This window comes from Platichthys flesus, chromosome 7 (assembly GCF_949316205.1).
Source record: "Platichthys flesus chromosome 7, fPlaFle2.1, whole genome shotgun sequence".
NCBI classification, from domain to species: Eukaryota; Metazoa; Chordata; class Actinopteri; order Pleuronectiformes; family Pleuronectidae; genus Platichthys; species Platichthys flesus.
Genome location: NC_084951.1, coordinates 20,092,185 through 20,368,882, shown reverse-complemented (window position 1 = coordinate 20,368,882; position 276,698 = coordinate 20,092,185). Strand labels below are relative to the sequence as shown.

The window sequence follows — 276,698 nt, the reverse complement described above, 5'->3', positions numbered from 1 at the left end:
ACGAGTCATTTCGGGTTAAGACCACCGCATACTGCAGTTTTATTTCGATTCCTTTTTATTTCATCACGCTTCAGCAAGCTTCTCTCCTGCTTGGAATATTCACCACTGAAAATAGTGTTCGGATGAATTTGATATTCAGTATTTTTATCCTGATTCAAATCCACCTTAATAGCAGAAGGTAAAAGTCTAAAGATCAAACTTTACAGCTGCACAGTGACGTTAGTCCTTGTATAAAAAAATTAAAGCTATATAAAAAAAAAATCACATGACTGCAACTATATATACTGTACAAGCATTTAGGAATGAGCAAGTAGCCACAATCTATCACTGAATCTATGAAACCAAGGGTTCCACAGCCTGTGTGAGGCTTTGAGATGATGCTATAATGACAATATTAATATAGTAATGTTTAGCAGCTATTATGTTTACCAACAAAGGGTTGTATGTTATGTTATCTTATCTTATCTTGTACTTACTAGGCACTAGCAAGCCCCCCCCCCCCCCTTACATTCAAACAAGCTGCACCAAATTGGACAAACTATCATAGAAGTCAGTTTCCTAAATGTGCCTAATTATTTGATCAAAATTCATGAATTATTCCCTGGGAAATTAATGAAATTACAAATTAAATTCTCACAGTTAGTAAAGAAAGTGAAATATAATCCTGGATCCACCCTCTGATCCAGATCCACACCAAACTCTTAATTGGTTCTTGTCTGGCCCAGAACATTATCTTTCCACCAAGATGTGCTCAATCTGTTGAGTATAGTTTTTATATAATCTTGCCTACAAACCAACAAACAAACAAACAAACGTAGCCTCTTCTGTGAATGTAAACATTAAGGCAGTTGTTGAAAATCATTCATTGTGCAGGTATTTGGTCATGAACCAAAGCTCAGGACAAATTCATATTGTGAATATATCATCATATTCAGCTGTGTGCTTTCTTGTTAGTGTGTGTGAATTTGCATGTGTGTCTGTGTGTGTTTGTGAGTGTTTTGATATAGATTCAAAGCGCTGAAGAAGATAGATCTGCAGCGGCCGTGGGAACAAAGGGCCTTATCGACATGAAGTCAAGAACACTTTGCATTTTCACAACACGTTCCACCCTGCTGCTGCACAGCCAGATGTGAGTGCAGCACTGAAACTCTGTGACCTGACCCGTGACAAACTTCTCCACTTGAAGAAACAATACAAGCAGCCCTTTACGATCTGAACAGGGAGACACTCGTAAAATGATCGTGTTCATAGAAAGAAGCGCGTTCAATCCAAACAATAAATCAACTCAACACTGTGGTGGATCGTTCCTTATCTACTGTATCTGTGTGTTTGTAAGAACACTGTGCAAACACCCATCGTGTGTGCCGTGTGTCTCAGGATGTGGTTGAAACAAGTTATATTTATTATTACCTCCACCCAGGATGTTGTGCTTTTGTCTTTTTATCAGAAGGAATATGCAAAAACCACTCAACCAATATGCATTGCACTCTGTGTCCCTCACTCTTTTAAACTTGATTCAATTTTTAATTCATTCAATTTTTGATTTGTCCAGTATTTTGAATCCCAACTAAATACCGATTCTTTGAGTTTGGCCCTGCATCAGGCAGCGTATCCAGAAATTTATTTTTACTTTCTTTATTCTTGCAAGATAAGATGTTTACTCAGAGAATAATTGATGGATATTGATGAAATGAATCATGAGTGTTTCTCCAGATCTAGTGAATTTAAATGTGGTTTCATGAGGGGACTGTTGTGCGTCATTGGTTGATGCACTCGCTCTGCTTAGTGTCATTGTAGTTTCTTTACCTCAAGAGTCAGAGCGATATCAAAATAAAGAAAGGAAAAGAAAGGAAAATGAAACCTAACTGAGAGACTCTTGAGTTATGGGGCTGATTTCACCTCGAGGAAGAAGGAAAGTGTGAACTGGGAACATATGTTGCCACTGTCTCTGGTCCATTTGTCTCCATCTTGATTTAATTCCGCTCCATTCTCCCTCCCTCCTGTTTGTCTCCCCTGTGCACTCATTACGCTTGTTTTGCAGTTATTGTGGACAGAAACATATTGATATGCATTTACAAAAAAAGAGGAGAGGACAACTATTGATAGCTGGTGTGCACCATAGCTTGTTTATTTAGCGAGTCAACACTATAGAGTGTCAAAATGATGAATTGGAAGGCTGGCATCTCTGCGGAGCTATGAGCTGTGGTGCAGAGATAGAGCGCGAACTGCTGACTCCCTCCTTCTGTCCTACTTCTACATGCTGAACATCCAGAGCGGAGCGGGGCAGGGTGGTACTGGGTCTGCTGAGGAGGACAGAGAGGGAGAGATAAGCTCCCATCATCTCTCCAGAGTCTTATTGAAAACCCAACGCTCTGTGGTGTTGTTATGACTTTCATTATGTTTGTTTTAGAACCTGGGACACGATGGTTTTTGAGGGTCACTAGCTTTGTCTGAAGTTTCCGACCATCGACAGTTGTGTACATTAGTGTAATTGTTGTTTTTTTTGCCTCAGACCTGCAGGGTGTGAGTCCCTAACATGTTGGGGGCCAGTAGGGGTCTTTCCTCCTGACACTAGCGCAGAACTTGTCTATGCATTACTTTGTGCAACTTGATGGTGGATGTTGCACTAAAACCTGTGCAGCCAACCTCCACGTACCACAGCCTCTTCCTCTTATTGGTGTCATCAAAGGCCTCCTCCCAATTGTCAATTCTACGAACTACAGGCAGGGTGTTGTTGGGTAACGGGTCTCAGCAGTGGAAGTGAGGGTTTGGTTGCAGAAAGCCAACGTTTGAAGCAGGAAGTTACGCTTCTTTGAACGTGTTTGTCAGAGGGTGTGTAGCTTTTCACTCGCCTCGGCCTCACACCGCTCCTCTTTGCTTTCAGTTGTGTTTCTTCGCCAGGAAAAACTCCACCAAGGTCACGGTAGAAGTGTAACTTGTTTCACTGACCTCCATCAGAGCCCTGAAGGCTTCCCTTAATGGCTCAATTCATCAAGGGCAGCGACCTCTCTGAATGAGCACAAAAGGCAAGGTTGGTCGAACCCAGCCGCTGCTGTTGCCAGAAATGTAATGGAGAGCAGTTGTGGGTGGAAAGAAAATCCAAGCAGGAAATTTCACCTGAAGACAATTTGTTCAGGGTTTCAGGTCGTGGTCGACTCCTGAGCTGCTGCTGCTGCTGGTGCTGCTGGTTCCCCTTCACAGCAGGAGGGGGATGGTTTAATGGGAGAAAGCTGGAGCTTAAGCCTCTTAGCAGCTGTGTGTGTGTGTGCGTGCGCGTGTGTGCGCATGTGTGTGTGTGTGTGTGTGGCCCGAAAACATTTGCATTCTGCATTCCCAAAGCGCAGAATACACGCCCCTGCTGACCTACCTACAAAGGAAAACAGGGAAGAACAAATTAAAACCTGCCTTTCATATGCAGCACCACCCATTTTCTCCTCTTCTCCTCTCCTCTCTTCTCTTCACCTCTCTTCTCCTCCCTTTAGTTGCAGCTGACATAACCTTTGATGGGCTGACATAATTGGTGCAGACAGACCTGCTCCCCAGACTAATGATTCTGGTGTTGGTCCAACAGCAGGTCACATCAGGCGATTTCACCCGACACATCCAAACTATGACTCAAGCTCTGTTACCTCAGCTGTACTCTGAGATCCACAGAATAGAATAGAATAGAATAGAATAAAATAGAATAGAATAGAATAGAATAGAATAGAATAGAATAGAATAGAATAGAATAGAATAGAATAGAATGAAATAGCACATGGTGTGATCAAATAAATGGGACAACAGGCACATGAAAGAGAGTTTGAGGATATATAGTGTAGTTTCATCCTGCTCTATGTGATGTTATCTATTGGTGTAGATGGACTTCTTTACACAACTCAAAGTTGGTGTAGTTTCCTTTAAAGAAATAATGTTTGCATTACCGTTTAAAATGTAGTGAGTGTTCACAAAAATTGAAATTAGAGTCTAAAATAATTGATGTTTGAATGTATTTCTATTTAGATATTCATGGTCAAAGACATTGTTGAGTAGTTCAGTCGTTGATTGTTTGTGAAAATATGTAGTTTGTGAAATGGTAGATTTTGAGTTTTCAGGCCTCTGAAGGAAACCATCTTAAAATAGCACATCACTTTGTTTTAACAGCTCTGACATCACGGGCAAATGTGACCTACAAGGACACTGCGTCACTTCAAAGTGAAAAACGTCCACTGGACTGAAGATCTGCGGGACTGAGAAGTAAAATCGATGAGTAACCGAGGGTCACACATGATGCAGAGCCAAGACGTGTTGCATCATCCTGCCTTGAGCCACCTGCAGCAGCAACAAACACACAAACACAAAACGCTTCACTGAGCTCTGTAGTGCAACGAGCCGACAGCCCCACATTCGTGCACAGGAAGTGGTTGCAACTGTTTCCTGACATCTAAGTGTAGTCTAGTCTGTGCATGAGCCACAGGTTTGTTCACGGCCATGTTTTTGACGTCAAGCTTCTTTGCAACAGGAAGCAACATTTCTCTACCAGACACAAAGTGCGGTTGATGCAATGTCAACTATTTCTCTTGCAACTCGTCTCTCAAAGTTCCAACCCAGACAGGATTCATGTAGAGTTTCATAACCTCCCGTACGGTCTGGCCTCTTGGCTGGAGCCGATATCCATCAGTCGCCCCCCCGGAGGACATGTCCCACGTTTAATCACAGAATCCGAAGGGACATGATAGAGAGTTACCACACGATGATGATGATGAATCGCTGTAATGGTAGCGATACATCACCAGAGACGGCAATCGTTCACATCTCAGTCTCGTCCGGAGCCTGAGTGCAGGTGCAGAAAAAAGGAAGAAAGCTCATTCGGATTCACAGCCACCGGGGAGAGCTGGACCTGCTATCTTTAGGTGCTAATTGGAAAGCGTTAAGCTGGATTTTATGATGATGATTTTAAGGTCTATTTAAATGAATAACCAAATTGCCCTCACTAGAACTGTATAATGGCTCCATTAGCTGGAACACCCATGACACTGCCTCTCCCCGAAATCTGCACGAAAGACAAAACCGCACCAACTCAGGGAGTATTTTTCTATTCATTCCTAAATAAAGCCAATATTCATTTATCCCCCCGGAGCATCGCACTCGCTTTACGCTGACAAATATGCTAATGTGTGTCAACTTGCTCGCACTTACACTAAATTGAAGTTACACTGGAGCCTGAATTTAAACATCTAATGACGGCAACACCACCAACCAGCACCCTCTTCTCCGGGCCGTTGAACAAACAGTGCTGTAAAACACCAGACCTGAATATCTTATTATACACAACAGCTGACATCTCCACGAAGGACACAGAGCGACGTGGCAGCGTTTAGAGCTCCCTGGGACAAACAGGGAGTCGTTTGGAGCAACAGCACTGATCTCAGAACGGGTCATTTGGCAAGAGAGTGTAAATGAAAAGTCTGGCGAGATGCCGCTACACAAGCAATATTGCACAGTGCATGTGCACAAGCGCAACCCAGAATCGCACTGTTAGTCTCAAATAAACAAAAATGGGTTTGTTATAGAAGTGCATCCAGGCTCCACTGAGGCCTCGGCCTGCAGGAGGACTCTCAACATGAAGAGTTCAGCAGCAGGTCTATTCAGAGAAATCAATGTTCGGATGTGCACGGACATCAGGTGCAGTTATAAAAGATTTCCTGAGGTCACCTCAAGTGTCCTCACTAATGTACATCGAAGAAAAGACCCGAGATAAGAGCTGGAAGGCTCCGGAGCCACCAGACCGTGGCTGCCTTGATACAAAAACTAGATTTATTTTTCCTCTCCTATTAAAGTGTGTTGTATCTGCTCTCTCTCTCTCTCTCTTAGACAAACTCATTTGTAAAACTTTAAAAAAGTGACTCAGCTCTCCATGTTTGCCCGAATTTAACAAATCATCCAACTGAACCTCACTTAACCTTGGACATGTTTTCTTTTTTGTCTCTTCCTCGATTCCTTTCTATTCGTTCAGGCCATTTCCTTTCACCCCCATTTTCTTTCAGTGCTTTCATTCCTGCTTCCCTCTTCCAAACCCACGTCTTTTATGTGTTGTCTCCAGTTCTGCTCTGTCAGTGTCACAGTGGGAATCATCAAACCAGTTGTATTAACACTATTTGGCACAACCTGCGGTGTAGCTGTGACACAATGACACTGATGCTGATGCTCTGTTTCATGGTTTCCTTCAACTTTCTACCTCTCTTTTTTCATCTCTCACTTCTCTCCATCTCTGGATGTGACAGGGGGGAACACAGCCCTAAGTGTGGAGGGCCGCTGGGTGACGTATCTGTATAGAAGTAGTGCAGCACCCGACTTGTCACTTGTCCCCAACTGTGAAGGGTGTCAAAAAGGAGAATTTGTCCTCAGTGGTCAGTAAAGTAATAAACGGCCGGCACTCAGTAGAGCTCATATGTCGGCCAATGCCCAACAATCCCCTTCAATTCAATCAAGCTGCAACTAATCAATCAATGAATAATCCCACATATTATTAGCATTAAAAAATTATAAAAGATAAAAGCCCCATCTTGCAATGTTAAAGAAAATGAAAAAGATCCAGTCGAGATCCACGGCAAATGTCGTGGCCCATGTAGCATCTTTCCACCGAGTTTTGTGGAAATCCTTTCAGCCGGTTTTGTGTTAGCCTACTGACACACAAACAACAATTACCATCGGGCTCACAAACATTGAATTTGCGTCATACAATTACGTCGTCCTTAAGATTAACTGCACTAATTATTGTGACTTTCAATTTGTCGCGCAGGCTTCTTCAGGTCCAACTTTGGAAATTAGTCCGATGATCCTTTTTGACCAAATATCTGTAAAACTAATAACATCCTCTTCAGTCTGAGCTTAAACTTACCTACTGAATATCATTGCAAAGCAACTATAACCTATGTATATCTTCAAAAAGCTGCCGACAAAGAGGAATGAGAGACAAAGTCTTTATGATGTCATTTCTGAGCTTAGAAGAGGGAGAAAGACAGAATGTGGGTCGACCTTGTGGAGGTGGTCACCACTTCATTTGATAATGGATGTGAACCACCATGTTTCTCAAAGCCGCTCAGAGAAACCAATCATTTTACTGGCATCAGTATTCAATGGTTTCAAGGAAGTATTTAATCGTGAAGCATTTTAAAAACCTCACGTTTCAGCCGTTTAAAATCTGGCTTAATTTGCAGCCTTCATGTGACTCACAGTTGTAACAGTGACGTACAAACAGCTTTATTTGCATATCAGAAATATCTCCACAAAGCTTGTCTTGCCCTGTGCAGAAGCCTGGCCGGCTACACAATCAACACCGACCTGATATTTTATCACTTTAGGAGCTGGCCATGGACGAGCCCGATGACTTTCAGTCTCCTCCACCCAGACCTGCAGCCATATGTGGCCTGGACAGAGCAGCAGTGTTGATGGGGCGGTTGGCAGGGGGAGGTGGTGCCCCTCCTGCTCCACCTAATTACCTGTGAGATGGAGCTGTCCCCCCCCGGCAGAGGCGTCGTGTCACACTGTGTCAGGGGCAGAGGGGACACGTGGAGTGGACCGGTCGCACCTTCCTCACCTTCCTCACCTTCCTCTCTCCTCTGATAAGATTCATAATGAAAAAGGAACAGCTGCAGAGAAGTGTCCTTGGAGTAAAGTTACAGATTACAAAAAGAGAACTGGACAGACGACCAGAACACTTGATATCGTTCGGGGAAGGAGCATTTCCACTTTGGTGCAGATCCGATTCTTTTTCTTACATTTGTTAACATCTCAACAAAGGGGGATTTTTGTCATTTTCACCAATTTTTCAGGGAATAATTCATGAATCTTGATGAAAAATATTTACCAGAATGATTTCTATAAGTGTGTTTGCAGCTTGATTGACTTCAAATGGACTATTGGCCCTTGACTGAGGATTGAGCTCTACTGACGTCTAGTTTTTCAAGTTTCTACATTATGCAGTATCTTTTGAATGATGCCAAATCGTGCACCAACACTCAATATGAGCTTGATAGCTGTGTAATACAGTGAAAAGGACCTGATTGAGTGTCTTCAGCTTCATTAGCCAGCCTGCAGGTTGACTGTTGGATTGCACAGAGTACCGAACACACAGGCCTGAGCCGAATGAAGCTGTGCGGGTCCAAACTCAACCAGCTGAGACAACACCAGAACACATCAACTGGTGCTATGGCCCCGTCTCCAAATCAAAGGAAAAAACTCCAACACTTTTAGAGGTCTCATTCCTCAAAGTGTCCTCCTACCCTGTCTCCTTCTCCATCTTCCTCCTCCTCCTCCACCTCCTCGTCTTCCGCTGAAGGTGATTAGCAAATTCATTCATACAAGCATCAGAAGGGTCTCAACTGTGGACAATCACCTTTCAAGGGACATACATTTTGAGAACAACACAGAGGACACAACTTACTACATTTTGAGACAAGTTGTGAACATCTGCTCCTGAGAATTGCCCACAGTCCCACATCTTTTAATCAGCTGTGCTAATATATTCATGAGGGATGAGGCCGTCTGAACAGTGTGTCTGAGGTGGGTTTGCTCAGGTGAACAGGGCTGAGCCTGTGGAGACACTTATCACCCACAGCAGAAACAGTCTTGTGCGTGCATGCCTGGAATACACAATGACTTCAGGGCGACACGCGGCTCAGACAAGAGGAAGGTGCTCCTCCTACACGTGGAGGCAACATGGAAACGGAAACCTGTGTAGAGTTACGTGTCGTATGATGTACCCGGGCGTGGTCGAGGTTAAACTGTATTATCCCAGAGGGCAGATTTGTGTCACAGCCAGCAAGCCAGCCTTAGGTTAAACTGGAAAACATTGATTTGTTCCCTTTTATATATGTTTTTGTTTCATCTAAATAATATTAGGGCCTGTAAAGTAATTGTTTTTCTACATATAAAATGCACTAGTTTCCCATTATGTAAAGAAGCCCCAGTTAAAGCAGCTTCAAGATTCAAGATTTTTATTATCAAATGCACAACAATAACATCAAGCAGTCGCTGGCAGTGAAATGCTTGGGTCACAGGCATCTCTTCTCTTCATGCTTTGTATCCAACCTATATTGTATCTGTCCTATATAGTTGTAATAGTACATTTGTTGTGTGTGTTGTGCAGTTTCTATTTATTTTCCCGGTTTGCCCTGTGGTTTGTTTGTTTTTTCCCATTTCTTATTCTGAGGCAGGGACAAAGGGCAGTGGCTGAGGCTAGAGGTAGAGAAGGTTCTTGAGTTTGTAACTGTGAAAGTGAATTGTCTGTAAGTGAAACGAACCGTGACATGATGAATTTCATCCATTTCACCTGTTAGCGTGTTAACCTCAGGCCCTTACCTCACTGTGACTCAGCCAGACACCAGACGGAGAAGTGAGAATAAACAAAGAGACGAGTGACACAGTCAATTTGCCTGACCTGTTGGTTTGGTACACGTACGTACAGATGCCTCTTTCTCACACTTCTCCTTTACACGTCTTCAAGTCGAGTGAAGGACATTTAGAAACAGTTTCTCTACACTTTGAACGTGTGCTCTGCGTCTTTTCCGCGCTGACTGAGGCACCACGTCCTGATAGGCTCACAGAGCAGCGGTGCCACATCCTGCCCACGGATAGCAGCTTATTTCTGCTGGAGGTGCTCGTCCTGTCCACGACTCTGACATCCCACTCGACCTGACCTGCGCTAATCCACACGGCCATTGTCGCTTCGCTCAACAAGGTCCCGGTCGATCGCCTCGTCTGGCTGCCTCGTCTGGCTGCGTCGCTCCCGAGCGCACGTTCCATCCGCAGGCGCACAGTCCGAAAAGCTGGCGTGGGAGAAAGTGAGGAGGGACTTTGGGAGGTGGTAGACAAAACACACACACAGAGACACACACACACACACACACACACACACACACACACACTGACACACACACACTGACACAGACAAGCTCCAGCCGAACGGGATCCAGGCTTGTTTACCCAGTGCCGGGCACAGAGGAGCACAGCCAGAGGAGCGCGGAGTGTGGGGGCTACTGTCCGTCTGTCAGCGCGATGTCGGCGGCTACAGCGTCTGTGGCAGATGTGTCCAGGACCGACGGTACACGCAGAGATGGAGGTCGACGCCAGAATAACTCAGGTAGGACATGAAATACACACATTTATACTTGGGTCCGGTGCAGGTTGGTGCGTAAGGCGATGGTTTGTTTGGCACTTGGCACTTATTCCGTTTCATAACACGATTATAGGCCTGACTGAATAATAACGTATTCAAACAAAGAGAGCATTACAACCTTTAGTGAGTGTGTAATAGTAAACTCGTATTTCTCTTATAATGCTCTTGTGCAATATTCATTTAGGGACGTTGATTAATGTGACAGCAGCTCGATAACACACTCAAAACGATTATTATTGCCTTTCAATTACATATTAAATGTCCACGTTTCTTCATTACACAGTTTAAATACAACAAGTTAGTGTGAATAAATCCAATAAATTGTGTGTTCAATGTATATATCTATGAATACGTTAAACATTATATATCCTTTCATTCTCATGTTATTTTGTTTATTCACACTAACTTAACATTATCGAAAAAACTTAACTAAAAGTGACCCTTAACATTGAACTTGTGTTTAAAAAAAAGTTACATTGAAATGTAATATAATTGAAATATATGAAGTCTTAGTCAGAATAATGAGTGTACTTTGCAGTCAATATAGAATGAGATGTCTTTCAGCGATCTGGTTTCTGAGACATACACATTTAATCAATTATTACATTTTCACATCCTGCAAACATGTATGTATGTGCTTTGAAAGGCAGTCAGGTTAGGAGACATATCTGCTTCTGGCTGATCAGGATGATTCAAAAAGAGAAAAAACAAAGAGGAAATGAGAAAGGGGCTCGTGGCTCCATGCACAGCTGGACGTATCTCACACGCACACACACTTAATGCAGCCACACGCACATCAACACACGTTATGTAAAAGTGATGCTCTGTGCTTGTCGTTAATGGAGTGCGTCCTTGCCTTACATAAACTTGAATATGGTGAGCTAATGCTCATGGCCTTCAGATTTATTCCAAACGAGACTTATTGAGTTTGGCCTAGTGTCAACAGAGGCTGCAGTTGTTCTTTACATGGAAATATGCACGTCTTTCTTTCTTTCTTTCTTGTTTTGGAAGCTATGTCTTCAATCTTTACATTCAGTTCACCTTTCTTTCCTTCCTTCCTTCCTTCCTTCCTTCCTTCCTTCCGTCCTTCCTTCCTTCCTTCCTTCCTTCCTTCCTTTCCGTCGACTGCATATAAAGATAAATGACATGTCTATACTAGCTCCCACTATCATGAAACGAAGCCAAAATTTGCCACCATCTTGCTCATTTGGAGCCAGAGTCTGTACAGTTAAGTGATCGATCGCCATACAACCAATCCCGAGTCTGTCTCAGCGGTCAATCACAACGGCAGGTTTTAATGACCTATACTGTAGCCAACCACCGATTAAGATGCTTTGGCTTCACTTTTGGGAGCTGTCATGTTGTCAAACTTTAAATACAGTCTATGTTCCATTCCTCCTTTCTATCCATGAAGCCCTGAACCTTTTGCGTGGTTGAACTGTGTTGATACACAACTGAGGCCTCTCACGTTTCCTTCCTTCCTTTCGTTCAGAGGGAAAACTGCAACTTTCCCTATGTAAACAAGTTGGTTTGGATTTTGTTCCTGGACCCAATCACATTATCCTTCCCAGTTCAGCTGGAAATCACCGAATTGATGTCATCATGTTTATTTGCATTCCAACAGCTTGTGTCACGATGAAGTGATGCTTGTGTTGTAAAGTCCCGGTGCCAGACTGCTGAGACCTTCCCTCCTGGAATATGCTGAGCGCTCTATGATAACCGGTTGTCTAGTGTTACTCCAGATGGCCCGTGTGTTTCCAACCAGCCTTACAGGCGTTTTCTTGAACGATTTATTCACATATCCTGCTCAGATAGGGTTAGAATTATTTGCAGTACAGTGCCGGGGTTGTTACAAGGGGGGGGGGGGGGGGGGCAGTGTTTTGTCACGCGATGTTGTTCATCCCTACAGGGGTTCAGCGCTGATGGAAGATTTGTCCCATTACACTCTCAATCTCTTCTGCACGACTCCATTCTTTGTTGTTGTTCATACCCTTCACCTTCAATTGTTGTGCTACATGAGTTGTAGCAGTATTTTGATGCACACACAGTCTGATTTATCCCAAACTGACCATCAGCTTTTCATTATAGGTCAGGCCCAGGCCCAGTGCACACTCATGCCACTGCCTGCCCTGGGAACCCAGAAGATCATCCAGGGCAATGGCACCAATGTGGGCACAGTCATATCGCTGCAGTGCCCGGCCAAACACAAACTGGTCGGTAGAGGGCTAAGGTGTGTCATGGACGTCAACAGCACCCACTGGGACGGGGAGAACTACTGTGCACGTAAGTAGAAACATATCAGAGGTAGTACAGCACAAAAATATAGGATTCTTTGATCTAAGGCCATCAAACTTATCAACCACTGAGAGCAGTCGACAGCACAAGCAACATTCACCCACTCACACACTCGTTCAAAGCGATACTATGCTCTGCTTCTTCCATCACACACTCAGGGGAAATATGGGTGTTTTGCATGTGGACTGCAGGAGTTGGGGATTGACCTTCTGTTTAGTGGGAGAACCCGCTCTACCTCCTGATCCATAGCCAGAATTTCTTACATTGTGGGGACCTACATCTGTTTTCACATGGGCACAAAAAGCTATTTCCCATCGAGTAAATCATTCAATTATCAAGGTAACAACATTTTTTAAGGGTTAAAATAAGTGATTCATCAAGTCGTGGTTATGGTTAAGGTTCGCATCGGCCTCATGAGAGGAACTGAATGTAATTCAATGGAGTCATGGAGCTTCGACTCAGTGTGCGAGAGAGATTCAATGTTCCAAATGCTTGTGCAGAACTGCAGTGGCTCATTCTGAATATATATCAAACATTATTTGACAGGCATTGTGGCTGTTGGCAATTTTACAGTAAGACCCTTAAAGTAGTCGTCAATAATGAATGCTCTAAATTATTTGTGAGAACATATTTGAGAGAGAAATTATTTGTTGCTCGGGGATAAAGCTCATTTTAGGAGAATACTAACGCAGGTAGGGGGGACTCATTTCAAGCAGCTGCATTGTTATTATTGTGATGGGGAAAGGGAGAGCTGGATCAGAACCAGTTGTTATCAGAGAGGAAGGTGATGTAACTGAAATAATTAATATTTAATCTATATTTCAGTTTCCATCCCATCATGCAACCAGGGCACTGTTTTGCAGCATGCCGATTCTAGTTGTCTCTTATACACGGAAATAAAGTCGCCTTCCTCTTTGTCACTCCAGCTCTGGCTCCCTACGAGGGCCATGGTTTCCGTGTGGCCGTGTTGGCGTCCATTGTGAGCTCGGCCATAATCCTCCTCATGTCCATGGCCTTCATCACCTGCTGCTTGCTCGACTGCATCAAGGAGGACAAAAGGAAAAAGCAGGAGAGGTGAGTGAGAGAGGATGGAGGATTGACTCAGCTTGTTTTCTCAAAAGTACCAGTACTGAAGTGTAGAAGTACTCTCTTACAAGTAAAGCTCCTTCATGGAAAATCCTATTAATGCCTCTTTGTTTATTTATGCAGTAAATGAAATGCAAAGACTCAGGTGCAAGTCAAGTAAACCATCATTAGAAATAGTGTCAGGAAGGTTAAAACAGATTTCTTTTACAGTGAGTCAGAAACGTGGCAATGGGAGGAGCCGACTCAGCACCAGGGGGACAACAGGTCTCACTACAGCCTCAAAGGCAGGAACAACAACAACAACTCCCAGGAGAAGATGCTCTCTCTGTGGGACTCCCACAACCCGGCCGGGTGTGACAACATGCAGGCCTGCAGGTGAGACTTGGGCTGACTTGGGCGGGGGGGTAAGAGGTCCCTGATGACATCCAGACGAGCAGAATCACTTAAGAAACATTCTCCTGTCTTTCCCTCCACAGATGTCATCAGGAGTACTCCTATGGACTCGTCGGCACATATGATCCCACTGCTCCGCTCGCTGCTCTCCCCGGGCACGGCTACGACCGGCCTCTTTTACCACTAGATCCAGAATCTGTGCAGATCTCCGGTCCACCCCAGTACCCTGGACCTCCTGCCGCCTCCTTTCAAACTGCGAGCCCACGCCCGGTCCAGACCTCAGCGGCGGGGCCTGGTGTGGTGTGGCAGTACGGGAGGCAGGAAAGCAGCTCTGCTCCTGCACTGGAGAGCAACACAAGGAATTTAAACCCTGCCAAAGAATTCTCCATAAGGATTATATCAGTGTGAGGACATGTGGCACAGGAGGGGAATGTCGTTTAATGACCAAATATGTACATCAGTGTTATCAATGAGGACTATTGGAAGTGATAACTCAACATTTGTGTGTGAACTTCTAGTGTGATGGCTTTACAGGCTCAGACGAACGTGCCTTTTGTAAACTGTAATGGCACACTGCCCTCTGTCGGACAAAAGAGGTCAGTGCACTTCCAGGACACCAGCCTTGTTGGACGACAAGCCCTGTAATTAGAAGCTTCTTGACCTCGATCGACCGTAAATGAAATGGTTGCGAGGAGATTTGCGATTGAGGTGTTTATGGGGTCGTATAGTTCACAACACACTGAAAGCTGTGAGGAGGTTATCTGAAAAACAAATGTCAGGGCAGTAAAATTCCCTTTTCCCTGCAGGAGGAGAGCAGCTGGAGGGCACTGGACACTGTTTGTAAATATAATTTTCTCAAGGAATGTCAATCAATTAAAGACAATCTGTTGCAATGTGCAGAGAGCAGTCATGTTTCTTCTGATGAGGCACGGATGCAAACTCACAAGTCGACCTGATGGACTGGTTTCCACTGGTCTGTGTATCGATGTACAGGTTGATGGCAAATTGGAGGAAAATGTGAATAAATACGTGGAAACAAACGTGACGAATGCAGATGCTTCCACACAGAGCAGTGAGTGGGTGAGTCAAGAGGTTGATGCAGACTGATGTGGATCATGTGCTGTGTGTTCTTCACAGACACAAGCCCCTCTCAACGCCTGTGGTTGATTTGGGATTGACGTTATTTGGCAGAGGTTAACCGGGGCTATAGTGAATGTATGTTGGAAAAACAGAAGTTGTAATTCCTCAGACTTTAAAAGGGTCAAAGGTCACTGAAGCGAAAGCTACCCTGTTTGCCCTTTTTGTGGCCCAACACCTCAGGTTGACGTTTAACACAGGGATTTAAAGGGATATGGAAAAGACAGAGGCAGCATGTGATGATGATGATTTAAGTGTCTCCACCTCCATTATTTTTATTACAATAAATAAGTTATGTTTTTCCCTTTAATAGCAGGATTACACAAAAAACATCCTGATGCATTACCAAGAAACTTGGTGAGAGGATGTGATATGAGTGAGGGAAGAACCCATAACATGTTGGTGCTGATCCAGGAACAGTTTTTCACTTTCTTTATATCGTTTTCTCTAATTACTCATAGAATAACTCATGGATCTCAATAAAAACAATCTGGCATATGGATTAATGGATGGATAGATAGATAGACAGACAGATAGATAAGACAGTGTTGTGCATGAACGAACGCAAAAGAACGCGCTCATTGAACACGTTCACTTTTATGAGAACGATGAACTGAACGTAACTCAATGCCAAATAATGAATTTGAACGCCGAACACGTTCATATTGTAGTGTCTTCGTTGTCTAACAGGAAACCTATCTTTATGTGTAACTTTATTAAAGTCCAGCGAACACGACACACTTCTGCGTCAAGCGGAAAAAATTAGACTCGACGCCGAAACGATCGCTTCACGGCGCTAGGCCGCCGCGGCACAACGCTACGCTTCAGCCTCCGGTGTGTTCAGCGCTGCGGTTTAACATGGGAGTGGATGGGAGCCAGAGGATTGGCGCTGCGCTTACGCCTCGCTTTGGCGTCGCTTCCGCGTCCGGTGTGAACCCGGCGTTACCCATCCGGTGTGAACCCGGCGTTACCCATCACCAAACAAGCAACGTATTCCAAGTGTTTTCTTCTCTGGCCAGTGTCTCGGCTCCGAACCACACAACTTGGTAGAAGGAATCTTCATGGATCAGAGATCTGTTGAGCCGTATAGTGAATGAATCTGGAATCTTCTCCAGAAAAAAAAAATTTTATATATAAAAAAATATTCCTCCCCCCCCCCCAAAAAGCCAAAATATAAAAGTAACTTTTAAGTAAGGCTGTCAAATATATGTAGTAAAGTAGAAAATATTTTCTCTGAAGTGTTATCAAAAGCAGCAGAAAATGACACCAACACACACGATAATTTGTCCATTTTCTTAATCCGCTTAGATATATGTGTTAACCATCAGCTGAAGTGGCCTAGTCAGTTAAGCGTTCGACTTCAGAATGAGAGACTCGGGTTCGAATCCCACACCTTCCCATTTTCAAGCTGGCAGGGAGTTGAACTCTTAATATTGGCAGGACTTCTATTAATTGTAAAATATCTTACACTATGTTAATTTAAATTAATTAAATATAAAAACGGAGAAAATTTAATAAAAAAAATAAATAAACTGCGCGCGCACATCCTGCGCAATGGGCTTCTGCGCAGAATGTGCGCAGTAGGCTTCTGCGCAGAATGTGCGCAATGGGCTTCTGCGCAGAATGTGCGCAGTAGGCTTCTGCGCAGAATGTGCGCAGTAGGCTTCTGCGCAGAATGTGCGCAATGGGCTTCTGCGCAGAATGTGCGCAGTAGGCTTCTGCACAGGATCTGCGCAATGGGCTTCTGCGCAGAAAGTGCGCAGTGGGTTTCTGCGCAGGATCTGCGCAATGGGCTTCTGCGCAGAATGTGCGCAGTAGGCTTCTGCGCAGGATCTGCGCAATGGGCTTCTGCGCAGAATGTGCGCAGTGGGCTTCTGCGCAGGATCTGCGCAATGGGCTTCTGCGCAGAATGTGCGCAATGGGCTTCTGCGCAGAATGTGCGCAGTGGGCTGCTGCGCAGGATCTGCGCGCGCAGTTTTTTTTTTTTTTTTTTTCCCCATTTCATTTAATTTGAAAAAATATATATTTCATTTAATTAAATTTTTTTATATTTAATTTTATATTTAAATTTTGTATATTAAATGTCATCATCATTATTTCTCCACGCTGGTTCAGGGGTAAATTATGCTGGTCTTCACAGGTGACTGACCTACGCAAGCCTGTAGCCGCCACCCCCCCACAGGAGAAATGTGCCTGTGTGTGGTCTCGGCGCTTCCTGGTTCTTCCCGGCACTACGCTGCCGGTGCGAACAGCCCAAGGATTTAACATGGTCAAGGAAAGGAAGTTTGTCATTGTAGGCAAACTTTTCGCAGCGCTTCTACCTCCGGTGCGTCCCCGGGGTTAGAGGATGATGGTGTGACTTAATGTATTGCTTTTCATTGCATGTGTCACGTCATGAGAGATCAGTCTCCTGTGTCGCCTGTACCAGGAGCCGCCCCTGTCACTGGTTATCTTGGCTCGCTGTCTGGCCGGTAACCAGCCGTCCGGACCGCTCCGTGAATAAGGAGGAGGAGAGGTTTCTTTACTTGGAATGCGGCCACTTCATTTCTCGGATATACAGCAGGAGCAACACTCGCCTCCCCTCTAGGTGGTCCGTCACTTCTCCTTATAAACACACTTTCAGCGTATTCTCCCACAATACCCTGGTGCACTACGTCACACACTACAACGTTCCTTAAAGGGGCAGGACATACCTGCGACACAACAGGTCTCGGTCTCATATACAGAGGGCAATAGAAAGCAGAGACGCAGACTCAGCAACTTCATCCGAGATCCGATGCACCTTATTATTATCTGAGGGATTTTTACACACTGTGATAAAGATTCCGACAGTAAAGGCAAGGGGTAGTGATGAATAAGGTTTTCTTTAACAAGTTAAGTCTTTCATTCTCACTTTCCACCTTAAAACTATGAAATGAACTGAACTAGTCCAGAATTCATATGGTGAACTATGAACGTGAACTATTCATGTTTACTTGTATGAACTTAACTTTGAACTAGTTCATGAGAGATGTGAACTTGCACAACACTGTAGATAGATGAATACGTTATTGTCATTGTAGGCAAACAATGAAATTTGTTTGTTGACTCACAAAATCAGCAGCAGTAAATAAAAATAACTTAAAAATAACATACATACACAAAAGATTGATGAAGTAACATTTCTCTCTAACAATAAATAATACATAATAATGGTTATTGGCATTCTGGTAAAAGATAAATGTACTTATCTGTCAGTCACATTCAGATCTTGAGTTTGTACTATTAATCTTTTCGATTTGGTTTCAAAGAACTTGAATTGATTTGACATTGGAGATATTTTCACTAAATTGCGTAAGATGTAAAGGAATGCACTCTACTTATTATCATTATTATTATTTGTACAAATGGCACAATGGATTGAAATGAAAGGTAAGTGACAGTGTCTGCTCCACGGAGCTCGTGTCGTGCTGCTCCTGATAATCTCCAGCTCAGTCTGTCGGTCACTGTCTGCGGCCTGATAATCGCCATCCTGTGGCCCTGAGGTCGGTCATGTGGCACCGGGCGGCGCGGGGCGGTGCAGCGGTCCAACGCGCTGATGTCAGCGGGCAGCAGGGACCGTCACACCGGGGACAACAGGAAGTCTCACAGCGGGGGAGGCTGCTGCTGCTGGCGGGTGAGGACCAGTCCCGCACGTCGGAGGTGTGTCAGTATGACAGGTTTGTGAATGAAAATGTTTATTAGTCCTGTTGCGGAGCGATTACAGTGAACCGTGCGCGCTCGGCTACAGTCAGATTGTGTTAGCGCCACCTGTTGCGTAATATTCAAATTTGTAACTTTACTTGTTGCAATAATTAATGATGTATATTGATTTGTCCTTCATATGAAGCAGTGTATGGGAGCTGCTTCACAGCATCAATCAAAGAATAAAAATATCTGAGCGGTTTAATAGATCCATGTTTTTTTTTATTTTATTTGTTTGTTTGTTGGTTTTTCTTTAATTTGTTTGTTTATTTTTTTATTGATTGTAGGATAACACCAAGACCACTCAACAGGTTTCAGTGTAATTGTGTTGAGGGGTGGGTCATGATCCAATAAGGATGAAGCTGATTCTGGTTCAGATCTAGATCAGTGTGTGTTTCACTTTCTGTAACATTGTGAGATATCATCATTCAACATGCTTTCAGATTTCTCCCAGAATAATTTACTGATCTTGATTTGTGAAAAATCTGACATGTTAAGGGGATTGATATTTATAGAGTGAGTATATGCAGACTAAAAATCGGTCTCTAGGGAATTTAAATGTATAGTTTCACAAGGAGAATGTTAAGGGGATAATTAAAGAACAGTTTTATTATTATTTTATTCCTAAAGAACTACAATTAAAGCGACAGTGGAACAAGTGTTTGGGAAACTACACATTACATAATGTCCAGCTTATCCTGTTGTTGTGTTTTGGGTGAGGAGCAACCAAGGTGGCTTTACATGAAAGAAACTAAATAGATTAAAATTGGACTGGATGATAAATGTCTACTTTTATCGTACTGCCCCCTTTCTTTTATAGCTAATTGCTCAGGTATCTTGGAGATCTAGGAAAATGTTGGATCAGGTATTGCTGATAGGAACGATCATGAAATCGAGGACTGTATTTTTAAAACATTTGTACAAAACGGATCCTCAAAAGATGACCAACAAATTAAACCAGCATCTCTAAGGCCTGGCCTGTTTATATGTATCACACCAGCAGGGGAATTCAAAGTGCTTTACATCAGATATTAAAGGTATTTTAAGGAGACATTACAATAAAGAACGTCCTTTATATTGTTCCGTCTTGTTGGTGCTCATGCAAACTGTAACTCAAAAGACTTGTTACTCAAACAGTATTGACACCTGATTTTTACATCAGCATTAATCTATTCAAATGAATGTGGCCAAACGGAGGATTCTGCAGTAAGTGTATTCACCTTCCTAAAGCGAGAATAAACCTCTTAGTCACTTATTTTCAGAGCGGAGCCGATGCCAAGCCCAGCTTACAAAGAAAGGACTTACGATCAGACATAAAAATCTGCAGACCTCTGATTAGAACAGGTTCAAAGTTATTAAGGATAAAGTTGACACTGTCTCCTGCTTGTCTCTCTTTTTTAAACGTTGTCGTTTAAATCTTCCTTGACCAGACAGGGACTTCTACCTTGAGCAGCTTCAGAGAGATGCCCAGTTCCTGTGCTCAGATCGGAGGATGGACACTGAACTTGTTGACACACTCGTGCTGCAGCTGAACAGAATCTACCCCCAGATACTCAGTGACAAAGAAGCCCGCAGGGTCAGTCCACACATTCAATGTTTTTCAAAGTCAGCATGTCCTTACACTGGAATTGGTAAATCCTCCACCAACGAGTTTCTGTTCACACCCCTGTCCATTTTGGTTTGTTTTTAAGCGAGATAACGAAAACTACAAAATGGATCACCAAGAAATTTGGTAGAAGGATGTGGTTTCAGTACAGTTTGGTGATGATCCAGATCAGGGGTGATCCAGGAATTTGTATCTCTTTCTTTAATGAGATATAGGCGTTTACTCACATTAACTATCTTCCCAGAGAGTCACTCATTGATCTCAATGAAAAACAAATAAATCAGCCATTTCAGTTGACTTATGTCAAAAAGTACATTGATTTAATTGTTGCTTACTTCAGGGCCTTGGTTGAGGTATCTAGATATAGTTTTCACTCGGAACAGAAACATGAGCAGGGACTTGATTCAGTTTGTGTTTCTCTGCAGTTCAGGAACCTGAGCGTACCCACCAAGGTTCGGTTAGCCGAGCTGCTGAAGCACCTGTATGGGAAGGGAGAGGACACATGTCATGAGTTCTACAGAGGACTTCACATTCACGCTGAGGACGTCTACTCCAATCTGCCCAGCAGAGTCAGACAAAAAGGTAAAACTCTGAGAAGGCACTGCCTTCTTCATCTTCCTCCTCCTCATCCTCTTTTTCTGTGGATTTTCAAGGGAAATGCTCTTTTAAAAAGATGTGGCTTTGCAGACTCATATCTGAATGAACTTCAGTGCAGAAAAACACACTCGTCCAGTTTCCTTCTAGGCTGAAGTGCTGGGGCTTAAAGAAATCAAGTTGAATGAGGGGAGGAATATCTCCACACTAAAATCTGTGAAAATATCTATTTAATTTGGAAGCTTTAAGCCCGAATGCAGAAATACCATCCAGTAGTTTAGTGTGGAGACAATTTAAATGTAGAGTAGAATGACAGCAGTGTAACTATAGTGACAAGAAGTATTTCTTGGTAAATGAAAGCAGAACATGAAGTGTGTGGGATACTCATATTCCACTGCTCTGAGCTTAGAGTTAGTAATTACAAGAATCCATCATCGGGTGTTTTTAACTCTGCTTTTCTCTCATCTCATCTTTCTCACATCTAGAGATAATTATCATGAGAAAATGACTTTATTGCTAACACAATACAATATATGGCTATATATATATTGGACTTTTTATATTGCTTTTGATGAAAATAATATTGCGGTGAGTATTGATATTCTTTCATTGCCCAGCCCTAAGTGCATTTATCCATAAGTGCATCACCTCCTCCTGATTCTGTCACGTCATGTGAGACACTAAATCACACAAGCACATTCCCCCGGTGTTCTATCCCAGTGGACCCCCTGCTGTGTGATGGCCCTCTCTGGCCGAATGTAGGTTTATCCTCCTTAAGAGGAGAGAAGTTGATGCGCTGCCTGAACTGTTGTTCACCAGATGATCCAATTCAGCACATGCTGTGATTTATTTTTAGACTGATGTTTACAGACATTTTCTTTTTCTGTTCCAGAGATCGCAGATCCAAAGTGGACAAACAGTGTGGTGATCCACCCAGAGCGATTTGTGCTCAATGACAGAGGTAAATCCAATAATCTGCATGTTTACAGTTTAAATCTAGGTACTTGCAGTTTACTTGTTGGTGTAATCTAAAAAAAACATATTGTTATACTTAACAGTAATTCTATTCTTTAATCAAATTCTTTTTTATTTATATATATTTTAGGGTAATCCATCATTCAGCATTAGATTTTGTCAAGTTTATGTTGTCATCATATAGAAATGAGGCTGCCAACAGAAACCTAGTGGCCCCCTGTCTACTGTATCTTGTAAATCCAAGAAACCACAAAATTCACATTATTCTTTCTGCAGTCTCCTTGACTGTTTGATATAGACCTGAATGATCTATATATGATTTGATTCTGGAGCTCATAAATACATTACTGTTGGCGTTCATCCCTCAATGTCTCTCAATGTCCCTGCTCAGAACTGCATGCGGTTGTGTGTGAAATGGGATTATAACTAAAGTTATTATAAAGACACTCAGCAGAGGGCATTACTCTGCCAAGGCCCAACAGTCCCCTTAAATTCAATCAAGCTGATACAAATTTCACACACTCAGTGTGTCAATTCCCCTAAAGGTGCCGGATTTTAGTTTTTCCATCATGACCAATGAATTATTCTCTGGGAAAATGGTGAAAATGGTGAAAATGGTGAAAAATTCTCCATCTCATGACACAGAACATGAAACTGAAATAAAATCCTGCATCTGCCCCCTGAACTGGGTCTGCACAAAACTTGAATGGGTTCCTCCCTGACATCCTTCCACTGAGTTTTGCCGCAATCCTTTCAGTTGTTTGTGTGAACCAACCAACAAAAGGACAGCGGTGAAAACATCCCCTCCTTGGTACTGGATTTTACAGCAGTCAAACAAAAATGAAACCGTATTTTTGTGTGAACTGAAACATCTGGCGAAAGTAGGAAGTCCTTCTCCCCCCTAAAAAGTTGTACTTCCTGAAATAGTGGTCATTGCAGTGCAACGTAACAAATCATTTATTGTCAATGGCACGAAACAAGCTTCCCCTGTCTCTTGACTCCACTTCCAAATGTTTCATTTGGCTGTGTGCATGTGTGCGTGCACATGCGTGTGTGTGTCAGGCCTCTGTGCCCCTCTCTGATCCTCACATAAGCACCTTAAGCCCAATGAGCTCTGTTCTTCAGCAAAGGCGGTTGTCTGTCGAACCTTTTAACCCCTCGATTCAGAGTGTGGGCTCCCATTCATTCATCAACCCATTTAATTCAGGGCTCTGGCCCCCCACACCCACACCCACACACACACACACACACACACACATCCCTCCCGTTCAAAACAGCTTCCTCTGTCCTGAATTGCTTTGAACAGTGAGGGGCACATCCACTGGGTCAGAGGTGCGTCAGCAGGGAAATGGATCATCAGTTGTGTAGTGAGACACTGACTGTGCTGCCATACACTAGTTCTTAACATTTATGGAGATGGACACTGACCAATTATCGTGTCCACTCACGGATGAGAACGTCATCTCTCCTCTTTCCTTCTGCAGGACCGATGTTCTTCCTGAGCTGTTTCAGTTTAGTAGCTGGTATCGCGATACTCTTCTATTATGGAGGTGAGTCATTGGCTGCTTTCAGGCTTGCACTGAACTCTGAACATTAGTCTGAAATGATCCAGGGGGCCTTTATGTGAGAATGCAAATTTCTGAGTCACTTGTTCCAGACATGTCGGTCCTTTATTAAAAAAGTGTCTGATTGAGGCCATGTGAGAAAACAGCAGGAACTATGTGGTAAACTCACAGCGAGCGGGTGGGTGTGGTGATGGTGTTTGTAGAGAGAAGAATAGAAATATATCAGGCTGAAAAAGAGAGGAGCCATACAGGTAGAAGACAATGAGACTTAGATCTTTTGGTGATAAGAGGATGATGTCGGTGTCAACGTGCTGTGAACATGTGACTCCTACATGTTCTACTCAGACACCAGCCCTCAACTACATAAACCAGAAACGTTCCTGTTGTTGTGAACTAGTCTGACTCGGATATGCATTCTTCATGAGGCAAAGTCTGGAAAATGTCCAGACCCAGAGAACGATGAAGTCCTGGTTATTTATCACAGGGCAAATTATTATCATAATAACAAGAATTACCAGTTTCCAAGAACACAATTACTATATAGAATCTATATAGTAATGTTGTTTTTGTACACGATCATATGTAGAACTTTCCCAGTCTGTTTGGGTTCCTCTGTTTCTAAACCACCATGTCCACATTTCTCCACAGACGGTGAGACACTGAGACGCACCGGTCCCTTCCTTCACTGCTCTGCGGCAAGACTAGCGAGTAAAGGTGCTAAAGATGTTTTAATTACCTATGCTGAGGTTGGAAAGCAGAGAAAATGAGGATGTTAAGGTGCCGTGAACCGATTCCCATGAGCAGAGTGAGCAAAGAAATGTTCCACTTTGTGCGCTAAACACATACACACTCTCAGAGCTGTAAAGTGTTTAAATGAAACTAAACACATTCGAGTACAAACACAAGTAAATAGGTACTTACTGATGTGTTTTGTTTATGCTGGATGAGGGAGACATCAATCAGGTGCAGTTTTATACACACACATGCACACACAGTAAAGCTTATTGCAGCTTTAACAGACTTGAGTGTGTTTGTGTTGTGTATGTTAACTCGTGCTTCATTACATTTTCTTAAATGCACAACATATGCTCTCACCAGCTCACCCACTCTCTGTGCCTTCTACTACTGTGATAAAGAGACTTTTTACTATCTTTTGACTGTGTTGAACTTTTGCTAAAATAAAGCACAAATTATTTTTGACATCTCCTGGAAGTGCATCCTATTTTCTTCCATATCCTTTTTAAGGGGACTGATATTTTTGACTCAACCTGAATTTAAATGTGGTTGGTTTCAAGGGGGGACTGTCGGGCCTTGTTATTCTAGTTTAGTGTTTAATGTGGTGTGACATGATATAATAATGATAATCATAGAACTAAGCATTTTATTAGCTTCAAGCATACTGTATGACATTGTATTTAAAAGGTAAAACAGCTGTTACAGTCATCAGCTTTTGAGGTTTGTGTCTGACACTGTTTCCTTTGCTCCTAAATCAATTTTTAGATGTTGAAACATTAATCAGAGTAAATCAACTGCACCCAGAGGCCACTAGAGGGCACTGCTCCCTCATTCAGTACATCAAAGAGGGCTACGAAGATGATGGGAAATATTTTGGTGTGCTATAACAATGACAAACGCTAGCAACAGACCACCCTCAATAATTAATAATGACAATATAATTGATTGAATAAGTCAAGTCAACTGAATTGAATGTTTCTTACTTGACAGCGTGAGAAATACTTTCAGGGTGGAGGCATTTCGTACATACACGAGGCTCTTTCAAGCTCGTACTAACGATTCAGAAGGGAAATATGCACATCTAAGACGGATTGTAAAGTGCCGCTCTGGAGGAGGGCTCTGGTGTCTGATCTCCTGTGATCTGGGGCACTGAGCAGCACTTCTCCGTCTCTGTCTTTTCTCTGCAATGTGAAAGAGCAACAGATGATGAAAGAGGGGAGCCAGAGAGAGGAGGGATGAGGAGGGGCTGACGGGAGGCTGGAAGTGTAACCGGGGTGATTGTTCAGTTCGAAAACTGGCAGTCACATCCCCATGAGGTAGGACTATTAATAATGTGGCTTCACGAGACCTAGAGCTGCCAGTTGATCATCTGCAGAGTCGGTCTGCTGAATTTCAGGACTGGGATGGAACCAGTATAGTCGCAAGATGATATACATTATGTATGCACTGTATATCAGTCTGCAGATCTGCCCTATGGGGGGGTGGGTGGGTGGGGGGGGCTGTGTGTGTGTGTCTGTGTGTGTCATCAATCTGGCTCTGTCTGACTGTTTCCACGGTTACCAATGATAGTTGTGGAGGAGGGAAAGGATGGAGATGGTGACGCTGGTTTGTCAACTGCATGGTGCTTTGTCAGAGTCACGTTGATGAAATCATAGATCTGACACATGAATATTCTTAAGGTTTTATAGGAAAGGTAATTATGTGAAACCGATGGCGCTCCTATTCTCGCGTAAAGCCGCTGAAGTGTAAAAAATGGGAATTTGCTCGGGCTCTAATTGGGGTTTGGGTGACATGGCTGAAACACAGTCTAATTAAGGCTTCATTTTAACAAGCAGTTCTGCCGGGGTCTGTGCTGCGTTGACTCACCAGCTGCTGTTGGTGGAGAGAACCACTCCAGCTCAGTTTGTGTAGCAGAGCTGGAGTCATGGCACAACCAAACATTGTTATAATTGAATGTTAGGCCCGACGCCTGTGGTGGAGGACAGATGTGTTGGACAGGTTAACGCTGTGGAAGTGGGTCAGGGATTTGAGTCACACCCTGCTCTGCATACATGTGCTCAGCAGACCCGTGAAACCTCCTGGTCAGAGCTGTCTGGAAAAGCGCAGTGACATCGAGGTTCGCACGTCATCAGTGTGATTAAAAATTGAAGCCTCGTCTGCTGTCAGCGTGTGTGTGTGTCTGTGGTTGTGCGTTTGTGTCTGGCCGGTGCTTGGGGGTCACTCCCGGGCAACAAATGAGACAGTGTACCTGACTCCTGTTTCCTCCACGTTCCTGTTTGTCCACTATTGGAACAAATGTTGTGTTGTGCACACACCAGACCCCTTTGTCAAACTTGGTCTGTTTCCCTCTTGCTTGCTGTTTTCTCTCTGTAGCTGCAGCAGTGCAGGACAAAGACTAAGATTTTTCGTTTTAGTTGTTTTCTGGTGGAAATTTCGCTGCGTGCCTGGAGAGGTCGGTGTGTTTGTAGGTCAGGTAGGGGGGGTGCAGGGGTCAGGTCAGGCGAAGGGAGTTCCAAAAACATGCTGACTACACAGAAGTCTATAGGAACAAACTGCACAGTAAGGCAAGAGAGGGAAAAACCTGTTTGAATAGAGAGATGGTAGCAGAGAGAGAGGATGAAAATAATGAACCTATGATGAGCAAAAAGAGCGATATACCTGTGTGCGAGTCCTTGGGTCAGTCTTTGCTGTTCGGCCGGTTGACTCCAAAAGCGGCGATGAAGATGTTGACCACCACGATGATAAAAACCAGGCTTGTGGCCACGTTTTCCATCGTGTCCAGCCTCCAATGCTTTCCTTCATCATTCAGATTCCATCGAACTGTGGACAGAGCCAGGACATCAACTTCAGCTTCACACACACACACAAACACACACTCTGATAAAACATCACCAATCGACCTCCTTCTGGGACTCAAGCCAACTCATTATGACACGCAGATTTATTGTAAACCATAAATCCATATATACTTAATTCTGGGTTCGGGGAGTTCTCCTGTACTCGATGGATTCCACAAAAATGCAGGGTATCAAATGTTCATTTTGACAAAAGCACACAAGGATAAAAGAGTAATATGCGTCAGTGTTTCGCTGATCAGCTGGATGTTGGAGGGACAGATGAGTTGAAAGGATTTCAACTGCAGAGTTGATGGAAGAGTCTCCCTGATGCTACTGAAGGAGGATTTTCAACAACCTCGCAACCTAAACATTATTGTTATCAAGTGTTATATTAGATTGTAACAACTCCATAGCTGTTTTGGGAACATTTACCAAACACTAACATTTAATTAAAATACATCACAAAGTAGATGATAGAAGATAAGTCAACATTTTCAGTTCATTTCAAAATACCTCACTGGTAGTTTGAGGCAGGAAAATAAGTTGATATGATAATGTGAGAAAAACACAATTATTTTGATATATTAAATATGGCACAAATAATTTGACCATTGTGTGTATTTGTGGTATAAAGTCTGTTTGTTGTTTTGTATTATTTGCATTTTTCCATTAACACTTACAGAGTCTTTACTTTCTATTACGACATGAAACATTTCTGATTCAAAATACACAGTAAGAACAATACAGGGAAGAGAGAAACTGATAAGGGAAGCTTGTGTTTCCTGATTCATATCGTTTGTGCTGTTTAACACTTTAATCACACACAATGACAAACACGCAACTCTTCCATGTTGTGATTATTGATTGTTATATGTATTTTAAAGTTTTCATCTTTATCATCAAAGGGATGGGTCTTTAAATAATGATTTAATGTAGATCATGACATTTTAAGGTCTGTGTGTGTGTGTTGGGGGGGGGGGCCGTGTGTGTGTTGTTGAGTCACGTGTTATTTGTACGTGCATGTATGTATTTGTTGGACATAACCTTAGGTTAAACGGTGTAACGACCCCGCCTGGTTGTGTGTGTGTGTGTCCTGGCTGGGGTGGGTTTGGGCGGGGGGGGGGGGGGGGGGTATGGGTGTGGTATGTAGGCCACTCACATCACGCACCACTGGTTTCATTAGACGGAGCTGAATCCACAGTAGAGAGGAGGGGGGCTAAAAGACGAGCGGAAGCAGAGAGGGTACAGACCCATCAAGGAAAATGAAGAACTAGAGATGTAAGGAGCAACAAGAATGAGATGTGATATTGTGGGGGGGTTGATGGAGGATTGGACAGTGGAGTCAGAGGATTTCGTGAATGGGGGGTGATCACATGCTGATCAGCCTTCTCTCTGACATGTGAGCCTTCAAAACACAGGGCAATTAGCATTAGAGTTCACCAATTTCCCAGGGAATTAAAGATGGATTTTGACGACGAAATCGAGTATATAGTTAGACGACTGATATCTATATATGTGTTCAATTTGGTGCCGCTTCACTGAATTTGTTGGACCTTGGCAGAGCGGTCGTCCTCAGACCAGAAGGTCAGGGGTTAATTCCCTGTGCTCCCCATCTGCATGCCGAAGTGTCCTTGGGCAAGATGCTGAGCCCCGAATTTCCCCTCATAGAATAATAAAGTGTTGCTGATAGATGCACTGTATGAATGTGTGCGTGAATGGCAAACAGGAAAACAAGTTCTTGTGGTAATCAAGACTAAAAAAGCGTTATATAAATACAACCCATTCACTGCTATTCTAGCTCTTCTATTTGCTCCGCCAGCTGGAGCTGAGATGAGTCAGTGTGGCTTGGTTAAAGTTCACTGACCTGCTGTTCAGTAGACAAAATTAACTGCACTAACATCTTTCCATCGGAATGGACCTGTTGTTCCAAACCGCAGTGGTGGCTGTTTAATGCAGACTTCCTTGAGCTGCATCTCTGGGTGTGTGATCTCTTTTTGTGAGTTTCCATTTAGTCCAAAACACTATTGACACGTTTCCTCACTCCACAACAGAGAGAGAGAGGGAAAACATAATCAACTCCCCTTCCCTTGACTCCCAGCGGCTGTAATCACCTAAGAACTCTGACCTGGTCACAGGCCTGGTTTCCATGGCTACCTGCTGGTAATGGGTTGTTTGTTAAGGAGTCAGTGGACTTGACATTGGCGAGGGGGGATGCATCACATGGGGCAAAAGGTGATATGGTGTGGGGCTTCAATCTTGCTGCATGTCCGGTTGGATGGAGGAGGTGATCAAACACGCAAAGCAGGTGAGTGTACAGAGATATGAACAACAAAGACTAACTCTGGACTCACAAAAGGGATCGGCCTCTGCGTAATTTCTCACCTATGAAGATAAGCATGACCCCGACTGTGACCTGCAGACAGAGGGAGATGCTGATTAGGGCGACTAGGGGGGTGAAGAAGGAAAGACGCGGCCCCTGCTCCAGCACGGCCTTCAGCTGGGAGGCGTTTGCCATCAGCAGAGCCACATCCAGCATGCTCTCAGCCGCACTCTTCTTATTAGCGTAGTGGTTCATGTTGAGTGGGGCCGGGCTGCCGGGCCCAGCATCTGCATGGGAGGCCTGGGGAAAGAAGAAAGTAATTGACATGGAGATAATGTTAATGGCTCTGAGATAACGCCCGCGAGAAGAAGGCCTCGAAATAAACAATAAGAGAGGGAAGCTCTGTGCTCTGAGTTCTCCCAGAGGAGCACCAAGGAAGCATGTTGATGACACCAGCATTCAATTTTGTGCTTCCTGTGCAGTGATGGCGAGGATCTGGCTATCGTTCTTACCTAATTAGCACAGCGAACAGCCATTACAGACGAGTGACCTTTGAAATCAGAGCCATTAGTACGGCAAAGAGATTGAGACACGCTGGTAACAGACCCATTAAAAGGTGGGGAACATGACCAAGTCAGCATGTGCAGAGATATGATTGGAAACAATCACATCTGCACTTTGTCTTGTTCTGTGCAGCTTCAAACCACAGCTCTGAGCATGTGCTGCTGTGAGCTGCGCTTTTACTATTTACTATTTACCGCTCATATATCCCCCTCACCGCACTGACAAAATGTTGACTCATTAATCTTGCTTTCTGAAATGAAAAATCCACTAACACTGGACTTACTACATATCGAGCAGCGAACGACATAGACCACATCACATGATATGCCCATCAGCCCCCCTGCGACCCTCCAAGGATAAATAGTATAGCTAATGGATGGATGCATGTATATTATTATATTACATAAACTATGAAGCAGGGACTTCAAATAGAGGAGAATGATTGTGGCTGCATCCTCTCTATGATACAACTGGTAATAACTGAAGGGAATTAAAAAATAATAATACTCTTTATAAATGGCGTGTTTATAGAATATAGAATCACCTTTTCTTCTCTTTTGAAATGAAGCACTGATGATGCACAAACATCCACTTGGACCTTGCTACCTCGCTGCAGCTTCTGTCACATCAAGGCCAAAATCCTATTCACCCTCTGCAAACATGAAATAATCAGCAGCGCTCACAGTCTGTTCCTCGACTCTAAAACCTCCTCGTTTTTTTTTCTCACAACACAGCCCTGCAGCTGCTGAAAGTGTAGTTTGTCAGAAGAACATCTAACCACAGAGCTGGTGGGAACTGTCTTTCCTCTACTCTGGGGATGGAGACAAGAAGAGAGACAAGAAGAGCTGCACCGTCTAATTTGCTACAGGGTAGGCTACAGCTGAATTTCAAAGTCTTCAGCCGATTCTCAACTATCAGCTGGCAGAGTTAACTTGATGTATGAGAGGGAAGTACAAGCCGTGCCATCCCTGTGGTTGTAAGGGTTGGAGAAGAACTTGCACTCTGCAGTCATTATTTTTGAGATTTTTTTCTCACTCCCGTGATAACCACTGGACAGGACGTGTTTAATTCTTTTGATAAGCAATTGCTTATAAGCACGTGGGGTTGCATGTTTTCCTGGCCAAATCCTTCATCCAGCAACTGACCTATTAGTTTAGATTTTATAATTTGGCATAGCTTTACGGGAACACTGCAGAGACATCCTGACCACACGCAGAATACTTTTAAAATGTCTCTATGTCTCTAAATCCTCTACTATCAGAGCCACGATGCCCCATGGCACATTACAAGTCATATTTAACGGATCCTCTGAGCATGTTTCGACATATTCCATGGGAAAGATCCAGGTAGAGTAGCGCAGTACCCTTGTGACTGTGATTTGTGCCAAACGCCACAAATGGCACACAGTCATGACGTGTCAGGGTCAGCCATTCTGCTCTCCAACACAAGCTTTTTCAAAGAAAGCCCTTTATCCCAGAGTCAACAGACCACAGTGAGATAATGCTTGTTGTGAGATCACAGGTTGGAAACGTGCAGTCAGGACGTCTAGAAGCACAGCACATGAATTAGCTCCAAATTTCACCCAACAAACATCATGAACTTTTTTTCACGCACTGTATATATGATTCTTGTCCTGTGTACACACAAGGCTGAGATACAGAGTCCAAGCTTTTTGTCAGGATTAATCCTGCTGTCTACTCATATCATATGGGTGATGACATAGGACAATAACTCACAGCAGAGGAAAGATAACAGAACAAATATCAGCTGTGGTATGAAACACTGTTACATGGTGTGAAAAAAAAACATTCTACACACTGGATCTATTGTTATTTTTGCGGGATCTAAAATGAAAGGTCTTCATTGAGGCAATCGCTCTCTGCTCATCCTGGATTTCATTGCTTATTTTTGTGATGAATAATTCACACTGCATTCCTTGTCTGAAGCAGACTCTGGGGACACACAGAGGAGAGAGAACGGGGGAGGAGGAAGAGAGGAGGGAGGGCTGACAGAGAAAAGTTGTTTTAATTTGTATTAACTCTCAGTTATGCGTCACAGCAATAATATACCTCTAATATCCTGCTTTCTATGCACTAATATTACAATTCAGAGAAAATGAGAATGAGAGTTAGAAAGGAATCAAATCAGTCAAATATTTTATTTAAACTTAAAAATACTTAAGATAAATATTTTAAAAATTAATAATGTATATTTTTAAATTCTGGATAATAAATCATTCCTGGATATTTGACCCTAGGATATGATCAATATTATTATTGTAACAACTAGAAGGGCACTCAGTAGAGTGTATACCTCCACCAAGGCCCAAAAGCCACCTCAGGAAACCACATTTAAATTCATCTGATCTGTATTTTTATGTGCAGGGGCCTGCAGGTAAAGCACAGAGAGATCAGTGATGCCAATTAATGCTATACTTTAAAAACAAATGAAGGACTGATCCTTAACACCCACCGCCTCCCACTTCCTTTTCTGTCAGTGGATAAAACTACGCCCCCATCATAAACAGCTACCTTTATGTCTGCGCAAGAGAGAGCTGCAGTGCAATTGGAAAGGCTGTAACGTCCAAATATCCAGAGATTGAACCCAAAACTGTGAACCTAACTGAACCGTAAAAACTGATTTGCGTTTTCTAATCAAAGACCAACTTAAAGTTCTGGCCGACTTCCAGGCCCAAGAAATGAACTTGTTCAACTCGCACACCTAATCCTAACCGTCTCCCCTTTTCCCACATCGTCACACCGACTGATGTCGTTAAGCTACATACCTGCACGTCAGCCACTGAGACTGCTGCTTTGAAAGGCTAAGCTCTGTATCTGACCTGTGGAGAGCTCTTTGCAGCAACAATACAAGACACCACTTAATGGTGAGACTCAGCATTTATTATTTAGTCAATTGACTACTGTTCAGCAGCAGGATGAAAAGCCAAATGAACTCACATCTGTAACTGTACGACTCTATGTTTTTTTTTTCTCCTTCTTATACATCAGCACTTCCTTGATTTCCATCCATCATGTCCTATCAGCGGCCTTCCCCCCTCTCTCTCACCTCAAACTCTGGCTCTCCTCCAGATGAGGATCGACCCAACTGTAAATCTAATTTTCGTGATTCTCTGTAGGGCCTTTAGTTTTACAGCCTTACACACAGGCAAAGCAAACATGGCTGATTCAGATCAGACTCTATCCTTTCATGGCACTCGGAAAAAAACAAGTGAGCAGCGACACAAAAAAAAAGGGAAAAAGGTTCAAGAATGTTGCGCGCTGAAATCTGACACGAAATCTGATTGTTCTTAGATTTCAGTGTAACACAGGCGCCGGTATTAAAGTGGAGAGTCTGCATATAAGATCTGCACCTAGCAAAACAACAACTGTGGATTGATTCCACTCTTATTGACTCACACTGATGGGAGACACATTGCAAATGAGACCAATTGCTCATTTGATCGAGCGTAAGGGTATTACATTCTGCATCTGACGGTCACAGGGAAGTATCTCTCTCTCTCTCTCTCTCGCGCTCTCTCTCTCTCTCTCTCTCTCTCTCTCTCTCTCTCTCTCTCTCTCTCTCTCTCTCTCTCTCTCTCTCTCTCTCTCTCTCTCTCTCTCTCTCTCTCTCTCTCTCTCTCTCTCTCTCTCTCTCTCTCTCTCTCTCTCTCTCTCTCTCTCACCCAAACACACTCGCATCCATCTGAAATTAAATGGACAGTGACTATGTAGGCGACACATTGAAGTCTATTTCCTTGCCCTGTAAAACCAAAGGCAGCGCCTTTGACAATTACTTGTCAAATGGCAACTTCAATCACCACATAAAATAACACAATAAACACGCAGTGTCCTGGTACATCCTCGTTGTGGCACGCATTGGAATGACATTATGTAAAACTAAACTCAGTGTGCGTGTATGTATTTGTGCGTGCATGTGTTTTGTGTGTGTATTTTGGCCAGCAAAATGGAAACAAAGGAGGTTATACATTATTTATAAGGTCAGTCAGGTGCCAACAGTGCTTGAAGGCTCATCTGAACCAGACTGCTGCCATCTGACCCAGCATGCCTGCAACAGACATGATCTATCTGTTTGAATGTTTTCCTGTATTTACTTGATTCTGTGTTTACATGCAATATATTCAGCATTCAGCATTCAGCAAACGTTGTCTCGCCTTACATTAAATACAGCAATGCAGCTTTACTGATGCTTTAAATTCAACTTTATTAACCAAATGCTCTTTGCTTCCATGTCCATGCACTTGTTTGGCTCTTTTTGGATCATGTTTCCACACTAATTTTCAACTCCAATTAACAATCACTTGTAAGAAGGCAAGAGAGAGAAACCTGAGAAATATTGCATCACAGCTTCCCTGCTAATGTGTCTTTGGTTTCTTGCAGCTGTATATTGAGCACCCCTCAAGCGTGGCTCAATTCAGTATTTACTTTTCCTTATTGGAATAAAAAAGGTCTTAGGTATCTTACCTCAGTCCCACTTCTCCTGCTCCTTCTGCTGCTGTTCATAATTTTCCTATATGAGCACGATACTGCACCTCACCTCTCTCCTGCAGGCTGCAGCTCTGGGTAACTGATCTGCTGAGTGGATCAAGTTGTTGGGGAAGAGAAGACCTGCAGCTACAGAGCTACTTAACATAGCAGATGCATTTGTTGCATTATAGTGCAAAGACAACTGTGATTATGATTCTTGCTTAACTTTAACTTTAACCTTAAAAAATGCCTTCACCATAAAATTCCATGATTTACACAGCACAGATTTCTTTGCTCCTCAGGCAAGACGACTCCCCATCATGTGACTTTGTAAACAGATTTTGGTCCCCAGAGCATGAGTAATACCTGGGCAACACAGACACACACACAGACACACACACACACACACAGACACACACCCACACAAAGTGTCACCATTACCCTAACCCTGTGTGAACTTACATTGCTTTTCTATAGTCAAATTCTAACCTTAACTGTGGTTACTACTTGCTATACCCTAACCCCCCATCTTAAACCTGACCTTAATCTAAACCTAAACCTAAATCTATTTTAAAATATAGGACAGATGGTGAGTATCCCTTGTCTGTTTGAAGGTCTTCTGCACAATTTAAGTTTCCAACTACCATTTAGATGGTGTTAATGGACATAACGATACAGGACGAACGTGAAGGTAGGCTGAGGATAAAGCCAAATCTGGCTTGTATAGCTGTACTATGAAAGACGTAGTACTTAAGCCATTTAAGATCTTGAACAGATTTTGGTCCCAAAAGCATGAGTAATACCTGGGCCTCAGACCAACACACACACAAGTCTTAACCCTCAAACAGCCCCACTAATAAAGTGAGGACTGGTCCAAATGTCCTCAATCTGTAGGATCTATGCTTAAAATGGTCCTCACAAAGATAAACTAACACACACACACACGCACACACAAGCACGCACACACACCGCACCTACACACACACACACACACATGTTCTACAAGAAAAGACCAACAAAGACTACGGATGGTTACATAATAAATGACAAATCATCTGTAAAATCTGAGTCACGCCCCTTAGATCAAGCATGTCTCTGTGTGTGTGTCTGTGTGTGTGTATTTCTGTGTGAGTGTGTGCGCGCAGCCTCTCGGAGCCGTGTGATTGGACGATCCTCCGGTCGTTACCAGGGGCGTGGAGCCGATCGGGCTGAATGGTGGACACATTAGCGCGGCTCTCACCGGTGCTTTACCCTAACGGAGGCGGAGAGAGACGCACGGTGACAGGCGAAGCCGTCCCACACGTAACTCAATTAATCTCCGAGGGGAACGACGACGACGGCGGAGCAAGAGAAGGAATCCGCGGGGTGCTCCACTCGCAGCGGCCCGGCTCTTTCACGACACCCTCCGTGGAGACAGCAGCAGCCGAGACGGGGAGGGAAGAGCGGAGACTCCCCGGCAACACCGGGATGCGAGGACCCGGGGGAAGGGGATGAGCACATGAGAGCGTGGTCGTCATTTTGTTTTTAAACCGACACTATGCGGTGGGTCTCGCCTCAGTTAAGACTTTGAAGCGGGGGGCTTGCTCGCGGTCCACCGGCTGCTAACGTGAGGATAACACGCAGATAGGGCGTTTTTTTTAAAGTCCGCCTTTTGTCGTGGACGCTTGCTAACGTTAGCGTGCGGTTCTCCGGCCACCGGACCTGGCGGGTTCACCGTGTTTTCGCTAGCGGGGACTTTAGCCGAGCCTTCCTCGCCCCAGGTGAGTCTCTCTCTCTCCCTCCCCGTCTCATCGATATATAGCGGCTGCTCAACTGCTTTAATTTCTTTAAAATCCAGCAGAGTGAAGTTTTCCAGCCGTTAACTTGACGTTAACTTGTGTTTTGCTAGTTTCTCTGTCGCAACAACTCAACTCGTTGTGTTTGTCTCAACATTCACCTGCTTTTATTCCCACCAACTAACTTTTAACTCCTTCATGGCGGACCCCTCCTCTTTTTGACCCCAGTTAGCTTCAGCACCATCTTGGATTAACAGGTGATCTGTTGGTTTCTCTAACTGTCAGTTTTCCTCTCCCCGCTCTTCACAGCAAATGAAGCCTCACCATCCCTCCCGGTGTCGTTAGGGGCCTCCACCGGGTTACTGCGTCACCGAGTGGGCGCAGCAGGTATCCACCTCTTGAGTCTTCACGCTGGGAAGCCAAGCCATGGCAAGGATGACCTGGAAACCAAAGTGAACCAACCTTCAAATCGCAATGGAGCTGGAGGCTAATTCAAACTCCGAGGCCCAACCAGAACTGAATCCATCTGTGTCCAACTCTCAGTGTGAAACGGCCATGGGCGATGGGAATATCAACCTGGTGGACCCGGTGGTGAGAGGTGGCAGCGACTCCAGTTCTTGCCCATCCTCAACCAGCTATCAGAGGAATGTGCATCAGAGATTCATCAGGAGGAATCTGTGGTTCTCGGACATGGACGAGCAGGCCTTCGAGGCACCCGAATGTGACAACAGGAGTAAGATCCTGAATATAAACCTGCGAACAATAGTGGACAGGACTCTGGCGACTACCTGCGGGATACAGGAGGCGTCCAGCACCGAGAGCCCAGGTAGGCAGAAAGACGGTGCAACGGAGAGCACCGCTGCTGATGAGGAGAAGGAGAAACCTGGAGATGTGTTGAGTGCTACTTGCAGCAACGGTGCTAAATCCGCTATCAAGGCCTCCAGTGAGGAGACTGAGGAGGAGGCCGAGATGAAGGCGGTCTCCACATCTCCAGGAGGAAGGTTCCTCAAGTTTGACATTGAACTGGGGAGAGGGTCCTTCAAGACGGTCTACAAGGGCCTGGATACAGAGACCTGGGTGGAGGTGGCCTGGTGTGAGCTGCAGGTAAAGTACCACAGCTGATTTACAGTGTGTCCCTCTGGGACGCCCAAGCACAGTTCCAGTTGAGCGAAAACAAAGCAAATGCAGCAGTCGCATGTAGTTTTGAAAAGGTTATTTTTCTTATACGTACAAATGGGAGACAATTTTAAACAATAGTGACATTTTGTCTGAGACGTATTAAAATATGTAAAGCTAGAAGGCCAATTGTGTACAGGGCCAAGGCCTAACAGTACCTATGTGAAGCCACATTTAAATTCACTAGATCTGGATTTGTATTCGTCTCTGCACCAAATTCCCAAGGCCATACAATTATTTTTTTCTTTAACAAGATGCATGATCTTTGGGGAAAAAACGATTTTTAAAAAAAGCAAAATTCAAAGGGGTCTTTCCTGCCCATTACGTACCCTTTCATTTCATCTGTCCAGTGGTTGTTGCATAATCTTCACTAAAAATGTTGTGCAAACCTAACCTCCTCGGCAGAAGTAACATCCATTTTCTAATTAGATTTTCTCATTAAAAAATACTCGTAAGTTGTTTTTCAGTCATCAGTGATTTATATTCTGCGTATTGCTTTACTCTCACAGGAAGCCCCCTCGGTCAGTACTCTGTCGGTGAAGGTTCACACATCATGACAGTATAATGGTGATGTCTTCAGGGAGCTGTCAATCAGCCAGGCTCTCAGGGGGGGTCCGCTAAGTTGCAAATGGGTTACCACTAAATTTTAAATGGGTTTACACAGGAAAAGTGATTGACAAGCAGTGGCTGCTGACGTAGAGGTGCACACCTCCACTGATCAGCAGTTTTGCAAATACACGAGGAGAGTCTATCTTGTCTGGCATTACACAGAATGAAGAAAATCACCAGCTTAAACTGTGCAAAGGTATTAACTAATTATTTCCGTCCTTTGGAGACTACAACAGGAATTATCTTTCTCTCCCCCTCTCCCTCTCTCTCCCAGGAGGCTTAAGGGGGACTACAGTAAGCATGACTGGCCCCCTTTAAAGAAAGAATACCTTTACTGCGATTTGTAATTCTTTCACCATTCAGATTAAAATGGATAAAGATTCATTCAACGTTCAACCAACCCTCAACCATCATTTTCCTGTAAAGTCGTCTGGCCAGCTGATAATACGATGAGTCTGATTATAGTTATTGGAAGAGACAGTGCAGGGGGGAGTGTGCTCTGTCCCAGTAAATGTGTGTGCATGTTAAGAGCTGCTCCCTTGCATCCCTCCCTCTGTGCAACAGGAGGTAGGCAGACAGGAAGCAGCTGAAGTGCGTTGTAGCCTGCTGGGAAGCGTGTGGCGGTCTTGTGGCCTCGCTGAATACTTTGCTTAGGATCTTGAAAAATGCTGCGTCAGTAACCTAAGAGAACAAATAATGCAGAGTCCTTGATGCACGTAAAAGAACCAGACCAATTTAGTATAACAATGCAGTGACTCATATCGCTGAAAGGAACTGAAAAGATATCAGGCCATTGGATAGACGAGCCTAAAGCTACAGTAGCGCTGAGGGACACACCATGACTTAATTTGGATGATGATGTCATTCAAACTGATTGTAGCAGTGAGCAATCCCTCATCTCCCGCCTCAACTTGACAACACTGAGCTGCAATTCGGACGTGGAACCGGAAATAATTTACTGCATTTGATTTCCCCCCAGTGACACATTGAAACTCATTCTAGTACTCAATCACTCATCCCTGTTGATCTCCATACAAATGGGTCTTCCCCCCCCAGCCGTGTGTTTCCCATCTAGGTGCCCACTCATGCAAAGTTTTGCAGCTTTGAGCTGATGGTCTACTTCTACAATAGTGTCCATGTTGTGCTGAGCTGATCAATTTGTTACACTAGAGCTCTCCTTGGGTCATCAGCTTACTCAGCAGATCAGAACCACTGGTTGAGAAGCTGTGTGATTGAGTCATTGAGGTGGACACTCTAAAATGACCAGAAACCTGATCTCATGGTGATTAATCTTGCCTCTATAAAGATAAACTATTTAACCAGTTAATGACGACTAGTTTTCATTCAAACTGTCATTATGGTTATGCAGATTTAGGGCGGACACTCAGGGGGCTCTGTTTTAACTAATCACATATAGACCTTATCCAATTTAACCTTTCCAAGTCGAAGGGTAGAAAAATGGTTCCACAAGTTGTACTTGGTCTTTTAATTAATAATGGGTGTATTCCGGGCATAATATGGAATATACCAATCAGAGTAGCAAATCCCCTAGGTAGATCTTTATCATTATAGATGTGTTGTACTGTCTATAGACTTATGTTTTGTTGGTCTTCTGGGAATTCACTTTCAACTCCATCAAGAAAGCCATGCATCAACAGTGCACCTGACCACACCTTGTCTTAAGAGCAACACACCCATGGGTGCTCTGATGGTAACACATATCCAAATGTATATCATAGTGTATTCAGCAGATGCTAATTTGCAACAAAATATAAAGTAAATTGAAATAGTGAGATAAACAATTAAATTGAGTACAGTAAGATACAATAAATCACAGTGAGTATTAAAATAGCTACAGGAAATTGGACACGAGTACAGTTTTGTTGGTGAGTCAACCAGGAATTAGTAACCCCCTGCGCAGTGCAGCTCGCAATAAAGTTCAAGTGAATTCCTGGACTTTTCTTTCACAGAAAAGCTGTCTGAGCTAAAGTCTCTAAATGAGTTTGCAGAATCACTGATGTGTGAGTTCATTTCAACTTAATTAAAATGAATGACGTCTGTAATTCTTAATATGCATATTTACTCTTCATTGTTGCATGCAAGTTAATACCAGCCGTGCATCGCTCAGTAAAGTGTGGTTAGAAAATTGGAGAAGCCAGATGAGCTTTGTATTACGCGGGTCAAAAGAGATATGACTGTGATTTTCCACTGTTTTCCCTGCTTCAAGTGGTCACATGCTTTTCTTGCCTAGAAATTTTAATCTGGTTCCATGTTTATTCCTCATTCTCCCCTGCCCTTGCTCTCTCATAACACTGCCCCTTTCCTCCCATTGCCCATCTCCCCCACATCCCTGTTTCTGTGCCAGGCTGCTAGCATAACACAGATGGCCCTGGCTCAGGCAAGGGATGTTAATCTGAGACAAAGATGCCTGTTGTGACTTTTTCATTGTCAAGAAGAAACACAACTCGTGTTTCTGTTGGCCTTGTCTCATTCGGTCAATGCCATTGTGGAATTTATTTTTTAAACTTTGGAAACTTCCTGTTTCTGCCAGTTGTGGCTTTGTGTATAGATGTTTATCTCGGTGTTGAATTCTCTGTGCACGGTCACAGATCCACAGTTTACTTCTGGTTTTGTGCAGACTTCTCTGTGGAATTTGGCAGAGATTGTGTTGTTCTGTAGATTAAATCTGGTTCTTAGCTTGTGATTGCAGAGCTGACAATTATACCCGGGCCTTGATATGAAGCTGCCTGTCTGGGTGTTTTCTGGAGAAGTGGGCACTCCTGAACAAAACAAACCTAACAATTGAGAGAATAAGTCACTACTTTAATGTCTTGGCTCTAAACATTAGATTTTTCTGTAACAGTAGATTCAATTGGCCTTGTGGCTGTCTCTTTGGATTAACATGTAAAGGGCAACTCATCACACAACAACAACAAACCGCTTTTGACTGCTCAGATGTAAAAAAGGGAAATGTTGGAGAAGCCCATGTGGGCCATTGGTTACAGCCCATTTGCCTTTAGGAGACCCAGGGAAGCAAGGCCAGAGCCAGTGGCTGTATATAACAGTGCCTTATCAGCGGGTCCCATCTTCAGGCATGCTTCAGCTCCTGTGTCACTCAGCCAAGTGAGGACCCAGAGGGATGAAGGATAAGCCTGTTAGAGCCACAGCAGTGTGGTCTGTGGAACACTTCCAACAGGCTTGTGTTTAAGAGGCTCATTTAAGGAAATTTACACCAAATTCATTGGAGACAGTCATCAGCCAGTGTTGTCAAAAACAAAAGAAAATGTTGCTATAGTGATAAGATGAGTAACAAAACTAATTTGAATAATGGGCTGAATGAAACACAATGTCAGAAATCTCCTCTCATAAAATGGAGCTTACAGAAAGATAAAGCCTGGCTTAGTCGGAAACCGTAGTTTTAATTCTGTCTTTAAAAAGTTACTGGGAAATAAAATCTGTTTAATTTTCACCCTGAGCTGATTTATGGTTTGTTGGTAATTTATTAGGCCAACATGTAAAACCTAACACGATCAAATACATCAGAAAAGCCATGACGTCTGATTGAATTCACATGGTCAGAGGTACTTTAACTGTTTATCATTTTAATTTGTAGTTTGCAGTAGAGCTGAACTTCAGTGCATTACATTGAGAGGTATCTTTATTGTTTGCCCATCCCATTTACAACATGAGAGGAAAAGAATATGAGATGCACATGTCAATATAATGCAGTCCATCAAAACACCACCACTAACTATAATCGCACTATTAAGTATGTTGTTATATACTTATGTGTGACTGAGCTGGTACAGTGGATTCAATTAGATTGCCTTATTGTGTGGCCAGAGTGTATATGCATTAATGTTTAGCAAAAGGCCATTTAGAAAACAGGCATGTGAAACTTGAAGTTAAAGTGGCTCAAGAATAAGTGTTAAGATCCAGATTTAGCTTGTTATGGAGTATGAAAGAGTTTATCAGAGAATTTACAGTATTGTAGTAATGCTTTCTTGGTCAATTCATCCACTAACCTCTGGCTTTTGTGTCCAGTGCCTATTTTTAGCGTGTTTACCTGCATTCAAAAACCTGCATGTACCCCATCATTTTTGATGAAAAAGACACAGTATATTTCACAGAAAGAATTTGGAAAAACAGTGGTTGACTAAGAAAGGCCTTTACAAAGCAGTGTTCCAGTATCTGTTTGGTGAAGCTCATTATGCTTGTCACATGTTGGTCCATCACTTTAAAGGCCGCAGTTTGTTTGTAGTAGTGAGAGGCAAATTCTAGATCTATCTAGGATCTGCGTGTGCTTACTGTTCCTCATTTCCACTGCACCTTTGACTGCATTTGGCATGCGTTCTTCATAGTTGGGACTTTTCCCCTTGGCAGTAGGTATGCAACTAACGTGATTTGATTGTGTTTAGTCCATAAGATGAAAAAGTGAATCAAGGACTTTTCCACATGTTTTGTCTGAAATGGTGATTCCATCATCTGGCCTTTTGGGTCAAGGTGAGCAGCTTCATTTGATTTAAAACATAAACGTGGATATCAGGGTTTTATTAAAGCTGACATACTAATAACCGGTAAGAAGTGGTCAATATGTGCCCCAACGTTTTCCTGGAGCATACCAGTATTCAGTGAGGAGCCACTAGAGCACACCTACACTCCTTCAGTCTAACCTTGAACTATTTAAGATTTTAGCTAAATGGCCTTTGACCTCCCTCGTCCTTCCCCCAGCAACAGGAAGTGTCACTACAGCTCATTAGACCCTGTAATCCCTTTTGGAATTTAAGGAGGTTATTTATTATGAACGAATCTGGAAAACTTCTGTATCCTGTTAAAGCCTCCTGCTTAGGCTCTGCGGTATGATGACAAGGGTTACTTTTCAGACGACACACTCTACCTGACCTCTGGATCACTAAGCTATTTACGTAACGATGAATGAAAAACAAATGGCCACACTGTAGCACTAAGTTGTTAATCACTGCAATGGCTACTCACATTTTAACAGCTGATTTCAAACCTAAAGCTCCTTACATCCAACAACTGTTAGGCAGTGGTTTGTATCATTTTTTTATAGTTTCCTCTGTTAAGCTTCAGTAATATCATTGTTTAAACAGTGAGGTTTGTGTAGCTGCCATATCTATATATTTTGTATATCTTTTATCCCTCTAGGTATTTTCATCGTATGTGTGGTTGCCAGAATTTGGATCAGGGAAGAACCAATTAAAATGTGTGGCAGATCCAATAATTCTGTTTTTCCTTTCTTTAACCCTGCAGTGGCATTTAAAAAAACAGTTTTCACACATTTCCCGGGGATTTTGTTTATGGATTCTGATATCGTTAACCGTGTGCAATTTGGCCTGGCTAAATTTAAGAGTACCGCGGAATGCACTCTACTAGGTGCCATGCTAGATAGTAGTGATTTTGCACTGGATTGACTTGCATTAAGAGGTGTTTTATGGAGAAAAAGGTTAATTGTATTGCTAGTCTGGCTATTTTGTGTATATGTGACGGATGGGTTTATAGCTTGTATGCAAAGCATGTGCCAAATGGAGCATACACATTACTTTTGTCGCCATTTAACAGGGAACCAATTGTATGTAGCACCACTACTCTTTCTCTGGATCCTTCTGCAGAAGTAGTCCTAACTTCCAGGATACCTGACCAATTTATGACATCATGTTCGTAAGGTGATAATGGATTTACTGTTAAATTTAAAAATGCAACATTCTTGACTTTGCTTTATTATTGATGACCATGATCGGTTTTGGTAAAGGCTCCATATAAATTTAGAAACTAGGCTGCTTTCAGCAACTCCATGTCTGTGTTTTGCCTGTGTGGTGTTTAGTCTGGGTCAGAAAATGATGCTGGATACAGTCTGTCCCTCTGGCTCTGTGCCCCCACACTGCAGCAGCTGATAAAATGATCAAGGGAGGAAGGGACGGGCAATGCCACCCATTTCAACTCAGTACATCCCTACCCAGCTCACCATTCTCCTCTCTGTCTCGTCTCAGCTCATAATCTGTGATCCTGGGAAAGGAACACACGTGCCAGACTGACCGCTCACCTTACTTACCCTGGTTGTCTGGCTTGCACCAGTACAAGCTGGCGTCATTAGGCTGTAGACATTTACATGGGCATTGAGCAAAATGGTCCAGAACAGATGGGTGAAATTGCCACCCAGGGTATCATAGCACCACAGCTATTTGTAGATGGTGTGATTTTTTTACAATGTGTCTGAATTTCTGTGTGTAACCATTAAGCCTGGATGTTGAGTGTTTGTATTAAAGAAGTAACCACCAGCTGTTGTGCCTCAGATTCTCCTGGTCACACTGGTTACAGCTGCTTTTTGTCAACTATGAGGCCTTGTTGATTATAAATGAAAAATACAATAACAGTGAAATACTGAATGTAGAGTTTCACAACATAGAATACATGCTATTCATCATCAATATTAATAGACATTTGACCATCAAATTAATCTTTTAACACTGGTGTGATCAGTCGGTAGTTGCCATTGTTATTACATACCCAGCTTTATTCTTATGAGGAGTCAAGTGTGTTATCAGCAATTTGTGTGTCTTTTGTCCGTGTGTCAAAGAGCTGTTTGTCAACCAACGCATTTAGTCTGTGACAGGAAAGAGGTTTATGAGAGGTTTGTTTGTACTAATCCACATTGGCTAACTCCTGGTCAGAATCCATCAGACACACTCCTAGACATGCAACAAACACAAGTGCCTTTCACTATGGGACACTTAAGTTCATTTCAGTCAGAAGTGCAGCAGTGACATAATGCTTTGTTTTTTTAGCCCTTTATAATGGGGTGTTGTGGTGTGGTAGTGTCTGTCATACATCTCCTCCACATAGCGTCTCTTTATCTCTTATTTGCTGTTCTTGGCTAAGTCTTGGTCATAGGCTGATTTGAACTTAATGACTTTCCTACTATCACAATATATCAGTGGCTTGTCATCTCGTTTGTCTTTTAGACACTTCCTTGACCAGGCTGGGTGATACATTTAGAGATGTTCCGACAGCATTTTTCCGTTTCCGTTACCTGGACTTTGTGTATCAGTCGATACTTAAATACAGATCAAATTCCTGCATTTAAACATTACATATTTTAATGGTATTCTACTAACCCTTTATGGAAGTAATGATTCCAGCTGTCATTGTTGTATGGCCTTGCCCAGGCCATACCTTTTTAACTAACGAATACACAGAGAGTGAATTTCTTTTTTATTTTATCTAGTTTGAGCATCGCAACTGAACCCCCCCCCCTCCCCCCATTTAAATATATCTATGAATACACAGCAATGAACCTGATTTGTTTGTCTGTTATCTCTCTTGCTTAGGCGCTGTCTTGGTTGAATTTACCGCAGCATTTGAATGTGGTTTCCAAAGATAGCTTCTGTATTTCGTTCTGTTTTTCTCTTTCTGCCTTGGTGTACTCACTGTGCATTTCTGTGCGATGGCTCATTAGATGCTTTATGAGATTGCTTGTGTTGTAACTGGCAACTCCAGTGCCACTCCTCAAATCACAAGTCTAGCACATGGTGGTGTTGTACTTGTGGGACTTCCCAGTCCGAAATATTGGCAAATGCCTAGCATTCTGGCTAGCTTTGGCCTACGCTACACTTTAAGAACACTTCCTCTTCTCCACTCTAAAAATGTTACTTGCCAGTGACAGTAAAGTGCAGTTGCTTATTCAGAGGGACAGAGAAGAAGTGATCAAATTGATAAACTTTCAAGATGTGTTATCAGATCTGTAAATAGATTCACATACTCACCAATGCCCGTTCTGGCATTTTCAGCAGTATCTGAGGTATTTCTGATGCTATCAGAACGTCTCTCTATGCATTCCTTTTCTTTTCCCTCATGTAAAATGTGTAATGCGCCTCCATGTGTGCCAATGTGCCTGGAAGCACAGCTTGTGTGTTAAGAGTGGATGTAAGACAGAGACAGAGTTAACAGAGTACCCAGGTACAGATGCTGGCCAAAGCTTCCTGCCGTCTTGACTGATGGGACACAGTTCTGCTGAGGGCAGACTGCTGGCTCACGGCTTGCCCTGCACCAGCTTCTGTTACAGCAGCAGAAGCACTGCAATATTCATCTGTTATAAAGGATGGGTGCAGAGGGTGGCACGGTGGCCAAGGAAATTAGCATTCCTTCTTCAACATGGCAACCAGAGTTTAAAACCTCCTCCTTGCTGAAATGTCTAAATAAGATGCAGCTGTAGTAATGATGTTCTGTAGCACTAGAGTATCACTAATCATATCATTCTAATTATCACTGAGCCTAAGCATCATTGCTGTGTTAAAAAAGCTAAACTAAAACTTCTGCTCTAGTGTGTGTGTGTCCGTTTGTGTTGGTCCAATTTAACCAACCATGATTAGTGCAGTTTTAGTTGTTTAGTTTTTTTTCAAGTACATCCTGAGCTGAAATATTTTCTTTCTTAATCTCCTTAGCCAAATGTTGTAAGTACTTATTGAGTTGGGTTTAGCTGTCTAGGTTTTATAGTAGAAGCTGTTGAAAAGTTGTTTGAATATAAATCCCTGTCACACTATTGTTAATAAATCCAAATGTGGCCAATCTGCTCCTTGTAAAGGAAGGATCAGGATGAGGCTGAGATCACTAGGGAAAGAAGAAATTTTGATTAGGAACACAATTCTATAGAGAAAGACTAACACAAGATGGAGTGTTATTTATCTCCCATAATTAGGGCTAATGCTGAAACCTGTTTCATTCCTAATGTATTTAGTTCCCTGGCTATGGCCCTCAATGGATCAATGATTTTTGTACCACTCTCCCTGGATGGTGTTGGTCTTCCATCTTCTTTTTTATCATTATCATTAATGCTTCTTTCTGACGTGCCCTGCAAATTATTCAGACTAGCAAATAGTTTATTGACTAGTAAAAGCTCTGGAGAATGTGAGAATACAGTGAGGGAGTGGGCATGTGGGACCTTTCTAACACGTGACGGACTCAAAACTACAACATAAAGAACACATAGCTCCGGATGAAAAAGAGGCGTCATAGACATAGGAGATGCTAAAGAAGATGTGAACTTGGAAAGACAACAAGATTCAAGAGTTTTGGCGAATAGAACCTATACATCAGTGTTGATGAGCTGTAAATGCAAACTTGTGATGGCCGCATGGTAAATTATACATTAAGTCCTGCATTCGCTACTCAAATGCCACCACTCACTGGAACGCTATGGAGATGTTCCTGTTGTAGCAACCAGCTGACTCGAATAATCTCCTGCTGTGTTGTGACAATCCCAGTTCATGTCTGAAAATTGGTAAAGAGGGTCATTTTTCTACATTGATTTGGGCCAAAGTACAAAAAACATAATTATCCTAAGATCAGATAAGCCCTTTATCTTAAGCGTCTCAAATCAGAGACTTTTGTTATGACACTCAAATGTGGCAAAAGTGTGAGAATTACCACACAACATTCATCTTTGCAACTAGACTTTGTACTTTGTGGAACTAGCAACACTAGCATATGTACACCAAGAGTGAATGTTTTCAGAGGTTGAAAATAATGATCCAGTCCCCCACATTGTTTTTGTGTGAGGCCTGGTAATTGACCATTTATAAACAGTGGCAACAGAGAATACAAAAACATTTTCCACATTTGTTGGAAAAGGGGGAACCTTACGACTGCTCATGAGGACACAATATTGTTTTATTTTGTTATTGCTTCCTTTCATAAGTATCAGCTCAGATTCACATGTTCAAAATTAAATTTCAGACATTTGGCTTCTGCAAACCCTTAAAGTTTCATTGTGATAGACAGATTTAATAGAAAGTGCCTCGACAGCTATCTCCCAACTAGGAGCCATTTGATTGCATTACTGGATATCGGTTGTAAACAGTAATTCTGCTATAGCCTCCATACTTGACACACTATATTTCTTTTATGAAATAGAAGGTGCGGTCACGGCATAAAATGTTGCTGCAGCCTTTTGAATTTTTTGACTCACCTGTCAACACACAATTATACCTGCACTACACACTAGTAGTTTTAGTGATGTCGTTTGAGCTCAACAACTTGTTTTTATTTTCATGCTTCTGTTCATGGCAGAAATGTCCAATTACTGTTAAATCCTTTGACACGCTTACAGGTCTTTTCACTGTTAGCTCAGTACTTGTGTGTGTGTTGAATAGCAGAATCCTCCAGAACTGATTTCACATGAAGGGCTCTTGTTTTTACATAATTGTATTGCACGGCATGTGTTTACTCTACTCTCTCTATGACTTTGACAGGCAAATAAGTACAATAATTACAAGCTTGATAAGTGATGTTGACAACATTACTCAGCTTATTTTGTTTACCAAGGCCACATCATACTTAAAATATAAGCTATAAATGTATTTAAACATCCGACTATAGCATGGTTGTTTCTATATCCTGTATGTTGTGCTTATAGAAAGACAATGTGTAGCCCAAATAAACGGGCACTTAAAAGTAGACATGAGGACGAATCATACTGATTAGGAAAACACATATGGTGCCAGTACTCCAGTGTACATGCAGTGATACAAACGTCAAACTAAAGCAGTGGTTGAGCCATTGCTGATTAGTTCATATGTTGAAAGTGAAACACCTAGAGCCTTTTAGTATGTGTACAACCAGTTCCTCTAACTGGGAACTGTGACTTCTGCAGCGATTTTTTTCTCTAACCCTAGATACTCAGTTAAAGTAGCTGAACTCACAGCCATCTCTCCAGACTGAAGATGCTTTCTTCTCGGAAACGACATGTGACATTTGGTCAGGAACTTGATCTCAACACATAGTTTTGCAATTACATGGTATATTAGCCAGTGACGTTCCCAGGACTAATGTTTTAATCTGTTACCTGGCCCGCTCCAGAGGCCCACTGTATCTCATCCTGATGTATCTGTGCTGATGTATGAGCCACCAGAGCCGGGGAACTAATAGAGTTCAACACACAGATGTAGTGGGTGGCAGCAGTCAGGAGCTTGGCTTTATAGATTGCTTCCTGCTCGTGTCACAATCTATTTTTCTGTCACTGCTGCCCAGTATGGCTCTCTGTCTGTGTGTTTAACCTCGCCTGGGCGGCTCCACACTCTGTAGCCAGCTGAGTCTTGATAACATGCTGAAGATAAACATGCACACAGACACTAGAAGATCTGTTTACAGCAACGTTTTGATTTAAAATATAATGTAATATTGAATCACTCTTCTTAAGAGCTATGAGGCAATTAACAGCTCTCGTGTATTGATGCTTCTGTCTTGTGCTTTTTCTGTTGTGTGCATGTCTTTCTGGGAGTGTCTTTCTTCCAGTGTCTCAATATGCATGTATATCTGTATGTGTTTTTCACCATGCTGTGTGCAACACTTCTGAGTCTACATGTGACTTCTGAATTATGCAGAAGCTTCCATGTCTGCCGAGAAGGAACACCGATTTGGGAATGTGTGGGGCGTGTGTTTGGGACTTTGGGGAACACTCTGAGGTGGGCTTTTGGGGGTAATGTCGGAGCAGGATCTTTAAAGATGAGAGATGAAATGATGGGAGGAGGAGAAACGAGAAAGAAAAACTGTTGAAATGAGGAGAATATCACCTCAAGGCAAGAAAGCTGCATCGCTCCAGGGTTAAAATTAGCTTTGAGCTGTCTCTCATTCCTTGCTGTCTCTCTTTCTAGACCCAGTGTTTCAGGTAAACTTCCGTGCATATGCTGCTTCTGCGCAGCAATGAACACTTGGGGATAACCTAACTCGGGCGGCCCAGCCCTTGCAATGCTCCGTTTGCCTCAGTAAAAAGGGTTCTCTGCAGAGCTGAATTATTCATGAGACTTCAGAAGAGTGTGGTGAAAATCCCCACCCCCCACACACTTGCACACAGAACCTGATATGACACACGCACACCATGCTTCATCTTCTTATCACTCCACTCTTCACATTGCATCACACAGCGTGTCTTGCTACATTGATAATTTTTAGGTTATCCAGGCAAATTTTTGCACTACTCTTTCCTCTCACAGGCAGTTCACTGTGGTTGAATAATTGAATAGATTAGAAACCACTTGGTCGTATTCGTTGCGTTCCTTCGTCCGTGAAGTCTAGCTCGGTAAGGGGTGGGGCAGGCTTCTGGTCCCTTCTCTGGGCTGAATGTACGCATCTGTTGTCTATTTTTGTTGTTGTGGTGGCTTAAAAAAGGGAAATTGCAGAAAGAAACCCTTGGCACAACCTTGAGCAAGGTGTGCTCAGTGTGAGAGCAGACTAACAGAGAATCGCTGAGTGAAGGTAGTCAGGGAAAGGGAGCGCTTACTGAATGTGTATGCGTGGGATGTTTGGTGATGGAGAAGGGAGTGGTTGGCGTTAGGGGTGCAGAGAGGGAGACAGATTGCAGATAAGAGGGGGCGGGGTGGGCAAAAGGTAGTGGTTGAGCGTTAGCAAGCAAGTGAAGCAGAAAGATGAAAACGATCAATGACATACAACCTTTAGCTGCAGTGTGTTGTGGGTGTGACCATGTTAATTTGTGGGCTCCTTTTCCCCCAGGAGTCATTGCAGCTGTGGTTTGTCACCATTCAGTGTCTCACAGCCTCCATGTTTGATCCATGCAAGATATTTAGGCTATGTCTTTTTACCGCCTGAGAAAGCCACTGATCTGGATTCTTCCCACACACACAAAGTGTTGACTTTTAATCATCTCTGATATACATATGGTCCAATTAAAGATGTGCAGCATATGGCTCAAAGACTGAAGCCAACGCTAATCCACTCACTCAATGTGTTTCACACTGGATGTATGAATTTAATTTGTGTACGATAGTGCCTACAACGATGCAGCCTTTTCTTGTGAAGCAAATATAGTTCTATAAGTATCTATGGTTAGAGTTTCAAATTCATTATTTATTTTTGCTCATCTGTCGTCTTTCCTCTAGGATCGTAAGCTGACCAAAATGGAGCGTCAGCGCTTTAAGGAGGAAGCGGAGATGTTGAAGGGTCTCCAGCATCCCAACATTGTCCGTTTCTATGACTTCTGGGAGTCGCCCCTTAAAGGGAAGAAGTGCATTGTTCTAGTCACAGAGCTCATGACGTCAGGGACGCTAAAAACGTGAGTACCTTATCCAGGCAAACTTCTGACCAAAAAGCAGAAAGACAACATCACAAATTCAACTATTTTTCACTTAAAGTAAACTGAGAAATGTTTTTTGTGTTTTGAATGTACTTCGTAACTCATGATTGTGAGGTCACCTCTCCTTCCTGCAGCTATCTAAAGCGTTTCAAGGTAATGAAGCCCAAGGTGCTGAGGAGCTGGTGCAGACAGATCCTGAAAGGCCTCCACTTTCTTCACACCAGGACCCCACCCATCATCCATAGGGACCTCAAATGTGATAACATCTTTATTACTGGCCCTACTGGCTCAGTCAAGATAGGGGATTTAGGACTGGCAACACTCAAGGCAGCATCATTTGCAAAGAGCGTCATAGGTAAGAGTCTTTGAAATGTAACTTTGCAGACTCAGGTCAAACTGTAAACAATGAAGTGATATCCATTGGCTGTTCTCTCTTTTTTTAGGCACTCCTGAGTTCATGGCTCCAGAGATGTATGAGGAGCATTATGATGAGGCTGTGGATGTCTATGCCTTCGGCATGTGTATGCTTGAGATGGCCACCTCAGAATACCCCTACTCCGAGTGTCAGAATGCTGCTCAGATTTACCGCAAAGTCACAAGTGTGAGTCCTGATAATTTGCAAATTTCATGATGGATTTAGAAATTGGGTAAATGACAGGACCTGCAGTCTATGCGCATTGGCTTTCACACATTATTTACATTTATAGCCCCGCACATTCATTAATAGTTTGAATGACACCTCACAAGCATTTTACATCAATAGCTAAATTAACCAGTAAAATGGAGCAGAGAAAGCACAGGGATGTTTTTTTTTTGCTTCACCTAATATAACGCCCAGGGTGTTCTTAATTGAATGGACAAAGCTTTCTTTTAGATCGAGAGAACTGCTCTGTTTGTTTCAGCTATGGAATCCTCAGCCTTGAATTTCTTGGGTGAAGAATCTAATGAGCCATATGGAGTCACAGAGGGAGTCCAAATCTCCTTTGTTTTTTAGATGAAGCCTAAAGGCTGTATTCCCTTCCATTTCATGAATGTGTTGTTGTTAGATTAGGTGGTGTCTAAAGTCATGATAGACTTCCTGATTTGATGAACTTTATTGATTTTCCACTCTTGAGACTTGGCAGGTTTGGAATCTGAGAGGTGTTAAAGAAGCAAAGGCCTCCATGCCCATATTGCCCTAGATACTGTTCTGTCAATTGTTACCATATGCATATCAGAGTGCCCTGCAGAGACCACTGCAGGATATTAATAGGAGATTGATCAAAGAGAAAACATGATAGCTTTATATATTCCCTGAGTACATACAGGATGCAGCTGCATAATTGGTTGGAATGCTGATCTGGAGTATGCATATACAATACATAGAGAACCTGGGTGCAGAAAGATTTATGTAAACACCTGAAAACAGTGTAAGATGTGCCTGTAAAAAATATAGGCTTTCTGACAGAAGCCCAGAGCACGGAACCATTTTAAAGTGATAATATAACCAATATGTTAAGAGTATCAAACCGTTTCACTGTTGAAAGGAAAAATATATCCATCCATTTGCTGAGGATGTTCAGAGCAGTCAAAATACCATAGAACTTCACACCAGCTCTGTTCTAATTATTAGTTTACAACAAAGGTAACATAAGTAGAAGATGGGTGCTCCTACCTGTCAGCAACTTCTTTATACACTCAGCAAGACTGTCTGAAAATTTGGATGGCGATTTAACCTTCAGCCATAATTTAGTAAATGCATTTCTTAAAATGCTTTTTGGAATTTTTGTATTCCATTGCAAATGACCTAGATACAAGCTGACTTAGCTGCCACACGTTTTCAAGGTCGACAAGCGTGCGTGCGTGCAAGCACACGCGCGCACACACACACACACACACAGACACAGAGCTCTCTTACCTTTGTTTTTCCCCAATATTTTTTATCCAGACAGTATCATTTCAAGGCATGTCCTCAGCGTTTCGTTTACATTTGCTCTTTCTCAGGGAGTGAAGCCAGCCAGCTACAATAAGGTCATGGATCCTGAAATCAAGGAGATTATTGGGGAGTGTATCTGCCAAAAGAAAGAGGAGCGGTGAGTGAATGTCCACATTGTTGTCGTGTGTCACCAAATTACAAAGGCCCAATCGTGTGGCCCATTACAAAGCCCTGTCATTATTGTGCCTTCTTTTTCTCGCTGCTTATTTCTGTGGTGCTGACAGTTTGGCTTTCAGCAGCACTGTGTTCTCCCTCTATATCCGCAGGGTGTCTCTCAATTCTGTTACATAATGAGTTTGTGTTCAGAAGAGGGAAAATAACCCTCAATTAGCTTTCCAGTGGCTCTTTTTAACCCATGATTGGGTACAGTCAGGGACGTTGTTCTGGCAGTGACCATGTATGTATAATTACTGTTCTCGACCAGGCCAAGATGTCCTGTCACCGTCGACATACCTGAATTCTTGTACCATGGCGAACTGCTCATATACCGATGCTGAGGCCATCTACAAACCCTCACCGTTACAGATCAGTGGCTGCAGTGTGTGAAATACATGTTTGTACCAGAATCTGAGCTCCACTGTTCTTTCTCCCAGGTACACCATCAAGGACTTGTTGAACCATGCTTTCTTTGCCGAGGACACAGGTGTGAGGGTAGAGCTGGCTGAGGAGGACGATGGGAAGAAGGCCTCAATAGCCCTCAAACTGTGGGTGGAGGACCACAAGAAGTTAAAAGGGAAGTACAAGGAGACTGGAGCCATCGAGTTCGCGTTTGATTTGGAAAAGGAGGTCCCTGAGTTTGTGGCACAAGAAATGGTAAGTGAATAATTTTTCATACATAATAAATTTGGATTAGAAATTCTGCTACTCTGCTCCAAATATTTTGGATACTTACAATACATTTTTTACCCATGTTTATTAATGCAGGATGTAAAGTTTGCATGTCCTTGCGGCACATTGTTCTGTAGCTGTTATCAGTGCTTATATCTAATCATTGGGGATTGCAGTTCGCTGGTGATAACTTACTCTATTCTTGGAATACAGTGATTGGTATTTCATTTCTTTCGTTTCATTTACATTTTTGTTCTCTGGTGATGATGCCATGAGTGTATCCTGAAGTGCTTTACAGGATAAAGAGAATCTGGTCTGAGTCATCTAGAGAATATAAATACTCTCATTGTTTGTTTTATACTAAAACAGATTTCAGGGAAACATTTAACCGGTACATGTTATCTGGGACCACACCTCCAGTGCGACATTTAGAATAATAATAATAATACAGAGAATATTATGATCAGGTTGTTTTTAGATGAAGCTCAACAATTGATTTTATTTAGTAGGTGCTTGCACATCATGTCTAAGTAAATAGGTTAAAGACAGAACTTTAGACAGGGGTCTGCCCAACTGTTGCTTTAGTGTCGTCTGTCTCAGATGATATAAAAAAGAGCATTTTGTTTCTTACTCAAGCAACTAATTCAGTCCGTGACATAACCTGGTTTTCTCATCTAACATTTCCTTTGTCAACTAATATTTTCCTTTTCGTTCTGACACTTTCCCTCTCCCACATATGTTATCCCCTCTTTTTGTTGTCAGATCCTTTCTCCAATTTGTCTGTGTTGTGCCGACCAGGCTGTAAAGCCAGAAAAATGAGATTGTATGGCTAAAAATACCCTGGAAGTCATGCTCTTTCCTTTTCTTTGTCAGGTGGAGTCTGGCTTCTTCCACGAGAGTGATGCTAAGACTGTGGGAAAGTCGATCAGGGATCGCGTGGCACTGATCAAATGGAGAAGAGAGAGAACAGTGTCTGCTGCAGTTGCATTGGATCAGGGTGAAGGAGGACACCGGGTCCAGATGACTCCGTCTCAGGGCATCTCAGCTGGGGCTGCACATGTAGGACAGCCCCCTATGCTGGAACCAGATGAGCAAGATGCAGACACGCACAACAGGCTGTGTAACCTACCAGCCAGTGCCACCTCAGTCACATGTAAGCGATTCTGCTCTCCTCCACTTAAAACACAAATTCAATCTTTGACTTTATGAGTGCATAATTTGCGTCTCTGCAGCAGACAGCACGCTCGACAGTGGCATGGGCTCCACTGTGTACTCAGACTCCCACAGCAGCCAGCAGAGTGTCCTCTACCAGTCCCTGCTGGAGCCTATTACTATGGCAACGCAGCAGGTCTGTATCAGGAGCACACACCCAGGTGGACAATGTATGATCAGATATAGTTAAATATACACAGTTTCTTCAAAGCAGTCACTGCTCTCTTTGCCTTGATACCAAGCACGAGTGCTATATTCACATGCATTTATTTTTTAGGAAATCTATCTTCATTAGCACTTTCATTACACTCATACATTTATGTATCCTTGCAAGTAAATTTGTTTGTCCTCATTTTGTCATTACAACCATTTTATCTCGGTTATAATCTGTTCGTTTTGAGTAACATATGTTTTGCTTTTGGGTTGCTCCTCAATTAGTTCCAGAGCAGTAGTCCTTTTCTCACCGATCGGCCTCACTCCTGTGAGAAAGGTGAAATATGGGGGGGAGCACTGTGTCCAGAGTTCAGGACTCGATTGGGAACAGCAGCCCGGAGAGGAAGTGCTCCTGTTATTGACACACGCAGGGCCAACCACAATGCTCAACTGCATGCCTTCAGTCAATCTCGGAGATCGATAAGTCCCAGCCCCAGCTTCACAGTACCAGAGACCCAGTACGAAGTAAGTCCCTCTGAGCGTCACTCAGAGGGTGGCGACGGGTTTCCCACCCAGGGTCTTCTGCCTCTGCTGCAGCTCTCCCCTGTGTCGTCACTTTGTGAACATCGCCGCCTGAGTGACACCGGCATCAGAATGACATCAGAGGCCAGTGAGAACTCAGCCCTACCTGTGCCAAGAGGACGCAGACATTCTGACCTCAGCAGCCTTCTGAGTGTAACCTGTCATCATAATCACAATTTTGCAAAGCATAAACACCACATGTGCCAGGCCTGCCTCTCTTTGCTTCTTTTGAAGTCACAAGAAGGGAGCCACCGCTACCCTTCTTTTGCGATGCCAGCACACCACTGTCCATGTGACTTAAGGCACCAGCAGTCCTCTGGTGGAACCATGACCCCCCCTGGTTATGGTCGACCAAAAGGTTCCAGCGATTGCTCTGATTTCTCACTGCTGCAGAAGTCCCTGTTCAATATAACGGGTCGCAAAGCAGCCCCCTGTCACGCCACACCCACCCAGGCCTCATTGCTGCAATTCTCAGCTGCACACAGGCCTGGGAGCAGTGATGGAGGCAGCAGCATGAAGAGTCATCTCCTGGGTGGAAGCTCAGTTGCGGATCAAGAACCCCTACAGGACAGCATGATTAGATTCAGTGCCAGAGAGCAGCAAGTTACCGGGGCTGTGGGAGTGGTAGGTTACAGTAGCAGACAAGCCACTTGGGTTTCCTATTTGGAGTCCAACACCTGCTTAACTGATTTTTCCCTGCCAGTAGAAGGCACAACGTTATTCTGCATGGAGCTGTTCTGATCTCCTGTCCACTTTCTGAGTCTTGCTGCCTGCATAGGCTTCCAGAGCTGACCGTCTTCTTAGAAATTCTAAGCTTGATCAAGTCGGAGGCCAGTGGCAAAATCTCTAACTGGCACAATTTCTGCTGATTTACCCTAACAAATCCCTTTCTCGATTTTTATATTTTTCCCTTTCTGCTTAACTGGCTGAACGCTACAGCAATCTTTCTCCTGAGCTTGCCTTGAATAGATGGCCTCTGGTTGAAGAAGGGGTGGCTGTCTGATCTCCCTCCTGTCAGTCTGCTATTTTTCCCTTGGGTCCTAATTTTATTTCGCACCTGTCACCGCCTGCTCATTGTTGTAACAGATGTTTCATTAACCCATGTTTATCCCTTATCCTATCTTTATACTCATATTTGGTAAGGCTAAATGCAATCGGCACAATTATTAGCTTTTGTGTGATTTTCATCCATGACCTGTCAAATTCACTCCCAAGAGGGTCTTTAATTAACTTTAATTTCCCCACTTTTTTTTCCTTAGACCAGTTCTGCAGGGCAACAGAATCAACATTCTGTCCAAGGCCTGCCTTCTTCCAGCACAGCAATGACCACCCCACTGCAGAACGTCCAGCCTGGACACAGTTACCCTGCTGCTCCATATACTGGTCCAACTAGTGCTGCAACACCAGCTCCAGTCGGTCAAAGTTTAGTAAACATTCAGCATGCAGGCAACGCTGCTGGCTATCCATCTCCAACTGTGCAACAGACCCAAGCTGCAGCACTTATTTCAGCCTCATCTGTGCCACAACATGTTGCACAGAGCCACCAAGCAGCAGGCTACCAACAGCAACCGGCAACAGCAGCAAACTCTTCAACCTTTTCTTTGCAAGTCCAACAAACGTGTCAGAACTGTGTGGTTCCCTCTCAACAACAGGCTCCGTCTACGTCAGGATATCCTCCAGTTCAGCAACAGTCTACAGCAGAAGCAGCCGCCCTGCCAGCACATCAGCCTCTTGCATCTGTGGGCGCAGCTATTGCAGCCACAGCCCAGTGTCATCCCGCACACACACTGCAGCATGTCCAAGCTGCAGTCAATCTGCCAAGTCAGCAACCTTGTCAGAGCTCCTCCGCACCAGCACTTTACAACCATCAGATCCCCGTTCAGCAAGAGCACCCACACCCCTTACCACAAAACACTCAATCCAGCATACAAGCACAGAATGCTGGACAGGCTTATATTCAACCTCAACTCCAGCATAACCAAGATACTGTGCATCCCCTACACCAACAAATTGCACAGCCTATCCACCAATCTCAAAGTCATCAGTATCACAGTCAGCAGCAATCGCACACCCCAGCTCTACAACAGAAAGCCATGCACGCAGCAATTTTACATCAAAGCCAGGACGTGTCCCAGTCTACTGTCCAACATGTTCAGACCACAGCCTCTCAGCCTCATCTCACAGCAACATCAGCTGTGATGGTTTCAGCCACACATCAGAGTTACCCTGCTGCAGGTCCCCCTGATGCTGCCTCTCAGAGCTATGCACACTCTGCATTCAATGTCCTGCACCAACAGTCTGCTCCAGCTCAGAGCCAGTACCATTCTGCACAGCCCACTGCTGCTTCACAGACCTATGGAGAGGCTACTCAGATGGTGACTCCTCAGAGCCTTCCTGCCTCTTCCCAGCATGGCCAGGCTGCACATATATCTCAACAGGTGAGTTTAGAAGTGGTGCATTAGAGCTTAGTGGCAAACACAGTGCCCCTGTTTTGTGTTTTATGTTTATTTCTCCTCCTCTGACTCGCCCCGTTTTCATTTTTCATCAGTTTCAACCCTATCTTTACATCGCTGCTCTCCTGAATCAGGTAGATGCCTTTGTCTCAATGCATTTTGTCACTGTGGGACTCACTGTAGGACTCAGTAGGGGAGGGAAAGAAATGACTGCACCTATACAAGGGAACACTATTTGTGGCATTGCTGTTCTTAGATCTGGTCCTATTCATATTATGGTCCCTCGGTTTGACTTGGTGCAGCCGATTTGGAAGCAGCTGTGTTGGTGAACAGCAGTTAAATGAAGAAAAAAACTCAATATAAGCAGGAGTTTCCTCGGACAGGAGCCAACGGAGAGATAATGTAAGCAGTAATGAAAACAATAACAGAGGTTTGAGCTGCTGCATCCGCCAGTCCTCCTAGTCTTACTTTGCTTAGAGACAGGAAAGTATGAATTCTTCTGGAATCACTACCAGGAAATGCAGGTTTCCAAACGGAGAGGTAAAATTGGAAGCCCTGCCATAACTAAACCATTTCCCTCTCCTTTTCTCTTCCTTTGTCATCTGTAGAATATTCCTGCTGGACAGAGCATATCCCAGCTTGGACAAGACGGACAGGGCCATGCGCAGAATCTCAGCCAGTATGCTCCCAGTATGATTACCCAGGCACTTCCCCCACAACAGCCAATGGCCCAGGCTAATGTCAATCAACAATTCCAACCTTTGCAAATATTAACCTCTCTACCACCAACACACCAACCCCAGGTATTTTTTGTATGTACTAATACCTAACATTGTATTACAGATCAGTAACAGCATTGACTCAAATCAATGTATCTCCTGTCCTCCTCCTATATATGATTTTCCTCTGTTTCTTCCATTTCTTTTCCCTCAATTTCCCTCACAGTATCCCACAGTCCAGGTGATGACAGCTGTGACTGACTGTGAATCCTCCTATCCTTACCCATACACTGCCCCTCACCCTTCATCCACCTCTTCTCTTAATCATTTCTTTCTTTCTCCCGGACAGACTCTTCCAATTACCCCCTCTGTCTCCCCTCTCTCTCCTTTACACATTGAAAGTGCATTAGTCTCACCCATCCCAGTGTCCTTCATACCTTCCCCCTCACCTGGGCTGGGTAACATGGAACCCACATCCCCACAGCACCAGCCCAACACTGCTCTGAAGCAGAGTGTTAGATATGAAGCTCCACATTCACATCCAGCACTTATATCTGCATTAAACACCCATCCCATGCACATGCACATTTCCCCTTCCCACAACACACACCCTCCCACAAATGGCAGCACTCAGCCTCTGATACAGGTAATTATGATGGGTGCTATGGAGTGCTGTTGTTTACCAAGAAGGTGTAACTGGGTTTTTTGAATGTTCCTGTGTGTTAAGGGTGGTTGAGTCTTTGCCTCTGATAATCTCTGTCACATTGTTTTAGAGCTTTGTTTGCTCATTGCTGTGTTGTTGTTCTGTAGCTGAAGGATAGTGAGAATGTTTATGTTCAAGACGATTAAGTGAAATGGTTCAGATGTAGGAATACATCTTTTAAAGCAAAAACATAACAGCCAAATACATTGTTGAACTCAAAAAGGATTCAGCATCTTCCAATATGTGGTTATACTTGTAATAATGATGGTGAGAGATGATGACGATGTGTAATCTTGTTTGTCCCTAGCAGGCCCAGGTCAGCCATCCTGAGCTTGTCCCCTCTGCTCAGCCAGTCCAGCCGGCACTTTTCTCCTCACCTCTCTATAATGGAACTGATCCAGGCGCAGCCACCACTGTTGCCAATCTGGACAAGAGTAACCCATGCCAGCTGGCCCTGCAGGCCCAGAGTCAGGTTCAGAGCCAAATTCCTGTGCTGCAGCCCTCGGACTCTCAGCAAGCATCATCTGGGTCTGCCAGCTCCAGTGTGACTCAGCAGAAACCTCTCGGTTCTCTAACAGGAGCTGCAGAGACCAACACTGAGGTAATGACACATTACTCACTCTTTTTCCAACTTTTTTCTTCCTCTGCCCACAGTGCTTTGAAAACATTCCAGTACACTCACAGACGAGATCACTGTACATTCTCTCTCTTCACAATCAGATACATTATCTGAAACTCTCTTCTGGTTGTTTGTTTTCAGGATCAGACCACAGAGAAACACACTGCAGGACAGAGCTATGACAGGTACTTATTTTTGTAGGTGACAAGTCAGTGATTGCACTTGAAATAAATACCTATCTGAGTGTAATCTCATATGTTGTCAAATAGATATCAATCTCTAAAGGAATTTTTGGTTTGATAGGCACTGACCTAAATTTGTCAATTATACACATGGTCTTCCTTATTTGAAAATGTGGAAGCTGGTGTTTACACTGTTACAGTAGCCACACCAACACTAACACTTGTAAACCCATGCTCTCACTGACATTGGTTTGCTACACTACTGTTGCTGTAGTTTACATATACATTTTGTTTAGAAAACATTTAAAGTGCTCCACTGAACATCAGAAGTGATGTTTAACCAGCTACGTCTTCCTCCTGAAGTAAAAACTTTCATTTCTGTAAAGCCAGAGAGAACTCTGATGGCACTGATGGCATCTGTCATTCTTTTAAGCTCTGTATTAAGTGAGGTTTAAGACGTGAAGCCCCCTTTTATCCACCACTCAAAGATTGTTGCCTCTGTATGGCGTTAAAGGGGCTTTTCTAAAAATATTACTTTGAGAACTTCTTTTATTCATTATACGCCTTATTGTAACAGTATTTGTTTTTGTCCAGCTTGTGTAGTTGATATACTGATAAGACAATATGTAAATACCTGCTAGTTAGCTGTTACCATACAGGCTCCCCTGAATTGTAAAGCTTTGTGTTGGCTATTAAGTTAATATTACTTGTTGTTGCCTTTTCTTCTCCAAATAAGTGTCAACTCTGACGCCATGTCAGGGAAGGAGATGAGTGACGGCTATGAGGGGACACATAAAGGTGAAGGGAAAGTCCGCAAACACCATCGCAGGTCAACACGCACTCGCTCCCGTCAAGAGAAAACCAGCAGGCCAAAACTCAGCATGCTCAATGTAAGTAAATATATATATTTTTATATCCTAATAAGGGACATATTACTTAAAGCCTATGTAAGAAATAATAGATCATGTATTTATTTGTCTGTTGTTCCTGCAGGTGTGTAACACTGGAGATAAGATGGTAGAGTGTCAGTTGGAAACTCACAACCATAAGATGGTCACATTTAAATTTGACCTGGACGGAGATGCACCAGAAGAGATTGCTACATACATGGTATGCAGGAGTGTCTGTCAGTTCAGTCAGGAGTGTCTGTAGGCCAGTCAGTAGTGTCTGTAGGTCAGTCAGTAGTGTCTGTAAGTTTTTTGCGTTGCCTCTGAAGTTTTCTTATGGCTCTGAAACTCTGTGTGGTGCTGTTCGCAGCTGCAATGCAGCAAAACAATCAATGTTTCTGTCTTGCTCTTTCTCTCTCCTCCAACCTTTTATTTATTCTACTCTAGGGTCACTAAAACCATGCATGTGTTGATCCAGGTGCAGCCATGACCACAGTTTAATTTAGCTATTGCTTGTTAAGATAAATAATTTAAATGCCTGTTGTCTTTTTCTTCCATCCTTCCTCTCAGGTGGATAACGATTTCATTTTACCACTGGAAAGAGAGGTTTTCATTGAACTGATGAAGGACATCGTGGACAAAGCTGAGGACATACTGAGTGAGGACACAGAGGGTGAGAGGAACTCTGACCCGGGAGGCAGTCCCAAACGGAGCGAAGGAACTGACACACTAGGAACAGAGGTGAGAAAGGAAGCGCTGATGGTTAGTTGCTGTAATAGTGTAATCTGTCCACAAGTGCCCCTTCCTCGGATACATCATCCTGACAGCACTCTCAAGAGAACTCTATACAGACTCTCAAGATGACTTTGCCTGCATGCTGCCAACGAGAGATGCCAAAAATAAAAATGTTGCTGATGTGAAATATGTGACTAACTGAATATATTTCGGAAGTTTGTCTCTTTGGCTACTTGAGGAAACTCTTCATACGTCTATTAAATGAATGCACATGCATCAGCTCTTTAAAGTAATCCTTCTTGTTCTTTTGGAATTAAAGGTATCAGCTCCCAGCACCCCCCAGCCGGTGTACCAACAAAATGGTAAGACTTTGATCCCATGAAAATCTTCTTAATTTAAACAAAGTCCACGAACACTTTTCAGCTCTAAAGTGGTTTCCTGTACATTTATAGATATCTACATTTAAGAAGCCTGTTATGGTTTGACACGGGAATATGAATAATTGAATGAATGAAAAACTGTTTGTATTCCTCCATTCTGTGTTGGTTATTATTGAATCATCAGTCAGTAAATTTAGCTCATCTACTGAAGTGATTTTTTTAATAAATGGGGTTTTTGAGACTGTCCTTCTCTCTCTCTCTCCTTGACAGTTCTCCATACTGGGAAGCGCTGGTTTATCATCTGCCCCGTAGCAGAGACGCCCATGCCCGACAACAAGAAGACTGCATCTCAGATCACTACAGCCCAGGGTATGCAACATATTACTTACTGCTTATCAGACCAAATACTCATATTATTTATAGAATGAACTGAACCATTGGTGTCTCACTTGCTGCTCTCTTTACTGAAGAGGCTTCACATGCATTCGAGTGTGCGCCGGTGCAGTTATACCGGTGGGGTCAGTTATATAAGAGTGCTTCTACAGTGGTAGGAGGGCAGGATTTATACTCCAGCTGACAGATCCTGATGGGGAAGACAAGCTGTGATATAACACTCTGGCACTCACAGGACTCAGACCCTCTTCTTCACAGTCTTGGCTGTTTAACTCCCAATCTGTTTCCCTGTAATTAACTCTGGTCTTTTTTGCTTTCTTCAGAAGCTGAAAGCTCTGCTTCATCAGTCAGGCCCGACTGCAACACAGCTGCAGTGACTACCCTGGTCGCATCTTTATCGTCTCAAAACCCACCCTCCTCCTCCCCCGCTCTGCCCCCTGCTGCTCAGAGCTCAGTACAACCTCCAGACCAAAACAATGGAAATTCTCGGGTCCAGCAGACTCAGCCCTGTGTAACTAAACATGCCATTGCTGCTGCTGGAGTCGGACATCAGAAATCCCTTCCTGTGGAAGAACCTTACATCTCGGCTGTCTCTATGGTGACGGACATACCTTGCTGTGCTATTGTGCCACCTGTCTCTCTGGATGTGAATGCCATTGATAAAGGAGCAGCTGGAGGTTTGGCCTCGTCTCAGACGAATCAGCCCATCGAGAAGGCCAGTCCGACTGAAGAGCTACCCCCTCAGCTCGCCTCCCATCAGTCTGTGGTCCTGCAGCAACCCTATGCCACGCCCATGCAACCTGGGACAGTGACCTCTCAGCCCCAGAGTCCAGCACATCAGACCTCCCAAAACTCTCAGTCATCAAGCCACCAGCAGCCCGCAAGTGGGGGGCCAGGAGAGTCAGACAGTGAGGGACCACGCAGGGTGGAGTTTGTTGACCGCACCATCAAGACTCTGGATGAGAAGCTGAGAAACCTGTTGTACCAGGAGCATGCTCCCTCCCAGCCTTCAAGTTCGACATCTGATCCCCAGGCCTCCAGCACAGAGGGAGTCGTCACCCCGCCAGTCTCGGATGGCCAGAGCACTGAGGGAGGACTTGCAAAGAAGAAGGGGGACCCACTGGTAAAATACTGTTTTCTTTATTAAAGAGAGAGAGTGAGAAATGTGTGCAGGTGTTTGTTAGGAGCTGACTTATTTGAATCATTATTGAATTGTTTTCCTGCACTGTTGATTTATATACTGGCAAAGACCATTACTGTGTTTAGAAAGTTTACTGAAAAGTACTGCTGTGAGTACGATACTGTTTCGTGATCTCTTCCTCTGACAGCTTCATTTTAAGTAGAGGTTTGACTCATTAAGATAAAACTGACGTCAGGAGAGGTTACTGGGTAGCCGCCTCATTATACTGATTAAGCGCGTGTAGTGAATTTACTGTTTGCCATTATTATTATTCCAAGCTCCCACACACACACTTCTCTCTTTCTATCTTAGCCTCAGATTCTGGAGCGCACAGATAGTGTGGGCGCACTAAGTGACTCTGCAGTTGCAGGTAGGTCAAATGATTTATGTAATGTCCACATCACATTAATCATTTCTCTTTTAAAAAAGTTTTTTCAAGACATTATCCTTCCTGCTCCTTTAGCTAACAGGGTTTTGAAAGGAAGAGATGCAAGTGCCATCTCCACTTCATACAGATCCAAAAGCCGTTTTCAAGTAAGAACCCACTTTCTTTCATTTGCTCATAATCCTTTGAGCAATCAGATCAACAAAAATGACCATTGACCAAATTAGATCACATGACAGGCTTGACAAGTGAACATGTTTATGGAACTTTATTTTGTTATGAACACGAGCTGCGCTTTATTCCAGATCATTCCCACTTCTCCAGATGTCATTTATGGTTTAGAGAAAAATAAGACAAACCGCAGCACCTGCAGCTCTACAGCACCCTCTAGTGGTTCTGGAGGGTCTTACAGTCAGAGCCAGGGAAAAGGCAGGAAAGAGAAGGCTTGTGTGGCTGTGGGCAGATCCAGTGTGGCGACTGCAGCCGACGAGGAGAAAGCCGGAACATCCAAACCCCACAATAGTAACCGCTACTCTGCCCCACCAAACTTCTACAACGCCAACCCCACCTCCAGTCCTGATGTCACCCCGCACCATATCCCCCGAGCCAAGACCTTTGACAGTCCGATGCACAACAACTACGACCACCTCTACTCTGACTCAGCAGACGAGGACAGCAGCAGCATAGCTCTCCCTCCGGCCCACCCCGCTCCCCCAGCTCATACCCTGTCTGAGCACAGTGGTAGCGACCTCATGACGAGGGCAATGGCCTTCCTACGGCGCACTGGTCGCAGCAAAAGTGAGCAGAGCTCAGATTCACCAAGCCGACAGCCTGTGGCAATGAACGGTCACGTGCCCTTGCCTTCAGCAGGACATGCCCACTCATCTTACATCAGCAGTGACAACGACTCTGAGTTTGAGGATGCAGATATGAAGAAGGAGCTACAAAAACTAAGAGAAAAGTAAAGTAACTTCCAGACATGCACCATCCATGCTGCAGAGATGTTACAAATATTTTTAATATTAAATATATAATTTATCATCATCAGTTTGAAATATTTGGGGGGCTGCAAGATGCAAAAACACAAACAACAGATTTTTAAGTTCTTATAATATCATAAAATATTCTCTGACTGGGCACTGAGCTCATTAAGATTAAGAGAGAACGTTACTAATCAAATCATAGAAAAAATAAATTAAAAAAGCAGCCTCTGTGGCCTTTTAAGCAAAAAATGTTGTCTGATCTCTCCCCCTAACTTTCTCACCAGACACATGAAGGAGATCTCTGAGCTGCAGGCCTTCCAGAGGGGTGAGATTGAGCATCTGTACAAGGAGCTGGGCAAAAGTCTACCTCCAAACGTGGGTTCACTTCATGCAGCACCCCCAAGTGGCCGGAGGCGTCGGGCCAGCAAACACAAGCTGAAGGCTGGAAAACTGCTCAATCCGATGGTGCAGCAACTTAAAAACAATCTTAACACCGCCACTGAGAGGAAAGGTGAGTGTGGTGGGGGTGGTTGTGTGACTAGTGCTTCAGTCTGTGGTAGTCAGTTTTTTTTGCACTGGTAAACACAGGGATGGCGTCAGACTCAGAAAAGGGTAGGTGTATGATTCACAGTGATTCATTATGAATCATGCTTGTTTCTTCTCTCAGGTGAGCGCGGTGCCAGTTCATCCAGCTCCCCGGCCAAAAGTTCAGTTCTGTCTGATGGCTCTGACCACTCTAGTGGCTGCTCCAGCTCCAGCAGTCACCCCCATGCTGCCCCAGAGCAAGTTCACACACAGCAACCCTGTTCCCTGAAGGGCTCGTTTTCCTCAGACAACATCTACGCTGGACTACATGGCGATGGAATGGCCCCTCAAGCAGGCCCTGGCCAAGGTACACATTATAGGTTCATCTGCATGCTTGTTTGTATGTGTGGAAGGGTCATGCTATCAACTAAACCGCCATTAGGGTTGAATGGTGGTTAACGTGTGTTCAGTTAAGGAAAGTGGTTATTGTGGGTTGTTATGTTTTAACTCAATACATTACAAGCTAGTTGATCTACAGATGATCAACAACTGGGCCTCTTTGTTCTGTTCATGACTGAATTTATATCTGATTTTGTTTTTGTCAAATCTGAGCCTCAGTCAAACTTTTGAAACCAGCCCCAGAACTGTCGGTTTCTTGTGTAACAGTCTGATTTTATTTCTTTTTTTAGATTGACATTTTTCCATTTAGTAAAATTTGTTCACATTTCAATCTCTCAAATAAGTGTATTTTTTGGTTTTATGCTAGAAGCAATACTATGGATAATTATTGCGAATTGTTCTATAAACACAGTTAATACTTATTATGCAAATGGTCACCAAGCAAAAAACCAAAACACGACTACAGTGTCTTTAACTGATTGGGAGTTTTTATTTCTGGTTCCCCTGATATTGCTCAGTTGTAATGAAATCAGACTGACGATAATTACGATGTCTATTATTAACCAGATGTAATATTGGTATCCTGCATTTCGTACACTCGTTATTATCCTTTGCTGGTGCTTTTGATGTTGGGGGTTTCACATCGCAGTCTCTGTGCACTTTTACAAAGTGTCTCTCTTGTTTCTTCTCTTCTTCCCTCTTATATTCATTTTTCAGGCTGGACGGTTTACCACCAAACGTCAGAGAGAGTCACCTATAAATCTAGTAGCAAACCACGCACTAGATTCCTCAGTGGACCTGTGTCTCTGTCCATCTGTTTGTATTTGTTCTTTTCTATTTCCTCTCACTCATTTCCATTTCTTTATTAACCTACCTCTCTCTCTATTAACAATGTTTTTTATAATATAGAATATAATATCATCACTCTTCTATTCTCATCTGATATTCATCACCCATATTTCCTCCCTACCACCTGCCCTTTCCCTCAACAACCTTGTGTTCTGTATAGTTTTTGTTTTGACAGCCAGAGGATATCCATCACATGCACGTGATTTTTGGTATGATAAACAAAGTCATTTGATCCTGTATAACATAGGCACCCTGAAAGGTTTGTGCAACCAGAAAATGTTTCCTTTCCTTCAAGCAATCAGTGGAACGGGTCATATTTACACCTTTAGGTTAGAAAATTATTCTGTTGGATCCCAGGTTCGTTTGTCATTTCCGAGAGAAGAGCTTTTGCAAGTACGACCAACTATAATAATATTATTGACTTAAGATTAAAAATCTTCATTGGCAATGGAATCAAGGTGGCACAGAAGTAACGTATGTATATATGACCCATTACTTTCCCAAACCCTGATTTAAAATTCGGTTTTCAGCTACGTTTTTTCGCAATTTGCGGTAATGAAAGGATACAAACAGAGTGATTAATTAATCATCCTCTGATATAATTTATCTGTCGACAATGTGTTGATCGCAGCCTTTTATCACCAATTAAAAATGTCTGACTTTCTATCTCAAAAGGCACAGTGGCTGATGGTTCATGTATGTACGACCTGCATTTAGGCTCCATGCCATCTTTCTTTGATCCCGTATCTGTGCAGCAGAGATGCAGGATGACTTTAGGTTGATAAGACGTTGAGATGACAAAAATAACTGTTGATGATTTGTTTATGCTGAAATAAGATGCTGTGTCTTAGTGTAGAATTAATAAGAAAAGATTTAGTTGCTATTGCTTATAAAAAATGTAAGTGACCTCATAGACCATCCACTGTCTTGGTTTGGAGCTTTGGAAGGAAAGATTTCCAGGGTGTGCACGCCTCTTTAATCTTAATGTGTGGCCTTCAATACTTTATTATCATAATTATTGTAGATATTTATCTATACACATAATTTCCTCTGGCAATTATACACAATCCACAGAGCCACCATTACACTCATAACCATTCATTTGGGGGTTACAATGCCCCCTCCCAATCATACAAATGCTTTGTGCAGTGCTTCTGGCGCCACAGACATACTGAGCTTGTGAATGGCTAGATCTCTCCAAACATGGGCCTGAGGTCAGATCTGAAACAAGCAGTGTGCCTGTTGGGACGTATGGATGTGTGTTTGTGGACTACAGTAGCTTTGTGGGGACCACAATGCTGGACCCCCAGGTTTAAATGGCTGAAGTTTAAGACAAATAGGTTTTAGTTATAGTTAGGTAAGACACTGGCACAAAGAGAAAATCCCTTATTATAACTGCAATTGATTTGTTAAAATTCAACCACCAAGACAAAATAAATGAGTTACTAAAATAATTAAATTGGGGATGGTTTAAAAGATTGCAGAGCCTCAGAGTTTAATTTCTTGAAAAAATGTCCCACCTCCAAGCCGTCTTCTCCGGCAGATGAAATTAAAAAGATGAGGGATGTAAATTAGACAATTTATAACACATAATGATAAATAGGGGCAATAATATCTGGTAACATCGAATTCATAATATTATAAATATATTCAGATAAGTGTTAATCAAACCAATGGACTAGAAATTCAGTTGTAATTGAAATGTTAGTTTAGGGTTAGAAATGTATTTTGTTAGTGACAGGCCACCACATTTATAACAAGACAAGTGTGTGTTTGTAGACGTGTGTGTGTCTGTGTGTGAGGGGGAGAGAGAAAAAGCCAAAGCCTTTAAACCCTTTTTTATATGTTGTGTGTTTCCATCCACTGTTAATTTTAATGGCATCTCCTAAGTCAGGGCACCCTGCCCAAGTCAGCCGTCCTATGCACACTAACACAAAGAGAACCCCCCCCAGAAATCAGACCTTCCCTGATAAGTAGGGCCCTTTGCTGTGGTAGAGGAGAGCGCTCTCTGTCCCTCATGTTTGGAGGGAGAAGACGTGCATGGTGCAGCCGCCAGGCAGGGCACTGATGGAGACTTGCTCCACCACATGACCACATGAAGGGCTGTATCATCAATATTACTACTTTTTGTTTTTCTCCTTCCACCTCTCCTGAGTTACCTGCATGTGTCTGACAAGTGCCGACTCTGAAGACTCCCTTCTAGTGTGTGTGTGGTCTTCACTTTTAAGTTTGATTTATTTTTGCTTCACATTTTGTTTCACAGGCATTCTCACGTCGGTAAAGGGATCTCCATTTACTCCAGTGCTATACTGTCTTAGAAAACAGTTACTCCGTTAGGGTCTCTACCCGCCAACTAATGGACCATTAATTCATATTAAATCTTACAAATAAATCTAAATATCCCACTTTTTATTTGTAAAGCTAATTAAGATGATAGTGAGTGCACTTTACCAGTTCTGTGTATTACATCATCAAAAACCTTGTCCTTAAGTTCATTTACAAAGTAGCAAAGGATCTGTCTCCATGCAGACAAGGTCGCTGTAAAGGCAGATCGAACATCCCAAAGGAAGACTACGTGTGCTCTCTTTCATTAGCTTGACAGATCTACTCTCCAATAGTCCACTTTAACAAGGATGGCCCATTTTAAAGAAAACTCCTAGGCTCTTTCTTCCAGTCTTCCTCACTGATTTTTAAACCCCTCGTCCTCCTCTCCTCTGTCTCTCTCTCTCTCCCCAGTTGTTTTGATAACTGAATGTCCTTTTTAAAGCAGCTTGTCCACATGTGCTGTGCAGTGTGTTCTGGCCTAACTGTTTCTGTCTTGTGCTGTTCTACCTTCTTATAGGGTCCACTCTGAAACGACTATGTCTAGGCAAAGAGCGCAGTAGTAGTAACTATCTCATTTACTTTCTTACTCTCTGTCTTTCTTCCTCTGTCCTCACAATTCCAATACTTCATATGTTTGTGTGTGCACTTTTATTTTTGTCTTTATGGTTTTAAAAATGTGGCGGATCTTCTTGAATATATATGTATTGGTACACTTCAGATTGTTGTATCAAATTACGTTGGTTGTTGTTTTGCATGGCGGTGTGTCTCAATTGCTGAATTTTGTCATTGCTTGCATATCAAACATTTAATTTGTTGATTATCATTCATGTTGCAATCAGTTGGCTGCTATCTTGGCAAAATGTGATATTAATTTTGTCAAAGTGCATTACATTACACCATACAGTAGCCAATTGATTTGGTTTTTTTTAATGCATTTTTTTTAGCAGATTTTTAACTATTTTGTCTTTTTAGGGTCTCATCAAAGCGCTGCCACTGCTCAGACGGCCAACAGTCAGACACAGCCGTCACTCACCCCAGCCACACCTTCACCATCCGCTCAGCCTATTACGCGGCTCGCTCAGGCCCAGACCAACAACAGCAACAACAAGAGATGCACGTTCACCGATGATCTTCACAAACTGGTAGATGACTGGACGAAGGAGACTGTCGCGGCAGCCAATCAGCCACGACCCTCCCTCAACCAAATCAAACAACAGCGACGCCAACAGGACCTGGAATGCAAATCTTACCCACCCACGGGAGCAACTGGACATGAGGTATCCGAAATGGAGACGTGTACTCAGTAAAAGATGATTTCAGATCGTTGGATTTTGACGTATTACATTTGATGTAGTTAAGAGGTGCTCTATGCACTGTTATGTGAAAGAATTCCCTTCTGTTCCAGATGAAATGCCATCATGGTACCAGCAAGTTCCAGTTGCCTCTTTCCTGCCCCATGACTGCTGCTTTAGGTCCTGGTATGTCCACAAGCCTAGCTCCCAACTCCACAGCCATGCTCCCTCCCGGGTACCTCCAGCCCAATGGCTCCTATGGTGGGATGGTTTCCGGTCCTGTTTACTCTCAGCAGTGGCCCGGCGGGCCTAGCCCTGTAGGGTCAGTGGGCCCTTTAGGTCTGCTTGGTGCTGCAAGAATGATGCCCTATAACACAATGGCAAACCCAAGGATCCAAAGCTTCCCTCTTACCATGCACAACCCCAAAAACAGCACCTCTCCGAAAACCGCTAGGACTATCTAATCTACGAACTACAACTTGTCCATGGGTGTGTGCGGGATAGTCCAACTCTACTCTGCTTCACCAGAGCCACAATTGTACATAATTTGAATTTGTAAATAATATGACAGAGTGTTAATGTTCTTTATACAACACATACCTCCAATCAGCCACAGCATTGAAACCACTTGCTTAATATGGTGTATGTCCCCCTCGTGCCATCAAACCCCTACGACCCGTCGAGATATGGGCTCCATACGATCTCTGAAGTTGTCCCTGTGGCAACAAACACCAAGACATTTGCATCAGATCCTCTCACAGATGCACTATGGGATTGAGATCTGGGGTATTTGGAGACCATGACAATAATTTGAACCCTGTCATGTTCCTTTAACCATTTCAGATATATTTTTTTTTATTTATTATTATCCTGCTGAAAGAAGCCAATGCGATAAGGAAGGACCACCATGAAGGCTCCGCTTGGTCTGCAAGAATGTTAAGGCAGGTGGTATTTGTCCGAGTAACACCCGCACAAACCCAAGGTTTCCCAGCAGAGCATTGCCAAGAGCATCACACTCAAATTCCCCTTAAAGATGCAAAGGCACCTTCTACATGAAGAAAACATGATTTGTCAGACCACGCCTCCTTCCATTCCTCTACGGTCCAGGTCCGACGGCTGTATCACTGACGAACAGGGTCGCCACGTGAACCCGGACCGGCCTCCGGCCACATACACACATATAATACAACAGCTTTCAATCATAGCTGTTGTCTACCTCCACTTCCCACACGCATCAGTGAGTTGTGGGTTCCCATGACGAGTCAACCACTGCACACTAGGGTCACCCTAAGAAGACCTGCTGCTTTTCACAGCTGGCCCTCGTCAAAGTTGCTCATATTGTGACGTTTGCTTTCAACACATCACTTTCAAGAACTAACTGTTCACCTGCTGCCTGACATGTCCCACCTGGTGTGGAAACCATAAAACCAGTGTCCCTTTCTCCACCTGTCAGTGGTTTTAATGTTGTGGCTCATTGGTGTATATCTGGAGTTAATGTGTGTGTTAGTGCGCGCGCATGTGTAAATAAGTGTGAATACTACACAGTACTTGTTAAGTGTGTCTGAACACCTAATGCTTTTTGGCTTTGGTCTTTACTGAACTAAGCCATACAAAACATTTAGTTTTCGGTCCAGAAAGCCTATTTCACTCTTTCTTTGTTACTGCGGTTTTCCCGTTGATTTTTGCCTTTTTCTGTTTATGTCCAATTTACACACTACATTGGAATCCCAAAAAACCAGTGGAGTGACAAATGGTAACAAGACAGTATTTACAGTGAAATATTTGAAGGAATGTAGTGCCTTGAACATTGAATTTTATTTTTTATTGTCGTCTTAGAAGCCAAGCATGTCTGCATCCAGGTTATTTTAATTGATGGTTGCTTGAGTGCAGTCTCTATTTTTTTGTTTTATGCATTACAGACACTTTTTTTGGTTTACATATTAATGCCCTTGTAGAACTGCACTATTAACACAGTATATGCTCTTATATAAGTAATAAAGTCATGTTTTAACTTTTGTTTACCTTTCACCCCTGTGACTGATGGAATGCCATAGTGGTGAGACGTATCGTTGCCTTGCAGAAACAAATGGTTAAAGATGAGAGGAAGAAAAATAATTACACCAGAAGCCAAAATCCACTCTTTCAGGTCAAATGGTTCAGTTGGACATGGCCTGACTTTTCTTTCTTTTTTTGAAAAGACAACAGTGTTGTAGCCTTGTGCTCAAAGGAAAGGCTGTGTCCTGAGCCATTTATACTAGACGTAGTTCTTTCTACAGTAAATGCCTCCGGTAGTGTTCTGATCAGAATGTAGCAGTTAATATGTGATGGCTTGAGGCTTAAAAGTGCAATTTAACCCCTCCACAAAGCTTTGATGGTGGCCTTGCCACAAGCCTTATCTCTGATGTGTGCAACAGGAGCAAGCTGAAAAAGTTGAACAAAGTCACAACACACCAAACGCCAGCCAGATATTCCCAGGCAAAATATAAATACTACAAATCACCCAGCGATCTCTGAATTCACTACGATAAATGTTCTTTCAACTTTGCTGTCCTACTGCTCAGCATACACTGTATGTAACATGTTCTGTGCAATCACCAGTCAAGTCTGATGGTTCTAATTTATTTGATGGTTAAAGCTTGATTCTTATTTTTTGGGGATGTGTGCTATCATCTAAGGTGATTCCTGTGTACAGTCCAGCATTCGATATACACATGGTACTTAAAAATAAAAGTATTTTAACGTTTAATTTACAAATGCGAATAGCTCCAAATGCAGTGTTATTGCCTTATGGCAATGTGTTGATTTCCCAGGTTGCGTTTGATAACGGCCTTTTATTTTTTCTCGTCAGTTATATATTGCAAAATTCAAATGATACTTGATGTGGGAGATTTGCACAACAGATAGTCTCCCTCAATTCTGACATGTTTAAGTGTTTTGTATATTGTGGGTTTCACCGCCTGTACTTTCTTTCATCACAGACAAGTGGCATGGCCAACTTCTCAAGTTCCACAAATCAAAGCTAAACAATACAGTAGCTATGGTGAAAAATGTCAATCTCCACAACACATATGAAAGGTTTCAGCGCCCCAATCCTTCCAAGCTGTGAACTGTACAGTTTTCTTGTAGTTTATATTTGTACATTTTGTTTGTTTGAGGGTGGTGGTGGTGTTTGGAGGGAATGCTTTGATGTATATTGTTCCATCAATTCGGTTTGAATTGGACTTTTATAGGATATTATGCAGAGTCTTCTGCTTTGGTGAAATACTTCCAGTAGTAAGAGATTTCTGTTCTCTGTCACTCGTATCTGGTAAATATATTTTGTTCCACCTCCTTCTGGCTGCGGATTTCGCTTTCAGCAGAGGAGGGAATAACTATTGCTGCCATGTTCGTTTTGGGTGCAGGAACAGAAGCCGAAGTGCAGAGTCACACGGTGACACTTCCCACTCCACTTGTCTCACTTCTCTCTGGACGGCTTTGCCCTTGGTGAATACGCTCTGATTGTCAAAAGCTTGTATTTAAACAGTGTGGGATTGCTTCTGCCTGCTGTATGACCCACTGCATTACCCCCACCCTGCCCTGCTGCACTCTATCACACACTGTATGTTGACAGAGAAATAAATATTATTTTGTGCTTGATGCCAAGTGTCATTGTTTTTATTTTCCAGCCAGATTTATTGAGGTCAAATCAGAGTACATGTAGTTATGTGTTTAAAAATGGGACAAGTTAAACCTAAAATGGATGTATTTACACTTAACTTGAAGAAAATTATTTTTGTTCCTCACTTTCTCCATTAATTGAAACGTGAAAATCAAAATCTGTGAAAAATAGGCCAATACATTTTTTTTTTATATATATATATATATTTATATACATTTAAGGATATCAAATGTCCACCGTTCTTATTGCTTTACTACTCTTTAATTCATGTAAATGTGTAATTATAATGTCTGATTTCTATTTTGAAGTATTGTAATTGAATGCAAGTGTTATCTGAAAATTATACACTCAGAAACCAGGCCGCAGATTCGCGGCATTCGGCCAAAAAAACAAAACATTTAGATTAATAGTGGTAATGCACGAATTAAAATAAATAAATCACCCAATAAATCTTAAGAATCTAATATCATTTATTTGGTAATTACACTTTGGTTTAAATGCGCTAATGTCTTATTTTTGTTAAACACAAAAGCCAAGAAATAGCTCCCGCTTTGTGTGGCGAATGTGTCTCCCCGCGTCCACGGCGCAGCGTCACAGCAATGGTTGCCCCCTTTTGTTCACCCGAGTTTCTGAATAATTCCCAACACAATGACACGATCGGGGTTTTATATTGTTTGCTGAAAGCTGTTTTCACTGTACCCACGCTGCCCGCGAGCTGGGCCCCGGGACTACCTCATGAATTAAAGACGAATCTGCGACCCCCTTTTTCCGCCCGGGTGTGAGGAGGTTTTCCGCAGCGCGCAGTCCGGAGGAACGTGGAGTAGTAAGTGTTTATAACGTGGATCTGTGGCGTTTCACTGAGGGAGGCTCGTTCTGTGGCACGTTCGCTCTCGTCTTTTGCAACTGTAACGTCGCAATACATGTTATTTAGCCATTTTGATTCCAGCAACAACACAAACGACACAAGAGGAAAAGCCCTGAAACACAAAAGAACCCTGTTTGTTTCCCTGGCATCATATACTCCACGGAGGAGGAGAACCATTGCATCATCATCATCCTCCTCCTCATGTGTGATATAAACATACACGAAGGACCCGATCACACATGTTGTAGTTTACTAGGTGCTTGAGGTGCTGCAGCTCAGTGTCTGGTCCTCACAGGATGAGGTCATTGTGGAGGGAAACACAGCAGAACTGGGATCCGCTCTTAACTTATAATCTGTTCACAATGTGACAGACTTCTACCACTCTTTTATTCTTTACTGGTTTGCTGAATGGGACCAGCATGTTCTTTAGCAACAAAACGACGCCTTCCTGTGCAGCTGACGTCTGATCCGTGAACACAGCTACACATTAGCACGTTGAATCAAACTCTCCGAGCTGAATGAAAACAGCGTCGATTAAAGTGGGAGGAAAACCCCGCCGGACGTTAGCCGCAGCTAACTCGCAACGTGACCTCGTGAGTGGTGGTTGTGTTTTTTACTCTGTTCGCGCTACACGCGCAATGCGAATTGTTGTTGTTTGCTAGCCGCCGTTAGCTCGTTGGCTAGCAGAGGCGCCAGCTTCATTGTTTGAGGAAGCAGCAGCAGCGGCTACATGCTACGGCTAACGTTAGCTGCACTGGAGTACACTTCAGACCTGTGGTTAGCTTTCAGTGTTTTCAAGCTAATTAGGACTAGAGCATCGTTTCATCTTTTCTTCTGTTTAAACCTATGATCACCACATGTCTCCTAATTAGATCTGACGTTGTGCGTTTGTGTTTGATCCGCTGCACGACCACTTAGCGAGATCCAGCAGAAACAAACACACTGCCGTGAACTGCACCTGTGATTCCAGTGACAGAAACATTACAACTTGTTTGCATCTGTGAATGGAGGGTCGTGGTCACGTGACTGTGCCCTGGCAGGTGAACCCAGAGCCGGACTGGTGTGAGCGTGACTGACAGCTCCGGTGACAGCAGCGGCTCACTCTGTGTGTTGTGTGTTTTGCACACACAGTCGCGATCACCCGTGTGTAACCGATCCCCCTGTGTTGTCTTTATTCCAGATGTAATCTCGAGCAGCATCTGTCCCAGCGGTGGCTGTTGGCACAATGGGGCTGGACTTTGATGTAAAGACGTTCTGTCACAATCTGCGAGCCACCAAGCCCCCGTACGAGTGCCCGGTGGAGAGCTGCCGAAAGGTGTACAAGAGCTACAGTGGCATCGAGTACCACTTGTACCACTATGACCACGACAACCCAACCCCTGCACAGACTGTACCACAGAAGAAGAGAAAGGGACGGCCTCCTCGCGCCTCTCTGCCCGGCTCAGGGGACACAGACGACGGGGGAGGTAACGGAGGCGGGGGGCCGGGGCACGGGGGGAACACGCCCGGTAGTCCCAACCGGTCGGACTGCTCTCACTCCCCGGGCAGAGAGACGATGACCTACGCCCAGGCACAGCGCATGGTGGAGCTGGACATCCAAGGACGCATTCACCGCATCAGCATCTTTGAGAACATTGATGTGGTGTCAGAGGACGACAGCGACGCAGAGGACGCTCCGACGTCCGGGGCCGGCGGCGGCGGCGGCGGGGGGGTGTGTAACGGCAGTGACGGTGGGAACGGGGGCAGCGAGGTGGGAGGGGGTGGCAAGGACCGGACAGATATCCCTTCGTCTAACGGGGGCAAAGCCACCCCCAAGTCCGGGAAGCATAAGAGTAAAGAGAAGAAGAAGGACGGCTCATCCCATCACCACAGCGCCCAGTCGGGACCTGCCATCAAGCTGCCAGAGGCCGTGTTCAGAGAGCTGGACCAAGAGAGACCTGAAGCTCCTGCTCGGCCGTCTTCTTACTACAGGTCTGTGTGGAGAATGATTATCTGATACTTTGATAATCAGATAGAACATATAACAGTTAGGGGCATGATGGTGGGAATTGAAATAACCGATCATACACTCCCAACTGATCACACACTTTTCTCTGAAATATTTAGCAATCCGTGCGTTTTCTCTTCTTGGCTGCTCAGGTACATCGACAAGTCTGTGGAGGAGCTGGACGAGGAGGTGGAGTACGACATCGACGAGGAGGACTACATCTGGCTGGACATCATGAACGACAAGCGGCGGCGGGACGGCGTGACGCCCATCCCGCAGGAGGTCTTTGAGTACCTCATGGACCGCCTGGAGAAGGAGTCGTACTTTGAGAGCCACAACAAGGTACCTCCCCTCGTGTCCTGAGAGGATCTCTCTCTAGCACTGACCCGTGTACAGAAGCTCTGATCTCCCCTCGTGCTCCTCTCTCTCTCTCTCTCTCTCTCTCTCTCTCTCTCTCTCTCTCTCTCAGGCCGACCCCAGCACCCTGATCGACGAAGACGCTGTCTGCTGCATCTGCAACGACGGCGAGTGTCAGAACAGCAACGTGATCCTGTTCTGTGACATGTGCAACCTCGCCGTCCACCAGGAGTGCTACGGTGTGCCGTACATCCCCGAGGGCCAGTGGCTGTGTCGCCGCTGCCTGCAGTCCCCGAGTCGAGCGGTGGACTGCGCCCTCTGCCCCAACAAGGGAGGAGCCTTCAAACAGACGGACGACGCACGCTGGGCTCACGTAGTTTGCGCCCTCTGGATCCCGGAGGTAAAATCCTTACACCGCCACGTGCATGGTTGATGAGAATTACATAATCGTGCAGATATCCAGGCAGTGTTCCTCTGTGCTGGTTTCAGTTTTTACATTTTCCACAGTGGATTCATAAAGATTTGTATCTTATTCATTGTTGCTGGCACATTCCATGGATGTTATCAGAATGTTACTGACATGTGTTGATGTTTGCTCAGCTCCTTGGGTCACACAAGTGCAAGTTAAATAGCGAGAGATGATCTATAACCAGCTGAATTTCATCTGCACTTTTTACTAGCCTAATCCTGTGATAAGCATATTGTAATAAAGTGGGTTTGGCCTCTCTCCCGTCAGGTCTGCTTCGCGAACACAGTCTTTCTGGAACCGATTGACAGCATCGAACACATCCCTCCTGCCCGCTGGAAACTCACCTGCTACATCTGCAAGCAGCGGGGCTCGGGCGCCTGCATCCAGTGTCACAAAGCCAACTGCTACACAGCCTTCCACGTCACCTGTGCCCAGCAGGCAGGCCTCTACATGAAGATGGAACCCGTCAGAGAGACCGGGGCCAACGGCACCTCCTTCAGCGTCCGCAAAACGGCTTACTGTGACATCCACACGCCGCCGGGGTCGGCCAGGCCTCTGGCGGGAGTGGGCGGGGCCAGCATTGGGTCGTCGCACAGCGAGGGGGAGCTGGAGGAGGACGACGAGCCCAGCATCGGCCACGACGACGACTCCAAGGGCTGGAGCTCCGAGCGAGCCAAGAGAGTGAAGGCGAAGTCCAGGCTGAAGATGAAGAGGGCGAGGAAGATCTTAGCTGAGAGGAGAGCCGCTGCTCCAGTGGTGTCTGTGCCCTGTATACCCCCCCACAGGTGGGCACACACACACTACATGTTGCAACAGGACTATACTGCATGAACTCCACAGCACCAGGACGCACATGTGTCTTTTACCTTTTTAAATGAAACTATCTGTGGAACAGCAGAGTCACCAGAATCCAAATCATCATAAATCGATAGGATGTTTTTTCTTCTGTCTAATAATTCCAGAAATCTCTCCCTGTCCGTCTGAATGTGGCTTCCACATGAAGAACACGTTTTATTTGATCAGACGTGTATTGTTAAGGACCCGAGGAAGTGCCGTGTTGAACACGTGATACCTTCAATGTCGGCGCTCTGTAGCAGTGACGGCTGGTTCTCATCAATGTGTGTGACGTTGTAGATCATGACAACAGGGCGTTCACCACAAGGTGCTCACTCACAACAACAAGAACTGATTCTATGGTTCAGAGTTCTACACTTAACAGAGCTGCCGTGATGCGGCTTCTCAGGACTGATCCTGCAGCTGGTCTTGGCAGGAATCAGCTCAATAACAACATGTCACGTTTACAGTTTTAGAAAGAAAGCTGTAACAAGCATCACCACAGGCAAAGACAAGAGCCCCAGAGGTGTTCTGTTTATCACTCATCCCTCCTTGTTCCTCTCCAGGCTCAGCAAAATCACCAGCAATCTGACGGTACCCAGGAAGAGCCAGTTCATGCAGCGACTCCACAGCTACTGGACCCTGAAGAGGCAAAGCCGCAACGGTGTGCCTCTGCTGCGCCGGCTCCAGACCCACCTGCAGTCCCAGCGACCTATCGAACCCCTCCCGACACCGCCGTCATCACAGCTTCCTCCAGTAAGTATTTTGAGTGTTTATTATTCTTCTTATCATTTTGAGCTGAACCTCGTCCAGACGTCTGATCACGTCTGTGGGTTTGTGCTTGTTGGTGTTGCAGCGGGACAGCGAGGAGAAACAAAGTGTGTTGAAGGAGCAGCTGAAGGCGTGGCAGAGGCTGAGGCACGACCTGGAGAGAGCCCGGCTGCTGGTGGAGCTCATCCGCAAGAGGGAGAAACTCAAGAGGGAGACGGTGAGACACGGATCGGATTTGCTTCTGTCACTAACCGAAGTCTACATACAAGCAACAAAACACTATGTTATCTCCAGTGGGCTGTGTAGGACAGTGGCTAGATGTAGAGAAGTCTTTAGAAATCTCAAAAAGCCATTTATCTGTTATAATAATTGATCTTCATTTGTTTTAGTTTATCTCAAATGTTAAGAATGATTGGTTAAAGTCAGGACATGGGGCCGTGAGGGGGTAATATGCTGTCACATTTAGGTGTGGGTACATTTTAGTGGAACACACAATTCAATCTGCACAGACTTTACAAATTGTATTCAGCCAGTCAGTGGTGATAAACGCTGTTTAATGAAATGAGTTTGTATTCAGATCAAAGTGCAGCAGATGGCGCTGGAGATGCAGCTGACTCCTTTCCTGGTGCTGTTGAGGAGCACGTTGGAACAGCTACAAGAAAGAGACACTAACAACTTTTTCACTGAGCCTGTTCCACTGGAAGAGGTAAAGACACAAAAACATGCACGCACACACACCCACACACACACACACCCACACACACACACACGCTCAGTTGGCATAATTACTCTTTTTAAAAACCTGGTACAAGTATCAACAACTTTTCCTGACATCTTCTTTTTAAGATTAAAGTTTACTAGAATGTGTGGCTGATGCTTCTGTCCGATCCCCACCCACCCCTCTCCAGGTGCCAGACTACCTGGAACACATCGACACTCCAATGGACTTCCAGACCATGTGGAACCTGCTGGAGTCCCACCGCTACCTCACGTTCGAGGCCTTCGAGGGAGACTTCGGCCTCATCGTCAACAACTGCCTGAAGTACAACGCCAAGGACACGATCTTTTACCGCGCCGCCCTGCGACTCAGAGAGATGGGCGGCTCCGTCATCAGAACGGCCCGGCGCCACGCTGAGCGGATAGGCTTCGACTACGAGACCGGCATGCACCTCCACCGGGAGCCAAGTCCCGACAGCCAGTGTGACCAAGACCGGGACAGAGAGAGGGAGCGGGAAAGGGAGAGGGAGAGAGAACGGGAGCGGGAGAGGGACCGAGACCGAGAGAGGGACCGAGAGAGGGACCGAGAGCGGGCTCGAGAACGAGAACGAGAAAGAGAACGAGACCAGCCGCTGTCTTCCAATGAGGATGGTAAGTGATCTCTCGCTTTATTTTTTTGGCAGCCAACACAATATTTACGAAAGCAACAATTGGAAAAAAAATAGACAAGGGTTGAAAAACACTGGAGCTCTTTTTGTTTGGCGGAGGGAACATTAAGGCGATCCGATTCCATGGTTAATTAATACCTCACATTTGATACAATATACAATATGATCTAAAATGACAGGTTCTCAATGAGTCAAGCTTTGGCAGGAGAGATGAAATTTAACACTTGCGCCTCCATTTTCCTTTAAAGCAAGAAATGAATGAGAGTGAAATTCTGGAGGGAATTAACCTTTATTCCTTCCATTATTTCTCTCACATTGATTTGGGAGGAGGGCAGAGGTGGACTGTCTGGAGGTCACAAAGGGATAAAAGGCTCAGAGAATGAATCATACTTCTTGTAGGGATAATGTTAAAAAGAGTGAAAGGGAAACAGGGACATTCAAGTTCAGCTTCTTGATGTGTTTTTGTTCATTAAATGTCAGTTCCAATGATTTCCTTGTCAAAGCCATTAATCGCTGAAATGGTATTTTAATGTCCATGGATTGAGATGCAGAATGAGAATATATTGTAGAGACAAAAAGCTCTTTGGCCCAAGTGAATCCTTTTGGCCAGTAGATGGCGCACGCCATTCATGCAGGAAGCCAAAAACATTGCCACAAAAACGTCTTCATATTTCTTTGCTCTGAAGTCAAGATGTATTCATGTTTGTCACTAGATTAAATAATTTGTTGCTTCAGCACAGCATTGGTCTGGTAGCACGGACACTGACCATCATCACATTTGACTCTCTTCCTTCGTCTGAGGTTGATAAACAGCTGTTTCTGTCTCTGCCTCTCACAGACCTGCTCCTGCCAGAGAACAGGCGGCGGCTGCCACTGGAGGAGCAGCTGCATTACCTGCAGTCGCGTCTGGACGAGGTCAGCCTGGGGAAGCACAGCATCGGCCAGTCTCGTCGAGCCAAAGCTCTGAGGAAAGAGATCAGCGTCATCAAGAGGAAGCTCGCACACCAGCGGGAGGGGGGCTCCGGCCTGGGGGGGCGGGAGTCGGGGGGAGGAGGAGACCGGGGTCCCTCTCTCACCCATCACCCGTGCTCTTCGGGGCACCATGACGAGGGGGGAGAAAGCAGCAGCCAGGAGATTGGTGGAAAAGGTGCGTCTAGGAAGTTGTGTAATATAATGCCGCGGAGAGGCGGTGGTCTAGTGGCAGAAACTTGGACTATGGGCAGAGAAGGTCTCTGGTTCGTCTCCACGGAGAGACAACAAAAGACGAACCTGGATTGATCTGTCCAAAAATCCAAGAGTCTCCCTACCCTCTCTAGTGCCCCTGAGCAAGGCACCTTACTCCCCCAACATCTGCTCCCCGAGCGCCGTTCATGGTCGCTCACTGCTCTGTGTGTCCTGCACCAGATGGGTCAAAAGCAGAGGTTAAATTTCCCTACCTGCATGAGTGTGTCTGTGCATGTCTGTGAATGTGTTTGGGACTAATAAATGCAGCTTAATCTTAATCTTAATCTTATAATTTGTGTGCTACATGAATATGTTAAAAAGAAAGTTACACACTTAACGTTTGCATCCACTCCTAAATTATCAACCTCTCTCCTCCTCAAGATATGAGTGTGTCCTCGTCGGCCCTGGCCCCAGAGGTGGGTCGTCGGACATCTGTCCTCTTCTCCAAGAAGAACCAAAAAATGGCTGGACCCCCTAAAAGGCCGGGACGCCCTCCCAAGAACCGTGACGCTGGCTACGCCGGGGCAGGCGTGAGCCAGAGTCCAATCGGCCCCCCACAGCTCCCCCTGCTGTCCCCCACCCGGCAGAGGAAGAGACCTCGAAGCCCCCGAAGCAGCTCCAGCTGTGACAGTGACAGTGACAATGACGACCTGCTGCCAGGTACAGTCAACACACAAACAGTTTATACAATAGACACAACACAAATCTTTGAGTTACACACTGAACTCGCTCTCTCTCTTGTCTCTAGGTTTGCCAAGTAATGGTTTTGATGGAAGAAACCAGCCGGTCACAGAGAGCTTCCGCGTGTACAGGAGTGAGTCTCGTCTCCCTCGTTCCAGCTCCGACTCCGAGTCCACGACCAGCAGCAGCAGTAGTGCAGCTTCCGACAGAACCAGGTGACCAGTGCACACACTCTATATTCACAAGTCGGACAAAGCAGGATGTGTGGTGTTTGCCTCAAGCTCCTTTAGTCCAAAGTATTATGTAATGGGTCTATGGAAAGGGACAGGAATAATTTGCAGTAACAAACCCTGAGACACTTATCTCTGCAGGTTTATTGATGTGATTAGATCTTTAGGCTCATGGTTCTTATCAACCAGTTCAAACAAACTCCTGATTAAAAGGTGACAACTCAGTCGTGGGTCATATTTCTTACAATGAGTGTTTTAAAAGTTTGTTTTCTTGAGTTCTTTAATCTCCATGTGATCGGTTGATGAAGAACAAATGAACAATTTGACATTTTGTGAATATCACACCTTGGCTTTGACTTCCTGGAGGCTTGTCATCACTTTGAGGCGGAGAGACCACAGAGATGCTCGGAAGTGACTTGTCGTGGCTGCTAGTCATAAAACAGGGTCAACGGTCCGGAGTGTAACATCTTGTGAAACCATAGCTTCATATCTTTTACATTTAGTTTATGAGCAGATTTTAAAAACAAGATGTAATGTGTGGATGACTGTGCACAGGAACAAATATGCAAGTTGCATTAACTAGTTCAACAGTTGATGCAGGGATGGGAAAGTGGCTCTGATCCTCTCAACTAACGTTCTGCAGGAAAAAGTCAACACCTCAAGGTTATAAAGGGATTTATGCAGCGTTTTGTTTTTGATAAACAGAAGTATAAAATCATAAGACCCTCAGGGACAGTTTTTGACCTGTTGAATTCTACACACTTGTATTTAAGTTATACACGTGTTAATGGAAGTGTTTCTTTTCTCTCGCAGTACGACTCCCTCCAAACAGGGCAGGGGGAAGGCGTCATTCTCTCGCTCGGCCTTCCAGGAGGACAGCAGCGAGGAGACGTCTGGGACCGAGAACGACTCCTATTCGGTTGGAGGATCGAGGAGCGTTTCACATTGTGAGCAAACTTTTCTCAAACTCACCAACACGCTCCCTTGTGTCAGTGCATGCGCAAGTAGTTTCTCTCGATGTGGACCGTGAGGGTCTAGTGCACATTTCGGGATTTAGAAAATGTTGGAGATGACAAACTACAGACAGATGGATTCGATTTTTCATATTTTAATCGTGAGAACGCAGATACTAGGTGATCCAGTCGAGACACAGGTCCTCACACTTGGTTTTTAAACAAACGAGTTCCAAGTCAGAGACTTTGGAACTCACAGAAAGTCAGGTGCTCGCATCAGAATAAAAACAAACAAACTGCTGGCGTAGTCAGCAGGCTGCCATTGTTTGTGTGATGCTTTGCACTGAAAAATCAAAGGAAAAAAACAACTTATACTTTTGCCACAATTCTTCTTCTTCAAAGTCTTCTTCAGGCTGTAGGCCTATGTTTCCGTTCTAAATACGCAGCAACCGTTAGGTGACACTTCCCACTCGACCTGCTCTCATTGGCTGGAGCCCACTCACGACTGGATCTCCCAATTTCAAATCGTAAAAATCTATATAAACATTTATATAAATATTGCATCTACCTTGTACTACAAAAGCAAACCGGAATTACGGTCAATATTTCTGTAAAGTTTCACACTTTGCTGTATATCCCTGTAAAGATTGACTTTCCTAATGATAAAGATGACAATGAATAATTTCCAGGAGTAAGGTTGGATGAATGCTGGCTGTCTTCCTGATCCTGTGTTTGTTACCGTCAGTGGTGCGTAGCCGGTCCAGATCAGGATGTTGGATGACCTCAGACGACTACAGCTCCCTGGAAGCTTTGGACCTGGTGTGGGCCAAGTGCAGAGGTTACCCATCATATCCTGCTCTGGTGAGATGACACAAACTGCCTCTGTACTCCCCAATGTGCCTTAATGGCTGCATATCTAACCCTCCCCTCTTTCCCTTTGCCTGCAGATAATTGACCCGAAGATGCCCAGGGAGGGGGTGTTTCACAGAGGTGTCCCAATCCCTGTCCCCCCTTTGGATGTGCTGAAGCTCGGGGAGCAAATGACCCAGGAGGCCAGGGAGCACCTCTTCCTGGTTCTCTTCTTCGACAACAAGAGAACCTGGTTAGTGTTCATCTCGACTCATCTTTTACACAAACTCATTCAATCATCGTCTATTTAGTTTCTTCTGTGTTTGCTCCCACGGTCACTCTGTCTTGTTGACAATGAAATGAAGAATAAAACCCAAGAAGGCAGAAGGTGACTGGGCTTCTGATGTTACTGAGCGCTTGCATGTTTCCTGCGGTGATGGTTCAGAGGAAACAAAACTCATTGTACTGAAGTGCAAGGCGACAGAACCTACAGCAGAAATAGGGCAAACGTGGCTTTTGAGAATAGGAGGGAAATAACACAGCGTCTTTGTAGGTCAGAGTGTGCTGCTGCACAACCACTGACTGTTAAGGGCTGGGAGGGCTTTGAGAAACTTGACGACATCAGCCACTTTGCTAAAGCTTCCAGGAAGCATTCAGGAGGTCGCCTCTTTCCAGGTTATTGATTGGTTACTTGGTCTGTTTGGCCTTTAATAATCTATTAACTGTAAAGACTTGATGACAGAGAGGTGTGCACTGATCTTAATTAATCACTGTTTTAAAAGAAGATTTAACCCTTCACCATCTCTGTGTTGGTGCGTGCAGGCAGTGGCTCCCTCGCTCCAAGCTGGTGCCGCTCGGCGTGGACCAGGAGCTGGACAAGGAGAAGATGCTGGAGGGCAGGAAGTCCAACATCCGCAAGTCGGTGCAGGTGGCGTACCACCGCGCCATGCAGCACCGCAGCAAGGTGCAGGGAGACCCCAGCAGTGAAACCAGTGACAGTGACTGAACACACGTGAACATACGTGTGGATCCCTGCACACGTTGTGGAGTACGTTTCTTAAATCGAGAGCCCGGCCCGACATCACGACACCAAACAAACCGTGCCAGCCGCACTGAGTGGAAGAAGACGTCCACTCCATCAGCCCCAAGACGCACACACTCATGCACACTAAGCCGTATTTAATCCGACATGTAAAATATTGTAATTAAGAGAATTGAAGAAAAAAAATTATAGTATTGATTGATGAAAAATTACATTATGTTCAGAATCCTGAATCCGAATATTCCTTGTATGTGGTTGATATATATGTTTAATACGTTTACAGAGTCAAAAGGTGACTATGACACTATGATGTCTGCACAACTCTGCCTTTCCCTGTCATTCCTACACATCAGTCACACGTGTGCGTTTGCGTGTGTGAACAGGGAAATGCATGTAGTGTACATTGATGCACACAATGTGGGCACGTTTTCACACGTGTCACCCAACTCCAAAAACAACCATGACAAAACAAGAAGCCTGGCGCTGGAGCCATTAGTCAGTGGAGCACAAAGACTGTTGCAAACCAACGTTAATGTTATTTATTCTGCTTACTCCTTCACAACAAGCTCCACCAGCTTGATCCATGAAGAACTACTTCTAATCACTCCGACCCACACGAGACCCGGCTGTGGTGCTCTTTCCGTCTGTCACTCTGTGATCATCACGTCTCCCGTTTTTACAGTTTTTCTTATCGTACGTCTGTGTCGCACAGGCCGCTGGTCAGAGAATCACGAGGACTGAACTGAAACACGTGATGGCCTTGCACTCTCTCTTAGTCTCAGGCTGAAGGCCTTAGAACTTTTATATATACAGATTACACAAAGATAGAAAGTTTAATAAAAGGAATTGAGTTTTTTAAACCTGTGGCTCGTGTTGTGGTCACTGTGTCGCTGCCTGAGGGGCGGGCCGTCTTTGTTCACCCTCAGAAGTCTTCCTGGTTTCCTGATCGATTGTTGTGGATCATTGTGGGAGGTTTTTAACCCTGCCTTATTCTTTCTGTGTGTGTGTGTGTGTGTGTGTGTGTGTGTGTGTGTGTGTGTGTGCGCGCGCGCGCGCTGTGAAGAAAGATTTTACTAATTTATGTGTTGAACAGTGATGATATTGTGGTGTGGGCCACAAACTTACGAACACAGAAACATAAAATTATTAATTAATTTGATTAATTGTGAATCTGTAGCCGGTCAGAGGACCTCAGCTGAGCTGCGGTCCTTCATTCGTGGCCCAGGATGCATTTGGGTTCACACAGGGACAGAACGTGGCCTCAGGTGGCCCCAGACCACATCTGAGTGTGTTTTCTGTGATGGGATCGTGTTCAGACCTGAATTTCTCTCTGACCTCAAACGATCAGATCACCTAAAGACGGATGTTAACACCAGGTCTGAACTGGGTCCATTATAAACTCCAGGGTCTATTTGACTTAAACACTTTAGTTAACTTCCTCTTTCATGAAAAGCATAAACTCTCCTTGTCTCAACACCTGACACCTTCAGGAAACACTTGTGTAGCGACTTCGTCAAAAAGTGTCTCTGAGAGGCTTTTATTAAAGAAAAAGAAGATCAACTTATTGGACTATTCACAAACTCATAGATGAATGACTTATTTCCTGCCAAATTAATAGGATCACAAGTAAACAATAAATAGCAAATAATACGCCCAAAATACAAATCCATTGCATCTTAAAGCGTAATTAACAAGATAATAATAATATCCTTCTTTAACCAAGTTCTGGCTCCTACAGCGTGATCAACTTGCATGTTTCCCCGTAACAAAGAGAGTTGAGTTACAACAAATGGGTCATGTGCTCAGCTCAGACGTTTACTGTGCTGAACATGTAAGACGATGACTTCAGTGTATGTGTGTGTTTGTGTGTGTGTGGAAGCTGTTGCAGAGTTACACTCAGGCTCTGTGCATCCCTCTCACCGGATCTGCAGGTTTCATGGCGCCTCGCAGTATTTTGTTTATGAAGAACCGACTCAGTGTAAACCGGTTCTGCCGGCCAGGCGACATGGTTCATACGAGGATTTACAGATCAGCCTTTCCACACACGTTGAAGATCCCCCACCCAAGTGGAACACCCACCCACCACAAGGTGTTGATCTGCAACCCAAGTGACGGCGCCTCGCTTCCGGCCCGACGCTCAGCAATTGGGTGGAAAAGACAGATAAGCATCAGTCGGTGGTTTCGACAGTATGTGGCAAACACTTGAGGTGTTGTAGAGATATGGTGTCTGTTTTTTTGTTCTAGCTGTTAACTCTCAAATCTGATGAGCCAGCTTGAAGTGATGGTATTTACTGGTGGATTTAAACCACATATCACATCATTTTGGAATCAGCCTAAATGACCTAATTTGAAGCGATGCCATCTTTTATGTCTCTGTGTGTCTTTATCTGAAGGGCAATTCATAACTCCCACAGAGCAACTAACCTGTGTTTTCACCCCTGTTGGTCGGCTTGCCTGTCTGTAAGCAACCAGACAGATCACCATGAAACTTAGTGGAAGGACGCATTATGGGTCAGGGAAGAACACTTTATATTTTATAGTGGATCCAGAATTATTTACTGTCTTGCACATTGTGAAACAGAGCATGTTTCACAATGTGCAAGACAGTAGATAATATTACTGTTCGCCCAAAGAATCATGAATGGATCCTGATGAAGAAAATCAGAGACATTTGAGGAACTGATATCTATGAGAACATGATGGTTAGTGCAGCTTGACTGGCTCATTTTCTGTCTTTATCTGTTTTGTTTGTGAACTAAGTGGTGAAGGACAAACGGAGGGAAAACTAAAACAACCATCAATCAGCCCTCAGCCTTTTAGTCATAGACCCTCGGGCAAACAAAGCCGAGAAATGTTTAGATGAACTGTACACACTGTAAGTATTCTTCAGGGTCTTACTGAAGGTCAACAGCCCACAGTTTATATATAATTAGACAGAGCGCAGACCCTGGTGTTCTTTTTTATATTTACATGCATCTTCTTCCAGAGGAAAGCATTAACTGCAGCCTGGCTCTGTGGATGGTGAATGGGTTTAAGGACATTAGTCTACAGTCATGCTGCTTTGTGAGGCTGAGACACTTTGGAGCTTTGAACTTAATACCTACATCACAAAACATGTGTTTCCCAGCAAGAGAGACATCCTGGGAAACGAGAGCTGCACAGAAATGTCTTCAAAACAACATTTAAATCCCAGATGACTGTTTATACTCATTAACCCAACATGTAACGTGACCTGAGCTAGAGGGGGGCTCCTCTTCCTACAGAGGAGAACACACAAGTACTCTGTATTTTAATGCATTCGGATTCATCTGTTTTCCCTTTTCGGCCTCTTTCTTTGATCAGTGAGAAAAAGTCCTGGTGAGTTGATGTTGTTAAAACTAGAACGGCACTTAGTAGAGCACAAGTCCTTCCAAGGCCCAACAATCCCCTTATGAACCACATTTACGTTCACTGGATCTGGATCAGTATCTGGATCTGCACCGAATTACCGTCCCCTATACTAAAAAATAATAATACCTTTTAAAACAGCCGTCAAAAAATGCTTCTCGGAGGACAAATACAAATCAAGAAAACATGAAATATTATAATACATGTATAGTGAACATGTCTACAAGCAGGGGGGTTATACAAGAACCAGACCTATGTATATGTTGGTCAAAGGTCCCTCAGTGCTGTTTACCGTCAGGGTGGGCGTCAACACACAAGTGCCCTCTAATAAAAAAAATCAGGCTTGACGCAGAGATGTGTGTCCTGTCCTTTCTCCTCCTGTGGCTGCCCGAGGCGGAGGCAGAGTACCGGCCACACGGGGTCGCTGATAAACCTCCCGAGAGCGCAGCGTCACTGCGCAGCGGTTGTTTGTGTTCCTCCCCTCGTGAGCTGTGTGTCTCTGTTTGTGCGTGTCTCTGTCAGTGTGTGTGTTTATGGAAGGAGAGACTCGACGCAGTTTGATTTTGCTCGTGAGCGAACCAGCGACATTGACGCGCGAACCAGCGAAGTCTCCGTGAGGACACGGCACCATGACTCCTGACCAAATCCCTGTCTGTGCGTAAAAGATGCGTCTTGGCACCGCGCTGGCGTTTATCAGCGCCCTGATGTTTCCTCTGCATCTGGAATGTACCAAGACGTGTCGGGTGGGTTCTTTCAGACAGATTCACATATACACAATATACAGACAGGTCAGTACAGTACGAATGAGGTCAGCATCACTGTAGTTATATTTAATAATCACCTCTACAACAAGACACATGTAGCCTTGACGTAACTATGCATTTGGACAAGTTGGGTTGGGCAATAACACGATATTAATAATTTTATCAATATATTTCTCATCAATATGTAGGCCTATCAATATGTTTTGAGGAGGGATAACATATAACTGATATACCTCAGGTTTGTAAAGTGTTTATCAACTTGCACCTGGGAGTAACATCCCTCTAAAAAGAAATCATTTAAATTTATTGCAGTAATTATTGATATTCGGACTGATTTTTATTATTTTTAAATAAAACAATGTTTGATATTTTTTGCCTTATCTTGGTTCAAATCTAGATTTGAGGCCGGCCCTGCTGTTAGAACTTTCTCCTCAGTGAATGTTTGATGTATTTTCTAAAACTGTCCTCTTCTTTGTTTCTTGTCTTTACTGTAGAAGGGAAATAGAAATGGTGGTAAGTTATTTTCTCTTTACATTTCATTGACGACATGTGGAAGACGTGTGTGCTGCTACACTAATGCTGCTCTGTGTGTGTCTGTGTGTGTGTGTGTGTGTGTGTGTGTGTGTGTGTTACAGACTATGTTGAGGGACACTGCCCTGCCACACTGACCCCGCTGGCCCTGACCCAGAGCCGAGGGAATATGTACTCTGAATGTGTGACCCTCCGTGTTTGGATGAAGGCTGATGGTACAAAGTCAAACCATATGCGTCTTACAGCCCAAAGTCCATTCAGCTATCTCGTACACACACTTACACACACATGATCCTCCATACATTTTATCAGCTTGTATTGTTGCAGGTCAGATTTTCAAATATTGAAAGGTATGTCCCTCTTGTTTTCCTCCAGACTTCAGCAAGGCCCTGATTCGGATTCTCTCACCACGAAATGCAAAGGAGGTAATCCGACCCATGAAGACACGGAAACACAAACCTGAGGTGGGTGTTGTTTGCATCTGTCCCCAGAAACGCTGCATATGCACAACAATGTCAAAGAGACAACTCGGTCATGGTGGCAAACTGAGTGGAATTCAATGATAGCATTTCTCTTTTCTCTCTTATCTCTTTGTCTTAGTGCGGCAATAAAGGACCTAGAGGCGTAACCAAAGTCTGCTGTGAGCGAGGAGTAGATGAACAGAGCAATACCAGTTTGACACTGGTAAGAGCAGTTTCTTTTCTGGCTTTTAAAAAAACTGGGGATGATTTTCTGAAGATAGTGATTGATGTTGTGTGTGTGTGTGGGTGTGTGTTTGTTTCAGTGGGAGCTTGTATACGATTGTGTTGAGGCCCATGCAGGGAGGGTTGTGTCTGTGTCCTTCAGCACAAAGTCAACAAGCTGCAATGTCAGCTACACGGTGCCAGGTGAGGTCCTTCTCATATCTGGCATCAGGCCTTATTTAATATTGTCTTTCTCTCTTTTGCTTTTTCCACATATTCCCCCTTATTCTGTCCTCACTGAACAGCCGGTAAGACTTGTGACATTTGTCCTCTCCGGTGTTGACAAGTGGCCGACACGAGTCCTCGCGTTTATCGTCTCAACTCCTTTTCCCTTGATTCAGTAATCAGGCTGGTTTTGCAGTGTAAGCAGTTGTTGCTCCTGCTGAAGCCGTGACCTCTTCCTGTTGGATTTTACCCCGTTGATTCAGGAAAGGCTTTTCCACGGAAGCGTCATGCACACACGAGTAGCACTGCCTTCTCTCTGCACTGCCCTGTGATTGGTCAAAGTCCCCCCCCCCCCCCCCCACCTCACAGATTTCCCTAAGGCTGGGAACGGTGCCAAGAGGAAGCACAGAAGTATAGTTTTTCTCTCGGATTTACATATTGCTGAGAGGCTGTTATGTCATCGTTTCTCAGTAACATCATGAGCATGTCAGCTGCCGCAGGAAGAACAACAACCATTAACTGACTTGGCGACTTGTCTAGGTTGAGATCTTATATGAGACTCAGTTATTCATGCTCATCAAAACATTGAGAAGCTGTTCCCTGTGACTGATGGAGTGAAGGACTCTGACAGATAAAGCTGATCAGTCAACATCACACATCGTCTTTCTAAAGCTGATAAATAATATCTATTGATTTAATTGGATTTTCCGTAGATATCATGATGGACGTCCATCGCAAAGCTGCTTGGAAATCAGAGAATAGAAACGTGACTTGTAACTCCAGAACTTTAACAGCTAAACATGTTAGTTACAGATTTCTAGTCCTTTTTGTTGCCACACAGCTACTGACTACCCTTCACACCACATTTAAATCCACTAGATCCAGGCCAAATTAAACACACTCCCCAGTCCCGATGCCAAGTCCTTAAATGTCTCGGACTTTTGCTATCAACTTTCACTTTTCATTCAGGAATCAACGAAAATTTACAAAAGTTTACTTCTCGCAGTGTTAAAGAAAGGGGGGGGGGGGGGTTCCTGGATCTGTCCAAGGATCTGGATTCACATTGAATGGGTTCTTCTTTGACACAGACCACATTCCTCCGGGTTCTGTGTTAATCGCTCCAGTAGTTAACAAACAAACAAACAAACGACGAACTAACAAACAAACACTGATGGAAACATAACCTCCTTGACGGAGGTAATAATCGTTAGTTGTCTGTTGATCCATGGCTTTACTGCGAAGAGGAACCACTAATATATCAGTTAACACTTCTAAATGATGTAAAATTCTAAGAAATGTAGAAATCGTGACAAATACAGGACAAAACAATTTTCCCCGGCAACATGCTTCCTGTTTGAATCAACCAGAACATGATCATCATCACATCCTGTCTGTGTGTGACGTAGATCCAGTGCCACAGTTCGGTCTGACTGTGAATCGGTCGGTGAAGTCCATCACTGTGACGGTGGAGCAGGGAGAGAAGGTGCACACCAGGTGGTGCTACCTGAGTGGCAATCGCTGGTCACATTCACCGCAGCTCACTGTAAGTCTCAGTGGTTCAGTCCTCTGCAGATACACTCATGTGTGTTCGGACACAGTGAAGACAATGTGCAATATTGTTGTTGTTGAATGTGTGTGTTGTTTTTCTTCAGATTGATCCGTCTCAGTCTCGATCAGCTGTTCTTCACATCCCCTACCTGCTGCCCTGCGTGTGCGTCCAGGTACCTGAGCTTCATGCACGCAGTTTAAACAGGAAGAAATAGTTTTTGTGTGTTGAATCAGTCTGTTTTCATGACTTGCCTGCATCCACAGGTATATTACACGCACACGGACGCCCGGCGAGAAAAGCAGTGTCCTTTTCAAAACAAGGCCCTCGATGGTGAGTGTTCACAGAGGACTGGAGTCAGAATCAGACTGAAAACTAGTTCTAGTTTACTTTAAATACTTTTATTTCCATGTGAAACAGAGCTTGGGGGATTCCCAAGGCTGAACAGTCACATTAAATTCAATCAAGCTGCACCACTCATAGAAAATCCCAAATCATAGGAGCGAAGGTGTTTGATGACATTTCAGTGTGGTCGGTAACAGTGGAATAAAAACCTCATCCATTATGTCATCATGTTTACAGCAACATTTGTCCAAACAAACCAGGAGATGAACAGTGTTAACCTAGTGACCCCTAGTGGTGTCTATCCATGCTGATGGTTTTGGTTTGAATGTGAGTCAAGGTGAAGGGAACTTTGTGGTTCATACAAAACTGAAAAATGACGTTTGAAAAAGCTCAGTGTGTAACTTACCTTTTCAGAAACAGTCCCGCTTGCTTAAGAAAGTCTTCTTGAAGTATCTGAGGGGGGGATTCCCATTCAAGCCCATTCAGCATGATGTTGCTCTATGAATTACTTGGATATGTTTTTTATTGTAAATTGATGGAAGTGACATGTTGACATCAGTTCATATTATTCAGTCAGGTAAATTAAAATCTGTTAACATATTCATATTCATATTCATATACTCAAGACGCGACTGTTCCTCCCTTCACTGTCTCTCCCCTCCAACTAGTTCCCAGCACAGCAACTCTTCATCTTACTGGTTTTAATAGACGTTTGTATTTCTTTAATATCTTGATATTATATCTTGATATTATTCTGGGTTTCGATTTGCTCCTGTGAATACTTCATCTATTAGAGCACTCTGTCAACTCTGTTCTGACAGTTGCTATATGAATTAAGTTATTATTATTATTTTATGACTTCATTACTAACATATTGCGTCCTCACCAGATGTGGAAGACGTGTGGCGCTCGTCTCAAGTCGCCCTGCACGGGTCAGATCTGAAGTGGAGCTACGAGTGTCCCGTCAGCTCCATGAACATCTCCGCCCTCCTCTGCTGGAGGCAACACGAGCACCTGTGCGTCCCCGTGCTCAACTCCACACTCCGAGGACACAAGGACGGACCGACCCTGGTACGTTTGTCGAGGCCGCTGCTGGTGCTGCTGATAGATTCCCAGTAGATACTAGTATTCTTAAACTCCCCTTGTGTCTCCCCCCCTGACAGACGTATAACACATCCACCGTGGACAAACACCCTAGGATGTGTGTGCGGGTGAGAATCAGCTACGTTTAAAAACATGCCCATTTGCTTTACGTTCATTGCAGATTCATATTATTTGTATTTCATTTTTGCAGTTTTCTCTACAAGGCAGCCACAATATCTCTTGTCCTTTCCAGGCTGGTGAGTCAAACATTCCTTTGGAGGGAGGGGGGGGGGGTAATAAAAAAGTCAGTCTGTTCCTATTTATCTTGATGCCCTCTTCTTCTCGGCTTTTACAGATATATCCTCATGGGAGGTGAATATTGGATCAGGCAAACAGAGTGTGTTTGTATATCTCACCTCTTCGGCTCCAGCAACGTTCTCGATTCAATTCTGTGTCATGAACGAGATGGGATGTTCCCCCCTTGGCCCGGAGCACACACTAACAATGGTAAGTATTTTCTGAGAGAGGGGATTAAAGTGTGGATTTAATGTTAGTGTGAGTAAATCTGTGACTTTTCTACTCCACTTCACAGGAGGGGGGGGCTGCAGAGACCGAGCTAGAACTGCCTCCTCACTTTCTCGTGCAGGCGCCGTGTGTCCAGGTGAAGTTCACACGGCCACTTGGACAGGGTGACAGAAAGTGAATCCACCGTGTTCAGAATCAACTGTCTTACTCCTGCTTTGCTCTGTTTCCCTGCAGGTGTGGCAGTCACGTCCTGCTCTTCACGGAAGAAGAATTCTGTGCCCAGACTGTAAGTGTGCTGAAGATGTTTACACACACGAGTTCTCACACAAGCCCCAATGTACTGACATATGTACAATTGTGTGTATGACGTCCTGCACGGCTGCCTGTTTGCACACGCTGCTCCTCCAAAGTAAACAGATCTAATGACTTTCTTTTCCTTCCACAGACGGGCGCAGTAGACGTGGCCTGTATGTGATGGCAGCTCTGATACTCGTGTTTAGTTTTGCTTTGTTGGGATTTTTCATCCACCGTCTCAAGAGAAGCGGAGCTGCAGGTTGGTTCACTTCACACTAAGCACAAGGTCAAGGCTCTGGTTCATTTCATGGCTCCATCTTCACATTTAAAATCCTTTCCTGTGGAGTTCTGTGCTTGATGTTAACCTTCTAGAAATGCATTGAAATTCTCCACTTTTCCCATCTTCCTCCAGGCTGGCTCTGGATCCAGAAGGAAGTGCTGCTGGTGTGCTCATCCGAGCAGTCAGCCCACGTCTCTGCTGTGTGCGCGTTAGCCTCAGTTCTGCAGGGGGAGCTAAAGGCCACCGTGCACATGGCTCTGTGGGCCACACAGACCGGGGCCAGGACCGGAGTGGCCGATGTGGGTCCTCTCCCCTGGCTGTACGGCCAGTGGGAAAGAATGCGCAAGGCTCAAGGAAGAGTGCTTATTATCTGGAGCCCCGAGGCAAAGACCACCTACGAGAAATGGAAAGCGAGAGAAAACGTGGATAAGAACAAGATAAAGAGAGAAAAAGGAGCAGATAAGCAAGAGGATTATGAAATAAATGGAAGAAGGTTGGGAAAAGGCAAAAAGAAGAAGGAGAGAGCTGCAAGAAAAGAAGATTGTGTAAAAGACTTATACCCACAGAGGGAAGCCTGCTCAGTGATAGCCCCAGTGTTTACAGGTGCTCTGGCCTGCCTGCAGGGGTCGCTGCAGCAGTGCAGAGGGCAAGGAGTTGCCATTGTCTATTTTCAGGGTTTCTGCCAAAGCAGGGACATCCCAAAATCCCTCAGAGACGTCCCTCGGTACTGCTTACCCCAGGACTTCAGGGGTTTGATACAGGAGCTGGGAGGGATGCAGAGAGAGAGCACATCGAAGGGCCACTGTTGGCCCAGACTCTTTTCTAAAGTGCAGTCGATATGGCTGGCACGACAGCTGGCCCACCGGCTGCAAACACTGCTGCAGCCGACGCAAGGAGTCAAAACGCAGACTGTCACATCATCGCAGAAAAATACTTCAGAAAAGACACAAAACAGGGCCAAGGTGTCTCCGGCTGCCGACGTGGGGAGACAAGAAACTGCCCCAGAACAGGAGCCTCTTCAGGGGTCACCTTGGACAGCAGAGAGGCTTTAATCTCAAGTTCCACGCGTCTTACTGGGACAGACCTTTGTTCTGCTGGACACACGAGACGCACAAGAGAAACAGGAGCTGCCGTCACGTCGGGAACACCTCAGGGCCCGTCACTCACTAGAACATTGTTCTTGTGACATGTTTTTGCATATTGCGAAACGTTAAATGCTCCATCATGTCTCGGGCAGCCGGCCTCTGACAGGGACCCTTTATGTTGCTTTCCCGAATGACATGTGAGAAACGCCTCTCTCCTCTCAGCACGATATGGAAATCTGTTTGCAAATCATACCTCTGTGTCTTCTAGAGCTTGTGGATGAGGGAACAGATGTCTAACTGTGTGACTTCTGTTAACAGGCACCTGCAGATTTGCATGTTCCTAACCAATATAATGAGCGAAAGCTGTCCAATGCATTTCTGCTTGTACTGAGTCGTGTCTACTTTAAGTCATGTGTCAAATCTTTTTAAACTATTTATTTTGTTACATACTTTACCATTACAGGTCTGTTACTATTGCCTTTAGAGGGATTTATGTGGCGCTGTTCGTGTGCAGCCCGATAATTAAATATTTGAGCACATGCTGCCTCCTTGTTTTCTAGCACAGAGTGTAAATCAGGCACCTCGCTCATTCATAAAAACATTGTTGAAAAATATGTGTTGCCTCAAAGGCTTGGCTGTCTGCAGAGAGATACAGAGAAGACCATCCCATCATTATCTCTGCTGCTTATCCTGTAAGGTCCAGTGTGTGAGATTAAGGTGAAAAGGATCTATTGGCAGAAATTGAATTAAAAATAATCCATGTGATGTTTTCACTTGTGTGTTTCATCTAAATGATATGAATTGTTGTTTTTTTAACTGTAGAATGGTTCCTTTTTATTTAATTCTTAATATTTACATCAGGAGCGGGTCCTCTCCACGTAGGCCATCTTCTTTTTTTGTACAGAAGCCCAAACCTACCATATCATAAAAACACCTTTTGAGTTTTTATGACAAGAGAGGTGAGGGGTGATCAGCTGCAACATGTTACTTTCAGCACTATCACAAAAGGCAACGAATCACAGGGCAAACATTCAGAGACAACAACCATTCTCAACTTAGGTCAATTGAAAATCACTAATTCATTTTACCCCAAAGTTTGCATGTCTACCGTCGGCAGACATGCAAACACAGAAAGTTCCCCGGAGTTGAACTTGCTGGGAGGCCAGCTCTGCACCCCCGCGCTATCCAGAGTTACAACAGTATTATTCAAATATGATCAACGGAAAATATAACGCTCAGACATTCCCCTGAAAAACGTTAGAGCAAGAAAACCATGATGGGGATACTTTCCCAGACGGGAGGCCTTCTTAGTTCAACGGTCCCTTGAAGAAAGATTTGTTCATCATCCTTGAATCAGATTCTAAGCTTTAAGAGACTACCGCTGGTGGCATTAAACATGTGTGTATGGCATCTGTATTTAAAAAAAAAGCAATCTCTTAATTAACAAACCGACTGAGACAAAAGGTTTGTGTGTTACTGAATGTGGTTATTCAGCATGTGTATAACCACATTTTTCACCTGAAATGCAGGGAAGACCTGCTCGACAGGATTAATCAGGAGGCGGATTGTTTCTCAACTCCACACCATGTCCTGAACTCAGTGTTTGGAGAGACGGTTATTTTCACATGTCAGGACAGCGTCCTACTCTGATGTGACACCTGCACACATCTCACACCTTCACTAAACTAGCAGACACAACGTAAATTCAAGGTGCTGATTACACAGAGTGACAACGAGCCGTATTGATACAAGATTACAGTCGCACAATAGGAAGAAAAAAGATTTTATACAAATAAAAGCTGCAGTTTTTCTTTGCCCAAGGAGGTTGTGTGTTTCATTCGTGTCCATTAGTCTGTTGGTTGGTTGCTTTGGTTCTTTGTTTGGAAGGGCGAGGCGAAGTCTACTGGAGGGGTTTCCATGAAACTTGTTGGAAAGATGGGACGTGAGCCAGGAAAGAAAAAGTCAAATGTTTGACACAGGTGCAGACAAAGGGGCAGATCCAGGACACTGAGCGTCTGTTAGGTGATTGATGCATTGAAGCCGACTGTTGGCAGAGGTATGACATTCTAGTTTATGTATTTTTTCAATATGAGATAATTTTTTGGGATAACCTTTGTGATTTTTAATTTAAACTTGCTCACAATGTTAAATCTAAATGTAAATATTAAATGCAAATTGAAATATTGAATCTAAATCTCACTGTTCAATGTTAAACCTCAATGTTAAAATCGAAATATATATATTGCATCTAAGTGTTACATCCAAATCTAATTGTAAAATCTAAATTTTGAATCTAAATGTTAAATCCAAATCTTGAAATATTACACCTAAATATTAAATATAAATATTGAATCTAAATGTTGAATCTAAATTTGACAATTTAATTTAATAATTCAATTTAAATTCACCATCTAAAATACACACAGCTTTTTAAAAACATTAACGAGCTAAATATAGTGAAATGTTGCTGTTATTTTACCGTAATCTTTACAGAGATAATCTATATAAAGTTGATCTGACGCACTTCTACGTTCCTAATCAAACCAATGAGTAATCAGGCTTCGAACCTCTGTTACAAAGGAGAGCATTGTGCTTCAATTAGTTATGATTCACCGGTGCAGTCCCGCCCACCTGTCACTCATTCACAGGAGCCCTTTGCGGTCGAGAGCCGAGCTGAGTTCACTCGTCTCCCGGAGGAAGTCGGAGCTGTCATGCCTCAGCTGAGCTTCGGGGTGGATCCACTGGTTTCTACGGTCTCCTCTCTTTGTCTCCGGGATGAACTGACTCCAGCTGCGGGGACAAGAGACGTGCGTCGGACAGAACCTCCCGGTGCAAAGCGCGCGGCCGCTCCGCTCTCCAAGCCATGGCCTCCGCGCTGCGCCTCCTCCGCCTCCTCCTCCGGGGGCCACGGTTTCCCTCTGTGCTCCTGCTGCTGCTCCAGCTGCGCCTCGGGCTGCTGGTGTCCGCGGGAGAGCTGGAGATGATGGAGCAGGACCCACCGGGGCTCACGTGTAGCGAGGTAACAAGTCCCCATGATGATCGAAAGGCTTCTCGGTGCCATGGCTGGGGGGTGACTCTTAGTTTATGGCTCCAACAGGCACACACCTCACACACCTGATGCTAACTGTTTGTTTAATCAGGTCACCAGCTATTATATCTTCAAACCTGACGTTAACGAGTCAACACAGAAAAGCCAAGTGGAAATCCTGTTTGCAAGTTGTTGTATTATTGTTCATAGTTGAAAATCCAGTTCGTGCATGAAGAGGATGATAATAGAACTGAATGTGCAGGTTGAGGGTGTTTGTGCTGCATCAGGAGAAACAACACAGAGAAACAAGAGAGAGATCAGAGTTTAATGCCCATTACTTATTTACCACTGAGCTCCAGCAGGACACTCTACTCCCCCGCTCAGTTTCCAGGGAGGGCTGAGTTGAATCTTTGTTTCAGAGCAGGGCGAGAAATCCTCCAAACACAGCAGCACAGTGTGAAGGACTGTCCAGAGAACAACCCTGCCCTCGTCGAGGTCATACATTAACTCAAATACTCAAATATACTTTTATTGTTCCATAGGGAAATTGTTTTGGGGCCAAAGTGCTACAGCAGCTTCAGAACAGTACATATTACAACAAACAACCACAACAAAACAGCACACAAAGACATATAACGCAAGACCCAGAATAAAAATACAGAATAAAAGTGATTTATTGTACTTCTTCTAAAGTTCATAGACAACCTATTATTATTAATATAATCCAAATGTTCATTTTTGTTGCTGTATAGAATAAAACAAACAGACCAGACATGTCAAAACCAAAACAACATGAAACTAACACACAATATCCTTGATTCAAGTTTCGCTGTGAACCGTCCACTAGTTAATGATCTTCTTCCGAAATAACAAACCTAACAAACACAGGTGAACACAGAACCTCCTCCGCTGAGGTAATGAAAGAACAGACTCAAAGCCATTACCTTGTTTTTTTTCAGTGGACATTTTCAAAAATTCCTCAGGTAATAATTAACAGATCTTGATGAAGAACATCAGGCTTAACCTGAAATAACTAATCTATTGATACTTAATCCTTTATTGCTGAGATAATGCAGATTCAGACGAGATTATATAGTTTCAGAATGTGCAATTGGCTCCATTCTAGTAGGAGATTGAAATTGAAATTAAAATGTATAGGAGTCTGTTATTAACTGTACAACCCAACCCCTTGTCTGATACTATATGGCTGAAGGGGGCTTTGTTACTCACACTCATCAGCATCTCGTCTTTCTCCAGGGTTTGCAGGACTGCCACGTGAACTCAGGTAACAACACAATCAACACAAGTGCATGTCAACCTGACACCAGACACAACGTGTGTAGTAGTGTGTCTAAAACAGACAAACATCTCTGTGTCGTCAGTGTCTCAGTTCTCTGCTGCCTTGCCTGATCCCAATGACGCTGTGGACGTTACACACACGCAGCTGAAAGTGATGCTGTGCTGCTCGGATGCACAGGACTGTGAACCCTGCCTGCAAATCCTCATCACGATCATAGGTGAGTGTGTCAGGAATCATGTCCGAGGAAGTAATGTTCAAATCGGTTTGTCGGTTTGTTAGCAGGATTTCGCAAAAACGACTGGATTATGTGTTTTTTCTTCCTTTATCTTTATTAAAGAGTGTGTCTTCCACTCTGAGGGCAGGAGATGTTGATTTTCATATTTTCGTATTTTGCAACGCTTTCAATCAAACCTCCTCAAACACACGGTGGTGGAGAGCATAGATATATATAAACACTAGATGTCTCGTCCGCGTTGCCAGCCAATGGAGTCGAACGTCCGCACATGGCGGCCATCTTGCCACAGGCTGCTCGCTCAGCCACAACATTGTGTTGGTAGTGGAACATGTACTTTTTAATTAACTATAACTTGCTCAATTTTCAACCGATTTTTAAACGGATTAGTTTGTTATAAATGCTGGAGATGTAGTTATGACACTCCATACTTATTAGTAATTATGTTATGTTCTAAAAAATAGAATAATGTCCTTAAAAATAGGTACAAGATTTCCCTCTACAAATGAGATGTATTCTTATGATTAATTATAATTATAACCATGGGTTTTCATATGGAAATATCATTAAACAGAACAGATAGGGGCAATAAATACACACATGCACAAGGTTTTTATGTTAAATCAATATATAGGCTACTTAAACTCAACATACACAATGGCAACATGAGATATATGTATACGTTTATAATAGCAATATTACTAATATAATACAATAATTTGAATTATCACATGTTTAGTTTAAACAAGTAATAATTCAAATTATTGTATTATATTAGTAACATTCTTTTTATAAAAGTGACATTTATTTGCAGTAAAAAAAAGGTGTAAGATTTCCATTTACAAATATACATAAAGAAATGCTGCATGTTGAAAATTCCCACCCTCTAGAGAGAACTAGACTACTTCGGAGGTATACAGATGGAGGACCGACATAACAAATTACAAAAAAAACAGTGAAATCAATTGAAAATCTATAATATTTACTAACCTCTGAAGAGGCTGGTGATATATGCCTAAAACGCTGATATGATATGATAATGGTGATTCTTAGGTGAGTCGCATCAAGTTTGTGAACATTATTTTTTCTATTTCCTGTCTGACTGAGACGTGGTAAAACCGTGGTAACATTTGGCTAATGCCCTTTGAAAAGGACTGTTTTATTCAGCTGCTGTCGCATGTTGTTGCTCTGTAAGTTCAGTGTAGTAATTTTAGCGATGTGGTGTAGCCTTATTTTAAAAAACACTGACACAACTAATGTCAGCAGCGTTTGGTGGTGGCTGTCTATGCCATACTGCGTGTCGACGATGTGCTCCCCAAGCACAAACACATCCTCTGACCCGATCCTCTTCCGTACAATGTACATGACCTCCAGCAGTTTGATGGGCCGTGATCGTCCGAAACTCGATGACGCCTGGCGAATGACCCACTCTGCTGCCCTGACGACCTTCACTGTGCCCTCTGATGGAATCACCAGGCCTCCATTGTTTCTTAGAGACAACAGGTGGTAGCTCTGGTCCTTGATGGCAGATGCAGCCTCTGTCACCAGGCTGGCACGGCAGACATCACAGGACAGCTTCTTCAGAGCCCGTCGCACACCAAGTCCTGAAATTTGAGTTGGATAATAATATCATAACTTATAATAATAAATAATAAGCGTGGAGAAATAAAGGGGACATTTCTCTTTTTGGACTATCGTCAGATTGTTTTCCCACAGATTTGACTATTGGCTCTATCGGTTATAGGCAAAATTGACATTCAGTCAGCCTTTACCGGAAATGTACACAAGAGCGTTGTCCACAAGACCATCGAAGCGGATGGGAAGGTAGCTGTGGTCATGTACTAGGGCAGGAATGTCAGCAAACGGGGATGGAAGATCTTCTTCTCCTCCTGCTGCAAAGGACATATCTACAGCCGATAGGCTTGTAGAGGTGTCGATGACCGCTGGTAGGGACTCTGTCTCATCCTGCGCTGTCACATTGCCTCGGCATGGTTTAACAACTACTTGAACTGGCTGGCATTAGGGTTGTTATTCCAGCCACCTTAAAAAAACAAGATATACAAGTATATTACACAGATATTCAATATATGATATAATATAAAATGTTTGATGCTTAAAAAAAAAAAAACTAGCCACCCCTGAATGATCTTTCCAAATAAATTAAGTTGAATGACATTATCAAACAATTCAGAAAAAAAAAACATATGGACCAACCAACTGAAAACAATATAAGCTTTGTGTCACCAAGTGTTGCGGTTGGTAAATAAAATTTATGAACACTACCGGATGCTCTGATGGAGTTAAAGAGCAGTTCCAAGTGGTCCTTGCTGAATCTGTAGGTCAAGACATATCGCTGTCCTTCAATCAGCACAGGAACCATCGCCAGCAACGTGTCAATGTTTATGATGTAGCCCAGGACAGAGAGGAACCTTCAAAAGCAAATATTGTATTACTATGATGATTCTGCCAAAACAGGACACAAGAAAGCAGGGATGCAAACAAATAGTATAGGCTGAAAATAGTGAATGCTCCCAGTGCAGCACTTCTCAAGGCAGACACAAATCCACATTTCAAACAATTCACTTCATTGCCATGGGGGGGGGGGGGGTTAAAACTGACTAGTTTGCATCCCTGACCTTAAATGTAACACAGAATTGAGGCCTGGGGATATGAGTCAAAGACAGATGGGGGGTCCACTGTCAATAAAGTCAGCAATTTCCTCTAGAAATCATAATGCAAGATGTTTTTTAAAAAACAACGCAATTTGAAATCATGTGAAACCTCAGTTAAATCATGTGCAGCTTAAGTTATATTGAAAAGAAAGAACAATTCTGCCTCTCCTATAAATATAAAATTACCCGGTACTAGCCTAGCCTAGCCGTGGTACACAACTAAGCTGCACGATTAAGTCGTTTTTCGGAGAGAAAAGCTGCGATTTCAACATGTTCAAGCATCCAGAACTATAACCACATTAATAACGTTTGTAAGAAACCAAACCATTTGTAAATCCGTCAAGATTTCAGAGAGATAAGAGTATAAGTGTTTGAGCAGATCACTGACCCTCCCTCAGGTACCACAGATCCTTCCAGAAAGCCTGCCTGTGGCAAGATGGCCGCCAGTGATGACGTTCTAGACTCCGCCGGAAGACATCTAGTCTTTATATATATCTATGGTGGAGAGAGCTCAATGCGCTGCCACTCAACTTGACAGCACAAGCGCTGCAAAAAGTCAAAACACATGCAAATACAATACAGCAGACATCACTCACAAAGCATTGAGCTACAGGAAGGTTCATGGCTTTTTTGGGTCCCCTGGAAACATACCCGGAGTCATTCAAAATTGCCCAACCAACAGGATACCTCATGTTGGGTGTGTCAGCTGAACGTTTCAAGATTCAAGATTCAAGATTCAACATTTTTATTGTCAAATGCACAACAATAACATTAAGCAGTCGCTGGCAGTGAAATGCTTGAGTCTCCGGCTTTCTTCTAACAATGCTCAAGTAATTACAACCTATACAATAAAATAAGATAGAAATAGTATAAAATAGAATAAAATGGAATATCAAAATTAAAAAATAAGAAAATAATGTGTGTATATCTAAATATATATAAACAACTGAGGAGAAAATAAAACAACAAAAGTGCAAATATGCAGATATGTCACGGAGAGGAGTTTAAAAGTCTTATGGCCCCTGAGAGTCCCTTACGCACGAATGATTGCTTTGTTTGAATGATAACAGGAGAACGCTAAAATTGGATTTGAGGGTTTAGCTGATTACCACAGAAGAAGACAAAGGATGCATCAGGGAAAACACCTTCATATTTTGGAGTAGATCCAGATAAAGGAGTGTATGAAATGATGATAAAACCTCCAGATCCAGTGATTATAAATGTAGATTTAAAGATTTAAATAATTTCCTGAAAATTCCTGCTGTCGCCTAGTCCTTGCTCCCCCGCCAACTTTTCAGCTGTCGTAGTTTTGAACAATTGCGTTAAATGCTGTCTTACTTCCTGTGGTTGCGATGCCTCTACAGCTGCTGAGCAGGTTTCTGAGGAGTCCGGGGAACACGGCGATGAAGAGGAGTCATTCAGTCTCTCCAAGACGGAGGGAAGTGGTCAGAACGTGCTCCTCCAACCAACAGGTATGAAACGAAATGCTCAACCCAAAACACACAAAGTCACACATTTAATCTTACTTTCTTAATTAAAAAAACAACCAATTACACTTCATTTCTCTCCTGCTCCTCCACTGTGTGTTTCAGCTCTGGTGAAAGTGTGTCTCAGCTCTCCAGGCCACAGCGAGATCTGGAAGACGCTGAAGTTCAAACTGAGCCTCTCCGCTTCTCCTCAGTCCACACACGAGGTAGATGATACCAGACACTCGGGAATGAATTATCTTGTCACGTTGCTTCTGTTGGCTCCTCCACGCTCTGTTAGACGTTGTTATGAAAACAATAATCTTCAGTTGCACCTTGGCGTCGGCAGCTGTTTCAGCCTTTTAATCCCTAAAAGTGTTAAAAGCCGAACCTGAGGCTCTGACTGGCTTCTGGCTCGTATGGCCGCACTATGAAAGCCATGTGACCGTGACCCAGTAGTTCACATCTCATTACTTCTGTTCCTTTTTAAACTACACCCTCACTCTCATAGGCAGCAGAGTCAAATGCTGTCCCATATAACGTGGCTGCTATAAAAGTAAGATAAAAGGGAATAAGAGTAAATTATTGCCACTGTTGAACTACTCAACCAATTCCAAAGGTCTTTGTAAGTGTCATGGATTTACACACCTGCATTAACAACCATAGGGCCCAGGTTAAATAATACCAGAATTCCTCTTTGTGTCTCCAGCTGCTGTTGACCGAGGCGGTGAGGTTTGACAGTCCCGTTGTGGTGCAGGTCTACGCACATTCCAAGGGAACGCACAACGTCCAAAATATCAGTATCCCATCTTTGGAGGAAGGTGAGGTCAGTTGCTGCAATGAAAGCAAAGCCAGCGCTGAATTGAGTCATTTGAGGGATTTTTGATTGAACAGCCAATCCCCCCCCAATGTTTTTCAGTTTGTTCCATGAACCTGGAGGCGCATGTGAAGGACTGCGATGGTAAGAGATACTGTCGGAAAACTGCATGCGTGTATTATGCACACACTGATGAGTCATGCATGGGAGTCAGTGCTGGCAAACACACACACATGTAGAAAGTCACCTGTGAAACCTCAGTGGGGATTGAAGTGTGACTTGTCCCTGCCTCAGCTCCCAGACTCCGGGCTGAGACGGATCCCAGGACAAACGTGCTCCTCCTCCACCTGGAAAACGCTAATGCCAGACGAGAGGATCTCATGTATCAGAGGATGTGGAACGAAATACCCGGAGAGATTCTTGCATGGGTGAGTCTGTGCTGAATTATCCATACGATGGATTCAAATCAGTCCGACGAGTCGATATGAATAGTGTTAGCGTCTGTATGAACCTGTGTGAACTTTTCTGACCCCTGCAGCCCAAAGGCGAGAGAGAAATGGAAGTACCTTCAAACTTTATCACCCCGTGTCTGTGCTTCCAGGTAGCATACATGTGTTATAAGCAATAGAAAAACTCACTACAGATATTTATATTTGAAGATAATACAGAACAAATGTGCTTTCAGGTTTGGTGGAAGGGAAAACCACTTCGGAGAGAATTCTGTCCTTTCAAAAACCAAAATGGTAAAGAAGGGCTTCAACTTTCAGAATCCTTTTTTTTTTCATCAGCGTTTATCAAAACACACCTTTTATTCTATTTTCCTTTTATTCCAGACACACTTGAAAGAATGCAGCACAACGTGTCTGTGTCTCTGGAGGAGTTCCAGGGGGGTGGCACAGGGCTGAGCTGGAACGTGACTGCCCCCTGCAGACTGGAGGCAGAGGTGTGGCTGTGCAAGAGAGAGCTGTCGGTGTGTGAGGAGGTGGCCGGCTCCAGGCAGCGGCTGCACAACCACGCACACGCGGGCTGGAAGGCCACGCGCTACAGACACTGGGTAAAGACACACCAGGGAAAACAACATGATGACTCGTTCTGTTTTTATTTTATCACTTTCTTTTTACGTTGCATTTTAATACGATTTCTAAATGATGGTACAATTTGGTGCAGCTTGATTGAATTCAATGGGAGTGAAGGGCCTGAGAGACTTGTCAATGGTTTTCTTAATTTATATAATGATTAATTTGCTTCACAGAAAACAGGAGAGTTCAATGTGTCATCACACCCGCTGCTTTGTGTCCAGGTGATACTTGACCTACTTTTTTAATATTATGCATATTGAATATAAATGCCGTGCTCCCTCTAACACCTTTACTTCTTTTTAGATAAAGATACATGGGATGGAGACGCACTCACCCCAGTGTCCATTTGCAAGTAAGAGAATGAATTACTGTTCAGGCCCAGATTTAGTGACGTTAATGTTTAACCCTTATCAAACAAACCACATTTCTTTATTCTTATGTGGTAGATAAGTGATCAAACACTGGGCGCTCTCCGGTGATGAAATCCTTTGCGGTCCCTGTTTAATGTGCTTGAGAAAGAATGTGCTTTATAATTCATTCCTTTCTCCAGCATCTCGATGGAAATGGAGCCTGCCGCTGCTCATCGGATTACTGCTGATGTGTTTGGCCATACTCGGAGCCTATTTCATACAAGGGGTTCTGAAAGGTCAGTTAAATATTTGTAGGTCATTAAACATTAATAGCTCCTCATCAGAAGACCTCAATGTGGACTTTGTTTTTCCTTTAGGCTACGTATGGCGATGGTTGAAAGAGGACGAAGTGAAAGGTCGGCGCAACTTTTTTCTACACCCCTCTTTATGTTTAAGTTTTAACTGAAATATGATTAATGTTTTTGTGTTTAAAGTATCACTTCTATTAAAGACTGATTCCTATCAGTTGCTGCTGTTTTAGTATTTGAGAGAAGCATCGATCCAGAAAGCAAACAAGCAAACTGTACGTCTTGAAATGTCAAACTTTTCTTTTGACCTTGAAGGTTTTAATCCTCCTCTGTGTCAGGTGCAGTGGGTGGTGGTCATGTGGTGCTGCTGTACCCCCCCGATGGCAACCAGGCTCTGCCGGGGCTGATGTGTCACCTGGGCTCGTCTCTCCACGCCCTGGGCTTCAGTGTGTCTCTGGACCTGTGGAGCCAGGCTGAGCTCAGCGTCCTGGGCCCCGTCCCTTGGCTCCATTCGAGACTGGACCGACTCAAGCGGCAGGGAGGCAAAGTGGTGCTGGTTCTAACCCAGGCCGCCCGGATAAAGGCGGAAGAATGGGGAGCCCAGAGCTGGGAGAGAAATAGATACGGGGAGGAAGAGGAGGCAGGGAGAAGCAACCCTGCTTCCTCTCCCTGTGTGGATGTGTTCAGTGCTTCGTTTAGCTGCATTCTAGCAGACTATCTACAGGGCCGCGCGGGGGAGCGGTTCATGTTGGTTCAGTTTGAATCACTTCCCACAGAGACTCAAGGTGTTGCATGGCCTCTACCAGAACTCTTTCGTGGCCTCCACGTCTACAGCCTCCCCTCCCAGAGCCTGGGCTTTCTGACTGAGCTGGCCGGAGCTCGGCAAATGGCCACTCCCTCGGCCAGACGGAAGAGGGCAGGCGGCCTCAGGGTGGCATCCCGAGCTCTGGCGAGAGGCCTGTCCGGGTTCACAACAGGGACAACAATATTACGCTTTGCAGGGATGTCCCAGAGCTGTGGTGGGCTTGGAGAGTCTGGAGAAATGGTGCCGTTGCAGCCATGTCTTATTACGCCTCCCTCCAGCCCAGACACAAGCCCCAAGACGAGTGAAGTGGAATGGGTCTGACAGCAGGACAGGACGTCCCATGATCAGCAGCCAGTCATGACTTGAAAGAACCTGAAATAATATTCACAGAGACTCATGGATATCATTGTTTCCATTTGCTGGTCAGAGCCTCAGGGGGAGAAGAGCTTCCTGCACGTGTTTGGAAGCAGACAGAGACTCAGTTGTTATTGTTGCTGCTCCAGAGAAATTAAAGTGAATAACATTAAAAATCAACACTAAGAGAATTCACTCAGAAAAAGATGAATGAATCATCACTAAATGGTCTGTGGGGAAAGAAGCCTAATTCACAAACGTTACCTCTGAGTGAGCTTATTAACTACTATCGATGCTTCTGAATGCTAATGCATTAAATCCCTAAGAGACACAAACTGTGTGTTGCACTGTGCTGTGTTAAATGTTAATGAAAATGCAAGAAACCTGGGAGGTGTGCTGAGGTAGCTGCAGCTGCCCCCGCTGGCGAGAAGCTGTAATTACATGGCATTAACATTTGAGAATTGTATTTGAAACAAATATTGTTTTCAGACAAATTAACACACAAATCACAAGCCTACTGCTCTACATTCAATAGGATGTGACCTCCAGTATCCCTGTGTTGTAACACTCTAGAAATATCACTGTTTGCCTTTATTTAAAAATATTTTACTCAGTTTGTAATAAAATGTTTTAAAAGTTGAAACGATTCATGAGAGAATTCTTGAATCAGTCAATGAGACCTGTTGTCCTGTATCATCTGTTAACATGTGAACCCCATCATTAGTCATGTGCTTCAATGCATCATCAGGATGACATGAGAGGAGCGGAGGAGGAGGAGACAGCGATGGAAACAAGTGGCTGTGATTTAAACCAGAGTGGTTAAAATACAAATCCCATTTTTTCAATAACTATGATAAAAAAGACCAAATACTTCTATTGAAAAAACTTGTATTTCTGTCAATATAAAAATACATTCTCATGACTAAACAACAGGTGACATATGTTATAAAACACGGTATAGCATCAGTATGTGAGTCTGTGGAATGCACTTGTTGGCAGATATCTGGCCCTTGTGAATAATAACATTATCTACATAACAAATAATTTTGGACTCTATTAGGTCAAATAAATATGTTTCATAGTGACATATTTTACACTGTACACTCACAATCCCTTTCAAGTGATGAGATAATCAGTGAGATCTCTTGGTGATCTGATCCTTATAATCCCGCAGAGCAGATTGGCTGATGGGCACTTTTCTTAAACTCTGTTATGACCAAACACACAAACATTACAGGTGTTTCTCCAGCTCAAGAAGCTAAACATTCACATGATATTAAACCTATAGGTGTCTAAGTAGTAACAACTGTATTAAGATGCATGAAAACATTGGAAGGTCAAAATATCTATCACACAAGAACATAAGGCCACTGTGACATTGTCCTTTGAGCTTCAACCGCAAGCATCAAAGCAGTTCATCTTTGAATCCACGTGAACACTTGTACGTAAGTTTGAAGACATTTTCTCAAGGTGTTCCTCGAATGCTGTGTTCACAAGGTCAAAAAAATGTTTGGTGAGGTCACACATGAACTTGACCTTTGACCACCAAGATCTAATCAGTACCAACATTGAGGAAATCACCTCAAGGACGTTCTTGAAAGATGGATGTTCACAAGCATGGGACAAAGAGCGATGGGCAACCCGAAGACAATGCCTCTGGGCCTCATCAGCATGGAGTCCTAAATATGAAATGTTTTAAAGAGCTGCTTGTTGTTAAGTCTCTCTGTGCTGCCAAGATACTCTGACCCCCCCCAAATACATAACAGATTAATTGCCGTAGATGTAGGGAGGTCAGTTTGGTTCATCGATAGGTCTGCGACAGTACGGACAGCAGTTGTGCTGAAGCACCAGGAGTTCGTAGTCCTCACTGTGAAACATCTACAAGGAAACAGACACATAATTATAGCAGTTGAGCAACATGAATAAAACAGTGTTACTGTAAGAAAAAAGGACAGTGAAGGAACAACAGGTCAAATAAGCTGTGAATGTTGTAAATACTGTACCTTGAAGCAGGTGGGGCACATGGTGATGCTCACATCTGGCAGCAGAGAGCGGAAGTATTCCCACTTGAGCGGCCTGGGCCAGCGTTTGATCAGGACGTCCCTCCTGCTCATGGAGCGCAGCGCTGAGCGACTCACCTTGATGGGGACAAAGGTCGAGCCCCCCTGCTGCTTGGACACACAGAAACACATCCATGTTTTAATATGGACGAGTCCTTTCACCTTGTCCACCTGGTGGAATATGAATCCCCATCTCTTTTACTTACATCAAAGCTCATTTTGGCAGTGAATGGGTCGTCCTCTGCTTCATCTGCAGCCTCATCCAGCCTCAAAGACTGCATCTCTGATTGATGTTGTTAAAGAACAAATTTCACACAATATAACATCAAGTTTTTTGTGCTTTCATAATGCATTTTTTCTGTACTTATACATTTTTAACACAGGAAAAATCTCCTTACAAGATGATTCCTCAGAGACTCTTCTCAGAGTGAGAGTTTTCAAACTGGGAGAACGGGGCAGACCTCAGTGCCCTTGAGTGTCTGCCAGCTAATGCAGGTTAATCCCTGCACTAGGGGCTGTGGCTCCGGCTCTCAGAGGGTTAGTGTCATTAAGATGAGACAGGAGAGCCTCGCTAACCCTATTAGCTCAAGAGCTAAGATGACTTAGCACTGACAGCTTACCCACCAGCCCAGAATCGAGGCCAATGCAGACTAAACAGCTTCTTAGAACTGTCACAAGGCAAATGAGAGTCACATGCTTCATTCTGAACAGATCTGCAGTGTGTCAGGGCCGAGGTACACACACCTTGGTCCCGCAGAGTTCATACAAGGCCTGCAAATCATCTGTTACTTTGTATGTATTTATGTTACAGCAGTGGTCAAAGGATACCACTGTCCAACTCTGGCTGGTTTGCATCCCTGTCATCATTTTGAGGAACCTCCAGGTCAATAAGAGACACAGCCTCCTCATCACTGATGCCCTCATCCAGATAGAACTGAACCAGGGGCAGCACCTCTGTGCACAAAAGAGAATCTCATTAGAAACACGATAATATATCGATATAGAACTTCTCAAAAGAAAGTTACAAAGTGTTTCACAAATCAGAACATAGCAACACAGCCATAAAAGAATAAAATATGAAAATATGTAAGGATTTCACTGACCATATGAAGAAGCTGAGTAGATGAAAGGCTGCCTGCAGTTGATGCACACACTCCCCTGGTTGTTCAGCAGGGGGTTGTTGGTGGAGCAGCGGTAGCACATCATGGCCTCAATCAGATCCTGCAGTAAACACATGGTGGAATATTAACCAATACATGAATGGATAAAAGCTCTAATATTCAAAGAGTAGTTATGAACAATGTTTGAACGTGTACATCCAACTCTTCTACACACCTCGCTGTCGTGGAAAGGCTTAGAGCGGATTTTGACGCTGCCCAGCTCTATGGAGTCCTGGAGGCGAGAGGGAATGTACAACTCCTGGAGCTTCTCATAACAATACCTGGCAAGTTTATATGCTCCCAGTTTTTCACTCTGCTTGACCAAGGCATACAGGGTGTTACTGATGATTAGGTCAAGGAAAATGTATTGCAAGAGGAAGAGACTTAGGATATAGGATGTGTGAGAGTCCTTTGCCTTCCTCATACCACTGCGAGAGAATCCATGGATTTGTCTGTGTGGCTGTGCTTGGCATTGTGTGTATTTCTTTAATCAAAATATATTATTTAGTGTGTTTGTGTGGGCACACATATGCACAGAGTTCAGTAATCAGAGCATTTGTTTAAATAACAGAGAATGTGCTACTTGCTGGCATCTTATCCTCCAATCCATGATCACCCATTTTCTTTCTCTCAGCAGCAGCATGGTTTCAGCTGTGGTGCCAATTCAGTTTGCTCCCTTCCTCTTTCTCTGTTTCACCACTTGCTCCACAGTCCTATATTCTGAACATATTTGCTCAAGATCTTTTACAGTGTTAGAACTACATTCTCATATGGAAGGATACACTTCAGAGATGCCTCGTGGTTTGTCCTTGGTGAGGTTGTTCAGGAGGAACCTGCAGATGTTGAAGAGCGTCTCTGGCATGTGGGAGCTGAAGGGCTCATCCTGAAGACGAAACCAGTTGAAGAGATTTGCACAGATTATAAAACATTCATTGAATCTCATACTTCCAATCACTAACAACACTTTATTCTAAGAGTAGATGGTTCAAATCTATTGTGCCTGCCCTGGAGAGTGAAAGTGAGATATAGAAGTTTCCTGCTCTGGTCTGGATCACAGCGATGAGTCTGTATTTCAGGGCTGTGACCAGATCCCAGCAGAAAGCTGCAACAACAAACTGAGGACACTGAGACTGGCCAGGTCCCCATGTAGAGCTCATGACCAGGCTTTGCTTGTTTATAAGTAGGTTAGGGCTTGAAGACGACTATTGATGAGGTCTTCATCATGATCAATCAAGCAACTAGTTACCATGGTGATCGGGGTCAGGGAGATTTCAGGAAGTGAACTGCTTTTACTGTGACATAAAAGGCTTATCTATCATAACTACTGTATTTCTTATCAAGATTAAGTTCGACAAAGTTGGATGTTCTCACCGTGTAACGCTGAATAGAGCGATAGACGTGGTAGAGTTCAGCAAGATGCTGAAAATGCTCAAACTTCTTCAGCATCTCATCCCTCTGCTTTTCATCTTCTGCTTCAAACAAAAAAGGAAATTAAAATATGATTAGAACAGAACAATTAATACATCAAGTTTTACACTAAAAACAACTTATGGCTGGAAATGGTGGATCGGTGCATTGAGGACATTTCTTACCTCTGGCGATGTCCAGACACTGCATAGACAGCATCCAGTAGTAATACCCAGCGTCATTGAACCTGTTCTCCACCACTGCATTGTGGGTAAGCTGCTCCAGGACTTTCACAGCTTCGTTCTGTCGCCCCGCCTTGTGGAATGCTGAAAAGACAGAATCAAAGTGGTGATGAATGAGTTTTTATTGAGTGATCATGAGAAATTATAAAGGCTGGATTTTAAGTGGCAATCTAAGAAACCTGATATAGCTGGTGTTTTGAGTGTGATTTCTTTCGGTGATAAGTTATCATAGTAGTAATGTTTTTACACTGTTGTTTCCAGTTTGTTTGGAGAAGGAAATGCTCTTTGCTTTGGCTATTCAGCAAGATAACTTGGTACTTAATGAATACAAGACTAAGTTTTACCAAGTATGAACCTGAACATAGTGACGCAGACTCACCTTTCTGTGCCTCCTCAAATCGGTCGTTCTCAGCCAACCACTGGGCGTAAGGCACGAAGACGTCACTTGTGAACTGTGGGTTTTTCTCCACTAGTGAGAAGGCCTGAGAAATGGTCAGAAGGAGACAAAAGGACAATTAATTCATCAATTATTATTCAAAAAAACATTTCATCCAGTCAAAACATTACTCTAATATTACTGATTAGTTAAGAACAAGATTAGCGTTTGAGCTAAGTTGATTTGACACACAACTTGAACTACAACTATGTGAACCAGCTGTTCACCTCCCTCAGTGGGCTTGGATTAGGGGAAACACAAAGCTGGATGATTAGCTCTGGATCATGTGCATGGTTTCAGTTTGTCAGTGTATAAGGAAACTAGGCAGCTGTATTATCTTACTGTTTGCATTCTGCTGTGGTTCCTTCAAAAAATTCACTTTACTTTTCTGGGTGTCCCTTAGATAACTGAAGAGCCCCGACACTTAAGTATTTCCCTTTGTGGTTTATGACACATATTTTTGAGTCCCACTGCAGATCATTTAGCCCAGTCCTGTATGGTTCACATTATATTTAAGTGTGATCAGGACAATGCAATAAGTTATGATGTCCTTTGTCCCTGCTGTGTTGCTAAATGTGTCTCACCTCTTCCCAGTGCCGGGTTTCCACATGCAGGTGCATCAGAGCCTGCAAGTCTCCCATCTTGAAATAGATCTCCGAGGCATAGCCATGGTGCTTCAGCTTCTTGAAGTAGAGTGCACATTTTCCCAGTGGCTCGCGCTCAGCCTTGTTCAACTTACGAGCAATATCGATCAGCCTGGATGAGTGGAGAGAGGTAATCAGAAAGGTAATTAATGCTTTCTATTAGCTTGTCAAATACAGCTTTTAATACCAATTTCAAGTGGGAGTTATAGATGTTATGGATATTTGCTATTGATTAGTTGTGCTTCTATATATGTAACAAATATTCTGACTTAAATTAACATGTCAACTCAGGAGTATGTGATGGTTGAAGAATCTTCAACCCTGGATAGGACTTTAAATCTGTGTTTATCATACTGGACATTTTACTTATCTCAACAGCATTTGGTCAATGTCTCTGAACATGTATGTTTCTCAGGATAAAGGTCGACCACAAAGAAACTTCACATCACCATCTTCTCTTCAGCGATGGCATTCTCGGTGACATTTGCTAGTCGGATTAATTTAGACAAAGTCTTTTCTCAGTTTAGAGTAGAGGACTGTTTCATGCAGTGATTGACACCTACATGTCTGCCCAGCCGTGTTCGCCGATGATGTCAATGGCTTTGAGATGCTCTCCAGCTGACAGGTACATCTCTGCTGCAGCCCGAGGCTCCTTGCTGCTCTTAGCCCAGTCGGCCTGCTTGGTCATCAGGATCCGAGTGCTCTTTGGGTCTGTTGTTTTGACAAACTCCTGAAAACAAGAAAAAACACAGTTCCAAACAAGTTAGAACTTTAAAGCCTCAAAAGGAATGGAAATAAGTGAGTAATGCAAACAGTTAATATCTCAATTAGAACACTAATGGCAATCGTGATGGAGAGCAGTATAAGTCCAGTTTAAGCAAAAAACTTCATTACATTACATTACATTACATGTCATTTAGCTGACGCTTTTGTCCAAAGCGACTTACATTTTAAGTACACTCAACATTTATGATGGGCCATTTTAGGGGTTCAGTATCTTTGCCAAAGACACTCATCAGGGTTAGACAGTAGGAGGAGAGTCAATCAACAAGGCAAAACGTTTGGAACACCTTTCCCTCTGTTGTACCTTATATCTAAAACAAACAACCAGTGAGACCAGATGGCCACACATGATCAAAGTGTTCCTCCACATGGTAACATAATATAACATGAATGTGTCTCAACTCAAACTGACCCCCTCATCAAAGTGCTCATGTCGCCTTGTTTCTCTCCGTTTATGCTTCATCTCAAACCGTGGTTGTGTTGACCAGGAATACGTGTATAAAAGCAAAGTGTGTGTGCACTGATCAGTTGATGCATGTGAAGATATAAGTGATATATGAGCAGATGAAAGACAGATGGTAAAGGGGGACGTTTGAACACAACACAGGGCCCCGACTTGGCATAACTGCACATAATGAAGAAAAACACATGTTCTACATCCCTCAAAATATGCAATGCTTTCCATTTCCAGGTCTATCTGTCTGTATGATACAAGGTATGCTGTACATGTGCATGTGTGTTGTTAACAATCCATGATTTCATCACCTTGGCGTACTCAAACATGCGCAGGTCAGTGTACATGCTCAGGGCTCTGGATTCATGGTCAGTGCGTTTGTAGAGCTTGGCTGCCTCATGGAATTTCCCCTGGTAGGCAAAGACGTCTGCCAGGAACAGCTCGTTGTATTCCTCACCTCGCTTCTTCCTCTCCTGCAAATCATAAACAAAAACATTGGCATGCATTGTGGTTAATCAAGGAAATGGCGAGACAAATTACATTTTGGTGGTTTGCCCCAGAAACACTGTACATATACAATTTCCATGAGTGTTAGGGACACATCTCTTCTCAGCCGTGTCTAATGTTGAGGACATAAGCTTGAGCCAAAATAGAAATCAGCAAACAGAAAATATAAACTTTACATAATGTTAAAGTAAGTCTTACCTCAATGCTATTGATGAGCTCCAGGTATCGCAGGTCTCTGATTCTAATGAACGCCTGAATAAAGGAAAAGAGAAGAAGTAGTTGGCCTCAAAGAATTTCAGGTTTTTGTGTTTTCTTTTGTAGTACAAAGTTTCTTCTTTAAAATCTTGCCTCCAAGATTCAATAGGAACATTTTTAACACATTTTGTTTGTCCTGTGAAAAGGAATGTGTTGATGACTCTGGTCTCAGTCAGAACAGTGTGCATGTGTCTGACTTGCCTTCTTTGCTGTGTCAAAGTCAAGTCCCTCCAGGGCATCTGTGGCTAAATCCCTCCAGTCACTGTCTGTCACACCCAGACAGGCTATCTGATAGGCCTCCTTGAACATCTTCCTCTCCAGGTACTGGTGCATGGGCGCTGACTGGGCAGAGCAACAACAAGACAATCACAGAGTATTACAAAGTTAAGACTGTGAAATCAGCAGAAAAATTATAATAATACATGATAGAACATGAGTCTTTAAAGGTTAATCCTTTTGTTGTGATACTAGCAACCATATGCTCTCATTTCTACATTATGACCACATGTATCACGATCATTGTCCTCAGACTAGGACAGGCTGACAACATGATACACACCTGAGGTACCTCCACCGCTGACATGGAATAGACATGGAGACAAAAGATCTTCGATCCATTGTAACCAACCACGAAACCCTGCATCTTCTGCTGGTGCACTGGGAAATTGCTGGCCTTGATATTAAGGTACCCACTGCCAGAGAAGCACAACATGTCTTCACACTGGGTGTTCCAAGCCACACTGTTAGCATTAGGCTCCTACAGGGAAGAGAGAGGAGACGGTATTTATCATATAAAAGGGCACAAGGGGAATGTTTTATTGTGGTTTCAAACTTTTTACTGGAGTGGGACTATTGCCAAGTAAGTCTCCTCAGTCATACATGTAACACTCTGTCAGCTGACCTGAAAAAGCAGTTCTTTAGTGTTGATGTCGTAGACCAGCAGAGTGTTGTGCTCGTCCACCACAGCCAGTTTTTTGCGGGAGGCGCTCATGTCCAGGCAGCGCACTGAGGTGGACAGCTTCAGCAGCGTGATGGAAAACGGGTTGTCAACAAATATCTTCAGGATCTACATAAGAAAACCAGCAGCAGAACAAGATCAGAATAGAACACTGGTTATAGTGCTAGTTAAATCTAGTTCAGATAAATGTTTATACACTGAGAAATGTTTTTAGGACTTGCAATCCCATCGTCATATAAATAAATCTAATTTTCTTGAATTATTAAGTTGTTTTCTTTTATATTCAAATTCCCAGACCACGAGCTTGTGAGATTTCTAAATCATCTTCTGTCATCTAAAGTACTTAATGTGTGTAATATACTCACAGCTCCATTCTTCAGCCCTACTAATAGACCCTCTCTGCCTGGAGAACCACCGATAACTTTGATGTAGCGAATTAGGGACTCCATCACCCATTCTTTCTCCCTGACACTGGTGAAGGACAGACACTGGAGCCGCTTCTCCTGCATGAGAGCAAAAAGGGGGGAAAATGAGACCAGTTACATATAACACAATAAATCTTGGACATTCACTGCCCATATGAGCACAGACCATTTTTATGGTCTAAAAGCTGTGACCATGAAACTTGAAATAGCCTCTGTGTAATGGCTGATCCTCCTCTCTAACAGTCCCCTTGCAAACACACAGAGACCCCCAGACTGTTGATGTTCCCATTCATTAAATTCACAAACTTTATTCAGAACAAGAAGTCAGAATGTGGCCTTACAAATATGAAAATGGTTGTCTAATTATCTCAGGAAAAACCCAAACACAAACAGACTAAACATATAAAAAGAATATTTTGAAGGCTCTGTTTTTATGACCAAGGAAGTCGTATTTGTTCTCTGACTAACCTGACACAGGATGATGTGCTGGGAGCAGACAACCAGTAAGTTGCATTCAAACTTCCTGCATATTTTCTCCTTGATGCGGTAGTGCATGTCTGAGGAGTCATCTGAATAAAGCTCATAGATGAGGATCTTCTCAGGCAGCTGGATGGCGAGGCGGTTTCTGTAGATGGCGATCTTCTTCACCAGCTCGCGGCACTTGATCCTCACTGGGGAAAGAAGGAGATGGAAGAGAGAGTGGGCATGTCAGGTGGGATGAAGGTGCTTTAATTAAAAACTAAATCATAGTACTGAATGATTCTGTCATCAAAACTATCTCTACAAACCATCTCATCAGTTTTCACGTCACAAAAATGAGATACCTGTTATTTGAAAAACAGCTGACTGTCTGCCCTTACAAAACAGTTATTGGAAGACTGTGGATGAAGCTGATATAATAACGTGAAAGTAATAAAACAACTGCATTGAAATAATTCCTCTATGAATTTCCTATTGTTAAAAACAATAGTGTACCTTTTTGTTCTGTGATGAGGTGCTGGACAATGACATCGGTCATGCCGTCTCTATATGCGTAGCGATCCTTGTAGAGGCCGTGAACTGTACTGAAGATAAGTTGGTAGCAGGCAATGGTTCCATCCTGGCAGCCCAACACCTACAGAAGAGAAGATAATGTAGAAGTTCATCATATTAACACCTCTAAGAAAGATATTGCTGTTGTCAGTTCTGACAACAGCTCTGACAACAGTTCTGACAACAGTCTGAGGATGTGCAGGACACATCCTCAGACTGGCACAGTTTAGATAACTTCTCTACACATATGGCTTCACAAGCTGTAGACCCACCACAAAGTTGGAGTCAGGCTTCACCCGGCACGTCCACACCCAGGAATTCTGCTCGCCTATGGTGCCGAGTCGCACTCCATCTTTAGTATAGAGGGAGGACTGTTTATCAGAACCGCCCATGACTATGTATTCGCCCTTAGAGAAGTAGCTGACGCAACACGGGTCATAGGTGAGCGGTCTGTCTTTTCCAATCTGAAAGAGAAAAAAGACAATAAACTAAGAATAAATCAAGTATATTTATTGCACTGCAACTCTGTGCATCTGTTCCTTTTCATTCTAGTAAAAATGTGCCTGAGAATTCATAGTATTTTCTTTCAATGTGAACAATTCCTGGTGTTGTAATCAACACTGCATATTTGTCTATAATTATGTTACTGCCCACAGGGATTGTAAGACAGTGAGGGGGCCATTAAAGCATAGCAGGATCACTTCCAATATACAGTTATGGTTTCAATCTACTTCCAACCGTCTTATTACACCATTAAGCACAAATCTAAAGTGTTTCCAATATTTGGGATGGATAGAAGGACCTGAAGAATTCTTGTTTCTTATGGCTATAGCAAGTGATAGCATATATAATGGATTGATAGCATTAAAAATATATTTTTATCTATCTCTATTCCCCATGTAATGAGACCTTTAGTTATCTAATCCCCCACCTGACAGTCTGAAGTGATAGTGTAAGGAGTTTATCACATTAGAATAAAATTAATTATTGAGTTAATATGTGTGTATTTACAAGACAATTCTGTTTGTACATAAGGACATGGATTCAGTAATTTTGTGAAGACTGTTGATATTCACCTGTTTTCCACTGAGCTGATAGAAAGAGAGTTTCTGACCCCAGTCGGCCACAGAGAGAATGTCATTGTGCTCGTCCCTGTTTAGACACAAGAAAATTACAGGTGTAAATATTCATTGTCAACAAACTGTTCTGAAGAAACTTTAGTTGTTCAGATAATGATGACAGTGTTGATGAAAGCATAGAGCACCAACCTCCATATTGATAAGACTAATGAGGATAATGAGGATAATGACATAAGGTTAAGCTCCTCTCTATAATAATGGAAACCAACGGAAGATTCATTAATTTAAATACTTTCATTATTTTTGTATACAGAAACCCTATGTATGTACTTATCCACCTAAGCCCTTGTGCTCAGAAAAATGTACCCTCTCAAAACATCCATGAGCAATACACTGAAACCCTGAGGACCGATTATATTTCCTGTAGCCAATTGATAATATATCTGATGCATCTTGTCATTGTGTGTCATCACTGCCATCTTCACCCCTGCACCTTCGTCATCTTCCTGTCTGATCTACTCTCTGAAGCCCTGCAATCTACTGTAATGGTCTTAGCTTTGCTCCTGGCTTTGGTTGCAGAGGGCATCAAAGACGGTATACAGCTCTCTAAATCATCATGAGACTCTCCATCACAGAAACAATCAGGACCACTCCCTGGTTGACTACTGCCACCTGCTGGCCCAATACAAGCTAGTCACTTACAGTTAAATCTTGGTGAGATGGATGGATAGTGGAAGAGTTTATCTGGCTGAGAGAGGCATACGATTATTGGAGATATGGTTTCAATTAATTTTCTACTTACTTAGAAGGGTTCCAGGATATGGACCAGATGGGAGAGGAGGAGCCTCCTGGACGCTCTATCTTAACCTTCTCCTCTCCATTCTTGTTTCGTATGCTCACGACTCCATTCATCATGCCAAGGGCAAGGTACTGGCCATCATTTGTCCACCTGCAATCACATGAAACCCCTCAACATAACCTTCAACCCCATCAACATTTTCAATGTACCACTGATAGTTAGAGTTAAAGGCTTTACTTACCCACAACATGTTATTTTGCTGCTGACTTTATGTTTGTTCACTGATTTCTGCTCTGGTGACCATAAACCTACAAATATAAAAAAGTTTTTCAGATGTCCTGTTTTTTCAAACATATGAACAGGTTCATGGTTTATTATGAACAATACTAAATACTGGGGTACTCACCAAAGTCACCAGAAGAGCAGGAGGCAAGTTGGTGAGTGACAGGGTTGTAGGCAACACACTGGATAGAGTCATTGTGACTACAGATGAAGACATGAAAAAGTAAGTGAGGGTTGGAGGAACACACACGGCAGAATTGCATTCATATAAAAAGTCATACTTACGTGTATTTAAGAATACCCTCCAGTTTAGATGTCCATATGATAATACTTTTGTCAGCTGACCCAGAGGCAAACCTTTTACCTGGGGAAGAATACAGTAACAAGTAAGATTACAGTGATGACTAGTGACGGAGAATGTGTATAAATGGAAAGACAGTTGAGTACCATCTTTGGCATAGGCCACACAGTACACTGTGTCTTTGTGTCCTTTCAAAGGCTGGATAATTGCTCCATCCGCATCATAAACCTGCCAAAAATAAACACAATAATGATTGATATAGTCTTGACATAAGGGACTTCTAATGCCAAAGGAAATAGGGGAGCCTTACAAGGACACGCAGGCCTGCTGCAATGATGATTTGGCTGCCATCTGGTTTGAAGGCAAGGTCATAAACGCTGCAAAAGAAAGAATAATGAATTCGTGCTGAGGAAGATGTTGATCAACAATCATTTTTCTGATCCAATCATCCTGAAGTCATGTTTTGGCAAAGGGTGTTACACTAAATAAGAAGGTGCTTTTGCAATGTCATGGTTACTTTTAAATTAACACTGTTAAGTTTCCCAGTCATTTGGACAGAATTAATGGAATTATTTACAGAGATGATAATCAAACTTGAAAATAAGCTTGAGGTCTCAAATATAAGTATTAAAGGAAATATTTTCAACTTACTGAGTTATGATCTATTAGTTTATAGTGTAGTAATTGTTTATTGCCATTTTAAGGGAAAGACAAAACACATCTCTGTTTAGTTGCTTTCATAGCACTGTATGGTGTTTTCTAAAGCACAGCATTAATTGATGACGTCGTCACTCTGATCCTGGACTGACACAGGTTTATATGACGACACCCAAATAATTCACATGGACCCAAGGTGTGCAGCAACAACCTGGAACTGTTAATGTTAGCTAGCTTAACATTAGCGTTAGCTCCGACCTAACGTTACATCCTATTTCAAAATAAAGTTATCGTTACACATTATAGATAGGACAAATATGTTGTATTAAAACTAACACAAAGGAAAAAAAACGACTTCAGCTTCACTGTCACTGTCGACTATCTTCAAGTAGCTCAGGGGCTAATGCTAGCTAGCGTGCTAACACTGGTTTACATAGCAACCACCGTTGCCAGCCACACAGCGACGCGTCCCATCACCGGCGGCGGGTCGCGAGCGCGTGACCCTCCGGTTACAAGCTCTCACCACTGGTCACGAATCGTTTCCTTCCAGGCTAGGACAGCTCTCATCGCCACCTTTAACCGACACCACACCGGGCTCTTCTATCCAACAGGTTGCTGTCGGTTTACCGTCGGTTCTTCACGCTCAGCCCTGTTTGCATGACCCGCTCGCACTGCGCAGACTCGTGTCCCTGCGTTGCCAGGTTTGAAAGATAGGAAGTAGCTCAACCCTCAGTTTTAATCCCGACCCACTTCTTGTTATGGAGAATAAACCAAGACGAACTCGCTGTTAGAAGTTCCTTGTTTCCTGTGTAGTAATGGATGTAGGACCACTAACAGCGGAGAACTTAAACTCTGAAGGAAACTTTAAAAAACAACACAATTCACAGTTTATTTCTGCAGAAGGATCGAATGGTTTCATGGTGGAGTTTGTGGACATGTAAATGTTTGTTAGGCACTTCAAAGTGTAATAAATTCCCACTGAATCGGAAAAATATCTCCTGTCTGTTCATATTTGGTTAAATTATGATAATTAAAGACAAACTACCAGAATATGGCGGAAAATCGACCAACCTGGCAACGTCGCTCGGATCTGCTCGCTGCTTCCTGTGTGCAAAGCAAAATACGTTACGAGTTTGCAGAAAGTGGACGTGCACTGAGCCACAGAGGAATCAGACCACACACACAACCGACTCCACATCTGTCCTGCACATCTGTGAGAAGATGCATCTATGACATACTCTGGAGGTACCTGTCTACTTTCTGTAACACTGCACTGTGTAGAAATGTCATGTTTGTGTTGTTGTGATAAATAACTCCAGGTTGTCATCTCACCCCTCCCTCATTCGGGTCAGAAACAACAGCACACCTTTCTAAATGCATCCAGCTGGAGACCATTGGCGACATGAACAACCAGAGTCTTAAGGACAGAGATGATTCGTGCCACATTGCCATGATGCCCCCTGGCTGGATCAGGGAGGTGAGGCAGAGGAGAGCAGGCAAGACAGCAGGCAAACTGGACGTCTACATAATAAGGTGAATCTGTTTTCTTGTTATCCTCTTTGTATGTAATAAAAGAAAACGCAATCTAATCTAATGAGTATTTAGGATGAGCAGCACCGATTCTCCTAGTTACACCTGTCTAAAGCTCTTCTGGGTACTTTTCATCTAATCACGTGATCCCTGACTGACCCCATGATGTTGATACCAGACCTCTGATTATAATGCATGATGGATATAAATCTTAACCTCCAAAGTACCTAAGTAAAGTACTTACAGTGCTGGATGTGCATTGCAGATGTAATGAGAGCAGCGTCTTATCGATCTTATTGTTGTTTAAGTCCCCAGGGACAGAAGTTCCGGTCAAGGTCATCCCTGCACGCTTTCCTCCTACAAAATGAAGACGGGAGCTTGGACATCAGCCTCTTTGATTTCACCACATCCCAAGGTGATGTCATCACAGCTTCACAAATAATGCTTCCCACCCAAATTAAACCGAGGGGGAGACAGAAAAAACAGAAGGAGACAACGCAAGATGCAGTGGTAATTCTGAATACCACTTCCACTTCCCCCTGCAGAAGTACTAAAGACGACAATGTTAGGAAATCAGATGACTTTAACCATATTAATACTGACATTTTACCAGAAGTGTGTGGAAATAAAACTGATGAGACTGTGGAGTGCTGCATCCAAGCTGCACCTTCAGTAATAGTGGAAGATGTGATTATGCAGGGGAGTCCTCAGAGAGTCGGGCTGAGAGAGAAGCTGCTCCGACTGGCTCCCTCTAGCAAACAGAAAATCACTTCCAGTGTTCATGTGGACGAGCAGACAGACTCGCAGCCTTCTGTCCCGACACTGACTGTTGAACCTGCCACTGAGAGCGAGAATGAGAAAGAGGAGGAAAGAGGTGATGAAGAGATGCAAATTCACAGCAAAGGCGAGAAAAAGCCTAATTCTGAACTGGAGACTGATGCTGACAGTCATCAGGATGTTGAAGAGGAGGTGTTGTTACCCGACACTGATGTCAGCTCGACACCGGTGAGAGAATCCCAGAATAGTAAGTACAGTCTGTGATGTATCTGTCTTTGTGTCCTCTATTTACTTTGCAATTTGATATGTTTGCATGTACATACAAAATGGTTTTATGTCTGCCTAGAGTCCAAAAGCTCGGAAGACAAACGGAAAACAAGCCCATATTTCAGCAGGAAATCCTTTAAAGATGGTAAAAATGTTATGATTATTTTCATTCAAGAAGCAAAGAGGAAGCTTGGTATTTATGAAATTAAATCATGTTTGTTCTCTATCCTTACTCAGGACTCAGTCCTCCCAGGAGGAAAGCCTTTAAGAAATGGACACCCCCTCGTTCTCCATTCAACCTCGTACAGGAAACCCTTTTCCATGATCCCTGGAAGCTCCTGGTTGCCACCATCTTTCTAAACAAGACCAGTGGTTAGATCCATCTTATTCACATTTAAACACTGGATGGCACACCAACCTTTACCTAAGTGTGATAATTTAGTTTTTCAAAATTCTCCAGGCAAGATGGCTATTCCAGCGCTGTGGCAGTTCTTTGAGCGTTACCCGTCAGCAGAGGTGACCCGGGAGGCCGACTGGAAGCTGATGTCTGAACTCATGAAGCCACTCGGCCTCTATGAGCTCAGAGCCAAAGCACTCATACGCTTCTCCGGTGAATGGGCTTGTCCACTAATGGAAACAAATGCACATGTTTAAGCACATTATTGTATTATTGTAGTGTTAATGTGTCTTATCAGCAGAAATTTTGGTTTTAGCCCAAAATATATGAGGAAATACCCTAACCAGAGAAATCCCACAATCCATTTTCTCCTGTGCAGATGAATATCTAACTAAACAGTGGCGTTACCCCATCGAGCTGCACGGTATCGGGAAGTACGGCAACGACTCCTACAGGATCTTCTGTGTGGAAGAGTGGAGACAGGTGAGAATAATCATAACAATTATACTCTCTGTGGATTCCATTAATATTTATTAAAAGAATACATTTTTTTCTGTTTTTTTAATGTCAAGGTGACACCTAAAGATCACAAGTTAAATAAATATCACGCCTGGCTGTGGGAGAACCATGAAACTCTTGGAATCTAAAGCACAGTGTCCAAAGAATTGTACAGACTACTGTTATCTGAAATATTATGATAAACTATACTCATAGTATTATGATGACCATGTTTATGCTCAGGTTCATGTCATTTTATAATACTATAAAATATCAGTGATAGCCCTTATTTTAAAAGTTGTATCCAGTTTGTAATAAAGTGTTTTAAAAGTTCATATGATTCATGAGTGAATTATTCAACCAATCTTCTGACTGTTTTTTCTGTATCATCAATAAACATGTAGATAAGGTTCTTACTGTCTCTGGTTACTCTACACAGCAGCTTTCTCTTGGTCAACTCTTGCTAATGCTAAACACTCAGTGAATGCAAATGCAGGTCAAGGTTAATTCTCTAACTTGTACCAGTACAGTAATTTGGATCAGTGTTATGATTGAATGTGAATAGACCTCAAACTTTAAGAGGAAAATGAAATCCTGCAGGACAAAGACACAAAGACTGAACTTCTCTGGTGGAGGAATAGAAGAAAAAGACTGGACAACCGAATGAAAACTTTTCTATTTGGTCATTATCATAATGTTGTTGTTAACAAGCTGTGAATCTGGTTATTTCAATCTTCATCGCCATAGCTTCCACACCAGTGTGTGTGTTTGTACAAATTTTTACTAGGAGCTTTTCCAGCATGGACATTGACCTTCTAAGAAACAGTAGATCTCTTGGGGACCAGAGACTGGTCTTAATGGGGCAAAACGGATTGGGATGAGGTGTGTGCAGCTAATGGTGCGGAGCATTAGGGAAAGATCAGCAGGTCCTGAGGGGAGAGAGAGAGCTGCTCCATCCTGACCCGATTAAATAACTTCCAGAGGTTCTGCTTGCGAACAGGCAAGGCAGGCAACTGCTTGGGCCCCCAGGACATGAGGGGGCCCTTGAGGGCTGGCTAACCTTACTCCACAACAGCGTCTCATAAGGAAATCTCAGTCGGGATCTCCCGTTAGGGAACCCATGCCGTTATTCACCTGGAAGTAAAAATAAATAAATAAGGGAGATCATGAGGAAAAAAGAAAGCAAAACAGTGGTAGTAGCAGACGATGAAAATCAAGCACAACAGTATAACTTCATGTTTTCATTAGCAATGACTAATGGGAGAGACACTTGAATTTGTGTTGATGAGCACTTTTATAATTTTGAAAATATATGTATTTATATTGTGCCAACCTATGTGTGCTAATGTGAAAACGGGCTCCTGTTTTTATTGTTCTTTATATGTATATTTTGAAAATTAGAAGGTTTTAATGTTCTGTTTTTTTTGTTGAATGTACTGTAGTGCGTGTGTGTGTGTGTGTGTGTGTGTGTGTGTGTGTGTGTGTGTGTGTTTGTGTGTGGTCATGATTTAAATCCCTCATCCTCCTCCGGTCTGGGCGGTGTCACCCTGTGAGGAGAACAGGGAACCAGCTGGAAGCTGCTGGTTCATTCATCCTCGCCACTGCTCCACCAGCACTAGCTAGCAGCCGCTCGCTCAGCTGGCCCCGACACCTGCTACAACAATGGCTCACTCGAAGTTTTAAAACCAGACTCTCCAAAATATGAACCTCCTCCTTTACTGTATGAACACGCAGGGAATCGGACAATCGTCAGTGGTGCAGCGGTCTTGGTGGTTTTGCTATAAGGTAAGAGCGAAGCAGCTATTTACATCAGCTCGGCTAGCTAATGCTAATAGTTGATTTTTATACAAAGTGTCTCCAGCGTTAAGGACACGTGTGGATGAATATCTAACGATGCTCACACCGCTGAGTTCAACGGACTCTGTGAGTGTAGTGCGCTCATCTAATGATGAAACAAGGTTAGCCCCGGCTAGCTGCTAACTAACGACCTTAGCTGCTAGTCAGCTGGTCTAGTGTGGTGCTGATGCTGAGCTAGCCGAGCTGGCTAAGCTAATGGTGAAACTAGAGCATCCCAGTTAAGGCGAGCGATTGAAAAGCTATTTTACAGAATAAATACAACAACTACACTAATGAACACAAAAGCACATGGAGACATGTCACTGAGCCACGTGAGGATTGTTGTTAATCATGTAAAGCTCAGTTTGAGTTTCACCTAAATTATGAAGATGACGTTGGTCTTCATTAAAATAAAAAGAGAAAATGACAATCAAATAAATACATGAATAACACCAGATAGTAGTAGTATAGTTGTTTTAACACTATATTATACGGATGTTTCTGTTGTTTGGACCTGGGTTGTCTGATGAAAAGACATTTGAGACATTTGTTGGCTTATCAAACTACAATATACTTAATGTTATTTCATAGTCTTACAAGAAAACAGCTGGTAAAACTCTTCTCTGCAACACTTAAAGTCAAATCCTCTATTCAGAAATCAGAAGCAGCATTTATGTATTGAATCAACGGTTTATTATGCACCACAATGTAATTTTAAGCAAATGTGTTTCATATCATATATGTCAGCAACTGTAACTCTTCCTGGGGATATCATGAAGTGAAGGCTGCTGTGTAAACAGCCCCAACAGTAAATGTATAAAATTCAGCTGCACAAAATTTATCACATTTATCATTCATCTAAATATACTTGATTTATTTCATCAAGATCCATGAATCTTGAATCTGGGAAATCTGTTAAAATGTCCCAAAAAAATGCTGGCAAAGATCTTGTATTGATAAAGAAAGCAATGTAAATTTGTTTCACCACTTTGTTTTCCGAAATTCACTGGGCTCATTTTTGTCCCGTGTCCCATCTTCTTACCACGATTCGTGGAAATTTGCTCACAAGTTTTTGGGTTGTCCTGCTGATGATTAAACAAAGCATCACAACAAACAAACCAATGGATAGGGGTGAAACTAATTGTGTCTCCTCAGGACAAGTTTCCAATTCGAATGTCTATTATAGTGTGATATAAATAATTTACCAAATCTTTATCTTACACTTAAAATGCTAATCATTTACCAAATTAATTAACATAAATTATGTTTTTGATTGTGTGTGCTTGTTTTTCTTCTGGAGGATCATGTGGGGGGCCTGGCCGTTCCTGCCTGCCCTGGTACTTCTCTCGGAGCTCTCTGTCGTGAGAGTCCAGACAGCGCCATGCCAGACGTGTCGAAAACTCACCGAAAGTTTCATTACGGTACTGCAGTTACAATAGTGAAGCATCAGTTAATCTGTGTCTGTCTGTGCCAGTTTATCATTTTTGGTATTTAATGCCCTAAAATGATTTCCCTCTTTTTAGGGTTTGGAAGTAACAGCGAAAAAGAACTTTGGGGGTGGTAACACTGCTTGGGAAGAAGATAAGTTGGCTAAGTATGCACGGAGGTAAGAGCTACTTTTCATATTCTTTATCTATTCATGAAAATACTAAAAATATATAGACCTAATCTAAAAAGGATTGTGAAAGTCGATGCCTGGTATCGCACATGCCAAAAAAAGATAGCAGATGACGCAGACTGTTTCAGAAAATGATTTCATATTGTTACATAAACTAACTCCCAACTTTCCTCTTTCTTTATATTGTATTACTGAAAGCACCCTGCAGAATGTGATCCAGTCAGAAAGTCCTTCCAAGCACAAATGCATAATATTTTGTAATGTGTGAATGACTTCATTAGATAGTCTATTTCAAATGTTACGCTCCTTGTTGGTGTAGCAAAGCTCCTGCACCTGTTCTGTTTTCATTTCCACCAGCTGCATCTCTTAACCGTTGCCTTCTTGTTTCAGTGAGACTCGACTACTGGAGATTGTAGAAGCTGCTTGTGAGAAAACCGATTTTGAATGTAACCAGCTGCTGGAGCAGATAGAGGACCAGGTGGAGACGTGGTGGTTCCACAGGTACATGTATTGTTTGCATACTCGATTTGAATCTCCCTTTCATTTCTGTAATTGTTTGCATGTTGGCTTATTTGCTCTGGAGCAGGTGATGTTTAGTCGACTGGTAGCCATTAGTGGGAGCAGCTCATGTTTTTCAGTGTGATTTAAAGTGTTAGGTCTGGAATCAGGCTAGTATGTGGGTCATGCAGTGGAAAAACGACTTAATGTAAATAACAGTTAAACGAGAGTTAGGTCTAGTTTTCATGGTCAAACAATATATATAATAAATATTTTGATGAATGTGGATAAAATATAAAGTTATTAAAATAACTAAGTTCTATTTAAATAAGGCTGACTGCCACATTTTGTTAATCATTTTGAGACATTGTTGGTTACTGTTGTGTAATTATGTTTAGTTAAGACGTATTACCTTGCCCCTGTTCTAACTCTATGTCTGTCATGATGTGTGTGTCATTTAGGCAGCAGGAGGCACCAGACCTGTTTGAGTGGCTGTGCATAGAGGAACTGAGAGTCTGCTGTCCACCGGGACACTTTGGGCCTGGCTGCAAAGGTGGGGAGCACACAAACCACTCAGCACAAGCTACCAGATATCCCTATATAAAGTCTTACTGTACCAGACCCTAATTTATTTATTTCTGTCTCATGTAAAACATTATTTACAATTCATCACACAGTCAAATCAAATGTTTGTTATTACAATCATGCTCTTTCAAAGCACTACTGACCAGGGACCCCACTAATGTCATGCTCATCCAATACAGAGTGTCCATCCAGCCCTGGTGGGGTGTGTGGTGGTCTAGGGCGCTGCGAGGGGGAGGGGACTCGACTGGGAGATGGAGAGTGCGTCTGTGATCCTGGATACTCAGGCAGTCTGTGCCAGGGCTGCGCTGATGGCTACTACAGAGAGAAAAGCTCCAATGACAGCAAAGGAGCCTGTGCAGGTGCTTCAGATAAACCTTTCAATCATCAACAAATCCTCAGCATGAACTTAATTATGTTTGAGTTCAGCTCAAGTCACATTATCTCCATGTCTCTATGTTTTTAGCTTGTTATTACTCGTGTAAGAAGTGCTCAGGGCCGCAGGACTACAAATGCCTCGACTGTAAACCGGGCTGGATCCTCCATGACAACAAGTGTGTGGGTGAGTGTGGCCTAAGAGTTCATTCAGCAACGTTTCCTTGATTCTGTCCCAGTTTGTTGGCCGTTGATATTCTGACTATCCGTGTGTGTCTCTTAGACATTGACGAGTGTGGTACGGAGCTGGCTCGATGTCCCTCCAACACGTACTGTCACAACACAGATGGAGCGTATGAATGCAGAGGTACATTCTCTTGTGTAGTTGCTGCTGCTAAAGTCACATTACAGGACTTAATGTGTAGTTCGGTATTCAATGTTCACCGCTGTGATTTTTGCTCAATCCAGGCTGTGATCAGGCATGTGTGGGATGCATGGGAAGCGGTCCTGCCCGGTGTAAGAAATGTTCACGTGGCTACAGATTGAAAGGAGCCAAGTGTCTTGGTAAGCATCGACTAACTATCTCTTAAATTTGTTTACGATTTAACTCTTAGCCTTGGCCTGGTGTACTTAAGCTGTGTTTCTTTTATCCTTTGCACAGATATAGATGAATGTAATGAGCGTGCGATAGCGTGCCCAGGACTCAACGAGGCCTGTATCAACGAGGAGGGTTCCTTCCACTGTGACTGTGCCGATGGATTCATCAGAAGAGACAGCATTTGTGTCGAGAACAAACCACCTGGTGAGAAGTCGTAGCCGTAAATATGCAGAAACTTACAACATGGTGTGTTGCTGACAGCCTCTCGGATCTGTTTGCTTAATGTTTCTTTTGTGTCACTCCTCAGCCGGCCCAGAGAAGGGACTGTTTGACGACATGACAGACGACGAGGTTCTTGTACTGCAGCAGATGTTCTTTGGGGTCGTGATCTGTGCCATCGCTACTCTCGCTGCTAAGGGTGATATGGTTTTCACAGCTATTTTCATTGGAGGTGTGGCTGCTATGGCCGGATACTGGTTGACAGAGAAGGGGGACTACATGTTGGATGGATTCATAAAAGGACGCTAGAAGTGTCTGAGGCCACGATTTAATGAAAGGACCTTGGAATTCCAGCCAATCAAAGTGAATATCACTCGACTGGGGCAGAAAATGATCACGACAGAGCTTGCCTTTCAGGGATTTATTTTGGTTTTGGGAGTTACTTGAAAGGGCTTGGGGTAATGTATGTTTATGAATAGGATAATGCAGGAACGTTAAGGCCACGGAGCCATATATCTTGAAGAGGAACTAACAAGGCCACACTGCACTGATGTGAAGGAACTTAATCCCCTACCTCAACTTTGTTGGGAACAAGGTTGACATGAAGACCACCGCTGATTGTTCAAACCTAATATGCATTTGGATTTTCCATCTGGCCTCGATGTTGCTCGAGAAACGATGTCTTTCTTCCACACAATCGAAACCTCCAGTCATCAACCGCCCGTCAAGCAGAGCTTTTCCCATAGTTTGAATGTTGCGTTAGTTTCAACAGTGCCGGGTCAATTTTTGCTATGGGCCTGCGGTTTAGACGAGGAAGTCAGCCCAAAGAGAAAGCTCATTGAAACTCTGGGATGGTTCCATTATGAACCACTGGTTATTAATGTTCACAGAATGACTTTTTTTTTACTTCCTGAAATGATTCTTTTCAGTAATACTGCATGACAACAGGAATTGAAATGAAAGGTACTACACTGTTTTAATTTGTCTCACTTTGGCATGAAAGTCTGACAGCTGCTGGATCACCAACATTACTGCTACTGACCACTTTTTAAGAGTTTGGAGGAATGTGCTTAGGTAAATACCAGCTCCAATCTTGATGATGTAAGCCATTTTCTGTTGCCTTTAATTTCGAAAGCAATATTTATTGGAATGATGTTTGTTATATTTAGTTCTCGACATCTTCTCTGTGTATTTATGCGCATTTTAATGCAGTTTTTTAATTTATTCAGTTGTTATTCTAGCAGGTATTGTAGCATCATGTTAGAAAGCACCTGAGGCATCAATTCTCATCCATCCATCAAATGTAACTTGTCCAAGGGTGAAAACTCGTCCATACAGTCTTTGTTCATTATAGATGTTTGCTTTGTAAGAAAAGTCTGCAACCCTCCATGTCATTTTTTTCTCCTTTTGTGAAGAACTGTATGCTCTTTGCATAAACAGAACATTCAAGCGTATGGAATTTGTTTTCCTCCAAAAGCATGTTTTGTCATAAATTAAAGGAGATGCAAAAACTCTCAACAGTTGCTGGTCAAGTTGCATTGTGGGTAATGTAGGCATCAGGTTTAGACAAGGTTAAACGCGTGGAATAAGAAAGACGATATCTCTGGTTCTGCTGCATCTATTTTAATTCTATGGTCAACTTTAAAAACAAGTCTGACAATGTAACAGAAGCAACATTATAAATTGTGTCAGTTCTATGTTTAGATTTTTACCATACCCTAAAATAACTGGTATAAAGTATAACTGGAAATACAGTGACATTCTAATGCTCCAAATGTCCCTTTAAGTTCCATCAGTGACTATCACAGCACTAATTACATGAACTATATACAGTATGTTATTTTTCAATGTCATCTGACACCCTTGCCGAACCAAGTCCTACAGCAAAGCCTGAAGTCTGTTACCCAGGATGTTGAGGTTCAACCTATTTCAGTGTTCCACTCCAGTTAATGGGGTTGAGGCGGAGCAGCTCTCTCTCCTTCAGGATCTCCTGGGAGCGTGTTAGTGCTCTGTCCCTCCAGCTCTGCTCCATTAGCTGCACACACACAAACGCACAAGAACACAAACACACACAGATGACACAGGAAATACACCACAACTCTCTTCCTTCATATGTTGTTGTATCCGGAGAGCAGTCAGCAAGTTGGAGCTTTTTCAGGACACTGTTTCTTACTTTCAGGCACAAAATTTTACAAACATAGATGATATTTCCCTAAATATTAAAGTACTAGCAGTGGATGTATGAATGGAAGCGTACCTTCTTGTTCTCGTCTCTGAACACTGTCATTGCTCTGCTGTGCTGGATCCTTTGCTCTCTGTCACTGGACAGGGCGAGACGGTCCACTTCACATAAATACTCTGACTCCTTCACTCCACCGACCAGCTGCAGTTTCAGGGCCACACGTTTCTCCTCCATCTGCCTCTTTAACTGTTCCAGCAGCTCCCTCCTGTCAGAGGAAGACAGACTCATCACTAAAGTAAATAGCAGTATGAGAAGTGATACAGGACACGTTTAAAGGATAAAACGACTCATCAACACAGCCTGTGAAGTGAAGGTATCCACACGTTCACCTGTATTCTTCTCTTTCACTGCTGCTTCCATAAAAGGGTTTTCTCCACACTTGATGATACCTGACACATCAATGACAACACATTAAACTCAGCTCTGCAAAGTCAAGATGGAATTAGCTCTGTGACTTTTCTTCTTTTACTGATTCTCAGTTAAACATCACAGTGATGCTGCTCCTACCTGTGGTGCTCTCTTCTCTGCATGATCAGTGTCCTCTGGTGGTTGTGGTGGTGAACAGCGGGTGTCTCCAGACTGACGATGCGTTTATGGACCAAAGGTGGATGTAAAGGATTCAGTCTGGGAAAACTCTAGGGATCAGATATATAGATGTTTTGTTTCATCTTGAGACAGTCACACAATGAACAGACTGTCACTGAATCTCACCTGAGTGCTTGTCCACAGTCGGGAAGAGTCTGAGATGATGGGAAAGGTCTTGGGAGTGACCACCAGGCAGCGACCCTGCTGGACCGCAGCTGTGTCATGACGAATACACACTGGTGTGGAAGCTAAGGCTGCTGTGGTAATGAAGATTGACATAACCAGAGTCACAGATTGTTAACTACCAACATTATTGTAATCAACAAATAGAAAAGTTATCTTACGTAGTTTCATTTTGTTGTCCAGTCTTTCTCTTCTGTTTGTCCACCAGACAAGTTCAGTCTTTGTGTCTTTGTCCTGCAGGATTTAATTTTCCTCCTAAAGTTGCAGGTCGGTTCACATTCGATCATAACACTGATCCAAATGACTGTACTGGTACAAGTTGGAGAATTAACCTTAATCTGCCTGTGCATTCACTGAGTGTTTAGCAGTGGCAACAGTTGCCTTGGGAATCAGGTTACTCCCCCCATCCCACCCCCCCCCCCCCCGACCAAGAGAAAGCTGCTGTGTGCTGAGTTTAAGGTCAGTGCACACACAACAAGAAGATTATTACCCTGTGACAATGGAGTAACCAGAGACAGTAAGGAGACGTCTCCAGACCTCATCACATGTTAACAGATGACACAGGATAACCAGTCAGAAGACTGATTCCTCTCATGAATCATTTCAACTTCTAAAACAAGCCGTGTGGAAAGTACAGACAGTGATATGTCTAGAGTGTTAATAATTATTTGATTTAGGTAAATCATAATACTATGAATATAATTACCCCCATACAGGCTCCATCAGGACCTGGAAAACAGACTTTGCCCCTAACTTCTGAAAAGACTGCTATGGAAATTTCAAGACTTTTGATTTGAGTTTAAACTTTGTGTTTTGAACGGAAATGTTGATGTTGAATTTGGACTGGTAATCTTTTTGTGTTTAGACTTTGGTTTTGTATTTATACAGCTTTGGCCCTTGTTATTGTCCTTGTATCTGGTATTTGGATATACTGTATATCTCAGCTGTTCTGGAGTGAACATCACTGTCTTTCTTTCAGCAACACTTCTTTTTTTTTCTGTTATGTTTCTCATCTTCCACAGATAATATTTCTTTCTCTAGATCTTTTGCACTACAATATTTTCAGTGTGTTCTTCGTGAGGATTTCAAGCACCGGAGGCTTCAGCACAACTGCAGCCCATACTGTCACAGAACCATTGATGATCCAGGTATAATAAGTAACATATTGTATGCACTGGTGAAAACCTAGGAGGCTCCAGGACCCCTAGAGTAGGGTAGCTACATTGTTCATAACTTCTCTTTAAATACTAGAGCTGTTATCTCCCTGGCTTCTTGTATCAGTGTTAACTGCAGGATGTTGGAGCCATGATGTGCTACCGCTGCTCCACCATCAACCCCCTGCGGAACCACCAGAGGAATGTGTGCATCAACTGCAGGGAGCTCCATCATATGGTGACACACTGTGTGTAGCATTTACCAGAGAGGACTCCCTTTGTTTCTAATGGATTCCTTCCCCTGGTTCAGGTCTACCTGGAGGACGGTAACAGCAATGAGGAGGCTGTCTGTCATATCAACCTATATTTGCAAGTGTGGGAGCTACTTTTTTAAAAGGAAACCTGCACTGTCAGAAACGTGATGAAAGCAGAACTGGAGAAAATTGAATGCCAGGTCTATCTGCTCTGAACTGACTGAGCCCTCTAAGGCCAGAGTTTCTCAGTTCATTTCTTTATCCTGCAGGAGATTGTTCCCCTTCCATCATTATTAGAGTGCACTCAAGTAGTTATTACTGTAGTAGACATCAGTTTATAGTATGTGCGTTGTTGACCCTTTGTGCAGGTGCAACTTTGAGGTTGTGCCAAAGAATTGTGGGCTGGTATTTTCTCCTTTCCTTTCTTAAAGGATGGTTCGATGTTTCCTATACTAAAGGATATAAGTGAGGAGCCAATGAAGCTCATTGATTTCGAACAGCTGTTATTATGTAGGAGAGCTGAAACATTTCCGGGTCATTTCACTAAATTAGGAAGGTTCATTAGCCAACGTGACTCTTTGAACGCAACCACTGTCCAAACATCACAGACCCCTGCAGCACACAGACATGGACTGTGTGATATATACTGAAAACATCCATAAAGTGAACTGGAGACCAGCGTAGTACAAATAACCTCAACCCGGTAACATTAAGGGGTTTAATTTATTAAACTTATACACACACAGGCCTCAACTATTCTTCATTCTCCAGTTTCATACTTACAGTTCAGCGGAGAAACGCCGGCGAATTTGATTTCTTACAACTCACATGAACGGTGTGGACATGTGCACCGCTGGCTTCACCTGGGAGGTAGGGCTAGCTGTTAGCAGCTAATTCTCAGCGCAGCGGGGCGCTCGCGGTGGTCAGCGGCGGTGAAGGGGGGGTGTGTTCCTCGGGTTGAGAGGTCAGAATTCAGACCCTTGTCCAAATACGGTAGCAATTATGTATTTACTCCTCGTCCTCCTTCTTTTTTTCTTCTTCTTCTCCTCCTCCTCCTCCTTCTCCTTCTTCTTCTCCTTCTCCTCCTCCTCGGCCTCCTACTTCTTGGTGACGTCACCACATCGCATCGCTATGTGACGCAAACCTTTGATATTTCGATACATGCCGACACCTCTACTCCTTTGGCCAATGATAACTCATGCATCAGTCCCGCCAGTAAATCGCAGTAAGCAGAAGAAGCTTTGGATTCCTACCGCATTTTCTGGTGTCACCGCATATTCAGTGAGAGAAACCACGAACCTATCGACCATTAGTAGGTCATAAGTCACATCAGTGTATCAGCACGTTTTGATTTAACTCTGAAATGAGAGCTGTTCTGCTTTGGCAAAATACATTTCCTGAACATTGGTAAGTCTTGATACTAATACTAATAAAATTAATAATAATAACAACTTTATTAGTATAGCACTTATCTACACAAGGTTACAAAGTGCTTCACAAAAATCCGTGGCAGAAAATAAATTAACTAAAATAAAAGGTATTCAATTCAGTGCCAAATCATAACATAATAAGGTAGACCTTAAAGGTCAAGGGGGCCTCCAAAAACTTGTTTTTTGGCCTGTTGAATGTGATACTTTGACCCCAGCTTTAGGGAATTTCATCAAATTTTTAATCAGCTGTCCCTTGGCCTCAAAGATTAGGACAATATAGTTCAGTAGTCAAAGGTCTGGAAATCTGGTCAAAAGTATGTAGAAATAGGTACACGGGAAACTGCACTGGTTGGTTTATTCAATGCCAGTGCTGCGCTGGGACTTCAGGTTCAAATCCTGGGTTGGCCGGTGCCAATTCACAGCGATAGAATGATACATTTTCTTTAAAATATGATTCATCAGCTTGGGGTTTATGCTAATGTTTAGCTAGCTAGCGCTTGGTAACAGTCAGGACTAGGTTGTGGCTGCACACTATTGAATTTTGTTGATCAACTTCTCAGTTGTCTGTTTACTTCTTTTTTTTTTTGCAGTGTTCATGACGTTGCCTTCAAACCAGATGGCAGCCAACTCGTCTTTGCTGCAGGACCCGATGTCCATGTATGGTTTTCTTGTTTCACATAGTCACATATCTATAGAAAATATGCTTTATAATTACACTGAATTGATCGGTTGGTTATTGATTGATTCAAACATTTCAGGTTTGTGATCCAGATAGAAACATAATAAGGTCTTTAAAGGGACACCAGGACAACGTGTACTGTGTGGCTTATTCCATAGATGGTACTGGTTTCCATTCATACATATTTCCTTTATCATTCTTTTATCAAGGTCATTACCGTAATCAAATCAAATTTTATTTATAGAGCCCATGTTGCAGATGACAGTTTGCCTCGTTGTGTTAAGTAATCTGCATTCCTCTGCAGGTGAAATGTTTGCATCTGGGTCAGCAGACAATAGTGTCATCATCTGGACATCTGACCTGGAGAGTTCTTTCAAATATGGGTATGTGTCATTTTTTCTCATCAGCTATTGTCTTAATGCATGTTTTGCAGTGTACTGATGTATCTTTTTAATGGCGCTATCTGTAGTCACAGTAGCACTGTCCAGTGTGTTGCCTTCAACCCTGTCACTCACCAACTTGCCTCCTGCTCTTCTGGTGAATTTGGTGAGTGAAGTCTTTCAAATAATAAACTATGAAACAGAAATAGAAGGCCCTTCATGGAACACTAATCACGTGAAAACATTCTATATATCTTTAGGTATATGGTCACCACAGCAAACATCGGTGACGAAATATAAAGTCTGCAGCAAAATAACATGTTGTGCGTAAGTAAAGCCTGGCTACAACCAGAAACACATGTCACATGATAGAAGGTTATGTTGAGGGGTTTCATTTGATTGCAGGTGGACAAACGATGGTCAGTACCTTGCCCTTGGAATGATGAATGGAGTCGTGAGCGTAGGAAACAATAATGGAGAGGAGAAGGTTAAGATAGAGCGTCTGGGAGGCTCCTCCTCTCCCATCTGGTCTGTAGCCTGGGACCCTTCGAAGTTAGTAGAAAAATAGGCTGATAGCATATCTCCAATAATTCATTAAAATCTTATCCCTCACTCTGCACCACAACCTTTTCCATCATCTATGCACCTCACCAAGAGTTACCTTTTGGTTTGCTGAAGTTGCACTTTTAATGAATAACTCCTATGGGGCCAGCAGGTGGCAGTGGTCAACCAGGGAGCGGTGGGATTGTTTCAGTCTCATGATGGTTTAGACCCAAAGCCAGGAGCGAAGTTAATGGTATTATTTAAGAGAGTAGCTCAGACAGTAAGATGAAGGATGATGAAGGTGCAGGGGTGAAGATGGCAGTGATGAGACACAATGACAAGATGCATCAGATATATTATTATCAATTAGCTACAGGAAATATGATTGGTCATCAGGGTTTCGGTGTCTTGCTAACGGATGTTTTGAGAGCCTACATTTTTCTGAGCACAAGGGCTTAGGTGGATAAATACATAGACTTTCTGGTTATAATAATAATGGACGTAACTAAAATAATTTGTCTGGCATGCAGAATAACATAATAAATCTTTCCATTATGAGAGAGAGGAAAGGGCTTGTTCTTATGTCATATGGGCCATATAAGTCATATAAATAGGGAGGGTGGTGCGCTATGCTTTCATTAACACTGTCTTCATTATCTGAACAACTAAAGCCTATTTTGTACAATATGTTGACAATGAGTAACGACAACTGAAGTAATTTAGTTGTGTCTACACAGGGACCAGCACAATTACACACTGGCTGTGGCAGACTGGGGTCAGACACTCTCCTTCTATCAGCTCAGTGGAAAACAGGTGAATATCACAAGTCTTCACAAAGGATTAGATGATTAATGGTCTCATTACATGGGATCACAGAAGGATAAATACTTTTTTTTAATGCTGTGAGTCCATCATATATGCTATCACTTGCTATAGCCACAAGGAACAATAATTCTTCAAGTCCTTCTATCCATCCCAAACATTGGAAACACTTACTGAGTTTAGATTTATGCTTCCTGTTGTAATAAGACTGTCGGAGTAGATTGAAACCATAACTGTACGTTGGAAGGGATCCTGCTATGCTTTAATGGCCCCCTCACTATCTTACATTCCCTGTGGGCTGTAACATAATTATAGACAAATATGCACTGTTCTTTACACTGCCACTATGCCTTAGGCTCATATATATCATCATCGGCCTACTTATCTATGTAAGTGAACATTTTGTTTTGATTACAACACCAGGAATTGTTCACAGTGAAAGAAAATACTATGAATTGTCAGGCACTTTTTTTTTACTAGAGTGAGAAGAAACAGATGCACAGAGCTGTGGAACTCATATGATGTTGTGCAAATGTAGCATTAATACAATAGGGCCTATTTAAACCAGAGGAAGACTTTCTTTTTGTCTATCTTTTCATCTTACACTCAAAGGAGTGGTTGAGTGTTCTGTGCAGTTTGATGTGTGTTGGCCCAGGCCCCAGAGCAATAAATATACTTGATTCATTTTTGGTTTATTGTCCATATTCTCTTTCAGATTGGAAAAGACAGGACGCTCAACTATGACTCGTGTTGCGTCACCTACTCCTCTGACGGTGAATACATGGTCATGGGTGGTTCTGATAAACAGGCCTCCCTCTATACTAAAGATGGAGTGCGACTCAGCACCATCGGGGAGTTCAATTCCTGGGTGTTGACGTGCCGGATGAAGCCTGACTCCAACTTTGTTGTAGGTCTTCAGCTTGTGAAACCATATGTGTAGAGAAGTTATCCAACCCTTGAATAATAGTTTGTGTCATTGTGAGAGAGGAGGAAGAAGAATGTAATGAGTGACACTGATAAAGCTCCGATCTAACTTTCAGATTGTCATTCTGCATTTGTCCTGATAACACAGCCCTTCTTTAGCTGCGCCGATACAAACCTCAGTTGATTTTACAGTAACACCTTCAAATATTCTCTTTTCACTACATTTAAGTGAAAGTGAGGAGGCATACAAGCGAGAATTGGTTGTTGGCAGATTGTCTCCGATCTTTGATGTAAATGCTTTTCCCACCGTCAGTCTTTTCTTAGAGGTGTTAATAGGATGTAGTGCTACTTTATATTTCTCTTCTGTAGGTGTTGGGCTGCCAGGATGGAACCATTGCCTGCTACCAACTTATCTCCAGTACAGTTTACGGCCTCTACAAGGATCTCTATGCTTATAGAGATGGTAGGACCAATGTCATTGTCCAGCACCTCATCACAGAAAAAAAAGGTACACTATAATAATCATAATAAAAATATGAATATTAATGATAATAAATGTATGTGTACAATTAGATACAAATAAACAAAAAGAATAAAAGTTATAAGGACAGAGACAATTATGGTCTCTATTTATATAGTGGTTTTTGTAGTCTTGATGACACTGTTCTTTCCATTTATGTATCTATGTCACTACCAGATAATGTTATTTAAATGCCACAGCAAATAATAAGCTGTATGTGTCTTGATGCATCATAGTCTGTAATGTGATAAAGTTTATAGAGGGAGAAAGTGTTCTGTGAATTTGAAAATATTTTTAAAATTTAGATATTAATTCCCTGTTATCAGCCAGTTGGTTCATAGCAACAGTCTATTAATTACCTTTTCGTGAGGGCAGACAGTCTGCTGTTTGTGGAGAGAATTCTGATGACAGAGTTAAAGCACCCTCATCCCATCTGAAATGCCCACTCTCTCTTTCATCTCCTTTATTTACCCAGTGAGGATCAAGTGCCAAAAGCTGGTGAAGAAGATCGCCATCCACAGAAGCCTCCTCGCCATCCAGCTACCTGAGAAGATCGTCCTCTATGAGCTCTATTCAGATGACTCCTCAGACATGCACTACCGCATCAGGAAAAACATTTCCACGGAGCCTATATGCAACTTAATGGCAGTCTGCTCCGAGCACATCATCCTGTCTCAGGTTAGTCAGATTAGCAGATACAACTTCCTTGATCATATATTTTTTTTTCGTTTTAACCACGAAGTTGAGTCAACAACCAGATTCTGTTTGTGTTTTGGGTCTTTCCATCAGATGAATCGCTTTCTTACAGTTATGTTTGTCAGGCCAAGTATACTACTTGCCAGATTGCCTGGAGAAAAACGATAATGTAATGAAATAGCTGTTTGTCCACATGTGTCTTCCTAGTTTGCCTTTGCTAACCCTCTTAAAAACAGAGCAAATTTGACAATTGAATGATTGGGAACGTCCACAGTCTGGGCGTCTCTCTGGTTCCTCTCTGCTTCTTGTCTCTGTGTGTTTGACAGAGGCTGGTAGGGAGGAGCCGCTGTAACACAGAGGACTGTGTGGGACAGAGGTGTCTTAAGATCTCCCTGTAACACACATGCTCATGTTTCATGAGCACAACTTTTAGACCATAAAACTGGGCTGTGCTCATTTGGGCTGTGCATGTCTGTCAGATCAAATCGTTGTTTATCACTGTAGCGTTGCTCTATGGTGTCGAACCATACTTTGCTCTGTTCTAAGATTTGTTAGAAATTTACAAGTTTGTTTGAACATTTAGGGTCGAGACTGTGAAATGATAAAACAGAATCATTTGGTCATACAGACCCAGTCGCAGTTTCATGTGTATGTAGCTGTGATCTCACTTTTCCCCTATTTTGCTCTCATGCAGGAGAAGCGGCTCCAGTGTCTGTCCTTCACCAGTTTCAGGGAGAAAGAATGGGTGATGGAGTCCCTAATTGGCTACATCAAAGTTATCGGTGATCCTCCAGGCAGAGAGGGTCTATTAGTTGGGCTGAAGAATGGAGCTGTGAGTATATTACACACATTAAGTACTTTAGATGACAGAAGATGACTTAGAAATGGATCTCATGCTCACAAGCCTGCGGTCTAGGAATTTGAATATGAAACACGTTTCTTCTGAAGAAGCTCTTTATAACGTTCTAGTAAACTATAATTTCTACCCAAATTCTGTTGACCGATCTTGTTCTGCCGCTTTTTTTCTCATGCAGATCCTGAAGATAGTTCTTGACGATCAGCTTCCCATCACGCTGCTGAAGCTGTCCACTTCAGTGAGCTGCCTGGACATGAGCGCCTCCCGCAAAAAACTGGCTGTGGTGGACGAGCACAACACTCTGCTGGTCTACGACATCAACAGTAAAGAACTGCTTTTTCAGGTCAGCTGACAGAGCGTTACATGTATGACTGAGGAGCCGAACTTAAAATACATAAAACAGTTACATTTTTTTGTCAGCTCTTGCCTGGTCCACAATCACATCTTGGCCATTTTCACCACATCTCCTCTCTCTTCCATGTAGGCGCCTAATGCTAACAGTGTGGCTTGGAACACCCAGTGTGAAGACATGTTGTGCTTCTCCGACAATGGCTACCTTAATATCAAGACCATTGGTTTCCCAGTACAACAGCAGAAGATGCAGGGTTTTGTGGTTGGCTACAATGGCTCGAAGATCCTCTGCCTCCATGACCATTCTTTGTTAGAAGTGGAGGTACCTCAGGTGTGTAGTATTTTGTCAGCCTGTCCTAGTTTGAGGACAAAGACAGTGATAAATGTGGTCCTAATGTAGAAATGCCAGTTGCAGGCAAATATTTAATATCATGGTATTTGCTTGTACCACAAGAGAGAGCCCTGAGCATGTACACTAACCTTTGTATGTTTGAATATGCCTGGGTGATGAGATCAAAGATTGACAACAATGCACGTTCACATGTACAGCATACCTTTAAAAAAAAAAAAAAGACCTGGAAATGGAAAGCATTGCATGTTTTGAGGGATGTAGAACATGTGTTTTTCTTCATTACGTGCAGTGATGCCAAGTCGGGGCCCTGTGTTGTGTTCAAACGCACCCTTTACCATCTGTCTTTCATCTCCTCATATATCACTTCAATCTCCACATGCATCAACTGATCAGTGCACACACACTGGGCTTTTACACACATATTCCTGGTCAACACAACAATAACTTGGACACACAACCATGGTTGGAAACGAAGCACAAATGGAGAGAAACAAGGCGACATGAGCACTTTGATGAGGGGGTCAGTTTGAGTGGAGACACATTCAGGCTTTATTATGTTTACATGTGGAGGAACACTTTGATCAACAGCATTACCATCAATTTGCTGGAGCAGTGGACATATCCACATCTTGTTCATGTGTATTTCTCTAAGCTTATATATCAGGTTGTATTTGTTTTTGATGGGGCTGCTGTATATTTATGTTTATATTTCGTTTCAGAGGGAAGGTGCATCGGAGAGAAAGGTGTAACCCTTGTGATGTTTTTTCTTAAACCGTACTTCTCCTGCTCTCCATCCCAGTTACCATTAGTGTTCTAATTGCGATAATAACTGTCGGCCTCGCTCACTTGTTTTCACTCCTAATGAGGTTTTTAAGTTCTCTATGAAAGTGTAGTTTTCTTTTTTTTAGGAGTTTGTCAAAGAAATGGACACTGGGATCCTGATGACCAAGCAGCCAGACTGGGCTGAGAGCAGGAAGGAGCCTCGGGCTGTAGCAGAGATGTACCTCTCAGCTGGAGAGAATCTAAAAGCCATTGACATCATCGGCGAGCATGGCTGTGCAGACATGTAGGTGTCAATCACTGCATAAAACTTTTTCAATCAGTCCTCTACATGAACATACACTGTGATTCCTGTGTAACCTTTACTAACCTGAGATGTCCACCTTATGTCCAAATGAATCTGACCTAATCAGTACTGAAAGGTGCATTTGACATGCTAAGGGAAAGCTATGACAGCTATGATTACCTTTCTATTAAAAGCCCACATTAGACACTGCAGCTGAACACAGTCAGGACTCTTCAACCATCAGAATCAGATTGTGACCCTGACAGTTTTACATATTTTGGGGGGTCGTGAGCAAAGTCTGATACTGCAGATCCCCATTTGGTGGTACCTCTTCACACGTCCTCTCTGTGAGAACTCATTCCTCTCTCCACTCATCCAGGCTGATCGATCTGGCTCGTAAGTTGAACGAGGCTGAGCGCGAGCCACTGGGAAAATGTGCACTCTACTTCAAGAAGCTGAAGCACCATGGCTATGCCTCGGAGATCTATTCCAAGATGGGAGACTTGCAGGCTCTGATGCACCTGCATGTGGAAACCCGGCACTGGGAAGAGGTGAGACACATTTAGCAACACAGCAGGGACACAGGACATCATGACTTATTGCATTGTCCTGATCACACATGAATATAATGTGAACCATACAGGACTGTGATAAATTATCTGCTGTGGTACTCAGAAGTATGTGTCATAAACCACAATGTGAACCACTTAAGTGTCGCGGTTTCTTTAGTTTTCTAAGGGCTTTCCAGAAAAGTAAAGTGAATTTGTTGAAGGAACCACATCGGAATGCAAACAGTAAGATAATGCAGCTGCCTTATACAGACAAACTGAAACCATGCACACGATCCAGAGCTAATCATCCAGCTTTGTGTTTCTCTGAATCCACGATGATTTTTAGAGCGAGAATCACAAACAGTCTGCTGCACATATGGAAGCTATTCACAGCATGTACTCTTTGTTTTAAAACAAAAAATGATTTTGGGCTCAAAGGGCTGGGAGACACACAAGCTCTTTCTCTCTATTACTATTCTACTTGTGTGTGTTTCTTGGTTTGTCACAGAACAGTCAGGTCAATCAGTCATTATGAAAATATATGTCCACAGCTCCTTTTCCCCTTTTATTTCAGCACAGAGTTGTAGTTCAAGTTCAGTATCAAATCAACTTGGGACACACACTTTTCTGTTCTTAACAAGTAGCTACAATAGGAAGAAATGTGTGTTTCTCTGAATAAATATTGATATCTTGTTTGTCCCTTTTCTCCCACTGCCCTCTCCTCAGGCCTTCTCACTGGTGGAGAATCACCCCCAGTTCAAAAGTGACGTCTTTCTGTCTTATGCTGAGTGGTTGACTGAGAATGGTCGTATCGAGGGGTCACAGGAAGGTGAGTTTGCATCACTATGGTCCTGTTCAGACCTCGTATCAAGATACATCTCAGGGATTTGATCTGATCCATTGATTTATTTGGGGCAACCACAATATCAACATGTTTTCCAGCACACACAAAAGCAATGAGGAAAATCTCGTGTGGCCATTTTTGGCCTCCCTGTCGCTTGCTTTCATTATCTGTTCCTCTTTCGGGTAAAATTATTATTGTAAAGTTGCCGACAGTGTGTTGATCCACTCAGCCCCTACTGACTCCAAGAAAATCCATTATTGACCATCTTGGTCAGGGCAGAAATTTGTCTTTGCCCCATTTTTGTTTAAAAAAAAGAAATCCATGGTCCCACTTTTCACAATCTTGCTCCCAGTGTTAACATATGGAAGTGATAAAACTCTGGCTGCTCCGGGGGGCCTACCTTTTTCACTGCTTCCTTAAGATTCTCTGTATCCACTGTAAAACATGATCCTCTTTGCTTGAGCAGAGCACAACAGGGTCGGGCTAGCTGAGAGACATGCATGCTTGCCTCTAATCACCAGTACTACAAGCAGCTCTGATGATGATTACCAACTGTAACCATAGTTATAATCATCTCATAGATTTATAATTATGATCTCAGCAGGCGTATTTCCTCGACACAGATTACATGACTGAACAGGCCTGATTGTTCTGGAGCTCGTTCATGGTCGTGCATTCTGCTGATTGTGTGTGTTTTTAGTTTGGTGCTGATGCAGGATTGTCTAAAATTCTGTTTACTGTCTGTTTAACAGAAGACCGAATTGGTTGGGGACATTTTTTGTGGGTTCAATATGAAGCTCATTTGTCCCAAAATGGGATTCAGAACCCCAGAGGATTCAGTTTGAGTCTCTGCTGGACTTTTCATTTAAAGTTTAACCATGCTCCTAATTTCATCGCTCCAATTGTTCTAATTGATTGAATAAGTTATTATAAGTTATTCACAACTGTGAATGAAAAACAGACATTTGTCAACATCATGCCATAGATTTGATTGAGCAGATTTTTCTTTTGCGTCCTCACTATGAGCTGTGGAGAATTGTATTTGTTTGGGATCTTTACCTTTCTAACATTAACCAACAGCAGCTGAATGTGTGTTTTAGACTGATAAATATTTGCCACTAATACACCCTGACCCCCACTGGTTATCAGACCATGGTTCTCCTGGTTTTGACTCCCTGAAGCTGCCTCTAACTACCCTTTGATAGGATCACGAAGAATAGCGCTAATGTTTATTCAAGATTTAGAGTCAAATTGATTTGTGGTTTGAGGAGCCTCCCTGTTTGGAAAAGACTTATTTTAGTTGTGTGAAATATTAGGAACACTTGTATTCATTAAGTTCAAATTGATCTTGGTAACATTGTGTGTGTTTGTTAACACTGCAGAATAATCAAAGCAAAGAGCACTTTCTTTGTCCTTTATCACCAAAAGAAATCACATCAAGTGAAAAGTTAAACCAGGTGCTTGGACCACCACTTAAAATCCACCACTGACAGTTTCCCAAGGTCATTAACAATAATAACAATAATAACAATCTATCCATCACCACTTTGATTCTGTCATTCTAGCATTCCACAAGGCGGGCGGGCATAATGAAGCGGTGAAAGTCCTGGAGCAGCTTAACCACAATGCAGTTCGGGAGAGCAGGTTCAATGACGCTGGGTACTACTACTGGATGATGTCCATGCAGTGTCTGGACATCGCCAGAGGTAAGAGATGTCCTCAATGCACTGATACACCATCTTTGATGTATTTATTGTTCTGTATTAATCCATTTTTGTAGTTTCTCTGTTTGTTTGAAGCAGCGGATGAAAAGCAGAGGGATGAGATGCTGAAGAAGTTTCAGCATTTTCAGCATCTGGCTGAACTCTACCACGTCTATCGCTCTATTCAGCATTACATGGTGAGAGCATCAGACTTTGTCAAACTTAATCTTGGAGAGAATAGACCACAAAAAAAAACGGAGGAGGGTTTGAAATCACAGGGCATCCACTTGATTGGCCGTCAGATTGAAACTGCTTCGCCCGGAAAATAGTGTCTAATATGCAGTTATATCTGTTTGGTTACAAAGACATTCCAGTTCTAAAATTTGTTCGAAATTCGTTGGATTTCTGGCCAGTTTGTTCTCAAATTCTTTCCGACCCCTGTGACTTTGACAAGAAGGAGGACTGGTTCTCCGAGATTATTTCCATCCAACAAAAGAGACTCAGGGAAAATTAAGATACGCACAGAGCCTGGTAAAAAGTGAAGGGTGTTAAGTTCAGCTGCAGAGCACTGAATAGGGATTTAATCAACATGAATGACTTCAGTGCTGCCATTATTCGATTTTTAAGGTTCTACTTAAAATCTGACTGACAAGAAATACAGTAGTTATGATAGATAAGCCTTTTATGTCACAGTAAAAGCAGTTCATGTCCTGAAATCTCCCTGACCCCGTTCTACCATGGTAACTAGCTGCTTGATTGATCATGATGATGACCTCATCAATAGTCGTCTTTAAGCCCTAACCTACTTATAAACAAGCGAAGCCTGGTCATGAGCTCTACATGGGGACCTGGCCAGTCTCAGTGTCCTCAGTTTGTTGTTGCAGCTTTCTGCTGGGATCTGGTCACAGCCCTGAAATACAGACGCATCGCTGTGATCCAGACCAGAGCAGGAAACTTCTGTATCTCACTTTCACTCTCCAGGGCAGGCACTATAGATTTAAACCATCTACCCTTAGAATAAAGGGCTGTTAGTGAATGATAGTGTGAAATATAATGAATGTTTTATATTCTTTTCAAATCTCTTCATCTTCATCTTCAGGATGAGCCCTTCAGCTCCCACATGCCAGAGACGCTCTTCAACATCTGCAGGTTCCTCCTGAACAACCTCACCAAGATCAAACCACGAGGCATCTCTGAAGTGTATCCTTCCATATGAGAATGTAGTTCTAACACTGTAAAAGATCTTGAGCAAATATGTTCAGAATATAGGACTGTGGAGCAAGTGGTGAAACAGAGAAAGAGGAAGGGAGCAAACTGAATTGGCACCACAGCTGAAACCATGCTGCTGCTGAGAGAAAGAAAATGGGTGATCATGGATTGGAGGATACGATGCCAGCAAGTGGCACATTCTCTGTTATTTAAACAAATGCCCTGATTACTGAACTCTGTGCATATGTGTGCCTACACAAACACACTAAATAATATATTTTGATTAAAAAAATACACACAATGCCAAGCACAGCCACACAGACAAATCCATGGAGTCTCTCACAGTGGTATGAGGAAGGAAAGCCCAGCCTTTACGGAGGAAACCAGGCTGAGAATCTGGCCACACTGAAAGACTTTGAACTTAGATTTATAGACTCAGCCGATCTGCACTGGACTTAGTTTAAATAATTAAACACACGGCCATTTAAAAGCTGCAGTAAACAATTGGAGGCCATGTATTTATTAACAGACCCGACTGTGGAACAGAACAGTGTGGGAGGTGTTGGAGAGCAGCTGATTGGAGTAGTGTTACGTTTTAGGTGATGGAGGAGTGCCAGTGTAGAGCTGCTACAGCTGCAACTCATTGTCCGGTCACAGCCGCTGTCAGAGCTGCTTTCCTAACATCTCTTTCTATATAAATACAAGTAGAGGACAATTCCCTGAACCCCAAACAAAAAAACACAGCCTTGTGTAAGCACATGCAAACACACACACAAAAAAAAAAGTGTTGCTGGATTAGCGTATTGTTCTCCTCATTGAGATTTTTTCCACATAGAAAATAACTCGATATGAATTAGATATGGAAAATGCCTTTCCCTGTGCCAACCCTTCAGCCTCCAAAATGTCCCTTGACTTTATCATTAGTAGCATCTTGTATGCACTGGCGAAGCAGAGTGAAAAACTGGGAGCATATGAATTTGCCAGGTATTGTTATGAGGAGCTCCGGGAGTTGTACATTCCTTCTCACCTCCGGGACTCCATAGAGATGGGCAGTCTCAAACTTCACAGCAAACCCTTTAATAACATCAAGGTGTGTGTTAGAGCTGGATGTACACGCTGCACTTAAACTACTCTTTGAATATTAGAGCTATTTTGTCTCCCTGCATTCTTCTGTCAGTCAAAACTTTATGTATTTATAGCAGGACGTCTGTAAAACCATGATGTGCTACCGCTGCTCCTTCAAACAACCCCCTGCTCAACAACCAGGGGAGTGTCTGCATCTACTGCAAGCAGCCTTTCATCTACTCAGCTTCTTCATATGGTCAGTGACATGTTAATATATGTCAAACATATATATATATGTATATATACAATATTTCTAAAGGGTCTCTCTAATGTGTACAGAGGTGCTGCCCCTCGTCCAGTTCTACCCAGAAGAAGACATCAGTGATGAAGATATGGACAATGGTATCCTTTGACCACTGCTGTAACATAAATACATACAAAGTAACAGATGATTCACAGGCCTTGTAGGAACTCTGCGGGACCAGAGTGTGTGTACCTCGGCCCTGACACACTGCAGATCTGTTCAGAATGAAGCATGTGACTCTCATTTGCCTTGTGACAGTTCTAAGAAGCTGTTTAGTCTGCATTGGCCTCGATTCTGGGCTGGTGGGTAAGCTGTCAGTGCTAAGTCATCTTAGCTCTTGAGCTAATAGGGTTAGCGAGGCTCTCCTGTCTCATCTTAATGACACTAACCCTCTGAGAGCCGCAGCCACAGCCCCTAGTGCAGGGATTAACCTGCATTAGCCGGCAGACACTCAAGGGCACTGAGGTCTGCCCCGTTCTCCCGGAGCCACGGCGTGACTGACAGGCATGACTGATTGACAGGTTGAACACTCTCACTCTGAGAAGAGTCTCTGAGGAATAATCTTGTAAGGAGATTTTACCTGTGTTGAAAATGTATAATTACTGAAAATATGTATAAGTATAAAAAAAATGTTGTTGTATTGAGTGAAATGTTTAATTTGCTCGGGGCTATTTGTTCTTTAACAACACCAATCAGAGCTGCAGTATTTAAGGCTGAATGAGGCTGCAGATGAAGCAAAGGACGTCCCATTCACTCCCAAAGCGAGCTTTGAGGTAAGAAAGGACAGAACAGACGAGGGGATTAATATTCCACCAGCTGGACAAGGTGAAAGGTCTCGTCCATATTAAAACAAGGATGTGTTTATGTGTGTCCAATCAGCTTCGGGGCTCGAGCTTTGTCCCCATCAAGGTGAGTCGCTCAGCGCTGCGCTCCATGAGCAGGAGGGACGTCCTGATCAAACGCTGGCCCAGGCCGCTCAAGTGGGAATACTTCCGCTCCCTGCTGCCAGATGGGAGCGTCACCATGTGCCCCACCTGCTTCAAGGTGCAGTTTATGGTTTTAGGTTTTTCTGTCATGTTGCTTGGTCAACATTTCCTTCTTCAGATCTTTTGTGCTGTATTGTTATTTTCCGTGTGTTTCCTCGTAGATGTTTCATCGTGAGGATTATGAGTCCCTGGTGATTCAGCACAACGGCTGCCCGTGCTGTCGCAGAGTCGATTTTGGTGGTCAAAGGTCACTGTGACCTCACAAAGCACATTTTTTGCCTTGTGAACGTGCTATCTCTGGAACACCTGGAAGGAGTCCTTTCACATTTAACACAAACATTCACTTTGACCTAATGATTAACTGATTGGCTTGTGGTAGCCAAAGGTCAGAGTTCAAGGTCACGGTGGTCTCACAAGCCATGTTTTTGGACTCTTGGAAATCTCTTCAACTTTTGATCATTTGTCACTTGGACTTAAATATTAACTGATTATAATAAAGTGGTCAAAAGGTCACAGGGACGTGAAATGTATGACAGAAACTGCACTGGTTGGCTTTCTACTTATAAAACAAATCTTTCAATGTTTTTTACCTAACTTTGTCCATTTATATGAACTGACAGTTCCAGCCTGTGTTTCGCACTCATCTGTGTTTTTATCTATTTATATCTTGTTGTGAATATAATAGTCCCACTGATTCTGATTATACTTACAAGTTGAGCTCTGCATTATGCAGTGGTGAGGGATTATGATTTCATGATCTAAATAAGTAGGATTACTCAAAAAATGTCATTTGTAGTGTGTCCACTCTAAATCTTTGAATCACAGAGCCTGGTTCCCTCTTCGCCGTCCTCCTACTCCCTCCTCTCATCTCACTCTGATGATGCATTGATGCACATGACAGTGCTGGTGGGGTATGAATAACCATAGCTGTAACCAATTACTCTGAAAATGCTTGACATAGTGCACTGCTATTTCGAGAGTTTCCTTCTGTAATGCTTTGTGTGTATGCATGTGTGAAAGTGGGGGAGAGGGAGGCTGAGATTGAGGGTCTTAATTCCATCTCTGCTAACACTCCGCGCGCATCCCTAATCCGCCCGGCCTGTTAAAAAGGTGCCGCGCCTCCTCGGAGGGCTGCAGGCGACACCTTACCTCCACAAGGTCCATCCCTGCGTCTGTCCTTTCTCTGTTTCACCTGGCGTAAAGGTCTCCGAGGAAGACAAAACCATCACCCTCAGCAGCCATGAATGGCACAGAAGGACTCAACTTTTACGTCCCCATGTCCAACAGGACTGGGGTGGTTCGCAGCCCATTTGAACACCCGCAATACTACCTGGCGGAGCCCTGGAAATACTCTCTCCTGGCCGCCTACATGCTATTCCTCATCATCACCGCCTTCCCCATCAACTTCCTCACCCTCTATGTCACCGTGAAACATCGAAAGCTGAGGACCCCTCTGAACTATGTGCTGCTCAACCTGGCGGTGGCCGACCTCTTCATGGTCGTCGGGGGGTTCACGGTCACTCTGTACACGGCCCTGCACGGATATTTCATCTTAGGGGTCAGCGGCTGCAACATTGAAGGATTCTTCGCCACTCTGGGAGGTGAGAGAGAGAACACATACAAATGGTGCATGTATCCAGCTATGAGTTATGTTTATCATTTCATCCTTTTCAAACTATTTGAATGTGTTACGTCTCAGGGGAGATCGGCCTCTGGTCTCTGGTGGTTTTGGCCATCGAGCGCTACATTGTGGTCTGTAAGCCGATGACTAATTTCCGCTTTGGGGAAAAACATGCCATCGCTGGCCTGGCCTCCACCTGGATCATGGCCCTGACCTGCGCTGTACCTCCTCTGATGGGATGGTCCCGGTATGTTTCAGTGTCTGCACAACAAAGCACCTGGGAGACTATAGCTCTGCATTCTCCACACTTCCTCTGGCCACAAATATTGTGTGTGATAGTGTTGATGGAAATGGTTAGATTATTATCTTGTGTGGCTGCAGGTACATCCCAGAGGGAATGCAGTGTTCCTGTGGGATTGACTACTACACTCCCAAGCCGGAGTTCAACAACACCTCATTCGTCATCTATATGTTTGTCCTCCATTTCTGTATCCCCCTCTTCATCATCTTCTTCTGCTACGGTCGCCTGCTCTGCACCGTGCGAGCGGTAAGAAAACGCCACTGTCAGAGTTAATATTAATAATGAGGATGTGAAACCTTGTTTATCCTTGTGGAAAAATTCGTTTTTTCTCTGTGTCTGCTCTGTGGCACTCTCACCTCCACGCGGAGCAGAGACTCTGGAGATGTGAGGGCTTTAATGGCTCAAGGACGCTACAGGAGGACAGATCATTGCCAAAATATCAGCTTATACCCAGGTCCTCCGGCTGAAGGGCAGTCTGCCGACTCACTGTGTCACCCTGATGCCCTCATTAATAATATTATCACCACATTGATAATGTATAAGAAGTGACTTTCTCATGCCTTCCTGTTTCACAACAGCTCAATCCGTTTGTAAGTATGCAGGATTAGGTGAAAAATATTAATCCAAATTTCAATGACACATCAACATATCGTTGATTTGATCAGAGAATATTTTATGGATAAATTATGTTGTTGAAAGAAATCAGGTGTTTTCAGGGCACTGATATTCATGAGTTTGTGCAGTTTGGTGCAGATCCAAATACAAATCTGGATCTAGTGAGTTTAAATGTTTTATAAGGGGACTGTTGGTCCTCAGTGGAGGTTTGGACTCCACTGAGTTACATGCGTAACTGGAGCGTTAATGACGAACTCCCACTTTGTTTTACTGCTGATTCTGAAACCATAGCGGTCACAAACAGATTTTTACGAGCAATAGAAGACATGACTGCTATCCTTTGGATTTCATATCGTTAATCCCTTGATTAAAATCTCTCTCTGTTTGTGTTTATTGTTTTGTTTCAGTGATAGGTTGATCCTTTTGTTTACCTTTGCATTAGTATTAGTCACAGTAGAAGCAGATTAGTGCTTTTTACGAGATGAGCTTCATCTGTCTGTGCTCAGGCTGCGGCCCAGCAGCAGGAGTCTAAAACCACCCAGAGGGCAGAGAGAGAGGTGACACGCATGGTCATCGTCATGGTGGTCTCCTACCTGATGTGCTGGCTGCCCTACGCCTCCGTGGCCTGGTACATCTTCATCAACCAGGGGACAGCGTTCGGCCCGGTGTTCATGACGGCTCCGGCCTTCTTCGCAAAGAGTGCTGCTCTGTACAACCCCATAATCTACATTCTGCTGAACAGACAGGTATGTGAGGCACAGATCCCTGGGTTAATTCTTATTAGGTTTAAGAGAGAGTGAAAACTACAAACTCAAGTACTGTGCTCAAGTACGATTCTAGGCTACTTGTACTTTAAGTGTTTCCATGTAATGCTGCTTCATACTTTTTAACAGCAAAGCACAGCCGCTGCTACTACTACACTACTTATCTGACAGTTGATTTCAACATTTTTAACATGACACATTAAAAATACATAATGTGCGCGCAAAAGAAAATGCCTCGTTAATAATTCAAGTGGTGGCACTCAAGCTTTTTGGGCTACAAAACATTACTAAAAAATAAGCAGAGTTGGGCCCTCATTCGAGTTAAGAGACATTTCTCCACTTTGATCTAAACTACTGTTCAAGACAAATTACAAGATCAAACTTATTGATTTATTTAAACATTTGTGTAGCAACACATCTTAAATGTATTTGTAGCAACAAAAGCGCCAACCCAGAGTTTGGGGAAACAGCCTACACGACTGAACTGTGTCTAGTTAAAGAATCTACACTGTAAAAAATGCTACTGAACCATTGTTGTATCACTAATTAACAATCTATCATCAATCACAGGGAATTTATAACAATTCGTGGTACTTTTAAGATGTAAACTACATTTTGCTATTAATGTATTTTTGCTTCTACGTTTTGAAACAGGACTTTTACATGTTATGGAGTATTTTAACCATGTAGTGGTACTTTCACTTCAGTCCACCATCTGAACTCTTCTTCTACCACTGATTGAAAGCTACTTTTCATTTTTACGCCACCACATACATCAGCAACTTAACACATAACATTAGACCCCGCCTCCTGCAGCAGCTGAGATAGATTCACTTCTGAGACTCAGCCATTATAATATAATAGTTAAATTAGGGAACTAGCTTCACTCACCAAGTACATTTAAAAGCAAGTCCTTGCTTTTACTCAAGTAGAAAGGTTTATATGGAATTTTACTTGATACATTTTTGTCTATTTGTACTTACATAAAATGTTTGTGTACTTCCTCCTCTATTGGATAAATATGACTCTGATCTTTTCCTCCAGTTCAGAAACTGCATGATCACCACGGTGTGCTGTGGAAAGAACCCGTTTGGAGACGATGAGGCCGCCACCGTCTCTAAAACCCAGACTTCATCTGTGTCTACCAGCCAGGTGGCACCGGCTTGACCTGCCACTAAACCCCCCCACAGCTAGTCCTCTTCCACGTCCCATCAGTGCCTGCACGCCCCTGGGGGACCCTCCACTGCCAAGCAGCCCTGTGTTGAATAGGCCAATCCTCTCAACTTACCTCTCCAGGTGTGTCCGGTGCAGAGGCACAGCGACACCTCGACACCTCGACACTCAAGAGCCAGCGTGTGTCTTCTCAATCCATTTAATCATGGAACGTGTTCAGCTGGCTTCACGGAGTTTAACCCGGCACCATGGGGGGGCGGACTCCGCGTGAAGATCCAACTGAACACATTCCAAGCTCAACACGGCCGCCCCCTCCTCGTAAAAGACAGGATTAAAGAAAATCGAATACAAATAAATACACAACGTATGATTTAATCATTTCTCATTCAAGTTACAGCTATGGATCCTCCCCAAATTCCCGCTTTCAACGATCAACTTTATGTGAATATATCTAGTTGAGGCTCATCATGAATTTGTTTAGGACTCTTGTGTGTTTTTTAAGGCATCAGACAGAAGCGTCCTCTGCTCTTGTTGTGTCTTTTTGTCTTTACGGTGATGACGCTGAGGGGTTTAGTTTGCTCTCGGCATTTACTAAGACATGAGTGTAAACAGATGGACCTGGAGAGAGCTTCTGCAGGGAGAAGACGCCTCCTGCAACAGTCTGGATGTGTGTGAGTGTGTGTGTGCGTGTGTGTGTGCGTGTGTGCGGTGGATGTTTAAGTATTCAAGCTGATGTCAGAATGCCAGTGTGTGCATTGAAGGGATATTGTTTTGTATATTGTGTAAAGACTAGGATCTTGTGGAAGTTGTTATGTTTCCTGCATTAAAAACAAAGTTGAATGTCTGCATGACTTTTCCTTCTATCGCTCCATCATGAGAACATTTACAAGCCTCTCTAAGGAATTCCAGATGCTAGGTTGTGCTTTTTTTTTTTACGGGGTAACAGGCCTAATCCTAATGCTTCTCAAATGTTCAAAATCCCTGTGATGCTTTAGGAAATGAAGCACTCTGAGACTCAGTACAATAAATGTTGTAATTATTAGACATTTTAAAATTCTAAATACTGCAATTTTATTCCACAAACTCCAACAAGTCATTTGGCATCACAAATACAGTCTCTCCTCGGATTATATTGAGCTCATGTTTTTTCATAAATGTAAATTTCCCTCTTTTAAAATTGGTCAGAATCCGACATGATATTCATTTGTTCACAAGAAACACTGATCGACACTTTCTATACGGATGCAGCTCTTCCCAGTGAACCACATACCATTTGATTTCAGTCATTTATAGCTCTCTCTCTCTCTCTCACCTCCTCCTCAACCCATCATCAACCCGCAGAGCACATTGGGACATAATTGTTCTGAGCACCGATGGGAGCCAGTCGCCCATCTTCACCGATCACACCTGAGAACAGTGCAGGCTTTAAGAAATGAGGAGTTCATCAGGGCCGTTCCTACTCATCCTGATGAACAGGCCACCTGAAAGCATTATAACACATCTATAAATATTGCTATGGACATTATAATACAGTACAGTGCATCATTGGCTCGTTCCCTTCAGAAGAGGGTTCAGTGCGTTAAGATCGCCACCAGGGCTTCCTGTAGCTCCCAGTAAGTGTAAAGACATCCAGAAAAAATCAAAGCCCCATCTCCAAGCTTCTACACAGTCTAAAGTATAGCTGGACTGGAATTCTGCCCGGGTCATGGGGAAATATTTGGGGAAATTGTTAGGCGGTCCCAAATGAAATCAGGAACACCTCACAAGTGTATAACCCCGGAAGAGGCAGGATCAAGTCCCTTGCTCTGCCACTCTCCACGCTTGTGAGAGTCTGTCGGAATAACAATGCCGCTCATGAAGGCAAACTCCACAGTGGCCCTGAAATTCCCGAGCGACCGTGTGGGTGGGAGAGAGGCAGCTGTGAGCAGGAGAAAGAGATTGGCGAGTCGAGGAGGCTGGCGGGTTCAGGCTTCGCTGCAGCACTCGTAGATGTTGTCCTCCACAAGGGCAATGACCTGCTCGAACTTGTGGTGCAGCTGAGTGCGCCGTGCAGTGGGGTTCGACTCCAGAGCGCTCACCACCTGACCCGGGGGGCGGAGACACAAAAAAGAGAAGAACACAACAAAGATGACTCTCGGTGGCTGTTGAGCATTCATGCATCTATCTATCTATCAGGGAGAGGGAGGAAGTCAGCCACCTGCCTGGACATAGAAAGCTGAACGATGCAGAAGAGGCAGCGAGCAGCAGTGGAACGAGCAGAGTGCTTCAGCCTCTCCTTCACGCATGCCTCCACAGCACAAAGGCCTTTGCTCTTCACATATTTACAAAACCCACAACTGCCGTGTTTTTTTTACACGCCCAAATAGTTGTCACTGTGTCAGTGGGATTTATGGGCTCTTAGCAGCAGAGTGCTACCAGGCAGAGCGAACTGAGCCGGAGCGAGAGAATGGGCAATCAGGGGCCATTCACAGGGCTCCGTGAATCCGAGGCTAAGCCCCTGGCCCACGTCAGTACAGTAGCATGACAGGGGAAAGCAGCTAAACTGAATTATCATGAGGGCGCTCCATTAAGGCACAGTCACCACTGACTAAGCCTCTCCGGAGAATAGTCACAGCAGCGAGGAAACACTGGGGGAGGACAGCCGGGGCTTGTAGCAACCCGGTTCAAAGTGAAACAGGACATATGGAGCAGCAACTACCATAAAGCAGGGGGGGGGGGGGGGGGGGGGGGTTAAACAGCTTCTTGTTTGCTCAAAGTAAAAAGTGAAGTGTATGTGGGCTGCAAGAGAGGATTGGACGGAGAAGTGATCACATCTGATGTTTTTAACATTGAAAGAGATAAGTTGGCTACTTAGTGTAGACACTTGTCCAGACATTGGGCGAGAAGCTGTTTACAGTTTAACTCATCTCTCAACATGCACGAGATCTTCACGTCTCTGATTCCAATCTGTGAAATTCAATACAGTGAAAGGAACCAACTGAGGGCCAGTTTAAACACGAGTTCATATCTAATCTGGATCTTAGATCAGAACAACAGGGACGTAAGAATCTGTCCTCTCACCTGGTGTCTGTATCTTTTGGCATATTTGTAGATTTCTGTCAAGGCCAGGTTGGTGTTGAATTCGTTCCTGTGTTTCTGCAGAGGCGGACAACAGAGTGTAATGTTAGATTTAAGTTCTCAGTAAAAACATGCAAACAGAAACATTCTTAGCACTTGACTCACCCGTGACTCCTCAGCCAGGTGAGCGTTCATCTCCTGCTCACTGAGAGGCGCCATTTCCTGTATCTGCCGGTAGTAGCACTGCACCCTCTTCTTATACTCCGGGATCTCCTTGGCATACAGCAGCTTGTTGGTCGGGGAGTCCTGCAAAGTAAAACACACGCATTTCAGTCAGGAGACTCGTATCATTGCTTTTAACTAATATTATCCTGGCACGGTGTGGCTCTGCCCATGTGGTGCTCTGGAACAAATGTGAACCAGCTTGTTACAGACCTCACATACTCCTTGGCAGAGCCTAAGATCCAAACGGGAACAAATTAAGATTAATTTTCTAAATTCACAAACAACTGAATGCGAACACAGGAGGAAGCTGGCATATAAATTTACTGAACTATCAGCAGTGTAGCAGGGAATAGAGGTCGGAATGTTCACGTGCATCATTTATGTTATGGAAGAATCCGACTATAAATCTATTTGAGCTTGTACTATTATTTTCATTTTATGATACTTTACATCGGAGCGTTGCAGGGAACAGCACAGACATTTTAATTCATTACATTTGACTGAAAGCTAATTAGTGTAAGAATAAAGATTTCAATTTAAAACAAATTTATGATCATTCTATAAAATATGATTATATATCTTATAATTGTAATATATAAAGGATTTTAATTGAGGTTGACCAGCTGAAACTTTAAAAGATGTTCTCTTTCAATAAAATTCTAACTGCAATGTCCCTCAGTAAACTCATATCACCAAACAGTCCCCTGAAATACAATCAAGCTGCACTGCTACACACTCACAGATATCAGTTCCCTAAATGTGCTGGAATTTTTCTCATGAAATCCATGAATAATTGTCTGGGAATTCCCTTTCGAAATGATAAAGCAAGAAAAAAAAAACTGTTGTAAAAGGTTATTTCCTGACTCATAACACATTTTTGTGTAAACGGAAGGAGGTTAAAACACATCCTCCTCAGCGGAGGTGATATATATATGATGAGGTGTTACTGCTACTTTGACTTTTTCTTTTACTACTTCTTCTACCACTGGTGTCCGAATAAGGAGCTGTTTAGTCATCCTGGATGTTATTTCTCGATGACCCTGTCTGAACCGGACTAAAACGAGACAATGGAGGGAGGGAACCGTTTCCTTTCTTCACAACAGGAGACTGAAAAAGCCAGAGCTGGAGAAGGAACATTCCAGTTGAAATCATACTCCTTCATACTTCTGCCATTCTCTCCAGAGTCACTTTCAGGCTCTCGCACTGGTGCTCATTGAAGCAGGAAGAAAAGTGGCGGGGCTAAGAGGTAGTGGGCATATTCGAGTTTAAGTGGTGACTACTGTTGCGAGTGGGTGTGTGCAGGTCTTTAGGTGCTCAGTGTGTGTTTGTGTGTGTGTGTGAGAGGGACAGAGAAAAGTAGGACAGGGAGAAAGATGCGGAAAGGAGACGGGCGGCCTCAGCTTTTAGCTTCAGTGAATGTGCTCACAGCGCACCTCGCTATTTCTATGTGTCATGAGTTATTTGTGTGTGTTAAAGGTATTAGGGGGGACTGAACGGCTGCAGCCACAGTCCCTCTTTCTGATTCTGGACCCTCCGGCTTCCTGTCCGCAAGGTCACTTCCTGCTGTTCTACCATCTGCCCGGTAACCCCCCTATGACCCCCATGGCCCTCCATGTCTGCATTCTGCCAGGTAGGAAGGTTTCAGTGGAAACAGCGAGAGTTGCTTAGTTTCCCACCTCTCTCACACCCCCTGCTGTGCTCCTGCTAATCCAGGTCCCGTACCCTTCACTCCCCTGTCCCGCGGCCATCACACACACTCAAACACAAACAAGTGACCGTGAACACGTGAGGGAAATACAGCGATAAGTCAGTCTCCTTGGCCTACAGAAGAAAATGCGGCCATATCCTTGAACCTGGTAACTCCACAACACTGTGTGTGCAAAGCCAGATGTGACCAGTTAATGAGGAGGCTGCAGACACACACACACACACACACACACACACTAACACACACTGAGCAAAAACATCTCAGAGCCGTTGGTCCATAGGTATGTTTCCCCCTGCACGCACACGTGAATACTGCTGCTATTTGACCGCACTGGCTTTGGCACCGAAGAGAGGTTTATAAATCAGAGAGTCTCTCTGTGAAAGAGAAGCATTATTTGATGAGTCCTCGACTTCCTCTAGGGAGGAAGCCAGTCAGAGAGAGACAGGAAGCAGAGCGTGCCCAGGGTCACGGTGTCTGAGGGATGAGACGGATTTGTGAGCAGTGACGACATTGACATGCAAGCACACACATACATACTCACACACACACACACACACACAAACACACAAACAGGCATAGACAGGCATACACATGCACGCCCGAACATACACACTTGTACACACAAACTCACACAGCACCAAAAAGGGATCCCTGGTGCTCATGACCTTGGATCAGCCGACTGGGCTGAAATAACATGAGCAGAAGTAGATGGAGCTGACAGGCTGAAGGCTTTGGGATGAAGGTTCACAGGGGGACTAGGTGTGTGTGTGTGTGTGTGTGTGTGTTAGAGTACATGTTACACACATAGACAGCCAGAAAGGCAGAGAGATGGATGGACACAGCTATATAACCCATCATGTATTTCATATTTATTAATATAGGTAAATATAGCAGTGATAATAATAATTACAGTGTGACAGATCAGAGGTTGTCATGTTGTGGCACACCCCCTCCCAGGGGAGCAAGGGAAATGGATGATATACACGTGGGAAGTAAAGATCCATAAACCCCTGAGAAATCCAATAAATAACATGTTCCTTTTGACTCCTAAACATGTCTCATCAAGTTTTCATTGGTATCAACTAAATTCTGTGATAATTATCTATACATCCAACGGTGCGAACAGGAACTGCTGATAGCTTATTTAGTCTTCAATGGAAGACAACAGAATAATGAGGGGGTCAAAGAAAGCCCCTGATCAGACAGACTCACCTTGCCGAGCTGCAGGTCAGAAATGGAGCAGGCGTCGATGAAAGCCTGGGCGATGACAGACAGACAGGCATCCATGTGATCCGTCTTATCAATGTCAAACACAAACTGGGGGTTCTTCAGGATGTTCACCCAGAAACGCAGAGGTAAACTGCACAGTGGGGGGGAGAGACAAAGCTTTTTAAATCCTTGCACATACAGTGAGGTAACCGAAGGGACCCTTTAGGCACTGGGTTAAGTCGTCTACCTGTTGGTTTTCCAGATGTGCAGGGTGTCTGGGTCTGTGATGCCCCGTTTGTCCGCCTGTTCCTCCAGGAAGTCAAAGAAATATTTGATAGCCAGAGGGGGGCGCTCCGGAGGGATGCTAAGGATGGCTTGAAAGAGGTCATCCAAGAACTTCTGAAGAGTTCCCTGTGGAGATGAAGGAAAAAAGGCGGCTCACACACACTCGCACACAGTGACACGGTTTAATGTGATGTCGGAAGGCCAGGAAGGCTCCTGAGGTTAATATGGGTGATATAAAGATGACATAGAACAATGAGATGGATATCTAGCTGTGTCTAAAGTCTGTTTGCAGCCTCTTTATTTTTCCACGCACCTTGGTAGACAGCAGGCGTGTCAGGTAGATTTCAGGCAGGACTTTCTTGCGGTGACTCGGCCTGTGCGACCTCTTGTGCTCCGATTGATCATCGTGAGGTAGGACCTGGAACACGACAGATGCCGAAGGTCAACATACTGTACACAGGTTGGAGAAATAAACCCCACAAGTACCCACGTGAATGCTCCATTGTCTCTGCAGTCCCAGCAGTCTGAGGGGGTTTTCATTGTCTCATGCATTAGACACATGATCCAGAAACAACATCAGGGTATTTTGAAACATACAGAATAGAGGAAGTGGTTGGGCATGGGAATTTTTCCCGCTGTGTACAGGATCATGTCTCTAACTTGCTCATACAGGTCTAAATAGGGGCAGGGGAAGAATAAGAGACAAATTCCAGCCAATTGTGTCTCAAAAACGGATAACAGAACTGTCCTGTCAAACTAACTAGTCACCCGGCAAATTGTATTCCAAGGAACTCATTATTCTAAAGTCAGAGGGCCCATATCTTAGCTAACGTTTATAAAGGAACTTAAGCGGCATTAGTGCTGTCATGTCCTCTCAGCAGCTTTCATTTTCACCTCCATTCACCCCCATTCTCTCTGTCACCAGCCTGACTAATGCCGCCATGCACAGGAAAAAACCTCTGGCGATAAATTCAGTGAACATTTAACGACGTGTTCCAATTACCTATGATGAGATACTCACCAAATGTACATATTTCTCCGTATCCAGATCTTTGGCTGAGGAGACAAAAAAAGAAACACACAGCATGAAACAATGTGCAATCAGCAAGTTGGAGACCTGAGAGAATGAGAGGAGACAGGAGGGGGGAGCACCGGGGAGTGTGACACGTACAGGGGAGGAAAAATACAAGAGCGAGAGTGACAGTGGAGCGAGGGAGATAGAGTACATGCAAGAGGAGAAAGTGATTAAGGTGGACTGTGGGCCGGTAGGGGAGGGGAGCTGTCTGAGAGAATGAAAGAGAAAGATTACGAGTGAAAGGAAAGAGAAAAGAGAGAGATTAGGGGAGACAGACACACAGAGTCTGTGATTGGCTCTGGAGCCGGTGTAATGAGATGGTAATGCTGGACCAACGCTGGGAAAGAGCATTAAACTGCACTGGTTTATACATAGGTCTGCGCACACAAACACACTCATACAAATGCATGAGCAAATATGAAGACGCATGTAGACGCATGTCCATGCACAAGAACAAAAACACAGACACAAACACACAACACAAAAACAAGGGCAGGCACTCGTACAATCACACAGATACATGGTGGGTGTGTTCTCATTACAGGCGACTCTGCCAGCGATGCTTCTGCCCACTGGGCCTCAGTCCAGACCCTCAGCACTGATCACAGGCAGGCAGGACAGTGTTTTATATTAGCCAGGGAGCACTACACTTTCATAACACCCTTCTGACGCTTTGAAGCCGGAGCCAGGTTTGGAGCACATAAGCCTATTTTTGGCGCAGTATGAATGAGAGCAGAGGCCCTGATGGACAGAGCCGCAGCAGAACTGAGCTCTGGGCTGGTACTGATTATGTAAGGTGGACCTTAGACAGCAACTGGACAAGCCCATTAAAGGCTGCATGTAAACTAATCTGTCAACGGGCAGAGAAGTCATTATATTACAGCTTGAGGCTGGACAATGGGCCAACTTTTGTTTTTCACCCACAAGCTGACATTTGCTAATGGAATACATCTATAATACAAAAAAAGAGCTCTGACTGAGGCGGCAGCATGACACTTGTGTGAGGCAGGGGAGAATGTGTTGTGATTTATGAGGTGGGAGTGTGTTTAGATGGCCGCTGTGTCTTTTGGGAAAGGGAGGGTGTGTGATTTCATACGTGTTTACATGAGCGTATCGTGTTCTTGTGATCAGCTGAGCGTGTGCTGTTTCCTGCGATCGCGCAAGTGTGTGTATTTATCCAAGTGTGGGTGAGACTGGGTGACAAAGCGACAGAGAGTGGGTGAGTTCGAAGGTGATGTACCTCTCCCCAGGGTTTTCTCTTTCTTGTCTTTCATGCTCATGGCTAGTGATGCCCCCTCCGGGATCTGTGAAGACAGAGAGGAAGGAAGAGGAGGAGGGTGATGGGACGGGAGAAGACATAGGGCACAGGGTCAGGGGTGAGCCAGGGTGCAACAGAACAGCATCATTAAGCAGGCCCTCATGGGGGTGCGGTGTTGAGAGGTGCGCATGTTTGTTAGAACACATGTGTGTTGGTCCCGTGTGTATCCAGGGTGGTGGCGAGTCTGCAGGAGCCTGGCTGAACTCATTAAAGTCAACTTGTGGTGAAACGGATTTAACAGCCTCGCCAGTGAACCTAGACTGTTAGTACAAGCTGCAGCTCGCTGCTTTCACAGCTCTGTCCCCAAAGCTCAGCGAAAACTAAACAGAACACTTAACAAGTACAGGTACAAGGTCAAAGGTCGAAGGGGAACTGAACCTCTGCTTACTCATGCACAAATGAATGCAGACATAAGCAAACACACAGGCACCAAAATGTATTCTTAATGGAATACCCCCACATGACATTTATTGTTGTTCTTTCAAGTTTGGCCCTGTCTTACAAAACTGTTGTCAAGAAGGATGCACATGCTGGTTGCAGCTTTCAGACTGATGCAGTTTTTTTGTCGAGCTGTCAATAGCAAATATACTCGTGCCCATCTGAGTGCCAACGAGCACGATGGTCTTAAATTGAGACTTGTTCTGACACATTGTTGGAGTATTTCTGTCTTAAGGACGTAGGAACAGACCCCAAGATGTTTCAATCATTATCTATCGTGCAACACCATCACAGAGGTATCTGATTGGTCTCAGATAAATTCTGCAGCATGACAATGAGCCACAGCACACAGCCGGAGGCAAAAAAGAACCCTCTCCAGAAACATTGACAATGCAATAGATTTTCTGCCCCCCAGAGAGCCCGGATCATTACGGAGTCAGTCCAGGAGAACATGCAGGGATAGAAGACACTCGATTTATATCTTGAATGTACAGTACCTCATAAGACTCTCTGTATTTTGTATAAAGTTAACTCATAAATAAAACATTCTATAGTATTCCTGACACACCCAATATTCTAGCAAATGGATATGTATATGGCTGATCAGGGATCTCTTTGGCAGTTTTTTTAAAGGGATGCCTTCCCATCCCACCTTTGATTCGTATGATTTAGATGATTTAAACCCCAGTGAAAACATCACCAGGATATTTTATAAATTATATTATTATATTAACAATATATATATATTCACACTGAACATTTAAAGTCCAAATTCAGAATCTTCATAACAACAGTTTGAATGCAGCAGCTTTGCTTCAGCTTCAATAAATGACCTGTACAATGTTATTATAAAGAGAAACACATACATGACCTTGAAACACTTTCAGCAAACTGTAGCATCAGAGTGAACCCTCGACCCCTGAACAGCCATTGAGACCATTTACAGTGATATTCCACCTCAACACCCCAGTTGGTCTGTTTATAATATCAGGGATTTACAGGTACACTCTCACACACACACACAAACACACACACATACACACCAGGTAATGGCAGACTGTGTTGAGCTTCTTTCTTCCGTCCTCCATCACTGTTGAATTATCCAGGTCCGCCAGAAGTTTACTGTTGCTGCCGGAGTCGAACCACTCTGAAGGAGAGAGGACACGGGAGAAGGGAGGGAAGTGATATCAGACAAGTTCATCCGGAATTTGGAAAAAATAATATACCAGCGACAGAGGGCAGCTATGTTATAACTTTCCGCGGCGCGACCTGTGGAAATATTCTGCGGCCATTAATCAAATCAGCTCTGCAGGCTCCACAGCCTTTGAAAGCAATAACTCTTTGTGATTATGACTGTACACTCTCCTCGATGGATTCTGTCATTTGTTATATTGCAGCCTCAGGTTTGTTGAGCTTCATGAGGGGAATTGACCTTTTGCAAAGGAGATTACTATATCTGGGAGGGCTGTGGAGGGGAGAGGATGGAAATAATCAGAGAAAATGTGCTCTTACCCAGGTCTACATCTTCGGCTCGGGGCCACTGGGAGAATGGAAGGTTTTTATAAAAGGCTTCAAGGATTTTCTCCTTCACCTGGCAGATTGTGTCTGTGTTCATGACCCTGACAGGTAGCGAGTCCATGCCACAGCCCTGGAAGGACACGTTCATGTTCTGCAAGAGCAAAGGAACAATTTTGTTAGTTTGACATTGACCTCTGAGCTCTGCTTAGAAAAAAGTTAGGGTGCGAAAGATGGATCAAGAGCAAGTGAGTTATCAGACCTGTGGCTTGGCCTCGATGTTCTCACGGAGCAGCCACTCCTCATTTAGGGTGTAGCGGGCCTTCCCTGTGATGGCATCTATGGATCCCTTGTTGATCTGCTGCCTGATCGCACACAGCAGCAGGAAGAACGGCTCACCCACTGTCTCCTGTGAACAATTGAGTCAAGATTCAGAGCTGTGGCGCTTCATTGTTAAGACCGCCGCAGAGGAGTTTTCCCCCATGTTCGTTGTTTGGTTTGTGTGCAAGATTATACAGAAATAACTGGACAAATTACTATGAAACCAAGTGAAAGGATGTGTGTTGTATCAGGGAAGAATCCATTCAGTTTTGGTGCGGCTCCGTATCAGGGGGTTGAACCAATAATTTTTGTTCTCTCTCTTCAACATAGTGAGATAAGACATTCCCTTTATGGATATTAATAAAAAAAATTGACATGTGTAGAGGAAATATAGGTAATTTGGTGAAAATCCAAATCTGGTGAGTCTAAATGTGGTTGTATAAAGGGGGTATGCACACATCCCATTACATTGCAGAACCTTCCTCTTTCTTCTCCTCACCTTGAGGTAGCTGTACATGCAGATGGACATCCAGTTGGTCAGCATTTTCTCCACAACCGACTCCGTGCGGCGCAGCATCAGTTTGGGGTTCTTTGACGCCGAAGCATCGATCAGGTCCACCAGCAAATCCTTCATTATGCTGGTGTAGTACTCCAGTTTACCATGGAGGGCGATGGTGAGCAGAGACGCTAGGCTGCATCTGAAGGATGAAAGAACAGATTAGCTCAGCAGACGGATGAGCAAAAACATACTCCTACAAACATGGCCCTGTCAGCATGTGGTTAGTGTAAGAAAAAAACAGATGTCTACATTACAGAAACAACAAGAAGGTTCCTCCTCCCAGCACCTATGACTGCAGAGCCAAATAAAGCCCCCATCTAATGCAGGGAGTGTCCGGGTGACTAAAACCAGAGGTGCAGGGGATTTCCCTAACAAAGCCCCTTTAATCCAGGAGAGAGAGGCTACATCATTCAGTAAGTGCTGACGCTGAGCTGCAACAGGGATGTGGTCTCTGGAATTTCTCTCATTCTCCACAATGACTGGCTAGTTTCAGGACCATAACAGCCCTGTGGGGCGGCTACGGTGACAGATGACCAAGTGCACACAAAGGCAGAGTAAGTGATGCTGTTGGGTTGTAAACAGCTGCCATAGACACAATCTTAGAGTCTTGTATCAATGCAAGATAACAGTAAAAAAAAATCCATCCATCCATCCATTGCTTTCTGTTTATCCAGCCAAGTAGGGTATGAACCAAAACATTAAAGTTGTGGGTTTGAAAACCAAAACAATGAGCTGAACGATGACCAGTGTCGGTCGATGATTCTCTGTGGGTTCATCAGCACGTGACACATCTTTCACATAACATGTTATTAGCGAGAGGCTGGGTACACCCTGGACAGGTCGTTGGCGTATCACAGGGCCAACATACAGACATAAATAATTATTCACTCTCACATTCACACCTAAGGTCAATTTAGAGACTCTGCATGTCTTTGGACCGTTGGAGGAAGTCAGTGTACCAGGAGAAAACCCACCGAGACACAGGAAGAAAATGCAAACAACAGAAAGACCGGCATCCAAACTGAGAATATTCTTGCTGTGAGGTGACTACAACCATATTGAATATAAAACTATTAATTATAGCAACTTAAAACACTTCAATGAAACGATACCACCACTTAATCAAGTCTCAAAAATAGAATTAACATCTTTCTCACAGAAGTCACTCAGTTGAATAAATTCCACAGATTTAATGGCATAAACTCAACACCAGTGTTTTTTTTAACTGTCATGTCGAGCATACAGTAAATGAGTTGAAGCTGTTACCTGTCTCGTATAGCAAAGTCCTTCTGCTGTTCCAGGGCGTGGACAAATGTGACCAGGAAGTGCTTGTTGTTGAGAAGAGTGGAAAACATGGTGATGCCCTCCTCCACGTTGGGCTTTGTTGTGTTGGTGGACTGGTGACAGACGGGTCAAACTGTTATTTCTCTGCACAATTTCACCAGAATTCCATTACACACCTGCTGCACACTCGATAATCTACTTTGACCTGTCGAGGGAACACTTCATCTTGCTACCACTCTTCTTCTTTCTGCTGCTTTGGGCACATCCTTCTCTCCGGGTCTCTCTACAGTATCTGTATCTCGTGCTGCGGGCTCCCTGACTGTGTTTGATTGTCTCTAAATGTGCCGAGTCGGCTTAATGAGTATGGCCTATCTATGGGTGCAACTGAGCAGCGGTGAGATGGAGTCTTCCCTCTGGACTGCAGCCATATGGTGTGGTTTGCAGCCTGACAGAAGGAGAACAGGGGTGTCCATTAAGATAAATGCCCGCCTATGAGATTTATTTGCTGTGACCTGGAAAACACTTCCTGGGAAGACGATGTGGATCCAAGGCACTTCATCACCGTTAGACAGACTCCCCCGGCTGCCGACCCAAAACTAGCACTACAATCGTTACTTTCTCTCTTTCTATTGTGCGCACGCACGCTCACACACACACGTTCACATCATTCACATTATGGAGTGAAAGTGCACGCTCCCTCTCCCACGCTCCCCTCATACAATGGCTCTCACTACCGTCACACACATGCATACACACACTAGAGATGGATTTCAATAAAACGCACACAATTTGGTCGAATTGGCTCCAGTGAGAAGTGTGTCAACAACCTGCCATCAACTCCGTGGGCAGCTCAACATTTTTTGTGCGTCCCCCCTCACTTGACTCCTCTGAACGACATGCGTAAGTGGTCAAATAAACACACAAGAGCACGGGAGGGCACACAAACACATAGTGAGACATGTTACTTATTATAACAAACCCATAAAGGCAAAATTGCAGAATAGGCCTTTCTGTTCTAGTCATCAAGAATGAGCTCACCACAAAGCCCTAACAAGCTTCAGTGTGACCCAGTTGAGAAACAAGGGAGTGAAAAAGGAGCCAATTCAAGGCACTCGGGCACAAGAGAGAGCAAACCTATCATCCAAATGGCTTAACCCCTCACCTTCCAGTCCTGCAGCAGTGGGTGGGTCTCCGGCAGCACTCGAGGGCCCAGAGCATCATTCTCGTAGACAGGCTGGACAAGACTCTTCTCGTAATCAGAGCACATCTGAAACACACATAAATAAACACAGAGCGAACTGTAACACAAAGTCAGCTCTCGTTATAGACACAGGAAAGGTAGAGTAAAAACTTGATAGACAGGGAAATATAAAAAGCGCTGGCCTTGAGAGTTTGGCCGTATATTTGCAGTTTGGAACCAAAGGGAAGAATTTTCTTTAGAGAGGCCTTGAACATGGGCCCTGACTGACCATAAAAAGGAAACATGACACCATGACACAACACATCATGAGCCGTAAAGGCTTAGAGACAAACTGACTCAGAGCCAAGAGGCAGCCTCTCAGTGCACGCTGTCATTTCTGAGCAGCTACAATTGGCTTGTATTTCATCTTTGTCTGAGTTAATGTCTAACACTGCTTTGTGTGTGTGTGTGTGTGAGTGTTTGTTTGAGTGTGTGTAATCTAAGAGAACCAGAAGCTCAATGAAAAAAAAAGGAGCGTGCAGAGTCGGGTTGCTGTCTAAGCAGAAAAACTATGGAGGGGTTGCGGAAGCAGAGATGCTTAAATTGATGTTTCCCTCTTTGCAGCTTTTCAACACTCTCCCCTCTCACTTCCTTCAAAACACAAAACGTTGTCCAGTGCAACAAACCAGCGAAGGCTACCATTGCACAAGAGACTGTGTACTTGCAAAACTGTGTGAGTGGCGTAAAGTGTGTTTTTGAGAAATCAGGGGGAAAGTTTATTTGACTTAGCGCCCGTCATTGTTCTGTCTCCTTGGGAGTCCATGCCTGTGGTTGGTAGACAAAAGCCCGCTGAGTTGTGTCTGTCTGTGCCGGTGGAAAAAATAGACCCACAGTCTACCTTCATAGTGTTGCACTTTAAAAAATGCTTACCTATGGAGAACACATTAACTCTCCAGCAGGTGGCCAAACTGAGCCTCACTTTGCTAGACGTTTACTCTATGTTTAAAAAAGTTCCAAGGTGAATTTGTTTGCTAAGTATGATAAGCGATGGGAGAAGTGAAATGGGACATGTCGGTGAAAAAAATAATTAAAACCCCATTGAGAAAAATTGCATTTTCAGTCCACCAGGTAGATCAGATAGCGGGTAAAAATAGTGTGTCTCACCTTGGGGAAGAATGTGCGCGTGACAAACTGTTTGTACTCCAGAAACGGGATGCCCTGGCTGCTATTCAACTCCTTGGTAAGGTCGGTCATGTCTGTCTGCAGCTCTGCAAAGCCTGGAAGGATGAGGACAAACACAAGACCAATGGTGAATAAATCTCATCAAACCACAGTTGTTTATTGTATCTGGGTCATCATGCTTCACTTGTCGCTAAGCAAAATGAGTCAGGAATGTGTTTTGCAGGCTAACACAACTTCCATCGAATTTCTCCCAGGCTGCTCTGGGATCTGAGGGATATTTTAGAAGAAACGTGGTATCAGAACTTTTCATTTCCTCGACCTGGTGCTCTGTAATAAATACACCAAACACTAATCCTTTCATTTTTTCTATCTTTCTCTCTCTTGCGTTCTGTTTGCCAGATTGAGCAGCTCAGCACAGCATACAGGCAAATATTTACCAAACGACAAGCAGAGCAGCGAAATCCTGACTGAGGCCGTCATCCAAAACATGTGTGCAGGCTGAAGTTTGACATGCAGAAACAGTATCAGTCCAGACACTGACTTCTTTTATCTGCGTGCTAATATTGTAGGATAATGTTGCCTCCTAATGAGATGCTGGAGATCCCTTTATGGTGAAGTGCTTCCTGTTGCAGGATGAGAGATGTCTTTTGGTTACAAAACCGATTTCTTCAGACTGCGTTTGACCAGGAAGACGGGAATACCAGACGTGAGGGATTTCAAACATATTTCATTACTTCTCCCGGTTCTTTATCGTCCTGCTCACACCCAGAGGACACCTCGTCCTCTAAACCGTCCGCTCCCAATTAGCTGGAACAGCCTTGAATAGCAGAATCTCCCCTCGGCCTCCCTTTTCATACTTCTACCAAAACACTCCCGTTCCTGTAACCTGGAATATATCAATATCCCATTGTTTCTCACTCCCTCGTTCATTTGCTTTTTACACATCTTTCTGCGCAGAACTATGGCATTCATTGAGCACACTTACAATGAACTCGGCCACAAATCTATCCTTGTCATCTGACTAAATAACCGCTCCTGTCCTCCTCCTCTCCCTCCCACGCTTCTGCTTCTCCTCGTACTCACAATCCTGACTCCCACTCCTATCGCCCTCTCCCTCCATTTCTTTCTCTCTATCTGTCCCCTCTATCTCTACGCCATAAATCTGGGTGCTTGGACGTGCAGTGGCCTTCACCCGGCTTCACTCTGATGGCCTAGACACCCACACACACAGACACACACAGGGAACTAACCCCACACACACACATACACACACAGGCCTTGTTACTTATAGGTTAGAAACAACAGAGACGATGTGGCGATGAGTGTGTCTGTGTGCGGCTGATCATTTGTCAAACTCTGTATTTTAGAAGTCATGCTGACTAGGCACAACTGTTGTATCTCTCTCTAACCAAAGGCTAGAAAAATAATGTTGCATACGTACATGCATAAAAAGACAAACACGCATTTATGTGGACAGAAACAAAACATAATTTGTGGTCCAAACCACAACAATGACAAAGTTGTTACTTAGGAAGTGGGTGTGTGTTCATGTGTGTTGTGTTTTGGTTTTAAAACACACCTTTACGGATCTCCTCTCTGATCTGGGACTCCATCTCCTCCATTTGCAGTAGGGTCTTCTGCCAGTAGCGTTCCGCCCTTCGACTCTTTGTGCAGTACACTACGAGAGCTGAGGAAAACAAAGACTGTTATAACACTGACAGCTTCCAGTAAATCAGCAAATAAGACCGGGATTAGAGACGGCTCAAGAAGATTTTGAATGAATGAAATTACGCTCAGAAATGGTTTATGAGCCATTTGAAAAAATATGAGCGTGGATGTTTGTTTGATTTTGTAGAATCTACCGATGAACAATTTTTGCCAGAAATACACATTTGTGAAAATAGAATATTTGCTTGAATTATTATATAATGTATGTATCACACTCTGTATGTTGAAATACACTGGTTATTTCACCATCAAGGTAACACATAAAATCTGTGAAGAAAAAAAACAGCTCTGTGAAAAAGAAAATCAAAGCTGGGCAATGTGAGAAAATCCAAATTAGCACCAATCTTCCCCCTGATCCACCTGCCCTGCACAGAGGCACACAAACACAAACACACACGCACGTGCACACACACACACACACACCAACACAAGCAGACTAGACAGTGAGGGGAACAGTGAGGTCTTTGTGCACCGGGTGCTGTTCAGGGAAGAAGCAAGTGTAGGAAACGATGACGCCCCAAATTCCTTTTATCTGTTCCACATCTGGAACATCCATTGCTGCAGCAGCAGGAGCACATCCATCATCTGGATCATCTACACAACTTACCCACAGTGCACAGCAGCAGCAGCACGCAGCACACAACAATGGATACAACGATGGCCAGCTCACTTCCACCGAGCTGCACCTTGGCGATGGTGTGATGGAAGTTTCCCACTTGCACCTAGAAAGAGAGAGGAAGAAAACAAATTGAAACAAACTAAGCTTTTTTTGTTTTAATTGCTCTTCTTCTACAATTCTAACCAAAACCTTAAGTATGTCTCCTGAAGTTTATTTGTTTGCAAACCTCGGGAATTTATATGACACAGGAGAAAAACACATGATGTCGGTGGTGAGATTGGTCAATGAAACATCATAACTGCTGACACAAAAACAATGTATTGTAAAAACACTTTGCAGCAGCTATTAGTCATGGGACATGGTTTTGTTTTCCAAGGTCTGTTACTATCAAATATTGTTTATTGCCGTGCTCAGCTGAAGGTAGAATGATTGTATGACCATCAATCTTTGGTTTGATTCTAGTCAAATTCTGTCTTTAGTCTTGGAAATGTTAAATGCACACAGTATTTACTGGATATGTAAATTATATACTATGTTATTCCCAATCCTAACAATAAGGCAAATTGGATTCTGAGGGAGACAAAGATGGAGACAGCGAGAGGGAGAGGCAAACAGAGCCTTAATGAGGAGAGACGGTAGATGCATTAAGGATTTTCTTTGTACAGTGCAAAAACGCATGCACTGGAACACATGCTAAATGGAAAGTATCTGCACGCATGCACAAATCATTTTTTTCATGGGCACAGGTGCAGACATGAGGGGAAAAAAAAGCTACACTCTGGATTTTGAAAAATGGTCTGCCTGCTGCAACGAGCTGGAGGAGTCACACAGTTCAGAGTAACCCAGATGTGACAAGAAAAGGACTTTCACTTCTGCCTTCTGATTAGTCAGCAGGGTCTCTTTGGTCCCTCCCAACATCCTTCCCTCTCCTTCCCCCCAATCCACACAAACATAATAAGAGCTAGAGAAAGAAGCCTCCGATCCTCAGACCAAATCCCTCTTACACTGGTCTGCCTCCGAGGGAGAAACTGCCTCACTGGACTCTTTCCTTATTTTCTCATTCCCCTCTCTCTCTCTATTTGTAGTCCAAGGCGGTCATTTATCAGGGAGCGAAGGCGCTCATCCAGAGGCTCCAGCGTCAAGGCTTGGTTTAATGGAGGGGAAAATGCCATTGTTCCATGTTCCTGTTTCGCTCAGGGTACGAAAACACCGCTTCCCCACATCCACTTCTGCATCGCAGCCATACTTCAGAGCCAAGCACAGCACAGACATGTAAAAATAGACCTGCCACCCAAAGTAAGCGAGGTAACACAAATGGCCATAAGCTATGCAGCAGCCAGACATGTATGAATTTATTCAAATGAGCCGACAAAAAGGAAAATATACACCCGCTGTGTGTTTATGCTCCTGTCAAACGTGCACACAAATCATTCTCACAGGGCTCAGGAACAGGCAGCCCACCCATTCGTGTTATGGCGTCTCATTTGACCCTTGCCCCGCCCTTTGTGTCTTGGCTAATTGCTTGTGTTTATTCTCAGACATCCTGAAAAACAGACTGGGGCGGGCGGCCACTCGGGCAAGCCTCAGGTACCGAGGGTGAGGGAGAAGAGCCTTCCTTCTATTTCTGTGTCAAAGATTAGGAAATAGATCTTACAGTTCAGCTCTACCGACAGACACAGAGAGTCTAACATATGTTTCTGAGCTATTTTGCCAAACCTCTCACAGTCTGGCTCATATTTAAATATAGATGAGCTCCCCCCCCCCCCCCCGCTTTAATAAAGTCCTATCACAACAGACCAGAATGGACAACAACAGATGGGAAACGTGGGTAGCGGGAAGAGCGTCTGGTTTTATCAGGACTGTGCAGGGCTCAACCAATTCTTGATTAAGACCTCAAATAGTTAGGGACAGAACTCGGGGACAAAATAAAAACACCAGCGAGGACGGCAATCGTCTCTATCTCAGAGAACTCGGGTCTCAGTGTGACTAGATAGGTGTCGTGTCGCTGATGATGTCGAAGGACTGATAGGGAGGATTACAGAGATAAAGGCTAAGCTGTAAACATTTCACTGTTCTTTTTTGGCATTGTTCTGCAGATAGTGCCGGCTCACCGCCCACTCGAACTGCTGATTCATGGTGGCACGCTCGCAGACTAGAGGCTTTTCAAAATGCACAGAGAGAGACGCACAAACATCACAAGTTGTGCATGCTTGTGCAGATCAAAGCTGTTTCAGCGGACACCACAGATGGTCTGGATTGTGACTAAATGTTTGGATAGAGTAGCGTATGACAGATGGGTGATATCCTCAAAATTAACAGGGTCTATCGAGCAATATTTTCAACATGAGGTTGTGTGCCTGTGTTCTTTGTAATTGCGTTTACCGAGGTGTTTTTACAGGCTTGCGTATACTCACGGTGACAGGTAGCTCGTTCTCCTTGGAGCTCAGCAGTCCGTTGATAGTGCAGTGGAACAGCTGGTCATTGCTGAAGCTGATGTTACAGGGATAGGGGCCAATCATGACCGAGTATTCCTCCGGCCTCAGTTCCAGATCGCTCGGCCCTTTCTGTGACAGAAATGAACAAAAACAGACGTCAGCCGGTCAGCGGTAAGAGACCAGAGGGGCCCGCTTTGAACAGGCATAGATAACATTCATACAGAATAGAGAACAAAGCAGCCACGAGCCATACATACTGTACGGGCACTTACACTCTCGTACACACTCGCAAATATACAGGAATAGAAGTGGAGCCGTGGCAGGCCTGTCACGCAGCTGTCGCGCAGAGGAAGCCAGCAGAAAACCCATCCAGTTTGGGCTAGAGTTCACCTTAAAGCAGCAAACATTCCCGCTGCCTCTCTCACACGGCCAGGCAAGTTTTCTACAAACAAACTTGCTGACAGTCATTCCTGCTGGTACCCAAAATAACATTCTCAGGGCTTCTTACAGGAGCCTGTCGGAATAAGCTGAATGGGCCTCTTTTGCCAATCCGGCTCTGGCCTGTGTCAATCCCAGCCGCTAAGAGCGGGGGCTCCCGAGGGATCCACAGAAGACCCTGATCATGTCGCTGTGATGTCATCGAGTAATGAAAGCTTAGGCTTTGACAAGGCAAATCCAAAATAGAAAGCCTACGTTACTAACTGAGGGCATGGAGTTTAAAAGACACACAGAGGGTTCCATTAAAATTGCATTAGGTTGCCTTATGTACGGGGGCCAATATCGTCGCAATATTATTTGTGGAGAATTGACTGTATCTCAACGTATATGAAGAATCACATTTGTTAATAAGTAAATAATCTGAAAAAATGGTTGCTGAGATTTGCGAATTCGTACAGGCTATGATGTTAGTGAAATCAGATTTGTAGACAAGTAAAAAAAAAATCTCTGTACTGATATCTGTACGTGTCGACGAATCTATAAATACGTGCTTAGATATTAGCGGCTGAAAGTGTTTTGAGAGCTTGAGATACAGAAAAGTCTTAAATTACAACTCAGACATGCCTCAGAGTTGGCTGTCATTTTACACATAATTCTTTTTGAACACTTCTGCCGGGGTATGTCTGAAAATGTGTGTGGGGATTTGTCTGTTTCCAATTCTGTCCACAATGGCTTCTTTACCCCAAACTGGGTGTGTTGCAGATGGCAGTACATATGATAAGTTGGAATTGATTGCAAAAGGAGCATTATTTGTTATCTGGCAATTTGTTCAAACACAAAAAAAACAAGCTGAAAAGGCGGCACTGAAATGCCACAGCCCACCTAGGCATGGTGGCCGCTGTCAATAGGCCTATACTCATACTAGACAATAAAACACAGGATGTCTTGGCCATTGCTGCTTTAATTTCTTTCGATGCCCTAACTATGTGCAACATTAAATTGCTGGAATTCCCCTTTAAATGTCAGCAGCAAGTCACATACTTAAGACAAATTTCATCTCAGCAAGTCACATACTTAAATTACATTAAAGTATTTGAAAGGGCAGTCAAGTTATTCTTGGAAGGGAAATTTTGGTTCATAACAGATATGATAACCTAGTGCTCCCCAGAGGGATTAGAGATGTCGGGAAACACAGCAACATTTCTAAAGCATTTTATTTTGAACAGGCAGTAAATCGATATTTGAAATAGATCCAAATTGTTTAGGGCTGACCTGAGGTTTTATCTTGGACTTGTCTGGTTGTATTTTTTGTACTGTTTTTTTTCACATCTCTGCAATTAACCCTGAATAAATAATGTTGTTTTTGTAGACTGGAAATATTGCTGAAAATTATAACAGGACAGCATTTTTTTGAAAACTGTAATTTCCCTTTAACATGAGAATGATAAAAATGAGGAAGTGTTTGCGTTTGTGTATGTTTATCCCCAGTGTGCTTCCTTGCTTTGATTACACCCTCAGGGCCCTGTCCTGTCCCCACTGCAGGATGCCACCCCCTGGGTCTCTGTCAACAAATGCTTCCTAACATAGACAAAACACACACACACACGCATGCAAACACACATAAAGACACAAATCGAACTGGCATGGAAGACATATAGTAAAATACACTGACTAACTCCCATACTGTGTACAACACAGAATTTCACACTTAAAGTCATCAGTCCAACAAAATGAAATCTAATGGCCAAAACAGGATGAAGGGAAACAGAACCCACCCACATTCCAGCTCAGCTTCTTAATAAAGGATCGGACTCACTAACAAACTCCCTGTTAAACTAACACACTCAGCCGCTCTCCAGCCTCTCGCCCACATTCAGGTCCACTACATGGGAATCCACCTTCCTAAAGAAAAACAGGAAACAGCAGATGAGTCGCCCATGGGGATCGGCTGAGGCAGCGACTCCTGCAAGGGCCTCATCTGACACACACACACACACACGCAAACACACAAAGAGGAAGCCGATTAGGTTCTAACTTCCCCGTCTGTAAAGTTAGCATGTGCGTGTCATACAGTGCCACCGCCGTTGGCCCTTCAGGGTGATGAATCCAGGCCCGGCAGGTGCTCAGATCAGCCAGAACATAGGAACATAGGACCACCCGCTGAGCTGCCATCGCGCCTCCCCCTCCCCCCCGTCAGACCCCCGACAGGACTCAACACCTTTGATGTGTTTTATGTGCCTGTGGATTGTGTGAATATGAATAAAGGAACGTTCAGCCCTGTCTGCTGTTCACAGTGGGGGGAGTCGTTTTACAGCAGCGCTGGCTTTTGGAGTCGAGCAACACGCAACCTTTAAAAACAAAAAAAATCCCCTCACTTGTTCTTTGCAGTGGTTGAGTCGAGGTGTGTGACAGCTGAGATGATGGACAGCCAGCGTTGATGATGACACTGTCGTCACCTCTGACTGGATCATGAACTAACGACTAACGACAGCTCCATCTTCCACTGCACTTTGGGTTTAGTGCCTAAGTTTAGTTTTTTTACCACTGCAAAAACTACTCCACACATTTCTATGATAATCTTATTAATGCATAATCAATAAAACAGCAGTATTGCCATTCAGCAGGAGGTGGACAACAACACTGAGACTGACGGGATCATTTTCTAGTAGAAGGAATACGGATATTTACTTGACCTATCAGTAAACCAACACATGAGTGAAGCACTAATCTGAACTTCCTGTGTCAGCGGGGTCACTCACATTGATGATGAGCGTCAGTGGCTCTCTAGGGTGGTGTTTAATCAGCTTCTCCTTGCTGACGGTGAAGAACTGAGGGTCCTCCACGTACTCCAACAGGAAGTGTCCCTTATGAGGCTCCCCTTCCTCGTCTTCTGGCTCGCCGTCATAGGAGAAGGGGTTATCTCCCGTGTAGAGGACTCCGTTCAGGAGGAACTGCACCGTGGTCTGCTGGGACTGGCTGGACGCCAAGGACAGGCAGGTGATCGTGGAGGGGGAGAGCACTGTGCAGCGCTGCAGAGAGAGAATAACAAGGCAGCTTTGAGAAAATCATTTTATACTCTTTTCATTCACCCTTCAGATGGTTGAAAAAATGAGGCAGGGGCAAACAGAAGGCTTGGCTTTGTGTGAGGAAAACAAAACCTGCCTGTTAAGCTGGGAACCTCTAAAGCTCACTCAGAAGTCTGTACAAACACCAAAGTGTAAAAATTAATGCAGTTGCATGGAGGGTTAGTTGTTCCGCTGTTTCTAAGCACATATCTGATGAGACATTTTCATAAAAGATTTCCTTTACGGTTTCCTTTTACGGTTTTATGGGAGTTAGACATCTAAAAGAAATACTGTATATATATATTTATATATATATTTTATAATAAAATCCCACATGTTTGCATTTACTATTAAAATAGTTTAATCAAGTAAAAAAGCGGATTACTCACTGTTTCTCCTAGTCCAAGCACCTGCATGGTCACGCTCTGCACCAGATTAAAACCCTGGCCAGTAACTGTGATGGTCCTGCCACCACTGTGACACACACACACACACACACGCAAGAGTCACATCTCAACCATGATAAAAAAACATGTCAAATTCATACTGCTATGCAAATAGGGCTCCATATAATAATGCAAAGCAGTTTGACAGTTTGAAAAAATCTGCGTTATCAAAGGCGCTGCTTCCCTGTCTCACACTCTGTGCTATTTAGAGCACAATAGAAAAGATGCTGCATATCAGGATAACATTACAGTAATGACTTAAGTCAGAGACTCTCTGGAAACAGCCAGCTCGAGGTGTTGAGGACATTTTAATGCCTGTGGTGTTTCTGGCAGTTTACGTACCTGAGGTAGCTCTTTTTGGGGTGGATGAAGCTGATGGTGGGGTTCTTCTCGTAAGTGTATGTGGCACTGAGCTCCGCACTCTGACAGGGAAGGTTTTCAAACTCTACGCACACTGACACCGACTCGGTGAACGCCTGCAGGGCTGGAGGCATGGTGCACGCAATGGTGTCGTCCATTCTCCTAAAAAAAATGAGGCAAACATTATAATCACACATCTTGTGATGTTGGGAAGTTATAAAAAAAACACAGTGACTCTGACTTCATGCAATTATAAATAAATCATACTCACTCTGTGATGGTGCATTCCAGTGTGTTGTTGACCTTGACTCTGACCTGAGAACCAATGTCCAGGTGTTCCCCCCTGATGGTCACCCTGGTTCCCCCAGCACGAGAGCCCTTCTTCGGCTCCAAGGACAGCAGCTTTGGGACCTGAGCACAGATACAGCACAAAACAAGACATCACACTCCTGCCACTGTGACACCCAGGCTTTCATAAACAGTGTTTTGTTTATTTATGATGCTTGCTACCAAATAAAATCCGTCCTTCCTGCTTTGAGGTTCACATATCTCATCTTTACAGATTGGCTGAGACAGCTGCTGACTATAACAGTAAATGAGTCAAGAAAACTGTGAAGACAGCCCACGCTGCAGAATGTTAAAGTGCTGCTGGAGCCCAGGCCTTCAGGCCCAAGCTTGCAGGACAGCTATGCTGCGGGTGAGATGCAATAGTGTTCATGCATCCACATGAAAAACTGTATGCCCCCGCAGTCATATATGCACATGCAGACACATATACAGAGGCTCTTCACGCATTGATGAATAGTCCTGTCCAGCTCTCCCGCTACCAGCATCAGCATCCCCATTCTTTCTGAACTTTCTATCCCCGCCATGAACCTCGCCTCAAGGGAAACCTCTTATCCTCACTGACAGGATTCACATCCTTAGCATGCACGGATGGAGGAGACCTATTGTGTGTTTGTGGGCCAGAGTGGGCGTAAGGAGGCAGATGTTTCCGTATAAAGGTTTGAGGAAGGAGATTCGGCAGAGGCACATATCCTGTCTCCGAAAACTGTTTTCCCTTTCTCCCACATCTTCCCCTCAAAGCCCGGCGGTATAAACCTCTCTCACACTGAGCATCTCAGGGTTTGGATAAGGAAGCCCAAGAGGAGTTCCCACAACACCCCAGCATAATGTTTGTTGGTCTTGATTTTTCTTGGTCCTCATGTATCAAGGAGGGCTTCAAGACCGGGGTGATTTCTCTGCGGGATGACTCACAGACAGAGCCGCGGACTTTTCCAGCACTACATTATGAAAAACTCTTTGTCTATAAACAATAGAAACAAAGCGCTTGCATGGGTATTTCCACTGCCGGAATACTCTTACTCCAATGGGAGACTGTGTGGGTTGAGGTCAGTTAACACAATGCTGGCTAGTTTGCTGTGACCACTGATGGATTCAGAGTAAGGGGGACATTCCAACAATCGCCATATTTGTTTTTGCTGGCAGCGAGTGCCAATTGACAATGGTGCTTAGTGAACGTTAGAAGATTCCCACACGCTCACATTCCTCGGAATCATAAAATGCATCTGTTAACACTCAATTTAGACATTTGGGTTTCCCAGCGGGGAGCGAGAAACAGGAGAGCTTAGAAGAAGAAGAAGAAGAAGAAGAAGAAGAAGAAGAAGAAGAAGAAGAAGAAGAAGAAGAAGAAGAAGAAGAAGAAGAAGAAGAAGAAGAAGAAGAAGAAGAAGAATGTGTAGGGAGAGGCAAGAAGAGCAGGAAGCAAAGATCAGCAGGAGGGTAGATGTCTGGAGAAGACTCACCAAGTAAGAGAAGGTCTCCTTTGAAGCCCCCTCTCCGCTCTGATCCACCTCCACTCGGACGATGTCTTTCCTGTCTTGCTCGGACCACCCAGTGACACACACCAGCCTGGGGAGTTCAGAATGAATGTGACCTCCTTGTTTGGTTGTCTTAACATCACAATCAAATATCAGTTATTACAAATAACAGAGGAAAAGAAAACTCACAAATGCAGCTCATAACTTTTATTGAATAAATTAATTTAAAGAAGGAATCGCTCAACACAAATTGCAAGTGATGGGAACCAATATGAAGAGCTGGATCGCGACTGCTAAACAGAGGCACATAATTAAACTTGGAGAATGGTGCTTATGAACTAATTCATCAAACCGTATTGCATTTACATATGAAATCTAATAAAGCTTTGGGATATCAGATATTAGGAGATGTAAAGTTCAAAGCTCCTCAGACCAGATGTGTCTAACCACAGAGGAGATTAAGGAGCTGCCGAGGCTTGTTCCCTTTGCCTCCTGGCTGCGATTAAGCCTTGTGTCATCAGAGCATGCTCTGCAGGGACGTCTCGTATTAACGACACACCGGCGTACCGAGGCAGAGGGATCTACTGTTCCGGGGCCTCACTGGGATAAATATACTAGGGGGGGAACACAACCTTTATCACCTCACATGAATCCCTTGCAGCCTGACACCCCGTCGGTTTATTTAGTCAGGTGCCTGCTGCTACATGGTTATAAATTCTGAAGATCGGATGATTGACAGAGGAGAGGCGGGGGATTTTCATAAGCGGAGGACCTGTGTTTTATGTAGGAGGACCTGGCAGGACACATGATGAGACGATACTGGACTGGACAGATTCGAGGCAGGTTGGGTTCAAACTGAGACCAGGGAGAAAGCTGAATCTACATGTGCTCTTAAATGTCAGGCCTGATTCTACACACACCGACTCTGAGCGAAGCCAAAGCCAAAACCACTGTCGAATTTAATGAGCCCCATTAAATCACAGATTCTCTTTATAAGTCTGAAAGGCTGTTAAAAAATATTCAAAACATAAACTGCAATAGTGTGTTGGAATTTGCTGGCAGGGTCCACATTCCTGATCATTAATTACAGGAGCATCAGGTAAAGAATCTAATTGCATTCAAATTACACCCCTGTCAATTCAGTGCCACGAGCGCAGACGTGCACCTGTTAGAAGAAAATGCATCATTCCACATGCCCTGATTCAGGGAAGAGAAAAGAAAAATAAACTGAAACGTGAATTCAAAGAAATCTGAGCCTGAGTCGGGCTCAACCTCGAGGGCTACCTCAGGCCAAAGTGAGGAATCAGGCTGAGGATCAAACAGTTATCAAAACAAAACATCATATTAAATGGTTTCTGCCATTGAACAATAATATTGGGAGTTATTCTGTGGGAAATGAAACATAAAAAACAATATTTTTTGAAGAGCATGACCAAAGGCTTCTCAGCAGATAAAAGCTACGTGTGAAGTCTGTTGAATTTCAACTGTACAAGTACTGGGCTCTTTGTGTATTTCAATTAGAGACCGATTAAAAATGATCAATTCATTGGGTGTTTTAGTAAATCTGACACTGGTTGCTACAGGTCTGATGGTGATATTATAGTTTCCTTCACACACAATCCACAGGCACAAGCCTCCCACATTGAGTGTACAGGTGTGTACAGTTGAAAACCTGCATTCAAATATGAAAACATGCGAAAACACTGTGTCTGTATTCATCTCAGGACATATTTCTTTTTGGGGGGGGGTTCATACATAACTTTTCTGCATTGAGTAAAAGCACACACTTTAGTGGCCCCTTTGATTTTCAAAAAACACAAACATTTCAGTCCGTGTTTGTTTGAATGGATTAAATGTTGGGGGTCTTTGCTGATTCCAGTTAAGCAGGACACATTTCTTATGTGATATATGATCTGTTTCGTAGACATAGGGTCTATTATCTTGTCCAGTTCTGCAGCAAATAGATACTATAATGCTGCAATGTCCAGTGGCCTTTCCAGGAAACGGAGAGTTAGGTTTGTGTACCTCCTTCCAGATGTGTTGTGGTTTTCTAGATTCCCAGAAACATTCTCAGGCCTTTTTAGTTTCTTTTTGAAGGGGACATCTGTTTTATAAGACTCTTCCAGACACGTTCACCCTGGTGTATGTGAGCTGTGTGTGATGTTGATGCAGTGTGATCCCCTGTCAAAAAGAGATGCAGACTCCCAGTCGGAACAGACAGGGCCTGGACTGACCCCTGCTCCGAGCGCATTCCAGCCCAGCCCCTCTGTGGAGATATTATGGGTTTCGGAGGGCGATATTTTGTCTACAGCTCTGAGATGTCTGTGATCATTTCCCTTGAGTTGGTGATGAGGATCATCAACGATCAAGTCTGCGTGTTTCGATGTGAGAGTCGTCTAGGTTCTGCTAATTGCAGAGGGGGCTAAGGCCACTCGAGGGTCATATCAAAATGATAGGGAGGGCAGCAGAGAAGTACTTCAGTAAATGAGGTGTGCCTACCCTGACTGTGCCATTAATTAAAATGTTGACAACCAGTGAGTGGGCACCGTCTCTCCAGCGCTGCACGTTTTCCCTTTTGACACCCAGATGTAACCTTTGACCTCCCAGCACACGAGCAGACACCTGTCTCAACAGAGCCAGTCAGTGAGGTCACATGTGCAGGTGTGCGTGTGTTTGTGAGTGTGTGTGTGTGTGTGTGTGTCTGTGTGTTTTGGAAACAGGTCAAATTAATCTTGTCCTCATTTCAAGTTTCAAGGATGTGAAATATATTTATGTTTAGACTTTATTCTCTAAATTAGGTTTCAACTAACAGTAACATTAAAAATAAGGTTGTTAAATTCATTTGAAAATGTAAGGTTGTAAATGCAAAGTGTTTGAGTTCATGGGATGCCATAGGATCAACATGAATTAAATCTATCAAAGAGGTCCCCACGAGAATAGCAGTAGGAAAGTATACTAGTGTTCGTGCATATGTGCGTGCGTGCCTGCAAGTCAAATGTGCTGACACTGTCCGATGCACTGACGGGTGATGATTTGTCAGTTGCACTTCAAGCGATGTGGGTATACGTCGCTGTCATAACAACCGACCTCAGCAGCCAATGAGGAGTGACGACACAAGCTGAGATCACCAAGAGAGTGAAATGTGATTCGCTGTTTCTGCCGTGCGTTGGGGGGGGATGTGTCAGGCAGCTTGAGTGACAGGTGAGACCCACAGCGCTCCCTTGAACTGGTCCTAATACAATGACTGGCTTCAGTGGAGCAAGACCAGATAAACAGTTCCAGTCGGGGAACGTCACAGACACTGAATGGAAGTTTGGATGTTATGGTAGAGGTACTGACTCCCCCCCCCCCCCCCCCGCTCGGTGTTATCCCAGAATCAAAGCGGGGTCCTGCTGTCTCCATGGTGATAGTGTGATGGTCCCTGAGCTAGGGCGAGACGGCAGCGGAGTCGTTTAAATTGAGAAGTGTGCTGCATAATAATATTTGTGAAAATTAGCCTCATGAATACATGAAACCTAAACTATGCAGCAGGGATGTTTCCAACCTCAAAAAATGATATTGTCAAGACGTGGCAGACCTACGGATTCAGATGATCCGTGATCTGTCGGGGATGTGTAGTAAAATCTAAATAATAGCAGCTTTCATTTACATGAAAGGTTTTAAATTACAAACTGCAACATATCATTGGCTCATATGGCTGCTTTTATAGACCACATTTATAAAGTGGATTCAAAACACTCTACACTACAAGTTATATTCACACACATAATCATACAGTTCAGTGTCTTTCCCTAGAAGTCGGTCGCTTCGACGTGTAGACTGGAGGAGCCAGGAATCAAACCATCAACCTTTTGGTAAGTGGACAACCACCTCCACCACAGCCTGAAGCACAGCTGCCTGAAGGTTAAGGTGGCTATTCTCTTTTTCTGTTCTGTTCTGTTTGTATGCAGCGACACTACTAAAGATATTATTGGAATCGTTAAAATCAGTTTTCAATGTCAATGTCATAGAACAAGGTCATTGCTTTAAACAATGCATGTGTATGTGTGTATGATTTGTCCCTGCTTGTATCTATATTTTAAACTTTCTTTTTACCTCATCACTGCCCATCTTGATCAGATATCATTGACAATAGAGATATTATGTCTCAGTTGAACCTTCCTGATAAATTCTAGGAAAAATAAAATAAATAAAACATTTAAATAACGCTAATGCGTAATCTTGTTTGAGCTTTTGAATATTTTATAACACGTGTATTTTTGCTGCAGTTCTGTAGTTTAGACTTTTAAACCAATAGCACAGTTCCCAGTTAGAAAAGGATTCTGGTCAGGTACAGCTAACTAACCCAATATTTACTGTTTAATGTTGCAGGTCACATAGCAGTTCACTGTGCTTTCTGATTTGAGTTCTGGTTTCACACTCTGCTCATGACTGGGATGTATTGTACATGTCAGGATTTTTTTTTAACAGTAATAAATCTTTAATTCGTTTGCTCTGGCTGCCGTCCACCTGATCACTCACCTGCTTGAAAGCATATCAGCTATCATCTCACCAGTCCTAGCTGCCGCGTAGCTGCATATTTTAAATATAAATGATGTACGTGACAATCTCTTATTTCTCCTGTCTCGTCATTTTGACAATGTAGATGATGTAAAAAAATGAAGAAAAAAGAGCTGCCATAGTCGGACTAGTTTGTGAATCACAATTCAGACCCATGTTTGTATTACTTACCAAACAGAGACAGAGTAGAACTCGGGTAGGAGATCACAAGGCACATCTCCAATGGTGACCTTCACTGCTCCCGCCCTCCGGCCCAGGTTCCTCCCTTCTATCGTCAGCAAGGTGCCTCCTTCCACAGGACCCTTCAGAGGGGAGATCTGACAGAGACACAGTGAAGTCATGAGCAGCGAGAAAGAAAAGATCTCAAAGATCCTCCTAATGAGGCCAATGAACATGACAGAGAATTAAGGGATTGGCGATGCTTTCTCTGATGCTGACATGGAGTGGGGCACACGTAGAGAGACAAGGACAAGTGTTCTCCGGCTGAAGACTGAGATCTAATTGAATAGACACACGGTTTAGGTATATGCACACATAATGTAGAGTCTTAACCATGTCAGTCTGAGACTCTTCAGCTTCTAATCCTCCACAGCACATGCAAATAAAGAGCGGCCCAAGAGCCCTCTTCACACCCCACGAGAGACGGGCGGAATGAGAGAGTGACGGCGAGAGGGGCGAGGTGGAGAGCACAGCGGTAAGGTGGATGAGTGCGGAGGCAATTTAGGGAAACTGAGTGCCAGGAGCAGAGCGAATGCTGATGGCGGTGGAGAGAGAGAGAGAGCAAGGCGAATTAATGCAGTTTCATTCCCTTTCATCTGTTTCCCTGTGTCTGCCTCGTTGAATTCCTCGGTCCTATTTCTGTTGTTGTTTAGAGGCGTGCTCTCACGCACCATTTCAGCCCTCGCCTTTGGTCTCTTAACTTTCCATTCAGCCGCCACGAAGAGAGAAGGAGAGGACTGTCACCTCCTCAATCACCGAGGAAACACGGCTTCGAAAGATTGCATCTCCGGCGCCCAGACAGAAGCTATCCGCCGTCATCTTGCCACTGTAGCATAGCAAGTCCAACGTGCTTTTTCCGAATGACCCCCCCGGCTGAGCTTAGGTCACTGTGACCCCCTCAGTGTTATTATCCTGGCTCTGGCTCTATCAGAGACCGAGCTTGAGAATGAAAACAGCACTTCTGTTTGGTCTAGGGGAGAGGACAAGGTTTGGCTCTGCATCCAGATCGCTTGAAGCCCGTCAGAGTGACAGTGCAGATATATACACAATCTATTTCCCAGCTAAAAGTGGAGGTGGTTAAATGGAGCAAGAATGTATTATGTTTAATATCGTGTGAAAATAAACTGTTGGAAACTGACTCATTATTAAAAGTATTTCTTTGGGATCTACCCCACAGGAAATGATGTCAATGTTTTTGTGGTTGTGTTAAGAATTTGGATAGTGTGGCCGACCAGTGCCGGCTTGAAGTGCACACCTTCTCTCATTCACATGTAAATACATGGATGTGTGAGCACGCACGAACACATTCAAGCTCCCACCCTCTCTACAGAGCTCTGCAATAAGCATTATTGTTATTTATTATCGCTATGCGTCTTATAGCACCTTGTGTGTCTCTGTGGGGCCATCGAGCATCGACATCTACATCAGCGTCATGCTGCTCATTTACACCTCTTACAATCTGAGAGTCTTGATTTACAGCACAAACTCTGCCAGGCCTGCAGGGAGATCACAGGCTGTGAGTGTGCCTGTGTAAAAAAACATCAACGAGGGATTATCGGTGCTATTTAAACGCATTCAAGCACTAAATTATTCTATGTTCTTGCATATAAAAATTTAAAATACCCAAATATGTAGGACTAATCTTCATGGGATAAACTACGTATCTGACAAACTCTATATGTCTTTTTTCTTCTTTCTGTTCGGAGCAGATCGCTTTGAGGTCGGAGCTTTCAACTTCCTCGCCTCACTCCGGTTCCTTAGCATCACTCTAATCAAGGAGGACGTGAGGACCAAAACAGGAAAAGGCTTCTCACTGTACTTCGCCAGCCCCTCTCTGTCCGACCAGCTCTCCATCCTCTCGCCCAGACCATTCATGTCTCACCCACATCCCTTTGTCTTTTCTCCTTTCATGTCATGGAATAACTTCGCCTGGTACTTCGGGTATTGCATGCTGAGGTGTCTTTAATCAATGTTTCTTTTCAAACAGTTGACAAGCAAACACATATAACGAGGGAATATAGAGCTGACAGAGATAATAACACCTTATTTTTATATTTTTATATTATATATATATTAATATATATTAAATCCTCCTCCATATTTCTAATATTGCAGAGCTAGTATCTTAAACATAGAGGGTTTGTTTGACAAAGCAGAGCCAGGAAACAATACTTCATTATCTAAACTATACACACAGTCACCAGGACTGTAAAACAAAGAACCGCTGTGGAGTGTGTGTGTGTGTGTGTGAATGTTTATGGAGAGCGGGTTTTGCACTCAGGCTATAACCCCTGTGGATTCTCTGTGAAAACATGGCTGCCAAAGCATTGCATCACACACCCAACAGAACCACAGCCCCACTATCCTTTCTGCAACTCATTCTCCTGAGAGAACCAGTGGGAGTGTGAGGGAGTTGGAGAGAGGGGGGAGAGAGAAGGGGGGAGAGAGAGAGGGGGGAGAGAGAGGGGAGGAGAGAGAGAGAGAGAGAGAGAGAGAGAGAGAGAGAGAGAGGGAGAGGCAGAGAGAATTGCAATAGTCTGCCCACGCATACGGCATCTCAGCCCATCTAACTTCAGTCACGTAAGAAGTTAGACTCTCATGGAGCATCCTGTTAGTCACAGTGTGCTGACAGCTACAAAGAATGAGGGATAATCGTGAACGCTTCAATATGGCCTGTTTGTGTGATAGATTGTGGGCCTGTTTGTGTGTGTGTGTGTGTATCAGAGTGTTTGTGAGTCCGCTTTGTTCTGCTTGCTCATTCTCGTGGGCTGACCAGGTTTTATCTACAGGATGTTGAGGCCGACTGGGTCTCATGTGAGCCGTGTTTCCCGTGACTGCCTGCCGTGGCTCCGCTGGTATAAAGTTCGATAGAAGAAAAAAAAAAAGCCAACTCCGGTAATCGCGACGAGCGTTTTTGACGTGACCGCAGTCAGATCATGTGAAAGATAAACACCCTTTAATTCCCTTTACCAGTCTGGCTTAGCTCTTCTTGTGACCACATATCAAAAATCCCTCATGGTTCTTATTTGCTTTCATTAAGTTTCTGTGGTTTTCTACACAGAAAACCCGACACATATAGCTTTCATAGCCAAATCCAAACAGTTTAAACACATACTGTAGTTACATGGGACAGAAGGTGTTACCCACGCTGTCCTGAGTGATCGCAGATCAACCGGGCCGCATCCCCAGAGGCGCAGGGCTAAGTGAGTGTTAGTGTTATTACTGAGAGAACTGCTTTAATGAGACTATTCAAACCTTCTCCTCAGCAGCTGACACTGGACAGACAGAGCATGGGGGCGCCACGTCATGTGAGTGACCCCATGATTCACCATTTTATGGCTTCAAAATTGGGCCTGGAGGCTACAGGAAGGAGGTGTGTGTGTATGTGTGTGTGTGTGTGTGTGTGTGTGTGTGTGGGTGTGTGGACAGGGTTATGTATGCAAACCTTTGTAGTCCACAATCACACAATCATGCATGTTTAAGTTTAACCTGTGATCTTACCTTGTGGATCTCAGGAGCCGGGCAGTGGTCCCTGATTGGCTGGCAATCATCCCGTGGCCTGCAGCCATTTTCACACCAGCCACAAAGGTGGCCCTGGTCCTCTCGGCCCCAGCACTGGGAACAGTCGGAACTACCGACTCCACAGTTGTACACCTCCACTAGAAGGAGATGAGAGTTTTAGGAGAGAGAAAGAGACAATCGCAGAATTATTGAAATGTGTTTGTCTGACGTACTTAAAGTGCAGTAACTAAGGATATTTTAATACGTTTTGCATAAAGAGTCTCAGATGAACCACATGGGCGGCCTGCTCTAAATAAACAGCACAAGTATTTGTGCGATGATATATTCATGGCTATAAAAAAACAAGCCAGGAAAAAAGACAGCCAGTGGAGGAGAACAAAGCCAGCGAGAAACAGATGATTGTGTACATGTTCCAATGTGCCTCCCAGCGAGAAGACCCATTTGTATCGCCGCGTGTGCATTTGTGTGCATATTGTGTGTGTGTGTGTATGATAAAGGGTCTGTTGTTTCAGAATTTGATGACTATGCATGTAACGAAGCGACAATCGTGTCCGATAACAGCGCAGAGAGTCTGGCAGCTGCCCAGGGCCGTTGTTCACATGGCAGACACATGGACTGTGAACAGCACATCTGGAACTGGGGAAGGCGAGGGGCTGGCTTGGAGCCGCACACTACACAACGCGCCAAGTTCAACAACACGCACGGCACTTTTCATCGTCTTGCTGTTGTCATGGAGCTCAGATTGTATTTGCAACAATACAGATGGACATGGGTGGTAAGACGCATGGATGACACCTGAGACCGCGGCTCCCTATGCCCTACAATCATTATGTGTAATTAGACAGTAGGCGAATGTGATATTATGGCAAATTGCTAGTTGTTGGTAAATTATGTGTTGTAATAGACAAACTGCTATTATTGCAAGTGAAAGGCAGTGTAACAATGTTTGTCCCTGTAAGCGGTTCTTTATTTTTTTACCAGTTTTAATCAAATCCACAAATCTCATCAGAAAATATCCGTGCACAGGTGAGAGGCACTCTGAGAGCGACGGGGGCAGCTCTGTCGGATTTTGTCTTGTTTTTGCGGGGGTCTATAATTACAGCACGGGTACCAGAGAGCTGAGCGACCAGCTGAAGTGTAACAGATGGCAATTGTATTTTTCATCTGCTTTCTTTTTCATGCATCTGCAAAACCATGGGTGTAATGTCTAACCTTTCATGGGCTGTGGGCTGTCGATGAAAACATCCTCCCCCTGCTCACGGAAGATTCCTCTCCGCCTCAGATTGAGGTGGTAAACCTGACTCCTCTGGTTAGTGGACAGCTACGTGGACAGAAAGAACAACAACTCACAAACAGGACTTAAACCTCAGAAGCTGGTCTTTAGCCAGACTTGGTAAATTCACTCACTAGTTATGAATCATTGTCCACACTTACTGTAACTCCACTGCACTTGACAGTTGAGCTGTTGAGCCATTCAGCCGCATATCGCTGCTCAGTCCCAAAGTCACAGTCCAGCTCCTCCCCCTGCAATGCAAAGCACTTACTTTAAATAAGGTTCAGTATTTTAACAATTAAACAGAGCAAATTGAGATAATATGCTGTTCTCACACTGACAAAATCAATAGAATTCAGAAATTAGAGAACTGTGGACAGCTCGTTCAGCAGTGAAATGTTCTTCCAAACATTGTCTGGTAACAATTTGCACATCTGAAAATGGACCAGGAAACTGAAATAACCCACAATAATTGTCCCAGCCAGGAAAAGATGCAATCCATTGAAAATTCATATTCATAAACATCTGGACTTCCACACCTCTGCAAAGTCATCTGGCAACCAGAGTAATGAATATGAATTTATTCTTCATATAACGGGTACTGAGTTTAACTGATGAAAGTACATCAGGGCCACAATGAAAACTTAAGATAGGTTAAAGCACTAAAGGATAAGTACTTAAAGAAGAGGGAATCATTTCCCAGTGAATCCAGCCGGCTTTAACTGGTCTACTTTGATCGCGTGTCTTCAGGTCTTGGCTAAATCTTTATGATACAAGAGAACCTTGATTTTTTTTTTTTTTACTTGCATCTGGAAGGTACTTTTACTTAAAGAAAAAAAGGCAAAACTACTCCAACATGCGAACACTTTTAAATGTTCTCAGTTCTTATGTTTAGTCTGAGAAGAAAAGACAAACTTCCGAGCATCTGCTGTATGTTTTCATTGAACTGTTTATCAATGTTATTTTAAATTATTTATATTAAGTTTGTAGTTCAATGAAAATAAAATAAAAAATTGTCGTGGGAAACAAAATCAAACTTCACCACAGATCCAACAAGCATCTGACTGATGGCCACATAATAATAATAGACTCCTCTGTTGACTTGTTGAACAACATTGTTTTGTATATACTTTCACAATAAAGAGGAGTATGAGTGACCAATCACATCCAGGCTGTGTATCACATCCCCCATGTGCGCGTGTCTGAGATTGTATGTGACTCATTGTCTGTCACCATAGCAACACACCAGGAGAGGGCTGGAAAAGGCCAGCGAGGGTTAGGCATGTGTGACTGACCACACCTGGCAACCAGTCAGCACTGGAATTCTTAGAGGATCCTGCTCGCGTCCTTATCACAAGATGCAGGATCAGCGTCTGACTCGCTCCGTGTGGATTAAGGATGAGAAAAGGCGTTTAGAAAAAACTGATCTGAGAGGACTAGCTGAATTTAAAAATGAACACGAGCGAATAAAGCCCCTGCCACGTGTGCTGCCTTAGTCCGGCTGCACATTGTACAGTTTGCTGACGAAGACACAACTCAGCTAGTCCCAGTTATATACCCAAGGCATGGTGGGCTCAGACAGCTGAGCAGTGAGCAGCATAAGCATAAAGACACACTCTCATTCTTCATCTCCATCTCTCAACAATGAGATCACCCACACTCAAGCATCGCTCATGCACTGACCCACATCAACGCACACATATGTCCATCTGTGTTTAACTCAGCTGGAAGCGAACACACCACATGTTTCGGTTTTATTCCAATCATTTTCACAACATGCATTTTGGACAATGTCCAAATTTGGTTGGCTGTAGTACCTGCAGGATGTTGCTCAGGGATATGATGAAGTCCTGGGCCATTTCTGATGGTGTAGGCGGTACCTCTGAGATGACCAGGCTCGGACAGGAAGCTGCATTCTGTGGTGAGATGGGGTGTAGGGGGCAGGAAGTGACATATAGTAGTTAAAGAAAACAATGGCTCCCCTGCACACATCCGCAATCCCAAAATACCTGTCCTGTTTATCTGGAGGAGGAGGAAATGAGAGGGTAAAGTCTCGCTCTGAGGGAAACAACAATAACTTCAAATAGAAGGGGATTAGAAAAACAGACCCACCGGCCGGACACCCTGATGGACTCTTTTTCATGTTAAGAAACAACCTATATTTTAAATAACCCGTGGTGACCTACAAAGAAAAAGCCTCCTTTGTTTTAATGTGTGAGTGTGTGATATATCTTGGGGTCTGAAACCGCCTTCCTGACTAAGATTTATAGTGATGTCTTGTTTACCGAAAATCACTCTTTTCTCTTTCAAGGGATCTTGTGATGTAAGGCCGAACACTAAACACACAGGGCAGTAAAACACTTAAAAAGAAGAAGAACAACAGTTGACCAGCAGCTGACCAGAGGGACTGTGAGTCCCATCATGTCCCCTCTGACTGGGTCCTGCAGTGTGAATGAACACAGTCAGACCCTCACCCCGAGGGTCACAGTCTGGAGGGGGGGGGCCTGACAGGGCAATAAAACTCCAGAGGGAACAAGAACAACACGATGGCTGACCTAGTCTTAATGTTTTCAGGGAGAGCTTTAATTGGTTCCAATGAGGCTCCACGAGTCTTGGATGAATTCCTTAGTTTCACAGCCCTTTCATGTGCTCGTGCCAAACCTATTACACAATTTGGTTTGTTGGCTTTCCACTCTTGGGGGGGTTTTCATCGCCAAACATACCTATATAATCCCTTTGTGCAGTCACCTACTTAACAGAAAGTAATAAATTCAACCACGGCTGAAAATGTAGATGTAGATTTATCTCTTTTCTGGCAACAAGCAGTCAAGCAGAAAAATTCCTTCGCAGTAACAGGGGCACAGTGGATCCACCTTCCCACATGCTGGAAGACCAAACCAAACTACCAGACAGATGGAAAATACTCGGCTACGAGTCTGTAAAAACAGAACCACCTGAGATTTGTAGCCAGTTTTAAGATTCATACTTAGTGCAGTTTAGACATTTTACTTCAACAACTGTTCTTGCCGTAATCCGTCTGGACTCAAGTTAATGACAGGACGCTCTGAGATGTTGGCCAGCAGAGTCTGCATCATGTCTGAGGCTGTGCTGACAGATCTGAATATTATTAGATCCTCAGGGCATTTGTTTGGGTGATGGATTAGAAAAAGGGACAATGACTCACCTCCAGCAGGTTGTGCCTTGAGTCATCTTTGGCCGAGACACAGAGGTGCTTCTCCTGGTCCCAGTAACACTTCCACCTTGTGCTCAGGCAGCTCACACATCTGACACAGACGGAGACACACACACATGGAAACAGAGTTGAGAAACAAGGATCAAATATTGCCAAAGCTGGCAAGCTGGAGCCCCCTGTATCTCGCTCTGATCTATTCCCATGCAGTAAACATGTGTGTGGCAGAGTGTGATGCATTTGCAGTATAACACAGGCTGTGGCTGAACCGATTACAAACATCAAAGATCAGCTTTAATAAAAGGAAGCAACGATTAGTCACAGTAGCAGACACATTCATTCCAGAGTTACAACATAGTCAGGAAGTCACACAGGGCCAATCTGCTTGAGATGAAACAAAGAACTTCTCTATAGAAACTCAGTCACTCACGCTAATGCTGGAACGATATGGCCCTTACCGTACAGAATGCCGAGGTGGAATTAGGACGCGGCATCTCTGCCTTTAACAGCGCACATAAAAAGGGCTTTGGAGTGGTTAATGATAATGTGTGTGCTATCTCCTGCATTTCTATCTTTGTGAAATCCTTTTAGAGTCTGACACCGCCTCAGGTGATGACATTTTGACAAGTGGGTCCATCTGCAGCTCAGCACTCCCTTCAATTTATGCTCATTTGTCCAAGACATGTCAACATACAGTACATGGAAATATGTTGAGTGGGAGTGAATTGTGACAAGTCGTAAAGTTTAAAAGGTCTGTGTTTGAGTGGGGAGGAGTGTCTCCTTAGGGTTCAAAGGAATGTTTGATGGTTTGGACCCAGTTTGATGGTTTGGACCCAGTTTAAGGTTAAAGGACGAGTCTTGCGTTATTGTATATTTTCCTTAACGTCAAAAAATTCCACGCAAAGACCAAAAGCAACAAATGACATGGTCCTACTAACAAATACTGCCTGTGTGATTAAAACCTGACATAGTTTATTTGTCTATGCTGTAGACTTCTTAATGTCCAAAATCTATTAAACACATCAGTGAGACACATTATTGCACTGGGAGACATGTGTCTATTTTGTGAGGAACAGGGTCAACGTTTATTTTGAATTGAGCACACGTTCACTCAAATGGCTGCTATAACTTCTCTTATATTAAAATTTACTAAAAACTACAGTTGCTGGCTTTTTCAGAAAATTATGTTGGCTCTCTTTTTAATCAAATTTGAATTATATATAAAGAAGATGGTGCCGAGAGCCAAAGACGATGCGGGGACAGACAGGGAGTGCAGACACACAGGCAGCCGGTGTAGAAGTAACATTACTCTTTATTATGAAGACCAGGCTTACAGGTAGCAGGGCCGCCGGCAGGCAGGAGGGTAAATAGTCTTTTCTGCTTAGGAACGTTCCTAAGTGAGTGAAACGACCCAGAAGTATTTAAGTGGCTGCCATGATAAGGGCTGGTTGAATTCTTTAAACGATGAGGAAAGGACCTGTAAAGCTTCCTATGTTATCTCCTTTAGGATCCGTCACCTGGACCAACCTTCATGAAAGCAAAGCAGTTAATGCCTTCCCGCAATTTCTAGTGGCAGCAGCATTTAAAACGGTGCACCACAATAGTTGCACTTGGGCAGAGCCACATGCATGTAGAAACAACAGAGCAGCTGTTTTATTCTTGTGGCATAATTAAAAACAGATGGAAAACCTCACACAATTGGCTCAGCTCCAAATCCATAGATTTCTTTTCTCTTTCATATCTGTGCAGATAGGGCTATTTTTGAAGTTTGAAGAACAAGAATATTGAATTCCTTTCATCATATTAACAAATTACTACACACACAAACGTAATTTCATTTGAATCCTCTACATTGTGGAATGCACTAAAAATGTAATTTCTCCACTTGACAATTGTATAAAAGAGGTCCGAAGCCCCATGACAGGAAACTCCATACACTAAGTCTGAGTATAATTCACTTTGCATGGTCCATTGCTTCGTTCCTTATTTTTATGAGCCTGCAAAGCAACATAGCTGGAAGCAGTGTATTGTTTTTGCATGTATATGTGTGTATGTGTGTGTGTGTGATTGAACAACACATGCATAGATTAAATGTTTGAGCAGTGTAGTATAAATAATGTCAGTATGACCTATTTATTTCAATATAAAAAGTTAGTATTGCCCAATTGTGATATATACAGCATGTAGTGTAAATGTCACCGTTCTAATACTTAAGTCCCTTGCTCGGTTCCGTATTTTCATTTCATTTTTATAATAGCAGCTCAACATTTCAATTCTGTTTTTTTTGTTTATTTTTTCGAAACTATATATTTTTATTGTTAATTAAAAATATTCTCTCATCGGAACTGAGAATACGTTATGGATATGAAACGTTACTTGAACTTTAGGTGTACGGTACTAAGTTTGTCACTGTGCTTGTCTTACATATCTTATAAATAAAGATGGTTTAAAAGAAAAGCCCAGTGCAGGTCCGGTCAGATGTTTTTTGCACCACAGTTATCTTTGTTAAGTCCTTGTAAATTCACCCTAACATCTTTCCATGACCTGAGGATGTTTTCCATCGAGGTCAAAGAAAAGTGATTTCTTTTTTTACTTTTCGACCACAGCCTGGGAAAAAGGAGAAAAGTCCAGGAACGTCTGGTGGGCGTGGGGAAGTGTGACGGGAGACCGAAGCAGAAAGACCAACATGTACAGCTATAATAAGAATACATTTTATTTATAGAGCTCCTCAAATACACTATTCAATGGATGAGATACTCACTATCACTAAAAAGCCACATAAATAGTTTAAGACTCCTAAGATGCTGAAGTGTGTGTGTGTGTGTGTGTGTGTGTGTGTGTGTGTGTGTGTGTGTGTTTGTGTGTGTGTGTGTGTGTGTGTGCATGTGTGTGTGTGTGTTTGTGTGCGTGTGTGTGTGTGTCCTCACTAAAAGTGGAACACCTCCATTGAGCAGTGTGCATGTGTAAGTGGATTGTGTGTGCCACTGTTTTGCCTCTGGGAAGAGACAGATGTCCCACACCGGGAAGGATATCACCTCCAGTGATAACAGCTCTCTGAGGGGATCTAGATTGGGGAGTACAGTGGGTGTAAGAGCATGCAGTAACGTGATTGAAACGTGTGTGTGTGTGTGTGTGTGTGTGTGTGTGTGTGTGTGTGTGCGTGTGCGTGTGTGTTAGTTTGTGTTCTGATTAAAAGCAGACAGCCCCCTCAAGGCTGTTATCAGCTGCAGCTTTTCTGTTTTCTCAGACTCCCCATTTGTCTCTCCAAAACACCTATAAAACACCACCCATGAACATGTTCTCACTCCCCCTCCTCTCTGTCACACACACACACACACACACACACACGCACACACACACACACAGGCACTATCTCTGCTTGACCTGACACTGACAGTAAAGACCCTATGGCACTGTCCATCTCAAGTCACAATGACAACTCACGCAAACACACAAACACACACACACATCAACACACACACACACACATGCACTAAATACACAGTCAGGCTCGCACTCTCAGGGCCTCTCAGTGGACACAGCGGTTAAACACACATCCTCAATCACGTCTCTGTCAAAGAGAAATACGTCCAGAAGAAAAGGACCAGTTTCGGGGGGGGGGGACCAGCAGAGAAGGACAGGACGAGTGGAGCAAACGGACAGAGACAGGGGGAAGATAGAGAGGGAGGTGAAAACAGAAAAGCACAGGGAGACATATAAAAAGCAAATAAAAGGTGTGGCGGAGAGACATAAAGAGTGAGAGGGGAGATTGAGTGGTTTGTCCTACAGGCTGTTTGGTGAGGCTGGAATGCTACAGGTCTGGTTGTCATTAACACTTTGCCTGACCACTTTGAAGGGGTCATGGGAGCACTGTCTACAAACACATGCACACACAACCAACACAGTCACACAGATTATTGAAAAAACACACACAACCCGATTCAGCACACAGATAGAGCAACTTACAGCTGAAACCTTCCTCTACATCGATAAATCCTCATTCAAACTTCTACCAAAAATAACATTTTGCCAGATTTACCTCGATAATGATAAATGAAGCGAGGACTTTCTTTTTATTACACCCATGGTTTATATTTCCACTCTAATGTGGGCTTGATTTATTATCGTAGGAGGAGTTCAGCATGTGAAGAAACCAAAGTGATGGCTTTTATCCATAAAGCAGAAAAACAAAGAGACTCCACTATCTGGTTTCGTCGAGGGGATGTGGCTCATAGGACTTTCTTCAGGGATTATTAAAAAAGCAGCTTGAAGTGACTAAAATCGGATAGAGTACAGCAGCGCCGCAGTTTGCAGCCCATTGCTCATCCTGTGAGAATGGCACTTTGCTCATTATCACCTTCGACAAACCACCATCTAATTTCACACTCCCGGACCTCGCCGAGCACCGGGGCCGTGTGCACATATTGGATGCAGTCTTGCACACATGTACCTGCAACTGCTGTGTTCGCACCTCAACAACCGAACAAAGGACCACACCCACAGTGTTTCAATCTCATCACACACACACACACACACACACACACACACACACACACACACGCACACACACATACAGACGCACATATGCTTATGTTCCTCTAAGCCTAAGCCCATCAGATATGGTGGATCCTCTGACACGGTCCAACATGCTGCAGAGGGAGGCCAGCTGGTTCCCCTCCAGGCATGAGAAAAGCCTTTTTGTGACCGGGCCATACAAGTCGTAGTCCTTCACAAAAAGCTCACATCAAGATGACCAGCCAGACAAACATATCCAATTTCCTTTGGCTTAATGTTTACAGCATATCAATCCAAAATGTGATCCTGCGCTGGGAATTCCTGAGCAAACCAAACACAAGATAAACCCTCTGAGAGGATGTGTCGCCAGTATTTACCGACGGAGGCCTAAAGAGGAAGCGGGGGGGAAAAACACAAGACGAAGACTTTAGGGACAAAGGCCTCCGAGACAAACAGAGTGGAGAAGCTTTATTGTCTTTCACCTTCCAGTGGTTTGTGCTCATGTACAACGCCACAGAGATTTAAGATGACATTTGGCTGAAAATTATACCACAGCTTGCCAAAGCCCAATGTTGAGGGACCGCTATAATCTTAGTTTATTGGTATTTAGGTCTCATTAGGGAAGATTTGAATAAATAGCCAGTGGCTCAAGGTCTCGGAAGTAGTTGTATACAATATGATAGTTAAGTCCAGTGGCTCCTAAAATAGGGGTCAAGGCCCTTCAAAGGATCACAAGATATATCTGAGGGACCATGCAGTACTTGAAAAAGAAGTTTAGTGTGTATGTATTTCATTTTCATCAACTTAGTGAATTAATTTGAAAGTAAGGGATCAGAACGAGGCTCTGAGTAGGCCACGCATCACAAACAGGGAACACATCGAGAGTTTGAGATAAACAGCGTGGACGCTGGATGTGTGACTCACGCCATCTTGGGGTGTATGGCTCCAGTCCTCTCGCAGTCATAGATGATGAAGCTCCCAGATACCACAGATGTGCCATTCACTTTTATCGCCACAGAAACAGTCAAATGATCTGCAGGAACAAAGGCATGTAAACAAAGCTGCGTATGTCAAGCAGTCGAGTCGGTATCACTTTCATAACCCGAAGCAGATCGCGAGATTCGGCTGCGTTTTGAAAGACAAAAAGGGGAAATTGCATTTGTTGCAATAACGCTCAACATCTTATATACTAGAATAATCACATGCTGTAACTGTAAAATAGGAGCAGGCAATACTGCAAATACATGCTCGTTTGCAGTCTCACCTGTGCCCGGCAGGATGGGTTGGTAGTTTTCTCGAGGGAGCAGGGGACAAGTCTGGATCTGAGCGGGGCCGGAGTCCAGGTGCAGCGTGGCAGCTGTCGAAATGCCCGGCCCATATTCACACTCCACCCGGGAGCCCACCAGATCCGGAACGCTCCCATTTATCAGGATGCCGACATCCTACGTTGGGAAAAGTTATAATAGGAGCATAAATATAAATATAAATATAAGTAACTGCTGATCTTTTATATCTCAATGGAAATTAATCACAAAGTCAGTTCCCCATGCCCACACGTGTATTTACATCCAGCGTATGTACAGTTGGTCTTCGGTGGAGGGGAAATTGTGCTGGCGTTTTCCTAAAGTTTGTTCGGGAGTTTTTGCAGAGAGATAGAAAAAGCTAACGTGTAATGAAGAAACAGATGGCCCAGTGCTACACTCACATCTAAATGTGGCTATGTGATGAAGGATGACAGACGTATAATGAGAAACATAACACCACACTGACATTTCGGCTTAAATTATTTCAATGTGAGAAAAAAAAGAGAGGATGGAGGAGGAGAGAGAGGTGTTGGGTGGCACAGAGGAAAAAAAAAAGTGATGACATGTTCTGAGGCTCAGCGGCTACAAGCCGGGGCGGCCGGTAACGTGTGCTAACAAGTCCTAAAAAATCTGCTCCATTGTTCGGAGGATTTGATCATTTCCTGGCCAAAGCCCTGACTTCCTGCCTGCTGCTTCCTGTTTGGGGAGACAACCTTGAGCCGAGCTTCCTGCGACTCCAGAGGATGCCTGTGGATCGGGCAGCTGCTGGATCTATTACAGAGCAGCCACAATGACCTACATAACAGGCAACTATCCGCAATTAATGAACCAATTAATGACCTGTCGTCTCTCAGCCTCGTCTCATCACGAGCTGTAATTAAAGGTCAAATATATTCCAAGGGTCAGACTGCACTGGGCTGTTATTATGCCTCTGTTACACAATGCACTGACTGGAAGAAATTATCCAAAACAACACCTCATATGTTATTATCGGCTTTATGTGTGTCACACCAAGAAAAACACGGTTGCAGTGGTGAAACTTTCCATTACATTTAAAACTTTATTCTTTATCAGCTCAGTCTTAAACAAATAAACTGCTTTCTCTGCCAACTTCACTTTCTGAAGCACAAACTCAAGCACAAAGTTTTTCACGATCAACAAACCAGAAGAAATTTACATAAATAAGTTAAAACAGGACATTTTTGTAAAAACGTAAAGTAAAGGTAGACAGAGCCATAAAACAAGAAACAAAACTCGTTCTCAATTTCAACAACTTTACACCATGAATAAATTCTATTGTACTCTGGAGAGTTATTAAACCTGCCTGGATGCCTAAAGGGATACGTTGTGATCCTTGTCTTTGATTTTTTACATAAGGTTCTAATCTACCCTGTAGCCATTCCTTCCAAAATACATTATAGTCCAGGGTTGATGCTAGACGTGAGAAAATTTATTGTTTTTCCATTGAATCGCGATGCACACGTGGTCGACTCTGCATCGATGCATCGGTTCATGTTTTTCGCTACATTCACTTTTTAGCGATGTCCCGTCGCTGCATAGTTATAACCACCGCTGCTTTAGGACCTGAACAGAACTGACGTTTACTTAGTGTTGTTGATTCTCTTCAGAGTTTATGAGACACGTATTTAAACACACGTGCACCGTGGACACACAACATGAGACGCGCACAGCCAGGACATTAGGGTTAAAGTGACTGGAACGATCCAGATTCATGATCAGACACCATCAGTTAAAAACAGGATGCAGACAGGAGAGAAGTACTTCCTGCAGATTATCACACGTTGCTAACGTCTTCAAGTTTTTACAATCAGCTCTAAATAGTTGCTTTAATGTCAAATGTTACATTTTGTCACCACTAAACTGCACATCTATCTTTCACAAGCGCCCATCACCAGACTTTTTATGATCTTTAAAAGAAATATTTATATGCCTGTCACAACTGATTATTTTTGATATTATGCAAATATTGAAAAAAGAGGTGTCGAGTTATTGTTTGATTGCTGTAGACATAAAAATACAACACATGTTATTTACAGCATCTATGTTTTTTCCCATTCTGACTTCAAAGCACATAAGCACAATGAAGCTGGAGTGACTTCACAACTCAATGAAACGGGACCTTGGAGGAGCCAGTGAATGCACAGCAACTTGCATTTGACAGTTTCTCTACATTGAAAAATTCACACTGTAAAAGGTGAAGGTGAAGCAGATGAAATGGTGGATTTTGACAAGTGTTGCTCTTCACACTTTTTTATTTCTGCCACATTTACTCACATTAGGTCGGCTGTGGTAATTCATGTTCCTGATCGTATTAATAATAACATATTCATATTGTGCTTTTGCAATTGAAATTGAAGTAATGACTGTCCTTCAAATTTTGTTTGTTCCTAAGTCATAGACCATAAATCATAGACCATAAATACACAACCACAAGCATTTCCTGTATGTGTTGCCTAATCCACTTTTTTCATAGGCCAGTATCTGAGTCTGTCAGCCACTGGGGACTGAAACGTCCCCAGAAGAAACTGCAGAGTGAGCACTTCTCGCTATTCATGCTGCTCTACCGGAGTAAAATCATCAGTCGTCCTGTCCGCCCGATGAAGGTGTCTGTAGCGGCTACAGACAGCTGCAGAACCCCAGACCCAGTGTGAGACTGACAGACTGACTTGATCCAATATAGTCTCTGGCTTTTATTTGATACCTAGTGTTAGCAAAATAATGTTGATGCAGGTTTCTGATTTATTGTTACCGCTCATTAGCTCGGGAGTATAAGTGTAAATATTCAGTCAACTCTACCAAAAAGCAGGAACATACTCTTCAGGAGTTGGGTAGTGGAGGCAGCTGCAACAGCAAACAGTATTTGCATGACTTTATCAGCAGGGTAATAATAATAGGGTGTATAATAATAGTAGTGGTGGTGGTGGTCATGAGACATCCCGTTTCTGCATCTTTAAATACAGCACACTGCCCCCACTGATCACAGCAGCAGTCATGTGTATTTGAGGTTGTGATATGAAGGGACCTGAAAGTACCTTGATATCTGCAGAGATGCTGATCTCCGGAGGTGTGAGGGTCATGGAAGGACATTGCTGAGGGCCCTCACCCATGCTGATCCAAGTGCGCGCCAGCAGCCCTTGAGCACACTCCTTCTGGATGGTACATCTGGACAGAGAGTAACAGAGGGAAAGTTTAAGAGTCATGTTCTGGGTATATTTATCAGATCATCTCAAAGCTATCTGGGACGAGGTTAGATTACAGCACAAAGACACGTTTGGTAGGATTTCCTCACTATATCTGCAATGTGAAGTATCTTGTCTGTATGTGGAACGCATGCATCAAGAACTGTTGGTCTTATCCTACTTGGCATGTGTGTTGTTGAGGTCCCAAGGAAATGCAGTATCGATATGCTACATTTAATATAAGAATCTTGAAATTAACAGGCGACAAGTCCTCTGGTGTGGCCGCGACTCAGCAACATAAGTGACGTTGTCAATCATGACAACAGTTTATTCAAGTTCGGGGTTCTGAAAACTGAGTCAAGCTTCACCAAGCTTTGTATAAACAGGTGAACAGCTCTTTGGGTTTGGGGTTTTGTGGACTGAGTGTAGCAGCAAGTCTTGATTACTGCATGTCACTTTTACAGTTCTAGAAAGCTACCATCAGCACGGCCACGGCACTAGTACACTGACTGTCATGGTAAGACGACAGGAGTTAATGACCATTGGCACATTTCCTGGTTTAACATGGAAAGAAAACTTGGCTAAGGCTGAAAACTAAGCATCCATCATTATGACTTTGCCACATCATATTAATAACTATATATTAAGTCCTTTCAATAGCTGAAGCTGGCAATCAAGACCCAATCAGGCACCGGACTTCAATGCTGGTATGGGAACTCAGAGTTTGAAGGTCAACCCTTTATCCTTGGTGAGGAGAGCGGGTACGTTTGTGTTTTCGTTTCATTTTAGGACTTGACAAATTCTCACCGTTGGGTTTCATGGTCTGCTTCCCCCAGATTTATGAGGTACTCTGGTCTCCTAATGTCACACTCAGACCTCGGCTGTCAGTTTGTCTGGCTCAGCACTAGAGACTACTTGACTCTAGGTCACACGCATTGCTATGGCAACCCATCCCGCAGGCGCTAGGATCAGGGGCATGTTACAAAGAGTTGAATAAAACAAACCTTCTTTTAGGTGTGTGGACCTATTGTGTCTCTGTGAATGCGTATTTGTATGTGTCGACATGCATAAACCATACAGCGTGTGTTTGTGTCTGTGCCTTTCTGTGTGTATAATAAATATGTAGGAAAGGCAGAATAGTGAAAGGTCATTCCACGAGCAAGGTGGCTTCACATTCTGACGTCTGCTTCACTGACGAACTTTGCCGGCTGTTGGCACAGACCTCTGGTCCTCTGCATCGCAGCACTGGAAGGACAAAGTGACCTCAGAGGGAGGACAAAACCAAAGAGGCCTCACTAACCAGCAGTCCAACATGCCACATAATGAGTTTGGCACATCCCACTTCCCCTTCACACTGTCACAGTTGTTCTAAAATACAGCATGTGTCTGTCGGCCTGCGTGCGTTAGTGTTTGTGTCCGAAATGAGTGAACGTACAGATTCTCTGTCCCGTTGGCACAGAAGGACTGAGAGGGGCCGTGGGGTCAGCTGCTGAGCTAAAAATAGAACTGAGAGGCTGCGCTGCAGGCCACAAAAAAAATCCCCTCGACACAAAAACAAACTCATAAACTCTGAGCACATTCTCAGCAAACTCAACGGTCACACAACAGTGGGTCCAAGGATAAACAGTCTAATGCGCCGAAATTATGCTGTTCGTGAAGGTATTGATTTGATTTTCATCCTGAGAGATGTTTAGAGTGTAGCTGGGTGTTTCATGGAATTGTTTTGATGCTGCTGTCAGTATGATGCATGGGTTTCAGTGCAGTTTCCAAAATGATCCTGTTTTGTTTTTTTTTTCAGACTGAAAGTCACAACTTTTAGATGGATTGGCACCAAAGTTTATAAAGACGTTCACGGTCCACAGAGAACAAACCCTCGTCATTTTCGTAAACTCTCACACAACATCGACATCATATCATCTAGTCCAACTTTCTGTTGATGACCCATGGGCCATGACACTTTGTGCTGTGAAGCTAAAGTTAGCATGCTAATGGTAACTCAACCATGATGAACAGAAAGCTCCAAAGTAACTAGTAAGAGAGTAAAGTCAAGTTATAGCAAAGGACATCATACTGTTTCGGAGAGTAATATAGTATTGTAGGAAGTAAAGTTGCTTTAACCTCCTTTAAAAAGACCCAAAACTTAAACCTACACACATCCTGTCCACTTTAAATTCAATACATCATTTCCCTCTCTTAGTCAATCATGCATTTGTATGAGTGCCAGTGTTGTAATATGTTTAACTTCCATATTTCCCCTCCTGCTGTTTTGAGTTATGGGAAGGAACAGGGTGGCGTCGTTGTTTGTGATGTCCTGCAATACTAAAAACTAAAAAGCATTGGGGAAATAAAAACACACATCATAAGGATTTTTCACTCCTCTCAACATGCTTATTCTTTTAGGTTAAATGTTAATCTGTTAACACAATCTCGCTTTCAAACAGAGGTGTGAAAAAAAACAAATCCGCCCTGAGGAAGTAACCTTATATCTAAGTCCTGTAGACCTGAACACGTTGTGGTGAACTTTGTAAAAGTTAAATCATTTTAAATCAACAAAATCAAAACCTGAATTGCCACAAATTTGATGCTCATGTTCATCTCCAATAAAACCATCTCTATCTTTGAGATCAAACATGTGTATGTGTTTGCAGATACATCTGCATTTCATTTTGAAATCGTGGAGTAAAACACAACCTCCTCCCTGGCTCCAAGGTGTCTTCCTTGTTTTCCATGTTGAAGAATATATTTATATTATCCAGTAAACTCCAGATTTTATCTTTAATTGCTGAAAACCTAACAAATGCAAGTTGGTACAAACTGAAGATGGCATCCAGTAAGCTTCCTCTGACGACGGCAAAAGAAAAAAAGATGTGTAGATCAACATCTACAGCAAACAACTGGCCCGCAAATGCACCAAGTGTAATTGTTCTTAATGTGCCACATTATGATCAAGCACGGCAGTGGACTCATACATTCACATAATTTATTTTAACACAAATACACTCTGCACCTGCGGCTCAGCGGCACAATGACTTTAAAAGCTTTTTCAGCAACTCCTTGAACTAAACAGAGTTAATATATGCAGATAAAATATGACCCGAGAAAACTCATCACCTCCTGAGTGTTTGTACGTCAGATAAGTTGCGAAGCCGGCAAGACTGTTAACACCAGGAGAACATATGAGCTCCGAACCACACGTCGTACACACACACACACACACAGACTACACAGACACACACAGAGTCACTGTGAGAAAAGCACACGCGGCTAGGCATGATAATTTGTGAATAGCAAAAGCTGCACATGATGCATAATTTGATTCAAATAAAGATAAAATAAAGTGCTTTCTTGTGACATGTGCCAGATTAAACCAGCTCCGGCACGAAGAGCGATCAAGGACTCAGTTTTATCTCTGGCAGAGGGAAGTAGCTCTCTCTTTTTTCAGACAACAATGCAGACTCCACAAAGCGACCAGACATGTTTTCATGTCTCACTCTAAATGCAGACATGCTGAGAAACGTCAGAGCCATGCATAAAATCGAGCAGACACCCACAGAGACAGTAGGGGCTTCACAGATTTGCAGATAGTTCTCTAGTGGTCCTTTTCCCCTCCCTCTTCTCAGTTGTATCATGCAGAGGGGTGAGGGAGGAGACCATCCACCCCCACACATCGACCTCCTTGATCCCCCCCTGGGCTCTGAGGCCACAGCGCCAGCCCAGCGGCCGACATGACTGGCCAAACAGTGCATCAAACACACAAATACACACCCATGACATCAGCTCCCTGGCCTTCAGGAGCCAGATAATGCCGCACACACTCTGACTTACACACTTTGACATTTCCTTGTCAAAAGAGCCAGTGTGCACTCGCCCTCCCACTGCCATCATCACAATCAACGCTCCTTTGTAGAGGGATAGAGAGGAGCACAAGGGCACTAGGGGAAGAGCATTCGAGGAGCAGGGAGGCAGCGAGGGAGTTTGAGAAAGGGACAACTAAATTCAGAAAACTACTGGAATATACAAGTGCAAGGCAGGGGAGAGAAGAAGGAGCCAAAGACAGAGAGGGAATCACGAGGGTACAGAAAACGCAGTGAAGCGAGAGAGGGGGTAAGGAAACGACAGGAAGATAAATAAGGAGAAGAGACAGGGAGATGACAGTGACACAGTCTGACCAAACTCACTCACACTAACACACACACACACACGGAGACACAAAAACACACAACTCTCATCAGTTCCACTCTTCCAGCTCTGAATGGCCGCTGGCAGTGCCAGAGCCTCCAGAGCTGCAGCACAACTCATCACAAAATTCACTATCTTGTCTGATCTGCTTTAATCACCAAGCAACCGACCATCTCTCTCTCTCTCTCTCTCACACACACACACACACACACATGCGCACGCAGACAAAACAACACACAAACAAACAGCTCATCACCACACATATTCTCCCTGAAAGCCAGCGAACACGGAGCGTCAGAGCCAGTCCTGACAGAGCCACATTAATCACAGCACGCTCTCTCGCCTGCTCGCTGTAACACTTCAGCCAAGTCACTACTGGCCGGATGCTCCCAGCCTGTCACTCCCGCCCCAAACTACCAAAGAACCGAGAGACTGCTCCAAAACAATGATGTGACTCCCCCAGTCTGAGGCCTAATGAAAAGCAAATCATTTGATTTCGGTCCAAGAGCAGCCTTCCAAACCCCAAAATACACCCTGATGCTGCCAAGACTCATTCAGCCAGGCAACAAATTTTGAAATCGAGAATGAAGATAATGAATACCAGCAAACCAGCCTCTGTGGTTTCACCGATTCAAACACTAAAAAGCATCAAAACGACAAGCTTGAATCCTGTTATTCTGCCATCGGTCTGATCTCTTACTGCCACACAACGAGCAATAACTTAAGTCAATCATTCATGTATAAAAGGCCCCAGCCGCTCGAACGCAGGCAATAAAGGCAGCAAACATGTTCGCATTATCTCTGCAGATTACGTCCAAAAGCATATGGCATGTGTGTGATGCACAAACGTATGATCGTTTGATTGAATTACGTTTTACTGGCAGCAGAAGAGAGGAGGAGAGGGACAGAGAACACGTCCGAGGAAGACGGCTAATTGGATATATGGAGATAGGGAGACAAAAACGGTGTGTGTGTGTGTGTGTGTGTGTGTTTGTGTGTGTATGTCTGTGTGTGCCTTTGTGTGTTTATACCTGTTCTCCAAAGTACACCAACCACAGTGGGCGTCGCTTGCTCCCAAACAGCCGCTGCAGCTCTTCCACTGGTCACAATCAGCCACTTTCACCCTCAGCATCTGCTCACCACGGCACACAGACAGAATGCAAACAGTTTAAAACTCAACATCACATCAAACCATGAGCTCAGAGCGAGCGCCTAAAGAACCGACCTGAACAGTCATCACGTTTTTACATTCTTTCTTTTAAAACTAGTTGCAGCTTCTCAAATACAGAGACGTTGAATCGTATGTCATTTCAAATAGAGTATTTGAGGTTTTGGACTATACATTTTTTTTAAACAAGCAAATTAAAGATGTCATCCTAAGATCTGGAAAACCTAATCATCCTTTTCTGACATTAGTTCTGATCCTACACATGTCTGAGAATCACACATTCATCGTTTATAACCAATAAAAGTATAACACGCTCTAATGCAGTTGTAAGCCTAACCCTAACCCTAAGTATTTGTAAATGTAGTATATTTGTCAAAAACGATAACCTCTCCTTATATGATATTTCACACTGTCAGTCATTATCTGAATATACACCAGCCTCCACTCTACAAATAAACACACATATATTTATATATACAATACTTTAAAGTGTGTTTTAAACCAGTTGGGCCTCTTAAGTATTTATAACCTGCTAAAAATAGGTGATGTTAGTGGTGGGGGCGTAACAATATATTATTTAACACATACAGTTTCAGTCCTGGCTGATTTGGTGACACACTTGGTATCTGCAAGTGCACTTTAATACTACGTGTCCCAGAAATCTGTAGGCAGCTCCTGGTGTATAGGAAACTTCCGGTTCGTTCACAATTCTCCCTCACTCTCCCCGCCTTGGGTAATCAGCTGATTCTTGGATGTTTTTGGTCGTCCAATCAGAATTTGCCATGATCTTAAGCCACCAATCGTGTGGTTGATGTCAAACTTTAGATCTGTTCTCCTCCCTGTCTCTTCTCATCTTGTGAATGCCGTTAAGTTTATTTCATTTCTAAAGCCGGACTTTCTCCTGATGGAACTGTTTATGGTTTAGCCAACAAACTCTAATTGTATGTAAACATAGGCAGGCGGATTGAGCTGATAAAGAAATTTAACTAAGAGAAAATTATTACATTTAAAGGAAAGCAGTTTATCACAAACGGGATCAAAAATGTGTTTTGATTCAATGCATATGTTGCAGATAATAACTTCACTGTAAGTGTTATGTATAATAGCAGTGTGTGTTGTAACACGACACGCGATGGATCCTGGCGGTTGCCACGTCAGTGTCTGAAAAGAGCTTCATCTTATCAGTGAGCACAACAGACCATCAGTTCTCGGCTTCACTACAGGCAACCGACCATCAGGTGCAGCCACATCCTGTCAGGAGCATGACTGCTATAGACACGCTGGTTGAGAACAGCAGCACTGAAGGCCTGTGTTCAGCTAAATGGAGGAGGAATGTGAAATGAGGTGTGATCGCTCCTTTAGGCCGCCATGAATAAATCAAAGGTGGGTAGAACCAGCAGCACGAAACTGGAGCCTGGTCTTCAGCCACATTCTTACGTGGTGAGAGGTCATGAGATATAGAAAGTTCCTGTCGTTGGGGTCGAAGGTCATGATGTGATGGACGGCTTCGCCGGCCGGCAGCTTCAGCGTCCACTGATTGGCCAAGGTCATGTTCGCCAGGAGGGTCAGCTGTGGAGCACAGACATCAGAGCAGAGGACAGAGGTTGGAGTTGCAGAATTGGAAGCAGATGCAAAACAAATACGTTCTAAGGGAAAAATCTGTACAAGGAAAAGTCGACTGAGCAGCCGCTTGCTTCACACTCGCACAGAATTTGCCAAATATTGAGACTTGCTCAATGTAGCACAGTCGTGTTTTTGTGCGTTCGGTCACAGCAGATTCACGGGGCAGATGTCTCGCTTAGCCACACGTCATCAGATCAGATATTCAGTTCACCTCCTCCACCTTGGTTCGGCGGGGGATTCACGCCAGCAACTGTCACATCATAATCACTCCTCGAAGGTTTGAGACGACTGCTGTGAACAACTGATGTGTTATGAGATAAATATAATCTCTCACACCGGAGCTCCTCTACACCAGACTGAGACACACGAGACGGGACCAAAACTCATTACCTCCACCAGATTTTAGTTTTTGAGCAAGGTTACACAAAAAAGCTCAACGGATTTCCATGAAACTTGGTGGAAGGTGTCAGGGGAGAACCCATTCAACTTTTTGATGGTGATCGGGATAAGGAGTTCGATTTTTCACCATTTTCACCTATTTCCAAGAGATAATTCATGGTTCTTAATGAAGAATAGATCCGTCAGATTTAGTTTATTATCTGAGTGCATTATAAACTTTAAATTCAAAGTATTTTTTTGTCCTTTGTTCAAGCGATGTGCCTAATCTAGCTCCCCCCCAAGCAGTGATTTATCTACAAACCGGCCTTCCAACAGCTCAAGATAATAAAAGGGGTGGCATGTTGTCACGTATGCACAAACACACACACACAAAGCTGCATAGAAAAACAAACAGTACTGAGTGAGACTTCCTGTCACGCAGACAGTGAAAGCTCTTATTTCGGAGCATTGTCGGGTCCCTCTTCAGCAGAGACATCCTGCAGGAACTGGCAAACTGACCAGCATCTGGCGACAAGCACAGGCTATGTGACTCTTCCATCCGCTGAACACACAAACACACTGTCACACTGTCACACAAACACACACACACACACACACATAGAGGACAAAACTATCACCACCCACTTAGACGTGCTAGTTACTGTTAAACAAGAGCAGTTATAAGCTTAGTAAACCATTGGCTTGTGTTGAGAGGCATTATCTCAGCTTCCAAATAGTGCTGTCCTTTTTGTCTAACACCACCCAACCGTCCACACACACACACACACACACTCTTCTCCTCCCTTGGAGATAGCAAGCAGCTGTGCTATGTCTTCACCCCTCACCCCGGCGACTGCAAACACATGAGCAGAGAGTCACAGTGAGGAGTGAGTAAACAGCAGCCCACACACCTGGACGGGAGCTGAATGTGAGCAGGAGAAGAGGAGAGAAGTGGGGCCGTCGGCCACCAGGTCAACCAATGAAGCACCTGCTGCACTGGCAGGTCACTCTGACTTCATTCCCTGTCTATCTGTCTGCAGATGAAAGCCCCTATTCAACCGAGGAGTGCTCAGCTGCTGTGCGCTCATTCTCCACGCGTGCCTGTGTGTGTGTGTGAGTGAGTGATTGAGTGAGTGTGTACCTGTGTGTTAAGGAGAGAGAATAAAGACAGATGGAGGTGGGGCGGGAGGGAGAGAACAAGAGAGATAAAGAGATGAAGTGTGTTTGTTTGCGATACGAATTAAAGGGTCTTTTCTCTTATATTTGAGGCTTAGGAAAGACGAGCAGGCAAGGAGGCAATGAACCGAGGAGCCGGGGGGGGGGGGGGGGGGGCTGTCTGAGGGAGTCAAATTGGACAAGAGCGAGTGAGATAAAGGCGGACGCTGCGAGAGGCAGAAAATGGAAGTCAGCTGTAATGGGGAGGGGGAGACTTCATTAAAAAATGCATGTAATTACAAATTACTTCACTGAGGGCCCTCTGAAAGACAGTGAAAGAGGCCTAACTTAATCTCGACCACTGTTCCCCCGTGTTCAGCCTGAGCCAAAGTCACAGTCAGAATCACATTACACACACTAACAGCACCATTAACCTCTGTAACAGCTCTATCCTCGGGGCATGCACACCCACAGACACACACACACACACACACACAACCACACACACACAGAGATACATACATACACTCACAAACAAAGAAAGGCACATAAAGTTAAAAAGCCCAGTTCATGTTGTTGCCCAAGGTCACAGAAATACCCTGCTGCCTATATAACAAGGCTGCAACACATGCGGAGTGAACACACATATAGCCCTTAATCACAGGGTCTGCATTCATCTGAGTAAACACGTGAAATCACTGAGCCACTTGCACTGGCCCACAGACAGAGTCACGCACCTAAAAACACTGTGAGACCTGCAATCAGGGGAACAGACGCACACAAGCACACTGCGGCTCACAACGTCCCGACCCTTGTGCATTGGGTATAAACCATTTTATACAATTACTGTAGCGCTCAGCTGGGGAAAATGCAGGACCTTCATCAGGGAGAAGGAAAACAAGAAGGTCTTTGAGCAGCACGAAGCAAAACACCCTGTAGCAGAATGGTTTTAATATCGTTAAAGGGACAGGGCAACACAATAGGGCCAGAAAGCTGTCCAAGTTTATGTTGTTCCCACAGACAGCTGAGAAGAAGCTTGTGGCGCTCGCAGGCAGACCGCTGCCTACCAGGCCCAGTCGGGGGTGACAAGGAATGTGGCTGAGAAAGAAAATTAAGGAATGCTGTTAATTAGACCGGGGAAGGTTTTCACAAGACGGACCGACTGCAGATGTTTGAGGTCGCAGACCAACACAAGGACCGGCTCATACGGATCTCGTTAAACAGCTTCCTGGTGATTCCTCAAACAATAACCAAACCCGAGGAACGTTGGACCGCATGATTATAGATGGCTCACTGATGGGTCATGGATGAACTGAGCCGGGGGGGCTGGGTGATGACGGTGCTGAGAGCCAATCAGGGGAAAGCAGACGTTCCCCCTTGTCCTGCCGGGGCTCCGAGTGTTTCATCGCACACCTGAGTTTGGTTTATTGAAAGTCTCAGCCGCCACATCAGAGCGGCACAACGTCATAACCGTTACTATTATAGCTTTTTCCATGCTGCAGGGCTCGATCACAGTAACAATATTAACTCTGTTCTGCATTGACCCATTATGTGTGTGTGTGTGTGTGTGTGTGTGTGTGTTTGCGTGTGTGTAGACCTGTGTCTCACCTTACGAAGTCGTCCATTACCGGTTCCCAGGAAAACCACCGTGTGGTCGTGTACATTGTCCACCGAGACTGAGCTCAGGCCCGGGTATTCATACAGGGGAATGGACCTCAGGGGCCTCCGTAGGGCCAGTGGGTGCTGCAGGTGGGCCGCGCCGCAGTCCAGCTGCTCGGGCTGCAACTGTAACGTGACCAGAGAGAGAGAGAGAAAGAGAGAGAGAGAGAGAGAGAGAGAGAGAGAGAGAGAGAGAGAGAGAGAGAGATCAGTCCTCTTCAGCTTTCATAGAGAAGCACGCCATGAAGATTAGAAAACAGGCGAGAACAAAGCACAAAAAGAGCGCTGTGCGATGAAAGTGAAGTGGAAAACAAGAACTGATAACAGCTATCACAACGGTGCTGCTCATTCTTCTAAATCACTTTTTAGACATCTCAGTGAATACTTGAAAAGGGCTTACAAGGGTCTTCAACACTCATAAGACTCTGCTTTTGTCAAATCCTCGGCAGGCAATGATAAAACATTAGTGGCACGCGTGGATGAGCACATGGATCTATAGGGAATTCTCAGAATATTTTAGAGCACAAAGAGGCAGGCGGGGGGAAAAAAGGAGAAGAATTAAGCTCAGTGGATATTTGTAGAGTCGTTTCCCACGGGCCCTTCCGCTCGCGGCCTCGTCTCTCTTATCATAAATTGTGTCTGGCTTTACCTCAGCGCTCGCCCCCTGGATTGTGGAGCACAAAAAACATCACATATCGGTGGTCACGGCGAGAAAAATGCCGTACCAAAGAAAGTCTAACTCATTCTGTTTAGGGGTAAGTAGGTTGTACTGCAGTGAGAACCAGAGAAATCTACTCTAAACCGCTTTGAACTGAGTATTTGTCTGCGGTAGGAAGGCCTGTGGGCCAACTGAGATAGAATTCAGTAAGCAGGTCACGGGAGGAGCGGCCCCCGGAGCCACAGACAACAAGTGCCATGCAGGAGGGCGACTTTGTGACCTGACGGCACAGTGGCACAGGACAGGCGCCTCTGACCTCAGCTCTGTCAGTCCCAACCAGCACAATGAAAAGAGGGAATTTCACTGCATTCCTATGAAACTGGGGCAAGCAACCAAGAGTTTATGCTTTCACCCCCGACCGTTTGTTTATTGGTTGGTATGTTTGTTGGTGAGCAAGATTACTGAAAAACCACGGCACAGATTTTTTTCCGAAAAAACAGGAAGTTACTCATAAAGTTTTGGTGCAGATCCAGATCCGGGGGCAGATCGAGGACTTTTTTTTCACTTTCTGAAACATGGGAGATAGGAAGTTTGTTTTTTTACATTTTCACAGGCAATAATTCATTGATTTAAAAAATGCAGACACATTAAGGGAACTGATACCCATGAGTGTGTAAAATTTGGTGCAAATTGATTGAATTTAATGGGACCAGTGGGCCTTGGCGGAGCTATGCGCTCTACTGAGGGCCACCCTTGCCTTCATTATCCACCTCCGACCAGGGAAAACCGAGGGGACAAATACAGTGGAGAGTGCTAAATTTCAGGAGGGATGTTTTGTGCCACAGTGGTGCAGTGGTCACCTCACGGCGAGAAGGTTGGAATCCCATGTCTGCGTGGGTTCCCTCAGGGCAGCCTCCCTCAGTCATGCAGATTTGGGGTTAGTTTAATTGGAGACGCTGAATTGAGACTTGTAATTGTGAATGGATGCTTGTCTCAGTGTGTTGGCCCTGTGATACACTGGTGACCTGTCCAGGATGCAACCCGCCTCTAGCCCTGTGTCAGCAGGGATTGGATCCAGCTCCCCCCCCTCCCCCACCCCCCGTGGCTCTTAACCCTCTTTGGCTGTTTTAAAATGCTTTTGATTTCAGGATCATTATATTGAAGCCAAAAAACAAACAAGACCCATCCTGCGATTCGATCACACGCAGCACGACTGCACACTCCAGAGGGTTAAAGGATAAGTGGTACGGGTAATGCACGGAGGTTTTGTTGTGTGTACGAGTGGAAAGCATGTAAAACACAAGACAATATAAGTTGCTATGTATTATCCAGTGTGATAAATCTGAGGCTGAATTGTAATTTGCAGCACAGACTCAATAGTAAAAAAAAAAGAAAGAAAAGATGTCTGAGGTTTAAATGAGAAAAAAAACATTGTAAACTATTGACCCCTTCCTTCTCTTCATATTTGATATGAGGGGGAGCTGCTGGATGTGAGAGGAGTCTCACCCTTCCCACAACCTCTGATGTGGCTCCGGAGCATCCATTCCAACAATCATGACCTCTACTCGTGACATAAGAGATCCCCTCTCCAACTCATGAGCCTCGGGGGCTGCAGGGAGGACAACTGCTCGCCAGCACAAATGGAAAGTGTCGAGCGGATGCATGAGTGTGGTTTGCTTCTTTCATACAGCCTGAACAGCTGGAGAGAGCCACAGGTTTAATAAATCAGAGCCCAAAGCAGGTTTATTGGCTGAATAACCACTGTGACTCTGGTTTGTTGAAGCAGAGCATATAAAAAGGGCGACAAATAAACAAATCTCTTCATATTTTTTTTCAAATCTCCAGGCTTTCAGTGTTGGTGTATTTATATTGAGCCCGCAGGTAACAAGAAATCAAAGCACACATGACATAATAAAGCTACAGGGGGATGATTCTGATGGTCTATTGTTCACTTGTTGTAATGTGTTCTGCTACATCAAGATACTGATGATTGTTAATTGAAAACTTCAGTCAAGTGGAACTTTCTCAATTTATTAATTTATTCCTATTTTACTGTTAAATTGAAGCTGATAACACAAAATCTTGGACTTCAAATGTAATCCATCTATTTGTTGATAATAATGAAATATATCTGTGGTCCTTAAACTAACTTTACAAAAATTATTTCTAGATGTTGACTTAAAAAATAGATCAATGCTCCTTATAATTATTTTATATTTCTGTATGTTAACTGTAAAAGATCTATCCTCCTTGTACAAACTTCAAACGATGACGAACTTAAAACAGATTTATGGTCCTTGTACAAACTTCATACGTTGAGGAATATAAAACAGATTTATGGTCCTTGTACAAACTTCTTAGGTTGAGGAATATAAAACAGATTTATGCTTCTTACCAACAGGTTTCCCTTCTGGATACATGCTGCCCCGGAGCCCTGGATGACGCTGTCCAGCACTTGAACATCGCTGCTGGGAGAGTTGGAGCAGTTCCTTCGGCCCTTTCGGATCTCCTCCTCAATGTCTGCCAACTTGAAGGCGCACAGAGCCGACTTTCGGTCGGTCTGTCTGGAAAACACTCCGAACAGGTAGGGCTCTGCGTCCTGCGCGTCCTCGGCGCGGATCTCCGCGGGGTACACGGACAGCAGCCGGTTGTAAATGTTCCCGTTATATCCACACTGCAGCGGCATCTGGATGTAGGACTCGGTCAGCTTCTTGCTCTCCGGCCCGGAGGACTTTCGGGAGTTGTCGGTGTCCAGGCATATTCTGGCGAGGATGCTGTTGGGCTGGCTCTCCTTGTGGCCCAGCTTCGCGTCGTTATTGAAGGCGATGTAGGAGTAAGACTTCTGGATGAAGGCGTGCACGAAGTTCAGCTTGTTTTTGGTTTTAACCTCCTGCTTGATCTTGAACACGTTGTCCTCCGAGGGGTTAATGTCATAGGTGAAAAGTCTGGATAGGTCCTTGATGTTCAGGGAGCGGATGGCGATCTCCGGTGTGTTTTCAAAGCGCAGGTCCTCCTTGCTGTGGTTCTTGGGGAAAAACTGGGTACCAGCCCCTGTGTACGTGGCCCCGACCAGCAGCCGGGTGTTTCCCCCGTGGCTCTTGAAGATGAGCCCCACCGTGGATGCGTTGGGGTGATTGGCGGCGATGTTGAGCATGCTGGGGAAAACGGTCTTCTCGCCCTGGGGTGGGAACTCCACCGCTATCTCGGAAATATTCCCCATTTTCCGGAGCTCACAGAAGCCCTGGTACACGGACCCGCACACCACCACGACCCCCTGCTCTCGGTCCAGCTTCAGCAGCTTGTTGAAGTTGTCGGTGAGGGATTTGGGATGCTCGCACGGAGCCTGGGGGAGCTGTGGCGCATGGCACAACAGGTTGTCCTCCACCGGTCCGGTCCTCTTCTCCACCTCGACGCTCAGGCTGCCGTTCAGCTGGTAGACGCTGTTGACGGTGGCCAGGTAGACCCTCCTGGACACCGGGTCCACCACGAAGTTATTGGTGTGGTTTGGAGTCGGGAACGCCTGTTGGATGTGCAGCGCGCTGGCACTCCGGTGCGTCTCCAGCGCCAGGACGCCGAGGAGCAGAACAGCTATCTCTATCGAAGGAGGCATTTTTCCTTCTGACCGGCTTCCGCGTGTTCTGTGCCGAGGGGTGCATTGAGCAAAGACAAAAATGTGTGTTTGTTCCTACTGCGACAATCCGAGAGGAAAGGCTGTTTCCTGCTCAACGCCTAAGCCCAGAATGACGCGATAAGCGAGTCGTGCTTCCTTTTTCAGGCTGCCTCCTCTGTCTGTCCCCCTCTGCCCACTGTGCAGCTCAGCAGCCTCTCTCCTGAGGCGCACTGAGCCACAATGCTGAGCCACTGACATCTTTATGATCTTTGAACAATAGAATAACGAAGGAAAATATAGTTTAAGATGATTTGCTCGTAATTTACGCACAATGTTATTCCTGCACAGATGTAACTTAGACTTAAATAAATTGTGTTTTAGTAGTTAATGTTTTATAATGAATAGATTTAAAAGCATTTATCGTTTTCTTAGTATATCAACTCTACATTACTACAGATGTCATGGGTTTACTCAGACGAACTGGGAACAGGCGCACCAACTTTGGGGAGTGGCATCTCCTCCTCTATTGTGCCAGCTGTTATCAAAGAGATCTGTTTTGATCATTAGACACAACTCACTACATTTTTACTCCTGATTTTCCCTAAATGTTTGCTTTTCTAGTTTCTGTTTTAAATCTGCTGTCATCCAACCACAACAGTCATATTGACCATGTACCTACATTACCCTTAATTTACGCATGAACGTGATGCAGCTATAACGTGAACTCGTGGTTCCATGTGAGGTCGTAATGACCGCACTCTTTCCTTTCAAGACGGGGTCGGTTGATGCCTCTCCGCCCCTGCGTGGTTCCGCTCATCTCGGGGTTAATGGTTGGTCATGGTCCCACCTCCTGCGCTCCACAGTCCCCCCGGCTCGCTCAGATTAGTTCTGCAGATCCGGAGGGTTCCGTCTTTTGGGCACACACGGCTCGGTAAGCAGCGTGAAAGTGCAACCAGATGGGCACATCAGCACAACTTTCCGGTTTTTGACATTCACATTCATCCCTCCAACACACACACACGAGCCTTTCTCGCGAGCTACACCTCATAAATATTCAAGCGGAACACATGCGCCCCCCCCCCCACTCAAAAATGCACGAATATGGCGAGCGTTTTTTTCTTTTTTGTCTTTGGTTAGAGTGTGCGCGCATATGCTCGCAACTCTGAATTGAAATTAGGAAAAAGACCACGAACGTGTCAGACACTGAATTAATCAGTTTGCCAGCGATCCTCTGAATACATGCACTAATTAAAGTTGAAGCTAAATCGTGCGCAATCGCCTGTGCCTATTTACTGTGCGCTCCTCTGGGGACGCGCTCACTCTCTCTTCTCCCATCCCAGTCACTTGCAGCTTTCACTACGAGGCAGATAAGTGCACGCCGTGTTTACCTTGGTATACAGCCATGCGCATCGAAAATGGCAGCGCAGAAAAGGAGGAAATCGCACTGATAAAGTGACCCCACAACTGCACCACACAATGACAGCCTCAATGGTGGGTGCGTGCGTGAGCCTCAGCCGTGCGGTGCGGAGAGGAGGGGGCGCGTGCATGAGGTCCTGCAGGGATAAGGCTCCGTGTGGGTCAGAGCTGTCAGCATCAGATATCACTGGGGAGGTGTGACTGCGCGCTGCGGTTTGGTGCTGCTCAATCAAACACGACAGTCAACGGAATTAAGCTGTGTGTGTGTGTAGTTGTTTAGGTGTGTGTGTGTGTGTGTGTGTGTAAGTGGGGTGGAAATGGTCTCTACTGTGTTTATAATGAAAAGAATGTCCCCGGTGACCCGCTCTGACTTTTGGAAGTACAGGCTGCGGTTAGAGGGGCCTTCCACCCAACCTGTTTCCTTCCTGATAAGAAGTGACACCTCCTTGTGTTCAGACCCCCAGCTTCCTCACGACAGACCACTCACTCAAACAAAACACAACGTTTCAACCACTGGGGGAAAACACATCAAGGGGATACAAGACAAAGAATGTAAATTGTGCACGTACACAAACTTATATCTTAGAAAAAACACTTGACATAATACATTTCCCTTACCCTTACCCTAACCATCCAAACTAAATGCCTAGCCCTTACCTAATTCTAACTTTTAAACCAAGTCTTATCCTTCAAACAGCCCATTGAATAAGTGAAGACCGGTCAAAATGTCCCCAGGGTCTATTCTTAAAAAGGTCCTCACATAAGCACAGGAAAACACACAGTCATGTCTCCCTTGCTTCAGAAGACATTACATTGATTTTCTGGAGACTTACTCTATAGTTACTACTTGACCCTAACCTTAACAGAACCATAAAACATGTCTTCACCTCATTATTGAAATGATTAACACCCACACCCTCACAGGGAGACAGGGCAATAAAGAGGGCATCAATTAAACTGTTGAATAAAAACTTAAAGCTCATGAGTTAGTCAGGAATGCACTTTTATTTATTCCACACTTAGAAAAGGACATCAGAAGGCACTAGAGTGGTTTAGCACACAACCCTACATCATAAAAGATACTTCAAGGTCAAGCCAAGGTCAAGTCACTAAACTTTGTCTGCTGCTCCCCCCAACGCAGAAATCAAGACAGAGAACAAATCCACATCCTGCCGTTTTAATTGCATGAGGAGTTAGGTTTGAACAACATTTTGAGAAGATGTTCCTCTGAGTGAGTTCTAGCTTTAGACAAGGACGACAGTGATCCTGACCTGAGTCCACTTTTCTTATCCTACTGATGACACCTCAATCAAAGGTTTCTCTGGCCTCAGTCTGACCCATGTGTTATCTAGCAGTGTGCTAAAGTGCAGCTGTACAGTTCAAATGATCACGCTAATCTGTTAGGAAAGCAATGAAATGCAGGTGGGAATATTAAATGAGGCGGGTCATCTCATCGTGTCCTTGAGTCGTCGAGGAAAAGAGTGAGTGGACACTGAGCCGAGGAAACTGTACTCAAGGGAAGCAAAGGTGCAAACACACGCCCGAGGATCTGGAGTCAAGTTCATCTTCAGATTGTGAATCCTCTCATCGATATTCCTCAAAAGTTATGTCTGCCAAAACAATACATTCTGGACATCCAGGCGAGACATTCATGGCAGATCTGACTAAAAGCTAAACCTGCTGAGCCACCTCAGCTTCTTCCGTCCTGTCAGGTCGGACCCTCCGGGTGCACAGGCATCCCTGGGGTAACTAGGGTTTGGCACTGGGTGGTTACACCATAACAAAGTGTGCACGTAGAAAAAGAAGGATGGCTACAGAGATAAAATGCAAGGAGAGTGTTAAAAAGCACAGTATCACAAACAGGCAGTGTGCATTGGACTGGCGTGGCAGTAGAGATGACTTGCACTGAGGATATGAAGCAGCAGCAGCAGCATTCCTGATCCAGCTGAGATGGAGCTGGAAAAGCACCAGTAGTCTCTCTTCCCTATCCTGATCACATTAAATATGGCCGGAGGGTGAGGAAATTACCCCGGCAAATTAATTTTACTGAGACTATGACCTTTTTTCCATTGCTTTTAAAAGCAAAAATGGTTCCTTCGCAGTTTTTCATAATGAAAACATGCAGCATTGTACACATGTTGCAATTATGGCAGATGCTTGACAATAACCAGATGTTCTCTCTGTGTTTGTGCTGTCTCTAGTTTGAGCAGCCCATCGTAGCTCTTCACTCCATTTTGTCTTTATGAGTCATTATTATATCCCCCATTCAACACAGTTTTTCCTGTTATACTCGAGAAAAGGAAACGATTAAAAGCATGTCATCTTTGTCATTAGAAATGTGAGGAAGCTCAAAACAGTCTCTAGTCATCATGACACCCAAACGCCATGTTCAGTCAATTTCATCACAGCAAGAAAGGAGCAGCTCCCTGGAAGGTTTTCAGCCGTGGTTCAAATCGACCGGTCACAGCGAGGAGAGAGTTCTCTTCCTCATCTCAACCACATCATCACATTTGCTTGTCTACAATTGAAAAGGGTCTTTTGGAGCAAATCGCCAGCCCTGTATTTCCTGACTAAACTCCCCTTCATGTAGAGTGACAGGAGTGTAATGCTACATGGTACTGAATAAAATAACATAGAAAATAAAAAATAATATTATTAGAAATAATAACATTATAATTGATTAAAACGCTAAAGATAAAAACAGTACGTTGCTGTTATCTCTGAGAGATACAACACAGCAGTTCATCTCAAAATGTAAACAGTCTTTTCCATCCTAAGGTAAAATCACAAGTGTTCCCAACAGTTCTTTGTTTCCTCCACTTTGTCTTGATTTCCAGGGCGTGTCCGAAAGTGCTCAGCCGAATTTCCAGTGCCCGGCCACACAGCTACCCCGACAGCAGTCACGTTCTGCAAACATCCTGCATGACTGCGGTTACAGTTACATCACCAAAGCAACATGTGCTGGTGTCGGTCTGGTCATCCCGGTGGCTGCAGAGCTCGGTGTGTGTACCCGGAGAGAGCGTCCCAGTTCCGCCACAAGAAGGCCAGCAGGAGGATGAGGAGGAGGGTGGAGAGGGAGCGCGAGCGTGTCTTCATCAGGGGGACCACACAGTTGGCCACAGTTGAGACAAAGACCAGAAGGACGGCCATAAGGGCCAGCAGCACATTGATAAGCTTTCCCAGGAGGGTCCTGGCCGTGGCATTTTCCAGCCCCTCCAACTGGACGACCTGCTGCTGCTGCTGCTGAAGCTCCATCTTCGAGATCCTGGTCTGACAGGCCTCCAACGCCTCCTGCAGAGGACACAGAGGAAAAGGGAGGGTCAGCGAAGTCCCAATCTCTACACATATTAAAACCAACAACACAATAGACACCCAGTTGCATCTTTACTCTGCAGGACTGCTTAGATTGAATATGTTTCTATTATTCATTCTCCTCAAGTTCAACTCCACCACAAACTATAAATGTCATTAAAAAACATATACTTAAATGGATATCTCTCTGATAGGGTCAATTAAAAACTATCATCCTCATACAGTTAGAATTTATGGCTCAATTGAACTTTACAGGTGAACATAATAAAGATAATAAAGTGACCACAGAGTATATTTCATAGAACACTATCACCCCCTGCTGTCAGGGAAAGGAACTGTAGCACAGGGGCAACTTGAGCTGGAAATGCATTTCACACTTCTGCACAAAAAAAACACACATACACAAACCCAAGTCTTCATAAACATCATGAAAGGACGGAAGTAATACGAGTCATGTGGAAGGAAATGCTTTTGTTTTGAACAAACAGACGTGCCAATGGAAAGACTGGATTCTGTCTCACCTTCCTGTTTCAACTGTCAATATACACAGATGAGATAATGCCTGCAAGTGTAGTGGCTTGTGTGACCACCTCAAAGTTTCAGCTTGAGTTTAAAACTGACAACGTGACTGTCTCATCGGAGGAAAATTAAGACATGCAGGGATACTTAAAATAATAAGGATATTTACTGAAAACTTCAACCAGCAAATGAAATGATCAAATCTCTTGTTTCTCATGCACAATGCTTTTTTTCATTACTTTTCTTATCACAGTAACTCAGTGTTTCCTTGACAAGGATTATTTACAGCACGAAGATACAAATCCGACTTTGAAAAACATCTCAGATAAAAAAAAATTAACAATAGATAACTATCAGTGTGAATTTTAATAAATTACAAAATTATTTTTGATCTGAGTGGTTCATTTATGCTTTTTCCTGCATTTACCAATATTATAACTAGTTTATCCTTTAATTTATTACATACAAGTGAGTGCATTCAGCAGTTTATTGTATTTGTAAAAAATGTCAAAAGACAATAACATTAACAGAAGGGCCTGTTTGACTAAAGGCCCAAATTCAGTTAGTGCATTAGTAAATATATCTGAAATGTCATGTGCCTTGTCATTTGTACCTGACCTTCAACAGAACACATCTCTTTCTGCAAATTCTTTACCAGATCAAATCCTCCTTGAAACATGCAGCTATTCATTTGTCCATTTACATTTTAAAGTACAAATAGGAGAATACGATTTGACACATTTAAATAGATGTGCTTGTTGACCTGATGTACGAACCTGGATGTCTCTGGCTCTCTCATACGACTGGTAGGCGATCTTCTCCTCCATGCTGGCCAGCTCCTGTTTAAGGTTCAGGATCTCATTCTGGTGAAGTTCTGTCAGGTCGTTCAGCTGCTCCTCCAGACGTTCACACCTGAACACACAGACACAGAAACACCATGGCTTGTGAGAGTCGATTGGATAATTAGCTTCAACAAAGAGCCACATGCAGGAATTAGCAAGAACAGACCCTGAAGGCATCTGACCACATGGCACCTGACCTTACTGATGACTAGCTCTGACAAGATTAGGACGTGCTTACTCATCTGCTGATCCAACCGGCCAATCAGAGAGTGTGCATTACGATACTGACCAATGGGCAGTGCCCAGGCAGAAGGAGATAGATCTATACTGCTGTTAGATCTGGCAGGCGCATACAATTGGATGGACAACACAGGACCAGAATAGACAGAAGGTTGCCCCAGTGTAGGTTAGACTGAATTACTTTAGTAACATTGAACACATGGGTAATATGAAGATCTGTATATACTTGTATACAACATACATTTAATGTGGAGTGGTGGGATCTGATTTATTCTTATTTCTTTAGTTGTCAAATGAAGTAATTCAGTTTCTTTTTGAAGGCGTCAAATTGATCAGTCTTTTTATACACTTAACTAACGTATTATATTATTTGATTATTTCAGTAGGTTCATCACAGGCTGCAAAGAACCAATTACTTTTAATATTATCTTGTGAAAAAAAAATTCTTGGATGGGTCTAATAAATCAGAGGAGTAAAAAGTCCATGGTCATGCATTTAAATTATTTTCTTTATATAATTTCTGTCGATCGGTTCGTTGATTCAGCTCTGAATTTATCAAGAAACATTATTTTCATTCCTGGTTGAGTAACACTTTAGGCAGCTCTCTGTTAGGTTTGGGATGGATTAAGTCCCAGAGGTGCAATACAGCAACGTGATAGGTGGTTAAATGATGATTCCCTGTGGGTGCGCTGAAAACAGCTCCTGAGTGGTCACTACTATTTTGGTCTGAGAGGACAAAAGCAGAATCCTCTGGACTCAGATGGACATTTTAGGAAGAAAATGTTCTTTTATTATAATTTCCTGTCTTAACATCGCTGACCCTCTTAATCCTTGTGCCCTCTGCTCAGAACATTCTGTAGGAATGTGAACGTGTTTGTTTTAAGGCCATCTGCCCAGAGAAGCCTCACACAGAGTCTTTATGCAGAGCTGGGACGAGGGCTGAAATAACAGTGAAGATCCTCAGACTTAGAGGACACTGGTGAACTGTGCAGGTTGTGAGAAGCTCACAGTGTAAATGTAAAACTGCTGTCTCACAACGACAAAGCTAAAATTCTCTTAAATGCAGTGAAGAGGCGATTAACATTTAAACACTCTACATGCTTTAGTGACGTAAAGCAGCTGAGTTAGTCACTTAAACAATCCTGTTTATGAGGAATACACATATAACAATAAGACTGCTACTCTGCATAATATTAATGTCAATGTGACCTTGGCACATATGTGTTGAGAGTGAAAATAAAGCAGCACTTCCCGTGAGCTCTACATGTTTCTGCCGATGATGTCCAGGTCCAAGGTTTAGTTTTTATCCACTGTGAGCTGTCTTTGATAAAAGAGCTGTCAGAGCACAGGCAGGGGGGGGCAGTGCTGCCTGAGATGATACCTCAGATAACACAGTGATAGGAATGATCAGTGCACAAAGGGTTTTCTAAATATAGAAGTCCTTCCTGATTACACACTGTTGGACATTTAGGGGATTTCATGTGTTGACTGGTAATATGTGAGAAATATGTGACACACTTATAATTGTTCTCTTTCTCTGTGTACCTGAAGCGTTCCTCCTGTAGTGCTTGCATTACAACTGTGTAGTCTCTCTGATAGTGGCTCTTCAAGCTGTCAAGGCCCTCCTCTAGCCGGACCTGGCCCTCCCTCAGATCCTGCACCTCCTGCAGCAGCATGTCTAGGCTCGAGCTCTGACTCCTCTCCAGTGTGTTACCCTTGGAACTGGGCGGGCCCCCGGGTGCCCCCGTAGTGCTGTTGGCTCCAGCCGAGCCCGACGTCGCACTGGAGCAGTCTTCCTCGCTTCCGTACTTGGGACTTGACTGGAGGTGATGCCCGGCACTGCCCAGGGAACGTCCGCCTGCCCCTGTCACGCCTTCATCCAGCGTGGGGTCGTCCAGAGAGTCTTTGAGGGAGGGGATGTCTTCAGCACTTCCGAATTTGTTGCGAATCAGCGAGGCGATCTCTCGAGGTTTGGAAACGACGGCCCCAGCAGCAGAGTGAGTGGCGTGGGAGATGCTGGACAGGCCTCCCTTGACGCTGTCTACCACCCCTTCACTAAAGCCTGTGACTCTTGCTCCGACGCCCTTCAGTCCTTGCTGCATGTCTCGCAGAACATCCTTGGGCTGCCGGGGGATACCATTGTGCTCCACCTCCCGCAGCTTCCGGTGGTAGTGCTCCAGTTTCCTCTGCAGCTGCTGGATGGTCTGCGCCGACTTTTGGTTCTTTTTCTCAAAAACCTGACAGCCACAGAACAAGGCTTTATAAATGAGCGCAATGCACATGACACTTTACCTTGATATTTACGGAGATCTGCCCCGAAACTCTAGGTACAATCAAAACAGAAGCAAAAGATTGAATCTTTCACACAGCTGACGTCTCATAGAATGAATTCTTAGTTTTTACCTGTTTTATGCGTGTGCTTTGCAGTTTGTCGGCGTTGTTGGCCAGTTTGAGGTACTCAGCAACGTTGTCATCCCGCGCCGTCTGCTCGATCTTAATCTGCTCTGTAAGCTTGAGGATTTTCTGCTGCAGCTGGGCGATGGCCTGCTTGGTGCGCTGCGGGTCTGGGGTGCTATCCTCACCCACTGGGTAGGAACCGTCTGCCCCGTAAGACACAGCAAGGGGCGTTTGGCCCAGCCCACTCACCTCCAGGCGGTCGATCTGAAACAAGGAACAGGGCAGAAGACGAGGGGTTACAAGAGTTTGGGGTATGTAAAGGATCAGAAGATGGAATGAGGAATTACATGTTGAGGTAATTTTGCTGACACAAGGAAAAAAGGAGGCTTCTGCATTTCAGCCTGGAAGGAGAGCGGGTAAAAAGGAAACTCGTGGTCAGTTTGCGTGAAGAGCAAGGATGGAGGAGGTTCATTTTTCATTCAGGGATTTACAAGGAAAAGAAAGTGGAACCACTCAATAAAACAAAACTCCATACATCCAGGTGTGGACCTAGAAAAATCCACAAATCTTGGATATCCTTATTAAACAAACAAGAACAAAAGGAAAAAACAGTATCGGCAACAGTGAGCGACAATAATCGACAAGACTGACAGGATATTGGATTAAAATTCACAATGACTTCACAGATCAATAATGTTTGTCTTTTCAGATACTGACCTGATTTTGTCAAAAGGCAGGAAAGCATGGGGGGGGGGGAGGCGCTATCTAAATTGAGTTTTTCCCTTATTCTATCAAAACCTGTAGATAAATTCGACCAGAGCAGATAATGAACGTCACACCTTCGAATCACTGCCAGACGTTGTGATTCATTTCCTCGACACCTCAGCGGAAGAACACTGTGAGAACAGCTGGAGCTGGTCGTGCATCACCAAGGGATGGTGACACAAAACTAGTAATCTCATCACTGAGCAGACACATTTAAAATAAAGAAATAAAACGAGCTGCTGAACCATGACAGAGACCAAGCTGAGGAGAGAGACGCACAAGTGTCTGGTGCTATTCACCTTGGCAATCAGCTTGTTAAATAGGCCTGCCATTATAAATTATTACACACACACAGACACACACACAGACACACACACAGACAGACAGACACACACACACACAGACCGGGCAAACTCACGCACCAGAGGCTCACCTCACCTGCTCTCATGGACGTGACTAATTGATGACGGACACCACAGCCTACACACCACAACCGCACCCGGAAGAAAAACTGAAACTCCTCATTAAAGTAAAGAGAAACTTTTCCCAGAACTAGTTTTTTCCGATTTCTGATCTATCATCCTCAAAAACTGTGCGGAAACCACTCGTAACAAAAGCAGCGCTCACCTTCCCATTGGTCAAACGGATAAATTGTTCCCAGTGCATTTTGTCCACCGTGAACTGGAATCCTGTGTTTTCATGTGCACTGACACTGACACGCTACACGGCTCAGTCCCGGTGTGTCGGCACGAAGTTTCGCCGTGTGACTGGCAGACTGACCGGCTTATTGTGAAAGTGGAATCCACCTGAAACTCTGTCTACTGGGAGAGAGAGAGAGAAAAGCTCCTCCCCCTTCTCCTCCTCCCAGCTGGGGGGGTGACATCATCCTCAGAGCGGCACGTCAGGCAGCCGCCAATCAAACCTCACAGGAAGCCAAAATAGATCCTCACTCACTGACTTGTATTTTGGATTTGTTTAACGATGAGGCTCACTGTAAGAATCTCAGAATCACAATCAACCTCATATTGATTCTCATGTGTAAACAGAGAGGTGGCAGATTGTCAGCTACAGCTACTGAAGTCCTAACAGGCCTATTTCAGCTTCTTGTACGCAAGTATTTCCTTCTACTTCATACTTACACTGCAATTTAAAAAGGGGAAATGTACGTACTCTGACTCAACAATATTTGAATATTTTGGCAGTACAAACTGTTCAGTTTATAATATATGATGTATTCTAGATTCAACTGCCCGATAGTATAATTAGAATGGCACTTATAAGAGTGTGTACTTCCCCCAATGACCAATCCTCCCCTCATGAAACCTTATTTAAATTCACTAGATCATGATTCCTATTTTCGACCTCCACTTATTGCAGACCTTCCTAAATAAATCAAATGTTTTCCCAAGAAACACGACAAATCAAGGAAAATCTTGAAAATGTTCTGTGTGGCAATGTAAAAGAAAGTGATAAAAAAAAAAAAATCTGAATCTATATCACAATGTATCACAATCCTTCCACCATGTCTCCTGGTTATCCGTCCAGTAGGTTTTGTTTAATCCCGTGAACTAATTTAATAGAAAATCAAAAATTAAATAACAGGTACTTATATAGAGTAATTATATAGTATAAAGTATTTTCATATTAAAGTATTTCACTACGGACACATTTACAGGACAATACAGCTACAGACATACAGGTAAAGATATGGAACCATACAATTGTAATTAAAATCAGACGTGGCTCTTGCTTTACCACTGTAGGGTATTATTACTGATGGATATAAAACAGTCGTTGAGATCGATTCACAACAAGCAAATTAACAAGGGAAGTATGAGCAGCACAAACAGACACACAAAAACAAACACACCAAATGACTGCTTATCAGTAGGTCAGACTTTTACAACTACGGTTAGAGCATTTCTTTACAACAAAACCTGTTTAACAATAATAGATGTGTGTAACAAATGTTTGTGATCACAAAGTTCATGTGTGAAGTAAAATCCCATACTTGAGAGTCTGGGAAATAATGTGAGACTAAATCCACTATCAACTCCCAGACTCTCTGTCTGTATCTGTGCCAGGCAATAGAGAGGAGGAGCCCAAGAGGACAAGAAAAACCAGTCCAACATCTCTTTACCACATACACACAGCCAAGGGCACATTCCTCTGAGTGCTGGGAGACGCTACACATTTGGAAATTGATTTAAACCTTTCGGGGTAATTTGACTTTCAAATGAACAACTTTGCATTCTGTGGACAACTGCTTGGCAGCATTAAGCGGCCTAGAGGAAGTGGTCAATTTGATTAATTAATGACGTGTACAACAAGTCTAATCATTGTTAAATCCTCTTGTCGGGCACACGTGGCGATCAAACGAATCACAGAACTAGAATAGCCTGCCGGGCTGGCACAGAGAGCAACCAAGAGGTGACGCTGCAGAAGAGCACGTGGTCCATTCTTGGCCATAAACAAAACAGTATTTATAGCTTTTATGAGAGAAAGCCGGAGTAAAGTGGCAGTTTACATCAACATGAGTGTGGCATGGGGCAGATGACGGATTTATTTGAATTGTCAAACATATGCCCACTGACTTGAGGTATAGATAAAGAGGGCAAAGGACAACGCTTTGAACTGGATTGCCCTGCAGCTGAGAGCAGATAGGGTCCCGGACTCTGTGATAAGGAGACCTAATAACCTGTACACACTGGCACCAAATCGCACGTTCATTGATCGAAAATGTCCCCGTCAGCAGAGCGCTTCAGTTACATAAGCAGGGGCGCCACAAACAGCTGGCCAGTCAGTGGTGTGCCCTCTTCTCCAGCTTCAAAGGCAGCTCATATGTCTACGACTGGTCACTGCATAGTTATGATCTCATTTTTCATGCAGGCCCCGGAAACTGTTGCAATACCACACATAGCAAAGAGATGCTTCGTCCCCTATCCCTGTTCCAGTCACCAAACAAATTACGATCAGTGTCGTCCCTAAACGGTCCAGTTTTTATGTGATTAATCACGCATGTAATTAAAGATGGTGAGCGGAAGGATTAAGCTAATTTCCCAGGGTTAACAGAGCCAAACATGTTGATGTATTGAGCTGCTGAAGCAAGAAGCGACAGGCGCTGCATCACCAGTCTGTGTCGCCTAATGAGGGAATGTGTGTGTGTTTGTGCATGTGTGTGTGTGTGTGTGTTTGTGTAATTGGGGGGCTGCCTCATCCCACCTGATTAGATTTTATCGGTAAAGCAGAAAGACAAAGAGTCTGCACGGACCTGTCCCGCTTGCTCCTCGCATGCATCACTTACACATTCATAAAAGAGTGTGGATTTTTTCACACCCCCCACATCCCAAACTGGGTCCGCCTGCCATGGGCCAGGTTGTGCAACAGCCCCTGATCCAAGCAAAGCTGGTTAGAGCTGTGAAAGCCCAGACTTACCTCGGATCCACCGGAAGGCTGGGAAAGGCTCGGCCAAACCTAAACACTGACCTGTGACCATGAGTCTAGAGCAGGAGCTAGTGCCAGCTGACATCGGGCAAGAGGCAGGGTAACACCTTTGACAGGTCACTAGCATATTGCAGGGCAGACATACAGAGACTAACCAGTCACACCCACATCTATGGACAATTTAGAGTCTAACCCTGTCAACCCAACCCTAAGCTGAATGTCTTTGGACTGAGGATCACATAGGATTTTGCCTGAGGACATTTAAGAATGCAGACTGGAGGAGCCAACCTCCTGGTAAGAGGATGACCCACTCTACCTAGGATCTGTTGGGGACACACAGGACTCTGCTCTCCTGATGCTGAAGCTGCACGGTGATCTCCCAGTCATTCCTCATGTGTAATACTCTTAATGCCAATCACTGCATTTACAATCAGGCAGCAATAACGTTTTGTTTTGTTCAACAGTTAAGCATTTATCTATCCAGCACTCTAATCTTCCGACAGAGGTCATCTTTCAAAGCTGAGAGAATTGACTGTTCCAAATAAACTGAAGATGCACTGTTAGAGCCTGTTTTAACTGCAATATCTCTCCTTTAATTGTTTAATCTGCTATATCAGCTGATATATAACACGTACAACTCAGTGCAGAATATATATTTGGAGTATCTCTAGCGTGTATTGATGCTGAAAGGGGACATTTAACTTTATGTACGGAGAAGAAAACACACACTCATTGTGTTATTTTGTCAGATGACTCCGGTGAGCTTAGGTTCAGTCAAGGCTGAGATGTTCTGATGGATAAACATGGGAAAAAGATTCATTCTTAAGCGTCTTATCACTCAGTGATGGATATCTACAGCTTTACCAGGTCAGGGTGAGTTTGAACCCTGTTTCTTCCCCTGACTGACAGCTGTTTATTTTTAAAAGACCTGAAATTCTACATCCTGTATTAAGAAATTAAACAAAATCAGAATACCATTTTTTTTTTATTTTACACTTAAAGATGATATAATGGTCTTACAAACAGTATTTAGTGTAAACATGGCTGTCACAAAGAACAGCTAGAGCAGCGCTGTGATTGTTGTGGATACAAACACTTCAGTCTGAAATGCTTGAGTTGTCTAGACCTCTTCCATTTTCTTTTACACAAAAAAAACTGTTATGTTCACAGTGGTCAAGGTCAAGTTTCTGTCAGTTAGTATGTGAGTGAGTGCAATGGAACTGTACCTTGTTGGTTGCTATGCCTCGCATTCCTGCTGAGCAGCGGTGAGCTTCCCGTGGTGACTGCTTGTGAAGCAGCAGTTTCACAGAGATGCAAGAATGACACCATGAGGAAAGTGTGATTTCAGGCTACTTATTTAGGGAACCTGTTTTGCTCCTCACCTCTTCTCTGAAATATGGAGGAGGTGTGGCGCTGATGTCATGGTACAACAGAGTTTAAGCGGCTGTAGGCCGGCTTATCTTACAGAGTCCAATATCCATGAGGGACGGGACCTTGGATCAAAGGAGGACATAAGATACGGGTCTAGGTGAACGCCTAGAACTGTAAATAAGTATTTGTGTCATTTACCTACTTGTAAACAGTTATTTCACATCCTAGAGCTGTGTCCTCTTTATTTTAAACCAACGATTTCTCTGTGACTCAACCTAAATCAAGGACAATGATTTCTGGGTTGAGAGAGTGAACTTCACACCCTGCAGTCTGGGAATCCAAAAGTGAGAATGATCATCTCAGAAACAACATGATGGTACAGACTACTCCTGATGTATTTCATTAAACAGATACAAAAACAAACAGTGTGTTCTGTTGTTATCTAAACTGGATAGAAATATATGTGTGTAATGGAAATCTGACTTTTGTTTCCTTTAAGGGGATCCAGTGTGGGAACAATGAACCCCATTCAATATGGAAAATTATGTAACTCCACGTGAAGCCGGACAAGTGGAAGTTTACTCAACACATGCATAACACAAGACTTAATGTTGCACTCACACACATACATATATAGCCAATGTCCACAAGTTTATTTCCTAAGGAATTCAGGGGGTGTGAGAAAAGCCCCTTGTGTCTAAATCCAAAAGAAACACAGTGCCGAGAGAGCAGGTCCGAGGAGGAAGAAAGAAACTTGGCTCCACTATCACAACAAAGACTTTAAAACCTTGTGATGTCAGGAAAATTCCTTTTCATTAGAAGTGACTGGACTCCAGCCAGAAATATTGAAGGTTTTCAACACAAATCACATCACATATCACAGGACCAACAGAGACACTTCAACTGGCAGCCATGTAAACACGAAATATGTAAACATGTACTGAAATCATGACAGAGGCTTAAAGTGATAGTTCACCGAAAAAATGAAAATTCAATCATTATCCTCTCACCACTAGGCCGATGGAGGGGGGGGTGGGTGAAATGCTTGAGTCCACAAAATATTCCAGGAGTCTCAGGGGTAAACAGCGTTGCAGCAGAATCCAGTAAATTGTAAATTGTGACCTCTTCTTCAGACAAAATAAAACAACAGAATAATACATAACATTCCTCCATATTGCTCCTGGTGGTGTCATCCGAGCTTCCACAAGCCCCGACATTCATATTCGCCTTGAAACAGCGTCATTGCACTGTGTTTTTAGCAGTGCAATGACGGAGCATTCACGGACCCTCTGACACACCATCCTGTGGCTATATCCCCTAGCTTAGTCACTACTTGTGGACTTTTATGTTCGAAACACGGTGTAAATGGCCGTGCTTCGAGTCCAATTTGAATATCTGGGCTTTCAGACATTTGGATAACACCACAGGAGCAGTATAGAGGCATGCTATGTTTTTTTTCAGTTGTTTTATCACGTCTGAAGTCTAGGTCCCCATTGACTTCAATTCTTTTGTATTCGGCCGCTACAAAGCTATACGAGACTCCAGAAGTGTTTTGTGGACTCAAACAGTTCACCAACCCCCTAGGAGATAATGAGTGGATTTTCATTTTTCAGGTAACTATCCATTTAGGTCGCACGCACGCACACACACACACACACACACACACACACTCCCCGATCCAGATCCAAAATGTAATGGGTTCTTCCCTAGCTAATTAAGACAAACTCAGAGACAAACACCAATGAAAACATGTCCTCCTCAGGGGAAATAATAATAAGTGTAGACTCACGGTGGTGGGAGTAGGAAGTGGAGAGGTGTCAGCGGTTACCAGATTGAGGATGACCTCCATGGCAGGAAGGCGCATGTGCACGGCTAAGTCTGGTGTCTGTTTGTTTTGTCTATCTGTTTGTCTGTCCCTTGGGAGACGACCACAGCCGGGGAAGAGGGGAAACACGCAGCCCTGTGAGAGAGCTCATCACTCAGGAAACTTCTCCTAAACAAAGTCCACTTGACTTTAAGGCCACTGGACAAAGACGCCACTTGGCAACTCTTACTGGAGTTACTGTTGGCTTGATTAAATATCCAGAATCCATAGTGTGCTCAGTCCCTCCAGCGGTGAACCATGACTACTGGAAGCCCCAGAGTCTACAGAGTGTTGTGCTGCTGGTTCACAGAGCAGCAGCTCCTCAAAGCCCACGACTATGCTTCAGAAGAAAAATGTGCTCTGCAGTACACAGCGCCCAGCAGAGCCAATGGATCACACGTGCATGCGCTTCATCAAGCACGACTCCCACAGACGGCGTGCGCTGACGGGAGAACAAGGACTCCTCTGGAGCAAAGGGTCCGTCTGATGCAGGTTTGAGGCAGCAGAGCCGAGGTGGTTAATCGAATGTGGACTCGCCCGGGTCGGACAGAGGCAGGAAGAGTTTACTGTGAAGTGTTCAAAGAGTCCATCAGGCTTAAAATCGTCAGTGTGAGAACGAAGAGGCAGAGGACGGATGTGAGGGGAGTGAGGGAGCAGACTGGAAAAAAAGAGCCCACCAGGAGCTGTCACTGAGAGAGAGACTGAGCGAGCGAGGGAGCAGAGGAGAGAGGGGTTGTGTGAACGCTTCGTGAAAAGTGGGGAGGGAGGGAGGGGAGGGGGGGGGGGGGGGGGTGGGGGGTAATGGCTTTTCTTCTGTTTGGAGTTTCTAGGCCAGTTCAGCCACCAAAACAGTGGCTAGCTCAGGCAGAAAGAAAAGGAGAAAAATCCTCAGCTCCGTCCGTTCAATTATCACACAGTTTGATTGTCACAGCCAATCAGTTGGCAGAGGGATCACGCTGAAACGAACCACCTTCCTCTGCCTCACACACAGGGACCAGACTAAGTGTTGCTGCTGACCACTAACGCGTATTGACCCGACTGAACTGTGGGGTTGTATAACACGGAATGCACAAGGAGGGGATGGTTTTGGTTTATGTGTGGAGGACAAACTTACAGAGTCTTACTTACACAGATTACGCAGTCATATGACGATTACAAAGCTGCTATTCAAAACTGTGCATATGTGCGTACACATGACTACGGCCTGCATCTGCGTCACTGCATTACTGTTCCACAAACGGAAGAAGTTCCTCAGCACTGCTTAGGTAATATTCTACTGCAATTTCACAGCCACAAACATTGCAATCAATTTCATTAAGTGCTAAATTATGCTACCATGGTTTGTGATGAGTGAACGTGGCCGACCAGCCAGGGGATATTTGGGGTTATTATCAAACTGAATTGCTAGACAGTTGGATGTTGGTGATCTTCACCGCATTAAAACACATAAAACATCCATATTCATATTCAAATGCTCCCCCCACCCCCCCACACACACACAAAAAAAATGTGTTTTTGAGCCATCATTTAAAAAAAATTTACAAACCAATTAGGAAGACAAAACAAAGCAGGGAGCGTAAGGGTGAAGCCGAACAAGGGATACTGAACACTTCTGTGCAGAGGTCGGAGGGAGGGAAGGGGGGGGGGGATCAGACCATGAATACAGGCTTTAATGAGAGAGAGCGGGAGAATTGAGGGGACGGGGACGGGGGGGGGGGGGGGGGTGGTTAGGATTTGGGGGAAAAGCCTGCTTATATAAGAACAAACCCAACTTGTTCACATAAGTGCAAGTGTGTGACATGTACTGTAGGTTTGGACCCGCTATTGTATCAAGGGACGCACGGCAGCATTAGTGGCTCAAGGTCTGAGGTCAGTCCATAAAATTGCAAACAGAAAGACATAAGCTGCAGGTCAATAAAGTTACTCTACATTTTATTTATATCCCTTCATCGGCAATTCTCCATACACACACACAATACATTTTCTTTATATGTTCCTTTAAATGATCTGTCACTTAGGTTGTGAGTTACATCCTTCCTAAAGTGAAAGCTAGCTTCAAACTATAGTGATCCACAACATTGAACTTCAGAGTTGAGTTATAAGCCGCAATGGGCTGAAACTCACTATAAGCTCCATAAGGGAATGTAATATTCTGGTAAAATATTTTCAGTAGATTCATTACTAGATCACTCATCACAAAAAATATGCATTACCTCTCATGTATTTTCAGCCCTGTCATTTAGTCCTTTGGTTAGTTTGTTTGATTGTGAGCAAGATTACAGAAAACAACTGCACAGATTTTTTAAATTTTTTTAACAATGTGAGATTTGGCTTTTCCCCCAGGGGATAATTAATAAATCATATTATGGAACTGATATTTAGGGAACTGATATTTATGAGAGTTGAACGGCTGAATGGAAGGACCTCCGTGGAGACTTACGCTCTACTGACTGCCAGAGTTACAGCTGATATCTAGCCCGTAATCTTTTAATAGTTCACACATAGCAATTGGTAACTGCTGATCAAATACTGATCTAGCTCCAATCTGGGGCTTTTAAATTAGTCTTGAAATCATGCAGTGTGAACCAGGCCTCAGGAACAGCTGGTGCGACTTGTGTGTGGTGGCACCGAGTAAAGTACCGATATAAATAAAAGTTAAATGAGGTCTCCGTACAGATGACTTCAGTGCCGATCAATAGTCACTTGGGGGAATCCCACACAGGATCTTTTGATTGACAGGCTCCTTTCAGACATGAGAGCATAACACACATTCCTCGCCCTGCCCTCAGTGTCATTCCAGCCTGAGGTCTAAGACTCCTGTGGAGACTGCATGGCCCCTAGCGGCTCATGGTAGTCCAGGAATACTCAGGCTTTCAGGGTGACTCAGGACATCTTCACACACTTACAGTAGCATGCCTTAATAACATACCGCAAATAGCAAGAGTGGCTCCGCAATGACGGATTCACAGAAGGGGGGGTATACTCATGTCCCGACAAGTGACTGATGCCTGAAAAGAAATGGAGATGTTGGCCTCAAGGGCAGTTTTACCCTATTACTGACACATTAGCTGGTCATAATTAGAGGATAGGATGAAAAGTTGTGGCTTGTCAAAGGGAGAAAATTACTGTTACTCACATGTAAAATGAGATGATAAAGGTTTCAGAAGTGTTCCACAGTTTGAGAAATATGTGTCATCAGACCTAATGAGGCACTATAATTAAATAGACATGAATTGGAATTAAATGTTCAAATCTAATATCATATTTCAGATGCAGTGGTTTAATTTGTAAGACAAATTGTCCATATTAATCATTAGACTTCATGTATTATTGATGTATTCTCCACTTAACATATAGAGTTAAATCTAGAGAAATGCTAAACTGCATTTCGTTGTATAAGTACTTGTATTGTGCAATGACAATAAAGTTGAATTGAATCTAATCTAATCTGGGGCCGAACACACGTGTGTGATTAGTTCAATTGCACCTTTTTCAAAAGATCCGGCTCCATGAGATTTGTGCTGTTCACACTGTCATTATGAAATCTCATCTGGGTCACATAAGTGGGGAAAAATTCAGATTCCGTGTGAATGTAATTTACCATAGATTCATCTTCATGTGCGAGTGAGTGTGTAAGAATTTCAAGAACATTTGTATAAAACACCTATTGATATCCTTCTGTGGCAACTCTTCTAATGGGTTGTAAGACAGAAACATACTGGCCCAGTTTGATGAATACATCCCATTACAATATCTCTTTCTCTCTCCCACTCACACATGCATTTAACGCATGGGACCTGACCTGATGAGCTGGTCATGTATGTGGCCAATCCAAAGCAGCACTGCTTATCTACTTAAATGACGGCATCATGCTATCTAGAGATAGGAACTGCCAACGTACTGTATATGCATACTAATATTCATAAAGAAATCTCTCTGAAACACTGGTAATACAATCTACCATTCTAATGTTAGGAAGAGATAGTTTTTAAGTTTATGGTCAGTATTTAATTTTGAACATTTTGGAATTATACACAAAATATAAACAAATAGTTACACAAAAGGCAGAATAACACAAGCCAAAAAAAGCAACTCCCTTCCTTCTTACAGGAAATTAATTGATTTCAATTATTTCTATGGCTGAGTATTTCTCCTGAGGCTGGGCTGCATGAAAAAATGACAAATGCTGACATTAGTGTTGAAAATCAATAATTGCAGTTATAGTTGATAACAAGATGTATGATTTTGAGAATGCTTGGCAAAATTGCTGTGTGAATCATTTGTCATTTTTGGATAAATTGACCATTGTAATGTTTACATTTTTCTTTTTTGTTGCTAATAGCTATCAAGTCATAGCAACTTGCTTATTTCTATGACAGCAAATCGTTTCAATCTAACGTGGTGAAATTTGTCAACTAGAAGTGCACAGTTCCCTAAACAGGTCTGTTTTAATCATCAAGGTCCATGAATTATTCACTGCAAATCTTCACACTGTTAAAGAGAGAAAGATCTGCATCCTGTTCCAGATCGGCACCGATATTGAACCAGTTCTTCTTTGGACCCACACTACACCCTTACATGAAGTTAAATGGTATTCCGTCTAGTTGTTTTTTCTCTTTCCACCTAACAAACAAACACCACACAAATCAGTACTTCTTGTTTTACAAAGAGCATAAGATTAATAAGATTTGTCAGTTTGACAAAAGACATACTGTATATCTCCAATGGACAATGCTCTGACTGATGAGCTCATACACAAAGGCTAAGAAAACAACCTTTGTGGAGAGGTTTCGTCATCCAGCTGTGAGAGCCTGGTGAGGCCAGGCAGTGCCACGTTGCCAAAAAGGTTCTTGAAGAATCCACAGGAGAAAGAGACTGGCTCTGATGTAACTGGACCGGGGTCGGAGGAAGGACAAATTCTATAAAGAGTGAGTGTAAAACAATAATATAAAAGTAACTAGGGTTGAAAGCAATCACTGTTAATGAAAGTTATACATCTAAGAGAAGAATTAACCAAACCATTGTTTTACTGTGCCAACACCAGGGTCCCCTCCGTGTGATCGTACATTGTGATGGCTTGCGCTGTGGCAGGGTTTGGGGGTGTGAGGGGTTACATAAAGGCAGAAGAGCAGGAGCTTTGTTTACACGGACCGGGGTAATTCAAGCCAGAGAGAAGGGACAACCATGACTCGGGGCTCGGGCCTTTCTGAACAATACAGTCCAGATAAAGAAGAAGCCCACGATCCCACCCGAGCTGTCCAGTCCTTCCTGCTCTAAGATGTAATCAATGGCGACATTAGCAGTAACATAAACCAGCGGGTACTTTGTACACAGAGGCCAATATGATTGTTGAGTGCATGACTAATCTTATGAATAAGATTCCCCGAATGGCACAGATTAACAACCTGAAAACGTAACCGGCAACAGCTGTAACCGCCTTAGGGCCATTTTCAGGCGTTTATGTTTGAGGCATACAAATTTATATCGGATCTGCATCATTGCCTACAATAGTGGAATTCAGCCTAAAGTACAACATATGTCTGGTTATAACCTCTAGTGTTACTCTTGACTGTGTGATATGTGCAGGACAAAGTATATCAGGTGTACATGAAGGGAAACCGAGCGGGTATGTGACCAGAGAAGACACAGTGTTTCTCCATTGGTGGTGGTTTGAATTAGTCAGAGCTGTTTATGCAAAATGGAATCAGAAATGGAACTGGCCCAAAAATGCAGAGCTGGCCTGGCTGCATGTACAATACCAAGAGTACCATGGGGAGGTATGCAGGCCCAAACACTCAGCCAGCCTATTCATACGCAGGAAGATGAAGAATCTAGAACAAACAGCCCCGGCCTCTAGTGCCTGAAAGATTATTTGGTCTGGCACCTTCTCAGTTGTTTCTGGCCTCTGCACCCAAACCCCATTCCAAGCATTGATCGTGGCCCCACGTTGAACCTCACTTCCAACATTGCAGCAGACTTACTTGGACAGTCTGGGGTCAGACAGTGAGCCCTGTTTGGGAAGTTTAAGTAACACAACGTGTGAATTAGGCAATTAGGATGCATTCGATTTCATAACGGGAGGACTGATAATGAGGACTGGCATTTGGCTAATAGGAAGTTCTCATCAGTGCGGCACAGCTATTATGTAGTGACATTATTAGAGGGCATTCTCACGTTGACCCCTTCTTGATTATCTAATGACTCTAAGTTCCAAAACTATGCACATAATTATACTGAAATTTCCATTAGTAACTCAGGAAACACACAGGTCCTGTCTTAGAGTTCTCAGCAGACGACCTGGGATGTCGCAATTAGAAAAGCACTATTAGTTTAACAAATAGTGGCCCAGTTCCATCTAGGTGCCTCAGCAGTCATGCATTTGAGCCTGTATCGGGGCTATATTACTTCTATGTGACTTCTTACATCTGTAACCAGCATAGAGCTGTTACTAAAAATATATAAACATGATTTTTCAGCAGTGAAAAAGGGTGTGTAACCCAAGTCGTGATCAGAGCTGACAACAAGTGGAAGAGTTGAATCTGTTCCTTGTTCTGCTCCATGTCTGATGCCTGATGTCATCCACTGTACTGAACACTGAAGGTACAAAGATCATCTTTTCATAATATTAACTTTCATGCATGTTATACTGTGAATGTATGTCCCAGGGATGGAATTGGATAATCATATGACTAAAAGAGGAAAAGAGGAGACAATATAATGCAGTCAACTACGGTCAACTAAAATACAGGAATTGACAGAAGGGGTATTACAACCACCAAGGCACAATCCACCAGAGGGTGCTAGACCACAAACAATGCTCCTAGTTGCCAGTTATCTGCTGTGAGGTCAGTTGACTCTGCTACTTGTCTGTCTTTAACCGCAACGATTTCCTGACTGGCTTCCTGTCAATAACCCCTTGTTTTGATATTGCGGTCTTACGCTATCTCTCCTCCTGCTCACAAACATGTAACCGTTCTTTTATGTAACATAATTCATACCTGATGTGGCAGAAACATCAAGGCATGAAGGTGCCTTGTGGCTGATACTGAGAACAGGGAGGAAGGGCAGACATGTCAAGGAGATGAAAAGCAGAAATGGTCAGGGCGAGGGCAGCTAAATGTGTAACTCTTCTGCTTGTATAATATATCAAGACAGGAGATTGTGAGATGAGATTAGGAAAGATGGGAGATGTCAGGTCAGGTATATTGATGTCAGTTTGCAGATAGAGGATATTCAACAGACTGTGTTATCTACCAGAGCAAAAACAGATGTAAGATAACATGTCTGTGGTCTAGAGGTAATTTTCTGGTGGAAAAATTTGTCTCTCAGATGCGATGACAATGCTGAATGAAAGAGCCTGAAATACATGACGATGAGAGCAACGGGTCTGTTTAATAGCGTAGAGAAAATATGATATTTCCCCCTAGTGGATGTGATCAGATCTGAAATGTGTGTGTTCTAAGTGGGTCAGTGGAGCAGAGCTGAGCTCAGTGATCTTTAGTTTCATCCATAATTCATCAGAGACACAAATGATACAGACTGAACAGGGAGTGGCAGGGGCTGCAGAGCATGTCCTGTCTGAGTGGGTCTGCCTTTTCCCCTCTGCTCTCCCTCCCTTAGAATAAGCAATTTCCCTCTGAAAACAATCTGCAGAGAAAAGAGAGTAAAACTAGCCGCGTCTTATCAGAAAGGTGTGTGGTGGTATATTTTGATAACACAAACATGGAGAGTTGCCTCAGTCAAAGTGAGCACTGAAGACTCCATAATTTAATATAGCTGGAGGATGGTGTCTGAGGAAGAAGAATGTGGGTCAAGGTTGAACAGAACGTCCTCAGTCACTGACCAAATATGTGGCAATCCTGTGGCAGCTGAGAAAACACTTTAGATACACGTGCATGCCCACACTAATGTCCTCTTTCCCCTTCTCTGTGCGCGCACACACACACACACACACACACACACACACACACACACACACACACACACACACACACACACACACACACACACACACACACACACACACACACACACACACACACACACACACACACACACACACACACACACACACACACACACACACACACACACACACACACACACACACACACACACACACACACACACACACACACACACACACACACACACACTAACCCGAAGAGGAAGGACCAGCTGCAGGCCAGAAATAAATGCACAAAAGATGACCCATAGTGACTCACTGCTGACATGTCAATTGCACATGATCTCATGCACTGGGTAACCAGAAAAAATGTGAGAAGATTATTAGGCTGTTTCCTGCAATAATCAATCAGCTGATGTTATTTATTACACATGACCTCGTGAATGTCATGTCAAGATGTGAAAAATGATCGCAAAGGCAGAAAATCTATCAGAATGAAATAAAGCTGTGATTTGCTCAAGATGTATTACATTTAAATGTCCTTGAAAACCACTGGTTCAGAAGACATCTGTCTATTAATAGCAGCAGAGAAACCGGCAGGGAGCCGCAGCAGACTCCTTCCTCAATCAGACCCACTTTAGAAACCCTATGAAACTGGTTAAGAGGAAAGAATAACTTCAACTTCACAGCTTTATCTTCCCGTTTACTTCCCCATGACTTCTTCCCTCCTGCTCTGTAACACACACACACATTCTTTCTGAGCCATTCTGAGTCAAATATTTCACACCATCACATCCGCTGTGATGATTTCACACACAAAATCGCTTAATGTACCTGCACCCATGGAGACCACAATATGCATTTGTGTGTGGGAGATACAAGCATGTTCACAGTATTGTGAATGCTAATTGCAGCCAGCACAGGATAAGGGCGTTGGCCTATATGTATAGGACATGAATATTCAGCAGCCTAATTAAACAGGCTGGGGCCACTCTTCAAAGGGAACACAAACAGTTGGGTGGAGAGAGCAAGCACACATGCACACATGCACATGCTTACACATGCACGCCTGCACACAGAAGATTAGCATTTGATTCAAGGCCTCTCTCCGGATTTTAACAATGGTTTCACAGTGAAACTATTTACTTAGTTCTGATGACTCCCTTTGAAGTGGAAAGCAGGAGTCCCAGTGAGGTTTGTTAACTGACAAACAAACTTTGGTGACTTTTCAACATAAATCACAAACTCACTTTGTAAACCATTCAGATGACTCAATTTGAGGATGCATCGGAACGGGAACAGGAAACGGCAGCAGACCTGAGATCTAAGTGATGATGTGCCATTCCAACATGTCTTGGCTCTGGCAGCAGAAATATATGACAAAAGAAACAGCAGTTGGCAAATTTGGTATATTGCGGCTGTGTATTTTTAAGAGTTTTCTATGCTGTCGGAGGTTTTCCTCCACCAGGCAGACCGGTGAGGTGGCTGTGAGATCAGACGGTGAACCTCTGAGCGTTAAGCCGGGTAAAGGCGCGTCAGCCCTCTTTGAACATCACCCTGTTGCCATGGAGATGGGCAACCCACTCCCGTGTCTGGGAGCTGGACACAGATGAGAGGGGTGAAGACACAGAGGGAGCTATAGAGAGGCCGGGCGTTGAGACGGGAAGTAAAACAAACAGGAGGTAAAGGGTGTAGAGGAGGTAAGAGGGAAACAAAGCAAGGGAAACCAGGCGATGGATTTTGGTGCTTGTTCAATTAAAAAAACCTCCTGTTTGATTATTATTATTATTATTATTATTATTATTATTCACTCACAAACACACAAATCTGTACAATAATATGAACGCAAATATAAAGAGGCAAAGAAGTGTAGAACAAATGCAGTCAATTATCTTTTGGAAAAATGGCATTTGGAGAGGCCCACTGAGTGCCAGCAAACCCATGCAGTAAAGTAAAGACACACACGCACACGCACGCAAACCCATTCATGACAAGTAATGTAAGTAAAGAGAAAGCAGAGAACAGGAGATCCATTGTGTTTAATCCACACTCGATACCAGCGTTTGCTCAGCTGATCAATGACGGTCTCTCTGCCTCATATAAACCCACACATGTTCACCCGCACTATAGAATACAAATACACTTCCACACAAACACACCGCCACCTGTTAATGATCTGAATGTGAAAAGTCTGCAAGGAAATGCTTACACTGTTTACACACTCAGGGAAAAAAAATACTGAGGTTTGTCTGAGATGAGGGATAAAGGATAAGTGAAGGGGAGGATGACGAAATGGTAGATAAGAAGGACAAGAGAATTAGAAAAGATAACAAAGCAGCGAAGGGTGAATAACTCATCCGAGAAGAACTATTTCTCAGGCCTTCTCCGAAAGTCAGCAAAAACCACAAGCCACAGATCCGCCGCCCTTTCCTCATCTGACTGTAACACTGCAGAAAGGTCTCGTAGTTACAGTCAACAACTGTGAACCATCGAGCGTCATGATGGTGCACTGTCATCACACCCTCTGTGCCTGAAAAAACAATTTGCTATGGGCTGGCGGTTGGTAAACACAGCAATGGGATGACATAAGTAAGGGCTAAGAGCACATGCTGCATCATCCACGTGGCCGCTTCGCTTTCGCGCTGCTGAAAGTCAATCGAAACTCAGTTGTTTGATTATACACAGGTTTGACTGCGTGCTTCTGGGACTGTTTATACTATGACTAGAGGGCATCTGCTGTGGCAGAGGTTTGGTAAGACCTGATTGCGGTGATTTGCATCCGTAGCCCTGGTTGTGAATTAGTGAATGTGACCCAGCTTTTCAAATAACTCTGTGTCACTAAATGAAGTTGCAGGACGAGCTGAGGTGTCCTGCTGGAAAGGGGCACGAAGGCCTGGGGAGGTGGGAGACGCAGTGATAAGGAGGTTAAACTCGCAGGGACAGAACAAGCCTCGGGGGACCAGGGGATGTTCCACACCTCCCACTGACATTTGCTGCTCTCTAACAGGACGACTGCACAGCTGGAATTACACAAGAGGACGAGATCCATCACGAGTGAAGCTTGTGTAAAAATACAGAAAACTACTGTTAAAACTTGATCACCTCGTTGCTATTTGTTGGGACTTTGATTGAAATCCTAGAAGAGGCAGACATTTATTATTAAGACATGGCAAACATCTGAGACAACAAAATCCTCAATAAAACAGGGATTAAAAAACATAATGAAACTGTAAATTTAAGAAATGGAGCAAACTAGAACTAAAACAATTGGACAACTTTTAAACAAACAAATTAATTGTGTGATTAATGTCTGTGCGCAGTTTCTCAACCTGTATGTGTCTTGTAAGAATATCTTTGTGTTTTCTATTCTTGACTGATCAAAACAAGCAATCTGAAGAAGTCAACTTGTGATTGACTTCCTGATTTGTCAATCTCTTCTGGCATTTCAGATCAAATAATTAATAGATAAGATAAGATATAAGATATATGTACTGTATTCATCTGAATTTGGGAAATAGTTGAATTAATAAATAAAACAAATAATGAAATAAGTCAATTAATTGAGATCATCTGATTAATCAACAATAAGGACGAGCCTGATCCTCAAAAAAAGAACTATACAAAAAGGATTTTGATTTAGAGAAATCACTCAAGGTAAAAATTCCTATACATAAATGTACAAACTAAACAGTTTTTTCCCGATTTGTCTTCTTTTTTAATGTACAATATGTCACATGTAATAAATTTCATTTTAAGGGGTTATAATATATATGAAGAGCTGACAACTTGGCAAGGAAACATGCACGTTACAATATGAAATTGTCTGAAAAGTAAAAAAACAAAGCCATTTATCGTCAGGACAAATTTGTGAGAATACTTTCATTCAGTCTGCAGCTGCATGATTCCAGCTGAGCTTGATATTGCTGCTCTTGCTTGTATAAATTTGTGGCATGTTTTGATTTGGATTCTTCAGGAAAACAAGGTATTTAATCTCGGTATGCAATACAAGGTCTGATGGCAGACAATAGCAGACAAAGGATGAGCATGAGGACAGGTGGGCATGCAGGGATGTGGCCTGAGGGGAAAAAACGGGGTCATCTACCCAACCCCCTCTTCGCCAATATTTCCCAACATCCCTCTCTTGATGGGAACAAGGTTAGCGAACATTTTCAGACAGGCCCTGGAGGAGGGTATGTTCTCCAAAGACAAACACAGCCTCAGTCTTTCTCACCCACAAAAATCCAGCAGAGGGATGGCCTCAAGGCTTGGCTTCAGTTTCAGCTTAACTCTTAGCTTATGTCCCACGAGACACTACTGTCTCCTGTCTAACACAAGTCTTCCATCTCGACACTAAACATTTCACGCCTTCCAGCCCTTCACTCCCTCTGCCTGTTTTTAAACTACTGGTCTATCTCTCAATTAATCTGACAAGAGGGGGCTACATCCGTCTGGGTGGAAGCCTTGCGGTCTGAACGTTGGTGCTTCTGTCGGCCCATCTGTTCCAGCACAAGTTGATGCTTCCAGGCATATGAACATCATCAGCACCATTACACACAGCTTAAGATGAATAGGGAGGATTTAATCAGTCAATCAATTAATCAGCATCTAATTGTAAGTAATCCCACAGGCTGAGCACAAGCTGCAGAACTGAGCTAATGCTGAGTTTTCACACAACGCCCTCTGCTCGCTGATAAAATGACCACCAGGGGACAGATACATCAGACTCACAGAGGGTTGTAGAGCAGGTTAAAGTAGCCTGTTACAGCAAATGAGTCATAAATGCTCCCAAAACAGTAATAATCACACATCATTTACTATAATAACATCCCTCAGTGATTGACCTCACAGGCTGCCACTCAGCTTCAGCATGAGTTACTGTTTAAAAGGGGTTCTGATAAAGTGCAAAGACAGACCACTTATTTACGAAATGGGAGTAACTATGCAAAGAGCTGGGGATATGCAAAAGGCTTCCAAAGAGTTCTTTTTTCATTGTGGTCAAGTGGCAAATAACAGTTTCTGCACGTCAGATAGTCTTTTTTTCTAACCATTTCGTCTGCTGCAAACTAAAAGCTCTGATCATGCAGCAATAATCACATAATCTTACAGTGATAGCAAATAGCTCGAGATAGAGAAAGAAAGATGGGTGGAAAGGATATGCAAAAGCATCACATTAGCTTTGATAAAGATAATAAGACTTTGCAGGCAGCAGACATTTGGAGAAAGTCAGCAATGAAAGTCATGAAAGGAGCTGCAGCATGGCGATGGGAAGACGCACACACACACACACACACACACACACACACACACACACACACACACACACACACACACACACACACACACACACACACACACACACACACACACACACACACACACACACACACACACACACACACACACACACACACACACACACACACACACACGGTTTCAAAGGAACACAATTAGGCTTCTATGTTTTCAGCTTACCTTGGAGTACTGTCTACGAAGACTGAAGCGCTGCACCATCCTGACAGACCGAGTGCCGGCCCACAGCTGGACCCCCTGTTCTACTTGTCTCCACTCGGATCCCTCCACAGTGCCCAACGCTCACATAATCCAAACACACACAGACTGACACTGAGGGCACACACTCTACCCTCCTCTCCAAACAACCATGTGCACACACATTTCTAGTCCACACTGTTTTCGTCTACTGTACAAACACCAATGAGCGACGGAAAAAAAGGCGATGAGAGCGAGCAGAGATAAAGACAGCTCAGCTGTGTTGCCCTCTACTCATATTCACAGTGATCCCCTGAGCTCTGTCGCTTTCTCCCACAGACACAGGCAGTCACACAAGATGCTCACACCACATGGCTTTCAGTGCATGTACGCGTGCACGCACACACACAAACACACACACACAAACACACACTTACAGAGAAGACAAAAATGAGGTTTAACACTCACACAGATACACACTCCACTATATCCTTTTCTGAACACACCCCTGATAACATTCACACACAGACAGTGATCAGCCCTAACTCATCTAGGACGAGCCAAGGTTGCCTCCTGCTTCCTGTCAGTGAGCCGAAGGGCGGTGTGAGGGGGAGGAGGGTAGAGGAGGAGGGACCAGCTGACTGTCTACACAAACTCTCTCCAGGGACAGAGGGTGGGGGACAGAGAGGGAAAGAGAGAGAGAAAGAAGAAGGGAAAAAAAGCAAGGGTTGTGTGAGAAAGAAAAGAGAAAAGAAAAAGGAAAGAAACAAAGAAACAATAAGAAGGAAGGAGGAAGGAGGCAAGGAAATACAGACAAAAGAAAGAAAGAAGAAAGAAAGAGGGTGATGAGGAAATGACAGAAGAGATGATCATCACTCCTGCCAAAAACAGAAATTCAGACCCCACAGCCCTCGACCTACACTGGGATGCTACACACCTCCAAGGTCGATCTCACCGTTACTATGGCAACAAAAGGGCGGGCGTAGTGCTAGGCGTGCAAGTTTCGGCGTAACCACGGTGACTCCTTGGATGACCTGCTGTGCTGCTGTTCAGCGTCAGGGTCGTGGCTTTAGCTACAGATGAGTGAGGCCGGTTCTGAATCTGAGCCGGGGTCGAGACCACAGAGAGGTGGCTGGTCCGTCACAGCAGCAGCAGCAGCACTAATGGAGCTCAGATGTGTGTCTCTGCTCTGTCAGGACCAGGGATCAGGACTGAAGGACACTCAGATTTACGGTTGAAGAAATGTGCAATGACTATATTAAAATGTAGATCACGGGTTAAAGCAGCAGCCTCTGGTCTGGACCCACTGGCCACAGATGAGACAAACTGATTGGAGAAAGTCAATGGCTTATTTCATTAACCCAAAGATCAGGCCGGTCCACCGCAAACATGAGCTCACAATGCAAACACAACCTCACCATGAACCAAGCCCAGTCGCAGCAGGTTCAACGATCTGACGGTGACCTCTGGTGGCAGACAGATCAAACTGCAGCAGGAACACTGAACCTGCAGGAGCTTGTGATTATAAAAAGGCTATGTTTCCAAAGCAGATGTTGCTCTAATGACAGTCCACCCACACACTGCTCTTAATGATCTCTAAATCAAACACAATGACGTCTTGGTTCCACAGAGTAGCTATATGGCTATAAAAAAATATTTCAAACAGACTATGTATTACATACGTTCAAGTAAATCAAGAAAACTTTTAAAGGAGAGTTGGTCTTTACAATCTGTCAGTTGACGATATGTTCATTCATTCCAGACATTACAATATGCCGGCCTGTATTGCCAAATGAATTAAATTGGACAAATAACTACAGTCTTATTTGGTGCAAAAATATATTTTTAAGTGTATTTATGATTAAGCCATCTAGGTTATTCAGATGGATAAAATATTTCACTGAACTGCAGTGAAGGGACGGTAACAGAGAGACTGTAATTCTGGTGGCTATTGACCTGATTTTTGGATGCAGCCTCATTAAGTCCAGAGAATGAATTGTGCTTAATGAAAACATAATTCATTTGATCCTTCATCACTTCCATTGGAAGTGTGTTGGAAAGGGATCTCTTAATGACTGAGGGAATGATTGCAGTAACTAAATCTGTATCAGTGTTGGTATGAGCGCCTGACTATTGTTTCAAAACATCCAAACCTGTGAACCTATCACTTAACCCTATTGTATCTGTGGGAGACTGAATGTGTTGTATCATTGTGCAGTTTGTCAGACAGCTGCCATGTGGATCTGCACCTGTCCTCAGCTTGGATTAATGGTGTTTTGGCCGTAACAAAACATCCTTGCTCTTGATCAATAGTCAGTACTTAGCAAACTCAGACTGTGGTGATGACAGACAGCAGAGTGCTCTCTCTGTGCTCACAGCTGAAACAGCAGGGATTGTTGCATCAGCAGCAAAGTGAACCTCAGCTTTTGACTGACTGTCTTCACTTGTTCACTGACAAACAAGGCCTGACACCAGCAGAGGGGGAGTTGAGGACATCAGTGTGTGAAGGGATAACGTGATTCACGGCTGATGTTACTTACCCTGTCTGTCTCCTCCGTAGACTGGTACCCTGATGACAGCACAACATCACTGCCAGTGTTCCCAGGGGCAGGGCTGCTGGGCGAAGTGTCATTGGTGGAGGAGGAGCGCGGGCGGCTGATATGCTGCTGTGGATCAGTGGTATTACGGCGGCGTGGGGCCTGGGGGCTGCCTCTCAGGAGAGGATCGCGGTCCCCACTCCCCGATCCGGACCCCTTACTGCGCCGGCTCTGGAGGCTTGTCCCACGCCTCATCGTGCCTGCAGCCACTGAGCCTTGGCCAGCTGCAGAAGGAACCACAGGAGCAGAGAGGCAGTCAGAGTCAGGGCAGCAGGACCCCGAGGCATCCTCAGGGGCAGAGGGGGAGGTACCGCCTGCTGACACTACAGAGGAAGATGAGGAGGAAGACGAGGAGGTGGTGGTGGAGCGAGAGAGGGAGAGGCGTTTACGCTGCTGCTGGAACAGCTGTTTCAGTCCCTGGCCAAGAACCCCCATGCTCTCCCTGGCGTTCTGGCTCATTTTACTGAAAGACGGGTGCTCTGACTCAGATGAGGCCCTCTTCAACCCTGGATTTTGAGATCCCACGGTGTCTCTTCTAGCTCCAGGACCTGAACTCGGACCCACCCCCTCAGATTCCCTTTGATTATCATCCCCTTGCTGCATGTGGCCCTGTTGACCTCCAATGAACACCAGAGAGGAATTATACAGTGAGAACGTCTACTGATACTTCCCTCTCTATCTGTCAGACATGCGGGGGCTCACAACAGGACAACGACTGTGGAGGAGAGACTCGAATACGGTCGAGTAGAGCGGAGAACAGTGGAAGTGGAGATGGAACTGACTGACAGAGGGTTTGATCGGCTCAGTGATGGTCAGGGGGATGAATCCAAAGAGGGAGCATGCATCTCTGATTCAGGAACAAGAAGCCATGCTGGTCTAGTGCGGAGAGAGAGGAGATGGATTATGAGAGGATAGAATTTTGCCTGGTTCCAGTGATAAACATTCACTAATTGCAAATGGAAGGAAGTGTGAACACACAGACTTAAGTTGTACAGTTTGTAGACAGGGCAGGATGAATCTGCATTGAGGATGGTATCATATATTCCTCTGAATCATTCAACATACAAATAGCCCAGTGTTTCGGGGAAAGCCTCTGGATCCAGGTTAGCCAGCATGATATTCAGACCACAAAATTAAGCATAAATGAATTCAAAACTAAGCCGGTATATATGCAGACTAAGAAAGTAAACAATAGCCTGGAGGGGGGATGCAAACCTGAAAGGCCCAAGAGGGTGAAGGGAAAGGACGTAGAAAATAATAGAGGAGGCAGAGAGGGGAAATGACAATGTCTCCCATCATTAGAAAAATAGAGAACACATACCATCAGCCCGACCGTCAGCCAGACTGTCAGCCTCGTGTGACTCACTCTTATGGATTACCTGGGGGGGGGGGGGGGGACAACAGAAAGAAAAACAAAGAACCATTTTTAAATATTTGAAATTTCACTCCCAGTCACGTCAATGATCTAAAGCTTATTCAACCATTACACATCTCACTCTGATTACAATCAAAAATCATTTAACGATACATTCAATTTCCACTGTGAGCTGTGAACCCGTTGTCAATAGAAAAATTATGAACATGCGTGGCAGAGAGTTGTGTGATTTTGTGTTCCTCCAGGAGCTCATTTATTATTCCCAAACGGGCCCCTTCCTTATCCTGAGGCAGTATCAAGAGACAAGGGTTTCCACACTGTGAACAACACAAAGTGCAGTGACACAAACACGGTGCACAGTGCACAGCCGCCTCCGGCAGCCTTACAGACTTCCTAGCTAAATCCAAGTCAGTGACAAAAACCCCAACAAAGAGCAGACACCTGATAAAATACAAGCTGCCTTCCTCAAGAAGGAACCTCATTGGTGGAGAAGTGATCACCTCAGAGACAGAACCACAGCCAGACAGGCAGACAGGCTGAGCCCCCCCCCGCAGCATCAATATGGGATCCTGGGGAGGCGCAGTTACATATTCAAACCTTATTCCTTCAGCTGCGCTGTCATGTCACGAAGAATAACACAAAGTTGGGCAGACAGACATAACTGCAAGAATTCAATTCAATTCAATGACGTTTAAGATACTTGCAGGTATACATCGCTTTTCAAAACTTAAACAAGAGAACCTGCATTCTGAACACAAATGTTGTTACACAGCAGCTTTTTATTTTCTAAACAGACTGATCTTTAATCAGAAAAAACGGAGGCTTCAGGTCTCCTATAGCTACCTGTCAAGTCATGCTAGACCTGTCCTGCCAACAAAGGTGACATGTCCAACTAATATCTTTTCTGTTCCATGAGCAGATACTGAGAGTGTTTGATACAGTGGCAGCGGGTCAGTATGGTGTTGCCAGTCAGTCAAATATCACTTTTGACTGCCTTAGAGAGAAGAAGTAGATTAATAAGATAAACAAGAAGAGGATTAATACACCTGGAACCTGGCTGCTGTGCGAGGTGATTTAGACATTATGCTGTCAACCCTAAGGCCAAACCTTTCAGACTAATAACACAGCTTCCACTTGGTGGTTTTACTGATTACATCCGGGCAATAATTACATTCACTTTAATCAAAGTCCTCACAGGACCTGAAAATATACGTCATGATTTTGCCCCTGCCTAGTAGAAGAGACTGTTAAGTACCTTTTTGAAGACTATTGATTTGTCTTTGGACCTAAAAACTCACTGAGTTTTATTTTATTACCTCTGAGAAGGAAGTTATTGAAGTTATAAGCGGTGATGTACAAACACTAAACAATGGATTACCATGAAACTGAGATGCCATAAGGGAAGAACCTATTCAATTTAGGTGTGGATTTGAGTCATTGTGAGATAAGGTGTTTTTCAACATTTCCTTGATTTCTTGGGGAATAATTCATGGATGTTGATGAAACAGATAAAACATGTTGATCTAGAGAATTTAAATATGGAGGCTCTTTGGCCTTAGTGGAGGTATGTACTCTGCAGTGCCCTCTAGTGTTTCAGTTCTTTCTACCGTCCTTTCTTTCCTTTCGATGTCTGTTTGAGTCTGGACTATATGCTTGTTTGTTGTAAATTCCATACACCTTACCTGCCTTACTCTTTAGTGTGTTCTGGGGTCTCCCATGGATGCTAAACAGTATAGAGAAATGTTGATATTTGAGTTTCATACTGCTATTCATTTCAATACAATAAACGTTTATTTTATAATTAAAAATGAACGTGTGTATGTTTCTCCATTGCCTGGATCTAATTGTAGGTATCCCTGGGCCTTTGCAATGAGCACAAATCATAATGATGACAATTCAAATTTCACCAAGCCATTGAGGCCCCCTCAATTCTCACCTCAAAGACTCATGTATACAGATATCTGCAGAATATTACTTTATGATCATATTTTCTATATGACCAAGGTGACCAGCTGATCAAGTTCACATACACACTCGCATGCAAGAATTTACCCTAACACTGAAAAGCTTAATGAGTGGCAGCCACAGTGATGAGTGATTAATCATGACAGTGCACTTTCCTGTTGTTTTGGAGCCGGTGAGCCGTTACGGGGGGTAAACCCAAATCAATCCCAACCTGAAGCTTTGTACCAAACCTTTGCACCCATCTCTCCCTCTGCGCCGGTAAATCCCCTCCTTCATCCGCAGACTGATCCCAGCGCTTGATTGGATGTTTTTCTTGATTGCCGATGGTTTTATATCCAAACTAAATCCTCTTTCAGGAGCCTTTAGAGGACAACGCTTTATTTTTAGACTTGGTGTGGATGCTTGTGTGAGACCTTACTGCATCCTTGTACGATTGAAGCAAAGCTTGTCGTTACACCTTGATGAAGTGATGACGCAAAAGAAGAAACACCAGATGGGTCTCTGAAATACGAATGTCCTGTTCCATGTACTGCTCAACATTGTACCAGGCAACGTGCAAAACAAACTTCAGCAAAAGACTGTACATCTGCGTTCTAGTATTTTTTGGTTCTTTTTGTTAAGATCTAAGAATGTTTGGCAATTTTTAATATCAAAATGTGACAGACCAAGAAATCTCAAGTAAATTATCATTTACACTTTAAATTATATCTTTAACAGCTACTGATTTAAACAAAAAACATTATCCTTTGGTGATTCTTTAGAAATAAATTGACTCATCACTTTCTCCTGAGATCAACCTCATAAACATGAATGTGTTCAGCTCTATTTAATGTCATGTTCAAAAGTGGTGGTCTGTGATAAAAAGATGTCAGCCTTGGCACCGGGGTCAGCAGCCTGTGTGAGTCAGCATGTTTCACAATAATGTCAAAGGCGAATTACAATCAACCAACAATGGCCTCTCTGGAAACCATGTCACCCTCACTCATGCTACTCATGCTACTCATGCTACACACACACACACACACACACACACACACACACACACACACACACACACACACACACACACACACACACACACACACACACACACACACACACACACACACACACACACACACACACACACACACACACACACACACACACACACACACACACACACACACACACACACATTCACAACTCACACATTCACAACTCACACATTCACAACTCACACATTCACAACTTTTCAATTTGCAGACAGTGATAATAAGTATGAGTGAAGTTATATAATAGATCCAAGATTGAGCTTAAAGGAAAAGAAAGGGTGTTGTGGTAAATATTAAGCAATCCTATTTTTATTTGTGATCTTTTTTATTTCGTATAAACAAGCTTGTTTCAAGTGATAATCTTTAACAATAAATAACAGTATCACAACTTTTAAATGATCAGTCTGGGTATAAAAGCGAAAACGCAGACAATCTGTAGTTTAATATAATGCGAGCACAATCATGTATCTGCACTGCACTGGGCATCAGAGCCTTTGAATGCATGCAGTCAGTAGTTACAGTAAATTGTAGTTTCAAACCATATATGCACTCAGAATGGCACCAGAGTGCATTCCTATGCCAACAGTCCCATTATGAAACCACATTTAAATTCACCAGCTCATGAATATATGGCCTATAAACATGCCTGATTATTTTGCTCTCTGAGCCATCAACTGAAATTTTGAAAAATGCCCCATCTCACAATGTTAAAGAAAGATTAACGCTCTGGAGCCACCCCAAAATTGGTTTCTTCCCTGACCCATATCACATCCCTCCACCAAGTGTCATGGTACTCCGCCCAGTCGTGTTTTTTGCATGAGCCAAATGACAGACAAACAAACAAACAGATGAACAAACAAATGCAGACTTAATCTACTTGGCGAAGGCAATACCTTCTGTGGGAGGCACTGAAAACAAAGTGAAAAAGATCTGTTGTGTACTATTTGCATAATCCTGCAAAAAATAACAAACTAACGCAGACAAACAAATTATCTCTTTAGTGGAGCTGATAACCAGACCACTGTTTCCTCTTAACTGTTTGTATTCTACTCTTGTGATCGAAAAAGACGCAAACACAAGTGGAGGTCAATCTGTCCGGTGCTCTTTGACACTAGAGCAGCCATGTTGTTCATCGCTGAACATATACAGTCGTTGAATTCAAAATATGGCCGTAGCTTAAACAAGCCCGTGCAGTGTTTCCAGAAGGGTCTGAGAGCTGGTGTGGGATAGACCGCTCTTTGTTCCCTCTGAGCCACACACAGGCCCATCACTGCTCTTTGTGCTGCGCCTCTTTCACTGACAGACACACATCAATACGAGGGGAATTAGGGCAGAGAGTTCTGGCAGCGATGTTTGTGTGTGACCGCATGAATGTGTGTTTTTGTGTCGGGCCGGCAGAGAAGGAACGAGGAAGAGAGATATAGCTGGAATGATATTGTGTGGAAATGTGTACATATGTGAGTGTACATTCATATATGCGCTTATGTTTTGTCTTGGACCGATGGAAAATGGGCCATATCTCATTCAGCAGCTGCAGAATGACAGCATAGGCAGGAAACAGGAACAATCGTTATTGTATTTGTGTGTGTGTATGTGTGTGTGTGTGCAGGGGGGGGGGGGGGGGGGGGGGGCAGTGAATAGCCCAGTTGTATCAGTCCTGACAGGGCAGGAGATGACTTCAGCATACTGCAAAATGTGTGATAAGAGAAGACGCGACTCTTTGTATCAGTCGGGGGAATAAGCGAGAAAACGGATACAGGGGTGAAAGAGGCCAGACTGGATCAAAAGCCTCCAGCCTAATGGCGTGTTTCTCCCGGCCGTGTTGGGTTCAGCCAGGCTCTCAGCTGAGATTTTGTCTGAATGAGAAGGTGAATGGCAGGTAGTTCCCTGACAGAGGCTAGCACAACGCCCCATTGTGCAAGATGAAACCCACCGGGAGGCCCTGCAGCCAAAGCTGCGCCCGGCCTCTTTAGGAACAGGACAAACCAGACGACACAATTCCGTTTAGAAAAGAAACCGCTGTTTGCTCAATGACATCATAGGCTTGTTCACAAAAGTTTTAAGAATGAAAGATTTCTCATTGTAAAGGGGCCAAAAGCACTTTGGAAAGATGACTGTTTCAAACATGGTTTGTGTGTCAGGTATCGGAGAGTACGCAAATGTATGTACCGATACTATACCACGTCTTGAAGTAAGTTCCAGTAGTTCATCGTCAGACAGAGCTAGCTAAGAAACCGACAATTTGGAAATATTTCACACTGGAAAGTCCCACAAGTAAAAGACTTCAGTTCTGAGAAGGTTAGTTTTTCCTAGATTTATTTATGTGTACTTTTTCCATTGTATATGTAAAACTAGAATTAGAAGAAGTTCAACAGTATTCATTCTCTGTATGTATTTGTTTTTCAGTGGGTTTGAACTGAGCTAAACCCCAACACAATAATAGCAATTATTACTTCCACTCTGGTTTAGTAGCATATAGCTGTTAAGATACATTATATACGTTTTAAATGCACTGTTATCGGAGTCCAGGTATCGCAAACGCTTATCAGGAAGGGAAAAACGCTATCGGAAAAACCTCTATCTACAAGGGTAGAAGAATATCAGAGTCAGAGAAGTGAGAAGCCACAAAAACTAAAATAACAATGATACCTACAGGATTGTAAAAACCACACTGTATTTATTCACTTTGATGGTGAATGAATCTAGACATCAGAGCAGTGATGTGAAACGAAACGACGGTGAGTGATGGAACATTATTCTGAACGAGTCGGGGGGGGGGGCCTTGTTTAAGCGACACCTCCGCATCTGTGCTGAACACAACAGCAAGTCTCCTCATGAATAATTCAACCCGTGCATGGAACTGACACCGGTCCATGTTGACTACAGCCACGAGAACACTCGGTGCGGGTGTAATGTGTCCGACCTGATGTAAAGTGAATCAGGATTTGAAGTATGACAGATGTTCTGAAAAGGGGGTTCCCACTCGTCAGGAGGAGAAATTAGATTGTGAATATAATCCATTTCAAGTCCTGCAAAGTGGCCTTCACTTATTAACCTGATAGGTGTTTAAGAGCGGGCAGGATTCCGACTAGGCCGACAAAGCTCATATTCCACCCCGTTCTGGCAGAGCATCATCGGCTGTCAACGGCCTGGAAACCACCTACACACCAGCTGAAATCTCATACCAGAGATTGTGTTAAGGGCGCACAGCCGTACGGAATGGGGAAGGGGAATGTGTCTCAGGGTCAACACACACTTTGTGCGACTGAAGAGAGAAACCTGTCAGGTTATCAGGCAAGAGGGCATCTGGCTCTTTGTGGTGCCTGCAGGTGAGAAACCGACATAAATCGTCCATGTTGTCACCTATTTAAATAACTCTTTAGTCCAATCTCTGGGCTCAGGTAACTGGACACCTCTTCTGCTCAGTGGAGGGTTTACTGGAGCTCTGCGCATCCAAGCTCTGGTCTCGAAGGTTTTACTATGAGCGTGATATAGGGTTTCAGCGCGAAGTCGGCCGGTCAACAACATCAAGAGGGAGAATATTAGTTCCTTCTCCAGACCTCCACTTCTAAAGTGAACAATCAATGAAGAAGAAGAAGATGCAAACAAATTGAAACGATGGTTGATGAAACTCAGGCTGTTTTGCCCAGAAGGTTATTTCTTGGTCTGAAAAATCTGGATACACAAGGACAGATTTTCAGTCAGGTGCCTATGAGAAGAGTGATACAGATTTTTTCCTCCAACAAAATTTTAACGAAATAACAGGAAGTTGTGACTATTGTTTGATTCCTTTGTCATCACATGCTGTGGAAATACACGGAGAGAATGTTGACACGCACAAGTATGAGTCAGTTGCTCCGGACATTTTCATAACGTCATCTGATTACATTTTTAAGAAACGCTGACAGCAGGAAAATGTCACAGTGTGGGGACATTTCTAACACAAGATAGAAGCAAAGCCGATGACGGTGTCGAATTAGAAAGACAATGAGATTGAGAGCTGTTGACCATAAGGGACCTGCCTTCTCCACGCTCTGCCCAGGTTCCATCCCTCACCTCCAGACCCTTTTCTGTTCTTGTGAACATGTCTGACCCGGAAAGTCTCCTGTTGCCCTGTTGACGTTTATGTGAAGACCACCTCTACTACTTATTTACTCAGTCAGAGCAACAAGCTGCAATCAGATTAACATTGAGGGAAACACATGGAGGGGATTTTAAACTAAAAATGACTGTAACTCTGGAAGATACTGACTTATATAAACATAGACCTCAGTTGTGTTTTAGAGTGGCTCCTCTCTTCCTCTGTTTTTTTGAGCAGGAAAGGATCCGAGGGAAGCAGGCAGCTCGTTGCCACTAGAAACCACAGCCTCTATAAAGGAATTTCACCTTCATTCTGGACGAGTGGGAGTCAGTCCTACTGGAGGGAAGAAACACGATCTGTCTGCAGCAGTAGGAAATGGAAGGAAGAAAAACATTTTGCACATATGGGAGTTTTTGAAGGATTATCCGTCTGTGGCATCTAATTTAAGGCGCACTTTGACACCTCTGCTTAATCCTGCAGGAAGAGGAAGAAGGTGTATGTGAGAGAGACAGAGTGACACAGAAAGGGCCAAAGATTGAAAGGAAAAAGTGTTTCCTTTCCGAGATACAGCACTTCCCCTTTAGAGCAGAGCCCCATCGCTGTGTGAACGTTGCTGCGATTGTTTTCCACTCCACTGAGGTGAAAAAAAAAAATGATTATCTGAATCCTTTTGAATCCGTTACTGAACACTGCATCATTTGTTTGGGGGGAAAAGGACAAAGGAGCTTCACAAACCTCTTTTGTTGGTATTCAGGCCGGGTACTAAATACAGCTCTACACAGACATAGCGGGATGGGTATGTCAACTTTTATTTGACAGAATAAGCGATGCAGAAAAGATGTGGTCAGGCTCTAAACTTTGATACTTCGAGACTTTCATGTCCATGGTTCAATAAGCAGGCAGCATGCTAGTACCAGGATCTTATCATGCTGGGGATTGGCCGTCAAATTAATGTTAAACCAACATGTCAAAGAGAAATGTAGGAAAAACACTGTTGAAAAAACAACAATGTGCACAGCATGGTAGGTGTAACAAGGCCTAAGAGATCCACTTTGTTAGGTTCATATAGAGTGATGCAGTAAATGCAATAAGACATAAACAAGGGATGAATTTAAGAGCAGCTTAAAGTTGCTCCATGGTCGACTGCCGAGACGCGGCCCCTCACTGGCTTCCCACTCACAACCACTGCCAATTACGTTTGTTGGAATGCACAACCAAGCTGGGGGTACTACCGCCAAGTACTGAACCCAGGCAACACAGGATATGCTGGGCCCGCAGTGCAATGCCCTCTGCAGCAGAGCGTGGCAACCGAGCAGTATCCCATAAATAAGAGAACACTGAGGGAGAATCTCATCATTAAATGTGCTAGAATGTGCTGTAGCATCATATGAAGCACCAATTTATCCATCCTCCATAACACTTCTCCTGATCAGCGTTGCCAGGTGCTGAGGCCTTTACATTCACATCCGGTAGGTGTGAAGTCAGGTACATCGTGGAGGCAGCACAGAATGTCACAAAGCTAACACATCCATGTTCACAGACTCACACATCCATGTTCACAAAGCTAACACATCCATGTCCACAGTCACAGCTAGAGGCCAATATTAGAAGAACTCTAATAGCACCAGGCTGAAGGAAGTGTACCTTAAGTAAACACCTTGGTATCCTTGACATTGTTTTTTCCTTGTGAAGGATTCACGTTGGTTATAAAGACCAACTGGTAGAATATAAAGTTTATATATATATGTGTTTCTGTGTACTTGGATGTGTAATTAGTTTGCAGAACGACAATTCCTACATGTTTATTTATGAGTTAATAGAGTTATTAGAGTTATGAGAAAGACCTATTGTACACAGATCATTCTACACACTTGTTCTCTTCAATGTAAACAACGGACAACTGCAGCCAGTCTACAAGCAACCAAGCTTCTTACAATAGTAACACAACACTTCCTCCAATCAAAACAAGCCTCTACCAATATAAATACATAAACTAATCACAATCAACTTCTCATTTTAATCTTGCTTATCCATTGGCTGCAGATTTCCAGTGAGAAAACCTGGTTTCCTGTTCACACAGCCAATTTATCAGCATTTGTGTGAGCCAGGCACACACACAGCAATCTGTGGTAATATGTGATCTGATCTAAAGGATGAGCACATCACCGAGTGCGGACTTTTTACATTAAGATGAAGATGAACACATCATCTTTATAAGGTACCGAGTTAGCATCGTGCAAGCAAACAGACACACAGATACAGATACACACAAGATCATCACACATATAGAAAGTCTCTCAGTTCTTAGCTCGGCTCCCAAAGGGGAAGAAACAACGTGAGTGCAGAGGAGGAGGAGGAGGAGGAGGGCAGCGTCATCCTGGTGGTCTGACCATCGAAGTGAGACATGAATGGCTGCGTGAGCTGAGCCCTGGAGGGGCAGCTGAGCTCTCAGCCACTTAGCACAGTAGGTCCACCGGATAGTGGGATATGCTGTATCATGTCGTAGCAGACCCTTCCATTCCCTCTACACGTGTGTCATACTATAAGCGCTGTGCAGTCTGCCTGCCACCATGTCATGAGAATGGATGAGTAGAGTGAAAAAAATGGAAACAAACCTTCAGTCCATCGTTGGGACGCTGGAGCAGCTTCCCTTCACTGCAGAGGAGATGACATCCTGCTGCATCAGGCCCACAGCTCTGCAACAAGAAGGAGGACAAAAGTGAGATGGAAACTGTGATCCTCTAAATGCATCGGAGTCTCCCTGCCTGTAAATGCGTCTGTCTCCCAGACACTGATATTAATAATACGTTGCGGGCAGCCACACCGCTTTCCAGGCCATGAAGTGTATTGAGCCCATTAAAGATTGCATTAGCAAGTTGAGTTGAGACTGAAATAAGGGTTGATTAAAACTTGTGTGGGGCTGTTACATGAGCCACTGACACACATTCACACAACAGCACATGAACACACGAACTACATTAATTGTAGTTCCCCCCCATCCAGGAGTCCATAACAAGCTGTCAAAGTCATAAAACAAGAGGATTCACATGACGTCTGGAGATGAAACCACTCGCTCTCACGTGAATCGGCCAAATTACACATTTGGATTCCTTCTCTTAATGCACATACCGACACAGGAGATGAACTGACGCGGGGGAAAGTCACGGTTCTGTGGAGGAACGAGTCAAAGCGGTGACAGCGGAAAGTGCGGGTCGGGACCACACGTGAGGCAGAGCCGGTGAAATGTGAGTGTGTCTCCAGTCAGTGACTCTCAGGTGAACGGTCCCGTTACTGTGACACCGCACCGCACGGCGCCGCACCGAGATGCTGCTGCTGCTGCTAATGCGGTGCAACATCTACATCAACGGCTTCTTTAGCTAACGGTTAACACACAAACACACACAACAAGCGGCAAACAACAACAAAGACCGCAACAACTGCAACAACAACAACACATCATATAATCCTCACTTACGTGTGTGACAGTGAAGTGTTGAGGCAGAGACGCGGACGTTCAGCTGCCGAGCACCGTACGTCCCGCACTCTGCCCACCCTCCGTACCCCTCTGACGTCATGACGCACGCCGAGCGGGAAGCAAAAGCCAAAGGTGGTCCTGCGGCGAGATGCCTCACTCGTTTCAAAGTTCACGAGCCCTCCTCAGGCACACAGAGATAAGATGAGATAAGATAACATGAGATAAGATAAGATAAGACAAGACAAGATAAGATAAGATAAGATAAGATAAGATAAGATAAGATAAGATAAGATAAGATGAGATAAGATAAGGCTTTTATAACCCCAAAGGAAATACTTGTGCCATAGTTACAGTATCAACAATATGACATTACATGTCATTTAGCGGCAGCTTTTATTCAAAGCAACTATTAGTGCATTCAAAGGGTTCAGTATCTTGCCCAAGGATCTTCGGCATGCAGGGGCTGGGGGGGGGGGGACTTGGGATCAAACCCTTGACCTTCTGGTTGGAGACTGACACAGTAAATAAAACACGAGGCTTCTTACAGTGTAAAGTGTAAAAGTGTAAATAAAATAAAATATAAAGTGTATTGTACATTAACTTAGCATATGAGGCGTATAGGGTAATGCAAAACCGGAGCCTCATAAAATAACATGATGATAGGTAGTTAGATAGATAGATAGTTAGATAGATAGATAGATAGATAGATAGATAGATAGATAGATAGATAGATAGATAGATAGATAGATAGATAGATAGATAGATAGATAGATAGAATAGACGTGCATCAGTCACATTGTGTGCTGATGCACTTGCAACAAAATGCATCGCTGTAGCAGATGGCATTTGTAGCTGTGACCTGATTTCTCTCCACTAGATGGAAACGTTGACCCAGATATGTTGTGTAGAGAGGATCAGTATCAGAGCACAATGATCAGTCTGTCGTTCTGTTTCTTCAATTTGTTCAGAGGGAGAATACTGTCTTTAATATGTCATTTGTTGAAATAGTTTATTTTGCTGTAATTTGTACTGTACTCAACCTGTTTATTGTAATACAATCTTTATTTTCATTATAATTTTGTTCTTATACTAAAAGTTACCACAGTGCACTACCATCTTGACCAACTGGACCTGACTGTGCTACTGTCAGTCCTAAATTCACTGAACTTTGCAGAAGCTCTGCTGCTCATTGGAGGCTGATTGACTCAAAAGAACTGAGAGCCAAAAGAAGCACAGTTTGGATTATTTTCCACTTTCATTCATTTTTAGACAAGATGACTCACCCACCTTATCTGTAGAGAAAAGGGAACACTTAATATCAGACGCCCACCTGCTCCCCTATACAATATATAACTGACCACTACTCCAATCGGATATATCATATTTCTTAGATCTTTATGAAACCATGGATACTTTCAACACAGTGGAGAGTGTGAGTCACTTAATGTTGGAAAAATGAAGAATGAAAAAATGAAGAATGAAGCAATGAAAATGGAATCTCATATTTAATAATATATACAGCATATCTATGTGTTAAAAATGTTAATTCTTTTAAACATTATTAGTTGAAAAAATTAAAGATTTGCCCAGAAAAATAACAATAGTGATATTTTTTTCTATACAATTACATTAAATATTGAGTACTGTATCACAGAGATTTCATCCAGACATAACAGAAAAATCGGAGGCTCATGCCAGGCAATCTGCTCTTTTTCCTTTTTTGAAAAACAACTGGTCAGAAGTGCTGGAGAGCAGATGCATTAATTGCTACCAAAATCTGGCCCGAGGTGATCATTAGGAGACAGGTCAAAACTTTGGATTCGCTGAGGGAGGCTTTATTGGCACCTCTCACATTTCTCTCTGCCAAGGTCAAACACAGCCCGTTATCGATGACTGGTTCAGATAAATGACAGGCGTTGTCTCCTATGAATATTCAATCACCAGGACTAATATATACAGTATATATAAAGAGAGATACAAAAGACAATGAATTACTACTTTATAGACTGAAAATGTGCTACCCTGTTTATGTAATGTTCATGTAGTTTGTTGTCCCACCCACCTTGTTTGTTTGACGCTAAGGAAGATTGCACAGAAACTACTTGGTTTCATGTGTCAGTTAAAATCCAAAAAGTTAAAATTTTTGAGTATATTTTCTAATCATTTTAACAGTTTTCTTCAAAAATAATATATGTATCTCAATTAGAGAGATCTGGCACATTTATGGAACTGAAATCCACGATTGTGTGAAATTTGGTGCAGCCTGATTGAATTGAAGGGGACTGTTGGGCCATGGCGGAGGTATGAGAAGATCCTGTCTTTTTTTCCTTCTTTCCTGCTACTGCATGTGCTTTGAATTGATTTTCTTTTTTCTGGTCCATCCACTTCACTGACCTGCTTCGTTGCCCTATATAATAATATAATAATACACTTTAATTTCAGTAAAGCCAGCAGAAAAGACACATTTACACTGGTTTTACCCCCTCTCTCCTCTCCGCCCAGTACCTCCTTTGAGAGCTGCGCTGACCCTCTCGCCCTCCCGCCCCCTCTCTTTCTGTTTGTCGCTCTACTCTGTGGAAAGAGTAACAGTCAATAAAAATACTTTAATCGAATCTCTCATTAAGGCTGGAGAAAATTGTAACTGACCTGCAAATTATTATTGCCATGCTGTAAATTACTCTAATGTCTAAATTAAAATGTTCAATCATAATGATTAAGGAATGAAATGAGACCCACAGTGTGAGAGAGAAGTATGAATCATCAGAGGAGCCGTGAATGAAAATAAAATCTGTGAACTCTCATGTGTATATTTAGCTGGGACGCAGATAAAGCTGATAGGCAGAGTTTGCAGGATTTATGTGCCACTCTGCTGTAAAAGCTCTTAATGAATGGGTCTGGGTTGCTTGCACAACAGGAAGTGAAGTGCCAAGTACCACAGCAAGTCCGCATGAAAACATCCTGCAGAACAGAGGAAATGGCCGCTTGCCCCCACAATACTGTCCTCAAAGCGTTAGCTGTCAACATGTGTCATCGAGGGGTGCAATGATGTTACGTCACGTGACCTGATCAGGCCTGAAATTCCATTAGCCCGAGGATTTAAACAAGGCGTGCGCATGGTCCCAGATAAAATAGAAACACCCTAAAATATAACACGCAGAAAAACACACAAACAGGCAGGCTGTTTTTCCCACTCCCACAGAAGAGCAGAGGATAATGGGAAAGATTAGTGTGAGCGGCTGATGCCTGGCCACCATTTCTCTGAGAGCGCGGCAGACGAGGATGCTGGCTCTCAGTGGCCCTCGCCAATTAGAGCGTCCACACTTGCAGGCAGGGCCTAATGAAGGGGCCTGAGCATGGGAGTCGAGGCAGGCAAGCGTAGATCGATCCCCCGCCTGGTGAGGGCACAGCTGGGGGACCAACAGGGGGAAAGCCTGGGGACTGAGGGACCACATCTTCTTCCTCTATCATACACAGGTCACACTCAGGGAGATGAGGCTCCATGTTTGACTGTGTGTTACACTGTTCTGCGTTTGACCTCACAACATCATTATACTCCTTTTCACGTGTCACGAGTCGTTCTCCAAACTTCTGTTGCCAATCTACGTCAATAGTGCAAGTGTCTTCTTAAGTGTCCCTGTCTGTGTCTCCGACGTAACGTAAAACTAGGCTTCAGAGAAAATAAGTTTTTTCTGCAGCTTCTCCTTTTAATGTGAAATTTGATGAGCACTATTCTGTGAATGACAAGTTGTCCATAGTGTTGATTTAAGGCAAAAGCTGTTAACAAATTTGGTGTTGCTTTTTTAAGGTATTGCTTTGGGGAGCCAAGGTCTAAACATGGATGCTATTAGATGTTGCTCTAGAAATGATGAAAAATACATTTGGGGACAGATATGTTTGAATTTTTAAAGATTTTAAATGAAATTTAACATTTCATCTTTACAGTTTGCATGTTCCCTTCATGTTTGTGTGGGATTTCTTCAGGTGCTCCGGCTTCCTCCCACAGTCCAAAGACCCCACCTCACGACCCTTGAAGGATAAGCTAGAAAGATGGTTGGATGGAGATAAATTGATAAACTGATGGATGGATGATAGATGGATGGATTACAAACTGACAGTTAGTTTTATGACAAAATACCAGAAAAATGAATGCTTTCTCATTAACAAATTATAATTAACATGCTACCTAGCTTTAAATATAGATGTTATGTATGCGCTTTTTAACAGTTCCCATAAGGTAGATAAGAAAATCAGCGTTTATTTATCCTAACAAGTTCTTTAAGCGTGGACAACCTGCTTATGGCCCCACAGTGTAGTCAATCACATACACAGTTGCTTTTGTTTGGTCGTATTTCCTCATTAAAGTGAACAAAGCCAGTGTAGCTTATTCTGGAAGAACTCTGCAGCTGCATTTTCACTCTAAGAAATGTATATACACAGCGGCTATGTTCGAAATGATGAAATATCTGTCAAGAGTAGGTTTTTTAGCAGCAGGAAGTTGTAAATATACTTGTTAGTAGAACACCTAATTTGAGGTTTTGTAGTGTTGATGAGATTTATTGACAATAACAGGAAGTTATAATGAGACCAGCCTCCGGAAACATTGAAAAACCAAACAATTCAGCATTTCTGAGCACACTTTTCACTTATTGTTGAGAAAAAGGTCACTCTATATTCTGGGCATGCCCTCTGCTACTCAGTCTTTGATAAGGTCAGGATCCCTCTGCCTCCTCCTCAGTGTTTCTGCATCTCCAGCATGTTAATAGGACTAATCGCTATAGGTTTGGATCAGCATTCAGAGGGGAGGGCTACAGCCAGCAGGGCTGACAGCTGGTATGGCTAATGCTAACAACTGAGAAAGGTTTTCTGTTATATATTATCCAGTGTACAGCGTGGAGTACAGCTGTCTGTAATGGCTAATGCCTCCAGAAATTCCAGTGACTTTGGGTAAACAGCAGGTTCTTTGGAAGCTTTGGTAAAAATCGATTCACCTTTTATTCATAATACCAATTTAACTAGAACATTTTTGTTTTACAAAGATACAATATAATTTATTTTGTGGGTCAGGATGCCATTTCATAAAGAGCACTAGTCTCCACATTATCATATAATTTCTGATAATGATCAAGGCACTAAATAAAACCTATAATATATTTATATATCTTTATAAAGCCATTGATACAGACTGCCAGAATATTTCGAGGAAATCTGTGAGGATAAGGCCTAATTGCATTTCTTTGAAACTGATTTACAGCCACCAGCTGTTATAGGTGTCCTCATTATCAGGGAATAGTGGTGGGCTGTGATACAAACACTTCACGGGTTAGTATGAGTCATGAGTATGAGTGCTTTAGGTTTTATCATACCTCAAGTTAGATAAGAGGGATGAGTCCCCTTTAGTCCCTGAAGAATTATTGGCTGCATGAAACAAAAACAAAAAACAGACGCTTTTAACACAGACTCAAAACTGAGAGTGGAAGTTATCGACAAGATGCAAAAAATGGAGGTAAATAATGTCTGGTCATGCTTTTCATAAGATAAAACACATGATCATTGTTGTTAATGCTGTTAGTATCTCATACCTACTTGTTTTAACTGGTGCAAAGCCAGTAAAAAGAAAGCTGGTGTGGGCTACGATGAGCAGCGTGTCTTATTGATCCGAGATAATGTAATGACGCAGAAGGTGGAAGAACAGTGCTAATCCATATGGCATCGGACCAATATAACGAACTTGTGTGTCAATGCCAATGGACGATTTCAAAAATGAGTCCAATCCTGATTGTTCCCAAATCGAGTCTCCAAATTGGATTAAGTGCCAAATTCTACTTCTCTGGATTATTTAATCTAGGGAGAGAAAAGTCAAATCAAGAGACAGATAAATGGGCAAATAAGAATTCAACCTTGTATCCGTCTCCTCACTTTGGATTAAAATCAAGACACAGAGAGCATCAGACTTGGAAAGTTGAGGGTAATTTGCAGGAGGAAAAAATGAGAAAAAGTAAAAAGCGATTTAACTAAACTTTTAATGAAGGATGAGGTTTGGCAGAAGTTGAAGCTGAAACCTCACCTCTCGTCTCTAATCTGACACACACACACACACACACACACACTAACACACAAACACAAGCCCAGTTTGAGCTCCTCATTACCAGATATCAAACACATCAGACTGGGTTCATTCACTAGACTATATTTGGATGACCTGTCACTTATCTATGTTGGTGTAGCCTCCTTCAAGAATTAACTTGAATATGATCAGATTTGGGATATGTGGATCTTATTCATGTCCCCGATGTGAGACTTTGTATGATTCCATTAAAGTTATTTGCTCCTTTTCTCTCCCTGAGAATTAGTTGAAACGTATTCTGCTTTGGTTTAATAGAATGTGAGATGGAGATTTGTAAGAAAGCTAAATGAAACGAAATTACAGGCTGCTTGAAGTAAGTTGTAAAAGCAATGTACGGACATGTTTGAGTGTAAGAGGGGTCCACGGGTTACAAAAGGAAATACATCTTCTGATGCATAACCATATGTACATGTGATTTCAAAAGAAACGTGGTGGCTATGAAAATGCAGGAAATGTTGATTTACGCTGAGATATTGATGATGATAAAAGTATATATAAAATAATGGTAGAAGTGGTAGTTCTTTAGGATCTAAATCGTCTTGAATTTACAGAAGATTTCCCAAGCTTGAACCTGTCGGAGGGAGCTGATTTTATCCAAAGCAGGATGTGTTGCAGTGCTCATAGAGCTAACAAAGTTGAAATCCTTTACAAGCTACCTTAAATATGGAAAAATTTAGTTTTTTATTCTGGTCTTTTCACCTTTTCTTAGCCGATAACATGCAGTCTAAATCAATAATCTTTATCTTTGTCAAAATAAACTGTGGGAAAAGTCTAGTCTGTGATTGCCTATACAAGGCAACCACAGGGTAAAATATTAAGATTGTAAAAGGTTTCTGTTTGAGCAAACATTGATGCTCAGTGAAACATTTCAGATGGAATTAAGAATGTTTGTTTTTATTTCTAAAAAAAATATTGTCATAAAAACCTGCCGTATCAAATATACAGACAATCTAGATGTTTTGTATTTAGTCAAAGGCACCAATAAATCCTTCAATCTGAAAATGTTTGATTTTCCTGATCATAAATTAATGAGTGAGGCTTTACAGGGTTAAAATGGAAGAGAAAAACAAATCTTCTTTTGTCTCTTAACAATTTCTTTCAGCATTTTCATATTCCAACAACAGCAATACACACAGCACGAATCACTAAAGCTAAGCTGGTGTGAACATGTTTGTAACTTAGCTGATTTAAATGATCCACCGATAAAACCCAAGGTAAACTTGTCGAACTATTGAAACATGAGCAGGAAGGAGCTCAACACCCGCTCAGTGTCTGTTTTAAAGCTTGTGGTGATTTGCCAGGCGACAGGCCTTCTCTCCTAATGTGCTTCAGCCGGTGACACTGCAGGGCTGAGCTCTCCCGCTCTCTTTATGTTGTGCTAATAGGACATGCCACTTTGGGTTTCAGCCACGTTCTGTCTTATTAAAGCTCCTGGCTGAAGTCCTTTTAGGCGTAATGGTGAGAGCAATTAAACCTGCATATATACTGTGTGTCGGAGGAGAATGATTTTCTGAGGACATCCCAACTGTGTCTTTGCACCTTCATTCTAATGTTCAGCACAAGGATTACCACAACCACCACTTATACTTCTAATACTATCACTGCCACTGCTGCTTCACTACTAACGCACCAAAAATTTAAATTGCCTCCAAAGTATTATGAAAAAAAAAAGCAATCGCACTTACCAATCTGTTCAAATGTCTTTTTAATTTACAAGCTCTTGGTCAGAGGAGCACTTAAAGGCATTCAGAGGTTTCAAGGGTCGTCAGCAATTCATCTGTTTGGCATGTGTGACTACAGACATCAGATGAGTTTTATAGTCTCAGTTTCAATTAACTACAAATTAAAGACGATCGTCGATAGAGAAGAATGTGAAGTGTCATATTCATGAGTCAGGCTAGACGGGGTCGTCACAAAAGTAAAGCAGAATACAAAACGTTAGAGATTATAAAGATCATGTATCAGTCCTCATAAAACATAAAGCTTGGGTCCCTCGGTTAGTGGAAGTAATTCATAAATAAATCTTCATTGAGAACTGATGGTTTCTGTTTTCACCTCAACTAGGCCTGATACTGAATGAGTTGTCTTTCTATTTCTTTATATTAACAAGCTGCAAATTACTTGTGTAAGCTCACTCTAATAAGACGCTTCCCCTTGCTAAGTATCTCATCTTATCAGTCCCGAGAGTACAACACTAGCATTTATACACACACAAGCACACACCACAGCAAGTACATGTTTGTGTGTGTGCGTGTATACAAACGATTCCCTTACAAACATGTGACAGCTCTGACCTTCTCAATGACAACAGCCAAGCAAACGCTCCATTCAGGACCTTATTACTCGGTCAATTAAAGGGAAAGAGAGTGGACGGCTCCACCAGGCAGCTCCTGTGTGCTCTGCATGCTGCAGTGTGTGTTTGCATGTTCAACACATGCAGATCTATATCACCTCTCCGCTGAACACTCGTCCTCTTCTTGGTTTGACTGCTAACAAGGCAAATTTAACAAAGTTATATCATTCCTGTGACATCTGGCTGCACAGAGAGCAACAGTGGGCAGCTTTGTCAGGACGAGATTCTTTTGTGTGGATCCTGAACCAGGATTCAAATGAGAAGACACAAGAAGACATGAGGAGACACAAGGAGACACAAGAAGACTACAGAGACATAAGTATAAACATAAGGAGACATGATAGGACATGAGGAGACATGAGAAGACATGAGAAGACATGGAAATACATGAGGAAACACAAGGAGACACAAGGAGACATGAGAAGACATGAAAATACATGAGGAGACACAAGGAGACATGAGGAGACATGAGAAGACATGAGAAGACATAAGGAGACATGAGAAGACATGAGGAGACACAAGGAGACATGAGAATGCATGAGAAGACCCAAGGAGACATGAGGAGACACAAGAAGATATGAGAAGACATCAGGGGACACAAGGAGACTTGAAGAGACACACTCTGTTTTTAAACTTCAAAGAAATTATAATTTGACATTTATCACAAAAATCATCAACATCATCTGATATGGAAGTTTTTTAATTTTTATTTTTGTCCATATCATCCCAGCCGTTTGTCCAAACTGCAGTATCTTGAGTTCGATCTTATGGGCTACACAGTTAAGAGACGTAGGCCACAGGCTGACAGACCATCACAGTGCAGTTTTTGAAACCATGGTTAAAATGGAGATTACAAATGCAAATAAGGATGAATTGTTTTACTTTTGAAAGTGTGACAAAGAGATGTTGCTTTGATTCAAAATTGTGATAATAGACTGTATTTTGGAGGAAGTAAGGGTTCGTGCAGTCAAGGTAATTCATGTAAATGGTCTCATTAGATTGGAGTCTGTCTCTCTGATACACACAAACACACGATAAAAAGAGCAATCTCGTTATCATTTGCCAGTTCCATTCATTTATTCATGAATTGGCTCCTTAAGGGAGCTGGTGTTATACAGAGCAGCCTGCCGAGACCAGCGGACGGATGGAGAGAATGGAAAGACCGGGAGGAAGACGAGGAGGAAAGACAGCAGGTAATATTACCGAGGGCTATTTGTGGCTATATAAGACTCAGCAAGTGGGGAAGAGATAGATGAGGAAGAGGAGGTGGGACGTGAAGTGCAAAGAGGAGTTTAAAGTGACTGGGCTTATTGTTAAACAAGAACTACACAGCTCGGAAGGCGTCCTGTTTAAATGAGGTATCGCCCAAAGGAGACACTTTTGAATGATGTCACACACATATCAGACAGATGTGTGCATCTGGAGAGGCAAGGGCCGCCATTTTGTAACCAAATAACATGCAGGACTTTTGACAAGGTGTTTTTACGTCTGCTTAAAATGACTAGGCAATACATGTTTCCCTCTCACACGTTCATGCTCGTTATTGTTGCATTTTCTTACATTCTTCAGTGCATGTTGATGCTGAACACATATTTTAATAAAACTGTCTCGCTTTCAAATCTGTGCATGTACGTTAAGATTTAAAGAAAACACTATTACAGAACGTATCTATCCGTAGCAGCAACTGAATATGGATGAATGTAGAATAAAGTTACAGAGGGCAGAAGGAAAGGGGGAAGAGAGGAAATGAAAGCAGTGGTAGAGAAGGAGAGAGACAGAGAGAGAGGGAGAGATGGTGATTGTTTGTGTGGAGGAAAAAGAAAGTGTGACTCCCCACTCACTCCACTGATTACAGACGGAGAGGACTCTGTGGAGCTCTGCCGCAAGTTACCGCTGCCTCAGTTTTGCGTGTGCCTAATGCTCTCTCTTCTCTATTACAGCCCACAGTTCTGCGGCCGTCACACACATATACACACACACACAGCCACACACACACACACACACACGGACAGTGAGAGAGAGAGAGAACAACAAAACCTTGCTATCTTTATCTTTTTAATTCTCTCTTTCAGATGTCATGCAGTTGCCTCGCAGCAATACGTGATCCCACTTGGCCTTTCTCCTTCCCTCCGTGGTTAATATGAAGTGATATGTGGGTGGAGATCACTGTCAGGGAACACTGTTAATTATTAGTTGCATGTAAGGCTACCTCACACAAATGCTAACGGTGAAGACCCTCAATTATCGCTCATGTATTATTTAGGGACACTTTTGTCAAACCCTTCTGCTACTGAACGGCTCTGTGCAGCTAGAGATGCTGCTCACAATAACACGTGTCTGTGTGTGCGTGTGTATCATACTTCTCAGCTTTAAAGCCCAACTTCCATAGCTTGTATAAGACCACAGATCAGAAAGACATTCATTATTGTGCATTTCCATGCACAGCGAAGACCTCATAAATTGCAGCCACACACACACACACACACACACACACACAGATCTATATATCTCTGATATGAGGTTTATTATTAATTTGATGTACATGCTTGGGATTTTTTATTTGATTCTCAGGTAATATACATACATCACAAACCCATCCTTCCAGCAGGTCCAGCTCCACAGGAGTGCCAAAGCAGACATTTCATCCCTACTTTAATATTTTGCACCCACAGTTAAAATATCAATAACTACTAATGATGTTTTTTTTGCGAGTCCCCAGCAAAGAAATCATGAAATATCAACTTGGTCCGATGAGCGGTTATCGAGAAATCAAAGGAAAGAAAGACAGAAAGAGCCTTCTGAGAGGAGAAAGAGAGATTTCTCAATTTATTCTTCATTGACCTGATGGTTGAGTGGGAACTCATGGCTGAGTGTAAAAATGGGCAGCATGTCTACTTGTAGTATGATGCAGTAAATACTATAAATGAGGAACAGCAATAGTAGAACGTGAGAGTAGATCTTTCTTTTTTCTGGGCCGAGGACGAGGTGGAACTGTAACTGAAAGTAAGTGTCACTGCTCAACTTCAACTAGTCTTTGCTTAGATTAGATTGTCCTTAATGTTTGGGGAGGTCCGAACAGGGGCAGCCACAAAGAGGTCAAAGTTGCTGACACCAAATGGAGATCATAGCGATAACAGAATCGTTACCTGCTACAAAGTAAAGCCAAAGTTTGAATCAGAATCAGAATCAGAAAAACTTCATGCAACCCCTGGGATAATTGTTTTCATTACAATCGCTCCAGGTAAGAATAGAAATATATACAGACCAAGAGAATTACAATGAATAACCATGTATAATATAGGAAAGAGTAGAGTAATAATATTTAAAAAAAAGACTAAGATTATGAAAAATACAGTATATACAACAGAGGATAACATTAGATAACTATCATGAATATTATTATATTGTGGTTCTAACAGGGTGCAATAAATCTAGAGTGGGTCTATTGACTCAGAGTGTCTGACGCTCTGAGGGGTAATCGTAAAGTCTGCCAACCACAGGCAGCAGTGACTTCCTGTGGCGTATCTCTGTGGAATGAGTCTGTTGCTGAATGTACTCCTGTGCTGTAGCCAGCACCTCATGTAGTGGGTGGGAGACATTGTCAAAACTGTGACTCTGACATCATCTTTCATTTCTGACACCCCCCGCCAGAGTCCAGCTCCGCCCCCACAGCATCACCTACCTGTCGAATTAAGCTGAGTTAGCGGTCTCCAGTTTAGCACAGACCACCCCCAGCCTGACTTGCCCCATCGCTGGGCCCACTTCACCAGATGACCTCGGTATAGAAGGTTCAAATGAATTAAATGATAACTAAGATGAAAACCCAACTCCCAAGAGAGAAGAGAACATTCTGCAGCCAACGATGAATTGAGATGCAAAACATTTGCATTGTTATGGAGTGTGGATTCAAACATTTCAAATACCCATTATGGGAATCCATCTCAAAACTTTCAGCTCGACAATCAAGATCTCTTTTATTCTGCCTGGGTTTTCCCTGGCACACACCAAGAGCTGTATCTGTGCTGAGGCCAGCTGTACACATGCACATGAGCTCATATAAATCCACTCAGTTACACCTGCAGCTGTTGTGAGATCTGTGAACACACCTACCTGTGTCTGGTTGATCAAGCCTGAATCGAGTGTCCCCGATACCCTTCTCTGCAGGTGAAAACTGAACGATTTGTTTTCAGCATGCTACTTCTGTTTGTCCTGCACTGGAAAAAAAAAGCCCAACATTCTCTTGAATCCAATCAAAGTGCACCAAATTCCCCATATTCATAGATATCAGTTCCGTAAATTTACTTTCTTTTTTTTAAATCAAGATCCACCAATTATGCCCTGTGAAAATTGTGAAAATGTTGAAATACAGAACCAATCTGCACCAACATTTGACATGTTCCAGTTGTTTCCTTGTAATCTTGATTACAAACAAACAAATTAACAGGCGTTAAAAACAGAGCCTCCTTGGTAAAAAGCATAAAAAGTCACAAGGAGGATAAAAACCAAACTTTCAGGAGCATACGTCTCCAATGTTTTGTTTTGTCCCTGTTTTGGATGTGTCGGGGATGTTGGTCGTGTAAGGGCGTCTTCAGAGAACCCATCTGGGTCCGGTGAGTCACCCTGAGTGTCAGCCGCACGGATTCTCAGCTCTGTCAGTGTGGCAGCAGGCCGGCCGCTGGTTGGCAGGGTGGCAGGGCAGCAGGACAGTGACAGGGGCGTCTGACAGGGAGCAAAGGACAGGAGGAGGCTTGAGACTGATCGCACAACTCGAGACTGGTGCACACAAAAGCATAACCCCCCCACCCACCCCCGTGTGTTAAACAAGAGTGATCAAAAACAAGTTAAGTAGAAAGTAGAAAAGGTTCCATTTCTGATTTTGTAATTTCGCCAGTCTTCACCTGTTAACAGAAACCTATCACAGCGAAACAAACCCGGGAGTATTTCTCAATTCAGCACTTCAGTGATTCTTATCTAAACTCCTTCTAAGTTTTGACAGCGGACCCGAGAATCAATCTCAGTGTGTGTGTGTGTGTGTGAGCCGTGCAGGGAAGGCTGGAAGTCGGGTTTGAGAACTGAACCTCATCACAAAGCTATTATCTGCAAACGCTACAGTAAGTCACATGAGCTGCAGATGACCAATCAATCAATCCATCAATTCTGCCCTGTGGGTCCATCATATCTGAAGGCTTCTTAATGCATCTAACTGGCTGATATTAACTGGGGGGGAATGAAAAAGCTACGTTTTGGTAGGGATTGGGGAAAAATGATGAAGGAGGCAAAACATGAAAGGAATACTAAATGCCCCTTTGGCAGAATCAGGATTTATTTTTAACATGACATTTGAACTTATTCCACACGGGGATAGCTGCATCTCGCACAGACAGGAGAATAGGTCAGCTGCGAGTAAACAGCACACCACGGACATAATTCATTTTGAGCAT

At 43.6% G+C, this 276,698-nt stretch overlaps 15 protein-coding genes and 1 pseudogene across 26 annotated transcripts; 10 read left to right on the top strand and 6 right to left on the bottom strand.

Moving 5' to 3' along the window:
- The first annotated feature begins 9,481 nt into the window (after positions 1 to 9,481).
- On the top strand, positions 9,482 to 14,978 carry LOC133957384 (sushi domain-containing protein 3). The gene is made up of 5 exons (XM_062392929.1): positions 9,482 to 10,123; positions 12,248 to 12,442; positions 13,381 to 13,528; positions 13,751 to 13,915; positions 14,017 to 14,978. The coding sequence occupies exons 1-5, from the start codon at positions 10,039 to 10,041 to the stop codon at positions 14,339 to 14,341; spliced, it is 918 nt and encodes a 305-aa protein (XP_062248913.1). The 5' UTR covers positions 9,482 to 10,038; the 3' UTR covers positions 14,342 to 14,978.
- Positions 14,979 to 17,378: 2,400 nt separating this feature from the next.
- LOC133956869 (caspase recruitment domain-containing protein 19-like) lies at positions 17,379 to 24,735 on the top strand. Its single transcript, XM_062392224.1, has 7 exons — positions 17,379 to 17,423; positions 18,595 to 18,768; positions 20,224 to 20,369; positions 20,825 to 20,981; positions 21,886 to 21,954; positions 23,453 to 23,518; positions 24,182 to 24,735. The coding sequence occupies exons 2-7, from the start codon at positions 18,648 to 18,650 to the stop codon at positions 24,298 to 24,300; spliced, it is 678 nt and encodes a 225-aa protein (XP_062248208.1). The 5' UTR covers positions 17,379 to 17,423; positions 18,595 to 18,647; the 3' UTR covers positions 24,301 to 24,735.
- On the bottom strand, positions 20,724 to 29,701 carry LOC133956870 (ninjurin-1-like). Its single transcript, XM_062392225.1, has 3 exons — positions 29,488 to 29,701; positions 26,927 to 27,088; positions 20,724 to 20,878 (listed from the first exon to the last, which is right to left on the bottom strand). Exons 1-2 carry the CDS (start codon positions 29,678 to 29,680, stop codon positions 26,946 to 26,948), a joined length of 336 nt encoding a protein of 111 aa, XP_062248209.1. The 5' UTR covers positions 29,681 to 29,701; the 3' UTR covers positions 20,724 to 20,878; positions 26,927 to 26,945.
- Positions 29,702 to 33,797: 4,096 nt separating this feature from the next.
- LOC133957322 (serine/threonine-protein kinase WNK2-like) lies at positions 33,798 to 74,533 on the top strand. 7 transcript variants are annotated; one of them, XM_062392843.1, is made up of 31 exons: positions 33,798 to 36,233; positions 36,558 to 37,352; positions 50,945 to 51,117; positions 51,273 to 51,493; positions 51,582 to 51,739; positions 53,122 to 53,210; positions 53,707 to 53,926; positions 54,815 to 55,094; positions 55,177 to 55,289; positions 55,592 to 56,512; positions 57,148 to 58,326; positions 58,437 to 58,475; positions 58,950 to 59,144; positions 59,287 to 59,706; positions 60,074 to 60,364; positions 60,524 to 60,567; positions 61,301 to 61,454; positions 61,558 to 61,674; positions 62,022 to 62,192; positions 62,506 to 62,548; positions 62,837 to 62,935; positions 63,283 to 64,082; positions 64,452 to 64,509; positions 64,603 to 64,673; positions 64,830 to 65,485; positions 65,792 to 66,018; positions 66,175 to 66,399; positions 67,149 to 67,247; positions 70,123 to 70,167; positions 70,578 to 70,882; positions 71,011 to 74,533. In XM_062392843.1, the coding sequence occupies exons 2-31, from the start codon at positions 36,723 to 36,725 to the stop codon at positions 71,359 to 71,361; spliced, it is 8,394 nt and encodes a 2,797-aa protein (XP_062248827.1). In that variant the 5' UTR covers positions 33,798 to 36,233; positions 36,558 to 36,722; the 3' UTR covers positions 71,362 to 74,533. The 7 variants fall into 7 exon arrangements, with proteins under 7 accessions (XP_062248827.1, XP_062248826.1, XP_062248828.1 ...); XM_062392842.1 differs by having other exon boundaries at positions 55,174 to 55,289; XM_062392844.1 differs by lacking the exon at positions 58,437 to 58,475 and having other exon boundaries at positions 55,174 to 55,289.
- A 637-nt stretch (positions 74,534 to 75,170) lies between these two features.
- Positions 75,171 to 87,068, top strand: brpf1 (bromodomain and PHD finger containing, 1). 2 transcript variants are annotated; one of them, XM_062392529.1, is made up of 16 exons: positions 75,171 to 75,378; positions 76,601 to 77,391; positions 77,560 to 77,749; positions 77,877 to 78,164; positions 78,501 to 79,018; positions 79,634 to 79,823; positions 79,924 to 80,055; positions 80,416 to 80,544; positions 80,747 to 81,206; positions 82,062 to 82,370; positions 82,829 to 83,107; positions 83,196 to 83,343; positions 84,172 to 84,305; positions 85,057 to 85,172; positions 85,259 to 85,413; positions 85,983 to 87,068. In XM_062392529.1, the coding sequence occupies exons 2-16, from the start codon at positions 76,646 to 76,648 to the stop codon at positions 86,164 to 86,166; spliced, it is 3,978 nt and encodes a 1,325-aa protein (XP_062248513.1). In that variant the 5' UTR covers positions 75,171 to 75,378; positions 76,601 to 76,645; the 3' UTR covers positions 86,167 to 87,068. The 2 variants fall into 2 exon arrangements, with proteins under 2 accessions (XP_062248513.1, XP_062248514.1); XM_062392530.1 differs by lacking the exon at positions 75,171 to 75,378 and adding an exon at positions 75,451 to 76,013.
- A 3,028-nt stretch (positions 87,069 to 90,096) lies between these two features.
- LOC133957099 (uncharacterized) lies at positions 90,097 to 97,745 on the top strand. The gene is made up of 17 exons (XM_062392532.1): positions 90,097 to 90,332; positions 90,848 to 90,866; positions 90,989 to 91,099; positions 91,260 to 91,348; positions 91,485 to 91,568; positions 91,669 to 91,771; positions 93,199 to 93,335; positions 93,445 to 93,513; positions 93,605 to 93,671; positions 94,573 to 94,754; positions 94,847 to 94,894; positions 94,978 to 95,023; positions 95,122 to 95,273; positions 95,359 to 95,427; positions 95,526 to 95,577; positions 95,737 to 95,844; positions 95,998 to 97,745. Exons 1-17 carry the CDS (start codon positions 90,255 to 90,257, stop codon positions 96,915 to 96,917), a joined length of 2,334 nt encoding a protein of 777 aa, XP_062248516.1. The 5' UTR covers positions 90,097 to 90,254; the 3' UTR covers positions 96,918 to 97,745.
- Positions 97,746 to 99,609: 1,864 nt separating this feature from the next.
- wu:fl23c11 (uncharacterized) lies at positions 99,610 to 110,007 on the top strand. The gene is given in 17 exon segments (XM_062392526.1): positions 99,610 to 99,969; positions 101,236 to 101,263; positions 101,361 to 101,495; positions 105,547 to 105,654; positions 105,775 to 105,875; positions 106,358 to 106,469; positions 106,568 to 106,609; positions 106,760 to 106,893; positions 107,004 to 107,066; positions 107,151 to 107,208; positions 107,299 to 107,519; positions 107,718 to 107,765; positions 107,848 to 107,896; positions 108,095 to 108,190; positions 108,272 to 108,310; positions 108,541 to 109,304; positions 109,306 to 110,007. Coding segments are annotated over 17 exon segments (2,217 nt in total). The 5' UTR covers positions 99,610 to 99,813; the 3' UTR covers positions 109,369 to 110,007.
- Positions 102,104 to 104,664, bottom strand: LOC133957096 (uncharacterized). The gene is made up of 4 exons (XM_062392527.1): positions 104,571 to 104,664; positions 103,794 to 103,939; positions 103,283 to 103,551; positions 102,104 to 103,114 (listed from the first exon to the last, which is right to left on the bottom strand). Exons 3-4 carry the CDS (start codon positions 103,413 to 103,415, stop codon positions 102,645 to 102,647), a joined length of 603 nt encoding a protein of 200 aa, XP_062248511.1. The 5' UTR covers positions 103,416 to 103,551; positions 103,794 to 103,939; positions 104,571 to 104,664; the 3' UTR covers positions 102,104 to 102,644.
- A 417-nt stretch (positions 110,008 to 110,424) lies between the features above and the next one.
- On the bottom strand, positions 110,425 to 123,501 carry ift122 (intraflagellar transport 122 homolog (Chlamydomonas)). The gene is made up of 29 exons (XM_062392528.1): positions 123,366 to 123,501; positions 122,496 to 122,562; positions 122,332 to 122,413; positions 122,170 to 122,248; positions 122,009 to 122,085; positions 121,844 to 121,910; positions 121,606 to 121,752; positions 120,801 to 120,876; positions 119,997 to 120,188; positions 119,668 to 119,806; positions 119,161 to 119,363; positions 118,633 to 118,770; positions 118,211 to 118,375; positions 117,869 to 118,066; positions 117,511 to 117,651; positions 117,253 to 117,306; positions 116,859 to 117,020; positions 115,874 to 116,040; positions 115,251 to 115,422; positions 114,610 to 114,712; positions 114,174 to 114,314; positions 113,953 to 114,050; positions 113,364 to 113,464; positions 112,757 to 112,922; positions 112,525 to 112,642; positions 112,250 to 112,375; positions 111,628 to 111,704; positions 111,365 to 111,529; positions 110,425 to 111,239 (listed from the first exon to the last, which is right to left on the bottom strand). Exons 1-29 carry the CDS (start codon positions 123,407 to 123,409, stop codon positions 111,153 to 111,155), a joined length of 3,552 nt encoding a protein of 1,183 aa, XP_062248512.1. The 5' UTR covers positions 123,410 to 123,501; the 3' UTR covers positions 110,425 to 111,152.
- Positions 123,502 to 123,951: 450 nt separating this feature from the next.
- mbd4 (methyl-CpG binding domain protein 4) lies at positions 123,952 to 126,644 on the top strand. The gene is made up of 8 exons (XM_062390919.1): positions 123,952 to 124,087; positions 124,195 to 124,375; positions 124,681 to 125,396; positions 125,496 to 125,561; positions 125,654 to 125,788; positions 125,877 to 126,026; positions 126,193 to 126,296; positions 126,386 to 126,644. Exons 1-8 carry the CDS (start codon positions 124,072 to 124,074, stop codon positions 126,458 to 126,460), a joined length of 1,443 nt encoding a protein of 480 aa, XP_062246903.1. The 5' UTR covers positions 123,952 to 124,071; the 3' UTR covers positions 126,461 to 126,644.
- A 1,220-nt stretch (positions 126,645 to 127,864) lies between these two features.
- Positions 127,865 to 133,534, top strand: LOC133956258 (protein disulfide isomerase Creld1). The gene is made up of 11 exons (XM_062391166.1): positions 127,865 to 128,096; positions 129,448 to 129,568; positions 129,671 to 129,753; positions 130,156 to 130,266; positions 130,725 to 130,816; positions 131,028 to 131,207; positions 131,312 to 131,407; positions 131,504 to 131,587; positions 131,689 to 131,784; positions 131,882 to 132,022; positions 132,126 to 133,534. Exons 2-11 carry the CDS (start codon positions 129,452 to 129,454, stop codon positions 132,344 to 132,346), a joined length of 1,221 nt encoding a protein of 406 aa, XP_062247150.1. The 5' UTR covers positions 127,865 to 128,096; positions 129,448 to 129,451; the 3' UTR covers positions 132,347 to 133,534.
- Positions 133,535 to 133,677: 143 nt separating this feature from the next.
- Positions 133,678 to 135,329, bottom strand: LOC133957282 (uncharacterized). Its single transcript, XM_062392779.1, has 6 exons — positions 135,209 to 135,329; positions 134,991 to 135,121; positions 134,787 to 134,914; positions 134,609 to 134,668; positions 134,295 to 134,484; positions 133,678 to 134,072 (listed from the first exon to the last, which is right to left on the bottom strand). Exons 1-6 carry the CDS (start codon positions 135,216 to 135,218, stop codon positions 133,962 to 133,964), a joined length of 630 nt encoding a protein of 209 aa, XP_062248763.1. The 5' UTR covers positions 135,219 to 135,329; the 3' UTR covers positions 133,678 to 133,961.
- Positions 135,330 to 137,818: 2,489 nt separating this feature from the next.
- LOC133957124 (intraflagellar transport protein 122 homolog) lies at positions 137,819 to 152,625 on the top strand (annotated as a pseudogene).
- Positions 152,626 to 152,976: 351 nt separating this feature from the next.
- Positions 152,977 to 156,204, top strand: LOC133957242 (rhodopsin-like). Its single transcript, XM_062392720.1, has 5 exons — positions 152,977 to 153,337; positions 153,436 to 153,604; positions 153,739 to 153,904; positions 154,780 to 155,019; positions 156,082 to 156,204. The coding sequence occupies exons 1-5, from the start codon at positions 152,977 to 152,979 to the stop codon at positions 156,202 to 156,204; spliced, it is 1,059 nt and encodes a 352-aa protein (XP_062248704.1).
- A 1,025-nt stretch (positions 156,205 to 157,229) lies between these two features.
- On the bottom strand, positions 157,230 to 218,841 carry plxnd1 (plexin D1). Its single transcript, XM_062392719.1, has 36 exons — positions 217,476 to 218,841; positions 214,372 to 214,548; positions 211,045 to 211,176; positions 209,471 to 209,571; positions 204,114 to 204,243; positions 201,021 to 201,198; positions 200,681 to 200,789; positions 195,236 to 195,335; positions 193,869 to 193,967; positions 192,213 to 192,302; positions 191,991 to 192,099; positions 190,758 to 190,915; positions 187,209 to 187,354; positions 182,463 to 182,568; positions 180,929 to 181,068; positions 180,640 to 180,819; positions 180,241 to 180,325; positions 179,546 to 179,815; positions 176,328 to 176,477; positions 173,902 to 174,016; positions 173,146 to 173,253; positions 171,549 to 171,661; positions 170,367 to 170,471; positions 169,187 to 169,317; positions 167,861 to 168,059; positions 167,303 to 167,449; positions 167,038 to 167,194; positions 166,569 to 166,672; positions 165,010 to 165,073; positions 163,716 to 163,750; positions 163,008 to 163,112; positions 162,657 to 162,820; positions 162,413 to 162,560; positions 159,433 to 159,573; positions 159,271 to 159,345; positions 157,230 to 158,291 (listed from the first exon to the last, which is right to left on the bottom strand). The coding sequence occupies exons 1-36, from the start codon at positions 218,688 to 218,690 to the stop codon at positions 158,175 to 158,177; spliced, it is 5,703 nt and encodes a 1,900-aa protein (XP_062248703.1). The 5' UTR covers positions 218,691 to 218,841; the 3' UTR covers positions 157,230 to 158,174.
- A 2,251-nt stretch (positions 218,842 to 221,092) lies between these two features.
- tmcc1a (transmembrane and coiled-coil domain family 1a) lies at positions 221,093 to 262,853 on the bottom strand. 5 transcript variants are annotated; one of them, XM_062392135.1, is made up of 8 exons: positions 262,781 to 262,853; positions 261,921 to 262,001; positions 252,172 to 252,229; positions 250,794 to 251,726; positions 227,423 to 227,680; positions 226,565 to 227,256; positions 224,714 to 224,849; positions 221,093 to 223,397 (listed from the first exon to the last, which is right to left on the bottom strand). In XM_062392135.1, the coding sequence occupies exons 4-8, from the start codon at positions 251,451 to 251,453 to the stop codon at positions 223,083 to 223,085; spliced, it is 2,061 nt and encodes a 686-aa protein (XP_062248119.1). In that variant the 5' UTR covers positions 251,454 to 251,726; positions 252,172 to 252,229; positions 261,921 to 262,001; positions 262,781 to 262,853; the 3' UTR covers positions 221,093 to 223,082. The 5 variants fall into 5 exon arrangements, with proteins under 5 accessions (XP_062248119.1, XP_062248121.1, XP_062248120.1 ...); XM_062392137.1 differs by having other exon boundaries at positions 250,794 to 251,074; XM_062392136.1 differs by lacking the exons at positions 252,172 to 252,229; positions 261,921 to 262,001; positions 262,781 to 262,853 and having other exon boundaries at positions 250,794 to 252,138.
- Between the last annotated feature and the right edge of the window lie 13,845 nt (positions 262,854 to 276,698).

Bases quoted from the DNA above. Each gene is read 5' to 3' on its own strand.
- LOC133957384 (XM_062392929.1), top strand. From the start codon at position 10,039: ATGTCGGCGGCTACAGCGTCTGTGGCAGATGTGTCCAGGACCGACGGT. The intron at 13,529-13,750 runs GTGAGTGAGAGA...TTTCTTTTACAG, and splicing joins AAAAGGAAAAAGCAGGAGAG to TGAGTCAGAAACGTGGCAAT. The intron at 13,916-14,016 runs GTGAGACTTGGG...TTCCCTCCACAG, and splicing joins GACAACATGCAGGCCTGCAG to ATGTCATCAGGAGTACTCCT.
- LOC133956869 (XM_062392224.1), top strand. From the start codon at position 18,648: ATGTCAGCGGGCAGCAGGGACCGTCACACCGGGGACAACAGGAAGTCT. The intron at 18,769-20,223 runs GTTTGTGAATGA...TTCCTTGACCAG, and splicing joins GAGGTGTGTCAGTATGACAG to ACAGGGACTTCTACCTTGAG. The intron at 23,519-24,181 runs GTGAGTCATTGG...ATTTCTCCACAG, and splicing joins GATACTCTTCTATTATGGAG to ACGGTGAGACACTGAGACGC.
- LOC133956870 (XM_062392225.1), bottom strand. From the start codon at position 29,680: ATGAACCACTACGCTAATAAGAAGAGTGCGGCTGAGAGCATGCTGGAT. The intron at 27,089-29,487 runs GTGAGAAATTAC...CTCTGTCCACAG, and splicing joins GGTCATGCTTATCTTCATAG to TTCGATGGAATCTGAATGAT.
- LOC133957322 (XM_062392842.1), top strand. From the start codon at position 36,723: ATGGAGCTGGAGGCTAATTCAAACTCCGAGGCCCAACCAGAACTGAAT. The intron at 53,927-54,814 runs GTAAGTGAATAA...TTTCTTTGTCAG, and splicing joins AGTTTGTGGCACAAGAAATG to GTGGAGTCTGGCTTCTTCCA. The intron at 60,568-61,300 runs GTACTTATTTTT...TCTCCAAATAAG, and splicing joins GCAGGACAGAGCTATGACAG to TGTCAACTCTGACGCCATGT.
- brpf1 (XM_062392529.1), top strand. From the start codon at position 76,646: ATGGGGCTGGACTTTGATGTAAAGACGTTCTGTCACAATCTGCGAGCC. The intron at 77,750-77,876 runs GTACCTCCCCTC...TCTCTCTCTCAG, and splicing joins ACTTTGAGAGCCACAACAAG to GCCGACCCCAGCACCCTGAT. The intron at 79,824-79,923 runs GTAAGTATTTTG...TTGGTGTTGCAG, and splicing joins CGTCATCACAGCTTCCTCCA to CGGGACAGCGAGGAGAAACA.
- LOC133957099 (XM_062392532.1), top strand. From the start codon at position 90,255: ATGCGTCTTGGCACCGCGCTGGCGTTTATCAGCGCCCTGATGTTTCCT. The intron at 91,569-91,668 runs GTAAGAGCAGTT...TGTTTGTTTCAG, and splicing joins GCAATACCAGTTTGACACTG to TGGGAGCTTGTATACGATTG. The intron at 94,755-94,846 runs GTACGTTTGTCG...CCCCCCTGACAG, and splicing joins ACAAGGACGGACCGACCCTG to ACGTATAACACATCCACCGT.
- LOC133957096 (XM_062392527.1), bottom strand. From the start codon at position 103,415: ATGTCCTTTGCAGCAGGAGGAGAAGAAGATCTTCCATCCCCGTTTGCT. The intron at 103,115-103,282 runs GTAAAGGCTGAC...CTCAAATTTCAG, and splicing joins CGCTCTTGTGTACATTTCCG to GACTTGGTGTGCGACGGGCT.
- ift122 (XM_062392528.1), bottom strand. From the start codon at position 123,409: ATGAGAGCTGTCCTAGCCTGGAAGGAAACGATTCGTGACCAGTG. The intron at 119,364-119,667 runs GTACACTATTGT...TTCTTTCCCCAG, and splicing joins CCTCATCACAGAACAAAAAG to TGAGGATCAAGTGCCGCGAG. The intron at 118,771-119,160 runs GTTAGTCAGAGA...GCTCTCATGCAG, and splicing joins AGCACATCATCCTGTGTCAG to GAGAAGCGGCTCCAGTGTCT.
- mbd4 (XM_062390919.1), top strand. The intron at 125,789-125,876 runs GTTAGATCCATC...AAAATTCTCCAG, and splicing joins CTTTCTAAACAAGACCAGTG to GCAAGATGGCTATTCCAGCG. The intron at 126,297-126,385 runs GTGAGAATAATC...TTTAATGTCAAG, and splicing joins GTGTGGAAGAGTGGAGACAG to GTGACACCTAAAGATCACAA.
- LOC133956258 (XM_062391166.1), top strand. From the start codon at position 129,452: ATGTGGGGGGCCTGGCCGTTCCTGCCTGCCCTGGTACTTCTCTCGGAG. The intron at 129,754-130,155 runs GTAAGAGCTACT...TTCTTGTTTCAG, and splicing joins TTGGCTAAGTATGCACGGAG to TGAGACTCGACTACTGGAGA. The intron at 131,208-131,311 runs GTGCTTCAGATA...CTATGTTTTTAG, and splicing joins CAGCAAAGGAGCCTGTGCAG to CTTGTTATTACTCGTGTAAG.
- LOC133957282 (XM_062392779.1), bottom strand. The intron at 134,915-134,990 runs GTGAGATTCAGT...TCTGATCCCTAG, and splicing joins GACTGTGGACAAGCACTCAG to AGTTTTCCCAGACTGAATCC. The intron at 134,669-134,786 runs GTAGGAGCAGCA...TTGATGTGTCAG, and splicing joins CAGAGAAGAGAGCACCACAG to GTATCATCAAGTGTGGAGAA.
- LOC133957242 (XM_062392720.1), top strand. From the start codon at position 152,977: ATGAATGGCACAGAAGGACTCAACTTTTACGTCCCCATGTCCAACAGG. The intron at 153,338-153,435 runs GTGAGAGAGAGA...GTTACGTCTCAG, and splicing joins ATTCTTCGCCACTCTGGGAG to GGGAGATCGGCCTCTGGTCT. The intron at 155,020-156,081 runs GTATGTGAGGCA...CTTTTCCTCCAG, and splicing joins ACATTCTGCTGAACAGACAG to TTCAGAAACTGCATGATCAC.
- plxnd1 (XM_062392719.1), bottom strand. From the start codon at position 218,690: ATGCCTCCTTCGATAGAGATAGCTGTTCTGCTCCTCGGCGTCCTGGCG. The intron at 204,244-209,470 runs GTATAAACACAC...CTCTCTGTCCAG, and splicing joins TGGTGTACTTTGGAGAACAG to ATGTACCATCCAGAAGGAGT. The intron at 180,820-180,928 runs GTGAGTATGATT...CATTTTTTTTAG, and splicing joins CTGGAATGCACCATCACAGA to GAGAATGGACGACACCATTG.
- tmcc1a (XM_062392135.1), bottom strand. From the start codon at position 251,453: ATGCAGCAAGGGGATGATAATCAAAGGGAATCTGAGGGGGTGGGTCCG. The intron at 224,850-226,564 runs GTACACAGAGAA...CTGTGTGTTCAG, and splicing joins CTACAGGAGGAACGCTTCAG to GTGTGAACGTCTGGAGGAGC. The intron at 223,398-224,713 runs GTTCGTACATCA...TGTCCTCTGCAG, and splicing joins AGAGAGCCAGAGACATCCAG to GAGGCGTTGGAGGCCTGTCA.